Genomic DNA, 279,002 nt, shown 5'->3' on the forward strand with positions numbered 1-279,002 from the left:
AAGAAGAAAGGAATAGATACTGATCAATATGCAGCAATCACCACAACAATCTATGGAGGAGAGATATTGATAGAGGAGGATAAATAGCCAGTGGAAAATCCATGTCTGGCAAAGCCACAACCAGTAAAAAGTTGTTCACTAACTATATTAGAAACAAAAGAAACATTAATGATGTTGTAGACTCATTTCACAGACTTAGAGAAGCATAAAAAAATTTTAGTCAGGAGCAAACTCAAGTGTATCTGTTCCAAACTCCTGCCTGGAGCAGGACTGATGTCCAAGTGGCACTGCCTTGCTCAGGGAATTCTGTAAACCTCCAAGCATGGAGAGGCCAAAGCATTCCTGGATGAGGAGGTACTTTGCTAGTGACAAGGCCCTCAGGGGGTTTCTTCTGCGCTTGGAAAGGATGGGAATGTAAGACATGAGGATGCTGAAATGCCTGTGGTCTAATAAAAACGAGAGCATCTTGGGTGACATCTGCGGGGTTTCTAAACCAGCACATCCATGTGATGTGCACCTGAGGGCCCTCGAGCAGCGTGCCAAGCCAAGCCAAGCCAAGCCAAGCCAAGCCAAGCCAAGCCAAGCCGAGCTGAGCTGAGCTGAGCTGCCTTCCCTCGCTGCTGAGAAGCTGAATTTGGGGAGATGCCAGGCTTGGCAGGATGCTGACGTGGTGCTCGGCGGGCAGAGCGGGTGCCCTGGTTAACAGCTGGTCGGTCCAGCATGACACGCTGAGACAGAAAAATGGAGAGGGCACAGAGGATTCAATTAATATAGAATTCAAGGATTAAAAATACACCCGTCAATGTGGTGTAATGGAAAATGTCTTGTCAAATGAGCCTCTGTTCATCCTTTGAGAAAATTGGGAGTTTGTAGATAAAGGTTACCATGTAGCCATTATTTGCTTAGCTTTTGGCAACGTGTTTGACTTAATATCCTATGACACCCTAATTACAAATTTAGAGCTATACAATCCCAATAAAGCCCACATTAAATGGATGGAGGGCTGCAAACCCAGCTCCAAAACAAGGACTCGTCAGTGAACAGAGATGATTTAGAGGGATTCTGCCAGAGTCGGTCCCAGCCTGACACTAATCAATGTTTTCATCATTGATTGAGAAATGAGCACAAAACACAGCTGATAAATTATACAGCTGCTGGAAGCACAAGGGCTGGCAGTGAATAATTATGACAGAGAAGTTCTACAGAGCAACTGGGATCTTTTCTGTGCACAAACCCATTTTTACTTGGCAGTGTTAAAATAGGCCAGCTTTCAAACAGGAATGGAGGAGAAGTTTCATCCAAAAGAGATGGGAGGAAAGGCTTCATCCAAAAGAGATGGGAGGAAAGGTTTCATCCATAAAGAATGGGATGCAAAAAAATGTAGACATAATTAGGGGAAAGTAAGTCAGAGGCAGCTGCTTTTGCAGCATTCCAGCACTGTAGAGCTGGCCCTGGGTGCAGAGAATGAGGAAAGTGGGACAGTCCTGCAGGACAAGGAGCGATGGGCAAAGGACACCAGAGGTGGCCAGAGGTGGCTTCAGGGGATGGCTGAAGTGCCAAAGGAGACAGACAAGTCCCCAAAGGGGAGATGGACAAAGTCCCCAAGCTGCAGGTACCCTACAGGGTGCAAGTCATGGGGCTGGAGATGGGCTCCAGCTTGCAACCTACTGCCTTCTCCACCTTAGAGCAGCACAGGGACCAGTCCATGCTTGTCCCCACAGCACACTCCAGACCTCTCATCCCCATCCTCTTGGTGCCCTCCAAAAGCACAACACTAAAATAAAAGCAAAATAAAACAAATAAAAATGAAACAAAACAAATAAAAGCAAAATAAAATAAAAAAAATAATAATTAAAAAAAAAAGGCAAAAATCCTTCACTTTCCCAGCAGAAAAAAGATTGCTTTGCTGAGCTCCTGCATCAGGCTGGGGGCACATTCCTCCCCCCACAGTATTTTCTGCTGGTAATTGTTAACATGCAGTGAAGAGAAGCTGAGGGGGTTTTCTGAGGAGGCAGGTGAGGAGGCTGGGGATGAGACATCCAAGGCTCACGGGAGGGTCTGTGTGAGGAGCAGGGAGTCACCTCACAATGATTTATACACCAGCAGCAGGGACACATTTTCATGGGTGGATTCCAGACCTGCAACCACAGGAGGGGCTTTTCCATCACCTGCTCCTAAACCTCAGCAGCCCCAGCAGCCCAAGGGCCCTGGTGACCCTCCTGGACAGGGTTTGAGGCACCTGATGGCCACGGTCCGACCTGGGGAGGCCAGGGCCCTTCACAGCTGCCGGAGAACGCTCGGCTCTGTTGGTATTTTTAGCTCTGCCCACGATGTTGCTCGAGTTCACGGCGTGACCTACTTTGGGAAGGCAAAGCATGAGCCCCGCTGGGTCCCTGCTCAGCCACGTGCTGGGGAAGATGCTGATGGCCCTGGAACAGCTCCCCCAGGGCACCATGTCCCCAGCACATGGTTCTTTGCCTCCCTGGGGATCCACACAGCCCACCCAGGGGCAGATTTTGGGGAGGAGGAGGAGGATCCTGTGGGAGCCAGGGCTGTCTGCAGCAGGGACATGTGCAGGGCCCCCAGGTGGGTGCTGCTCTGCAGGGACTCAACAGCCTTTTGACTGGGCTCTGCATTTACACTTTTCTCTTGCCTCCTGTAAAATCAGCAGCTCCCAGACGGGCAGAGACACAGCCTGGATTGGGGTCCCCAAAGGAGTTGCCTTCAACCACTCAGCTTCCCAACGGGCCAGACTGTGTAGCCAGCCCAGCTGGGCCCTTCTGGAGCCCCCAGCTTGACTCTGGGGATCATACAGTCATAGACTGTGTTGGGAGGGACCTCAAAGCTCATCTCATTGCCATGGGCAGGGACACCTTCCACTATCCCAGGTTGCTCCAAGTCCCGTCCAACCTGGCCTTGGACACTTCAAGCCATGGGGAGAGGAGCTGCTGTGATGTGTGGTCCATGCCTACACACATCCACCCTGCCCACAGCTCCATCAGGGACTGGGCTCAGCCCTGGCATCCCTCAGGCACTGATGGATCTGTCCTGACCTCTGCAGAGCCTCCCCCACAGCCGCCACACTGAGGGCTCGATGGAAGACTTGGCTCCCCAGAGCTGTGCAATCCCACTGCTCGAGGGATGGGGCTGGCAGGGTGTCACCAGCCACACAGCCAGGTACTATTTTAGATCATCCATCCTCTGCCAGTCCTTTAAAATTCCCACTTGCTGCCCCAGTTTCAGTGCAAGGGACACGAGCAGAAGTGCTCTCCTCCCACTGCCCGTTCCACGCCAAGGAACAGCTGCAGCACAGACACCCCTCCATGAATGTGGCAGCTCTTTGACACTTGGAAAACCTCTTTCCTGACACTTGGAGTGCATGGGAAGGTTCATCACTTGCAAAAGAGCTCCAGAAAGAGACACACTCACCCGAACAACTCCTGCAAGGCTCAGCTCTCTCCTCTGCTTTAAGGAACCAAAAGCCCCTTCGGCATCAAGGAATGTCCCAGCAGGGGCCTTGAAGGTGGTTGTGGCTGCCTGGGTTGTGCAGCCCCATGCTGGCTCTCCTGGCTGTGTCCTGGGCACTGATCTATGAGGCTGCCACAACCTCCTCCTCACCAGCTCTTTCCTGCCTCATTACCCCCGAGTTCCCTGGGGCTCATCGCTTTGCCAACCCCGCTCTAGAAGCTTTTCTGAACTTTGCTTCGTTAAAAGCTTTCTATTTCCAGCAAGGAAGCAAGTGGAGGGATTTTACAGCCACCAGGTGACTTAGTGCCAGGGCTGAGCCGTGGGGCAGTAGTTTAAGGGAGGTTCTGGGTTGGCATCACTCAGCTCTGCAGTGGGGGAGAGAAGTCACCCACCAGCCACTTCTGAGATCCCTCTAACTGGGGAGAGAGACAGCAACAGACTGGTCACATGTGGGGGGAGCAGACCCACACCTCTGGGAGAGGGGAAAGCACCAAGACAGAACTGAGGATGATGAATCCAAGGACAGCAGAGCTGACACACGTGTCCAACCACGCACGAGCCAACAGCCAGCACAGTCTGGGCAAATTCTCATTCCAAATGCAGAAACAGCCCTCCTGGCAATGGCATTGACCAACTGAAACCTTCCCCTGAGTGCTTCTGCCTTGAGGCAGCCCTCAGTCACGGCGAGGAAAGTGGGTTTCACAGCTCAGCCCACGCAGAGCTGGACAGGCACGTGGAGCGAAAACCTCGCTCTGGGGGCAAACACAGCCACAGGCACAGCCAATGCCACAAAGCACCTCCTGTGCCTGCCTGGGTCCAGCGGGGTGCAGAGCACCCTGGCAGTCAATGCCAAGGGCAAGCAGGGTGTTTGTGGCACAGTGGCCCGTGGAGCAGCCACGTGCTCAAGCACAGGCACAGCTCCGGGCTCTCCACCCTGCCCGGGGTGCACAGGCAGGTCAGGGCTGCTCGAGCTGCACTCACACATTCCCCTGGGGCTGTGCATCACGTCTAATGTGCCTTCTTCAAGGGAAAAACGTGTCATTTACGGTACATTTAAAATTAATGCACCTTTGGTGTTCTCTCTGATCCCAGATTACACCTCGTGAGTGCTGCAGCGCAGAGCTGAGCCCGGCCCCGCCAGGACGGCACTGCTGCTGCACCTCCCTCCCCACACATCCACTGCCAGGGACAAATCCCCAAAAAGAAGTGCTTCTAGCAGCATCCTTGGTGTTTGTACCTCACCAGTACCAACTCCTGCCAGTGCCAGGGGTGTCTGTGCCCCCCAGGAGGGCTTGGGCTCAGCACAGTCTGTCTGGAGGCCACGATGGATCCTCTGGATAAACCTCTGCATTTCCAGGGCTGGACTCCCTGGAGCTGCTTCCTGATGGGAAATGCATTCCTGTCCACAACCCTTGATGGTGTGAGGTTTAATTAAAAGCCATCCCTGCTGGTGCTGGTGAGTAGTGATGGTGGCTCTGCCCCTGAAAATGCCACGTTTGTGCAGGGCACAGCACTCAGAACACTTCTCAGGCTGCTCCTGCCTCCTGCAAGGGACCTTCAGGAACAACCCTGGCCCATACTTATTTAGATGTATTATGATGTCTTCTAAAGCCAGGATGGACGAGTTAATACAGCTTTGGTTTTGCTTTTACTTATTATTTTTTTTAAATGGCAAATACTTTTATTGCCTTCTTTTTTTTTTTGCTGGTGCCACAGTTTCCCCCAAACCCTTGATATCAGTAAGGGAGGGGATCTGGCAGTGCTGACTTGCCCAGCATGGATGTCCTCAGGTTGCAGGAAGCTGGACACACCAGCATTCCCAGCTTTCACTCCCAGTGTCCCCAGGCAGTTGGGCTCTATCCCTGTTTCCCAAAGCAGCTCCCAGGAGTGGGTTGCAGGTGCAAGTGTGGATGCTCTGCCAGCTCCTTTCAGCACTGTTTATACCAAAGCCCAAATTAAGGCCACTGGGATAAAGGGGGTCAAACCCTCTGTGACCTGAGGAATGGACACGGGCAAGGAGCGTGGACACAAACCCCACCAATCCCACTGGGAATGGAAACAGCCATCAGCCAAGAAGGGATATTTATGGGAGTCAGTGGCAGCAAAAGCCACATCCCGAAATCCATTCATCAAACAAACAACACCTTCCCAACCTCAGTGCCTCCTCCCTGGTCCCGCAGTGAAACCTTGTGCCCTGGGACCTGTTTTGGAAGGGCCCTCGGGATTGTGGGCACCAGTGGGTGCCAGTGTGGGCACACGGAGCCCTGGAGGGAGAGGAGAATATTTCCTGTATATTCCTTGTTTGCTGATTTTCCTACCAGCTCCTACAGCGCCAATAAATGAAACCCACAGCCAAGCCCCCACCTCCTGACAGCTCAAACACAGCCCTGGGGTGGCACTCGGGGAAAGTCACTCCTGGGGGAGGTCAGGGAGCAGCAGCAAATGAGAGGGGATCAATTTTGGAATGACACACGGGGGGAATGACGTCTGCCAGGGAAGGAGCATCGCAGGGGCCACCAGAGCTGGAGCAGAGCCCGGAGGGGCTGCACGGACACGACCCCACACAGAGCCAGAAATGTGAGAAGGAGCAGCAGGAGCTGTCACCAACAGCTGGGCACGAGCCAGAGCCCCACTCCATGAGATCCAAGCTCTCCCCCTGCCCGGGCAGGGCTTCCTGGGGGTTTTGGACAGGTGCTTCAGCTGCCACATGTTTGTTCTTCATACCAAACCCCAGTGGAACTTCTCTGGGAGCTCCACAGCTCGTGTGGCTGCGCTGATCAAGTCACTCAGTAAGTTTGTTCCTTGCACTGAGTTGTCTGCAGAAGGTCACCCCGTGGGGACAGGAGTGTCACTGCCACTGGCTCCAGGAGAGCCAGGCTATGTGTCCCCTCTCCAGGCTGGAGCTGGAGTCCTGCAAACCATCTTCTGAACACCCTCCCCCCTCCGCAGCATCCCCTCTCCAGTGGGGACCTGGTTCCCAAATCCCTCCTCAGGGCAGGTCTGTCCCCCCATGACAGATCCCTTGAGCAGCACAGGCTGTGCTGGGGGTGTTTCTCACCCCAGTGCCCACACCAGCTGCCTGGGGGGCTCAGCCCAGGCCCCGCAGCAGGATGGGGGCTGGATCCATCTGCTGCAAATCCATCTGGGACGTGTTTCTGAAAGCTCAGTCGAGGCTTCACCCCCAGCAATGAGCAACCACCAGATGTGTCAGCAATAGGTGTGAGGGGAACATTCCCACTGCAGCTACTGCTCATGGCCACAGCTCCTCAGGACATTGCTCTGATCCTGCTGCCTCAGGGCTGGCCTTGCCTGGCATCAGGTTTGTCATGGGAACAAGCTCCATGTCCTCTTCACCTGTGCTGAAGCCTTCAGGCCTCAGCAGCTGTTTTGTCTCCTCCAGCAAAGCCAAATTCATCCAGCTTCTGGTCACACTTCACCCTTTTGGGGATGTCACACAGCTGTGAAGAAACTGCAGAGTGGGTTCCAGCCAAGGTCAGCACCTGGCCTGGCAGGATGGTGACCTGGGCCAGGAGAGCTGGGACTGGGCTCTTCCAACCCCCCTCCTCTTGCTGCATTTCCAGCAAAGCCACAATGGGACCCTCACTGCAGAGCCTGGGGACAAAGGGGTGACACAGCACCCACTCCTTAGCACAGGGCTGGTGTCCAAGCAGGCAGGGACTGATTAAACCCTCCAGATGTGGAATTGCTCAGATGATCCCTTGGGTGCCCCCGGGTGTAAGAGCAGCACGGGGTTGACCCAGCATGGGGACACTGCCTTGCCTGGCCAGGCAGCTGGGCAGGACAGCAGCAAAGCAAGGTGGAAAAACAATTTGGCTTTTAGATTTGTACCATTACTGGTTTACATTCCTGGGCATGGAAGAACAGATTGGTTTAATGTCCAGGGCTCAGCTACGGAGGAAAGACATGATCAATTATTCAGAAGAGACTTTCAGTCTCACATCAGAGGTTTGTCTTCTGTCTTCATACATCTCAACTAAGTGCCATTTCCCTGTGGCACAGGGCATAATGCAAATGGAGAGGCTCTAATTAGCACACCCAGGAGCCCAGTATTTGTTTTCTGCTACTCCTTCAAGGAGCCCAGCAGCTCTCACCCAGGCTCCAGGAGCACCCCTGGCTGCCAGGAGGTTTGGAGTGAAACTACATAGCTTGGAAATGAATTACCTGTTTGAACAGAGGGGAAGAGCTCTCCTGGAGCAAGGCAGTTGGGTTCAGGCTGGCAGACCCCTCATCCTTCTGGCCCATAACCCGTGGAGCCCATCCTGCCCCAGGCTGGGGGATGCCCTGGGCAGCCAGGCACAGGGAACACGTGGAATTGGATACTTTGTCACTTTGTCACAGCACAGGTGTCACAGCACAGCACACACACCTCTGCTGAAGGCACTTTTGGTTTTAACTGTATCCTCAGGAGGCAGATGGCCCAGGATGGGCTCAGTGAGGGCAGCCAGAGGAGCTCAGTCATCTCTGGAGTTAGTCTGTACTCCAGACCCATTCACCGTTTTCCAGGGAAAGGTTCCTGGACTGTAACCGCCTTTAAATACAGACATTGAAGGACCTCACATCTGGTTTTGTCAGAAAACAAAGCTCTGAACTGTGCTGCTGCTGCTGCACAAGGTGTTTGCCCAGCACCTCCCCCCAGGAACCAGCCCAGCAGAAATTCAATCTCTCCAGTTCCACAGGCAGCCTGTGCCTCCACAGAAGCCCCTGGCTGTTCTGCCTCCACTTCTGAAGCCAATTTTAAGTTTTCTTTGTGAGAATTAATTCTTTGCAATAGCAGGGAACAGCCTCCAGCAACTGCAACATACTCTGTACAACCAAAATCTGCATCAGAGACCTGGATGATCCTTGCAGGGGAGGTTTCCAACTGCTTCCATTGCTTCTGGATGGGCCAGGGGCCAGCCAGAGGTGCAGCCAGGCTGGGTAGTGTCACTGAGGAGGGGGCTGGAGTCCCTCTGGGAACAAAACACTCACCTGGGGCTCTGACACTTGAAAATACCATTTTGTTTGAGAGGAACTGCTCCCTGGGCACAGGCTGCACATTCATGGACATGCTCCATCCCTGGAAGTGTCCAAGGCCAGGTTGGACAGGGCTTGGAGCAACCTGGGCTAGTGGAAGGTGTCCCTGCCCATGGCAGGGGGTGGAACTGGACGAGCTTTAAGGTCCTTTCCAACCCAAACCAGTCTGGGATTCTGACAGAGGAAAACATGATGAAGGGAGGGTAGAGAAGGAGAAGCCTGTGCCAGGAAAAGAGAGAAGGTTAAATGCAGAGAACAGGTCACAGTTCTCAGCATTTACAACCACCACAGTCCTTGGTGGTGCCACCAGACACGTTTCTGGTTTCAAGGTGCTGCCCAGCCCTGGTCATGCCTGGAGGCACCGCCGGCAGCTCACATTGACATCAGAGAGCTCAGGGAAGGAGGCAGCTTTGAGGAGTGCCTTCAGTGCTCTGGTTGGATGACAAATCCCTTCAAGGCAACAGCACCTAGAGCTTGTGCTGAGCAGGAGTTTACATAAAGCAGGAATCAGCTTGGATATCCAGCCAAGTGCAGCTACTGGCAACGACAGATGTGAGACAGGCAGAGCAAGCACCAGGGGATGTCTGAACAGGGTCCAAATCCCACCAACTGCTCCAGCCCTGGGGACAGAGCACTGGAGATTTCTTCCCGGCACTTGACAATACCTGGAGTGACTCCTGCTGGGGTGAGGAACTGGAAACCATGCCCATTTCTTTGATATAGCAAAGTTGGGCTCTTACTTGCTGACAACTTTCTCATTTAGGACCCAAGACAAAGAACCACAGAGACATTTCAATTCAGCAAAATAACTTTATTTCACAGGGCAAATACAGCCAAGTGGTGATTCCAGAGTTGCCCAGAAGTGTCAGCTCCATGATCCATCAGTAAATGTTCTGCCGGTGACTCAAGGATGCAGCTCCGCGGCCACCCCTCACAATCGTTTCTTAGGTTTAGATTTCAAGTGAAAATACATTCAGATTTGCTCCTGTCAGAGCACTGCTCACGAGTACGTGGCTGGCAGTCACTGAGGAGTTAATTACAGAGTTACCTGATTGGTATGAAAAGAAAGCAACGCTTCGACCCACAGACCCCTCCCTTCTGCAGTGCTGCTGCTCGGGGCCTTCTGGCACACGGAGGGGACACACCCCGGCCTTCCTGGGGCCTCCGCAGGAAAAACAGCGACTAAAACACAGCAGCAAAAACCAAGGCAGCTTCGAACTGCCCCTCTGCCCCCCTGCCAGCCTCAGGGATCAATAACCTGCTCCTGGCACCCGTAGGAAGGAGATGCCCAGGGCAGAGCTCCAAAGGGATCCGGGCACAGCACGGGCTGTGCTTTGTGCCAGCAGCTGAGCCCGGCCCCGGCTGGGGAAGGCTGAGCTCTTGCTTCGTTTCATGTAGGCGTTGTTTTGGTTTTGTGAAGTATTAAATAAATAAATACAGCTGCTGTAGGATGGGTGCAGCTCTGAGCCTCCCGCGCTCTATCCCGGCTCCCCCGTGCTGCTCGCCTGGCCCTCCGTGCTGGGCACAGTCCTGCGCTTCCTCAGCTGCACCTCTTCATCCTGAGGGAAAAGAGGGAAAGAAAGCACAAATTAACCCTTCAGCATCCTCTCTGAGCCAGATAAAATCCGTCCTCTTCCCCTCCACCAGCTCAGATAAACCCAGCAAACAAAACCATCATTCCAGCTCTTCACTCAGAACACTGGAGCCTTTTTACACCCTCACATGGGCACCTTCCCAAACCATCCATGTGCTGCCACTGAGAAGCTGTTTGTGCCCAGCAGGACAGGCAGCTTCACCTTTCAAACCCTCTGGCCACAGTCAGAGCAGCAGGGATGGGACCTGGCTGAGCTCCGCTGCTCGGGCTGGGGCTCACACCTGCTCTCACAGTGCAGGTTTGCCTTGGGATGGACCTGCTGTCCCACAGAATCAAACCACAGTGGCTGGAAGGGACCTCTGGAGGGTACAATCCACCTGTCTGTTCTAAGCAGGGCTCACTCTGGTGCTGCCAGGGTTCTTCAGGGCATCAATTTGCTTTTCATGCATCTACAAGGATGGGTTTTCCACCTTCTCCCTGCACAGTCCTTGGTGGGTCTCAGCTGTGTGTACAGGGCAGGATTTCCCAAAGCCAGGGAGGATTTCCTTTAGCACAGGTTGTGCCTGTCACCTCTTGGCTTTTTGCTGGGCATCTCTTCTTCTTCCATGACCTCCTCCATACCCACCCTCAGGCAGCTCCAGACAGCTGGCAGATCCTCCCTTCAGCTCCTCTCTCCCAGCTGCAGGAAGCAGCTCCCTCAGCCTCTCCAGCCCTGACTCACCTCAAGAGCAAACCCACAGAGCTGCAGGGCCAGGATTTAACTGTGGGCAGGTTTTGCCACAGGCAGCACCACTGTGGCACCACTGACCCAAGCAGGGTGAGCATGTGCCACTCAGTGTCTGTACTAACAACAAGTAAACATTTCTGCACAGTCCTGCCAGCCAGTCCCTCCCAGGTGCTTCTCTCAGCATCCTTCCCAACACCTCCACCTCACACTGTTCACCCAGGGCTCAGCAGTGACCAGGCACTCCCTGTTTCCAGGGCAGTTCGTACCGAGTCAGAGTCTTCTTCAGCCTGGTTGCTTATGAAATCCAGATAATCATCCTTCTGGTTGTCCAGGATTTCTTCCTCGTACTCAGTCTGGTAGTCTGACTCGTCTAAAGAGAGAGGAGAGAAAAAGAACTGGGTTTAACTGGCAGGCAGAGAAAACTGGGAGAGGAACCCTTGCCTCCCCTGAGCCCCGGGGCAGGTGAGTGCCAGAAAACTGGCAGCTCAGTGAACTGGGACTGCTCAAACACAGAGCTCAGCTCTCCAGCCACAAAAATAAACCATGTCCTCTGTGTGAATTGGTGTCCCAGAGCCCCCCAGAATCCAAGGGACCCCCAGCAAGAGCAGCACCTGGTCCATGTCACTCTGGTGGGCACTGGCTGCCCAGCCCGAGGGACACAAGGGCAGTGGGGAGGTGCTCCCTGCTGAGTGCCCCTCACAGCTCAGCTGCTGTGTCCCACCCCTCAGTCCAACCAGACCTGGGAACACCTTCAGAAGCCTTTGAGCTGCCAGTCCAAGCTCCCCTGGACACACACTGGCTGCAAGCAGGGGTCCCAGGCACAGGGGGAGCAGAATAATTACGTGCTGCAGAATTCCTGGGGCAGAATAATTATGTGTCTGTCACAGTCACAATTTCACAATCCCACAGGGGACAGTAACATTTACACTCCCTTCCTCCAGCAGATTCACGTAACTTAGGGAAGCTCAGGAGCTGTGCACAGCAGCAGGACACACCACCAAGCCACTTCCAAGGAAGGAGACACATCAGGGCAGAGCCAATGCCTCTCCCAGCACCTGGAGGTCACCAGGAGGGTCTGTAAAACAGGCAGCAGGAGCAGTACCCCACAAGGGCATGGAGTGACAGGACAAGGGAGAATGGCCTTAAGATGAAGGAGGGCAGGGTTAGATGGGATATTGGGGAGAAATTCTTCCCTGTGAGGGTGGGGAGGCCCTGGCACAGGTTGCTCAGAGAAGCTGTGGCTGCCCCACCCCTGGAAGTGTCCAAGGCCAGGTTGGAGCAAGCTGTGCTAGTGGAAGGTGTCCTTGCCCCTGGCAGGGGGTGGGAGTGAGATGAGCTTTAAGGTCCCTCCCAACCCAAACCAGGCTGTGGTTCTGTGACTCTCCCTGCTGGCAGGGCTGACTCCCCACAGCAACTCAACACAGTGAACGTGCTGGTCTGGGGCCCATCGGTGGCTCCAAGTTCACCCCCCAGCACACCAGCAGCCCCTGCAGAGCCTGTCCCACCACAGGTGACACCAGGAGACATGTGGGCAGCGGGGCAGAACCCCTGGCAGGCAGCACCTTCCTCCTCTGGCCACCAGTTCTTTAGAATTCAAGTCAAGGCATGGAAATGACATTTTAACGTTAGCACTGAAATCACCGTGTGACACCAGTGCTTCCACCCCTTCCTCAGTTAATTCCAGTGTGCTCTGAGCTGCTGAAGCAATACCTGGGTTTGGCCCACTGGTGAGGAAAGTGGCTCGTGTTTAAACTGGATCCTTGATTAAGTCTTTCTCCAGGGAGCTGTCAAGAGCATCTGCTCCACGCTGAAGACAACAGCACAGTCTGTTCCACAGCCTTTTCTCCCAACATGGTAACTACAACCAACTGCCAGAACATTGGGATTAAAGGCATTTGGTCTTTTGTATTTTATTTTTAATGCTTTTTTTACTGTGGATCAGAGAATCATTGTTAGTTTCTGTGAAAACCACTAATGATAATCTTTGATAAAACCCCCCAGAGAAACTGGTGTGAACAGCAACAGACACAACAAACAAGAGTTTGGAGTTTCCGCCTCCGATAAATCCGACTGCCATCAAACCAGACTCCTTCATTTCCCCAGCACTACTCAGCATTTAACGGGTCTTTCTACAGATATGAAATCCAAGAGAGGGGTGTCCCTTCTCACATCCTTCACAAAGCACCTCTGGGTGCTGGAGGTGGCCCTGCTGTCCCCAGACATCACCTTCCATGGCCCTGCTTGAGGCTGAGGCTCACAGTGACCACTCCTGGGCACTAAAAAAACTCCCAGAAGCATCAAGCAGGACTGAGGCCTTGCTGCTCTGCTCAACTCACCAACACCCAAACAGCTCAAAATCGAGCCAGCCAAGAGGAGGTTCCACCATGGGAAGGTACCTGAGCCTGCCCTGAGCAGGGGGAGCATATTCCCTGCAGGAAGGGCACATTTCCACACCCAGAGAGCTGCTTTGTGCTTCTGTAGCTGGTGGCATTTCTTTTATATGGGCCTAATTTCTGCAGGCAACCCCCAACCTGAAGGCAAACGGGGCTGTGTGGCTGGAGGGGCTCTGTAAACCCTGGATGTAAATCAGGAACCTGGGAGCTCAGCAAAGCCTCAGGGGCACTAGTGCCTGATAATTGTGTCCCTGCAGAGGTTTTGGGATGTCTCCTGCTTCAACCATATTGCCAACCCAGGCATTTGACACCACCATTAACACTTCTCTTTCATAAATCCTTTTCCCCAATTGCCCATTGCTACAAGTGCTTGATGTCCTTCAGCCAACCCTGGGCCTCAGCAACCCCTCCCAGGTGGGAATGTGACCAGGGATGTGACAGAGCCACCCTTGGGGATGGCACCTGTGCTCCCCTGGCCACAGCCAGGGCTCTGAGAAACACAATTAGAGCTGAGCAGAGGGATGATCCCAGCTGGGGGAGCGTGTGGATGGAGAACAGGAACAGGGGCACAAACACTGCAGTGGCTCAGCTGGGAAAGGAGCCTCTGTTGTGCTTACAGACAGCTGTGCCCTGGCTGTCGGGTACTTGGGTCCCTCTGCTCAGCCCTGCCTGAGGGACAGGCTCCCCTTTTTAATTTTTAGATGGTTTTAGTCATTGCTCTCAGTTTGTTCAAGACTGGAGAAGAAATTCCACTGCCCTTTTCCCCCAAAGACAACACCCCTGCCCCTCCAGGCCTCTCACCCTCTGTGCTGACCCTGCCCTGTCCATCAGAACATGAGCCTTTCTCTTTGATTTCCTTAGAACAAATTATTGACACAACTCCTCCACCCAGCCTAACACCTGCAGTGTGCTGTCAGAACAGGCAGAGCCTGTGGTCTGAGACTGCCCTCAGGAAGGGCTTTCCAAGGGGAACAAAGCTTTCCCCTGCTCTGACAGTGCAGTTTCACAGCCCCCCGTCCCCTCACCCACCTGGGCCACAAACTGTCAGACCACCTTCCCCAGCACCCCCTGAGCAGACCAAAGGCTGACCAGCACACACCTGACAGCCACGAGGCCACTGCCAGGGAGGGGTCACCCTCCATCTGCTTCCCCCGTGGCTCCAGGGACCTCTTGAGCAAAGCAATGCCATCCCTGAGGCACTGTGTGCTCAGGGGAATGTCACTACAGCCTCTGCCACCCAAAATCGTGAGTCACCCACAGTGTGACACAAAGGATCCTTGATGACACAGTGCCCACATGAACGACTCTCCTGCCGCCCTCTCCCTCCTCTGGACTCTCCACAGCCAACTGATTTCAGCACCCACCAGGAACATGTGGCACCTGCCCATCCCACCCTGTCCCTGGCAGCCCCTGCACAGCCCCTCCTCAGCCCAAAATGTGCCCCATCTGCTTTCTGAGACATCCCTTTGCTCCCCTTGTGTCCATGGCCTCGCCCAGCAGAAAGCAGGATGTCCTAATGTGGGGAATAATCAGGAACTATCTAAAGCAGGAGGATCTGTCCCAGTGCACTGGTTAAATCTTAGCAGGTCTCAGTGCCTGAGCCTTAAATAACCACATTCCATGATCTCTTCACTCTTATTCACAATGTCTGCTTCAACCACATTTGATTAATATTTTCTTCATAAGGCATATGATTGTAATTAGCATTTCAAATTACCACAGGGACATCTCTACAAACAGTCACAGATGGGAGCACTGCTAACTTTAGCTTTCCCTCTGCAGGAATGAGAATCAGGAGGAGGGGAAGAGACTGTTCAGAAAGAGCTCCAGCCCTGGTGACACACTCAGGGGTTTCAGGCCTGCAAAGCTCTGCTCCTTTTGGTTACAGGAGCTCCAGTTATGGCATAAACACGGAGCTGCTCTGCAGGGCAGGGCTGTCACAGGGCACTGTCTGGTGCAGGAGCTGTTACCTGCTCCTCATTAGTTCACTGGTGCTCCCAGAACAGGAGCACACAAAAAGCAATGGAGCCAGTGAGTCACTCCTGATCCTACTCACGACAGCAAGGAAAACATCCTTTGGGAAGAGCTTTAACCCAGGCAGAGCTTTAACCCAGGCAGAGCTTTAACCCAGGCAGAGCTTTAACTCAGCCTCCTCCCACCTCCAGAGGGCACAGACCAAAGGGCGAAGCCACAGCAAGGACAGGCCCAGCCCAAGGGGGACATAAACCCATCTCTGCATGAGTTGCTACACGTTATTTCACTCAGATGAGACCTGAGCAGGGATTACTCCCACCAGGAAACCAGGCTGGAGCACACCAGTAATGGGATGACAGCTGATATCTTCCCATGGAAGGACATCTCACTGCCGGCCTCTCCCAGGGGAGGCAGTGGGAGGGGGACACGGAGGGTCTGGCCTGGGCACAGCTGCAGGAGGGGCTCTGAGGGAAGCAGGGCCAGCCCACCATGGCCAGCAGTGCCCAGCAGGGCCAGCCCACCATGGCCAGCAGTGCCCAGCAGACACTGGCACTGGCAGCCAGCCCTGAGCTGTCCCAGCTCAGAGCATGAGCAGGTGAAAGCAGTCAGGAGGCACAGGAGGAGTCAGCAGCCGTCCATCCCTCCTCCCTGCCCTTCCCAACACCTCCACAGCACCAGCAGATCCCCCACTCACCGTCTGCCACAGGGGCCTTCACGGGCTCGATCCGGGACACGATCTCTGCCAGGTCTGTGAAGGAGGTGGTGGGACAGGTCACGTTCTGAAACACACGGAGAAGTTTTGGGTGTGTTAACAAAGATACACAGCAAAATCCAAACAAGTCAGGACTGTATAAAAATGATATTGAACAGACAAAGCTCCAGACACATAAATTCTCCACAACTGCCCCCTCAAAAACCATTACTCATCAGTGAGAAATCCTCAGAACAGCTCTCCTGATGCAGGTCTGGTGGCAGAGATGGGATTCCCAAGTGCCAATGGTGGGACACGCTCTAATGGCTCCTATTCCACCCATGCAACCAGAGGCCTCATTAAAAATTTAGCAAACTGTAGAAAAGACCCCAGAGACAAGAACCAGAGGGTCTGGGCCCAGGACAGATGATGTTCACGTCACTTGTTTGTCCTCCATCACTGTCACTTTATAAGGGAGGTTTTGCTTTCCCTTGGGAGAAGGAGCCCCAGTGCCCAGGTGGGACACACACATGGTCCAGCCCTCAGCTGGAGTGGTGCCACGAAGGCTGCAGGGACAGCTGGGCACTGGGGTCCCAGGACCCCCCTGGGGACCCCATAAGCCACAGAGCTGGAGATTCTGCAGCAAGAGCCTGAGGTACATGCAGAGAGACACATTTCCCACTGTAATTCCTCTTTCCAATAAACCCTTTCTGTTTTCACTCTGTCTCACCCAAGCAGTGGGCAGAGCGTTCTCTATTTTGAGAAGTCCCTGCTCCAGTCTCTCCTCTGAGAGGAACTTTGGAATTTAAGAACTGTTTTGTTTTTCCTGTATGCCATGAGCGGCCCCACCTGCTCCTCGGGACCAGGCACAAGGTCACCAGTGGACACCTGAACACTTCTCCCCTTTCTTTAAACCCAGTGATTATAACAAGTACATCAGCCCCTACCCCAGAGGAAAGGGATGGGGAAGAGCTGGCAGAGGGAACGTTACTGGCACTGGGAATTGCTGTGGCTGTCATCCTTCCAAACACCCAGACCTGCCCACGTGCTTCCAGGAAGGGCAGTTTTCTAACACAGGGTTTTATGAACAATTCTTTGCTCTTCTGGCAAGAGCACGAATCCTATGAATCATGCAACCCCTGTGGGGTCACAGCAGCAGCCCATTACTGCTGCAGCAGAGCTCTCTCAGTTGACCTTTCATCTGTGACTGACTTTTGATGTAATTTAGAGCAGCTCCAGCACTGTGTGGATCCAGGACAAACAGCTGGTGGGCAACGGTGGGCAGAGAAAAGCCCACAGGGAATGAAAAGGTACCTGCATGAAATGGAACAGCAGCAGCTTAGGACACACACTTCCAAACACAGAGAGGTTGGGGAGCTCAGTGTGACCGTTAAGGAGCCGCCAGGAAGGTGAGTCAGCCCAGGCTCATTTTGAACATCCAACCTGAATGGTCCCAGGGAAGCATTTGCAGAAGGCTCTTTCCCAGGACAGGGGAGAAAAGCTCCTACATCTTCAGTCTGTGCCATATGACTAAATGATTCTGTGAGTGAGGGACATGGGCACTCTCTGGCCACCACACAGCCCCAGCGATGTCCGAGGCCATCCCTGGACTCTCAGATCCAAGGGGACAAGGTGGCTGCACAGAGCACTTGGGCAGTGTGTCCCTGGGAGCAGGGAGCAGACAGGGACTGGCTCTGGATGGGACAAAAGTCCAGGGCACGTTATGAACAGCTGAACAAAATCCTGTAGGAACATCACCAAAAGGTGCCTCAGTAAAACCACCAGCAGCTCCTGAGGTGAGGACTGACAGGAATGAAGTGTGGCCAAACCCACGGGAGCATCTGTCCCTGTCACTGACCCACAGATGGTCCCAAGGTCAGCCTGTTAGAGGACACTTGGGGAGGCAGCTGCACCCAAACCTCAGCACTAGGACTGGAAAACCACTTGTGGGAACCAGGTGTCTTCCCACACTCGTCTGATGCTTTACAAACAGGAATGTCATGTTTAAGTGCTTCCTCTCACTACTTTTAAAGGACAAACCCACTCTCCCATCAGATAGCACAAAGCAAAGAAGTGTCTCAGATCCACCTGAAATCTACTCTACTCCCAAACTTTTCTGATATTTCTTTTTATCCAAGGAGGAAAGTATGCTTTTTGGCTCAGTCTTTAGGCAATAAATTAGAGGAGAAAGGCAGTTACTATTGTAGTCCGCTGGATTATATTTAGCTTTGACTATGAATAACACCTCAGTAGACAAAACTTCCCCAAGGAGATCCAATTAATGGCACTGCAATATTCTGTGCTGAGGAAGAGTAAGGGCTGCTCAAAGTGAGGTTTATATAAGGTTCCTGTTGTTTATGTCTTCAGTATTTGCATTTTGGAGACAAGATAAACAGGGGCTGAATGATCAAAGCAAAGGAGAAGTATCTAAATGATTAAATATCTGGATTTTTAACTAAAAATTCGATGCTCACGACACGGAAACAAGACAGTAAGAAATGGCACTTGGCTCTCAGATGTTGAACACTCCAGAAATAGATGAAGAGCTAAAACACATAAAGCATCAAAACCTTCGCTAATCAAAGGCAAGTTAAAAATATCAGCTGTTATCCCTGGAAGATAACAGAGCTAAAGGACTTAAGTGACTCTAATGGACTAAGAAAAGCAAGACAAACACCCCAGTGGGAGCTGCAATACTTGTTACTTTGTAGAAATAAATCTACTGGAATAAAAGTCAGATGGAAAAAAGTCTTGGTTTTTACTGGACTTTGAGGACAAGCAGATGATCCCTCAGGTCCCTGGAGCACAGCCTGGACTGGAGTCCCAGCTCCTGCCCCATGACCTGGGGGGTTTGTGAGTCACTCTCCTGCCCTGTTATTTCCATACTCAGCTTCTCAGCACTTGCCTCATTATCAAGTGCAGTGACAGGCTGTGTCTGCACCCAGGAGGTGACATATCTGATCTCCAGGGTAGTGAAGTGCCACAAAAACCAGGGTAGATGTGCTAAATGTTCAACCTGCTGCTGCCTGCACAGCTCTGACACCACGATTCAGCTGAAATATTCCCCTCAATTACTGTATCCCATCTAAAGGGCAATTTTAAAAGCAGTCTTCTTTTCAAGAAGCGTTTGTTACAGCAATGAATATGTTTGAGCTTGTTACTAATTGTGATAAAAGTGAGGCTGAAGTAGGACACAGCTATTTCTGAGACACACACAATTTTCCCTGCCTTGACTTCTCCTTAATTAAGACACAAACCCAACACCAGCCCATCCCATCTGATCATGAGGGGTCAGAGGCAGACTGGGGGCCCATCTCCTGCAGCTCACATGAATCCACCTCCTCACCCAGCTTATCTTCTGTCCTGGTTTGGGAATGGTATTCATCTTCCCAGCAAGAAATGACAAGCTGAGGAGTTTTGGGGCTCCTCAGGCTACGTGGATCACCGGATACATTCCCCAAACTGTCCCTGAGTGCTCCTCCCAGAGCTGCTCACCCTGCCAGCAGCTCGGGCAGGATTCATCTGATGCTGGGAAGTCACCAGTGCTCACCCCTCACAGGACCAGAGCTGAGGGCACCTTTCATCTCCTCCCAGCATTTCCATTTCCATTCCCTCAGTGACTCACAGCCCCAGCTCTCCCCTCTGCTGGCACACGGGGCTCTGAGGGCACCACTGTGGGCATCAGCCCCCCCAGCTCTGGGCCCATGTCCACCCCTGCCCTTCCTCTCACACCTCCCTCTGAGCCAAAGTGCTCTACCACCCACCTCTGGAGAGCTGCAAATCCTCTCTGTCACTGTTCACCTCAACTGACTTTTCCCAGAGAGGCTCCCTACAGTTATGATTCATTTGGGCCATCACTTAAAATATTACTGCTCACTTCCCTCTCTCTCTCTAAAAGACAATAAAGAAGAATTACTGGGTAAAACATGAAGTCTTTGTAGCACTTGGGTTTCAAATCAGAGGGATTCAAAGGAGGGGAAGGAAAGTGAGCCCATGTATTATAATATACTACCCGATTCCTCAAAAACGTGATAACTGTTTCTTAAAAGCAACTGGAACTTCCCCAGCCCAGTCGGGCTGCTATGAACCAACTCCAGAGGCTGAGCTCAGCCCTTAAGCATTAAACCAAGAGATTTTTATCTACTTGTGAACAGACATCTATAACCACACAGCAACACCACACAGCCTGTGGATTTACCATCACCAGGAATTTACAGTAACTGCTTGGAAGAGTCGGACTGGGCAGGACAAGGTGTGTGACACCCGGGACCTCCACAGCTCCACAGACCTCCTGGAGCCTCAGTGAAGGCTCCACAAAATGCCTTTGGAGCAGAGCAGTGAGGAAAAAAAGCAACAAATCAAGAAAGCTGCATCCCTGCAGGGATTTTAACTCTTGGCTAAAAACACATCTCCAGCGAGGGTTTAAATCAAGTTTTCTGAAAGCACCCGAGAATTATTTGAGTCACATCCTGAAAGCCAGCAGTGGCTGAGATCAATGCCAGCCATCCTGATTCACATCCTCTGGGAGAGAGACACATCCCTGGCACACAAGTTTTTAGTAGCAAGAACAATATCCAGGTACCACCTCAAGCTTGTGGCACAAGAATAAATGAAAAATAACTCTCAAAAGGTTACTTGTGGCTGCCCAGCGTTGCTCAGGGAGGGAGTCCAGATGCACATGGGTACCAGTGTGGCCCTCACCTGAACCCACAGGCCATCTCCTGGGAGCTGCAGGGCACAGGCACAGCCTCTGCTCCAGGAGCAGCTCAGCCAGCAGCTCTTGGTGCCCTCACGGCTGCTGATGCACAGGGGGAAGGAGAAGGGAATGGTGGGCATTGAAACAGAAACTTCAGTTATGTGCCTTGGAAAATGCAGGTTCCTGGTGAAATCCTGCCTCCCCCACAGAACCATGGAATACCCTGAGCTGGAAGGGACCCACGAGGATCACTGAGGATGCCCTTCAAGGACATGTATGACCAGTTCCAGGTTACAAACGTGATATCAAGGACCTGTTAGAACAAGACAGCAACAGAAGAGCTGCCCTCCAGAGCACTGCAGCACCTCTGGGGCTTTCAGAGCCCCCACCTGAGGACATGGATGGGTCTCTGCATGGGCACACTTCAGGACTCAGGATGGACAGGCAGTGTCAGGGCTCAGGCTCTGGCAGAACACACCTTGGCCAAACTGGTACTGACGGTCAGAGAAGTGCAGGACCTTGTTCAGCCAGGGTGTGATTCAAGGAAAGACATTTCTGAAGAACTGACCCCACCCCTGCTTGCCCAAAATACAGCTTTCACTGATAGCTGTGAGCTCACAGAGAGGACTCAGGGCAGTCACCATTCCCTCTCCCAGCCCTGAGCAGTTCCTTGCAGGACTAGTGAAGAACAGTCAAGCAGCTCTTGCAGAATATTGCCTTTCACTGAGCACTTACATCAGTTTTGGACTTGCAGATCTCTTGCCTGTCCTTTAGCATCTTGTCAAGGACTCCACTCCTGCACCAGACATTAAATACAGTTTTCCCATGCTGATATCCCACTTCCTGGAAAAAAGAAAGAGTCAACAGAGAAAAAGTAATTAATAACTTAAAAAAAAAATCTATATATGTTATCATGTGCAAACAGTAGGGAATCCAGAGCTCTAGCCCAAAGCCAGGATGACTTCTGCTGCCTTCCAGCCTCAGCTACATAAACTCTCCAGCCTAAAACTGGGGGAATAATGAAGGAAACAAGGTTCTATTTTAAGTCCAAACACCAACTTCAGTATCCAGGGAAAAGTGCCACCTGATGCACTATTTTGACAGCACTGAATAATGCCACAGAAAGAGGAGCTTAGGATACTGAATATGCCCTTCCAGTCCTGGCTCTTTCTTTGGAAGAAGGTAACAACTCATATACATGTGTCTTCTTTCCTCTTGGCTCAAGAAGAGCCAAGGAAAAAAAAAATTTCCCTGCAAAGAAAAGCTCCCATAGAGCCCTGGTTCCAAAACCTCTTGAAATAAGTTAAGCCAGACAGCACTGAACATGCTGGAGCAGTTTGCTGGAGCAGAAAGGATGGCAGGTGGACACCACCAAACCCACACACTCCACGTTCCTCTCGTGTAAAACTATAAAGTAATTTGTGCTTGGAATAATAACATGGCACTGCCATTAGCAGGGAAACAACTGGAGGAAACAGACCCAACACTGCAAGTTTTACTCTTTTTCTCAAAAAGCAGCAGAAATGGTGTTGAAAAATCAAATGGAAAGGACAGAGCAACAGCTTTTGGGAGCCCTGGATCCCAACTGCTGGCAGCAGCACTAACCCTTGTGTGGCAGCTCTGAGTGTGGGAAGCAGCCCTGGCTGAGCTGGTGTTGTCTCTCCTCTGGTTTTTGGATGAGGGTTCAAAGCATGAGTGGCACTCAGGGTGGAATTCACCTCCTGTAATCCATCCCAGTTTCCCAGCCCAGAGTGGGTGTGATTACTCAGGAGAAGAAGGACCTGACAGCTCTGGGTCAGCCTGATCCAAAATAACCACAAGAAGCTGAGCTTGGGGCTGACACAGGAGAGGGGTTTGACAAGAAAAGGGGATTTAGTTCCTTGGAACTAAACCATGGTCCTATTTCTGTTTTCTGTAAAATCCAGGCACAAGGCTGAAATTAAAACTCCCCCTACTTCCCAGCCCATAAGGATGAAGGAGTGTCTGGATTGCCCCTTCCTTTAAGGTCAGCACAGTTTAAAGTTCCCTTGTGGACAGAAGTTATTTAGCTCCAGGAGCCAGGAGGGTGCTGCCTCTCCATCCCTGCGGTGTCTGGTGCCAAGAACTGGCTCACAGACAGTGACATATTTGAGTTACTGCACTTTTTCAAGTTTTATTCCACTGACTACATTTGCCTGGTGTCTTTACATCTCTTTAACACCACCACATTAGACAGAACAGGGATGTGACAGCTCACGATGTGTTACTGTGATGAACTACCAGACCTGTCTGTCAGGGTTTTCAGATCAGCCAGGGCACTCCAGAGCAAAGAACATTATTTATCAGCAAAGTCTTAGAGCCATTGGCAGCCAGCAGTGTTTGCCCAGGAGCCAAGAGACATCAAATAGCCTAGAGAAAATATTTGTAGTGGGGAAATCAGCTGGTGGTTTGGAACAGCTGCTGTGTGTCCTAAGGACTCTCCCAAATGTGAGTCTGCAGGGCTAAACTGTGTTCCTGGGTTTGATCAGTGTTTATAAGCCAGAAAAATCAATCTGCAGCCTAAGGAACATCCCAGCTTCTCACTAAGCTATAAAGGAGACTGACTTAAAGAAGAAGTGGTGGGTTTCCACCCTGGGAGAAGAGCAAAGCTCTGCAGATACACCTGGAGGTGGAAGATGCCTGCATGGTTAAAGCAGGCAAAGAATGGGAAGAGACAGTAAAATCCCTTCCACACAGAGCCAGAATCGCTGCTTCCACCTGGGCAGGGACATGTCTGTTGGGATTGTTGGATTCTGTCACCAAGACAATTCCCTGCACACCTGGAGTCAGCTCTGCCCACGCTGGGTTCTGACACTCAAACAAACACAACCCCATCCCAGCGCTGCACAACCTGGTGGCACCTTTTTCACAACAATCACTGACATTGGTGCCATCTCCTGACCCTCTGTCGGGGAATTGTGGATGATGTTTTATTAGCAGAAGTGTTGAAATGTTTAACAGAGCCAGGTATTTTCACGCTTCCCCCAATTTCTGGGATTCATGGCCTCCCCAAGAGGCTTCTGTGAATCCTTCATGCAACAACAATGGGAGACAAACCCCACGAGCCCAGAACAGCTCAGAAAACCCCAAGCTCAGCCACCCAAGAGCTTTTCCCCGAGCAGCTGAGCAGGAATTGCCATGGAACAGAGCGAGGGAACTGATCCCTTCACAGGCCATTACATAACCGAGATCGCAAACTCAATTTGTGCCGCTAATCCAATCTCCCGGCCGGGATATCATTCCACAGCGTTATTCCGTGTCAATTATTCGCTCTGAGCCAACTACTCTCCCCCAGCCCTGGCAGCAAGCAGCAGCAGGAGCCGGCAGGTCCGTGTGGAGCAGGGGCAGGGGGGCACTCACGCAGATCTCGTCGAACTTGCCGAAGTCCAGGGTGCCGTAGCGGTCGATGGGGGGCCGGATGTACTCGCAGTAGTCGCTGTTCTTCACCATCTCCAGCTGCCTCACGCAGCACACGTAGGCCAGGCGCGTCTGGATCTCGGCCATGTTCAGCACCTGCACACCAGACACACCAGCCATGAGGAACTGAGGACTATGGGCTGTGCTCCCAGCGGAGAACGAGCAGGTTATCACTGCGAGGCCTTCACACACCAGCACTGCCATCTGTCCCCGGGCAGCGTGGGCAGGCAGACAGTGAGTCTCCATTATCAACAGCACGGAGGGAATTGCCTTCAGAATTGCTGCAGTTCAAGGTTGAACTGAGTCTTTCATTCCAGGGTACGGGGGCAGCTCGAGAGGGAGATCTGTGCTGGGGTGAGAGGGGCACAGTGATGCTTCAAGGCAGAAATCAGTGATGCCCCAGCCCTAGAAGTACCCAAGGCCAGGTTGGATCAACCTGGTCTGGTGGAAGGTGTCCCTGCCCATGGCAGGGGGTGGAACAAAATGATCTTTAAGGTCCCTTCCAACCCAAACCATTCTGTGATTCCATGATTCTCTGACCCCTCCAGTGCCAGGGCAGAGGTTTATGGTTGAGGTGAACAGGGACGATCCAGTCCAATCCTCCTGCTCAGGCAGGAGCAGCTGGGGCAGGGTGTCCAAAACCATGTCCAGCTGAGTTTTGACTATCTCCAATTTCTCTGGTTGGCCAGTGTTTCGCCACTACCAGTAAGAAGTGTTTTCTGGTGTTCAGAAGGAATCCCATATTTCTATGGGTGCCATTTGGGCAGCTGGAATGTTTCACTGGGTTCTACTGAGAAGGGTCAGGGCCTTCCATTTTCCACCACCAAACACTCCCACTACACACTGGGAGCAGCAGGGTCACCTCTGCCAAGGCCCAGGGCACTGCACACCCACACCAGCTCCCACAGGGAGACCAAACCTTCTCAGGGAAGTGAGTTATCACAGAGGAAAACTTCAGATTGCAGAGCAGTACCCACAGTTTGCAGTATTTTCTCCAACTTTGGGAAGCACAAGCAAGTACTTTAGTTCTAGTTCCAACTGGGGAATGCAGTTGGGAGGGAAGAAGAGAAGACAGTATTCACTTGGGGGAAGCTGCTGAGCCAGGTAATTTAGGAAGTGCAGAATAAGGCACAGAGTTGGCCTAACCACATGCAACAAGAGACACATAATAATGATAAAATCATGCTCTGCAGCCCCACATTTATCAGCTGTACTTAATTACTGCCTACTGCTAAAATAAGCAGTTCAGAGACACACAGGATAGAAACACTGAAGTGGAGAAATTTACTACTTTTATCGATAAAATTAATAAATTCTCATTTTATCATAACTAATGCACCTCTAAGGACAGGGCTCTTTGCTCTAACAATTCTCCCAGCCCCTTCCCACACCACTGCCTTCCCTTTGGTGCCACTGCCCGGCTCTCCTCACCCACGAAGGAGAGCCCAAACCCAAAGAGATGACAGTCTGTCACCCTGAAGGAACAAGGGGAAGCTTCCACGGTACCTTGACTTTCTCAGCCAGCGGGTTCCACCTCTTCCAGAGCAGCCACCACCCGGACAGGCAGTCGCCGTAGTTGGTCAGGTCGGTCTCGTCGCGGCTGCCCACGTCGATGGCGATCACCACCTTGGCCCCCATGGACCTGGCGACGTCGGCTGGGGGCACAGGGGGGGTCAGACACAGAGCTGTGCCCTCGTGTACATGGGTGTGTAGCTGGGTATGGCCATGGCTCCAGTACAGAACCTGAGGGGTGTCAGAGCCACCACTGCCAGCCCTGCGGCTGCTGAGGGCACTTGGGGTGTTCAGCTGGAGGAGAGGAGACTGAGGGGAGAGCTCATGGCAGTTCCAGCTTCCTGGGGAGGGGCAGAGGAGGGGCAGGGACTGAGCTCTGCTCTGGGGGGACCAGGGACAGCACCCAGGGAATGGCTGGAGCTGTGCCAGGGCAGGGTCAGGTTGGATCTCAGGAAAAGGTTCTTCCCCCAGAGGGTGGTGGGCACTGCCCAGGCTCCTCAGGGCAGTGGGCACAGCCCCAAGGCTGCCAGAGCTCCAGGAGGGTTTGGATGATCCTCTGGGGCACAGGGTGTGACCCTTGGGGATGGGCCTTTGCAGGGCCAGGAGCTGGACTCAATGGTCCTTGTGGGTCCCTTCCCACTCAGTATATTCTGTCATATATATGTATATATGTATGTATGTAAATGGCACAAATATATAACCTGAGGAGGTGTCAGAGCCACTGCTGCCAGTCCTGCTGCTGCTCTTATATAAATATATCTAGATATATATGTATATGGCTTGAGTATATAACCTGATATTGCACCTACCACAAATATCTCTGAACAGCCTGAGATAGAAGTGGTGGAGTCCCCATCCCTGGGGGGATCTAAAAGACTTGTGGATGTGGCACTTGGGGACAAGGGTTAGTGGTGGCCTTGGCAGTGCTGGGGCAACAGCTGGACTCGATGATCTTGGAGGGCTTTTCCAACCTAAATGACTCTGTGCTTCCATATAAACGTGTTGGGCTCAATGATCTTGATGGGTCCCTTCCAACTCAACATATTCTGTGATTCTATGACTTGCAGCAACTCTGTTGAGACCATTCCTGCTCAGGGGGATTCCCAACCCACCCGCTCCTTTTTATGGGAGCGACCCCAGCATCCTGACCAGGCCCCTACATGACCTTAGGGTGAGTTCCCATTGCTGAACTGCTGCTGAAATCATTCACAGGGGATGTTCTGGCCTGGATTAGTGGCCCTGCTGTCACCAGAACCTGTGTGAAGCAGCAGCCAAATTGTACAGAGGGAGCAGGAGACAGGAGGTGGGACACACAGCATGAGTCCAGTTACACCACATTAAGGTATAATGGGAAAGAGCTCATTAAACCCTCACTAATTCTACCTCATTCTACTCATTCTCACGAGAACAAAAGACCTGGGGGAACTGCAGAGAGAGCAAGTGGCAGTGGCCTTACAGAGAGCAGGGCCAGGTCAGCCCTCAGAGAGAGGGTGACAAAGGGAGGGAGCAGCACAGGGACCTGCCAGCCAGGAGGGGCTGGGAGGATGCCAGTCTGAGAAAGGCTGTGGCATCCAAGAGAAAGGTTCACATTTCAAAGCGGGAGAGAAATGAGGCAACACTTCCTACTCCAAGGTCAGTAAAAAGACTAGTTGTAGTCACTGGATACGGGCGAGGATTTAGGGAAGTGCTGAGGGAGGGAAGAGAAGGACATGAACCTCACAGAATGAATTTATATTTCTTCCACACCCCCAGAGTCCAAGATAGTTGCAGTTTCCAGAATAGTTCTGCGTAGGAAAACTACAGCTTTGAAGAGCCAATTTAGATGCTTTATTTAGACACTTCTTTAAACCTGATCTGTTCTGCAACTTGGATTTATATTCCTGGGCTCGTTCAGTCTGTTGTGTGCTTTCCCCCAGTGTCACCTGGGTGTTTGCTCTTTGCCCTCTCCAGCTGTGGAGGTGGAAAAGCTGCTTTGGTTTGCAGTTCACACCTCTGCTTACAGACACAAACAGAATGGCAGATGCTGATTTGGGGGATCTACTTTGTGTCATTTCCACTTCTGTTTTTTCAGGCAAATATAGCCCTGATGGAAAAATATAGCCTGGGTTTGTCTGGGAGTCTCTGACTGAGATTCCTCCCCCTTTATCTGTGCACAGGCACAGTCACAAACTGCAGTGACACCACGTAGCTCTGCTGCCTTGGCCACCTTTCTGAGCCACCCACCCCTCAGTGCTGCCTGACTGTGATGACAACCTGACACAAAACACATCCCAAACACACACCAGGGGATTCACACCCTGGGATCCTTTTTGGGTTCAGGCCTCAGAACGCCCCACACTCCACATCCCTCCTGTGATCACCCCGTGATTCCCCCACTGCCACGTGCTCTGGGTGACACCTGAACAACAATGCTGCTGCTTTCTCAGGATTATTTCTTAATTAACTGATATTTTTTGAAGAGAAACTCCAAGATAGGCTGTGTGTTTGTGGTTTGATTCTCTTCTTTCAGCAAGCACAAAAATAATTCAAAATGAGCTGGGAATTGTCTGTTCAGAATATGGCTGCTAGGAAATACTTCAGAACAAAAAGTGTTAATAAAGCCATAATAAAGGAAACACCCAGGAAACTGAGAACAAGGACTGCAGGTTATGGAGCATGAGGTTAAAGGTCTGTGAGATTTCTCCATATTTGGGGGTCTCAAACCACCACATTTCCTTTTGGGGGGAAAATATGGAGGAAAAAAGGGTCCAAGGTTTGCAAGCTGTTTGATGGGCTGTCCTGGGAACTTGTTCCCAGCTGAGCTGTGCTCCTACCTGGAAGGTTGTTGATGTAGCCTCCATCCATGAGGAGATGGCCATCCTTGGGGTCACACAGGGGGGGCATGTACCCCGAGAGGGACATGCTGGCACGGACATACCTCCACAGGGAGCCTGCAGGATGGGAGGGAGGGGTGGAACCAGCATTAATGACGAGTTACTGCCACAGTGGGGGGAGGCTTGTGCACTCATTAAAATAATCAGGAGGCAGAGGCTTCCCTCAGAACACTGCGAGGAACTTATTAAAGCAGTTTATTATTTTCTATACCAAAATCCTGGCTAGGAAAAAACCAAGATTATGCAAACACACTATCAGGTAAAAGCCCCAGAACCCAGAGTTTCAAGCCCATGCCTCATATTTACTGCCTTCAAGGAGATCTCAGCATATGCCTGACTGCAGGAATCATCTTCAGGGCTTTGTGGGGCTGAGGCTGATAAGGGAAGGGAAAGGCTCCTCCTGGGGACAGGGGGACACACAGAACAAGTGCAGCTAAAGCCATTAAGTTCTACAGAGATCCACAGACTTTTAGCAGGACCTGAACATGAAAAATACATGCTGTAAAAGCCCAAAAATTCTCTCTTCCCTCCTCTGTAACAAGCAAATGTTTTCACTTGTGAAACCACTGCAAGTGCTTGGTGGGGATCACATCTCCTCTTGGACCACTTCTGTCAGTGCTGTAAGGAACTAAGTTATCATCCTTTAAGCTGGTAGAACAAAGTTTAATCAAGCAGAAATGGATTGGATCTGTTTCCTCTAAAACATTCTACTTTAAGGCTCTTAAACATTGATTCTTCTCTTAACATTTGCATCAGCTCAATTGGGAAGACACTGCATTTCCAAGGGGCCTTGTCTGAGAAGTGAATCTTTAAAATATCAAGAGTAAGTGAGCCTTGCAGTGTTGGCTCAGTGCTCAGTAATTAACTGCCTGGTGCTTCAAACAGCAACTCTTCCCAGCAAACTGGGAACTGATTTTTTCTTTTTCAAACAGATCACAGTTCTGTTTCTAATTATAACCCCAGCACTCCTACTGTTAGCACAGGTTAACACTGCCAGATTTGGGGTTTAGTACGAATAGTTTGAGTTGAGTTGGAAGTTCCACCTAAGAAAAATGCTGACTTTTTGTGTTACACCTCACAGACCAAACCAAGATGGGAAATGACAGCAGCTGGCAACTTAATTCCTCTCCCTTCAGTGAATTCTGAAGATGACCATAAAGATTCTCCAGCTGATTTCTCTCCTTATATTAAACTTCCACAGGGACAAGCAGCTGGATGGAGTGACTTTCTTGACCTCAATTTGCTTAACCTGCTGTGGAATGGGAATACAAAGCCCCTAAAGGGAGTTAATCCTTTTTCTGCTTGTTTTAGCTGCCCTGGTTGCCCCTGATCAAAGCCCCATGTCCTTCAGGGGCTTCCTGCTCCTGAACAGCAGGAGTGGACAGTCCTACCCCAGCCAGCTCCAAGGACAGAACATCAGAGATGTGGCAGCAAAGGCTTCAGCTTCCCAAGGGAATATCTGGGGCACCTGGAGGGCTGTGCTGCCTTCAGTGAGTCTGAGTCACTGCCCTGTCACCCCAAATAGACAAAAGCCAAAGCCAGTGTCCCACAGGGATGTCACCAGGTCAGCAGCTCAGATATTTCTCCCTGCTCACTCACTGAAGTACATCAGTTTTCCTCCAGAGAAATAAGGACTGGCCACAAATGAGAACCCAGCCCACCCAGTCTCTGCTTCAGGCACAGAAATCTGTTCTTGGGGAAAGCAGCCTTTTTTTTTTTGTAATGTGGAATTTGAATCTTAAAAGGTTTTGATAGCATTAAGTCTGATTTGTGGCTAAAACACCTGCACTTCAAGGGATGATCTAAGGAAACAGAATGGTGCCAATGGGCCCATTTTCTCCCCAAACAGTGAATTCAGCATCTTGTTTAATGCCTTCCCCACAGCTCTCTTCCTTGTTACCTGTGTACAACCCCAGTTTGGTGCTCAGCAAATAACAGAGAAGGGAAAAACAAAAGGAAAGACAGATTTAAAGGTGAGGAAAATTCCAGGCATAAGGAGTGACCCTGAAGCCTCACATCACAATTTAAGACCTGGAGAGGGTCAGCTGCATACTCACCATCCCTGTGGACCCTCATGGCTGAGGCAGTGATGTCAGTGGTGATGGTGAAGTAAGGAATCCACAGATCCTGCAACAGAGGAGGTCCCAATTTTAGTAAATCTGAAACCTCACACTTACCTACCCCCCCTGCCTGACACAAACCAAAGCAACAACCTCTGGATCTTACCAGACAGAGCTGCAAACACCTGCATGGATGGAGGAACACCCCTCAGCCCTGTGTCTGAGTTCACACATTTGTTTCTTATGCAGACATTTCATTCAGAACCAAGGCAGATAAAAATCCTTATTTCCCTTTTTTTTTTTTTTAGTAGAAGAAGCCCTTGTTCCAGCAGACTGTCCAGCACAGAGAGGCCTCCTCACTCAAACCAGAGGTCACCTTCTGTGTGATATCTTTATTTTCCTCTCAGGAAGGGTGGGGGTTTGATGGCCCCACTCTCATCCAAAGGGATCCCGAGGCTGTTTGGTGCTGGAGGACAAGGTGAAGGGAAGACTCACCTTTTAGATGTTTGGTTCTTATCTAGGTCACAACACCTGCTGCTTTTGGCCTCCCCTGGGGACATGGCACTAAGCAAGAGAGATCTTTGACCTCACCAGTGTGGCCCCTGCATTGCAACCAACTGGTTCCACTCAGGGGATGTTTGTCCCCCATTCCCAGCAAGTCTCCCATGATCATGTTCTCCGGGGATCAGTGTGCAAATATTGACTTCCCCAACCCCAACCAAGGCAGCATCTTCCCTGCCTTGGTCCCTGAGACTCCACAGCCCAAGGCAAAGAGGGAAGAACATGATTTATGGCCTCGTGGCTGAGCAATTTGTACCTCCTGGTGATGGGGCCAGGGGCCATTTGAGCGGGAAACGTAGACCCAAAGCTGGCAACACCAACCTTTGGAGCATGAGCTGCAGGAACAAAGGATCCTGCAAGGCACATCTCCAAGAAGATCCCAGAAGTTGAATGAGACCCTGTAGGGTAACACAGCAGAGGAGTGTGGAACAGAAGAAGGAGGGTGAGATACAAAAAGAATGGCCAAGCCAAGTAAGTGCTTTGTGTAAGTTTATTCAGCAAGAGCAGATCAAAGCAGCCAGCCCTGCTCCTGGCAGGGGAAGGTCTCCTTCTTTCAGCCATGTCTGCACTCACATCCTGGAAAAAGCAAATAGAATGGTGACCTGCCCCCTGCCCAGGGGTTTGCTGGAGGGAGGGCAGTGTTGGAAAGTCTCCATGGTGTCTGGTGAAACGGTAGCTGGGAAGGGGAAGGAGCAGGACTTGTCTGAGTAAACTGAGCTTATCCCAGAGAACAGCTGATGCTGCTCTGTCAATCAGCAAAGCTGAAACAACACTGAAGAGGAAAATCTGCCTTCCCAGCTGGCCTTTGTTGCTGGGACACAGTGTCTGGGCCTTCTGTAGCACAGCCTTGACGGGTCTTAAACTCCAGTTAACTGGGTTTGGACTCCAGTGCCAGTAGGAGCTGGAAGCCCTCCCTCACTGGTCAGGCTGTAACTCCTGCTGTGAGTTTCTGTGCTGTTCAATCTGAAATTCTGCACTGCCATGAAACAGGTTTATTTCTAGAGAGTTTAATCTCTTCAGCAGCTCTGCAAAGATGGTGGGGCTGGGGAGGACTCACAGATGCTGCACCAGCATCACAACCCAGCTGGTGTAAATGCCAGAGGAAGGAGGATGAATAAAGTGTGACTATGGGAGTATTAGGGTGCCTCTCCATGCTGAAGATATTCTGGTAATTGCAGATCCCAGTGTATCAACCATGTTTTAAGTAAAAAGAGGGGAATGGGGAAAGAAGCCTCTCTGACACGTCCTTTCAAACACCTGCCCAGAGGAAATGAACCCAAGCCCTGCCAGCAGGAATAAAGATTGCATTGCTCAGGGATCCTTCCACTGGTCTGAAACAGGACTTAATAAAACCTTGTCTGGTTCCTCACACATTAACCTCCAGCTTACAACAGCATTTTGGCACGAGGATAAAAATTCTGGCATGGCAAGTAAAAATTCCAGAGCCTGGTGTTCTCCCAAAAAGGATGGATGGTTTCAGAGGAAAATAACTGTATTTCTTGAGAAATTTCCTTCAAGCACCTTATCCTTGGTTTCTGTATCCCAGTGCCCTGTCCTGGGTTTCCATGTCCCCTCGGAAGGAGGGCAGAGCCTGATCCCTGCTCGGGGAGCACCCCTGGCTGGCAGCTGCTGCAGCAGTGATGGGGTTGGTGTCACCAGGGCTCCCCCACAAGCAGCACTGCTGGGAATTCAGAGACACCCACATTGCAAGGAAGGGTTGGCAAATTCGGGAGAAAATGGAAACCTCCCTTTCAGTGTCAGAAATAACAGCTCGACGTCAGCGCTTCTGCTCCTGGCTCTGATGGAAGGGGGAGGAGACACGTGTGTGTCACCTCACAGCCATGGGCAGCAAAGAGCAGGATCCAGCCCAGTGCTTCTTAATTTGAAGCTTTTACAGAGGGAGGGTCAGTACCCACCCAGCCCCTCGGGGAGGAAGTTCCCAGGTGCTGCTACAATCCCTGTGGATCCTCCCGGGAAGGAGCAGTTGTGGATAAGCCTCCAAACACACCCTCTGCTTGTAAGGCTCTAATTAACTCTTACATTATTAATACCTATTTCCAGCTGGAAATCACTGCTACCCACCCAAACCCACTGCAACTCTTGAGAAAAGATGGATGTCTGCAGTTTGGATGCTTTAAATAGTGCTTTGACAAAACATTTGCTCAAGGCTTCATGTTTCCTAGTGCAGCTCCTGTGACTTCCTCAGTCACCCTTTACCCTTGGGCAGCTCCCAGTTCTTCTGCCCAGTGCCAGGACTGGTTATCCTGTGCTGATAGTGGGAATTGCAATGAAGGAATAACTGCCTTTTCCTGGCTGAGCTACACAACATTTGTCCTTATTTATCTGAGGGAAGTTCCCACACGAGGAAACCTCTGGCCATGAGGGGTTTTGCTGGTGATGCCCAGCACAGACTCACAGAGGTGATGCTGTTGGATGTCCCAGAACTGGTGTTCTCTTGGACAAAACCTTCCTGTGACTGCAAGGGTAGAACAGAACATGCAACTACAGGTGCTACAATTCCTAAGGAGGGAACCTGCTGCATCTTAAAAGGGAAGTACAATGAACTGACTGCTGGAATCCAAGCAGGGATAGATAGAAATGGCCTTGAGCTGTGCCAGGGAAGGTTTAGGTTGGGTAGTAGGAAAAACTTCTTCATGGAAAGGGTGGTCAGGCATTGGAACAGGCTGTGGTGGAATCATCATCCCTGGCAGTGTTCAAACACGTGCAGATGTGGCACTTGGGGATGTGGTTGAGTGGTGGCCTTGGCAGTGCAGGGGGAACAGTTGGACTCCATCTCAGAGGGCTTTTCCAACCTAAACAATTCCATGATTCCATAGAGCAGGGACACCTGAGCTCAGAGGAGATGTTCTTCCATGTTGTCCCTCTCTCCTCAATGCTCTGCTCAGCGTTATCCCCCAGCCCCACCCTGCCCTGCCCCACCCAAACTCACTCCAGGGGAACCCAGAGGGGAAGGGGAGCTCTGAGGGCTCTGCCTGAGGCCAGGAATCCACATCCCAACAAGTGCAGAGGAGCTGGACAGTCCCTGGACAATCACATGTTTTCCACCAGGCACTGCTGAACCAAAGATAGGAGCTGGAGCACTGCAGGAAGGGACCCACATGATTTTGGGTCTGCCCAAACAACACCACAAAAATAATCCCAGTCTCTGAAGGACTTATCACTCCCAAACCTGTTTGTTTCCAGCACCATCCCCTCTGCACAACAAACTGCTATTTTCAGCCATGTGATGATTAATCACTTACTTTCATACTTTCACTTCAGTAGGGAATGTTTTGGATTATTTTTAATAAATATATTTAAAGTCTGTACAGTGTTGATTTGCTACATAACCTTTCATCACAAGGATTCCAAACACAGGAATAATTCGGTTAAAATTGAAAATGAGGTAAGACTGCCAGGCTATCCAAACACTCCCTGAGCTGGGTGATCTAGGAAGACAAACATGGATAATGTGCTTCACAATCTGCTGCTGCTGAGGGACAAAGGACAGGTGGGGCTCCCAAGGTGGCTGTTGGCTCAGGTGGACCTGTCAACACCCAGCAACTGCAAAAAGGTCACCAAGTGCAAACCAGGACACAACACACTCTGCCACTGCTGCAGTTCTCAGCAGGCTGCTCAGAAAAACTCACTCCAGCTTCAAAAAGGAAATTTTAAAAAAGCCAAACCCAATGCTACCCAATTCAAGCCCTTCTCTGGTGTGCCCTGAAGGTCTCTGAAGACCTGATTTGCAGAAAAATAATGATGAACAGTCCAGTAATTCTCCTACAAGTGTCACAAGTGTCACTTGTGCTCTCAGACAATGGGATCCCTTTGTCAAACAGAAGTGGCTACAAATAATCTACAACTTGTGTTTCCTAAATCCACCAAAAAGAAAGAATAGGCTCCTTCCTATAGTCATGTGACATCACATTCACACTTCCACCATATTTTTAGCCATCCCATAGCCCCAGATTCCTTATTAGCATGGAAAAAAAGCTATTTCTGCTCCAACAGAACACAGTGACATCATTCCCTAAACATGAGGTGAATAAGCACCTACCTCTATCTGCTTATCTTTGAAGATGTTGTTGATGCTGTTGTTAAAAGCTGCTCCAGAAAACATAGAGGTTATTGGATAGGTCAGGTCTAAAATAGTCTTAAACACCGAGTTCATAACCTAAAAAATAAACAACAACAAAAAAAGGTATTTCAGAGGTAAATATAGGCCAGAATCCATATGAATGTGAGCATTAATGGCTGCAATTCCAGAGACATCATATTCCAGAGTTTAGAGCCGACATGCCAGAAGCATCACAAGTGTGAGTGCAGAAGGTGCAGAGGGGGCAGAAATACACCTGCAAAAGCCACAGCCAGGAGCATCTTGTGTGGTACAGAAATGGAAAACCAAAAGCAGCAGCAACCTCAGCAGCCAGTCTGCAACAAAGCTGGAAAAATGTGCATTGTGTTGCTTCCCTGGTGCCCCAAAATCAGCCCATCCACAAAGCAGCAGCTCAACCTCTGCACATGCACATGGATGGTGCAGCTTTATCCTTCATCATTTGTTAAACAACAAGAAGATATTATGAGTTATCTCCCTCTTCACCATCCTTTCTGCTGGTTCAGCAGTGTGGGAAGGAAACCATGAATCCACAGCAGAGGAATCCATCCCTTAGTCCATCTCCTCTCATTTGGGGTCACACCTCATTTTTCTCCCAGTCTGGAAGCTTTTCTCTGCCTCAGTGTTTAAACACCTAGAAAATTGTGTCTGGGCTTCCTTGGGACTGCAGCAATGTTCAGTCAGCCACGTGTCACAGAGCTTTGAACACTTTCCATGGCTCAGGGTTGATAATCTGCCATTCCACACTGAGTTATTTGGTTATGTATGTTATGGACTCAGCATTTGGATACTGCTACAATACCTCTGCACGAGCCAGAGAAACCAAACCCCATCAGGATTCTTAAGGCATTATAAAGCCCTTTTACAGCACACACCAGGCACTGTGTCTCTTTAAACACACATCTATTGGAATTAAGCTTTCATGGGGTTCTTTTTTCTCCATTTCAACAGCATTAATACACCTGTGCACTAACCTATTAGATAAAAGGATGAAAATCCCTGACCTTTATGGCATTATGACCATTGTATTTGTCTATAACCAGGGTATTGGTGTCAAATCCTAATAAATCCTAACAAAATTCGCTGCTTTATATATTGCATCACAGTTAAAATGTAATAGATGACAAAAAAACCCAATTAATCCCTTCCCAATTAAATTGGGTTTCACTGGGCGAAATATTTCTATTGGATGAAGTATCTTCTCTCTCTACATGTTCTCTATAATTTAACAAACAACTTCCCAGAGAGCAGGGAATCATAGCCAGGCACAGAACATGGAACAGCCTCAAACCTGCTGTTAAAGCAGCTGTGAGCAACATCTGGCCTTGGCTTCACTCTAACAGTGATTTAAAGAGCAGCAGGATTAGCTGCTTTTAAATATATATATGGGGGATCTGCCCAGAGAATACATGCCCAGGTATAAAAAAAAAAGATCCTTAAAAACAAGTATATGAACAGGAAATGTGGGAGAATGTAAAAGCCTGAGCACAAACCCAATTATGAACAGTCAGCTTCATTCACATCTTCATGTGGGGTTTGAAGGGGTGAGTACAGATGAGCTACCCACAGCTTCAGACTGAAATGGAATTACTTCTGCACTTAAAATAGGGCTTAGGTCTCTGACAGTAGTCACAATGATTAGATCAGGGGAAGAGGCATTTACAAAAAGCCCTTTATTTAATACTGAAGAAAAACCTCTCCCACTCAGCACCAACCACTTTCCTTGCAGCAAATGATATTTCTGATGCTGAGCCTCTACATTTCCCCTGCAACTAATGCCCACAGTGAGCCTGTCCATGAACAAAATACTTCTAATGAACAGTTATTCCTTAATATTCTCAGAGCTGGAAGATGCCCTTCCAGCTGATGCTGATGGCCAACAGCCTCCCTCAGCCTCCCAAGAATAGCTGCTCCCACCTCCTATTCCCAGATAAATCAAGTTTAAGGTCACCCTCTGGAAAGGCAGATGGAGCCTCCTGGTTCTTGCTCCACTTCCTACCAAGAGCTCAAGGGCCATGGGCAGGGGCACCTTCCACCAGCCCAGGTTGCTCCAAGCCCTGTCCAACCTGGCCTTGGACACTCCCAGGGATGGGGCAGCCACAGCTTCTCTGGGCAACCTGTGCCAGGGCCTCCCCACCCTCCCAGGGAAGAGTTTTTTCCTAATTTTTCATTAAATTCTCATAAATTTTTTTTCTACAGCTCTGCTGCAAGGTGAGCTTTCTTTTAAAACAGACCTTCAATCCTAAAAGCTTTTATTAAAGCAACCCTGGGGTTTAAAGCAGCTTCAGCAAGGAAGGGACAAGGTTCTGCTCACACAGCAGAAGGACAAGAGCAAACACACGGGATGAGGGACAAGAGGAATTTTCATCTCTGGCTGTTTTGGGTTTTGATAGTAAACTGTGGTGAACTGGTGTCAAACCCCAAGACAATCCTGGGATTTTTTTAGTGTTCCTGAGTCTATAAGAAAAAGTAAAGGTATGGGAAAACCTGTCTCAGGGCCAAAAATTTAAAACAGTTTAAAAAATTAAAAACAATTTAAAAAATTTCCAATATTTTTTTAAATTACTCCAGAGAGCATCCAGATTTTCCTTTAGTGCCTCCTCAGCGTTCCTGTATAAAGTTTTAATGATAAAAGCAAAGGAATTCACACAGAAAAACGTTAAAGACAAAATAAAAACATAACTCAGGGCAACGGTTTCAGGTAAACAGCACTACAGGGATAGATTTATCCTGAAGGCAGGAATTACAGATCATGGGAGTTCAGATTTAAAGGCAAACTATTAAGAAACCTAAGAGTTTAATAAAATTAGAATGAATCCAAGACACCATAGGCACCTCTGAGGCAGGTAAAGGTGAGAAATGGGTGAGGAGGTAGGGGTATGTTTAAATCAGATTTAGCCATTCTGTTAAATAGGGTTAATATTCATTAGCATCTCATCTGCATGATCATTAGTGATGTGATCACTGCAGGGTCAGACTAGGATGGTTTGGGGCCTCAGCTGGGCACTTCAAAGCAACAGGCACGTTGGGATTTTGCAGGCAGCCTTTTACCTGAATTTCCCAAATTCCAACTCTGAATTAGGGTTAACTTCAACACCCCAAATAAAGCAACTTAAATGGTAAATATGAACCAGACCACTACATAAAAGAAGATTTTTCTTATAGCTCTTAATATTAAAAAAAAATAAAATTAAGATTTAACAAAACACACCCAGCACTTTTTGTCTTCTGTGGTTAATCCTCTGAAATGCAGAATTCCCTGTGCAGAGGGAGCACTCCAGCTGGCTGAGCCAAGGGAAAAGCAATCTGCCCTGCTCTAATTGCTGGCTGGAGAGCAGCCTGGGGAATCAAACTTCCCAACTGCTCCATGAGGTTTTAAAGACGCAATTCCCAAGTCCCAGAGCTCTGCTGTGCCCCCTGGCAGGGGGACACTGTCCCTGAGCCCCAGCACCCAGGGCAGGGGCTCTGCAGCTCAGGGACACCCAAGGCAGGTTCTCTGCAGCTCATCAACCCCAGTGAAGGGACAATATGTGCCTGTTAATTAACACACGACCTGTAACGAACCTCTCAGTTATTCTGGATTCACCGGGTGTGTTAAAGCTGCTTTAGCCCCTGTTCCCTCCTGCTGTGCCTGACCCAGTGCTGAACAGCCCCCAACACTCCTTCCCCCAGGGACTGGCACCAGTTCCCAGCTGATCTGTGCTCAGGAGGTGCCTTTCCCACACCATCCTGCCCGTTCCTTGTGCCCATCCAGCCTGGCACCGTTCCCCTGCTCAGCTCAGCTCCTGGGTTTGTTTGCAGGGCCCAGAGCTGCTGTTGTACGTAAATTCTGGCACGGGAACCAAATCAGAGTGTGGGATGAGAAGTGATTTACGAAACACTGCCCCTCCTAATGATCCTCCTCAGCAAAAAGACCATTTGTGGGCATCCCACCCTCCCCAGCAGCCCTGCTCCTGAGCCCCACGCTGCTCCTCCACCTTCCCAATCCATCCCCACCCTGCACCAGGTCCCACAGGGGCTGTGGGTGTGGGCATCACCCAGGATGGCAGAGAACAGCTTGTTCCTCAAAACAACAGATGGAGGGAGCTGGGGGGGCTCAGCCTGGAGAAAAGGAGGCTCAGGGGGGACCTTCTGGCTCTGCAACTCCCTGACAGGAGGGGGGAGCCGGGGGGGTCGGGCTCTGCTCCCAGGGAACAAGGGACAGGAGGAGAGGGAATGGCCTCCAGCTGTGCCAGGGGAGGGTCAGGTTGAACATCAGGGAAAGTTTCTTCACAGAAAGGGTTGTCCAGGCCTGGCACAGCTGCCCAGGTGGAGTCCCCATCCCTGGAGGTGGCACTTGGGGGCAGGGTTGAGTGGTGGCCTTGGCAGTGGTGGGTGGACTTAATGATCTTAAAGGTCCTTTCCAATGGTTCTGTGATTCCATGAGGAGTATCAGCATCCAGTCTAACAGCAGACTGATCTGACCCAGCTGAGGCTGCTGGTTCTGCCCCCCATGCCCTGGGCCAGCCCAGCTGCCTCTGCAGCAGCTCACGGAGCTGGATGGGCAGTACCACGAAAAACCCCCAAAAGGACTAATTTCTGGCCAGAGCAGCTCGTTAAACCACAATATCTCCCAATGGGCAAATACTAGAGCAATGTCAGAGGCAGAACCTCAGGGCTGCTGCCTCAGATCCCCCACGTTTATTGGAGCTGTTGGTGGCCCCACAGACAGTGGCAGACATCAGACAGCCCATCATCCCACCCAGCCACCCCTCCTTCCCATCATGGAAAGCCTTTTAGCTTTCTATAACCATAGAAACCATACTCCTATAACCACATTCCCTTCCACAGTAGAATATTCCACTCTGTGAAATATTTATACTTTGAAATATTAATTCTCCAATTAAAAAACCCAACAATCTGCAAACATGAAAGCTTTGGCTTGTTTGCTTTGCTGGTTAAATTGAGGTACAGAAGATACACAGAAGCAATAAATAGTAACTAGTCTGACTTGGAATTTTCATATCCCTCTGTATTTTGAAAAAAGAGTCATTTATTTCTTTGCTGCTTCATTTGGTCCCATTAAAAACACCCCTTCTCCCAGCCCCAAGTGTACAACTAGAGATATGCCAATTTCCAAAAATACCAAACCTAGAAGTAACTGCAGGACAAACCCAGCGTTTAGTTTGATGGATTTAAAAGATAAATAAAAAAAGATCAGCGTTAACTAATCGATCCCAATGAAGACATTTCCAAACTGCCCCCAGGCTGAAAAAGCCAGGCTGCAAGAACCTGCACAAAGAGCTCTCAGCAATAACCTTCACCAGCACGAGCTGACAGCTCCAGAGGAGCAGGATCAGCAGGTTCTGGAGCAGGGAATGCTCAAGCCTTCCTGTATAATGTTGGCTGAACAAAGGAGCTCCCAGAGCATCTCCTGCACAGCCACCACCTCCCACAGTGGTCCTGCTCTGGAGAACAGCGGGAATGGTCCTGCAGCTTTGGCACACTGGGAATTTGGGGGTTATCTGATGGGTTTGTCACCTCTCCCACACTCAGTCCCTTTGGGTGGATCTCCCAAGAACCCCCAACAAACTCCCTGCTGTTCCCCACAGTGCTGGGGCTCAGGGAAAGGAGCCCCTTTCCTTGCTCAGTCCACAGCTGCTGCAACACAAGAGACAATAACTCAGAACAGCCACTGATAAAAAGATTTACAGTCCCCCAAACCACTCTGAACATTCACTGTGATCTTGGAGAGAGGGTTTCATGGCTCTTTAACTTACAGCCATTCTCTGGACAGTGCTGTTACCAGTGGGACGGGCCCCAAACAGAGCAGGCTTTGCTTTTGTCATTCTCAAAGCCTTGAACAATTTCTGGGTTGGATGTGGATCTATCAGAACACTCATGAAAGACCTCAGGAAAATCCATTCTTCATTAATAAGATGAAATGTTTGCTCTAACAGAGGTCATCAACCTCTCCTCCTACTACTTATTTGCAGATTTCAAGGTTCCAACACCTTAAACAGCCCAGGGCTGGGAAAAACTTGCCTTTTCCTTTGTGAAATGTTCTCTGAGCTTTGCAACTTGTGGTCAAAAGCTATCAACTGATTAAATGCCTTCATTTCATCCTTAACTATTCCTGGTCAAAGTGAGTGTGATTCCAGTTTAGGCTGGCAGGGTCCAGAGCTGCAGTGCTGGAAATGAAGCTGGCTTGGATGGGAGCACAGCCCTGGGAAACCCAGGAAACAGTTCTGACTCACCTCCTGCACAGGAGATCTGACAAGGTAATAAACAATCAGGGAGCACTCTGGAAAAGAGGAAAATTCCATGGCTGTAGCCTAGAGCTGGGAGAGAGGGCAGTGAGCCATGGGGTGCTGGGGCTGGAAAAACAGTGCAGGGAGGTAGCACCACACACTCATCCTGCTCAGGGGCTGCCCTGCTTACGTGGGAAATAGAGTGCAAGGTTAAAGGGGTGTCTGAAACAACTCAGAGCAGTTGGTTTTATGTGCTTAATCTTGAGCCTCCTCCAGCTTTGTGATTCCAGCAAACTGCTCTGGATCATAAACAGTTTATGTTTTGGGTGCTTCCCAACCCAGCCAGGCACAGGCAGTTCTTAAATAAAAAGCACAAAATCCACATTCTTCTTGCAAACAGTGGCAGGGAGGTGATCAGAGCCCCACAGTGCTCTGCCCACCAGGACAGCACAAACATGTCAGGGCCTCAATCTGCATTTAGTACCCCAGACTATCCAGCCTGCAAAGGAGGTTGGAAGCCAGAGAGGGGCCCTTTGCCAGGGACTGTAGTGGTAGGACAAGGAGTGATGGGCACAGCTTGAAAGAAGGGGAATTTAGGTTAGATGAAATTTTTTCCTGGGAGGGTGGGGAGGCCCTGGCACAGGTTGCCCAAAGAAGCTGTGGCTGCCCCATCCCTGGAAGTGTCCAAGGCCAGGTTGGACAGGGCTTGGAGCAACCTGGGCTAGTGGAAGGTGTCCCTGCCCATGGCAGGGGGTTGGAACAAGATGATCTTTAAGGTCCATTCCAACCCCTTAACATTCTATGATTTTATGATCTTACCAGGATACAGTACACTCCATCTCAAAGCCATGGCAGGTTAGAAGACACGTGGGAGAGGTAAACACTGTCCATGTGCCAACAACAGGCTCCTATTTCCCCCTAAAACCCAAGATCTGAGATGACCCAGAGCTTAATCTCACTTACAAAATTCCCTGGGTCGCTTCATTTTCAACAGAAAACCTACAGGAAAATGTGGGTTTGATGTGAAAATACAAACTTGTAACCAGCAAATCTCAGAAGTAACACCCACCTTCACCTAGTCTGAACCAGGTTCACCTGCTGCTAGTACAGTTTTTCTCCAACATCTTATCAATAAATAAAAACAAGGCCAGGTTGGACGGGGTTTGGAGCAACCTGGGCTAGTGAAAGGTGTCCCTGCCCATGGCAGGGGGTGGGAACAAGATGAGCTTTAAGGTCCCTTCCAACCCAAACCAGTCTGTGATTCCATGATAAATAAACTCACCCACTGAAGTCACCATTTAAAACAACCTTCCCAAACTTTGGGTTAACTATGAAAATAAGTTTTTGTTTGTATTAAATGTTGAAAGTTAAGAGTTTCTCCTGGCCCAGAGTCCTAGCAGTGTGAAGTGCAGGCAGGACCAGGAATGACACGTTTGTAGTTAGTTTAGAGAAGGATTACCTCTGTCCCTCAGTTCCACTGACAACTGACAGCATGTGAGAGAGAGAGAATCACACAAGAGAGAAACACATTTGTTGAGAGTCAGAAAGGAAACAGATTCCAGCACATAAAAAGAGAAGGTAAAACAAAAATAAACACAGGTGAACACCCTGAAACAACATCACTGTGCTGGCAGTGTGAGAGGGATCTGTGCCCAGCTGAGTGGGGCATTCAGCTCCTGCCCCCTCGGACAGGGAGCAGCTCTCCCAGGGTGCCAGGAAGGGCCCAATCTGTGGCACAGACACCAACATGCAGCTGGCTTCACCTTCCCTGGGTGCTGCCAAGGCCGTGCTGGGCTCTCCCTCCACCATTCCCGTGCTCACCATGGCCCACTGGCGGGCTTTGATCCTCATCTGGTTGTAGCTGCGCTCCTCGGCGTACAGGGCGCTCATGAAGGCGCCGATGGACGTCCCTCCAATCATGTCCACGGGGATTCCAGCTTCAATCAGTGCCCTGATAACACCCACCTGGGAGCAGCCCCTGTGCCAAGGGAGGAAAGGAAAAAGCCATTATCAGACAAGCAGGCACTGAAAGGATTGAAGACGTGAAGGGTTCTCCTAAGGAAGCAGAGCATGCGCCGGCTGAACCGCCAGTCTCTTCCCAAACGAGCCCCAGTGCCAGGAACAAACACTGTGAATGCAGGAATCTTCAAACAGACTCCTTGAGGATCTGAGGGAACACAACCACACAGCCTGGCTTGGGTATGAAAGGCAGTGAGATGAAGCAGCCAAGAAGGAAGCCAGGACAGGAGAGGGGAGAGGCAACGTGGCTTTGAGGGAGCAAAATCTACTGGGGTCCTTCCAAAGCAGCCAGGAGTGGCTGGATTTCAGAGCTCTTTCCACAAATTTCTTTTCCAGTGGCTCTTCTCAGAAACTCAGCCAGCCTGGGATCATGGGAGGGGGCACTGCACGGATTAATAACCAATTTGAAGATGAAAACAAAGAGCAAGAAGAGATGAACAGCCATGAGAGGGCAGAGGTTTAGTGTGCACACAGACCCAGGAGAGGGGCAAATGAGGAGGCAATGATTGAGGATGATACGAATTCCTTCAGGAGAGTAAATGTATTCCTTGATTTCAAAAAGTGCAGAAGCAACTTAGAGCAATGATGGAATCAAGTGATAAACAACAGATGACCCTCAGATGGGACAAGAGGAAAACAGAAGCAGCAATGCCCCTACAGCAACAAACCCTTATCCAGCTCTGCTCACACGGATTTGGGAACCACTGGGAATATTCTCTGGAAAACATTAACCTACTGTTCAGTGCAAATTCAAGTGGCAAATCAAAGTGACCAGAATACAACAGAAAACATAAGAACATACATCCAGGATGGACTGGCATTTGGAAAACAGCAAGCAAGCTCAGACTTCTCACCCAAATAGAAGGAGCAGAGCTAGAAAATGACAGAGAGAAGCACAAAAGATGACCAGAATATGGGAAGGACTTCACATAAGAACAAACTAAACTCAAATCACTGACTAGAGAGGACCCTGAGTGATGGGAGACATGCAGGGCCAGCAATGATATCACCAGGCAGAGATTTTAATGCAAAGGAAAGAATTCACAGACAGGTGTATGTAAAGCACAAATTGGGGAAACCACTGTTACCACATGCTGAAGAGGTCAAACCACAAATGGATTTAAATGTGGAAAGGATGAATCAAAGGTACAGGCTGTCAGTGGCTACTAAAGAAGACAAATGGGAGGTGCAGGCTGGCTTTCAGGAGGCTCAGAAGCTGCTAATTGCTGCAAATACTCGTTTCTGAAGCAATCACTGCTACCCCCCATCAGAAATGAGAGAGCAGAGGTGGAACGTTTGGTCTGATCCTATAAACACCTGATCAAATCTGATTTTCTATCCCCTAATGGGAGAAGGATCCCTGTCCATCCTACAGAAGCATTACAGAAACAGAGGAACTGGCACTGGAGGCCCATTGCCTTCAGAGCAGCCCAAAATTACAGCCTCTGCTTTCAAATGCTTCATCCAAAGAGCACAAAGCATTTGGATTAGTTCACCCCACCTGGATGGATGTTGTGCAGTCTAAGCCATACAGCAGTAAAAACCTTCCTTTTCCCGTTTTCATCCCATTTTTCTGTCCCTGGTTTGCTCTATTTCTGTCCTCCTTCCCCCCTTGCTGTTTACATCCTATAAACACTTGCTGACAGCTGCCAAGTCCACCATAGGTGTCATTTGGCCAAGTTATGCTGAACACATTCTTTCCATCCAAATAAATCCCCTCCAGCTGCTGAAATGCTCTGGGACAGGTTTGTGGTTATCCTGGTGTAAATGACTTCAATGACAGGCCTGAGCTGGTGTAATCCAAGAGCAGAAAACGGCTCATTTCCCTTCCATCTCCAAATTTTCCTTCCCCTCTTCTCCTACTGCTTTTTCTTATCGGATGCCCTGAGTTAACAGAATTATGTTTTCATCCTGCCATTGTTTTCAGGTTTCTCTTTTTGCACTCTGCTGCTCTTGCCTGGCAATTCCCGCTGCCTCAGCCCCGATGTTCCACCAAGGAACAGACCTCACCCCCCCAACCTGCTCCCTGGAGACAGCCCACATCATGTGGGGTTTTTAAGACATGTTAAATACCTTCAAGTATTTCCTACTTGGAGGACAATTTTAAACTGGCCAGGACCAGCTCCAGGTTGGATTCTCTCCCTTTAACTGGTTCTCCTAATTCACACGTCCATAAAATAAGAGGGATTTGATGTGGTCACTCTGGATTTGTTCCTGCTTTGCTGCATGATGCCTTTGAATGCATAACAAAAGATCATTATTACTTATATTGGCAAGCCAGCCCCTCCATGCTGTGCATCCACAGGGTCCCTGCCAATATCCAGCTACACGTGTGACAGCCACAGGTCTCCAGCAGACACATCGATCCCACAGCACCGACCTGCAGGATGGCCATCAAAGTACTTCTCTTGCTTGTAAAGGGACACCCTGTAAGCTGCCAGACTAAATCATGTTTCATTTATACACAATCACAAAGCTGATTCTCTTCCAGCTCCAGCACCCTGAGCAGGAGCATTTGTGAGGGAATGTATTTGTGCAAACTAAATCCTGAATCCCCCCATTTCTCCACGTACCACCTGGCCTCCTGAAAGATATAAATGAGTTCTTTTCCCCCTCCTTCCCTACAGCTTGAGGCCATCATTACCCCAGCAACATGAAAACTTCCCAACAACTCCTCACAGTTGGTTCTCTCTTGGCCACTTCTCCGCAGCTCCCAGCTCCACAAGCACGGGCAGGCTGCCAAGGGAGCCGTGTGCTGTGCCAGGGACACACATCCTGCTCCCTGCCAGCGAGCTGGAGCAGCCCAGGGAGCTGGGCTGGGCAGCTCTCAGGCTGCAACTGAAGAGGAAAACAAACTGAAGCCGGGAGCTAGATCTGTGTTAACAGCCAGAGTACCAGGGAAATAAAACCCAGGGATCGTGCACTCCTTGTAATACCAGGCCAGATTTCACAGGGGACTTGTCCTGGTTTAGGGCAACATGTGAAAGTACAAGTGTTGGGACAAAGGGAGGGAGATCCCTCGTGCCAGTGCTGTACACACACAGCAGTGCCAGGAAGGGACAGGGAAAATCTCCAGTTACCTGGATGACGTGGAGCTGAATGCCACTCACTGCAGGTGAAAGGAGGACAGGAGAGTCCTGTCAGCCAGGAGGAAGGAGCATCCCAGAGAGGGGCTGCACACACTGTGTGTCACTGGAGCTGCACACACAGCTGTCCTTCACCTTAATGCTGCCTGAAGGTGCAGCTGGATGGAGCATCTCCCCTGCCAGGACTGATGCCTGCCCCAGGACAGTGACAAGGACTTCTGGCAGCGAGGACAAGTGACCCACAAGATGGCTCTCAAATCATCTGCACCAGAACCCAAAGATTCACCCAAGGAGTGCAGAGTCTGTATATTAACAGAAACTCTTTTCCACTGTGTATCACCCCCAGGACAGGCCTGATCCATTAGTGCCCTTTGCAGAGGGAGCAGAACTGGCACAACCAGTGTGAGAAGGAGCTGGAAATCAGAGCCAGGCTCTGCTCTCACCCTGCCACTGCCCCAGCCTGACCTGAGCCAGGCAAGGCATGGGCTGCTCTGGGCATCAGCTGCCCCAGGGGCTGCTCACTGCACTGCTCTCCAACTTGTGCTCAATACACTTCAAAAGCCTCCCAAAGCAGTGCTGTACTCGCTAAATTCCAAGCACCATTCCTTCTTTACTACTAATGGTCACAAAGAAAAGACCATGGAAGCAGGGAGGGGAGTTATGGGGTTGGAGACGTGCTTCCCTAAATACCACAGCCCAGCACACAGACAGCTCAGCAGAAGGACTTGCAGGAAAATTCCTGCTCCTGAAATGAGCCCTTGCTTTCATCTCCTGGGGAAGTGCCTCTGGCATGTGACTGTAATGCAGGAAGGCCAGAGCACAACTGATAAAAGAAAAACCCTCCTGTGAGACGTGCATGTGTCAGCTCTGCACGTGCCTGCAGAGCTGGGATTAGATCCGGCTCAGGAAGGAGGGAGAAACACACAGGGCACTCCAGATTAAAGCAGGAATGCAGGCTGTCCTCCCTGCTCAGGGCAGGGGTTGAGGAAAACACAATCAGTACAAAACCAGAGCCCCTATACCAATATTTTTCCCACAGCCACATTTAACACATCAATAGGATGCTGACTGGCAGCATTAGAAAGAATAACCCCGACCCTGGGAACAGCCAGAGGGGACACTCGTTTTTCAGACTGAGGGAGCAGCAAATCTGCAGCTCAACCCCTCCCAGAGCCCACTTCAGCTTCAGAAAAGGAGGGAAAATCCAGCTCAGGCATTCAGCCTCAACAGCACCCATCTCTCCTCCTAATTGACTCCGCAGGATGAAGGAGATCTCCTGAATGCTCTGAAGAGATGCTATTTCCTTTGGTTAGAAAAGGATTAAGGTCATGGTTGCTGCAGAGCTCTACTGTGTCTCCTACCAAAGCCCCCCTGGAGTGGACACACGGCTTCCTGCCCCTCCTTCCTGATGTAGTTACCTGGCAAAGAAGGTAGAAGAATAGAGGAATTGTTGAGGTGACTCTATTAAGCTTCACCAGAGCCCAACAAACCTGAATGGAGGAGCCCTCAGAAGCTTAAAACTCCTGAAGCAGAAAAGCTGTAAAAGCAGCTTTTCCCTCATATCACAGCTCTGAGTGCTGCCTGTTGTGAGCAGGGGGTGGATCACCCAGGGCAGGGGGAAGTGCCCTGGGCTGGCACTGCTGAGGCACCTCAGTCCTGGTGTCTGTTTTGGAAAGAGAGACACTGAGGATCTGGAGCAGCAGGAGGGGCTGAGGGAGCTGGGGGGGGCTCAGCCTGGAGAAAAGGAGGCTCAGGGGGGACCTTCTGGCTCTGCAACTCCCTGACAGGAGGGGAAAGCCGGGGGGGGAACAAGGGACAGGAGGAGAGGAAACGGCCTCCAGCTGTGCCAGGGGAGAGTCAGGTTGGATATCAGGGAAAATTTCTTCATTGTCCAGGCCTGGCACAGCTGTCCAGGGCAGTGGTGAAGTTCCCATCCCTAGAGGGATTTAAAAGATGTGTGGATGTGGCACTTGGGGCCATGGGTTAGTGGTGGCCTTGGCGGTGCTGGATTAACGGTTGGACTCGATCTTGGAGGGCTTTTTCAACCTTGACAATCCTATAATTCTAGCTATGAATATGTACATACTATGTCCATTTTAGAGATGTGCAAAACTGGTGTGTTGGGCAACCACTGCCCCAGTTCTGCTTTGAAAACACCAGGAAAATTGAAGGTGACTGAGCTTCCAGCCCTTGGCATTGTCAGCACATCCCAAAAACCACCAGGTCAGGCTCACTGGCACTTCCCAGACCAGGATCCCAACACTGGAGCTGCTGACTGAGTCTGCAGGTCTCAGAGTGACAGGTACAGCTGCAACCACTCCAGAACCATCATCTGAGTAACAAACACCCTGTGGGGTGGTGGTTGGAGATGCTTCTCAGAGTCATTGTGCAGGTGCTCGTTGTACTGGGGAAAGGAGAAGTTGGATATTATGTGTATGAAGGGCTATGGAGAGTCCCATCAGGAGAGGTGAGATAAGAAGAAACCTCGTCTTTATATAAGCAGCAGCATTTTTTGGTGTGTTCTGTGGCTGATCCTGCTACTGAGTGCCTCAGTAGCAAGTCTGCTACAAGTTGCACCTGGATTATCTCCAACTAGCACCTTCAAACTTTGCAGCTGCATCCAGACATGCAATCTAATCCTGGTTGTGTCTTCCCAATAGCACTATTTCCCAGGTTTCCTGACCATAATACTTCCCAGCATCATAAATTTGCCAGAATAATTGCAGTGATTACCTGCCAGCCCCAAAGGAGAACAGAAACCAAGCCCTGCATTTCTGCTCCTGCAGAACCACACGTGCGCTTACAAGGAAGCTCCCAATCTTGACAACGTTAATTGATTAATTAACTAAGCACCATTTCTAAGCTAAATAGTGTGAACAATCCCACATTAATGGGTTCTCATCCTAACATCCATCTACCAGCAGGATCTTTCCCAGGAGCTGGGGAAAAGCTTTCTCTCTTCCACTGCCCACACATATTGATCCAGAGGCCTGAGTTCTTCCTGCCTTCCCTCCATTAACAACAGTCTCATTCCATCCTCCCACTTAGCTTTGCCCTCACATTCCCACCATCTCCTTAAGCCAGAGCTAAGGAGCTCTCTCCCTGTGGCCTTGCCATGCTGTAGAGATAACACATTGACTCTGTGCCAGGCAGGCACGTTCAGCAGGAAAAGCATCTCCTATTTATCACAACCCCAGTGAAACCACCTTCCTGCAAGAAAATCCCAATACAATGTCCTTTTATGGCCTTGATCTTGTTTCTGCTTTATACACAAACCTTAGAACAAGCTTTAAACAAAGAGATTTGTGCCTGACACAGAAATAAACGAGCAAAAGTTGCTCAGTCCTTCCAGGTTTATCAGCCCAGGAGTGAAGGGATATTTAAGGCATTGGAGGGGAGAAAAAAAATCACAAAATGAATTCAAACTACAGAAAATGCACCAGGGTTTTTGTTTTCTGATCCCAGCTGCCAGTAGGACGCTCTGGGAGGAGCACAGGAGGAGGGAAGGGGGGCTGAATGACAAACTGCACCCACTTGGGGACGTCACACAAAATCCTCTCTCTTACTCTGAGCCAAGAAAGGATTCAGTTATCTGCAAAGAAAGATAATTTCTTTGGAAAACAAACATATCCTCCTTTCCCCACCCCTTTGAGACTTATTTATGAAAAGCCTTACAAGAACCCATTTTGAGCACAGTGTCTGGAAGCTGCAGAAATAAGACCAAAGCACTTCAGGGAATGTAACTGTGAATTTACTTAGAACTTCTCCAATCTCCTGTTTCTTAGCAGGAAAGCTCACTGCCCAGGCAGGGTTGGACAGAGAGTCCCCAAAATCACAGCAGTGCAAGAACCACTGTCCTGAAAGCTTATGGACTTGCCAACAGAGCATTACAATTGCTCTATGGAAAGTGTTCCCTCCAACAGGGAACACAGCACATGTTTTTTCAGCTGATAAAAAATGAAGTGCAAAACCAGCAACAAGAGCTGACCCACAACTCTACCACCTTGTTTTTAATTTCATCTGTTTATCCAAGTGCTGCTGTGAATAAATGAGTTTGGTGGGCTGAAGACTGGAGATCAGGGCAGGAGAGTCCAAATAAACCACTTGCAATTAATTTTTAGGGGTTTTTTTTAAAGCCATAACTTTGAAGGAGATGACTCCCAAGCTCCTGCTGCTTGCAGGGTTTAATAGAAGCCATAATAACCTTCAACCTCTGTGGCAGATGGGAGCAAATGAGCAATTACACACGTGCTGCAGCTGGGAAAAAGAAAAAGCAGATCATGAAGCATTAGGTGGGTGCCAGGCCATCTGAACATGGCTTTTCTGGGCATGTGATGACCCAACTCACTGAGCAATCAGCATTGAGGGCTGGCAGCAGCCACACACTCGCTCTGCCTTCAGCACAGCTCACGTGGGGGAGAACAAACACGGCTGCAAGACACGAGTGACGCATCCCGAGCTCCCGGCACACGGGATGGTTCATCCCTCCAGGAATCAAAGCAGAGCCTCTCAGGAGCAATTAGGCTGCAGCCTCTTCCCCACCATCTGCAAACACAGAGCCTGAAGCCCTCCCAGGAGCTCCCAGCCGTGTCTCAGGAGGTTTTTGCTCAATAGCAACAAATGCTCAGAACTCACTGATTTATTTTTAGGGGTTGGTTTTTGTTTGTTCGAACAATGTACTCTAGGGCTGACCTGGATAAGATTCAAAGTAGGTGTCCAAACAGAAGTTATCATTCAGATTAGGTATCCAAGCATCCAGTTATCATCATTTTTTCCAAGGAAGATCCCACCTTTGTTACCTTTCTCCTTCAGCCTCTACAAAACAGCAGCAAAACACCAAGTCAAAGGTGTAATTTCATCTTAGGGATAAAGAGTGTTGATGCTTCTCTGCTATTTTACCTTCTGAATATTGCCCTGAAATCTGCTTTTTGAAAGACATGGGGAGCCCAGGAGCCTGAGTGCATGGCTGACTTTGGAATTCAGCTTTCCTGAATTCACCTGCTTTATCTGCACGTGGCAGTGGATGCTCCACTCGTGACAGGAGCGCAGACACGCCGGGCACAGGCCACTTCTCCAACCACCTACAGCAGCAATTACAGGCTCTGAAGCCACCAACCTGAGCTTCAAAAAGGGATGTCACACAGAAAAATTCCACTCCACTGTGCACTGAGACACAGATACTTATCTGCACACACAAAAACCATAACAGAGGTCACCAAATAGCTCCCCCTGCTCGGAAATGCTCCCAGTTCAGCACAGGCTGCACATGATGGAGAGGGAGGGCTGGAGGCTGCAAAGGCCACGAGGATTAACCTCAGAGCTGCCAACCTTCTGCCTTTCCCAAGTCAAGAGACAAGATTGGCCTGGTGTACAAAGGGATTACTTTGAAGAATGGGAATTGGAGGAAGGATATTTCAAGTATTCAGGGGTGTTTTTTTCCATGACACAAAGCAGATTCAGCCCCTTTTGTGTCATTTTGATACTTCCCTACTGCAGAAATCCTGCTTCATCAGCTGTTACTGGGCATTGACAGGCTGCAGATGCTGCACAGCAAGCTTTATTTTTCCATTTAAAATAAAGGAAGAAGCATTTTTCAAGTTCTTTTCATATTTCAGTTTCATTTCCTGGAACTTCACAGCACTATGGGGATGAGGAATGGGATCCTTTTAGCAGCACATATTCAAGACCTGTCTTTCTACAGAAGAGGAAAGCAGAGCCCTGATGTGCCAGTTCAGTCCCTTGAGCAAGCACTTGGAAATGGAACAGGAATTTCATGGATGCTGCCTGACTGCACCAGGGGGAGAGAACAAAAAGACAGGAACTGCAAAAATCCTCACCCTTATCTCATGTAGGTAGGAACTGGGGAATGGTGTGAACTGAGTGCAGGAGGACCCAATCTGAGCCAGACTGGCTCCATCCAGGACTGCCAGACACAGGCTGGAGACAGGGATCTGGGATCTGCCCAAGCAGAGCCCAGCACCCCATACAACCTCCCCCAGGACAGGGCAGGACCCACAGCAGCTCTGCCAGGTCACACATCCCCACATCCAGCCAGTGACCCTCCCACAACACCAGGAATGCAAACACACACCTCCCAGTCCACCAGGACAGACCCAGGAACCTGCTGGTTCCCACCAGAGCCCTCTCTCTGCAGGATGGGAGGAGACACCGGAGCTGGCACTGCCCAGAGCCAGCTGGGGAGTGCAGGGTTTGCTTGTGGGGGGTCCCTCCTGCCCAGAACAGGCTAAAATATCCTAAAATCTCAGCAGGCCTTGCAAAAACCTTGGCCATGTCTTGGCAGTGCACCCAGACAGCACAAACAGGGTTACCAGCAGCCTGGGCACTCCTCTGCATGCTGGGATAAACAATTAACTCCACCAGATTAACTGGGTGGCAGGTTTCAAGCAAATTCCCCAGACACATCCCACCCATGAGATGGAACCATAAATCCATTTACATTTGGAGATAACAATACCCTCTTAAACCCCCAAACAATTCCTCCTGGTAGTGGTTTATCCTTCTCTTCCATCCAAGTGCTTCAGAGCAACCTCTAAAGGGTGACCTGCCCAGCTGCCAAACACTTTGGTTTACACGAGGAGGATACAGTTATAAAAGTTTGAGCCATTTCCTCAAGCCCATGTGACATCAGGAGCTGAATGTCAGTGATGTTAAATCCTGCCTGCCCCTTCCTCTCTCCAGGGATTTAACCCTCCACAGCTGCCAGTGACTTGTGGCACCCTGAGCACCTCAGAGGGGCTGGTGTTGCTCTTCCAGAACTCTCCTAGCCAAGGTCAGAATGAAGAACAATGGTTTTAGCAAGGATTCATAATTTACTTCAGAACAAGCGTTTTCTCAGACTGTGTTTTTTGAACACTTAAAAAAAGCAAACCAGGATATAATTTTTCCCCATTTCAAGCTTTCAGCCCTCTGTTCACCCTGAATTTTAAGCACTGTGAGACAAACAAAACAAATAGCTGTACCCCATTATGAACCACTGAAAAAAACCTTGCAATCAATAATCAATTTGGAAACATGGTGCAGTCCTGAAGCTCACTGCATGATCTGGAATGATTTCAAAGCCAAGTGCATTTCTGTTGACACATGGGGATACCTCTGGTACTTGGCAGAAGCAGTTGGCAAACTGCAATTTTTTGGTAATAATTCCTTTGAGAGAGGGCTTGAAAGCAAAGACTGAGAAAGGAAATAAAGAGCAGGTGTAAAGAAGACAAGCAGGAATGAGAGTGGAGCAAAAAGGGGGCAAAGAAACTGGGAAATCTTAGAGCTTGGATGTGTTAGAAAGGGAAAAGAGAAAGACTGACAGACACAGACAGGTGGGAAAAGAAAAAAGGGAAATAGGTTGTATAAGGTCTAGATAGGAATGGAAGTGTGGAGAAACATTATTTATATATATCCCTCACACCCTGGGGTGCCCCTGCTCAGACTCAGTCCAGGGTAAGTTTTGAACCCAGCAAAGGAGCTGAAAAACATTTACTGTGTTCCAGCATGTGAGGAACATCAAGAGGCCAGGAAATTCCCATGGGCTTTTCTTTCATCCCTTCTGTAATCTCTATCTTGAGTATGTTTAGGATCCCCAGAGGGAATGACACTGCTCTGTTCTTCCTGGCAGCATTTTCCAAGGCTGCCCCTGGAGGTACCTTCTGGATTTAGGCAGCAGGTTCCTGCCCTCTCTCCTCACCCTCTCCTACCCATTGTGTGGGTGCTTGTGGTCATGTTTAAAGGTTTAAAAAGGCAACTCCCCTCATGTTTCCAGGTCTAACCCTGTATTTGAGGTTCAGTAATTTATCTCATGGAACCCACCACCTCCACTGCAAGTTCTGCAGCTCTGCAGTGGCAGTTCTAAGACAACGTCCACGCACACACTTCTCCCACTGACAGGGTAAAAAGCCTCCTGTCATTAGTTACCTGTCACAGTTAAGGAATAAAAATTAATCTTCCTTAACTGCTGGAACTGAATCTGAAGCACCTGCACCATAAAACTTCACTCAGTCTCCCCAGGAGATTCTGCTATTGCCCGAGACTGAACACCAGGGTTTCATAACCAGGACCCTGCTCTCTCCTGCTACAGCCTGGAAAGTGAGTTGTCTGAACCATGGGAGCAAACTGGCCACCCCAAGGACAGCACTTTGTCATTGGAGCAGAGTTTCCACCTCAAATTTCAGCTTTTTATTCCTCAGGTGATGCATCACACGCTGAAAGTTGGGCTATGAGATGTCAACCCCACCACTGCACCACCAGCCAGCTCCCTGCACCCCAGGGGGGTCAAACCTTAGTCCTGACCCAGGAGTTGGCACTTTTATCAGGCCCCAGAAGACCCACTAAGCTTAGACATTTTCTGTGCAGTCCTCCCTATTTTCTTTCCCTGTGCTTCTCTCTGCTTCTGTGGATCACGGAGCAAAAGATGAAGGTCCAGAAGGGATTTGAGCTCCCAGAGCTCCTCTGGAAACCAGACCTTCCCATGCTGCCATTTGACCTTGCTCTTTGTAGAACCAAAAACAGCCCCCAAAAGCAGAGGTGTTATTTCTACCATCCCTTCCTTGCAGCACATTGCCCCAGTAAATCCCACTGTTGCATTACCATGTTATGCTGCCCAGTATTTAAATGTTCATTAATTTTGGCAGCTTGTCAATTTTTCCTTAACAAATTCAAGCAAGGGAAAGAACACAGTGACTTCGTGGCTTCTCTCAGGAAAAAAGCTGATGAGAATTTCATATGAAGTGAAAGAGGAGTTTCTGTTGCCTGCAGTGACCTTCCCACCAAACACTGAAGACCTGCCCTGTGCAGTGCAGAAGTGAAAGTTTCTCAGAGTTAAGATGGCAAAATCCAATTAATTAGGAAGCACTGAGCAGCAACGTGACAGGATAACCACCAAACCCTCATCTGTTCAATTATCATGAGAAAAGGACACAATTAAGAAAGAGCTGTCCCCAGCCAGGATGGGACCACAAGGGCTTTGTGTGTTTTAAGGCTCCTCTCCAAGTTAAAATAACAAACCAAACAGAAAAACAAATCGACCCCCAAAACTTACCAGCATCTTTATTGATCTTTTCTGACTCCTCACATGAGCATACTGCAAATTCAGCTTCTGCATCGTGCCAGCTCTGATACCACTTAATTGCTGGGGGTGTAATTAAAACGCTGCGTCACCAGCCATGAACAGCAGCAACACGTCCCTGTGCCTGCTAAAGGCAGCCAGGAGCTCCCCAGACAACCTGCAAAGACTCTAGAGGAGTGATATAATATCTCACAGCACGGCACTTACGTGCTTTAAAGTGGTTTACACGGATAGAGCAGGTCATCAATCCCCAAACTCAATTCCTTTTTTAGCAAGATGGAGCAGGGAAGCACCACAGGGTTTGTTCACGTGCAGGAGCTCCTCACCCCCAGCCACACCTGCATGCTCAAAGCATCAACACTCAGAAAAGGAATATGAGCTTCTAAAGTTCTCAAAATGCCTGTTTAAAATTTTTCCTCAGGTTATGTTGGGAGCTTTTCACCAATTCCTTTCCACCAAGATTGCTCAGGGACACAAAGGGCACAGCTGGGAAACCTCCCAACGTGCTGCCACGCTTGACCCAGCCTTCAAAAACGTCCCTGGTGCCTCACTGGGAGATGCACATGTGTATCCACCATGCCCTGAGGTGGCTGTGGGCATGTTCTACCTGGTCCTTGCTACACCCACCACATAGGACACTCTGATCTGGCATCCCTTGGTCCCTTCCAGGCACAGAGGGCAGTTCCTCCCAACTTGGCTACGCCAGGGATTGCTCAGAAGCTGCAAGGCTTTGTCCCTGTGCAGACACAGGACAACCAAATTCTCTCTTTGTGCCTTCTGGAAGAACAGATCAGGGTCTGGTGGCAGAGGAGACAAGACTGATAAGCAGTTGCCTGAACGAGCTGGAGCTGCAGCCAAACATCAAGATACAGCACCAGTAAAGCCCCCATGGTTTATTCCCTGTGCAGCCAGGGGGCTTGGAGCAAACACAGAGTGCAGAGGGCAAATGTGGTCTCCTGAGAGCAGAACAACTGAGATCTGCAGATCTCTTCCAGCCTTTTCATCACTGGGTAAAGCCATTGAAAGGGAAGATAAAGCCAGGCTTTAAGGAGCTCAGAGACCCAAGTCAGGCCCAGCAGCAGCCTGTAAATGAGGTGGTAGCTGGACCTTCTCTAAAAGCCTGGAGTGTGAGCACCCTGCACATGGCACAGGCTGCAGGAGCACAGACAGACAGACAGACAAGGCAACAAGAGCATCCATCAGACACAGAGATCTCCATACCAGAGATCTCCACAGCTTCTCCTACACTGCTGCTTTTATCCTCCCTTTTCAGAGGGCCAGAGCTGGAAACAAAAGAACAAAGTGCAGAAAGAACAAGTTGCTGAACCAGGCCAACTGCCCAAAATGAAAAGGTCTGAGCCACATCCGTAGTGTCAGCAAGAAAGCTGTGTGGAAAAAACCCAACTGCTTGACATATCGAGTGCTGAGGTGAGATAATGAGCTTGAGGAGAAAGCTAAAGGGGAAAAAGGAGAAATGAAAAGATGCCCTGATGAAATTATTTACAAATATCCGTCAACAGCAGCTCCTCAGGGAAGGTTTAAATGCTCTGCCTGAAGGAAGGGAAGGGAAGGCATGGCAGGTATGGGCTGGTAAAGGGCTCTGGCAGCACTTGAATTCCTTCCCAGCATGAACAGCTGACTGTTAGTGGAGACAGGACACCCAAAAAAGAGAAGTAATTCCTTATCCCAACAGCCCTTTCCTTCTCAATAAGCACATCTCACGCACACCATGGACTTGTATCATGTGCTTTACTACAAATACCCAGCCTGGGGCAGCTCCAATGCTTTGGATTTTCCCATTATGCCTACATGGAATAGGCACCACATTCATTCCTGGAACAGTGGCATTATCATCAACAACAAAGTTTGTGATCCCAGTTTTGTTGAAGTCAGGCACAGGGTGGGATTTCTGGGGTGTCCTGTGCAGGGCCATGATCCTTGTGGGTCCCTCTCAGCTCAGGACATTCTGTGGTTCTGTGATTCTGGAACAGCACAACCCAATATTTTTATTCCCCAAAGCCCGAGGGATTCCCAGATACTTCTGTACTAATTATTTACTTCCTATAAATTTTAGTTTTCAAACAGCTTTGCTCAGACAACCACAGCAAAGCAAAGTGGGCTGTATGTGGGAGGGCTAAAGGTCAGGACAATTATTTATGGGAGGGTTTATGCCTTTGTTGCAGGGCTTGATGTGTCATTATTCTTGCAACTACTTTTCAAAGGTATTATTTTCCTAAACACAAATCCCCTTTCCTTCTCTCAAGCTCCACAATGTTTCTAACTGAAATTAAGTTAGTGCTTCACAAAAGCAAAACACTGTAATTTTTGAACTGTATCACTTCAAGTTGTTTTATTTTTATGCTCACAAGAGAAAGAAAACCTTTAGTTCCTCTGAGCTTTTGTCATGACAAACCACAATGATAATTACTGGGAAGCTGCTGTTGGTAAAACCTCCCAATCCAACTGTCACTGGGAAGCCAGACAAACATTCCCAAAATAACAACTAAATAATTGAGATTACTGGAGTCCCAGAACACAATCCCTTGAACAAATACCCACCAGCCAGCCCCTGTCAGGATTTCCTCTCTCTGGTTGTGTGACCAGCATGATTCATGCTCTGAGAACAAGGTGGGAGGTTACTTCATATAATTATTATCCAAAGGCCACACTGACTATGAACAGTCTGTGCAGTGACCCATGAAGATGGTTTTAGTTAGAACAGGCTTTAATCACAGGATGATTTTAAGTACCTGGTGCCTAATCTCTTGAAGTTCTCTTGTTAATAAAAATGGGGAAAATAAGAACTCACTTTGCCCTTCCAAAGGCAAATTTTACAGAGTTCAGAGTAATTTTGTCCTTTCCCCACTATTCTCACTTTGAAAACCATCTTTTAAGAAAACCAGGTCTTTTATCTAACCACAATTTAGATGATGATTCAATGACAAAAACAGCATTCTGTGCCTTTGCATGGAAAACACAATGCTCACACCAGCCATGTGTCAGCCTGAACCCCCTGAACAAGCACTTTAAGGCCACAGAGCTTCGGAGAAAGAAGAAATATCTTATTTATCCACTCTGCCATTTAATCCTCTCCAAGTCCCTCATATTGCAGAGATGCAGAAATGAGCAGATTAATGGCACATGTCACGCTGCTGAAGGGCTGATGTGCAACCAGAGCCCCCAAAGCCAACACAGCAGCAGCTCTGCAGAGAAGGACAACACAGGACCAACACAGGCTCAATGATCCTGCTCTTCCTTACCTGGGATCCTGCACACCCGCAGGTGGGAGCTTGTAAATTAAGTAATAGAACAAAAGAAATAAATAGTTTGGCAAAAATTACAGCTGTGTTTACAGAAGGAAGGAAGGAAGGGAACGAGCACAGTGTGCTGCCAGCAGTACAGGAGTGCACGTATTTAGCTTGACACAGGCTTGGGTAGAGGCAGAGATATCAGCTGGTAACAAAGAACAAGCCACAAGTGCTTTGTATCAGTTGATGAGAAGCCTCCTGAGAAGCTCAGATTAAACAGAGGCTCCCCTCCTCTGCTCTGCTTTGTGTCTCCACAGGGCAGAGCCTGTCTCGGAAATGAAATCCTGAAATCAGCTCAGGTGAGGCACTCAAAGGGAGCAGGATGAAGGCACCTGTGCAGGCACCCAAGGAACCAGCCAAACAGTGGCTGTCTGAGCACCGAGTGACTAATCAGGACAAGCTGCCACAAAGGAGCTCCAACCTCCACCGCAGTGAACGTTCCCCCAGAGCACGCGCTGGCCCAAAGACAGAAACGTGATATTTCCATGGACTTAAACAGACAGACTGTGTGCAAGTTATGGATTTTATTTTTGAGAGCTGTATTTCAAAGCACTGTTTTAAAGCAGGGCTTCAAGAACACAGTGATGGAGACAACGAAGGCGGCGCTCGCTTTAGACAAAGGGCGGCTCAATTCTGTCTCGACATTAAACTCTCAAAGTAAAAAGAGATTCCAAAGAAAAATGCCAGTAATAATTTATTTCTAAAGCTCACTGGGGATTCAGGTGGAATTCTAACAGAGTGTTCAGCACACACCTTGTCCTTGTGTCTGCAAAAATACACTCTTTCTGCAAGGTAAGGCTGCCAAAGTGTGGGTACCTGGGGGCTTGGGGGATTGTACAGACGAGAACATTCTCCATTAGAGGAAATAATTCCTCTTACTGCTCCAACTTTGAAGAGCTTTGGGGGCCTTTGAAATGTTGTGAGCTATTTTCTAATATAAGAATCCATAGAGGAAAAAATCCACAGTGTAGGCCAACAGAAAGAAGCATCATGTTCAGTGCTCTGGTCACCTCCTGGTATTAAACCCAACTTATGAGAGGTCTCAGGAGGTCACAAACACTCGTGTTCCTTCTGCAGAAATTGAGCACAAAACCCCCCAGCACATCAAGTTTCACCCCCAAACGTTGTTTGCAGAACAGGATGTTCCAGGATGCCTGTTATCCTGCAGGATCTGTCACAGCCCCGTGGCACTGGAGCGCTCAGACCCGGTAGCAATGCACCAGCACCGACTGGGCTGGGCTGGAAGGGACCTTAAAGACCACCCAGTTCCACCCCCCTACCATGGGCAGGGACATCTTCCACCAGACCAAGCTGCTCCAAGCCCCATCCAGCCCAAGTAAGTCACCTACCTGGCCCCTCCGCCCCCCAGCACCAGCGCTATGGCGTTCCCGGTCAGGACACGGGCCAGGCGGGAGAAGTCGGAGTGACGGTCCGGTGGCTTCTGGAACACCCGTTCATACATCTCTATCTGCAGAGCAGAGGCACAGGACAGTCAGCAACAACATCCTGGGAAAAGATGCTACAAAGATGAGGGGACTGGAGCACCTCTCTTGCGAGGGAAAGCTGAGGGAGCTGGGGCTGTTCAGCCTTGGGAAGAGAAGACTGAGAGGGAACCTCATCCATGTCCATCAGTGCCTGCAGGGAGGGGGCAGAGATGGACCAGGCTCTGCTTGGGGGGGGGGCAGCAATGGGACAAGAGGAACAGGCAGGAACTGATGCCCAGGAATTTCCACCTGAACATGAGGAAGAACTTCTTTGCTGTGCAGTGACCAGAGAGGGTGTGGAGTCTCCTCACTGGGGATATTCCAGAACTATCTGGACACAATCCTGGGTGACTGCTCCAGGGGACCCTGCTTGAGCAGGGAGGTGGCACTGGATGACCCACTGTGGTCCCTTCCAGCCTGAACCCGTATATGATTCTGTTCCAAGTGGGTATCTGTTCTTCAAAGGAACAGAGGGCCAGTGAACTACCCAAACAGTTCTAGAGATCCAGTGCCTCTCCCAGTCTTCCATAGCTGCTGGGAGAACTTCATGGTATTCCTTTGGAGCTGTTTCTTTCTTGACAAAGATTTGAAGCTCCTGAGAAGCACCCCAGGCTACCTCTGCCTTATTTTTGGCATGGCTCTGGCAAGCACAGGGATCCTCCCAACAAAAAGGAATCTATGGCACATACACACCTTTCAAAGTGACTCTGAGATAGTATTTACTGTCTTCAGGATATCAGATATCCAAGTATGCATCCTTAAAGAAAACATGGGCCCCTTATCCCTGTTTCCTTTATTAAATTGAGGTCAAATAGATCTAAAGAGAACTCTGTCTGTGTAAGAGCCCATTGCACATCAGAACACCATGGAGTATCATTATCCCAGATCCCTTTGGATACATGGATTACAGGTAAAGTGAGGGACAGCAAGGGACCAGCTACTACACCAGGAATGTCTTACCAGCTTGGGCAGACTCCTTTTGGAGAAGACCCTGCGTGGGCAGTGGAGGTGGAGATGAGCAGAACACCAGCTCCGCATGTTGAGCCATTCCACAGTTCGGGAAGGGAGGGGCCCATCCTCCTTATGGAGCAGGATGAGCTGCTTCTGGGCTCTCACTGCAGTGTTCTCCAGCATCCTCTCCAGCTACAGCAGGTTAGGGACACCAGAGGAATGGGGGGTCAGGTACTGCCTGCTCCAGTGTAACAGGTATGAGACACACACACCCCCCTCACCCCACTCCCACCTGAACGCACAGACAACTCTGTACAGCAAGAACCCCCAAACATGATGGATTCAGACAATTGATTTGTCTGATTTAAGACTTCTGGCACACAAAGATTCAAACCTAAATGCTTTTGACCCAAAGCAGGCCATGAAATGCACATGCAGACACACCCTCTCCATGCAACGAGATGTTCCCAAGCCATACTCAAGCCTACAAATGTTCAGCATGTTTTCTTTTTTCCCTTCCCATCAGTTCACTTTTTTCTCCTTGTATTTCTGATTTTGACTTGTTTTCTTGTTGGTTTAGGCAACTGCTGGCAGCTGCTGTGCCTGTGCTCCCTGCCTCCCACACCCAGGCACAGAGAACCAGCACAGAGGGACACAAAGGCTGCATGTGGGACCTGTCCAGGCTCTTTGGAGTCAGACTCAGCACTTCACAGTCCTAAAAAAAAACCCACTTGGGATCTTATTTTTAAATTTCTTGCAGAATTTATGTGCCTGGTCAAACTTAGGTAATAAAACATAAAAATAATAAAAATAGATAGTAAAGGAAAAAAATTACAGCTTACAAGCTGTAATAAAATAGATTAAATTATTCATATACTGCAATTTAGATCTACTTTTTCCTAGGCACACACCATGAATTTCATCCAGGCAGAAAAGAATTTCTCTCTCTCTGTGTGGAGACTCTGTGAAGAGATTCTGGGCAGAAACTCAAAGGTTCAAAGCAATTTACTTTTGATTTACCATTGGCCAAAATGACTCTTTAGAGGAAAAGAACTTTGCTGGAAACACTCCTCCATAAAACTTGACCTTTCAGGGGGTTCTCATGCAATTCTTTTCCCATGTCTAGCATGCATTTCCCAGGAATATTTCATTATTTACGCTTCGCTGGGCATTAAACCCGGGAAAACTCCTGGGTGTGGAAGGACACCCTTTGAGCTGGGCTGCCAGAGGTGCAAAGAGGGGTGTTGCCAACCTCTCCCACAGTGGGCTCCTGGTCCCCCAGCCCCACGATGAGGATGCAGTCGGCCTGGCGGATGCAGCGCTGGGTCCAGGGGGTCAGGGAGCTGTCGGCCTGGTACAGCACGATGCGGTGGATGTCCTCCTGCTGGCCCAGCCAGCTGGTCAGCCTGTACTCATGGATGCTGGGGCAGAGTGGGAAAACAAAATGGGGTTATGTCACAACAACCAAGAGAAAAGACAGGAATCTGACATGTCACCCACCCCAGCAGAGCTCAAGGAGTGTTTGGATGATACCTTCAGGTAGCCCAGGGAATGGCTGGAGCTGTGTCAGGGCAGGGTCAGGTTGGATCTCAGGAAAAGGTTCTTCCCCCAGAGTGGGGTTGGGCACTGACCAGGCTCCCCAGGGCAGTGGGCACAGCCCCAAGGCTGCCAGAGCTCCAGGAGAGTTTGGATGATCCTCTGGGGCACAGGGTGTGACCCTTGGGGATGGGCCTGTGCAGGGCTGAGAGTTGGACTGATGATCCTTGTGCATCCCTTCCAACTCAGCATATTCTGGGATTCTGTGAAAATCTGAAAGGCAGAGACCTGCCCTATTGCTCAGCCAGTCTAAGAATCTTATCTGCTCCCATCTCCAGGCTCATGCTTGCTCTGTTTCTCCAGTATTTATACTATTACACACATACACCAAGGAAGGAGGATGCAGTGATGCCTCACTTCACTAAAGCTTCCATGGCATCCCTAAGAATGAGCACACAGTGACCACTTGGAGCAATTCAGCTTTTCCAATCTCACAAGTGATAAACTGACTATGGAAAAAAACCTGCACGTTTGAAACAAATACTTTTCAAACATTGTTCATAGAATCATAGAATATCCTGAACTGGAAGGGATCCACAGGGATCATCCAGTCCAACTCCTGGCCCTGCACAGACACCCCAACAATCCCACCCTGTCCCTCAGAGCATTGTCCAAACCCTCCTGGAGCTCTGGCAGCCTTGGGGCTGTGCCCACTGCCCTGGGGAGCCTGGGCAGTGCCCAACCACCCTCTCGGGGAAGAACCTTTGGCTGAGATCCAACCTGACCCTGCCCTGACACAGCTCCAGCCATTGTCTCCAACACTTGGATGAGAAAGCCCTATGTGTGTCAGAACACAGGGTTTTATTCCCAAACTCTCTATATTTATGAGAGCAGTACAAAGTCTCTCTGCACTTTCCCCCAGTAACAAGGAGGGCAGGTACCTGTCGAGGGCAGCAGAACCCAGTCTCTGTTTGATGTTGTCACTGGTGAGCAGCAGGGCAGGACCTGCAGGAACAAGGAATTTCATCTGTGAACATTTGTCATTGAGCTCCTGACAAACTGTGTGGAGAACACTGCCCAGGGAAGCTGTGGCTGCCCCATCCCTGGAAGTGTCCAAGGCCAGGTTGGATGGGGCTTGGAGCAAGCTGGGCTAGTGGAAGGTGTCCCTGCCCATGGCTGGGGGAAGAAGGAGATGAACTTTAAGGTCTTTTTCAACCCAAACCAGTCTATGGTTCCATGAAGCTGCTTTGAAGATGGTGATGGCTCAGTGCATTGATCAGGGCTGTTGTAGAAGAAAGAGCTGGCACAAAGCCTTCACAAAAATTTTCACACTTATCTACAAATACATCTTCCCATTCTCCATATTCCCAGAGCTCTGCTACTGCATCACAATTTTCAAGCTCTGTTATCCCATTCCTCAGTGTCATGTAGGATCAAAGAATCCCAGACTGGTTTGGGTTGGAAAGGACCTTAAAACTCACCCTGTTCCACCCCCTGCCATGGGCAGGGACACCTTCCACTGGACCAGGTTGCTCCAAGCCCCGTCCAACCTGGCTCTGGTGACAGTTCCTACTGCAGCTGCGTGTTCACAAACACAGCATTCAGAATACCATGGACATTTACAACCACAGAAAGCCCAGGAACCTGGTTGCATAGAAGATAAGCTGTTTGACAGCCTGAAATACAGAGTTTGTTCATCCTGTATGGAACCAACCTCCCAGGTGAACCCTAAACCTCTCTGTAGCAGTACTACTTCTTACTCAACACACCAACAGGAATCTCACCCAAAATACTCCCAGATCTGTAGGACACAGTTGAACTCCACTAGAGAAACAGGCACACACATATCTGGCAACAACTTTACATCTGAGTTGAACTTTGTTGCACAGAAAGCTTCTTGCATCCACTTTAGTTTAATTTTCTTATGAGCAACTCTATTTCAGCAGCAGCAATTTGTGCCATATGTGGTGGAGGCTGCAGAGTGACTGCAGCTAAATACAAAAGAAAGCAAAGAAAAGAAAACTTGAGGGAATAACTGTGCACGTAAAGAAAACGTTACCTGTCCCTTATTGAGAGAGAAAGTCACATTTACAAGACATGACAGAGCAATTGCTTTGTATTCATGTTTTCATTGTGCAATCCTTCATTGTTTCATTAAGAAAAGAACTGAAATTCACGTACCAAATAACAAAACACTTCATTATGTGAGGGCTCTCAAGGCAAGGTTATGATGTGTTCAGTAAAAACCACGGAACCGTGAACGAACAACATGGGAAAAGGTCACAATTTCACACCAACGTGTTCGAAAAGCAAAACCCACAAGCACAGGTTGGAACCAGCCAACCCGACCTTCAGGGCCAACTCAACCCCCAGGGCTTGATTATTCCTGCAAGGGCTTCACTCTGCTTTAACAGACTTCAGTGTTAGACTAGAAAAAGCTCACAAGTATGATTTTTCATCTTGCATTTTCAAACACCCAAATAACGTTTGCTCTTTGTTACACTTACGATGAAGAAAGAGCAAACAAAAAGGGACAAAAATATCCCATAAGCGGAGACCAAAAGATAAAAAGTAACAGCTGGTGAGAAAGCACAAAAAAGAGGATGATTTAAGGGTAGAATTTAACTTCCTCACCCTCCAATAAAGGCTCTGGAACCTGGTTCCTAAGAAAGCAAGGAGGGAATGAGCTCAGCAGCATTTCCAGAGCAGACCTGGTTTAACTTGCCCTTCCCTCCTCCCTCTGCTGCTCCCCAGACTGTCCAACTGCAGGGAACAGCCCCAGTGCCTGGTGAGGGGGTTTGTCACCTTATTTTTGACACTGGGAGATTCTCTGAGGTGATTTACCATTCACCTGACAAAGAGCAGGTCTAGCACAGCTTTGAATGGCATAATGGGATAAGAGAGAAGAAAAGTGATGGCATTGCACGTGACAAAGCCAGCAAGGCAGAGAGGGCAGGCCAGTTCTGAAAGCATTCAAGAGCAGAGTTATCATTAGTGTTTGCTAATGTGTCAGATCCTCAGCAAAACAGAAATGATATGCAGACAAAATATTCTTCCAGGATATGTGACTTACAAAGCTTTGTGACAGTGGTGGAAGTTTAGCAGGCAAAGACAAACAGCCAGGAATGCCAAATGAGCTGAGGAATACAATAAAAATGTCAAGTAGGAGAGACTAACACCAAGGAGGGAACAGCCCAGCCATGCTCCACCTCTGCCTTGGCCTGTTCCCTGCCTGCCCCTGGGCACTGAGATCCAGGAGCATCAGCAGTGGAGTGTGGAGTGTCCCACACTGGTGATGCACCAGGGCCCAGGCCCTAAGGGGACACCATTAAACCCAGTGACCTGCAGCCAGAACACCTTTCATACAAGGTGAGAGGCAGAGTTTGTAGGGCTGGGGTGAATCTTTCTCCCAGTCAAAGGTGATGGCAACTTCAGCCACAGTACCTTGACTGGTGCCCATCAAGCACCACGGGAGCCTTGGAGAGGTCTATGGCTTAGAAATCACATTCACTCTCCTCCCTTTTGACTTGGGAAAGCAGCAGTTCACAGCACAGGACACAAACAGGGGTGCCCAGACAGATCCTGGCTGTGCCAGCTCAGGAGGAGCCTGCCCAGCATCCATCCCATCCCACCCCACCCCATCCCACCCACACACAGGTGGCACAGGACAAAGATTCCCAGACCTTTACTTATGCCCAGCACAGAACACAGTGATGATCCCAACAGAACCAACTCTGTTTTGTCTCAGAAACACCAACCATCTGCTCCACACTCCCAATTTCTCACAGGCTCCCAATTAATGGATCATTAAATAACCCTCCATTAGTGTGCTCAAGAACACCAACATATGCGAGCTCAGAAAACAGAACGACCAAAAGTGTCCTTGAAACTCAACTGCTGAGAGCAACAAAGTTATAAAAAAAATCATTCTCATCCCTGGAAGTGTCCAAGGCCAGGCTGGACGGGGCTTGGAGCAACCTGGGCTCGTGGAAGGTGTGCCTGGCCATGGCAGGGGGTGGCACTGGATGAGCTTTAAAGACCCTTCCAACCCAAACCATTCCATGATTCCACGATGATTTAAGTCCACGCCCCTCAAACAGCCACCCCTGCAGGCAGGAGTGACCAAGTCCACATGTTAGTGCATCATCCCAGTTACACACCTGTGCTACATCACCCAGAGATGCTTCCTCCACACCCAGCATCAGCCCCGTGGGCAACTCCCAGCTGGCACCGTGGACACAGCCCTGCATCCCCCAGGGAATGGGCAGGACCAGACACAGGGTGAACAGCTCAAAGGTAAGAGCACAGGAGAGGTGATATGAGGTAACATGAAATATTAATCTGAGCCCTGCAGTGTCTCTCTGACAGCAGCCAGAGCAGATTGCTGGGGAGGAGGAGTATTACAGCAAGGACAACTTAATGCCATCCTCTGAGCCTCCAGCCATCTGCAGCTCAGGGAATTCTCAAGCCTGGGGTGGTGACTTTCAATAGCCAGGGGGGATTTTTCTTTCACTGAAGAACTCACTGGGCTTCTGAATCCCAGCTTTTATGTGCTTCAGGTGAGAGAATTCCATGGCAGCAGCTCAGGGGGATCGTGATTCACGGGGAAACCTCCTGGAGCACCTGAAGCCGTGCTCCAGAGCCATCTGTTTTTCAGTACAGAGCTACAGTTCCAAGAAAGAGAAGAGAGGAGAAAGAAAAGCTGGGAAATATCAGAGGTCTGGTTCATTTTCTCTTCCAAGAACAAAGGGCACTGAAGGGAAGGGCTGTGGCAGCTCTTCAGCAAAGCTCCCAAACTCCTGCCCCAGTGGGGGGACAAAAGCACCACATGAGAGACATAAAACCCTTCCCTTCTTTCCAAGAATGAGCAAGGGACTCACTTTGGTAATTTTTTTTATATAACATTAATTTCCTAAGATATGCAGGAGTTGGAACACAGGTGTCCTAGTTCTTAGTCTAATAAAACACAATCCAGAAGTTGCCTAGAAAAATCAGATGCCCAGAGGGCAAGGGATGATTTTGAGGCTCAGAAATCCACCTTACCTGGAAAACTTACTCACACCAAAAGATACAGCCAGTACAAAATACATCATGGAAACATTTTAGCAGAGTAAACTTATTTGGCTGGACTCCATCAAAAGAAAATTTACTTTTGGCCTAATAAAAGTCTACAAAATTACGTGTCAAAGAGACTGAACTGATAAATGAGTTGGATGGCAGAAGATCTAACCCATTAAAAATACCAAATTGTGCCAGGGTCCAGGAACCACAGTGAACATTTCACATTTAAATCTAATCTGTGTGTAAAGAAAGGAAATTCAGGCAGAACTAAAATTAAAAACTCAAATAAATTATTAATAAAGATATTTCAGTGAGCTCTCCAATACATTATACATTTTTAGAACTGAAAAGAAAGCTTAAATTTAAAGGGCAGAAAGGAATGAGAGAGACACATATGTTGGATTTGAATCCCTCTGTACTTCAGTTTGAAATTCTATGAGATCAGAGGGCTCCCACATAGAACCAGAATTCACACAGCCATGTGGTGTCTTTTAGCTGGTCTCAGTAAAAGAACAAAAAAAAATAGTTAGGCAAATACTTCTGAAAAATCTGAATACTGCAGAAGAACTTCTTATCAAAAGATGCTCTCAGCTCCACCAGGATTCAGAGGAAGAAATATTCCTAATAAAAATAGACATCATGAACACTGGGCAGAATTCACCAGCACAGCAGTAACACCTGCACACCTTCATGGCGCTCCAGATCAGAGCTGGAAAATTCTGTTCCTGCTTTCTGGGAGTTGTACATTGTGCAGGTTCTTCCTGTGGAGCCCCAGATTCCCTGTGCAGCAGTGAGCCTGCAGCACACAGAGGTGCAGCCCCGGGCACTGTGCCCTGCAGGACCTTCCTGCGCTGCCCACAGTGCTCAGGGCACGGTCCATGTGGGTCCCTGTCCCAAAGGGAAGGCAGGGCCACGTCCAGTTACTGCTGCCAGGTACCACCTCCTTCAGCATCCAGCTTCTGACACCCACTCAGAGCCTCCAGCCCCGGGGCCCGGCGTGGGAAGGACGTGGAGCTGCTGGAGAGAGTCCAGAGGAGGCACCAACATGATCACAGGGATGGAGCAGCTCTGCTGGGAGGAAAGGATGGGAGAGCTGGGAGTGTTCAGCCTGGAGAAGGGAAGGCTCTGGGGTGACCTGATTGTGGCCTTTTAGTGCCTGAAGGAGCCACCAAGAAAAATGGAGAGAGATTATTTACAGTGGCCTGGAGGGAGAGGACAAGGGGGAATGACTTCACATTGCCAGAGCAGGGTGAGATGGGATATTGGGAAGGAATTGTTTTCCCTGGGAGGGTGGGGAGGCCCTGGCACAGGTTGCCCAGAGAAGCTGTGGCTGCCCCATCCCTGGAAGTGTCCAAGGCCAGGTTGGATGGGGCTTGGAGCAACTTGGGCTAGTGGGAAGTGTCCCTGCCCACGGCAGGGGGTGGAACAAGATAAGCTTGAAGGTCCCTTCCAACCCAGGCCATTCCATGATCCTCAGCTCCATGGGAGCATGAACATTCCTTAGCATTTAACTGGAACACAGTCACACTGTCTGGAAACAACATCTGAATTATCATAAATCACAGGAACACCAAATGTCAGAGAAAACAGCACAAATGGGCTGGAGAGAGCTGAGGGTGTTCCCACACCTTGATGCTCCCTGTTTGCAGAGCACAAGCACAGCTGGCCAGGCCAGGGTGTCCTGGGGCACAGAAAGCCCATGATGGAGAGCAGGCTGCTCCCCTTACAAATTGAACCATTTAAAAAAAAGAAATTTGAAAAAAATATACTTAAACCCACACAGTAGAATTAAGCAGCCAAAACCACTTAGTCCTGTCTCGTTACAGGCAAAAGTGGTTTTTTACAAGAACTGGAGAAACCTCTGAATACTTCTCCAGTTCTTGTAGACAGTCCATATTCACTAGCAGACTGAGATCTTCTATTTGTCAGTATTTTTATATTCCTTTAATAAGACAGAAGTGGCTAAAAATTACCAAAAAAACTCCACCCAAAAATCCTGTTAAATAGATCAACCAGCAACCAGCTCTAAGTCTAAGCACTGCCAACAGCCTTCTCATGCCAGTTCCAGGAAAAGGAAAAGCATCCCCTAACTGTTGTTGTTGTGTCACAATCTAGCCTGCATTCCCATCACACTCCCAGGAATGAGGGTCAGCCTATATCCCAAGGGCAGGATCATTCCCAGAGCTGCAGCAGCTGAAAACTCAGGATGATTCCTGCAATGACCTCAGTGTTCCTGCCTCCATCCTCCTAATTCCTTCTTTCCTCTTGCCTCCAACTTGCAGCAGGAGAATTCAAGGCACCACTGCAATATTCAGCTAAGTTAATATTAATGATAAGAGGAAGGAATTTTCTATAGTAACATATTAAGTTGCAAAAGAAAGCTAAAACCAGCTGCTTTCTCCCCACATGTTAAGGCTGCCCTCCACTGCTCTGGAACATATTTGAAGCCCAGAGCTTCAAATGTAAATAGGGGTCAAATGTTAAGTCAAGTGTTAAATAGCAACAGCTGATTAGAATTTACAATTAAAAAAAAAAAAAGATGGTTAAAACCAAAAAATAAACACAAAAAAAATGCAAATAGCAGCAAATCTACACAGTGAAACCCCTTATCTTCAAATCCAGGAAGGTGTACACTGAGACTTCCTTAAGACAAGATTTTCAATTAAGCCTCTCAAGCACATTAACACCTCTCATTTCCATAAATGCAGGGCAGGTCTAATCACAGTCACACCCAACCCCAAGTGCTAATTAGCCCTGACAGCTGGAAGCTCAGGTAAGTGCTCAGGTGGCAGCAGCAGGAAGCTTCAGCACACCACATGGAATCATGGAATCATGGAATCCCAGACTGCTTTGGGTTGGAAGGGACCTTAAAGATCATCCAGTGCCACCCCCTGCCATGGGCAGGGACACCTTCCACCAGCCCAGGTTGCTCCAAGCCCCATCCAACCTGGCCTTGGACACTTCCAGGGATGGGGCAGCCACAGCTTCTCTGGGCAACAGTTCCCCCCATGTCAAATGTACAGGTGAATACCAAGACAACCTGAAAACAAATCAAAACCTCACTTCATTATTCAGTTCATTTTTTGGTGCAAGAAATTAGGAGAAAACATTCTAAACCCTCACAGCAAAGCACCATCTGCACACAGTCCTTCGTCAGGCACTGAGAAGGAACACCCAAACAATTTATACCCAGAGTGCAAAGGAGAAAATACAAAAGCTTAAAAAAAAAGGAGAGAAAACGAGGGGGGGAAAAAGAGAGAAAACAAGGGGGGGAAAAAGAGGGCAAACAAGGGGCAAACAAGGAAAGAGAGAAAGAGAGAAAAAAAGATGGGAAGGGGAGGAAAGAGGGGAAAACAGGAGAAAGGGGGAGAAAGAGAAAAGAGAGAGAGAAAAGAGAGAGAGAAAAGAGAGAGAGAAAAGAGAGAGAGAAAAGAGAGAAAAGAGAGAGAGAAAAGAGAGAGAGAAAAGAGAGAGAAGAAGAGAAAGAAGAAGAGAAAGAAGAAGAGAAAGAAGAAGAGAAAGAAGAAGGGGAAGAAGGGAAAAAAGGGAAAAAAGGGAAAAAAGGGAAAAAAGGGAAAAAAGGGAAAAAAGGGAAAAAAGGGAAAAAAGGGAAAAAAGGGAAAAAAAAGCAAAACAGGAAAAAGGGGGGAAAGGGTAAAAAAGGGGGGAAGAAGAGGAAGAAGAGGAAAAAGAGGAAGAAGAGGAAAAAGAGGAAAAAGAGGGAAAAGAGGAAAAAGAGGAAAAAGAGGAAAAAGAGGAAAAAGAGGAGAAAAAAGAGAAAAAAGAGAAAAAAAGAAAAAAGAAAAAAGAGAAAAAAAGAAAAAAGAGAAAAAAAAGGAAAAAGAGGAGAAAAAAGAGAAAAAAGAAAAAAAGAAAAAAGAGAAAAAAAGAAAAAAGAGAAAAAAAAGAAAAAAGAGAAAAAAAGAAAAAAGAGAAAAAAAGAAAAAAGAGAAAAAAAAGAAAAAAGAGAAAAAAAAGAAAAAAGAGGAAAAAAAGAAAAAAGAGAAAAAAAAAGAAAAAGGAGGAAAAAAAGAGTGTAAGCATACAAATAAGAGCTAAGCAGAGCAGGCTGCACAGCCCCCCAGCACACTGCACAGCTGCCCCTCTGACCCGCAGCACACGGAGCTCGGGGCTGGGGCTGGGAACACAGGGCTGGCTCTGTTTCCCCACAACACTTTCCTCTCCCCACTGCACCCTCTGCTCTGCCTTGGCAGGAGCTGCAGATGCCAAGGGTGTCCAGCACCACCAGAGCTGCCAGGCACAGAGTCAGCCAGGAGAGGGAAAGGGAAGCAGGGTGAAGGAGGAAAGGCCCAGCGACGCCACCAAACCCCTCTGGCACAGCCCTGCTGCTGTCAGCTCAAACGGGGGTTTTCACTCTGAATACCTACTTCGGTTTCTGTTTGTTTTATTTATGTGCTGACACACATCAAAACAAGCTGGCAATGATCCCTAAGGAGTCCCCATTAGCAACACAGCTCTGACTAGAGACCCGGGCTCTCTTATGGATACAACATTTTTCTGCCATCTCAAAATAAGAGGAACTGTCTGCCACAAGTTGCACACAAACTCAGATTTCAGAAGGTTAAAGAGTTCAAACACCACCAGCTTCCTCCTGTGCCTGCTCACCCAGAAGGTTTTTAAGCAGAATAAGGAGTGCCAGCCCCAGACACCACTGAGGCCAAAATGGAAACAACCAACAAATGTATGTGGTTGCACCTCAAGCATCACCTAACATGTACTTTTAAAAATCACATGCCACGAGAGAGCAAACTAACAATTCATCAAAGGACTACAGGAGATTCACTCAACAGATCTGTGACAGTGTATGAGGATGAGAAGAGGATGTTCAGGGAATGTCAAACCGTTATTAATAAGTGCAAACTGAATTCTGAATTAAACACGTGGTTTTGTGAGCAACTGGAACTCACACAAGCAGCTTCATCGATGGATAAAGGAATTAATGACTCAGCTGTGAGCTGAATACATGGGTCTGTGAGCATGAGACAGACAAACAAGCTGACAGCAAACGAGAATGATTTCAGACTAAACTTTGGACTTTCCAGTGCCAATCTGGATCTCTTCCACAAGCCTCTTCCATCAAGGCTTATGCCTACCACTCACTGTGCTACCTCCACAGGAGAAAACTGGGTAAGAAACCCTTTGCTGGAGGAACCTAAACAGCTGAAGGGGCCTGAAAGACTCTCACACTGAGCTGGAGAGAATGAGGCTCTCAGCAGGTGCTGTGGGAACGCTGCCCTGGTGTGGGATGTGTCTCCTGGAGTCCCTGCAGCCTTGGGAGTGCTCAGGGCAGCCAAGGAGCTGGGCCAGACAGGCTGGAGAGTATTTGTGAGTCATTAAGACCACAAAGTTTTCCACTAAAAGTAAATGCACTCTAGGGATGGGAACAGAGAAGCAAGAAGTCATGAAACAGGCTGATCCTGAACACAGAATGCTTTGGGTTGGAAGGGACCTTAAAGATTATCTAGTCCAACACACCTGCCACGGGCAGAGATGCCACTTACTAGTCAGGATACTCAGAGCCCCATCCAACCTGGCCCTGGACACTTCCAGGGATGGGGCAGCCACAGCTTCTCTGGGCAACCTGTGCCAGGGTCTCACCACCCTCACAGGGAGGAATTCCTTCCCAATATCCCATCTAGCCCTGCCCTCTGGCAGTGGGAAGCTACTGCCCCCTTGTCCTGTCACTATCTACCTGTATAAAAAGTCCTCCTCCCTCCTTTTTATTATCCCCCTTAAAGCCCTGTAAGGCTGCAATGGGGTCTCTCCAAAACCTCTCAAACCCTCTGATCGTTTCATGTATCACTACCCCTCTAAAGCAGCAGGAACCCACCTGTGACTCCTGCCAGGCCACACCTTCCTAAAAAGACGAGCAGGATTTCTTTCCTGTGCTGGAGCAGGATGGAAACACTCACCCACAGCACTGAGGGCATGTTTGAGCTCCAGGGTGAAGGCCGTCAGCGGCACCTCCTCGGACACCGGCATGATCGCCACCGTGGACAGGTTGCTGGCAGGATTCCCAGCGTCCCACTTGCTGCTGGAGCTGTGTAATCCAAGAGGGTGACCTGGCAGGAAGGAAAGCACCTGCCATCAGTCAGCCCAGAAAGCCACAGCCTGGCTGTGAACAACGAAATGTCACCTTCAGGCAGGAAGGGAAGTGCCACCCGATTGCTCGACCCCAGAGAAATGGAACATCCTCCCCAGGAGAGTTCCCACATATTGCATTTTAAGAGGATAAAGATCAATTTCCATCATTTTTGGCTGCTGACATAACATTTGTGAGGAGGAGTTAGGCAATGTTAAGAATATCTGGATGCCAGGAATAAGTTAAATGCAACATGCATTTACCTGACCTGGGAAGACAAGGATAAAAAACACTATTGAATCTCTTTGAACAGCCACAACCTTGGAACAGGACCTGATTGAGCCCACAAGAAGAATCAGCTTAACTAACAGAAACTCCAAAATCTGTTTTAAGTATTAAAATACTTAAAAATTAGCATTTATTTTTATGGCATTCTTGAGCAAGGAAATAAATACTTGTTTCCAACGAAGTTCTTATAGAGGATGTTTATCTCCACCTAGTTTTATTTCTTTTGCAGAGCTTTACAGATATGGGCTTGGGAGCATTAAACTGAAATATGGAAGCTCTCGAGTAGCTGCAGAGTAACTGGGAAGTATCTCCAGTATAATTTGGTAGGATGAGTAAGGACAGAGATCTGGGCAGAGTAAAGCAGTTTTTGGCAGAAGTGTGCAATGAGTGTTACAAAGATCAAGATCTTCCCAGATAGCTCAGATCAGAAAAATGATGGGGATGTTCTTCAAACTGGTTTTATTCTCATACTCTTTCCTTCCTCCTTAACTGAGCCTTCTCAGACACTCTCACTCTGCTGCTAATGCCTGTCAACTCAGCTCCAAGTACACAATAAATTCTGACATCTAAGTTGGGATTTCATGTCCTGCTTATCTCATTTCGCCCAGCAAAGGCCTAAGATGTACCATTAAGATGAATTCTTGAGCTGGGCATATGGAAATACTTGATATACCCTGTGAAAAGCCATTCAAAGGCTCTCTGCCAGGGCGACAGTGCACTGCAGGACACAAAAAAACATCAGATAAACTTTTTTTTCAAGTATATTCAGCAACTGAGTTATTCATTTCAAGTCTTCTCAAACAGCTCTGCACAGAACATGAAATAGTTTTTCCAACTCTTTTTGGTGATCTTCAAGAAGATATTTGTAGGTTCAAACAAGTTACACATCACAGCTCAACCCCTTCATCTCCACCAGCCCTTCCCTCCTCAGATCTTCAGTGGTGATTCTCTGAACTCCTGTAACTGTCACTAATTTCCCTCCAGTTTTCTCTGTTTTCCCTATTCTGCCCTGTTTCCCAAACAGTGCAGACTCTGCCCAAGGCCACTGAGGTTTAAGCACAGTTGTCACCAGGCATTTGTACACAGCTGGTTGTGCCCAGAAAGCTGAGCATGTGAAGAAAGAGCAGAATTTGAGATTCCCTCCTCAGAACTGCTCCGAAACAGGAGAGCTGGTGACCCCATTTTCAGTCTCCTTGGAATATTGCAAAAAATATAAAAGCAATAAAATAATAAAAGTAATTAAACCCCCACAACCAAAGAAAACCCAAACAATCCCCAACAGCAAAGAACCCCACAACGCCCTCAGTAGTCAACATGTGTCTCTTCTTTTAAAAGCTGCTGAAGCAAATTGGGAAAATTTCCTCCTACTCCCTTCAATCAGTAAATAGACTTTGAGTTGGTGCTGCCACAAACACAAAGCTTCAGAACCAACCCATAGCAGACCCTTTCCTCCCAGACAATTCATTAAAATAATGCAAATACAGACATATTAAGTCAGTCTCTGTGCAGATGCCACTGAGCACAGCTCTCTGATTCCAGCCCACTACAGCTGCTATTTCCAATGTTCCCTTTGCACTGCTCTTGCAAGAAATGCCACAGAAATTTCACTGCACACAGGCAGCAGCACTTTTCTATCTCAGCTGCAAATCACTCCATTCCCACACTTAGTTAACCATGCTTGGCCAAAAAAAATGTGTACACATAATAAAATCACCATCCACTTCTGCCAAAAGCTATTACAGATCACAGGATGGTTTGGGTTGGAAGGGACCTTAAAGCTCATTTCATTCCACCCCTGCCATGGGCAGGGACACCTTCCACCAGCCCAGGTTGCTCCAAGCCCTGTCCAACCTGGCCTTGGACACTTCCAGGGACGGGGCAGCCACAGCTTCTCTGGGCAACCTGTGCCAGGGCCTGCCCACCCTCACAGCCAACAATTCTTTCCCAATATCCCATCTCACCCTGCCCTCTGGCAGTGGGAAGCCACTGCCCCTTGTCCTGTCCCTCCACCCCTTGTCCCCAGTCCCTCTCCAGCTCTCCTGGAGCCCCTTTAGGCACTAGAAGGGGCTCTGAGTTCTCCCTGGAGCTTCTCTTCTCCAAGCCAAAATTTAATGACAAATTCTCTTTCCAAGTATGTGCTGTTTCCAGATTTAGGAATGTAAGTCTGGCTCCAAGGAAGCCCAAGTAGTCCAGGAATGAGTCTTACCTCCCTGCTGCAAACTGCCAAGGATCTTCTCTCCCAGCAAGTGAATAAGTCGAGTCACAACCTGGCGATGGGAGAGAGAGAAAATAAAAATAAACAAACATTCAGGCAGAATGTACTGAAATAGAGCATCCACACACCCAGACTTCCAAACTTTAAGATGCTCTCTCAAGTTGAACCTCACAGAGACAAGGGTTTAGAGCCATAACTTCTTTCCTGGCTGTAACAGCCAGTGACTGATCATTTGTCTTGATTTCTTTTACCCTATTTTACTTTAATTTGGAAAAACAAGAAAACAAAACAACCCCACAAAAGGCAATGTTTAACTTGCTTTAGAAACAAAAGAGGAAAATCTGATTATTTGGGGAAACATGTCCAATTGCATCTCAGGTTCTCCTCATTTCTCTCTGCAGGGCACCTGCACCTCTCAGTCACTCTCACCCCTCAGAGGCTGTTGTGGCCCTACACCTTTTGTAGGTGCTAAAGGCTTCAAAAGGTTCAAACCTGTGCTCCAACAGATCCCCCCAGGTTCCATCTGACCTCCAGTGAATGGTTTACAGTAACCAATTTAAAACATCTTGAAAAAAAAGCGATAAATGCACTCCCTAAACATCTGCAGAATCAGAACAAGCTGCCTAAGAAATTGTTTTCCTCCTCGGATTATGTTTGCCTTGCACCTTTGAAGGGACAGATGTTTTCCCAGCTGTTTTGCCAAAGGACTTACATCAATATAAACCAATATTCCAATAGCCAAGTGTATCTCCAAACTGTCAAGCCTCTCTCCAGCATGAACAATCAATAATTCCTGACAAGTGGGGTAGCAGAAGACTAATCATTGCAATAGCAAGAACTGACAGACTTGGAAATGCAGCATTTATTCTGAAAGCTCTACACAGATGTTCTACCAAATAATAAAGAGAGTTATTTAAATATCTTAAGAATAGGGCAATCATTAGATACTCTCCCCCAGACAAATAATTCAAGGTTAAAATAACTCAGGAGGACACTAAAAAACCCCAAAACTATCAGAACAAAATTTTCCCAAATTCTTAACAAGAGAAACAAGCAGCAGCACATGGAACCTGGGATCCTGGCACTGACAGACACACTGTTCCCACAGGAACAGGCACTTCAGGAGGCATCTTTCCCAGAGAGGGCCATGTAGGCATCAAGACAGGTCAGCCTGTCCATCAGAACCATTTATATGACCTGCTTTAAGAAACAAAATCTACAGCAATAAACTGCCCTGACCTATGAAACTCTGGACATGAAGCACCAATACATTTTAAGTGTCTGTTCACTAAGGAAAAAGAACAAACAGGAGCCTTCCAACACAGGGTGAGCACAGAGTAAGAGCTAAACAAGGTTATTTCAGGGATTTCATAGAATGGCTGGGGGTGAAGGGACCTTTAAAGCCCATCTAGTCCAACCCCTGTGCAGTGAGCAGAGACATCTTCACCTGGATCAGGTTGCTCAGAGCCCCGTCCAACCTGGGGCATCCACAACTTCTCTGGGCAACGTGTGCCCGTTCTGTCCCATAGCTGCAAGCTCCTGGAGATGCCACATGAACAATCTCTTCAGTGACCTAATTTAAACTTTTTTAGAGCCCCTCTTACTTGCCCCAAGAGCAGACACACAGTGTCCACAGCAGCTGCACCAAGAGCACCGATGCAGCGCAACCGAGGGGTGTCGGAATGACGGTGGCTCCTGATGGCAGACAAGCTCTCAGCCTCCTCCTTCCTCATCCTGGGATCTCAGACAGGATATAAAACACTTCCATTTGTCCAAAATACAACAGAAGCTGACAATCACCCAACCACACGACTCGTTACCACTCCAACACCTCCAAGACCTGTGGTTCTGGGATTCACTGAACGGTGCTGGTGGAGCTATGGAAAACTGCCCCAGCTGTGGGGAGTGGGGAGGAAATGAGGGAATCCTTAATAGAAATGAGACTGATTGTCCTTCCTAAGGGACATGACCTGCCCCAAACACCTTCACTACACCCAGCTCACATGCATTCACCCAAACCTGCCCCAGCCCTGCAGGACCTTCCCTCAGCAGTTTTGGGAGGTGCTATGAACATTTTACACTTCTGAAGCACTCCGGCGTCAGAATTTTAATTACTTACTAAAACCACCTCCTGTATTTATAACTTTTTCTGCTTTACAGGCAGCTAAGGAGAGCTCCAGCTAAGTTACAAAATATGTCCAAGGTTAATGATGGAACTAAGAATAGAACCTATTGGTCTCATTTTCCAGTTGGCTGCTCCTATTACCGGGAAATATTATTTGTCTTGTTTGCTGGAGCAAACCTTACAGCCTTGGGATGTATAGATAGGGAAAATTATTTCCCTGGTGACTTTGTACAACAAGAAAGCTGCAAACCATAATGGGATGAGTCACTGTCGCAGTCATGGCAACGTCGCAGGAACATCAGTTTGGGATCGGAGCTAAGAACTGGCCTGAAATTTCCATGGGGTTTTATATCTCAGACACCAGACAGCCTGCCACAAAAAGGCAATGTTTTCTTTTAAAAGAGACTTGTCCATCCATCTGAGGGAGAAGTCAGTGTAAATCACATCCCTCCATCGACAAGAGACCCAACCTTCCAGGACTGACCCACAGCCCTCACTGTGCAGGGCTGCCAAAGTCAGGGCAGCTGGGGAGAGCTGCAAACCAACGGGAAAAAATCATCCTTCAGGCTTCCAAGCACCTTTACTCTCCTCCCTCCACCCAGCAGAAGGGCATGAGAAGGAGCAGGACAGCTGGATGATGATGACAAGGAAGCCAAGGGACCTGGGAGAGGAGTGGGATTGTGTGGAGGGGGCTGGGTTAGCTTGGGCAGGGAGGAGGAGGAAGCAGGCAGGAATCAGCCCTTGGGTTAGGAGCTCTCTGACAGGGATTGAAGGGAAAGAGTTATTCCAAGTGTGCCTGGAGGAGATGGAGGCAGGAGAAGGGCAGGTAACAGGGTGCAGACAGTGCAGACATCTGGGTTGTGATTCAGCCCAGTCACTCATCCCCACCCTGCCTGTTCAGCTGTATTTCACAGGAAAATCAAGGTGAGGGTCATGCTCTTCTCCCAGGTAAGAAGGGGCAGGACAAGAGCAAACAGCCTCCAGTTGTATCAAGGGAGGTTTAGGTTGGATGTTAGGAAACATTTCTTCACTGAAAGGGTGGTCAGGCTGCCCAGGGCAGTGGTGGAGCCACCACCCCTGGAAGTGTTCAGAAATCATGTGGATGTGGCCCTTGGGGACACGGGTTAGTGGTGAACATGGTGGTGCTGGGGTGGTGGTTGGACTCGATCTTGGAGGGCTTTTCCAACCTTGACAATGCAATGATTCTGTGGAAGCTCTAGGAATTGGCAGTGAGAGTTTGGGCAGAGGGGGAAGGCAGGAATTCTGGTGGCACAGTTATCCCATTTCCGCGGCGTCACCGTCCCCCGGGGCTGCACAGCCTCCCCAGTCGGAAGCGTCTGCCGTGCTCATCCCTGCGGCACATCCTGGATTTTACACTCTTCTAGCACCAACCACCCAGCCCTGCAAACACACCTCCTGCTGGCACAGGACCAGGTGGTTGAAATGTAAGGTTTGAAGAGAAATCTGCACTGCAAGAAGGCAGCGAGTTGGAGCCCAGACTTATGGAGGAACACCAGGAGGTTTCTAAATTAGGAAAGGATCATTAATTGCCTGCAAAGTGAATGCAAGTTTTGGACTCCTCATGCTATGGATAGAGCTGAGCTTGGTTTATTTTGGGAGAAAGTTGAATTAATCCTTCCTCATGACTAGGAGGTGCACTAGCATCAGTTAATCAGAGTTAATCACTGCAACCGATAACGAGCAGTGGAGCCATTGATCAGACACTTCTGCTGTCAGGCCAGGTGTGCACAGAGCCCTAAAACTGAGGTTCCCACCCAGTGCTCCAGGTTCAAGCTGGGAAAAGACTCAAGGAAGGCCACAGGGGCTTTGCCAGCACCTAAATATTCACTACAGGGGCTCACAGTGCAAGTCAGGACTCTGGAGTCTGGGCTGGGAAGATGCCTGAGTGAACTACCAAAAATACCCCCAAAGCAGACAAAATCCCACTCTCCTGAGCTTATGCAAGAGTTTTCAGGCCAGAAGGAAAAAATCTGACCTTACAAGTCTAAAACATTGAGTAAATCTCCATCTCAAAAGCTACTTGGGGCTCCAGTGCATCAGTTCTGTTCCACAAAAGCCCCCAAACCCCTCCTTCTCTCCTGGACACCACTGCAACTGCAAATCCATCCCCCTGGCCCAGAGCAGGATGTTGAGGTACACATTTTGCAAGGGAAATAAACCATTCCCTCCTCCTCCTGCCACCCACTCCCCTTTTCAGATTAACTCCCAGAACACTTTTGTGCAGGGTACAACAGGATAAAGCGTTTTCCTGTTTCTCAAATGGTGTTGGAGAGCACTTTCCTCAGCTCAATTCCACCTTTCTGACCCGGCTTACCACTCTCCACTTCATCTACCTTAGAAACACATTGTTTTCCTGGCTGCTTCTCAATCAACTCCATCCCAGTAAGACCCACTCAGGCTCTCTCACCATCCCAAAGCTCCCTCCTATTGACTGTGACAGTCTGTTCCTGCAGCTGCTATGGAGCAGGCTCTGGGAAATCATTAATTTCCCCTCTGCTTAACTAATGTTCATGGAATCATAGAATTATAGAATCAGCTGGGTTGGAAGGGACCTCTGAGATCATCCAGTCCAACCCTTGATCCAACCCTGCCATGGTTCCCAGCCCATGGCACTGATGCCACATCCAGTCTGTCCTTAAACACCTCCAGGGATGGAGAATCCACCCCCTCCCTGGGCAGCCCATTCCAATGGCTGAGCACTCTCTCTAAAAAATTTCTTCCCAATATCCAACCTAAACCTGCCCTGGCACAGCTGCAGACCCAGCCCTCTTGTCTTGCTGATGTTGCCTGGGAGAAGAGACCAACTCCCCCCCAGCTCCCCCCTCCTGGCAGGGAGTTGCAGAGAGTGAGAAGGTCTCCCCTGAGCCTCCTCTTCTCCAGGCTGAGCCCCCCCAGCTCCCTCAGCCTCTCCTCACAGCACTTGTGCTCCAAACCCTTCCCCAGCCTCGTTGCCCTTCTCTGGACCTGCTCCAGCCCCTCCATGTCCTTCCTGAGCTGAGGGGCCACAACTGGACACAGCACTCCAGGGGTGGCCTCACCAGTGCCCAGCACAGGGGCAGAATCCCCTCCCTGCTCCTGCTGCCACACTGTGCCTGAGCCAGGCCAGGATCCCTTGGCCCTCTTGTCTCCCTGGGCACACTCTGGCTCCTGTTCAGCTCCCTGTCCATCCCCACTCCCAGCTCCCTTCCTGCCTGGCTGCTCTCCAGCCACTCTGTCCCAGCCTGGAGCTGCCGGGGGTTGTTGTGGCCAAAGAGCAGGACCTGGCCCTTGGCCTGGTTGAACCTCATCCCTTGGAATCAGCCCATGGATCCAGCCTGGCCAGGTCCCTCTGCAGAGCCCTCCTGCCTTCCAGCAGGTCAACACTCCCCCCCCAGCTTGGTGTCATCTGCAAATTACTCAGCAGACCTGCAGCCTCTGCACTCATGGCAGGGAAGGACTAAACACCACATCCCAAGGGACTGTATTTCCTTACTTTAGGGAGGATTAATTCCAGTTTCAAAACAAACTCACTCAACTAGAAGGCCAGGCAGGATTTCAGCTCCTCCCCACCCGCTGATGGTGGCAGCACAGAGCTGACTGCTCCATCCCCCTCGGGTCTGGGGGCTTCCACAGCCACTGGAATTCCCACACCAAGAGGTTACAGTCACTCTGCAGTGCTGTATTTCCCATAATCCACTTTAATATTTCAAATTGTTACCCAGCTCTGCTAATCTTCCAAGGCTGGGTTCTGGATAGAGCTTTTGTTCCTATTCAACTGTGAAACTCAAGAGTTGTTTTATAATGAGCCCTTTTTGAAAAGTGATTTTCATGAGAATTCAGTTGTAAATACTTTCCTATGGATATTTATTTTGTTCTGTGAATAGTAAGGACTGCCTGGCAAATTGACCATCTGTTGATGGATAACAACTGTTCCAAACAATGCTTGTTCCCATCTTAAATAAATTTGGATTTAGAGAAATTTAGTACCTGAAGGGAGCCTATAAGAAAGATGGAGAAGGACTATTTACAAGGGCCTGGAGGGAGGGGACAAGGGGGAATGGCTTCAAACTGCCAGAGGGCAGGGTTAGATGGGATATTGGGAAGGAATTCCTCCCTGTGGGGGTGGGCAGGCCCTGGCACAGGTTGCCCAGAGAAGCTGTGGCTGCCCCTGGATCCCTGGAAGTGTCCAAGGCCAGGTTGAGCAACCTGGGATAGTGGGAGGTGTCCCTGCCCATGGCAGGGGGTGGAAGGAGATGAGCTTTAAGGTCCCTTCCAACTCAACATATTCTGGGATTCCATGATTCTAAATCACAGAAAAACTTCACAAAATCAACACCAATACCTCAAACTCACAGCAACATCTAACTTCTTCTGCAGTATAATTACAACAGAAGAAATATATATAACAACAAAGCACACAAAAGAACAAAATCAAAAACTAAAAGATACATTCATCACCTCATCACCCTGCACCAGGGCTCAGCTTTCAATGTATGGGATTTTAAATCAAAGCTGCTGTGCAAGGCAGCAAAGGGGCAGTCCCCAGGAAGGACAGTCCCATCCCTGTCAGCCTTGTCTTTCTGCAGGTTCCTGGGCCAGGAAAGCAGCCTTGGCTGAAGGAAGCAAGGAACAAACCTGACATGGCAGTGTCAGTCCTGTACAACCAACAGATATATGCAGCCCTACAAACCTGAATGTGGTTTTGCTCTCTGGACCCCCCACCATCACTCAGACCCAACACACCCAGGCTCTCCCAGCAAACAAGGTGCCCTGCAGGTGAGCTGTGGACTCTTTCCAGTGATACTGAAGTCTAAAAATAAGATATTCTAGTTAAGCTTCTAAAACTTCAGTCACCCAGTAGGGCTCTCTTAGATTAGAATCACAGAATTCTGCATCATAGAACCTCCTAAACTGGAGGGATCCACAATCATCCAGTCTGGCTCCTGGCCCTGCACAGACACCCCAACAATCCCACCCTGTCCCTCAGAGCCTTGTCCAAACCCTCCTGGAGCTCTGGCAGCCTTGGGGCTGTGCCCACTGCCCTGGGGAGCCTGGTCAGTGCCCAACCACCCTCTGGGGGAAGAACCTTTGGCAGAGATCCAACCTGACCCTGCCCTGGCACAGGTCCAGCCCTTCCCTGGGTGCTGTCACTGTCACCAGAGAGAAGAAATTAAATATGTTTAATAACAGTTTACTGGTGCCTTCACAGCAGGGTGTTACAGACCTTCACACCCAGATGTGATTAAGTTAAAGGACACATAAAAGGGCTTTGTGCCACACAGAGACCCACTGTGAATGAGCTGGCATGGAAAACAGGGCTGCCAAGGGTTTGCTGTTCTCCAAAGGAAAAGCAGTTGGGGTAAAATAGTGCCATCAGCCATTTTACCCACACAGATCCACAGAGCAGCAGGTTCATTTCTTGGGAAGTGCTTTCCAGGAGCAGAGATTATTCTCTATCAGCTTTCTTAAGGGCTTTTATTAAGGGACAAGGGAGGAGGAGAAGCGAATTAGATCCTCAGCTTGAATAAAACCAGGTTGTTATTGAAGCTTTCCATGGCCCCAGATCAGATAAACACTGGCTTGTCCTGGAATCAGGAGCTCAGCTAAGGGTCTCCAACGGAAGCTTTTGGAGGTTTGATCGGCGTTGCTGTGACAAAGCAAATCCTAAATGCTCCCTTGCAACAATGCCTGGCACCTTTACAAATGCTGCTAAAGCACACAAATGCTGCTAAAGCTTTATCCTGAGGCTGTTTGAGCTTCCAAGGCTTGGGATCAGAGTCTTGAAGAAAAACGTCATTCAGGCATCGCTGCTCCGATCAAGGGCTCCCTCCTGCCTGCCTGCCCTGGGTGACCACGGTGCTTCCACTGAGCACCTTCCTTCTCTCCTTTCCACCTCCACTTCTCCTGCAGTCAAGGAACACTTATTTTAATGGCCCATGAGAACAAATACAGAAAAATCCAGAAGCACAGCCCCTCCTGACCTATTCCACAGGGCCACATCAAGCTCAAGTAATGACGCACAATATTCCCGCTGCCCGAGGGGAGCATTTTGAAAAGAGGGCACATTGCTGAGCTCACTTTGTAAGGCAGATAACCCTGGGGAAGGCTCCAGACACTTCAGAAGGGCTCTGGTTAAAATACACATATAAAGATAGCAGAACTCCAGCTGGAGATGGATGATGGGTTCTGAATATATTTAAACCCCAGGGGCCAACTTAGAGAATTAAAAGAAAGATGCAGAAAAAAAACTCTTTCTATTTTTCAGCATGCCAAAGGTTGTCTCACAGTTCAGCCCCCACAGCTCCCAAGCAATTTCTCAGCACAATTTCCATCAGCTCCAGCAGGTCTAAATTTCAAGTTAGAATTCTAAAAACTCTCTCAGCTCGGGAGAGGCAAAGCTAATCTAGGAAATGTGATCCCAGCTCTGCAGCGACGGTGGAACATCTCTGTGATCTGTTCACAGGCTCAGAGCTCTCGCTGCTGCCTCGACGCTGCTTTGCAGTGCCAGGAATCGTGAGCTGGTTCCCTTTGCCTGTCCTACTTTCCAGAACCGAAGGCAGGGATGAAAATAGAAAGAATCGATTTCCTGCAAGGCTGGAAAGCTTCGAGCGGCACCAGGAGCGACACGGGGGCTGTCGGAGAGCAAATGCTGGGGCTGGCAGAGTGCCCTGATGGCTGTGCTGGAGAGCTCTGGGCACCAGGGCTGACAAAACTAAGGAGAAGTTTGGCACCATGCACCACTTCCATTGGGAATGTCCAGGATGCCACGGCCAGAGCAAATCAAGGCTGAGAAGCCAGACGATGTAGATTTGACTTGTGCAGACTGAGCAGGATCTAGAAGTCAACATCTGGCATTTCTGGGCACATACCCTGGAATTTTGGCTGTTATTTATAACTGAGATCAGACTCCTCATTCTCACCCATCTGTGTCAGCCCTCAGAATAAGCTGAGCTCCAGTGGGTCACATGGAAGATCCCAGCAGAGCAGCATTCTGTCTCTCCCAGGACCAAAGCAGCTGGTCAGGAGAGAAGACAAAACAGAGGACAAGCATATGGAGCTTCCCCAAGGATCAGCCCTGCCATTTTTCCAGATTGTCCATCACAGCTCAAGGAACTGGAATCGCTGCCTGGACTAACAGAGCAGGATTTCCCTCATTTCACACTGTTGTTATTGGCAAGCACCACCCACGTCCTACAGTTTTCTTACCCATCAGGTAATATTTTCTTACAATGCATTTCCAGGGCTGGAAACCTTTCTGGATCCCCTACAAACACAGCATGGCTGGGGAAAAGGCTGCAGGATGAAGTCCATCCACTAATTCCTAGAATTAAAAGGGTTCTTCACCCTTGACAAGAAACAGTAAAGCTCAGGGGTAACTGAAAAGGGAACTCATGCTCAGGAACTGCCCAGTTCTTGGCTGTTAACTCACACACTATTTAGGCTCTATGGGATCTGCCAAGAGGATCACAAAAAACCCCAGTTATCCCTGGTGTGGCATTCCTCTGGGAGGGACTCAGGGGACAAGCACCAGTGTTTGACCATTATCCACCAAGTGAGACTCATAACTCACCCTCCCCGGGCAGTGGAGGAGCAAGGGTTTGATAGAGGCAGAGTTGCTTTTCTTCTCCCTAAAAGGTGGTTTTCTGCTTTGCAGAGGACCAGGAGGGAAATCCTCCACCACAGTGCTGAATCACCAGCCAGCTCCTGCTACCTAGTTGATTATTTCAGAACTATTGCACCTGCTATCCCTTCATTACTTTATTACTTCTGGTTGAATGGGGAAAACAACATCATAAACCTGGGTATAAATCACTCCATCAGAATAACAGCTGTGAAAATAGGACAGAGAGAATTCATGTGGCCCATCCCTCTGCTCTGCAGTAAGAATCACTTCAACGATCATTTCAAAGGAGGTTATAAAAACAAGCAACAATCTTTCAGTCTTTCTAGGGAGCAGAATCAGCTTTTTCTCACCACCCAACTGCTGCCCTTTCAGCTCAGTCCCACCTGCTCCGTTCCAGTATCATGAGCAGCTTCTGCCCTTTCTAGCAGAAGACAACTTTACACGTCTGAAAATAGCTACTACATCTTCCCCTAACCTTTCACAGGCTTTTTGTCTTTATAGGGCAGTATTTCTACCCAGCACTCAGCTGCCTTTTTGTCCTCCAGACTCCTCCTTTGCTCTGCCTCTGCCTTCAAAGGTGCTGCCACAGGCTGGTGCTGAAGCCTTTCCAGTATCAGGGAGAATGTCAGGATTTCTTCACTCCAAAAAGCCTTTTGTTAACATAGTTCATTTTTTTTGCAACTGCCTGACACTGTCCTGGCACGGGCAGCTTTTGATTCTCCAATGCCCGGATCCTTTTTCTAAGGAACAGCTACCCAGCCCTGTCCTCTGGATGCAGTTCATGAGTTTTCAGCTCAAACACTTCTCTCCAGTAAAATCCTTTAAAGTTGACTTTGTACGTTCTACTTGTCTCCAAACTTTCTAACCTACTGTGGAATGAGATGAGCTTTAAGGTCCCTTCCACCCCAGACCAAGGCACAAGGACTCTGAAATCTTATAAAAACATTTTATCTCAAGTTCTTAAGAGAGTCTGAAGGCATTAACTGCACAAATCACCTACATAAAGTCTATCTTATGCTCCTCTTTCTATTTCTAGTGCTGGTTCTAAAATAATCCCATAGAAAAAAAAAATCTAAGTTCTCACATTTTTTATACCAGTTTAACATCCATTTAGAAGTTGGAGACCTCAAACAGCAGCACAAATGTGTTTTTCTAACAACCTTTTTTGCAACACATTTCCTTAAAATATCTATTTTAGCATTTCTGTTTCATTGCAAGTAATTAGCCACACTATATGCAAGTCTAGAGAAAACCAATTCCATACTGGAAAAGGTCAGGAATTTGAGGCTGTATTCTTCAGACATGGGAAGACATTTGAATTCTCTTACAAATAAATGTTTTGATTTGTACTATAAATGTAACACTCGAGCTCAACTTGAACTGCAGAGCAAAGAGATTCACAGCTCCACAGAGATCACTCTTCAGGGGAAAACAACTCTGCCAGCTGGCAGAATGGGAAGGGGGAAGAGAGAGAAAAGAGACACTGAAATAAATTCTTGCCCCAGATAAAAAGGCAGAATTAGAACCCAGCCTTTGTGCAGAGCAGCCTTCAAGGCACTGCTCAGTGTTTGGGCCAGGCTGGACTGGGCTCTGAGCAACCTGGGCTGCTGGAAGGTGTCCCTGCCCAGGACAGGGGTGGAATAAGAGGAGCTTTAAGGTCCCTTCCAACCCAACCCATGGTCCTGGTAATTTACAGCCTCCATGTTTATCAGTAACACTGAAATCACCTGCTGTGCAAGCAGGAAGGAGGTTTTAAATCCTCCCTGGCTCGTTTCCTCCCTTCTTGATCAGTCACAAGGAGAGTTGAAAGGGCCATCCCAGACAGGAGGTCACACTGTCCTACCCAGTCTGGGGGTAGTTCTGTGCAGAGGTTACACCCTGCTCCCAGTTCATCCACTGGGCAGGAATCTCTTACATTAAATAGAGAGGAATGGACTCAGAGGACTATTCAAGTGAACTCCAGGGACAGGAATTGCCTTAACAACCTCCAAGAGAAGCTCAGAAACGCTGAAGCAAAAATAATGCTTACAGGGAAACCAGAAAGAAGATTATTTTTCATTGACATAACTCCTGAACACTCAATGAAACTCAAAATGATTAAATTATCCTGGCAATAATACAGACAAAACCCCACACTTTGGTAACCTGAAAATGCATGAAACACAGGCTTTACATTATACAGTTAAAAAATAATTTTAAAAGTTATTACAGGTCCTAGGAAGGCAAAAGAATGCAAGTATTTTAATTAGGTTTGTTATTTTTGTAGGGTGGTGGGGGTTTTTTATGCAATCTAGTAAAAAAGTCTATGTCTGAAAGACAGCAAAAAGAAAAATCAGAAATAATTTGAAGTAACAGCATTAAAGAATTGCCTCTAAGGCCAGTGCAATGATTTAGTGCTTAGTTTAATGTCCCTGATGCACTTAGGGACCAAAGAATTAAATTTCAAGTCCGTCAGTCTCCAGATTTGCAGGGGAGAGGTATAATGTCAAATGAATTAAAGAAGATGGATGAGTTGATAGATTCAAAGGGAGCAATCACAGTCTTTAGGACACAGACAGCTCTGGCAGTTGCAGAATGAGGATTGACAGCCTAAAATGGCAGGAAGAGGAAAACCAACCCCCAAATATCAAAGCTCTGGAAATAAAGGTACACAGAAACAAGTGCTGACTCGGAGCCCCAGCGGGGAGGATGAATGAGCAACAACAACTTAAAGTGATTTTAGAAGTCAAACTTCCATTTCCTATCAGCAGCACTAAGTGATTTCCACTTTGCTAAATATGCACATCCTGCATTTAAGCAGAATTTCTTCCAGATACCCAAGCCAGCCCTGCAATAAAACTCCAGCTGATCAGGAGACAGAGGAGGAAAGGCTGGTGGGAGTCTGGGCTGGATCCGCTCCGGCAGCCGAGGAGAACACAGTGTTTTCTCAGCATGCATCAGTCAACCAGCAAACCCAGAGGACTCAGTGCTCAGGGGGAGTTTGAGCCTCTCAGACATCTTTGAGACAGACAGAGCAACACTTTTAATCCTCTTACCTGCGGGAATTTGCGCTTGATGGATATCAGGGCTCCCTCGGGCAGCTTGGCCAGCTCCGAGTCCCTGACCGCGTGCACCGTGGTGGCTCTGGGCTGGTGGGTCAGGGCCTCCACCTGCAGGGGCACAGCCAAAGCATTAACAACCACATCAACAACTCCCAGCAGGCTGCAGAACCCAAATGTCAGCGTGAAGAGACTGAACCATCCCCAAGAACTGTTGGCTCTGCTCGCACACGGCCGGAGCAGAGCCCTGTTTGCCCCACGGGGGTCTCAGGGAGGCACCACGACCTGGGCAAACTCACCCCAAATCTCTCAGGCCAAACCCCTCTGCCATGGCACAGTTGCAGCTCTTCACAGAAGTAGAACCCCCAGCCCCAGAGAGACTTTATTACAAGGGAAGTTTGGTTTGAGCTCTGGCAGCTCTCACACAGAGGAATAAAGGAGCTGCTTTAACCCGAGCCAGAAGAGCCCCCAGAGGCACAGAGTGACCTCAGCACCACTGAGAGCTCCTCAGCCCTCAGCGTGGATGGTGACAAAGCCACCCAGAGCCAGGAACACCCCACTTCTCTACTGCTCACTCTTGTCTCAGCACCACCCTGAAACACTTCCATTTTCCCCCTGGAAGCTGAATTCCAACTACCTTGAAACAATCAAGACTTCCTAAAAATTAAAGAAAGGGATGAGACCAGACTGGACAGGCCTTGGAGCAACCTGGGCCAGTGGAAGGTGTCCTTGCCACGGGTTGGAATGAGGTGAGCTTTAAGGTCCCTTCCAACCCAAACCAGCCTGGGGTTCTAGGGGCAAACCAGCACATTTTGCCCAGAAATGAGCATTTCTTTTCCATTAGTTCTTTTTTTTTTACACATACATGTGCACCTGTGATGTGTAAACAGGGATCCCAGAATGGTTCAGGCTGGAAGGAACCATTGGAGACCATCAAGTCCCACCTCTGCTCAAACAGGGTCTCCTGGAACTGTGTCCAGACAGGTTTTGTGTATCTCCAGGAAAGGAAAACCTGTGCCAGAGTGCCAGTGCTACCTGCCCAGTGCTCAATTATTTCACTTAGAAACATTTATTTTATAGAGAGCAGAAGTTTGAATAAGATGGTGACACAATGAGAATGAATAACAAGATAATCTCCTTCATGGGGAGAACTTGGGTTCAAAAAGCAAAATGCAGCTGCTTCCCAAATCCCCACCTGCCCCATCCCAGAGCCCCAGACTTGCCACTGCCTCTTGTGTTGGTTGGAAATGCAGAAATCCAGTTCCCTGGGGAAATATCTTCCCATGGCTAATGAGTTTTCCTGCCAGGAGGGATGGAGTCACTGGGAGCTCAGGCCTGAGCCACAACATTTAATTGCTTAGGAACAGCCTGGTGCTCAGTTTTGGGAGTTCTGGCAGCAGGCAATGTTTATTGGGCTTAAAATCCATAGATCAGCCATTTCAAAAAATAAATGGTTGTCACTGTAGTAGCTGTAATTACTAAGGTTAAAACACAAACAGAAAAATCCCTCCCTAACTACAATTCACAGGCACTTCGAATCCAAGTCAACATGACTTTGCATTTTTAATTTTCCAGTAGAAAAAGAAACAAATAACTTATCAGCTTAAAGCTGTTTGGGTTGTTTAGGGTTTGGTGGGTTGGTGGTTTTATTTCTTTGATTGATTTTGGGGCTTTCTTTTTTTTGCAGAATTTCTTCCAAAGCTTATGTTGGCAGCAAATTCCAACACAAACAATTAATTCCTTACAGAACTAAGGGCTCAGACACACAAAATGAACACTGTGTGTAATAATATAACAATAAAATAATACAATTATGTAATAGTAATATAATATAATAAGACCCTGTGCAAGGGCTGAGCTGGGCAGGTGCCCAGGTTCTCACTGCTGTTCCCAGTACAAAACCAATTTCAAACACACAACTCTGTGACCCCACTTCCACCCCAAGTGCCTTTTTGGAAGGCTCCATGTGCTCAAAATGGACAATCCAGCCAACTAGAACATCTAGAGCTCAAAAACTTGCCATTAGTCCAGAAGGCTGAGATGAACCTGCCAATATTAACTTGAATTTCATCAGCACCAACTGCTCTGCACAGAAAGCTGCACATTTAAAGCACCTCCTTTTTGCAAGCACCAGCCTTTGTTTTTTGCTCAGGTGCCAGGGATGTTTTGTTATGTCATCACATTTTAAACTAATTATATAGAAGAGGAAAAAAAATATCATCTTTGTACAGACATTTATGGAGAAACAAACCCCCTTCAGGTTCCCCAAAGGGTTGTATGAGATCTTCTGCTTCATCTCTCTCCCCTAGTACCAGCTTTTTATCACAGGTTTTTGGCTCTGTAATTTACCTTCCTGCTCCTGAAAGCAGGTTAAGAGTTTCAGCTGTTAAAATAAAACCTTTCCTCCCAGCCAGGCACCACCTGACTGAGTTTAATTTGCACCAAGAGGAAAAACACTCAAAGTGTCCGACATCCTTTGCCACAATTTCTGTGATATATGAGTGCATAAAATTAACTGTGCTCCAAGGGGCTCCCAGGCCTTTCAGAAAAGATGAAATTTGTAAATTTGGAGAAGAGGGAATTAAAGTTTAACCTTAAACACAGCCTCAGGGAAAGGTTTTTTATCCTCCAAACCGTAACTTTGTCTCTTTGACAGAGCAGAGGCCACACAAAGACCTTTTCCAAAACTCCTTCCCATGGAGTCACTCAGACCTCCAGAGCAAGTGGCATTTGCAGCAGCACCAGTGCTCTGGACCCCTGCAATTCCTGGGAATTTGCTGAATGCAATTCCCAAGTAATTACAGAGAGTGGATCTTGTGCTATTCTTATATAGAGGTACTATGTATGTCTTTGATATTTTTATTTAAATACACCCTAATGTTCCAGTATGAAAACTATCTGGGTCCCAGGCACTGTACACTAAGAAATTCAAACTGTGCTTTCCTCTTTATTGTTATCACCTCAGTTCCCAATCTCTGAATTTATTAATTATCCCAATTATCTATTTAATAATTATCCCAGAGAGGTTGTGGCTCCCTGGAAGTGTCCAAGGCCAGGTTGGACAGGGCTTGGAGCAACCTGGGCTAGTGGAAGGTGTCTCTGCCCATGGCAGGGGGGTGGAATGAGATGAGCTTTAAAGGTCCCTTCCAACCCAAACCATTCCAGGATTCCATGATTAATAAAATACTTCCTCTTCACTGGAAATCCAAGGGCTCTCATGAGCCATTTGGACCATCTGTAGGATTATTCTCAACCTTCACTACATTCTCCCCTCTTCACACCCTGTGTTTTAGAACCTTCTTTGCACTAGTTTTACATTTCCTGCACATGGGAATCTGCCAAATCCAACTGGTCTTTGACTATTCTCACCTTTTTTGGAGATCAAAACCATTTTAACATTGACTCATAGTTCTCCCTCTGAAAACGATACTTTTCTACCTTGTATTTATTCTTAATATCCCATATGAGATGTCAGCTATTCAGAGAATTTTATTTTTGCTTAGGGAAAAAAAAAAGAAGTTTCATGCAACATGACTATTTAAAATCCTTCCAGTCTTAAGCCACATTCAAATCCTTGGGCTCCTCCTTTTGAGCAAGTTTTCTTGTTTTTCCAGGTTTGTAAATAGTACAATACTCAGAGATCTGGCTTGAACTTTAATAGGAATAAAATCCACTTGTGATCAGAAGATCAATCCCATAAAATTATTTCCTTGGCCATAAAAAGAGCAATTTAACATTCTGCTCACCCACCACAGCTGCAGCAAACACCACAAAACCACCTCCACAACAACATTAATAAACAAATGTCTCAAGAAACAGCATCATTATCTTCCAGATCTTATTTAACCTGACTGGGGAGAGCATTTATTTATATATTTGGTTTCATAATCACCCAAGGCTCTCTTCTGAGCTCCTTCCCAGACTACCATTAGCATCACTCATCCCTGCCAGCCTGAACACAGCCACAACATTTGCTCCAGTGCAAAGAAGAGCCAGGGACTCTCTTCCACTTCTTCTCAAACTCCAGCCAACAGGATCATTTTGGCTCCAGGCAGTTGTACCTCTCTGCTCTTCTCATTTAACATCCATTCCCCCTCCTTAGTTACAAGCCCCGAACATGTTCCACCTCACTGCCCATTTCTGGGCTTCTGTTCCCCTTGTTCCTGCTCTCTCCCTCACACAACCCTCCAGTTCTGGAGCTCACTGAGTGCTGAGCCCACCACCCCTCCTGCTGCTCTCCCTCTGCCACCTTGTTAGCTGGTGCTGTTTGGTTTTCTCTCAGGTCATAAAACACAGCAAATCCACATTTCAGTGCTGTTTCCACCTGGAAATCCCTCTCCCTGAAATCCTGCTGTGCTTTATTTCAGCAGCCCTACAAAAATGCTCCATGTTCCACTCACTGCTCCGGCGTCTCCAAGGTTGACCCTTTGGCTCCACATTCCCAGAAGCAGCAGGACCCCTCTCTACCTCCATCCCACCCTCAGGAATCTGTCATCCATCACTGCCCTTGCTTCCAGTCCCTCCAATTGAGGGAATTGCACAGGAGGCAATGTCTCAAATGCTGGAATCACTGGAGTCAGGGAGCACAGAACAATTCTGAGTGTAAAATATTTGTGCTTCTCATAACTGATCACGATATGACCACCACTGATGGGTCCTCCTGTTGATCCTAACACTTATAAAACAAACAAAACCACCCCAATCCCCCCCAGGAAACATCTATAAATAGATCTCTGCTGTTTGCACTGTTTCAATTAATTCTGACAGGTTGGGGTTTTGAGCAACCTGGTCTAGTGGAAGGTGTCCCTGCCCATGGCAGGGGGTGGCACTGGATGATCTTTAAGGTCCCTTCCAACCCAAACCAGTCTGTGATTCCATGATTCTCACACCTTCTCCTAGTTCAGTATTAAACAGTGACAAAACCAGGTTTGCTGCCTCCATCCTGTACAAGGCACATGATTCACAATCCTGGCTTACAAGTTCTTTCCAGGGAAAAAGTGTTACTGTAAATCTCCTAAAGGGAGGGGAAAAGCAATTTATATTCTCACGACCTCCTTTGACTTCATTTCCAACACTCACTCCTGACAGTTCTTACAGCTTTCCAAGTTACAGTTGGAAAGTACAAACTACCAAGTGGCATATTCTGCGAGTTGGACTAATTACTCAAAATTCCTTTCTGAGCTACATTCAACAAACACTTTGAAAATTTGCTTTTGTGGGCACAGCCCCAGTGAGATGGGCACAGCTCTTCTCCTGCTCAGCCTCCAGCACCTCTGAGACCTCATGGAGGACTCAACCAGATCTGCTGGCAAGAAAACATTGCTTCTTGGTGCAAATTCAGCCTCACTTTAACCAACTGTTGGGTGAATTTTTTAACAGGAAAATGCAAATTATTTCCAAATAGTTTTCTGTGCAGATTATTCCTTTGCAAATGAGTTTTCAATCATGTCCAGTGCACAGGGAGACACGTCCAGACTGAATGAACAGCACAAGTCAACAGGGCCATGTTTGCAGTCACAGATCTGTTCTCCCTGACCTCAGCCAGGGGCACATTTACACCAGGGGCTCTTCCTGTGCATCCCCATCCATTCTGCAACACACTGCCTTCAGCCTCTCTTCATTATGGCTTCTATTCCAACCAGGGATCTGTCATCCTCTCACACATCATATTTCCTCCTCTCATATCAATTTTTCCTTGCTGCCAGCTCACAAAAAGCAGTAATTTTTCCTCACCAAGGTAACCCTCATTTTGGCCCTTGTGCTGACACCAGTGAAAGCATCACACAAGTGAAAGCACCAGTGACAAGACAACCCTGGAAGCAGGTAGAACCCTAAGGATTATTAAATTATTTAGCTTAAACTCTTCACTTTCCAAACCCTCCCTCATGACAGCCACAGTCACTGCCTGGTAATTAGCCTGACACTTCAGCACCAGCTCAGCTTCCAGCAGCAGCATCTATAGAGGGGGCATGGGCTGTCCTTGGGGCAGACCCTCCCCAGCACAACTGGGTGTCACTGGGGGTGCACAGGCCTCTGAAAAGAGTGCCCACCTCTGAAAAGACAATGGGCTCAGAGGCCCATCTGCCAAAACTGCCTCCTCACACAACATCCACCCTGGAAGGACCAGCACAGTGGGACACACAGGGGTGCACCACTGGAGGGATGAGAAGAAGAACTATGAACACTGACACCTGCTGATGGTTCAGGAGGCTCAAGAGAAGGGGTGGGTGCCATGTCAGCTGCACAGGTAACACACCTGTATCTCAAGGGCCAACGCCTGCCCTGGAGGAGCACAAAACAGCCACACATTTTCACAGCAGCGTTTGCCAGACAAGGGCAAGAGCTGCTGCTGCAACTGAAGACAGTGATGTAACATCATCAATGTTACAGGAAGGGCAACCAAACACTACGTGAAACATTTTTTCCAGGTTTAAACAAGCTGCTCCCAGACCCCCCTTCAGCCCCTTCGCACCCAGAGCAGCACAGGATGCCCCTCTCGTTGGCATCTCCTCTGGCCACGAGGAAGGACCTGAAACACTGACCTGTTTGTATCAGAAAAGGACAAAGGAGGAGACACTGCTGGAAGCAATGAATGAGTGGGAAGAACAACCAGACAAGCTGCAAATCGATGCTATTTGTGGGAGCAGTGCCAGCGGATGAACTCAGTACACCATGTACTCTTCAAAGTTGTTCTAACAACCACCTCCTGCAATCCTTCCTGGGCCAAGTTAACCCTGTGACTGAGGACATCCAGCCCTTCTGCTGTGTGCAAAGCAGAATCCAAACCTCCCTCTCATTTTTTTATAGATGTATATATTAAAAAAAACCATGAAAGACTTACAGACACACACTCACACATGTAAGTCGTACTTTGTGTATCTATATGTGGTTATGTGCAAGTGTTATCTAAAATATAGGTAAAATTAGATAAGGCTGAGCTTGCTACCCTTTGTAATTAAGGCAGATGGAGTCCTGCTACAGGTACTCCCAAAAGGACTGAGCCTGCACTTTGTAGCAGTGCAGTGACAGCCCTGTTGCAGCAGTGAACGTCATCAAGGGACAGAGAAGAAAAGATTAAAGCAGGGAAGGGAACTGATAACAGTCTGACCTCCTGGATTTAAGTTTCACTCCTTATTTTTCTATATGGCTGTAGAAAAGAGGGAAGTTTCATGCATGTTTTGCTCCTCTAACCCAGCATTAGAGTCAAAACACCACCAAAAAGCCATGTCAAAAGTCACCTGAGGTGCACACACAGAACACCCACCAAAGCCATCACGTTTATCCATGTGGTTTGAAGAGGATCTGGAAGTGCAGTGCCATGGACAGGCAGGCACAGCCTGCTCCTCTTAGGGGGAATTACACCTGAATTTCCACAGTGCAAGAAGAAATACATCCAAGAAGACATGGCACGATGATCTGCTGGAATACTTTCCAAGAAGAGATCGATCTGATTGCTCGTGACTCAGCTGCACACAAGAACAACAAACCTGGATGGAATTTTATCAAGATCCTTCCCCACCCTCCACTGCTGACTCTTCTCCCAGAAACCCTTCCTGTTGCCTCCACTGGACTCTGCTCCCACTACTCACAGAATCATTAAGAGGAAAAGACCTCTGAGATCACAGAGCCCCCCCTGTGCCCATCCCCACCTTGTCCCCCAGCCCAGAGCACAGAGTGCCACATCCAGTCCTTCCTTGGACACCTCCAGGGATGGGGACTCCAAACCTCCCTGGGCAGCCCCTGCCAATGTTAAACAACCCTTTTCATGAAGAAATTCCTCCTGCTGTCCAACCTGACCCTCCCCTGGTGCAACTTGAGGCTGTTCCCTCTCCTCCTGTCCCTTGTTCCCTGGCAGCAGAGCCCGACCCCCCCCCGGCTCCCCCCTCCTGTCAGGGGGTTGCAGAGCCAGAAGGTCCCCCCTGAGCCTCCTTTTCTCCAGGTTGAGCCCCCCCAGCTCCCTCAGCTGCTCCTGCTGCTCCAGAGCCTTTCCCAGCTCCGTTCCCTTCTCTGGACTCACTGCACTCCAGGCATTCTGATGAGGATGACAAGGATCACACTTCTCCCTCTCCCTCTCTCTGGCTTTTATTTATTAATGCTTGCAAAAAAAAAAAAAAAGAACAGTTACTACCAGGGGAAAAAAAATTCTCTTTTGCTGTCAACTGCCCTGTGCCTTTACCAAGGTCAAAGGGGAAGCACTATTAACCCTTGCTGTTCCCCAGCCAGCCTAGGTCCATGCAGCATTCCTCAAAATGGGAGGGAGAAAGGAGCAGGAGGCAAGGGAAGTAAAAAACTGTCCCTGTGGGGGATCAGGTGTATCAAGAATTAGTTGCTATCTGGACACCAGCACATATTATCACAAGGGAGTTCAGCTGGAAGCAGGAGGGAGGCACAAAATATCTTAAAGGAATGATAGTCTAATGCATGAAATCACCTGTCTGAAACCCAACAGGTCACAATTTCTATCACTATCTGTCATCAAAGTTCCTAATACTCTCTACAAAGAAGGTGGCCAAGGAGATAAAGCACTCTGCAGTGTTCTCTGAGGTAGCTACAAAGCCAAATGGCTTACCCACACAACATGAGCACCAGATAATTTAATGCCAGATCCTGTCAAAGCTGTGCTGTGGTTTTTCCCAGCCAGAGATGAGAACACTGAACTGTACCACAACAATTTGGAGTTATGAGCAGTCTCCTGCTTTCATCAGCTGTTTAGAACTTGAGGCAAATAAAGATAAAAGAGAAATTGTTGTGGATAAAAGAATAAATTATTGTAAAAAATCTGAAAAATAGATAGAACTCAGTGACTTCACTCAGTGAAGATGCCTGTAGGAAACCAAGGTCCATTTAGATGGCTCAGCTCAGTGATTTATATTCAGCCAAAAACACTCTCACAATGGGTTTGGAAATCTTTGAGCTTCTCATCTCAGTCTTACACTAATTCAGCCGTGCAAGTGTGAACTCCTTCCTCTGGGCTTCCCCTGCCCCCCTTTGGAGTTGGTAAATACTGGGGGGTTGCTGTTTGTGGTCTGGGTTGGGTTTTGGTTGATCAGGAGTTTCACTGGATGGTTTGGAGTTTTTTAGCTTTGTTTTTGTTGGTTGTTTTAACTGCAGTTTCACACCTAAGATACTGCTAGGAGAATAATTTTTAGTAATTTATTACCAAGATAGAAGGTGAAAGATGAAAAGAAACCCTCCCCTTCCCGGGCCATGTCTTCCAGCTCTGTTCCTGAACCTCATCTGCCTCCAATTCCCAGAGCTCTGGGCTGTGCACAGTGAGCCTGAGGTGACACCAACCTGAATTCACCTGAAACAGTTTTGCAATAACTTACAGCTTCAGCAAATGAAGTAGACATGGCTTGACAAAGTTACAAAAATGCAAGTAATTGGCAAAAAAAGATCAAAAAAGGCAAAGCAAAGCAGCCTTAATGTGGAGGGTGCAGTGACATTCAGCTTTGGGGCTGCCTGATAACATTAATACTGATAAAGAACAAAAGCCTGACAAGTGTAATCCTGATACTTTCCTTTGTGTGATTCCTTTGAGGATTACTCAGCAATTAAAGATTTCTAACAGTCTTACATTTCAAAAGGACAATGTTCCAATCCCCTAAGGAAATCATCATAAGCCATTTACAGATTCTTCTTGGGTTTCAACTTTTTAGAGAGAAAAAAGCTGTGGACATTTAGCTGTCTTAATTGGATGAACAGCTTAACATCTGAAAACATTTTCAATATCTGTTATTTCTAGAATGTTAAGCATGATTTCCTCTCCAGCAGGACCAGTGTGAGCTGCACTGGCAGCTGAGGGCTCCTTTTCTGCCATTTATCACTCGTGCTGCCCTGGGCTACAAGAAAGTGTCGGTGAACAAAGGCCTTTCTGCACTGATTTTGCTATTTCACTAACCAAAAGTGGCTGGGTGTAGTTCTACTAATAAAAGGGACATTCTGGTTATTAAAGAGAAACAGAAAATATCTTGAATTAATCAAAACATCACTGCAACTTCCCCCCTCAGTAGGTATTTTTAAAAGCTGACTGGTTTCTGGTCAGACACTGCAGACAGGGAGGTGGTTACCAGTAAGCCCAGCTCTACACCACCCAAGAGCCCAGCTTGGAAAATCCTGTGAGTTAACAGCTCTTGCTGAGGCCCCTGAGAACCAACCACAGCCATTCCCCAGAACTCAGTCTAGACAAAGTGCTGACTTGCATAAAAAGCTCATTGCACAGAAGGTTCCATCGCCTGCAGGTGTTTGAAAGGTGAGGTGTACAAATAACTTTAATTCAGCAGGAGATTATTATGGCTCTGGTGGGTTTGCTCCCTTCTCCTCACCCACAACTGTCCTTCCAACAATGCTAAAAGCAAAACAACACCCGCCTCAACAGAGGCTTGGAGTTGTGACCCTGTGTTGTGACAACCTACAAACCACTGAATAACTGCCCAGCAGTGCCAGGGGCAACACTGAATGTCAGAGCCTGGGCCTGTTCACCTGCTACCAACAGGAATAAAAAAAATAAATGAACGAAAAGGAATCCTCCTTCTCAGACAACAAATGAGATCAAGAGAACAACAGTAAAAAATACCATTTCCAGCAGTTAACTGAGATCAGAAATAGAGCAGTAACATCAAGAAAAGAAAGGAGAGACTAAGAGAAGCACTTTAAACAAGTAACTTAGTGAAGAGAAGCCCTTTCACTTTATCAACACACACTGACCTCCTCTGGGGTCACCTGGGCTTGGCAGAAGTGACACTAGAAGAGTGACCCTTCAGCTCCCAGAATGGTTTCATAAAATTCACATTTCCACATTTTTCCACAAGTGACTCTGTAGCAACGATGCCACCAAATTAAAAGATTCCCCCCAAAAGGGGTCTAATCATAGTCTCTAGAAAGCAGGACTTCTGTCAACTGCATTTAACCAGGGAGGGAATTGTTCAACAGATTCATCACTGTCATTTAAAAATTACTTGGAAGTTTTTCAATCAAGTTTTTGCTTGGCTGGACCAGACACAGTGACTGGAGTCAACCACGAACAGGGCCATTCGTCCAAAAAGGCTCCCAGGGAGTCAGGATCCTCTTCCCCTGCCATAACTGTTCTCATCCTCATCAGCTCTCCAAGGAACTACACAGGGAATGCAAACTTCAGTTTCTAGTCTGTTCTTCTCTCCCTGAACCAACAGACCTCAGGAACAGATGCCATTGAGTCAGTACAAGGAACAAAACCAGTCGAGCCCCAGGTTTAGCCCTGGGAGTGCAGGCACATGCTGGAAAATTACCAGCTTGTCTGAAACCCTCCATCTCTCAGGGCTTTTCTTCCAAAAGAAATGGCAGAGCCTTGTCTCTTGTGCAAATGACACGTGGCATTTTAAACGTTCTGACATAAAGGCAGGAAACAAAAATACAAAACATATAAAATCGACTACAAGACTCTTGTATGTTGTCAGTGCCCACAATTATGGATGACATGGGAAGGTCTTGCAGGGGTTCAGGGAGGAACAAGCCACCAGTTGACCAAAGTACCAATTACCAACACCAACTGCTGATTTCATTCCCTGCAAGCACCTGGAACCCTCCAATTATGTTAATCTCAGGGAAAAAAAAAAAAAACCAGCCCTGCAGCAGGCTTTTAAAGGTTTATAGCAGATTCTGCAGAAGGGGGTGAACAAATCTTTTTAAAATGAAAAATATCATTTTCCTAATGCCCTCTGCAAAGGATGGCTGCATTAATCCTGGCAGTCTCCACACGTCCTCCCCCATGTTTTCCAAAGGCAGCCAGAGCACTGAGACTCGTTCAGCAAATGGCACCATGAGTCAGTGGGGCTGGAGCTGTGGGCAGGAAGGAGATGACGCTGTCCATGGAGGCACAAAAGTCTTCAATATGATTCATGTCACAACACGGATCCAAACAAGTGACTTATGGTTTAGACACAAACTAAAAGGGTATTTCTGTGTCCACGCCGAGGGACTCGCCAGCAAACATGGCACGTTCCAACAGCAAACACAGCCCAGTCCATCCACCAAATCCACCTCCTCCTTCCTCAACACTTGGGCCAGCCTGGAATGTTACACCAAATCCAGCAGTAGTCCTTGTACAGGGAGGTAAAGTTCAGACCACATCATGGAATCACAGACTGCTCTGGGTTGAAAGAGACCTTAAAGATCCTCTTGTTCCACCCCCCTGCCATGGGCAGGGACACCTTCCACTAGCACAGGTTGCTGCAACCTGGCCTTGGACACTTCCAGGGATGGGGCAGCCACAGCTTCTCTGGGCAATCTGTGCCAAGGGCTCCCCCCCTCTGAGCACCATATGCTCCACTGTCACTCAAAACTACTTTCAGAAAGTAGAACAGCTCTGTTTTTAACCTGGAGTTCTGAAAAACTCCAGGAGCTTGACAGTGAAGCTGCAGATCACCACAGGCAAAGGAAAAGCAGGGGAAGGAGCAGGAGAATGCCTGTATGTGTCAAACCTGACAAACCCCTGTTCCCACACTAAAAGGCCTCATACCAGCATGATTAGTCACTAAAGATGGCAGCTTTTGTTCCTGTCACACCGTGTCATTTTACCTTTAATGAGATATCCCCCCAAAAAAAGAAAAATCAAATAAAATTTGTGAGTGTTCCTAGAATGTTCCAGAATGGACCTGCTCCTCCAAACACGATCCCAAGCCAACCTAACCCCTCAGCCAGAGCAGCACTGAGCTTGGGAAGAGATCCTTAAATACTGTCCACATAGAACTCAACAAATACTGTGCAACCACCAGCCCAACCCACCTCCGTCTTCTTCTGGGACCATCACTAGAACTGCCTCATGTTCTCTCTACAGTCCCTTCCCAATGACAGGCAATTTATTTTAAGTTATTACACAGGTGAAAACGAGCTGTGAACACACACTGAACAGGCACAGAAACTTCACCCTCCTCACAATAAAACTTTTTACTTGTCTCAAGATAAACAAGTCAGATATTAGGTCAGTTCCCAGTCTCTCAGTACCCCAGACCTTTGTCACAAACATTTTCTGATATAGGCACTGTTCTGGGACCCACCTGCCATCAGAGACAAGCAGGTGTCCCCTGCTGATGGTGTTTTCCTGCCACAGAGAGAGTCCTACATCACAGACACAGCCCATGAGCAGGGAAAGAGGGAAGGAGAACCTCTTACACCAGTGGGAAACACTCAACTGCTGGATGCTGCCACTTTCAAAACCATCTCCTTCTGCAATCAGCACAGTCCTGGATCAGCTCTCTGAAGTGAAACAGCCTTGGATTCCTCCTTCCCCTTCGTTTCTACAGAAAAGAATTTCTTCCCATAGAACTAATCCCAATTCTTGTGTTTTCTGGCTTAAGAGCTATGCTAATTCTGGCTATAAACAGATACACATTCAGTATTTAGTTTTCAGCTCAAAAGGCAAAAGAGGGCCTGAACAACAATCTCAGAACTTCAGAAACCTTCTAATTTTAAATATAACAATCGAACAAGCCGCACATATTTGTGATGTCAGGCTCCTATTTCTGTTGTTAACTAGGTCTGAGAAACAAAAAAATGAACACAGAGAAATTCAACGTGGATAAATATCACAATTTTGAAATCAACAGTTCCCTTAATAACGATAATAATTACACACTCCCTGAAAAACCTGACTGAGCTTTGAACCCAGCTCTGCCAACTCTGAGGAGGTTGGATTAGACACTTCCAGGGGGGCTCAGCCAGACTGAATCTTCCTGTGGACCTACATTTATCCAAATCCCCATTTAGAGCACGTTCCTGCAATTCTCCCTGACCTGTTCTCACAGGCTGCACACCTTTCACTGGGAAAGAAAATAACCCACAGCACAGAAGAGCCTTGGGCAGGGCCCTGGGGTCTATGGGGCTTGTAGGTTGTATGAGGCCTTTGAAGCCTATGGGGCATATGGGACCTATGGATGGTGCCTATAGAGCCTTTGAAGTCTATGGGGAATATGTGGCCAACGTGGACTATGGGGCCTCTGGGGCTTATGAGGTCTGTGAGGCCTTTGGGGCCCATGTGGCTTATAGGGCCTAGGGGGCCTATGGGATATATAGGGCATATGTGGCCTATTGGTTTGGTTATGACCTTTTTTTGTTTCCTCTTTCTTTTCAGACCAAGTCCAATATCTCCATTTATTAATTACTACACAAAGTTTCCAGGTAGAAGGGATTTTCCACGCTTTGAACTTGTGCAAGCCCTTAACAAGACGAACAACTGCTCAGAGCACGACTGTGTTTGTTCAGTGTGGAGTCAATCCCAATTTCTCAGCTGAACATTCGGTTGTGACCCTCCCTCTTACCACTCCAATCAAGTCCCCTCGGCCGTATTCCCCAGTCAGGTGCTTTTTCCCATCTTCCATGCGGATGACGGAGCGAAGGCGCCCGTTCAACACGATGTACGTGCAGTCAGACTTGTCCCCCTGCCTGCAGAAGGGATCAATAACCAGGATTAGCGAAGCAGCTCCGCTCAGCAAATGCATCTGGAGCCTTTGAATAGGTTGATTTTCCCTCCCTGGCTCAGAGGGCACAGGAAAGGGTTTAACTGAGACTTAAAACTTAACAAGCAAACAAGAAATGGAACAGGCACCTGTTAAAAGGTGACCTGGAAATATGTTTAATGTTTAAATGTGCAGGCTGTGCACAACTGCTTGAGGACAAGTCAAAGGAGAATGGCTTTAAACTCAAACAGAGTAATTTAGATTGGATATTAGGAATAAATTCTTCCCTGTGAGGGTGGGGAGGCCCTGGCACAGGTTGCCCAGAGAAGCTGTGGCTGCCCCATCCCTGGAAGTGTCCAAGGCCAGGTTGGACGGGGCTTGGAGCAACCTGGGCCAGTGGAAGGTGTCAGGGGGGTTGGATCCAGACAATCCTTAAGGTCCCTTCCACCCCAAACCATTCTGTGAGTCCATGATAGGTCTGGATGTGGATGACCAGGATGCACAGGGCCCCCAGGGGAGACAACATTGCTGGGAACACAGGAGCTTGTTCCCACTGCAAGGGCAATGTGGACGTGCAGAGAAAATGTGCAGGTCAAAGAGCAAACTCCCAAGTGGCTCCAGATTTGGGTTCCTTTTGGTGCACACACCTCAGCCTAGCAGGAAGCTTTTGCTATATTTAGTTGGCATGATTAGGAGTTGTGTCTGGAATGCTGATTCTTCTGGTGGTGGAGTTAAAACTAATGAAGGAATTCCGAAAGGTTTTAACAAGATATTGACAGCTATGAATGCTCTGATGCACAGAGTAATCCAAAACTTCCATTAGCTTTGCTGCTGCAGGTATAACAATAACAACTACAGTTACAATTACACAGATCAAGGACTAAATTGGACCCTTATTCTCCCACCACTGCAGCAACCATGTAACAGCTCAATTGCATCCTGGTATAGATCGTTAAAACTACGTTTTCCCAAGGTAACTTTTGCTCCTTAAACACAAATTTCCTGTTTTCAATTTACTACAGAATAAGCCTAACTGAATTACCTTTGAGTTTTGCTGTTTAGTTTAGAAAGGCTGAAAAACTCCTTGTGCAATAGATGTTCATGCTCTTAACAATGCAGAAACCACCACCAGAACATACAACTGTCTGTGTCTTAATCAATTATGTCACTTTAAAAGCTTGCCACAACAACAGAAAGGATGAGGAATAGTATGAAATAATTTAGTAACACCTGGAGACAAGAGACTGAAGCAATGCTGAAGGTACTGCAGAAAGAAAATTATCTTAAAATAGGCAGATAAAACCTGATGGAATGGTTGATAAATATAGTGCAATGGGTTTCTCATTCTACACATCACCAAGCGAGCACAGCTCATTAACCAGGAAAACTTCAAACACACAATTTAGTCCCCATCTCACCTGTAAACAGCTCGTCCAGCCTCCACCTCCATCCAGTCCAGGGCAAAGTCAATTTGCCTGACAAAGGGGGACATTCTCTTCACAACAGTGTGGGCCACCCCAAGGACCACACTGGGCTGCTCCCTCATGATCCTGGAGGGAAAAGGAAAGGGTTATTCCAGTGCTTCCAAAACAGGAATAGGTGCACACAGGTAACAACACCCCAGTGCAGCAGAAATTCCAAAAGTAGTACACACCCATAGGCACACTCCACTGCTGCCATCACAGCAGTGATTCTGTGACAAAGGATGGGCTGGCCAGCCTGCCAAGCCAGCCCAAACTAAATGTCTCTCAGAGTTGGGAAGATGCTGGCCAGTCCTGCTGGCCGGCCCAATTCCCTTTTCCAAGGGCAGTGGGATGGATGGAACCATGTGAGCTCTCGTCTATGAGCCACCCTCCTCACCTCCCCATCACCCAGGTCTCTCATGGCTCAGGGAAATGTTCATACTGTCCCCAAGATGATCCCTCCCTGCCCTTCTCACAGCTCACAGCTTCCCCCCAATATCAGATCAGAATCTCTTTATATGTCAAGTCTGACACTCTTAAAAATAAAAGACCTGCTCTGAATTTCAAATGTTCCCTTTTCCCTGTTGCAAAGACCACAAAGAACTGAAACACCTTCTAATAAAGCTCCTGATCTTCACACTGAATCTTTTGAGTCACGCTTAAAAGTCTCTAGTAATAAAGATATCATGTAATTCAATACTTTCCTCAAACTGAAAAACTTTGAGAAGGTTCTGCCAGGATAAGTGCAAACTTCACAGTGACTGTGAGGCCCAGGGGAAATCACTCTCACAGACACCTGGGAACTGCTCAGGAATGTCTTATTTCTCGTTCTTTTTAGACTAAAGATCACTGCATCCTGTCACTGTGTGAGAGAGCACTGCAATTCTTCCTGAATCATTCCACAGGACCACACACAGGTCAGGGTGTTCTACCTGTTTAGGGCAACTTATCTTTCCTGTTCCTGCACAGCATCAAGAGCAGTTGATGACAGATCACTAAAAAACAGCTATTCCACAGGAGATAGGATGATTCCCAGAGAAGGAGGTGTGTGTCTGCCCCAATTGCACACAGAGAGATGAGGGAGCTCTGAGAAACCCCTCATGGACAGAAACAAAGAGGAAAAAACAATAAATCACAGAACGGCCTGGGTTGGAAGGGCCAAGGGCCAAAGATCATCTCACTCCACCCCCTGCCATGGGCAGGGACACCTTCCACTAGCACAGGTTGCTCCAAGCCCTGTCCAACCTGGCCTTGGACACTTCCAGGGATGGGGCAGCCACAGCTTCTCTGGGCAACCTGTGCCAGGGCCTCCCCACCCTCACAGGGAAGAATTTCTTCCCAACATCCCATCTAACCCTGCCCTCTGGCAGTGGGAAGCCATTCCCCCTTGTCCTGTCCCTCCAGGCCACTGTAAATAGTCTCTCTCCATCTTTCCTGTTGGCTCCTTAAGGCACTGGAAAGCCACAATTAGGTCACCCCGAAGCTTCTCTTCTCCAAGCTGATCACCCCCAGCTCTCCCAACCTTTCCTCCATCCCCGTGATCATGTTGGTGCCTCCTCTGGACTCTCTCCAGCAGCTCCATGTCCTTGCTGCACTGTTCCCAGGGCTGGAGCAGCTCTGCAGGGGGGTCTCACCTGAGGGGGCAGAGGGGCAGAATCCCCCCTGCTCTGCTGCCCACGCTGTGGGATCAGCCCAGGGCACGGGGGGTTTCTGAGCTGGGCCATGTCCAGTCTCTCCCCCACCAGCACCCCCAGGGCCTTCTCCCAGGGCTGCTCCATCTGTCCATCCCCAGCCTGGATTGATCCAGGGGCTGTCCCAACTCAGGGGCAGCACCAGCACTTGGCCCTGTTGAACCTCATGAGGTTACTGGGTAAGTTTTCTGCATCAGTGCTCCTTTCCCAAGGAAGATGCCAGACTGCCATAAGAAAATCTGCTGAGCAGACCCTGTTATGAGGGAGCTCTCCCTGAGCACGAGCCATGCCAGCTTTGTGTCTAACCTTACACCCTAAAAACACAGGAGGGGAGAAATGCATGGAAGGAACACTGTCAGCCTTTGCTCCCTGACTGGATTGCAGTTCCTTGTGGACCACTGGAACCTGGCAGGATCAGAGCAAGTCCGAGCAGAGGTCCCTAATCCTGTGATCCTAAACCCTGTGATAGCAAAAGCAGACTCAGCAGGAGCTCTGCACTGCCGGGGTGTGGCACAGACACTGCCCTGGAGTTTCTAAAACATCAGGTGTCTCCTTCATTAGTCCCATTGCTGCAGCTGGCAGGGGCTGTGGGTCAGTGCAGCACACAGGGAGCTGTCATGGATACCTGCTCTCCTCCCGCTGGGCATCCAATTACTGCTTTTCACGGTAATGAAGCTTGTAATTTCTTCAGCCAAAATCCCTGAAACTGAGAGGCAGAGATCCTTAGCACAGATCCCTGTTCCAGACTGAGCTCATCACACTCACATGTGCTACGAGGTAAATTAAACTGAACACCACCTCTTACATTTGGCAATCCTGAAAATCCAGCCAGCAAACAGCATGACCCAAAAGTAGGACAGCTTTTCTCTCCTGACCCTCTTCTCTTGCCCTGATTTTTCCATGCCTTCCAACCATCTCCTGCCCAAGATACCTACAGACACATGGAAAACACTCAGCCCTATCCCCCCTTTTCAGCTGGTTCAAAAGTTAAATAAAGCCCCTAGAAACCCCAGAATGGTTTAGCTCATTGGTTTTACTCCACTTGCTTATTTAGCCCTCAGTCTCCTCCCACACAGGCTGTCTGCTGTCGTCAATAAAAGCCATTTACTCTTTCCCTCCCCCAGGATATGTATCTTAATACTTAATGCATTCAAGATGTAAACTACTAACAGGCTGCTTTTATTTCCACATGGAGCTCTCTGTTATCTCCCTCAGTTCTCTACAAGAGAATTAGGACAGAAGGTAAAACCCACCCATATGCAAGAGAAGAGGAAAGCAGATTTTTTCCCTCATTATCAGCCAGGTTTTTTTCCTCTCACGTGGGCATTTGTGCTCTTCTGCTTGGCACATGCCTGGCAATGAGAAAATTAAAATCCAAAGCTCTGTACTACAGCAAGTTGTTTCTGAAGGGACCCTGAGGATTCTTTATTAGAGAGCTCACCAAATACAGCAATGAAAGGACTAAAGCAGTTTCTGGGGAAGCCTGGGACTTACACAGATATAACTGTGGATGTGGCTGCAAACTGATATTCAGCTTGGCTGGCAAGACCAAATAAAAATCAAAGCACTCCTGCTTCTCTGGCAAGTGCTCATGATTAGGCCTCCAACTCATGCCATGTACTGAGGCAGAGGGTGTGAGAGAGCCCCTGGTGACAACGTGGTTGCCCCCCCAGCCCCAGCGTGGGCACTGCCCAGAGAGCAGCAGTTCAGCCCAGCACTGCAGGGGTGTGCTGTGCCATTAGCCTGGGTCACCCTGGATACACCAAACCATCAGCCTGTGCCACCCCACACTCACACTCTGCAGTACAGGCAGTTACTGAGTCGTGGCAGCACCACGGAAAAGTGCCCCCGAGTTCCAGTGGAAAGGATTTAATCTGTTGTCCAACATCCACCCTGCAATTCTACACCCCGGGCTCCTTCCATTACTGAGCTCTCTGCCTAATGGCAACTATTGACCATGTGCTTTCTGCTTCACCCTGTCATTAATTATTGAGAAAAAACACCAGGTGTTCCAGCACAGCGAGAAAGGAAGAGAGGAGTATATGTAACAGGAAAGGAAAAATGGAATTTTGGGGAATAATGGAGATTCTTGTCAAACTTCTTCTAATCTGTAACCTAAGATAAATATAAACAAATTAAAAAAAAAATAACTCCTGTGAGATTCCAAGCAAAGGAGAAAGTCAAACACTGTGGGGCTATGAGCACAGCATTTGGCATAAAATTGGAAAATAAAACTTCTATCTAGTTTTATCAACAAGTGTCTCTTTCTCAGAGAGTTCAAAGCAAAAACAAACCAACCTGATGCTTTTCAAAGCCTTTCTCCAATGACACTTAAATATGGGCACAGGAGTTAGAAGTGCCATAAAGTCTGAGGTTCAGGACAAATTGTGAAGATGAAACACTGGAATATCAAAAAGAGCTTGTAAAATGCAGAGAACAGGTAACAGACTCTAAAGGAGGAAAAAAAGATTTGGAAAGGTCCCAAAAATGATGAAGAGGCAATACACTGATGGGTTCTTAAGCACTGACTGGTAAGGGGTTAATGGAAGCAAAAAGATGGAATAAACAAGAGATAACTCAGTTCTTGAGAGAGAAAATTCAGGAAAATGAGCTTCAGCAACTGAGAGAAATAACCCAGCCCTGAATATCAAAACAAACAAAAGAAACAGAGGAGGAAAAGGTGGAATCTGCCTGCTTGGCTGAGACAACATAATGAAATTTCAAGTCAGGAACAAGTAGGAAAACAACAGTAGCAAAAGACAGCCAGAAAAAGCAGGCATTTAGAAGAATAGGCTGATATTGCATGGAATGGCACAAGTGGGAAGCATCCATCAGAAATTAGGCCACAGAGTAGACATCCACCCCACAGACTGGGAAAAACACAGCTCCAAGCACATGCTGAGCACAGCACGTTCATTCCACAGCATAACAGCCTCTTGCCTGAGGTGGGAAAACCAAAATCCCACAGTAAGATTCTGGGGTAGAGTTGATTAGGAATACAAACAAGCAGAATTATTTAAGAAGCAAGAACTATGTAGGAATATACAACGTAACAGTGGCCTAGAAAAGACAATGACCCCAAAAAGTCCCACATAGGACTGATGGCACATTCCAGCAGAAGCTGAAAAAGAAGTTTAGAAAAGGAAATAGAGGTATTTGAGACAAACTGTGTGTGTGAAATAATAGTAACTCTAAACAATAGGAATGTGGAATAAATCAAGGGCTTTAATCATTATTATTGGCAACAAGGCTAACCACAGTCATCATATTGAGTTTTTAATTAAGAAATACCTATACCTCCCTCTAAGCATTAAGTCCCAAGTCATGTGCTACTTCCAAGGCCCAGGAAGGAACCTGTCTTGCACTGGGGCATTACTGCTTGACCTATTCTATTAGTGAGCATTGAAAACCCACAATTACACCCAGACCAACCACTCATAACACACCCAACAGCCTGGGCTGTGTTAGGGAATAGAACTGGGGAAGTTTTCCAGCAAAAAGAACTAATGAATCCAAGATAAAGGGCCTGACAAAGCAGCACTTAACCCAGCAAAGCCCAGGCTCTGGGCAGACTCTCTTATTTGGGTTATGAAGTATGTGAATCTTGGGTCATAATTCCCACCCCAATGAGTTAAGCGCTCTAGAGACCTTGAACAAAGGAGATGCCACCATTTAATATTCCCATGTTCTCTTCTTGCTGGAGATAAAGCCACCTGACAGATGGATAAATCCCTCCTGTAAGCTTTGGGATTGCTGTGGGATGTACTTTAGCAGCACTACCCCACACAGACACCCACCACTCACGTTCAGAATCATGGAATCATCAAGGTTGGAAAAGACCTCCAGGATCATCCAGTCCAACATTTGACTGAATACCTCCATGCCCAGTAAACCATACCACAAAGTGCCACATGTACATATTTTTTGAATACTTCCAGGGATGGGGCAGCCCATGCCAGTGCCCGATCACCCTCTCAGTGAAGAAATTTTCCCTAATATCCAATCTAAACCTCCTCTGGCCATTTCCTCTCCTCCTGTCCCTTGTTCCCTGGGAGCAGAGCCCGACCCCCCCCGGCTCCCCCCTCCTGTCAGGGGGTTGCAGAGCCAGAAGGTCCCCCCTGAGCCTCCTTTTCTCCAGGCTGAGCCCCCCCAGCTCCCTCAGCTGCTTCTGCTGCTCCAGCCCCTTCCCCAGCTCTGTTCCCTTCCCTGGACATGCTCCAGCCCCTCAATGTCTCTCCTGTCATGAGGGGCCCAGAACTGCCCCCAGGACTTGAGGAGTGGCCTCACCAGTGCTCAGCACAGGGGGACAGTCACTGCCCTGCTCCTTCATTCAAAAGGGCCATAAAAAATCTAAAAAGTACTTTAAAAAAAAATCAATATGTGTTTTAATGGCAGAACTCACTCATAGAAATGGGACTTGGAAATGGAGAGGAAGCTGCAGTCTCTGTTGGCCTTGATGGTGAAGATCAGTGGCTCCCCAGTGAGCACGGCGAGCTGGCCCACGAGCTCCCCGGGGTGGGTTATGAAGAGACAAGTGTCCTCCTCAGAGTCAATCTTCCTCTGGTACACATGAAGCATCCCCGAGACCACAAAGCAAACATTAACATCCTGCAGCAAACGGAAAAAAAGAGCTCAATAAAATCCCCACAAGATTTTAAAAGCAATTATCACACTGACAGCGCTATCACGACCAATCTGTTTTTCAGAAAGCTCCCTATGGTTTTTTGAACAATTAGGTGATAAAATAAGACACAATAGTGAATTATTAAAAGGTGGTTATGAATATTTAAAACTAAGCAGCCACAATATTGAAAAATGTGTTTCTCTTTGGGTGGTTATGAAAAATGAAGGCTGCATCTGCAAGATCTCAAGGAATAAGGACAGAATTGGGAGTGGAGGAGATAATGGGGAGTCACAGCAGCAGGATGAGGGGCATCAGGGGTCAGCAGAGCAGAACGCAGCAGTGCTGGAATTGGAGCTGCCTCTCATCTGCTTTGCATAAACTTATTTATTTACACAGTATTATCATAAATAAAGCTCATTATATCCTAAATACTTTGTTATAAACAAGCAACACAATTGATGTTGGGGGGGAGTGGGGGGAGAAATACTTTACTGCAACTGAGTGACATCCCCAAAAGCCCTCAGTGCAGGGCATGAAAAAAGGCTTCCCAGACTTCACAGCTCCTGGGGAAGGACAGAGGTGGGATATTCCACCCCTTGTCATGAGGTACATCAGAGCTGACAACACAGACACCAGACCCCCACTCTGGCTCTGTGGGAAGGAGCGTGTGGGAGGGCTGAGGGCCGGGGCTGTTCCACCTGGAGAAGTGACACCTTGGGAGGGGTCAGGTGGGATTTTTTTCTCTGTCATCAATGTGTATAAATACTTCACAGAGGAGGGCAGGAACTGAGGCAGGTGCAGGTTCAGGGGGTGCTGACTCACCTGGTCCCCCTGCCTCGACAGCACGGTGCCAGCAGTGACCTGGTGCAGCGTCACTTTGCCGTTCAGCAACGCAGGATTCTGGGGAAAAAGGGGGTGGGAGGCACAATTTACTGCTCTGTGCACAGGGAAAGATCCCAGAATGTGAGGAAGCATACAAATAAAGCAAGTAAGAGTAACTACTGAAGTTACTAAAGACAACGTTATAAGCGTTTGAATCTCTTCAAAATATGGCACATATTTTTGTATTTCTCTACCCAACAGATGTTTCTTCCAGAAGATCTCCACACAGTGATAGGGCTGCTGATGGAAAAAGCCCCAGAGAGACTAGAAAATCAGAAAAAAAGACAGAGAAGCCTAAAAGTGAAGAACAGGCTCATGAAAAAGATAAGGAGAGGGAGAAAAGCAAATAGAAGCACAGAGAACAAGAAAGAAGGTTTGATCCATTTCAATTGATCACATTTGGATTCTTAAGGATTTTCTATTTGTCAGTTTTTCCCTCTGACTCTTTTAATGATCTACAATGAAGACATCTGTATCAACTGGCATGAAAATCATGAAATATGAAGTTACTTTCAAAGGAAGGTGAAACTAGAGGAGACTTTGTAAATCATCGAAGAACGGAACAGGAAGATGCAACTCCTGCTTTATCCCAGCCCTTCCCTGAACACACAGCTCAGCTGAGCTGTACGTGTGGAGCAGATTTTCACACACACTGTGGAACAAAAGCTTCCTCAAGGTCATGAATTCTTGTGTCCAGGCACATCTGGGTTGCAGAGAAGAGCTGGAATTTCCCTCCCAGCTGAAGAGCACATGGGAAGGGGAGTCATTCCAAAGGCCACCCTCAGTTTGGCCTCAACCCCAGCCCCTTGGAATGGCAAGGAGCTGAGCTGGCCGAGTGCAGCACCGGATCCAAAGATTCCCTTCCCACTCCAAAGCCAGTCACCAACATAAGTGGCACCTGAGTGCATAAGTAACTCCCAGTTAACCCAGGTTTTGGGAAGGTGAATTCCTTTATCAGAATCCCAGGCTGGTTTGGATTGGAAGGGACCTTAAAGCTCATCTCCTTCTACCCCCTGCCATGGGCAGGGACACCTTCCACTAGCCCAGGTTGCTCCAACCCCAAATCCAACCTGGCCTTGGACACTTCCAGGGATGGGGCAGCCACAGCTTCTCTGGGCAACCTGTGCCAGGGCCTCACCACGCTTAATAAAGAATTTCTTCCTAATGTCTGACCTAACCCTGCCCTCCTTCAGCTTAAGGTCATTCCCCCTTGTCCTATCATTCCATGCCCTTGTCCAAAGTCCCTCTCCAGCCTTCTTACAAACCTTCAGAAGTTCAGCATTTTCCCATCACCACCTGAACGGGCTGGGGCAGAAAACAAGGCTCAGTAATGGATTCTTGTGTTCTGCTGAAGCCTGACAGTGCAGTCCTGGCTCTCACAGTTTCTCTGTGTATTTACCTGTGCACAGGGCTTTGCCACACAGGCAGAAGTACTAAAAGCAAGAGCTGCACTCACAGGAAGAACCAATTCAGCACAAGAGCAGAATCTGCCCACAGTCATTAACCTCGCTGCAGCAGGAAACCAACAGAGCAGAGATGTAAACACTCCACACTCGTAAGTGTTCTGCCAGGTTTGAATTTTGGGGTTGAAAAAAAATAGAGCAAGTGAAATAATCACAATTATTCTTTACACCTACTGCTGATAAAAAGAACATATTTTCATCAGAAAATAGTTTTACTGAAGCCCATCTGTTTCATGGGAACATACCCAATGCAGAGAACCTGACAAGCACCTGTCAAAATATTTCAGTTCAGCAACAGCAACTCAACTAATTTCTATGATTTTTTTCCTCTATTTATCTATTTATGGTTGTATACTATTACCTGAAGACAAAGTTGTGACTCTGAAAGCACCCCTCAGTAAGGGAATACAAGCTCCCTCTTGAGCTCTACTTACCAACAGGATTTTGGGGCTGCACTGGGTCTAACAAAAATCATTGCAAAGATTTTCTTCATGTCTAAGACTACTTAAGTATTGGAATAGATTGCACACTGAGCTGTGAAGCCTCATCACTGGAGATCTTTAAGTACAGCTGAGCCAAAAACCTGCCAGAAATGACTTAGCAGTATTTGATTCTGCCTCGGGCATGAGAAGAGCCTCACTGACCTCCAAGCAGACCTTGATATCTTCCTTTTCCCTGCTATTACCACCCCATTAAGCAATAAAAGAGCTGACAAACAAGATCCAGCCTGTCCAGCACCTTCTCTCTTGAATGGGTGAGCCCAGCAAGCCCAGATTCAGCATTGCACAGTTGCAGGGTTTGTGGAAGTAACTCTGCACTGATCCCCTCCAGCCACCAGCTTTTAGGAAAACAACTCATTACCACAACAAACTCCATTTCTCAGCACGTTTCTTCCTTTGCATTACTGTAACAAATGGTTGCAGCAGGAAACTGGACAAATCAGGGTACAGTATAAATTACAGTAACAAATATAACAAGTAGCAGAGGTTATTTTTGGATAACAAACTAGGAGGGTTTATGACACAGAAGTGAAAATACAAACCACTTATAAACAATAAGCAAACCCAGTAATTACCTGGGGCAAATAACTCGTTTGTCAAAGGAAATTCCCTTATAACTCACACAGAAGAGAAGCCCTGCAACACTGATTAATGTCATATCATAACTGCAGACAAAGCTGAAACCATGTAAAAATTGTATGAGATTGAAAATCACTCACGACAGATCCAAGGAATTCAAGTTATTTAAAACAAAAGAAAAAAAAAAAGAAAATTTTAATTCTGAAGTCAGATACCTAAAGGCCATTTGAAACAACAATGCCTCTCTCCTACAGTCAGTTATCCCCTCCTTTCTCAAAGTATCATGAAAATAACCCAACACCCAAACAACCAAAATACCCCCAAACCTACCACCACCTGTCATCAAAACATCTTTATTTGATTCACTCTGGGTGGCTGCTCTATAAAATGACAATTAAAATGCTTCCAGCCAGCTAAGAAATAAAAGATCTCATTTTTTACCAGACCAGTTTACAGAATTAATTTTCTTCTTTTATGTAAGCAGTGTTGAACACAAATATTTTGCACACAGCAAGATTTTTCTTCCACTGCCTGTAAAAGAACTTTTACTATCGTGTCTGGAGAAAAAAATTAAACTTTCAATGAGATCTCTGGTATTTGGCTACATCCCATCAGATTCCAATTTGCTTGTGAAAAACTGTAAATTGCTATAATCCCCAAGTTTGAAAATCCTACTTTGTTTCATTGTTATTGAGATCTTCACGTTACAAACACTGCCTATTAGGTGCTGCATTTCAAGGATACTGTTGCAATTAACTTTATCTCTCAACTGCTGCTTGTTAATTACTGAGAAATTTATTCTAGACTTAAAAAAAAACCAAAAGTGCTGTAATCATTTCAATGATCTCAGGATTTCTGCTCATTAATGATAGTTCTATCAAGAACAGGAAGCTGAGCAGAACAGATGAGGGGACCTGGTCCTGGTTCACTCCATCTGCAACAAGAATTCCTTCTCAAATAGTCTGTAGTCTTTCATGAGGATATAAATGCCTGAAAAAACCCTGGAAATTACCCTAAGACAGGTAAGTGTCCTGCAGACAGACCTCAGATCAGCGAGGATGGGGAGCCTCGAGTGCCCCAGCTGGGAGCTGAGACCGTGACAGGGATTCTGAAATCACAAGGGGAATAACTTGGAAATCAGGAGGGAATGTTAAAATCCAAAAGTAAAACCTTTTTGAGTTCTACCAACTGTAGTTTGATGACAGCTCTGGCAGCAGAGGAGGAGGTGCAGCAGCTGTGCCCAGCCCCTGGCAGCACCAGCAGAGTGGAGTTACTGCAGTACAGGCTGGAACAAGCCAGGGATGTCTGTGACTGACTGAGACAGATGCATAATTTTCCCAAACTGTCTGATTAGCTGCATGAACAGCCACAGCTCCATAATGGAATGCAGCTGGAATTACAGGAATGATGGAAACAATCATTTTCATCCCTTCTTCCAACATGAAGGGGCTCGGCAGGGGCTGAGCTCGGGGGTGACTGGGAGGTCACCAGGCACAGGACCCAGCTGGGAAATGCTCCCAGTGCCACTGCCAAGTACAGAGACTCAACTCCAAAACCCAAACAAGCACTTGGATGCTGTGCCAAGAGCATTAATGGATTCAGCAATCACCTGAATGCCTTTACATAACTTCTTCACACACTATGTGAGAGCACAGAATTAGAAGGTGGCAGAAATTGCACATTTGCTGCTCACAGGGCTAAATCTGCACACAGTGAGAGAAGATTCATGCACTGCATTCCAGCGTGGTCTGTTCAAGTGGCAGAATAATTCAAATTTACTTCAGCCTTTCTAATAACTTCAACAACTATTGAATAAAACATTCGGCTCGTCTACAGTACCAGAGAGACAATTTGCTTTTTGGTTCCTGGCAGAGTGAGACAAAATGCAAAAACAAAGCCAGTTCTCCCTGCAATAACTCACATCAAGTTTCATCAGGGTTGAGAGGTCCTTCTTTGCTGCTTCAACGATGGCATCAATATGTTTGGTGTTACAGGAGTCCTGCACTGCACTGTAATGGAAAACTGCTGAAGGAGTCTCTGTCACCGTCACAGTCTTCTTCAATATGGACTGCAAAGAGCAGAAACACAACAAGGATCATTTAAACATTATAATTGGCACTTACCCAGCCAAAATGTGCCATATCATGTGTTCTCTCTACCCACCACAACTGGTGGTCTGCATAGGAGAAATCTAGGTTTCCAAAAAAGCAACAGCTTGCTAACTTCATTATCCCTGTATTTTTTTCTGACACTCGAGTCAAACAAAGTTACTCATCACAGCTTGTGAAAGGGAAAAACAAGAGACTTTTCAGAAACTGGGCAGCTTGATGGAACTAAAACTTAACCAACACAAAGATGGAGGAAACGAAAAAATGTCTGTCAAGGCCACAGTGAGCAACAATTTCACTTGAAAGTTTAGTCTGCAGTTTCATAATTCAAGAGCATTTTTGTGCTCTTGACTTCCAGGCCAATATTCATAAAAATCAGACCACAAAAAGGAAAACAGATTTATAAACAGTGACTGGAGACCTCCAGGAAGTTCACAGACTGATACAAGTTTTTAATTCCTTGCTGCAAAGTACCAATCACAAAAAAAGCATGGTCTGACAAATCCACCTTTCCAAATGATTCATTTCATGAGTGAGGGGAAGGCAATACCTAAAAATCAAGAAGTTGCAGGGGTGCTTTCAGACTGCTCGCCAAGGGAATCTCCAGAGTTTCAAGATCTGCACTAAAAAGCTTTAACAGTCACCAAAATCTACTGAAACAACTATAAGTTAAAAAATAATAATACAAAAAACCCATTCAAGGCCAGGTTGGACAGGGCTTGGAGCAACCTGGGCAAGTGGAAGGTGTCCCTGCCCATGGCAGGGGGTGGCACTGGGTGAGTTTTAAGGTCCTTCCAACCCAAGCCAGTCTGACTCCGTAAGACCAAATATCCCAACTCCTACAGAGGTGCAAGGGCAGCGTTTCAAAGGCAGAAAACACTGGAATCCCTCCAAGAACAATGATGTACAAGGCAAGGAACAGGGTGGACTCCCAGGGGATCAGACAGACCCACCTTGGCCGTGCCAGGGCTGCCAGCAGTGTCCTCTGGGCTCAGGTGCACCCGGGCCCTCTCGTAGGCCATGTCCATGTCAGACTTGGCACCGCTGGAATTATCTGAAAACAATGGGAAAATCTTGGTTTAAGCACCTCCTTTATTAGAGTTTCTCAGAAATAGCTGAAAACACACAAAGAGGAGCAACTTTAGCAAGAGGCGTCTTCACGTTCTTATTGATTCCCTCGTTCCCTTTGACCTGGAAGATCTGGTGGGAATTTTGTCTTGTCATCTGAACTCACTCATAGATCACATCCCAAAATTCCCACACCCATTATTTTACAGGGTACAATCAGCATTTTTGGGTAGACAAAACAGAGCCATTCACATCTGATGATTTTCAGGAAGAGGCAAATCCACCGAACAGAATTTCCTTGTTGTTTTCAGGTGATGATTCTCTTTAACTTTTTATCCACCAAACAAAAGAAACTTTTTTGTACCCAGTAAATTGCAAGACCTTTCATGGGGAAGAATATTATGATCAGCAACTTCTTAAAGTCTCTCCATACAAAGCATTTCTCCTTGAAGTCTGAATAATCTCAGATCCTGTCTACAACTTGTCCAAACTGTGGTGCTGAGAGTTCCCTAAGAAATTCCCTTACAGGGAATTTATTTAATTCATGAATTTGAAGTCACTACAACCTCTGTTCCTTACTTCCCAATTTAATACAGCTTAATTACATTAGCTCCTTGGCTGTCTCATCCACCTTCCAGGAACCCCTCTGAGCTAATCAATAATACAAACATAACGAGGAAACTCTTCCTATTTAATTAAATACCTTGAGCAGGATTCCCCCATATCAGTCTGAGGATTTACAGATGAGTTTAAGAGTCATTCAGAAATTGCAATTTCCATCAGCAAATAAACCTATAATAATTTCTATCATATTTCCATGCTCAATATGTTTCCAAAATAGATTATTAAGACTATATTCTCCCTTATGCTTTTTCCCTTTTGTCATTGTTCTTATATTTTTGCTTTTATAAACACAAATTGCTGTTCAGGAGTAGGCTGGGCCTTTAGGAAAACCAACTGTCTTTCCTGACTGGTGATTTTTGTTACCCAATAAGTTCTGAGAGCGCTCAAATTTTTAATTTTCCTTCCCTATATCCCCCTCTCCAAACACTTTAGTTTTGCCCAGAGCTTTGGGAAGTCGGCTTTTGGAAACATGGAGCTGCCCTGTATTTAATAACTTGTGATATATGTCCATGTGAAAATACCACCCCCCCATGAAGAGCTGTCTATAAATTTAATTTGAAAACCACCATTCTTTTATTTCTGTAGGGGCTTGACTCCTATCTCCTCCCCAGCTGAGACAACGGGAGAATCCCACTGTCCCAAGTATTCAGATCTACCTCAGAGTACTCTTTTCCATGCCCTCTTGAGGAAACAGCCTCAAGTTGTGCCAGGGGAGGTTTAGATTAGATATTAGGAAAAATCTTTCCAGGGAAAGGGTTGCAAAGCCCTGGCACAGCTGCCCAGGGCAGTGGTGGAGTCACAAAGTCACAGTCCCTGGCAGTGATCAAAAAACCTGTGGATGTGGCACCTGAGGACGTGGGCTAGTGGTGAACATGGTGGTGCTGCTGGGTTAATGGTTGGACTTGATGAGCTTAGAGAGGTTTTTTCCAACCTTAACAATTCTATGATTCTGAGATGTACAAATGTGAACCAATCTTTGCATGCAGTAAATGCACATCTGCCACTGGGGTCATAACATCATTTGGTGATCAGCCTCCAAACAAGGAACCAAACAAGCTGGCCCAAAGGTTATTATCAGCAGAACTTCCAAGCCATAAAATCAGAAAAAAAACGCCAAACAACCAAACAAACCAAAAAGTTGTTGATTTTATCAACTGAATTTCATTTCACTGCGGCATTAAAGACCCTAAATCAGCTATAAACAAAAAAGCTGGGATAGCAGAACTAGCAGATCCCTCTGGGCTGCTCTGACTCCCTGTCAGTCACCTTGACCCCCCAGTCCCAGTGCCAGCAATTCCTGAGCCCCAATACACCAAGTGCATCCCCAACCTAAACACACACCTCTCATGTAAAACCCAAATAATCTGATAATGGGCACGTAGGCACGGAGAGCATCCTCTGCACATCAAAAACTCGGGGAGAGGAGAACGAGGAGGCATTCTAAGAATGAAAGCTTATGTCTACTAGACTTCTATTCAAAGCAGAATCTTCATCTCAGTCGTAGAGATGAGCTGCCCACGCAGTGATTAATTAAACTGTCTTGCTGCTCAAACGGGAGTGGGAAAGGATCCGGCAGAAGGAGCTTCAGCTGGAACCGTTGAGTCAAAGGAACAGAAGGCAGTGGGAAACAGGAGTGGAATGTGATCCTGTGTGAGGAACATGTGCTTGCTGGTATCCCACACACTGCTGGGATGGAAGTCACTGCAAAAACAATGGCAACTGGCAGCATTCCAGTGCCTCTTCCCTGCCAAGCACTCGCTCACTGAGCTACCTGCCCTGCCTGCTGCGGGTGGTCCCACAGGGCTTTGGGCTTGGAGGGGAAGAGCAGCTTCCCTGAACACCTGAGAAGCAAAAAACAACAAACAAACCAATAAAAGACAGCTGCTATTTAACCTTAGAATAATAGTTAGGAAGACACACTCCCAGGAACAATAAACGGGTGAATTTATCACAGAAATGACCTTGCTGTTTTATTTCCTTCTTCTGATTCCTCTGTCCACCAGATGCTTCACATGAGCTAGTTCCATCTTTCTCCACAAAGGGTCAGTACACTTAAAAAGCAGAGTAGCCTGAGTTGGCAGGTTCCTATTCCCTCATCTACACAACTGCTATGCTTTAAGTTAGAGAACTGCACAAAACCCAGAAGAATAAATTAGACCCCAGCCCCAGGAGCAACTGAGGCAAAAGTGTTTTCCCCCAAAGGAATTTTTAGCAGTTTTTGTTAATTCTGATGAGCCAAGCAAATCAAGGAGATGCTGAGATATCAGCACCTGGATGACTCTAATACAGACAGTTCTCTCCTCTCTGAGTCAGTAATAAACATAATCAATATTCCATGGAGCCTGAACACACAATAAGGCAGAGGAATAGAATCTGAAGCAAGATCCTGATCTTGTCATTACAGACATCATGACACTTTCTGTGCAAACTAAACAGTAACCTCAGTGCAGGGAGCAGAAATCAGCTCTGTTAACTGAGGCAAATCATAATTACCCAATTAGACATGCTCCTTCTGTCAGTAAAAATGAATTTTCTCTCTCTGCCAAGGTCAGTGTACACCAATATAACTCTTGTGACACACAAAAGGAGAAAGGGAGGACAAATGGACATATCCATGGGTAAGTTTGCAGGGATCCAGCTCCTAAGAACATGCAAGGACTGTCCCTTACAAGTGTCACAGGGCTGCACAGGCAGAGCTCACTGAACTGCCCTGTGTTCAGGGCATTACCTAATTCACCTCTGAATCAAGTCTGCTGGTATGTTTTTTAATGCATAGTGCAAAACAACCTCACACACAGGAAAATCAAGCCAAGCCCCATTTCAAGTCAAGTGATTTTTTTCCCCAGTTCAGAAAGATGAGGTACTGATCACTAGCCAAAAATCCCACTTCTCCATCACATCCATCCCTCTGGACAGTAACATGGAAGCTATGAAAAAAATCTAACTGGGAACCCTGTACACTTGCCCAGCAGGAAGTGAAGAGGAAACAAACCAGCCCTCCAGTACGAAAAACAAAGGAACTCCCCATTCCCCTCCTCTCTGCACACCCCCAGCTTAAGGGATAGCAACAAATGGCACAAACCTTGCCCTGGGCAAAGCCCTCAGCACAGAGGGCTCCCTCAGCCTGGGTCCCTCCTTCCCCTTGTCTCCACACTCTTTAACCCCTCACAGAATGTTCTTATCTTCTAAGCCATCTAATAGCCAAGGTGAGCAACAAAAGTACCTTCTAAAGTACCCAGGGCACCTTTATTCCACTGATTAAACCTTTTATGAGTCCTCTATTAACAGTATCTAAGCATGACCTCCCAAATCCCTCACAAGGGTTACTTTGGCACTCAGCTAACACAGACACATGTCTTCCCCCTGTGATTCCCACAAGTCCAGTTTCCCCACCTTGGCACACAAAGCTGTCCTGAACACCTGGCCCAGAGGAAGATGTCTACAGTGGAGATGACTGAAATTGCCCTAAATACTGACACTGCAGCATCAAACCAGCTCTGCCTCATAAATGTCTCCTCACAGCCTCCAGTGATCAATCACCTTTATTATCCACTCAAAAAAAAACATTCCCAAATGTTTTTGGGAAACAAAGCCATGTGTAATGTGCTTTTTGGGACAATGAGCCAAGCAAGAATCATGTGTCATCTTTTATATGAAAGATGATGGCATATCATCATAACTCACTTTGTTTCAGTTATACCAATTAATAAAGCACTTCATTTGCAGGCATTGGTAGCCAAATTACTGCATGTTCCCCATTGCTAATAATGACAGCAAGGGAATGCTCTCTTGGATAATAGTCCACTTGTTACTCACTAAATAAATTTTTGACAAATGAGCTAGGAAGCAGCACTATTGCAAAATGATTATCTACCACAAACAGGTCTGCAAGATGATTATCTATCATAAACAGGAAGATTATCTACCCCAGCACTCCAGAGAGCATGTGGTTTCCCCCCAAATGATTAGACAAATTATATATTTCCCACAATTTTGCCAAGCTCTACTTACTAGAAGCCTCTGCAGACCCTGCATAGGGAGGTGATGAAAGGCTTCTCCTGAAAATATGCTCTGTGTTTTCTGCACCAGAAATCTTCAACGTATCTGGAATTTAGAAACAAAAATTGCACAAATGTAAAAGCAAGGTAACCTCAAATAAAATAAATCTCACTGACAGCAAGAACCTCTCACTACCCACTGCGTTAAAAGTTTTGAAACATTGATGTTAAACATCGTTTAAAACTGTCCCCGGTTTTCATTTAATTAAGGGGTTTTTTTCCAGGTGCAGAGGCAAAATTCAACTCTATTTCCCTGGGTTTACCTTCAGTACTGACATTTTAGCCTGAAAAGGCACATATCCAGCAATTCTTCTGCTGGTATCTAGACTCAGAGTTTTCCCAGCTCCTCCTATGCATTCGAAATTAGGAGTCACTTTTTTCCTCCTCCCCCTCATCCCTCAAAATAATTAAAAAGATAGTACTAATTCCCCTTTGAAGCTAAGGGCCATCCAAAGGTTTCAAAACCAAAACTCATCTAAGGCAATTCCTAATTAATAAAATAAAAATCCTCTGATCAATAGCAGTGATATCAATAGTCAATCAAATCAATAGGACAAGGGGGAAAGGCTTTAAGCTGAAGGAGGGCAGGGTTAGATGGGATATTGAGAAGGAATTCTTCCCTATGAGAGTGGGGAGGCCCTGGCACAGGTTGCCCAGAGAAGCTGTGGCTGCTCCAGCCCTGGCAGTGTCCAAGGCCAGGTTGGATTTGGGGCTGAAGCAACCTGGGCTAGTGGAAGGTGTCCCTGCCCATGGCAGGGGGTGGGACTGGATGAGCTTTAAGGTCCCTTCCAACCCAAACCAGTCTGGGATTCTGTGGTTAGCACAACAATTAAAGAAGGTCACAAAAGCTACTCCATGTTTCCAGAAGCGTTACCCATTTCCAGTCCTTCCCCAGATCTTTCAAACTTCTCTCCACGATCCTCCTCCAGGGCACTGGACACTGGTCTTTTCCCAGCTTTGCTGGTGCTTCCTCCAGCTGTGACACTGGTCACGGACACCAGTGGGATGGCCTGGCTCTGCTGAAGGAGCAAGGGGAGAAGGAAACATAAACCACACACTCACTCCTGTCCCACAGGCCTGGAGCCTGCTCTGACCCCCAGGGACTGCTCCCAGTTGTGGTGATCAATCAAAGATCACCAGGGGTGACTTGTCATGGGATCCACCAGCTCCCTCATCCATCCCATCAGGGTCTGGGCACTCAAAACTAGCCAGTTTAAGTATTCCCTGACCTTGTCACAGAAAAAGGGGAAATAACGTCTCCAACCAGTTTGTTGGGTTAGAAAGCCATTATTTTAAATTATATTAGGCATTCCTTAGAGCACTGGGTGCATGGGGGATCTCTGCACCTCAAATGCACACCCAGCAACCAAACAGACCAGGTTATAGATATGAAATGAATACATAATCATTACACATCCATCACATCTCCAGAATACACACACATATGCCAACTACTTCTGTGAACTTATTTGGATATGAGTAGGGGTGTTTTGAGAGTCTCTGTGATTTGGGGAACATCCCATTCCCCAAACTATCCCTCTGTGGTCCCAGATATCCCAATGAATCTCTTCTTGAAAGTATCTCAACTACGTGGTCCAGTCACGTACTTTTCTCACTGCCTTTGCTCCAACACACGGTCTTTGTTCTCAGAACTAAGACATCTGCTGGTACATATTAATCACTGCTATAGGCACTAAGCACTATCTGGTACAAGACTAAGCATTAATCATGGATATAGGGATCAAGCACTATTTTGCTAAAGTTACAAGAATTTCCCAACATCTTCCCCCGCTGCTGCACGGCCTCCTTTTTAAAGAGATTTAACTTGTTCGGTCAGAGCCTGACCCTCTGCCACCACAGGGACAGCATTTTTCACACTGCTATAGGCAGAGGTGACCAGGAACCATTAACAAATGTCAGGACTGCTGGAGCACAGAGCAGAGCACATCCATCACTTCGGAGCCATGCCCTTTGCACACTGAAGCCTCCCAATAATTCCCCAGGCGTCGGCGTGGGCTGGGTTTTATGGGCTGGTTGTACAAGTACCTCACTTCTCAAGTGCTGTCATTAGGAATTTAATATGTAGCATTTGCTTTACAACCTTCTGGAAGGAGGAGAATCTCCCTGTGCCCAGTCAGAGCTGAGGGACAGCCCCCCAAACTCACACAGCTGAAGAGCTCCGTGGTCAGACCCAGGTAGTTGTGCAAAGCCAGGAACGTCACCCTCTGCAGCCTCACCATGATGATCTGCAAACAAGAAGCATCAGGAATGGATTCAGCATTCTCCCACACTTGTTCTGGCATTTAGATACAACCATGTACCACAGTACCTGAAAGCACTTTATAAAACACAGACTGCACCCTAAGCTGAAATTCCTTTTTAGCAGTTGACAAACTGAGACAGAGTGAAGTGATTTACAATGACTTCACAATCATTTGATGGAACAAGAACCCAAAGCCTCACTCACAAACACCAAATGCTTTTTGCTTTCTGTAAACATCAGTAATAGAAGTCCCTTGAAATAAAAGGTTTTGCTTCCAATTTTCCCCTCTCATTAAAAAAATTAATCCATCTTTCCCCATTCAGAACCTGAGCCACTGCTCCACAAGCACTCAAACCTAACCCAGAACATCAGTGCCACCCGACCTTCCTCTGCCCTGCCAGATAATTCCCACTCCTAAGCCATCCTCTCTTTTGTACCAGCTCTCCCAGAGCAAATTAAGTTGGTGGTAATGATCTGTTCCTCTCAACCATCAGGATGAGGAGGTTCAGGTGTCACTCATAAATCATCCAGATACCAGAACAGTTTGCAAGGACAAAAAGATTTAGCAGTGACAGTAAAACAAAAGGACAGCCCAGAGTGACTCATCAGACACTGCACCCTTTGGCTGCTACACCTGGAATCCTTCATTCCTGATCCTTGCACCACCTCCCACCTGCAGGAGGGACGAGCCAAACTTCAGTGCTCACCTGAGAACAGTCTGAGCTTCTGCAAAGCAGGGGAAGGTGAACTTTAAGCTAATCCAAAGCACAGCTCTTTCCTCAGGTGCTGACAGACGCTTCTGAAGTGGAAATTCACATATCCATCCGAATTTTGTGAATTTTCCAAAGCATCACCCCTCACCAAACAGCTTCTAAGGGTCCAACAGTCCTATTTCAGAACATGTGACAGTCTGTTCATGATCCTAAGCCATTCTGAAGCACTGCTGGTGCTCACCGAGGTGCAGAGCCCACGCCAGCACCTCCTCCCCAAGGACCAACGAGCTCACAGTGCAGGTCAGGCTGATTAAAGAGGCTACCACAGGCAGAAACTCAATTAATGAATTAATAATATATATAAATTATTTCTTCCTGTATGTGGTAGTGCTGGGATTATTAAGTCTAGGGCTTTAACAACTAGGGGAATAGCAGGATGTATTCCAGACCTTGAGCAGTTCCATACCTGCCAAAGGATGATGAACTTGCTGAACCTCTAAATGTCTTCCTTGTAACTTTGAAATATGAGTGATTCCCCCTTCCCCCTCAGTTCTACCTACCTGTACCACTCTCACCAGAGTTTCAGGGTATTTTTGGAACACATCTTGGAAGGCACTTGCTGGAAGTCTCAGAATTGTGGATGGAGTGGCTGCTCGGGCTGAGACTGTTTTGTAGGGAGCAGGGTGGCCCTGATGGAAAGTTCCAGAGGCACAAGATTAATCCACCAACCATCCAACTCAAACCTCCCCAGATTCCTGCTTTGCTGCTCTGTATGTCTGGCAGACATCATCTGACCACAGAAAGCCTTGAACTTGTGCTCCATGACCCACGGGTGGAGTAATGAGAGCGAACTCACACCAGCAGTTCCATCAGAATTAAACAGAGACAGAGGCAGAGAAATAAGAGCTACAAGGAGGTGGATCAGGTTAAGGGTCTGTCAGCTCTGCCACAGTCATTACAGACAGAGCCAGGCTTCAGGAGCACTTCAAATTCCAGCTGAAGAGAACAGAGGGTTTGCTGATTTTATTATTTGTACTGACAGCCAAGCTATTTGCTGCAAAAACAAGCCCAGACTCACACAATCAGTACAAAATACAACAAAATTGTACAGTAATTACATACATAATGGAGTGAGACAAAAAACAGGCAGACCTCTTGTGTTTCAAGATACATGTGTCTTCATATATATATATATATGAAATATTCCATGTGACAAAGCCAAACAGCTTCTCTTTACTTAAGACAAAGTGGGTCTAGAACATCTTGCTCAAAGAACAGATTGAGAATTAACAAACCAATGAAAAATAAAACTGCAAGTGGGCAGAATATAGAGATTTTTTTACACTGGAAGGTAAGCCTCTGGTTTAGGATTTTTCCCCTTGAATCACAATAGAGTTTTAACAAAAATCTATTGCCAAACACTTGGACAAAAAACTCCAGACAACACCCCTTCTAAAATGTAATGCTGGAAATAACATCTATAACTCATGAATTAATTCACTAATACATCAAATACTGATCTACCCCATATTTCTAAGATAAAATGAGCCCTTTTACAGCACAGAGACGGAGCAAAGGAAGAAATGGAGTTTCTGCTTTAACAGTCACCTCACAGCTTTCCCCCTCCTGAACAGCAGCAGGGAAATTTTTCCAAGCACTAAACACACAGATATTAAATGCTGATTATAAAGGAAACAACTCCCAAGTCTTCCAGAGCACCAGACAACTCCACACAATCACTGGGAAGGAATTCCTGCCTAAAGAACCCAGCAAAACCAAACAAGAGACTTTCTGTACCACAATAATCACTCTGGAAAATAAAGCTGCAGCTCTGTCTGCTGGTCTGCAAGGCACCATGAAGTAGGTTCTAAAATTAAATTACATTAATTGGAACCAATTTCTTAATTACACAAACTTCAGCTGACCTTTTTATACAATCTGGGGATGAAATTAATAGCTTTGATTTTCAAGTTCCTGAGGGATTGGAAATTTTAAACATCTCTTTGACCTACAGGGCAAAGTTACCAGTGTCCCCAGTTTTCTTAAGTTTCTTTTAATTAGGTAAAGAAATTAACCAAAATTAACAAAAATAAATGCAACAATCCACTTTTACAAGCCAGTTTAAAGTCTGCCTTCAGATAAAGAATTAATTTGGAATTCTTATACTTAAATGCAATAGAAAATGTATATAAGTCTGGTTTTAAGTGCATGGATCACTGAATTTGCCACCAATTGTATTTCCTACCATTCTCTACATCAAATATATAGTGAAAAGTAAGGAAATCTAGTAAATCTTTAATTGCTGGACAAGGATAAACACCAGGTTTAATAGTCTTCCATAACAGTTATTCCCAAGAGCCAAATAAGCCCTGTTTATACAGTCATGTGGTCTCCAGTCTGCCCAGTAAAGTGTTTGGGTTTTTTCTTGTGCTTGTGAGAGGAGAGGCCAGTCCTGAGAGTGTCAGAAAACCAGGTTTAGGATAATAATGGATAATGATGCAGCAGCCTCTTCCTCCAAAGAACAGCCCAATCCTCCAGGTTTTCAGCATATAATTTTGCCTTTTTGATATCCCTGCATGAGAGCAGCTCTGTTCTGAAAGGGCCAACACCACAACTAATGGGTTTGGAACATGCTAAAAGCTGTGAGAGGAGCTCGAGGAGGAAATGTTCTGTAATTGTCAGTTCTCTCAGAAACAAAATAATCAGCAGCACAGGGAGAATACCAGGTTTAAATTATACTGTTTTGCAATCCCACACTCAGATGACAGGAACAGTTAAGTTATAATCAGGAGTGAAACAGGGTTTTTTGAAAAGAACTTTTTGTTCTCAGGGCAGGTAACTATTTACTTGTTCCAAGAACTGTAAGATGTCACCTACAAGCAGCAGCCAAATCCAAATGACAGCTAATGGCCAAATCCAAATGAATTTGGTTAAGAAATATGCCACAAGAGATACAAGTGCTTTACATTCTGCCACCTGCAGTGGTAACTCCTTTTTGTACCCAAAAATCTGGCATATTCTCCCTCTTTCCATTGCCTGGGATTTGTCTTCCTGCCCTCCTACCTGACACCCTCCTCACTGTGTGACACTGCTGCACCCAAAGCTCTTGCAGCAATCAATCTCTTCTTTATAACCTCATCCATCTTGTCCAGTGCCACTTAAACAGACCTGAGCCCTGCAGGCTCACCTTTATCCAAGTGGTTTTTCAGCTTCTTTTAATCCTGACTTTCATTTCCCCCCCCTCAGTCACTGCCAGTTGATCAATATTCCTCACAGCCTCTTCTTTTTCATTCCTGCTCCCAGTTTTCCTAATACCCACTCCACAAGGAGGACAAAAGAAGAGTCAACCCCAAAGCTCCAGAAATCAGCATCACAAGCCATCTCTGCTGGTCCCATTTAACTCTGGATGAACATTCACTGTCCAGGGAAAAGCTCTGGCTGCACACACGAGCTCTCAGCAACAGCTGCTGAAAACACTTCGTGGACACCAACAATGCTCAGCTCAGAGACTTCTTGAATATTTGGGGCAGCATCAATTCAGAGTCAGATTAACTACATCTCAGAATTGTTCCAGAATACCAGGAAAGGGCCTGTACCTACTTGGATTCAAAAGCTTCCAGCTTCTCCTTCAAGTTTAGAGAAATCAGCATCGATCTGTTCTCAGAATAAGTGAAGTCTCATGTCATAGCTGGTACCTTTGTATTTAGTAGATCTAAAGGGACTTTCCAATTTAAAAACTGAAAGATTAAACTAGAAAAGTGCCTCTTGTGTGACCTTTCTTTTAGATCCAACAACAAGAGCTCTTGCAGCAACCTCAACTTTCTCACAAAGCTCTCAGCTAAGTGAGGGACCAGCCTGACATCATGTGCTACAAAATCAGCTGAAAGAATCCCAAATTTAGATAAGGCAACTGAAATCCTCTCTGAACACACCCTTTCTTCATTCAGAGCCTTGTGCTGGGTGACAATTAAGGTTATGGTGTCTGCAGGAAGTTCTAATCACTGATTTGGAATGACACTGAAGAGTCTCCTCTACTTTGATCAACTTCCTCACTCCTTGCACATTTTCATGCTTCTCCCATAGCCAAAGCCAGCAAGGGACATAAGGAAGAGGAGAAACAGAAATAAACCAGGCAGTTTTATTTCCCACAAAGCTGGGAAATGAGGAACAAAAGAGTTGTAAAAATAAATGAGAACGAGTTTAGCAAAAAAAAAAAACTGCAGGGTTTTTTCATTCCACTCCTAACTCTGTTCAAGACACTCTCAATCATTTTTATTTTTTTATTTACCAGTGGTATAACTAATGAGAAAGAGGAAAAAAATCATAGAATGAGAATTAAAAACCAAAAAAGATCCTAACACAACACAAAATGAATGGCAACACTCTTAAAAAAAACAAAGCCACAAGACACTGTTATACAAGAAGGATTTCTTTTCCTATATTCCTTTATAAAGCAAGAACATGACTAGTATTAATGTTCCTATATGATGGTTCTGCTCTTTAGAATACTGTCATTAAGAAAATTTAGTGGTGGAAGTAACAAGGAGGAAGGTACTAATACGAATTTACAAATATATTAATATGAATTTGACAGCAAGAACTAGACTTGTACAGTCCAAATTATTCACATGCCATTACTTTCTACAGAAAAAAAGCGTGACCAAGCTTAAAAAAATGTATCCCTGTCGATAGGTTTTATGGGAACTATAAATACAGATATACAGATGCATGTTTGCATTTAAAATGGTAAAGAACACTTTGGAGAATCCTTAAACTACTTAATGGTACCTTTTGATGAACAGAGACAGCCAAGCACAACAGAAACATGATACAAGGTCAACATGAATACAGATTTGATTATCTTCATCCTCTCCACTACTAAAATCCTTCAAGAAAGCACATTCAGTGCTTGAGTATCATCAAAGATGATGAATTCAACACCTTCCATTCAGGTATTCCCAAATAGCTGTGCTGGGATGATTTCAGCTAAACCATCAGTGTAATTCCAACTGAAACAAAACCCACCAATTTGTACATCAAATATGACCCCCAAACATTCAGCTCATCCTGTCCCCTGCCAAGGAGCACAACCCTCAGCTGGTCACCAGCACCACTGATGTTGGAAAATAAATCAATCCATCAACTGTTTTCACGGTATAATCACAGTAATAGCAACTGTCAGGTTTATTTTCTTTAGATTAAATAAAAATAAATTCAGTAAGCAACAAATGAAACTCTCAGGCACATGGTGTGACTCTTGGGGATGGCCTGCAGGGCTAAGGGTTGCACTCAGTGGTCCTTGGGAGTCCCTTCCAACTCAGTATATTCTGGGATTCTGTGAAACAGTGTAAAAGCCTGGAATTCTGGGCCCCAACCTGGTCCTGCTCCTGACTTGAGTTGTGCCCTCGAGCAAATCAAACCCTGTCTCAGACTTCCAGACATAAAGGAATAATCCAAACCCTGCTGCTGATCAGGAACAGCCAGAGTTACACTGCCAAGCACACGACTCACAACCACCTTACACACCCCAGAGCTCACTCCACACCTGGGAAGGCCTGGGAGGAGGAGAAGAGTTAATCAAAAAACCATTTTGCATCCTGAGTCCTTCCCAGGAATATTCAACTCCTGCTCCCCCTGCCAGGCTCTGGCACCCAGCAGCACTGCAGGAGCCCTGCAGTCCCAGGACTCACCGTGATGACGTCGAGGATGCTCAGAAGGCTGTGGACACTGTCTCCTGCCAGCACCTCCTTCACCACCACCTCTGTTCCATCCTGCAGGCACAGACACACCATCACTGCAGGCTCACAGCTGCATTTTGGCAAATTTGGAGCATTTCAGAAAGCTTAACTTGCTCCCAATCCTCCCACACACTCTGAGCAGCTCCCATTCCAGGTTCCCCATTGGGACTTGGATGCTTGTTTTGTCTCTGCTCTGATGGAAATGTGCTCATTCCAACCACAGGGCTTCAAACCACCATTCTAAAAGTGATAAATTAAAAGCAACTAAAAGCCAGCTTTGTCTGGGGGGAGTTGGACCTGCTTGTCTTTGCTTTGTAATCACCAACAAAACAAAGCTCCCTTCACTCTGAGGCAGATTCAGCCTCCTTTATCGAGGGGTTTCATGTCAGGAACAGAAAAATGTAAAATTATACAGAAATCATCACATTTGGTATCATTCCAAACACGAGTCCCCTGCACTTTCAGCCACTGGAAACGTGTTCACAACCTAAAGCCAAACTCAATGTTCAGTCAGGAAGAAGAAAAATACTCAAAATCAAACTTGGCAGAAAGGATCACAAGGGCTGGCACTCAACATTTTAAGACTCACCCATGAAACAAACCATCATTTCTTTTCCCTCTCTACCCAAAAGTGAATCTGACTCTTCCACCTCCCAGGTAAAACCCATTAACTCCCATGAGAATATTCTGAAGTGAGCGAGGTCTCTCCTGCTCTCTGTGCCCACCTACTTTCTACAATGACCACCCCAAAAGGGAATGTTTCCAAGCCCACCTTGCACCCTGTCCTCCCTCAATAACTACGTGTGAGGATATTTCAAGGTGCCCCATCAGCACTGTGTCCTTCTCTCCCATCTGAGACACGAGGGACCAGAGCTACAAACCTCGATCTTTATGAACACCACGGCCCCGAAGAGTTGGGAGTAATCCCTTCTAAATCCCTATGACTCACAGGCCTAAGTCTAATCAATGCTTAATGATTCATGCCAGGCTGTATGCTATGCCAACAAATGTATCTTAAAAACTGCAGATCAGTTGGTTCTTACACTCTCCTGGATGCAAACTTCCAGCTTCCCATCCTGCACGACGTAGATGCTGTTGTCCAGCTGCCCAGGACGGAAGATGTACTCGCCCTCGTGCAGCTGCACGAAGAACATGTGCTTGCACAGCTCCAGGAACAGAGGCTTCTCAAAGTGCCCAAGGACCCTGCAGCAAAGAAAATGCAGAAGGAAACCCAAAATCACCAGTGCCCTTGGAAAATCCTTCCTAAATTAGCAAAGCATGAATAACGGAGGAAGCCCCGAGGGGCTGCTGCGGGGCAGAAGGAGCAGAGCTCCCCAGAACAGAGGTGCAAGAGCACTGTGAAACACTGAGACTGTGAATACTGGGGTTCCTTTGGAGAAGAACTCCAAGCAGGCTCAGCAGGAAGTGCAGCCAGCCTTCCTCCAGCAAACACCAGCACGGCTTCCGAAGGAGAAGGAATTTAAAACCCTGCAGCATTCACACACTGCAGGAGAAAAGTTACTCCATGGAACTCTCCCTTTTAGTGCAGCTGCCCTGTCCATGGGACCAGGACACAGGAGAAATATTGAAAATATAGGGAAAAATTCCTGTCATCTGCACACACTTTAAATTTGGAATATTCCATCTCCTGCAGGTAACGGGCACCTGGACTCCTCCAGTACTGAAAATAGCCAGTGACTACCAGGCAGACAGAAATACAGGTCTTAAACCTGATCACTCTGTTACAGAGCTCCATCAGCTCACATTTATCAGGATTAATCCATCAAATTCTACTGCAACATCAATTAGTCACAGGAGATCATAATTCCACCAGATGACTTAAATAGCATTTTTATTCAAGGATGTATGACCTTCAGGAATTAATTATATCATATCTGGGAGAAAAAATGAACATCCACAAACAAAATCAAAATTACAGATTGGAAGATCTGAAACCCTTGGCTGTGTCAGCAAATTTAACCTCTTGCTGAAGGGGCACAAAGACCAACCCTTCTTCTTAATCTGCCCAAGAGCCCTGGGGATTAACCTGACTTTGATTTGATTTGCAACCTTTTCAGCCAGAGAAGGGAAAGATTCTGCAGCTTAGAGAGCTGTCAATATGGTATCCAATTAACATTTACCAATTATGATGCTTTTCTGTACCAAAAAATTGTCAGATAGAGCCTAAAGAGAAGTTTTAAAATGCACTACATTTGCTCATGTTAGAGCACCTTCATTATCACTATCTCCAAATTCAGGCCACTAATCTACATCCTTTTCCCCCCCCTCTCATTTTTTATTTTTAAATCAAACTCCATTATTTTCTTAACATTTCTAGAAAATTCCAAGTCCTTTATTCTGTCCTCATGCTCAGATGAATTTCAGTCAACTCCTTCAAGATTCTGACCCTGCAGCCATAAAGTCTGAGACTTGATACAACCTGCCAGATATTTACATCACTTGAACATCCAAACTCCACACTTATCTTCTAATTTAACATTACCTGACATTTTTAAGCATGTACAGGACTTCTGATGGCAAATGGGAATTCTTCACATCAAATTCAGTCAGATCTGCCTCTAGCAAAGAGGGAGGAGGCTCCTTCCTCTGCAGAGTTGGACATTCCTTCTTAATACGTAGAATCCTGCAAAGGAAAACCTGAGTCAGGGAGCCAGGACATGCCCTCATTTGTCTTAATTATAGTGTAAGTACTGAGTAAGTATATAGTGAATACTAAACACTCACCATCCCAAGTTACACATCATCAATCAGCTAAACCTTCCACCCTCCTGCCTTTCTTCAACCAAACCAGACAGTGCTGCACAAACCACCCCAGTTCAGCGAACTCCCCAGCTGATCCTCAGCTGAAAGGACTGGGAAAAGCCAGGAGCTATGGAAAAGTGCTCTGCTAAAGACTGGACCACAAATAAAAACTCCAAACCCGTCCTCCATGGCACAAATTTTCCCCTTCCCAAAAGCCCAAGTACCTTTTAGCCAGAGATAAAACTTTGGCCCGTTTGCGCATCCTCTGGCGAGGCACCGTGTTCCCAACCAGGGAGTTTGGAAGAGTTGTAACCTGGGAGGAAAGAAGGAAAACAAAAACAGTTACTGAAACCCAGAACAAACCAGAAAAACCAACCCAGCAGTTCCAGCTCTGCAAAGGTTCCAAGCCATCCCCCAGCCATTCAGAACCACAGAATGTGCTGAGTTGGGAGGGACCCACAAGGATCAGCGAGTCCAACCCTCAGCCCTGCACAGGCCCAGCCCCAAGGGTCACACCCTGTGCCCCAGAGGATCATCCAAACTCTCCTGGAGCTCTGGCAGCCTTGGGGCTGTGCCCACTGCCCTGGGGAGCCTGGTCAGTGCTCTGGGGGAGGAACCTTTTCCTGAGATCCAACCTGAGCCTGCCCTGAGGCCATCGGAACACCAACAGCGTGAAACGCTCCTGTAAAACCTCAGAGGACTGGAACAAAATCTACTTCAGGATCACTTCCTTTCTATGAAGCAAGCAAACTATATTTTGATTTTACTAAGCAACTGCTACAGTGGTAATGGATGGTAGGGGGGAAAAAGCCTTCAGCTGTGGTTCTCACTCAGGAACACTCAACATGGGGAAGAGGAGGAAGGCACTGAGCTCTCCTCCCTGTGACCAGCGACCTGAGGGAATGGCTGGAGCTGTGCCAGGAAAGGTCAGGTTGGACCTCAGGAAAAGGTTCTTCCCCCAGAGGGTGGTTGGCACTGACCAGGCTCCCCAGGGCAGTGGGCACAGCCCCAAGGCTGCCAGAGCTCCAGGAGGGTTTGGACAATGCTCTGAGGGACAGGGTGGGATTGTTGGGGTGTTTGTGCAGGGCCAGGGGTTGGACTGGATGATCCCTGTGGGTCCCTTCCAGCAGAGGATATTCCATGATTCTACCTGGCAGTCTGTGTGCTGACAAACCAGGGCCACATTCATGTCTGAGCTGGTGACAAACCAAGGCTTTTTCCTACTTTTCCTGGTTCCCAAGTGCCACCCTCTGGAGAAACACATCAACTGCTACACCAAGAAAACCCCTCATTAGTTACTTCCAAAACATTCCTAGTTCTTCATTTGTTTCTCAAAGAGTTGAATCTCTGTAAAACATCTCTGTCACAAAATAAATCTTTAATTAGTTTGGAGGGGGTTTTTTTAAGTAAAACCTTGGTATGTTATCGAAATTCCCCAAATTACAATCCACAGCAGTCAGTGTGTCATAGCCTCTGCCTTATTCAGGGATAAAAGTAAAAAGCAAAGTCTAAAACCCCAAAGCCAAAAATACCTGAAATGAATTTCCCATGTGGAATTCTAAGCATTCTTTACTTACGTGACTTACATATAAACAGCTGTGTTAAAGAATATTAAAATTGTGAAGTTGCACATTAACATTATGAGGAATATTAAAATTATGAAGTTGCACACACACAATTTCCCTCCACTGAGGCCTTTTTTGGCCAAGTTCTACATAAAAGCTGACCTGCAATGCAAGGTTCAGGGAGTAATCACCTCCTCCACAATGAGACAGAGCTCCAGAGCTGAACATTAAACCCAGCACAGTGTCTAATTAAGTCCAGGTATTTGAATTCACCTCAACAAAGTGAATGAGGCAGAAGGCCATGGCAGCTCACAAGAGGAAATGTTCCTCAACACCCAGTGACTGGCAACCCAAGGTTCCTTTCCTGTACCTTATTTTTCCAGAGATGCAGGTTTCCAGTGCCCTGGCACTGGGAGTGCTCTCCTGGACTCAGCAGGTCATGGTACAGGGCACAGCCAGGACCCTCCCCAGCCACACTCTGCCTCTGGCCCCCCACAAAAGGGACCAGTCCCACCCTGGCCTTGCAGCTTCCCAAGACTTCTGACTCTCCAGGACAGAGGGCAGGGAGAACATACCACAGTCAGAATTAAACAGCCTTGGTTTTTCTCCAGCCATTTGCACCCACCATCCTTCACTAAACAGAGGATTATAAATAAGCAACAAACATTTGGGGCTCTGAAAAGCACCAGCTGAGGGAGAAGTAGCTTACCAAAGTCAGGGATTATCAATAGCATCACATATCTATCTATCTATATCTCATATCTATATGTGAGATACATATATTATATAGATATATCTGTTATAGATATATATCATATATTGATAAAACAAGGGGGAATGGCTTTAAACTGAAAGACAGTGGATTTAGATTGGATACTGGGGAGAAATTCTTCCCTGTGAGGGTGGTGAGGCCCTGGCACAGGTTGGGCAGAGAAGCTGGGGTTGCCCCATCCCTGGAAGTGTCCAAGGCCATGTTGGACAGGGCTTGGAACAACCTGGGCTAGTGGAAGGTGTCCCAGCCCACGGCAGGGGGTGGGATTGGATGAGCCTTATAGTCCCTTCCAACCCAAACTACTCTGTGATTCCATGATATTTAAACAATCATCAGCTCCATACAGGAGTTAAGATATTCAGTGATTTATTACTACCCTCACTGGCTGCAAATATTCTTGAAAGAGCTAAAGTTTGGCCAGAAGGAGAAGCTCCTGCTGCTCCACCAGCAATTCAGGAAGCATTCCAGGGGTTCTGACACATCCACAAAATCCCAGCGAAATTTTACAGGTTGAAGGCCTAAAGTATTACAGAGTCTACACCTCCCAGAGTGGATTTTAACCTCCCTTCCCTCCCCCTGTGCCAGATGCTCTCACCTTCCTCATGATCTTCCTGCCATAGAACATCACTTTGTCCCTCTTGCGAAACCTGTACTGGGGCACGTGGGGCTGAAGCTGTTCTGGAACAGAGAAGCATCACGTCAGAAACCACCTGCTGAGGGAAAACACCTGAGCACAGCTTGGCAATTCTGCTGCCCTGGCTCCTGTCTGCTCAGCTGGCACCTCTCAGGGTCAGCACTGGGAGTTTAAACCAACCCAGGACACCTCAGTACCCAGCTCTGAGCAGCCAAGCCAGAGCAAGGAAGAGCTGCTTTGGGGTTCTACCTCAGCACCAGAGGAGATTAAGGGCTCTCTAAACAGATACAAGGATTAGGCAATTTTAATCTCACAAAGGAAACCTCTAATTCAATCGTTTCTCATTACTGTAACAGTGAAATCACAGCAGGGCTGACATCATTTGCATAACTTACAGCTGACAATAACGCTGATCCTAATCACACACTGGAGAAATAAAAACCTCCAGCACCCTGAACGTGACAGTTTTGGATTCTGGGTTCAGACCTGGGTAAGTGAATCAACAAAAGTTCTTCATCCTTTTAATGCTGTTTTCCTGCAAGAGCCACCCCTTCACAGCAAACAACTGCCACAGATTATTACAAAAATACTCAAGATAGCTGGGAAAACTGTTTTTAAAACTTACTTAGTTATCAAATACTTACTGGATTGCCTCAGTCTTCTGTACACAACAAACACAACAACTGCAATAAACAGCAGTGCCACTGCAGCTCCAATTGCAATTCCAGTCAGCTGGGAGGGAAGTTTAGGGGGAAAGAAGTTAATATTTTCAACTTTATAAATTACTACGTACTTTTTGGAGGGCTGAGGCACACTGAGCTCAGCAGGATATCTAAAAGTCAAGCACGTTCATAAATACTTGATTTTTAATTCAAACCACATGTGCAAGAAATTTAAGCTCTATCAGTGGCTCACATGCAAAATATTCCACATTTTTCTTCCCAAAGATCTGTGAGCTGATCAACTCAATGTACAGGAGATGAACAAGGGCCTGGAGTGACAGGACAAGGGGGAATGGCCTTAAGCTGAAGGAGGGCAGGGTTAGGTGGGATATTGGGAAGAAATTCTTCCCTGTGAAGGTGGGGAGGGGTTGGGACAGAATTCCCAGAGAAGCTGTGGCTGCCCCATCCCTGGAAATGTCCAAGGCCAGGTTGGATTTGGGGCTGGGAGCACCCTGGGCTAGTGGAAGGTGTCCCTGCCCATGGCAGGGGGGGTGGCACTGGATGAGCTTTGAGGTCCTTCCCAAACCATTCTGTGATTCTAAATAACAGGAATTAATTCCTGCCTCGTGCCCAGCGACAGCAAAGAAACAAACACCCAGACTTTGACAATTCCTGACAGTCCAGGAGAAGCTGCACACTCTGGATGCACAGCCAACCTCCAGCCATACTTTACCATAGTGGTGTGTATCCTGTCCTCCACAAACTGCAGCATGGGGGTTGCATCTGGGATCACAGCCTGGCACCAAAAGGAAGGTAAAATTAGTTTCCCACAACTGGTAAAGAGCCTCCATAAGAACATCTCAGTGCCTGGTCTGTCACATACCTTAAAACACAACTGGATTGTGTTTTTCAGCATCTTTCTTTGATTTTGCAAACACAAACATTCAGTGGAGAGGGGTTATTAGGGGAGTTTTGAGTTGGTGTCAGTTCAACATGTTCTAAACAGCCCTAAACCAGGCAATAACTTTTTTTGGTGGTTTTAAGTTCTTCAGAGCAACAAGGATGAGAATGGAATGTAAAAGACTTCATGAGACTGAGAAAATAAGTCATAAATCAGCAGGTTAAAGTCATCATAAGAAGCAAATGATGCAAAAGCCCTGACCTCAGGTGGGCTGTCCTGGGACCTGTGCCCACCACTGCTTCTCAGGAATAAAACCTGGCAGTTAAAAGAACCTCACAAATGCCAGTTTAAACTTAGGAGAAGGGGGGCAAAGGCAAACAAACAAAGGGGGGTAAAGGCAAACAAACCCAGCAGAAGGAGATATGTTCCCCTGCAAGTCTTGAACCTGCCAAGTCCTTGAATTAAGCACTTCACACAGTTCTGGTACCAATTCCTGCCCCTGGTTCCAGACCTGGATGACATCTGAATTTAGCTTTGCCACCAAGAGAAAAATGAAGGGCACACAGAGTCACCAAACTGGTCTCTCTCATAAAATTAATTCCAGTTCTACAGCACAAATGAAACTCCTGCCTGACCAGTCACCTCTCACTGTGCTCACTTTGGCTTCTCAGGTTGCTTTAACACGGCACATGGACAATTTACCTTCCCAACATAAGTCAAACTCTATCACTATTCTTATCAGACTATTATTCATGGGATTGTAGCAGAAAGTCAGAAAACTCTGAAAAAATCAAAAGCTGAAAACGTGGTAGCAACAGATACAACACCTGGTGACACAGAGAGTTCTTGGTGTAAATCTACTGTGGTCACTTAATGTATTTCCCCTTGACAGTGTCAGGGACATGGACAGCTCTGCTGCTCTCCAGGCCTGTGGGATCTCAAATAACATCAAAAATAGTAGTTGCCAACTGACACTCACAGTGCTGCTCCAGGAGGAGGAGAAACAAACCCACGAGCAGAAGAACAAAACCCCGTCGTGCCCAGAGCCTCAACGAGGGAAAGAAGAAATTCAGAGCTCCAAGAAACACTGAGAGGTTCTTGCAAGGTTTTTACCAGTGAAAACATGATATTCCCCACCCAGACCCGGGGGTGGATCTTTTCCAGCACTGCCAATCCTTCTGGAAAAGCAAAGCAGACAAGGGGAGCTGTTGAGACACCTGGGACATGTCAGCAATTCCTGGGCCATGACAGCACCTGGGGCAGGTGTGAGGTCATGGGCAGCTCCTCTCTGAGGAGGGCTGTGGCCAGCACCCAAGTCCAAGGACTTCAAAGGTGCCTCACACAGCCCCAAACAATTTTCAGACCCAAAACACCTGTGGGATAACCCTGAAAAATCCCTCATTCCATCAGAAAATGGAGCAAAGACCTGCTTAAAGGATGGATTAGCATAAAGAGCTTTTCTCTGCTTCTTGGTGTTGGAGTTTCCTTAAGAAACAGAGACTTAACAGCACTCAGCACCAACATGCAGCCTCACAGCTAATGCTCACACCCATCCAGAGTCCAGGCACAAACACTCAGCTCTGCTGAGAGTCCAGCAACATCTCCTTGCAGTCCAAGGCAAACACTGAGACATTCCCTGTACTGGGAGGGGTGGGAGAAGCTTATCAGCACTGAAAGCAAGGCCTTAAAATTGGGACTGCCCAAAACATCAGACTTCCTCCTTGCTCTGAAGCACCCAGGGTCACATGCCTTGTTTTGACTACAGAGACTGGAGTTTCACAAAACATTTTGAAGTGCCCAGGAGTAGGTTGTGTGTGTTTTTTAGTTCTGAGAACCAAAATAGAATAGAATAGAATAACTATTTTGTTTTTCACGACTGTGAAAAGCACCACATGCCTTGTTGGACCACGAGTTTCCAATTTATGGTTAAGAACAAATGCAAGGAGAGCAGGCTGCCAGAATTCTACAATTCTGCCTTCTTTAGGCTAAACCCATACAAAACAAAAGGTATTTAAACCATAGCATTGTGCAAACAGTTTAAAATACAAAGCAGACTATGAATGGTTTGTAGCAAATTAAAAAAAAAAATTAAAATAATAAACACACAGATAAATGGGACCAATCCTGAAAAGTTTGAAAGGATAAAACTCTTGGAAGGAAAGGTTCCTTCAAAGTAAAAGCACCTAAAGGCATTGCCCAAATGTTATCAAATTAGGTACAGCACCTTTCAGCTTCTGGAAACACTCCCAGGGAAATAAATATGCCAAAAAACAAGAGGAAAGCAAAGTACCTCAAGGCTGGTGCTGTTGTCTTCTTCAACCATGTCTGGAGGCACAGCAGGAGCAAAAGCAAAACCAAAAAGAGAAGACTGAGTTAAGAGATGATCACACTCTCTGATCCAAGTTCTTGAACAATACAAGAACACAAGGGGAACAATAACTTTTTAACTTTATCATCCCTTTGTGCTGAGCAACAAAACCCAGCCTGGAAGTGCTGGGAGACAGGGCTGTGTCTCCTAAAGAAACTCCTCCACAGCCACAGGTATTCACGCACAGGACATCCCGGGTGCCCACAGCCCGGTGGCACAGCCAGAGCCACCTCGGGGCACCCGTGCTCCAAGGAAAAGGGAACACCGGGATGGCACTGCCCGGGGCACACCGACACTGTGCGGGGCGGCCGGAGCAGGACCGGGCTGCGGGGCAGGGCAGCACCGGGGCACCCCCCGGGTCACCCAGGGTAACCCTCCTGGTCAGCTCCGGTCAGTCCGGTTACCGTCCTGGTTACCCACCGGCCAGCCCCGGGTCACCCTCCTGGTCAGCTCCGGCCGGACCCGGGTCACTCTCATGGTCACCCCCTGGCCAGTCCCGGGGAACCCCCCGGGACAGCCCCGGGTTACCCTCCTGGACGGCCCCGGCCTGACCCTGGTCATCCTCCTGATCAGCCCCGGCCAGTCCCGGGTTACTCTCTTGGTCACTCCCCGGCCGAACCCGGGTCAACCCCCGGGTCATCCCGCGGGTCAGTCCCGGGTTACCCTGCTGGGCAGCCCCGGGACACCCCTGGGTCGCCCTCCCCTGCCCTGTCCCGTCTCGCCCAGTCACACCTCGGGACACGAGAGAGAAACAACCACCCCCCTTCCCCCGGCACACCGCGACACCGGCGCCCGGCGGGGGCACCGCGGGGCCGCACCGCCCGCAAGGCCCGGGTCCCGCCGCCGCTCCTCGCCGAGCCCGGCACCCTGGCACGCCCTCACCTGCAGCTGCTCCTGCAGCTGCTCCAGCTCCTGCTCCAGCCGCAGTCCCCATCCCGCTCCCGGTCCCGAACCGGCTCCCGGCTCTCGCCGCTCCCCGGGCCGGGGCCGAAGGGCGCGGGGCGCACTCCCCGCCCGCCGCCGCCAGGGGGCGCCCCGGCCCGGCCCCCGCCGCTGATTGGCGGGAAAGCCCCGGCCTCGCCAAGCCCCGCCCACCCCACGGGACGCTCGCCGATGATTGGACCTAACAGTGTGGGGGAGCATCGGCGCTGCGGATTGGCTGGTGTTTGTCAGCCAATGGGAGCGGGCGGTGTTGCGTGGTGGGGAGGCGGGAGGGCGGACGGGCCGCTCGGGGTCGTGAGGGGAGAGAGGAGGGACTGACCCCGCCGAGCCCCCGGGGCCTTCAGGGACCGGCTCTGGCTCCGCTGACCGCTCGAGTGCCTGCAGGGAGTGGCCTGGCCCGGGGAGCCCTCGGTGCCCTCAGGTATCGGCCCGGCTCGGGAGAGTCTGAGCGCCCTGAGGGACCGGCCTCGCTGAGCCCCCGCTACCCTCAGGGAGCGGCTCTGGCTCCGCTGAGCCACTGAGAGTGCCCTCAGGGAGCGGCCTCGTTCTCAGTGACCAGCTTCGTCCTCGCTGAGCCCTCGATACCCGCAGGCCCGGCCCGGTGCCCGCCATGGGGCTCCTGTCCCAGCTGGCCCGCGGGCTGGTGCGCGGCGCCGACCGCCTGTCTCCGTTCACCAGCAAGCGCGGCCCGCGGAGCTTCAACAAGGGCCGCGGCGCCAAGAAGCTGGGCGTGCTCACCAGCAACAGGAAGTTCCTCCTCGTCAAGGAGATGGTGCCCGAGTTCATCGTGCCCGACCTGACGGGCTTCAAGCTGCGGCCCTACGTGTCGTACCGCGCCCCTGAGGGCTCCGAGCCGCCCGCCACGGCCAAGCAGCTCTTCGACGAGCTGGTGGCTCCGCGCATCGAGAAGGACGTGAAGGACGGCACGTTCGACCCAGACAACCTGGAGAAGTACGGCTTCGAGCCCACACAGGAGGGGAAGCTCTTCCAGCTCTTCCCCAAGAACTACGCGCGGTAGGGAACGAGCAGCGCCCTCGGCGGGGGCGAGGCACGACCGGCACTCGCAGGACTGGCTCTGGCACCGGACATTAAAGCAGATCCTTCCACCTTGTCCCTCTGCAATGTGTGATTTAAATCCTGGGGGAAACTGGCCGTTCATTCCACACAGTTGTGCCTGGAGAGCACAGCCCTCCCTGGAGGTTCTCGGGGTGAGGGGCCTGTGAGGTTTCTAAAGACAAAGTACTGCAAAGCTTAAGAATTAAACTCTTAAGAGTTAAATTAAGGATGAAAACGTTCACTCTGGGAGACGGGAGGCATGTTCAGTGTGTGCTCTGAGCATCCAGTCTGAGTCCTGAAGGTGGTGTCTGCAAACCCCCATATTTTCGGGGCTGGGGAGGGCCAGGAGGGGTTGGTGCTGCTCTGGCTCCCAGGTCCGAGGCCTGCAGCCCCAAATCCCCACACAAGTCAGTGCAGGGGCACAGGGTGAGGGATCACCCACAGTGGGGGAAGGGAAGGCACAGCTTTTTTAACTCCAGTTAAACTGCATTTTTCACTTCCTGTGAAGCTCATCAGAGTAACAGTTATACACAGGGGTGGTTTTCTGCCTTCAGCTTCGGGTGCAGCACCTCAGCCCTTCCTTCCAGAGACTTTCCAGCCAGGACACTTTGCAGGTGGAGGGGCTGGAGAATGGGGCAATGCAAAGCTGGGGAGCAGCAGACCCTGTGCCCTTTCACACCAGTTCCAGCTTGGTCTTCACCACGTGGTCACTGCCCCCACACCCCATGTGAAGGCAGATTGTAACTGGAGTCTCCTCTTTTTTCTGAGCAAAGCAAGGACTGGCCTAAAGCCTAAACCAGTGCCCCAGTCTGGCCTCAGTGACAGCACTGCAGCTTTGCTGCCCTCAGGCTGTTTCCTCTCCATCTCACAGGGCAATAAAAAGCGTTACAAGCTTTAGAACAGAGCTACAAGGACACACCCTCGATGTTCCCAGGAAACTGGCTTGTCTGCTCTGACTCCCAAAGAACATTCACCAAGTGCCCTCCAAGCCTCAGCCAAGTTCCTTTGATTTTTAAACCTCAAAACAACCAAGAAAAATAAATCACTTATATTGGCTTTATTTTAGAAACATCCAAAAATAGCATGTTTTGGTTTGTTTTTTTTTTTTAAGAAAAGCTCTTGTTTGCAGTACTAATATGAATCTTCATGTAACAGTGCTCAGTGTTTTTCTAAAATACCCACTCACCCCTGAGCAGGGGGTCTCAGAGCAGTCAAGTTCTCATCTGGATCTCATTTGGATGCAGCACTGTTACACAGAGATCTGTTGCTGGTGTTTCTTTTCCCCCAGACAACTCATCCTTTAGGACATTCAAAGACAAACCACCCAAGCTAAGACTTACTTACCTAGTTTAAGCTGGTTTTTTGTTTTTAGGGATAGATAAAATGCTCCAGAAAGGGTGTTTTGCTGATACTTCACAGTGAAAAAAGAAAGCTAATGGAGCAACCATGAGAAATCCTGCAGCCATTCCTGGAGGTAGTTTGGGCAATGCTGTTCAGGTTTTGGTTTCTGTACGTATTTTGAACTTAAAAAGATGTCAGGAAACACCACTTAGACTTTGTCGAGGTTTTGATCTTAAAGCTGTTCACCTTTAAAAAACTGAAAGATCTTGACTTTGGACCTAAATGTGGAGAGCAGAAAACATGAGCTGCATACAAGAGGCTGTGGGGGGCAGTTGAGTGGCACTAAATGAGGGCAGGGTCACTACAGGGTTTATCTAAACCAGGGAGGGATGAGGGAAACTGCCAGCAGGGGAGGAGTGATGGGAAATGGTGGAGGTGCAGCAGGATCCTCACAACCCTGCTCACCACAACACTTCCATCTGCACCTCCTCCTGAACCAGAATGGCTGTTAAAAATCTCTCCAAGCACACTGCACTGTGCCTGGCCTGCCTGAGCTCTTCTCAAGGGACTGGTTTACACATCAGCCTCTGCTCAGGGGCTTTTCCAAGACATTCCGGGAATGTTCTTGTTCACATGCTGGGTCTGCTCATAGCAGCACAGTCTGGTTTGTGATGGGAGGAGGAGAACAGGCTTAACAGATCAATGTGAAGTGCAAACCAGCTTTGAAAGGATCCAAATCTGAGGTACAAAGCCTGTGAGAGGAGGGCTGTCCCGCCTGGAACCAGGACATTAAGGGAAAAACTAAATAAAGCTGTCTGTGCTTGACCACAGGCCTCTAAGCAAAGGGTTTCCCCTGTGCTGAAAATAAAACACCGGGAATTCCATCAGTGTGGGCCTTGAAGGACTCCCAAGCTCAGCAATAAAACTGGGAAGGCCCAACAGGAGTTAGGCAGGGTGATAAGTTCAGCTGTCACTCTCAGTTCAGTTTTCCTGCCCCTCTCCCTTGGGACTGGTCAGTGCAAACTTTCAGCTGTTCTTCTGGATGGAGATCCAGGACTTGGCACGTCAGGAGTGGTCCCCAGGCTCATCTCCCACCTCCAGACATGGAGGATGTTGTCGTAGAAGGAGCAAGTGGCCACGATGCTCGTCTCCTTGGGGCTGCCTGGGGACCTGGCCGAGCCCCCACTGCTGTCCAGGCCTGTTCCATTGGGGCTCCTGGCTCCAGGCTCAGGGCCACTGGCTGAGCCGGGATCTGGGCCTCCAGCCAGGTCTAAATTTCCCTTTAAGGCAGAGCCCCTGCCCAGGCCAGGTTCCCCACCCAGCCTGGGAGCTGCCCCCACTCCAAATGGCACAGCCGGGCCTTCGCTCTCCTCATCCAGGATCACATCAAAAGTAGCTGTAGGAGACTCATAAATTATCTTCAGGTTTTGGACCTGCAAATTCAGCCTCTCGTCTCCTTCCTCTGCTCCCGGGAGCTCCTCCGAAGGCTGGCACGTGGCAGCAGGGTCCTGTGCTGCAGGCAAGGAGTCCCTGGGACACAGCCTGGACCAGTCAGCCCCGTAGGCCAGGGAATTGTGCAGGACATAGGATGACAGGATGACACACTCCTCTGTGTTCTCCGCTTTAAAAAAGAAAATAAACCCAGGAAATGAGCAGAAATCCAGTTGTGGTTTGGGGCTGCTCAGCAGCCACCCCAGCACTGGCTGTGTCCCATGGGAAGAGTTCTCTGATTACTGCCTTCTTCACCACAGGGTGAAGCGTTCCAGGAGGAAGGAGGTACTGACTCAGCCACCTCTCAAAGGCTTGGATTCTCCCTGGGCAGAAGAGGGTTTAACATGCATGAGCTTTAACAGCCTCATTATCCAAAATACCCTCAAAGGCTCAAGACAGACAGGAGTGATCACACCATGGTGTCAGTTGAGCCAGGAACACACCTGGGAGATCTCCAAGCCAGGTCCTGGTTATTAATTCATTGCAGATGTTCTTCCCATGAGCCATCAGCATTTAACTGACAGGAACTGGACATCAAGTTCCTGCCTTCCCTATACAGGAGAAATGTTACCCTCATTTCCTAAGCTGCCCAAGGTCTGAAGAAACCCAAGAAGGCTGTAAGAACTGCATCTGTAATGTGAATGCAAACAGCTTTTTCATAGGGAAATACCTCCTGATTCACACAAAGGGCTTATTCACGTTATTCTGGATTAACCAGGCTGCTTAGCACCTCCTCCCTGAGGCAATAACCAGTTCCCCAGCAGGGCAGTGACTCCTGCTGACAGGAAAGCACCACCTGACATTCAGAAGAACCTCTGTGAATCCTCACAACAAACACAAACTGGAATGGTTGTGTCAACAGGTAATCACAGAACCACAGAATATTCTCAGTTGAAGGGACCCACAAGGACCATCAAGTCCAACTCTTAAGTGAATGGCCCACACAGGGGTCAAACCTTGGTGTTACTGGCACCATGCTCTGACCAACTGAGCTCATCTCACCAAAACCAACCCGTGAAAAGGAATTATGAGGGATTTACATATGAACAGTGACAGGGCCTTTACACAACCCAGCAGGCCAGCAGTGAGCACAGAGCTGGGAAAGCTGGAGGAGTTACCTCAAACTGGAACAAAAGTCTATGGATATCACCTAGATGCTTCTAGAAAGTCAGAGCTGGAGCTCCCCCATGAACCTGGAGGCAGGACAGGAGAGCAGCAGGGCAGTGTCTCTGCTCCCTGCACACTCACCCAGGCTCCCACGGCAGTCCAGGATCTTGAATCCACTCTGCATGCAGGCTGCCAGCAGCACGAAATCACGTGTGGGGTGCCACTTCAGCCTCCACACCCCTCCTTCCACGTGGGTGTCAGCCAGGGGCTGCTTCATGTTCCTGCTGTCCCACAGCAGCACGTGCTCATCGTAGCTGGAGACACCACAAACAGCAACACAGAGGATTTGGGGCAACAAGCACAGGAGAAGGTTAGGACAGCTCACATGGGATTCCTGGAGAGGCAGCAGCGTGTCCAGGGAACAGAGGAGGATGGTCACACCAGGGAAGAGCAGCTGGAAGGGACTCACCTGCCCGTGGCCAGGAGGTTCTCCCGGTGGGGACTGCACTGAATGCTGCACACACCCATGGAATGTCTGCAGGAGAGGGACACAGCAGAGGGAACACACAGCAATGCACAGCTTGAGAAGGATTCTCCCTTGAGTTTTAAGGATTACTGCATCAAGGTGTCTCAGAAAGGAGAGGAAGGTGAGCTCAACTTCCAGTCCAGTGAACCCAAGCAGAGTTCCATCTACACAGTCCAACAGCCTCCCCAGGGCAAAACTTACCCTCTCACAGTCTCTCAGCACAAATATTTTCTAGTAATATTTACACCATAAATTGCTGTTCAGAACCCTTAAGAATTTCAGCAGAACAACTGCATTCCCAGGAGACTTTACTCCCAACATTAATATTCCCATGGCAGCAGTGCCCAGTGTATTTTAAGGTTACATACAGAATTTCACTGGAGAGTTGTCTATATTGCTTTAATCATATTTTAAAACATGGAAAAAGAGAAAGAAAAGGGATCACTTCAAATAAGTGAACAGTGGAGAACAAAGTATTTCCTAAAAAAAATTCCATAATAAGATATCCAAATTTAACACATAAAAAAAATCCCAAAATAAGAGTAAATCCTTCTCTTAGAAAGGATGCTTCTCTTAGAAAGAAGCTACCACCACCTTCACCTGTGGAAGTCAGCAGTTATGCTGAAGGACATGGAGAAGAAAGTTTCAATCTGAAGTTGTCCTGATGGAAAAAACTAATAGATGCCTGCACTTCCCAAGGCAGGCAGAACCAGGACTCACTGGCACTGCACAGCTCTGGATTTGGCTTGGGAAGGGGCACAGTGGCACTTACCTCCTGCTGGTGAACACTGGAGCCTCTGGACTGCACCTGGTGTCCCAGCCCTTCAGCAGGCTGTCATCCCCTCCTGCCAGGGACAAAACACTGTGACCCCCAGCACCAGCCAGTGACAGCACAGAGCACTGAGACAAAGAATTCAGTCTGCAGCTTCCTCAGGAGGGGCAGCTCCAACCCGTGGTCCCTGTGACAGCACCCAGGGAATGGCTGGAGCTGTGCCAGGGCAGGGTCAGGTTGGATCTCAGCAAAAGGTTCTTCCCCCAGAGGGTGGTTGGCACTGACCAGGCTCCCCAGGGCAGTGGGCACAGCCCCAAGGCTGCCAGAGCTCCAGGAGGGTTTGGATAATCCTCTGGGGCACAGGCTGGGATTGTTGGGGTGTCTGTGCAGGGCCAGGGGTTGGACTGGATGGTCCTTGTGGGTCCCTTTCTACTCAGTGATACAGAGCTGATGGGACTGGGGTCTCTTAGAATTTAACAGACACACCAAACATCACACTGAGGTTCACAGTATCCATCACCACAGAAAACACTTGCATTAACAATATCCTTACTTTGTTAAGGAAAAAAAAATTAGAAGTCAAAAGGAGTGGACTCAGAAAGCTCTCTGTCTCTTTTGCACACTGCCAAGAATATAATCTCTTTTGCCAAGAGCCACCCAAAGTTCAGTTTACAGGGCACAGCTTCTCCTACTTAACTCCAACTACTCCCCACCATCAAGAAGCCTTTTACCCCCAGCAGAGGCTCCAGCTCTTTCAAGAGGTGTGATGAAAGCACACCCGACCCTGGAAAGTAAAATCCCAAGGAACGCACATCCCTAAACAAGATGCCCCCTGCCCAACACCCCCAAAGAAGATTCCCAGCCCACACAGACCTGAATACACGATATCGGTGTCCCAGTAATTAAAAGCAGCAATCCAGGCCTCAAATTTGTGAGCTTCCCACTGGCTCAGGACATGCACAGAAGGAGAAGATTCATCTATGGAGAAAAGGTTCAGCTTCCCCTCTGAATCACTGCTGATCACTCTCAAAGGACATCCACTACAGGGGATACAGGGAAAACATCAGGAATTACTGAATTGTGTTTGATTCAGCTGAACACTGACAGGAACTGGCAGCACAGTGGCAGGAGTGACACAGTCATGATTCTTTTCAGCTTCAGCCCATCCCACCCTAAAATCAGCTGCCCCAGTGACCACCACTCCCTGATCTCACAGGGAGCCACCACTCACACCCATGGGAGGGAAGGAACCACCCTTGGCTCTGTCCTTCTCTGAGATGCAAAACTGGACTTCTCACATGCTTGAGATTACATCAGTAAACAAATTCCACGTGAAGAGTGATTTTTTTTTCCTCCAATTGGACTGGCAAGGACCTTTCAGAGTCTCTCCCCTCTTCTGGAGTACAAAGAAATGTTTTATTCCCCTGCTATCGAAGCACTGGCTGATCCTGACCTTTCCTGCTCTCTTCCTGTGCCACAGTACAGTTGCAGTTTCTGGACACAGTGACCTTGGAGCACTGGCAAAAGTTCTGCAATTCTCAGTGCACAGATTTTCTGACATTTCCTGACATGAACTAAGTCCCTTTTATTTAGTTGCTTGCAACTGCAGGTACTGCCCTGATGGCTCAGGGCTTCTTTCCAGTTCTGCATGGAATGTTAGTTACACACTGAATCTCCCAAATTTCCACATAAGAGATACAGGGTCACCCCTTTCTACAGAGAAATTATTGGTTTCTAGGAGAAAGTATTGGTCTCTCAAGTGACAAAAGTGACAGGCTTTAAAGGCATTTCTCGTCACTGCCATAATCGAATGTACGGAAGGACAAAGTCTAGCTGGGAATTCTACTTATTCATTAAACAACATGCACAGAAACAGCTTTAATTAGCAAAAGCTACTAAGTATTTGCCCTAGAGCATTAAGCAATGCCTGCCTGATCCCCTCAGTTTCCAGCCTCACACCAAAGGCACCACTCTCTGTTTGCACTCACAGGACACATTTACCTCCCCTCTTTCAAGGTACAGCTAATTCAGGGTATTTCTTGCAGTGATGCCGTTTCTGAAATCTCATGTATGAGTGCTTGGGAGGAAGGAGCCACTTCCAAATCAGTTCTCTCCTGTTTCTCACACATGTTTAAACTTCCTACATGTGCTATGAGTAGCAGTTCTTAAGCAGAACTTCACATTGAAATTTCAGCTGTTCTAAAAGCAGAGTTGAAACCAGTGGATCCATCTGCATCCCATTCCAGTCTTTCCTTTTAGCAGAGGCAACAGAAGACACGTCCCTGGCTCACCTGCTGCCACTCCCCAGAGCACAACCTCACATTTGTTGCTGTTTTAGCCTCTGCTCTTGTTACAGTGGCCACAGCACATGTCTGTGTTCCTTTGTTACCCTTGCTCGGGAAACAGCAACTTCCAGAGCAGGACCAGGGACACTGGGATGGAGAAAGTCAAAACCACTAAAGACTCATTCATCCAAGTCCTCAGCTTCTCCTGAAAGTTGTCCCCCACACACTGAGCCAGCCTTCACTCCCCTCCTCACCACTGCTCCCGTCCCGTGGACCAGTCCAAGGACAAGGCCAGTCGCTGTGCGCCGAGATCCACCCTGAAGCGTGGCTCCAACATGCAGCTGTTCTTCTACTGGAAACAAAAGGAATGGGTTAAGGCTGGGAAGACAGCAGGTCTGTAACAACGGGTGTACTGCTTATTCCCACTGCTTACTCTCTGTTTTCCAGAGACTGGTAAGCAGGAGGGTCCCACAGAACTGGATAATCACCCAGTACCAGCTGAGGGGCAGACATGCCCACACAGGATCCTACCCTTCTGCTGCCCATCTCCTACCAAACCACCCCTAAACTCTGCTTCCTCTCAGGGAATGATGAAGTGCAGGAGAAATGACAACCTGACTGTGGGATTCCCTTACAGACTTTGCTCTCTGAGAATGGTTCTGATCACTCCCTACTCACCACAAAAGAAACCCCACTCCAACATTCCTCCTGGCTTCTAACAGCTTTGCACCTTCTGCTGTTTACCAGTTAATCCATCCTTGTTCTCAAGTGACAGTTCCAGGGTTTGTTTGTGCTCCCCTCCTGCCTCTCATCTCCCACTGTGCAGGTGGGTAGAGCCCAGCCTGACTCTGGTGCCATGAACGAGTTCATAGAATTTATGACAAACATCAGAAGACAAAACAGGTGTTTAAAAAGCTAAGCAGACTGAGAAAGCCATGGAAACCATCCAGCTTTCCTGCACACTGCTAGTAAATATAGGAATGTATCAAATCTGGGCTAACACCAGCTACAGCAGCAGCAGGTGTTGCAGCCACCCACCTCACTTCCAGTCAGGTGGCAAAACTCCACGGCGCCTGTGGAGTTTGCAATGCCAACCATGGGATGTTCTGCAACGGGAACGTGGCACCTGAAAGACCAAATTGAAGTGATGAATGTCCACAGTTCTTCTATTTTAGGAGGAGAGCAGAGTCATAACTTTTATTCCAAGATGCACAAGGAGAAGGTACATGACCAAAAAGAACTCATGTTAAAATCTAAGGCTCCTCATGTTGCCACAAGCCTGTGTGGAGGGGATTAGATGTAGGGGAGATGTACTATATGCCATTATATAAAAAAATGAGGTACAAAATCACTGACCAGCTGCTCAACAAACGAGCAGAAGGTGCAACACAGCAATGAGGCACTCTTTGCTCACTGGAACAAACGAGAAAGTATTTCCCTCCAGCAAGTCAGGAACCATTTGGGTGGTAAATATTACTGCTGCTGCCATGCTAAGAGCCAAGAGAGATTCCCTTGGAGCCCCTGCTGTGCACCAGGCCTGGCTGGGCCAGGATGTCCAGGGTGGCACCAGCCCTGGCCCGTGCAGCATTACCATTTGATGTCCAGGACAGCGGCCGTGTCGATGCGCTGGATTTCGGTCAGTGGGATGTAGGGCTGCTCCTCGTTGTAGTGGTACAGGTAGAGGCGCCCGGTGCGGTCACAGGCCCCGTTAGAGCTGCCTCGGGAATCGCTCTGTGCCAAACATGGGGAAGAACAGGGCGGGATTAGCCTTTCCTGCCCTTCTCCCGCGAGGAGAGGCGAGGAGGAGCTGGGCTGAGGCTCTCACTTCATCCCTTGAGAGATAAAAGCCACACAGCCCTGTTGGGGCCGGAGGGGCCCGCTCAGCCCCACCTCGAGCCACCCCGGCGGGACAAGGCACTGACCGGGCGCGGGGACCCGCAGCACCGGGATCGGGACCGGGGCCGGTCGGGGACAGGAGCTCACCCGGAGCGGGGCCAGCTGGGGATGGGGGCTCTGCCCGGGGCCGGGCGGGGATGGGGCTCATCCCGGGGCGGTGCCGGGCGGACAGGGCCGGGGATGTCTGCCCGGGGATGGGGCTCTCCCCGGGGCGGTGCCGGGCGGACAGGGCCGGGGATGTCTGCCCGGGGATGGGGCTCTCCCCGGGGCGGTGCCGGGCGGACAGGGCCGGGGATGTCTGCCCGGGGATGGGGCTCTCCCCGGGGCGGTGCCGGGCTCACCTCTGCGGGCGGGCGCAGGTGGTAGGTGCCGCAGGCCAGGATGCTGTGCCAGCCCTCCACCGGGCACCACTCCACGGCGTCCGCGCTGAACTCTGTGTCCACCACCTGCAGCGTGCGCGTCCGGCACGGCCCGGCCATGGCGGGCCGGCACCTCCGGGGCGGCACCGCCCGTCTGCTTCCCGGTCAGGGCGGGCCCGGGGCGGGGCTGCCCCGCAGAGCCGCCCTTCCTCCTCAGAGCCGCCCCTTCTTCCTCAGAGCCGCCCCTTCCTCCTCAGAGCCGCCCTTCCTCCTCAGAGCCGCCCCTTCCTCCTCAGAGCCGCCCCTTCTTCCTCAGAGCCGCCCCTTCTTCCTCAGAGCCGCCCCTTCCTCCTCAGAGCCGCCCTTTGCCCGGGGGACACCGCCCAGCCCGGCCGGCTCCATGGGCACACCGTGGGGTTCCTGCTGGTTTTGTCCCCACTCCCTCCCCACGCGCCTCCCCAGGGAAGGGGATGCAGCTCAAGCCCCCGCCGGTGCGGGATCGCTGTTCGGAACGCGGCAGCTGCTCACGAGAGAGAACCATCGCCGGCCTTCCCTCGGCATCCTCCCCGTGCATCCCAGAGACCTTCCCCAGCCCCCGGCGCTCACCGCTCCGCAGAGCAGACACATCGCTGTGCCCTCGCAGCAGCTGCTCCGGAGCACGGAGGGATCGCACCCCCTGCCCCGAGCCTTTCCCCGAGCCTTTCCCCTTTCCCCCCACTCCTGTCCCAGACGGAGGATGGGTCCTGCACGCCCGGGATGCAGCACACCCCGCAGTTCACACCCGCGCTGGGCTCTGCTCCCCCGTCCTCCCCTGGAGCCTGGATTGCTGCTGCTCCCCAGGAAGAAATTCCCGCAGGAGTGTTTCCCAACCCAGAGGTGTCATTGCTGAGTGAAAACAGCCAAGGCCTTTCCTTTTGGTGTTTTCCCATAACCAACACTACGTTTATTGATGCTGAATTTCATCTGCCAGTCTGCCTCATAACATCCTTCTGCAATTCTTCACTCAGCCTTTATTATGTTATGACACCGAATAGCTTCCTCAGTGGATGTTGTCACCTTCCTCACTCATTACTTTTCCCAATTATTTTTTAATATATTGGGCATCCAACTGTTCACTTCCCTCCACTAAAAAAACCCTTCCTTCAACTATTCCTTTCCCATCTTTTAAACAGTTGTTTGTCCATATGTCATTCCCCCTTTTCCATCAGCAGGTTTTTTTCCCTCAAGTGCCTTGATCAAAGTCAGGATTAAGTGCATTTTGGAAGTTCAAGCAGACTTGTAATACTCAAATCCCCTTTTCCCTGCTCGTTGATACTACTGAAACAATTCCAGCAGTTTTGAAGCACAACCTCCCTGTACAAAACCCACCCAATATTCAGCCATTGGTGCTACATCACATCTAGGAATTCGCTAAGTGCAGGTGGCTGGAGTTTGAAACCCCTTCCAGGAGCTGCTGTGCCATTTGCTGTGCCATTGTGCCAAGGGACAGGTCACCAGCCCAGCTGGGAGCTCAGTTTATTCACCCCTGAGCTCCCCCAGAGCCGCAGGTGGCACTGGCTGGTCCTGGCAACTTGTTACTGCTCATTTCAGCTGAACTTTAGTCTCTTCCCAAAGCACTTCTGTTCTGAACAGATTCTCTGTGGAATTCTCCATATGGAAGTATTCCTGTGTGAACTCCCCCAGCTCTCTCACAGGGAACACATTTGCAAACGATTCACTGATTTCCTTCCCCTGAGACTTTCATCTCCAGGTCAGCCCTGGCCTTTACTGTGCATCACCTCTGACTCCAGCAGTGCCCCTGCCCCTGATTTTTTCAAAACTATACATGCAAGTTTTATGACTTGAATGTTCTTTGTATTCCACTTTTCTTTGCATTATTTTTGGTTTTTTCTTCTCTTTTTCCACATTTTACCTGCCAAGTCTTATTTCCATCTTTTTCATTTGAACATATGCTCAATTTATAAAGGATTTCTTCTTACTCTGAGTAAGAGGTTGCTGTTTAATCACACCAACCTCTTTTTGTCCCCTCATTGCTGTTTTGCAGGGTGGTGAAGCTTTGCTCCTGGCCCCTCTGTGGTGTCTCACACCATCTCCATGCCCCCCACAAGCATTTAAGTCTCTCAGCTGCTCCTTTTACCTTCACCAGTTTCACTTAAATTAAATCACAGAGAAAAACCTGAGACAGTAACCCAATGGGTGTATTCAAGGTTCAAATAGCAGAAGGCAAACAATACATTATAATTTTGTGTCCCTTAAGCCAGCCAGGATTTTCCATTGTGACTTCTGAATGTTTGGAATTGGCAACACCACCCTACTTGGATAAGGAGCCCTGGGGGGTACCTGTACCAACATTTCAGGGTGTGTTTACCAGGGGTTTGCACCCCTCTGTTACAGCCAGCACCAGGAATGCTGCATCCTCCCAGCCTGAGCTGGATTTACCAGATTTTCCTGCAGGAAACATCTTGGATGAAGAATCTCCATCAGGAGCAGGTCCTTGGAAAGTCATCTTTATCAGAAGTGCCCAGGCCTGCTCCCAGATACAACCACAGACCCCAACCTGAGCTTTTTAAATACTTGCCCATACAGAGACATCCCTGTCAGCCTGGATTCTCTGAGGGAAAGGAGGTCCTTCACAGGAGCTCCATCCTCTGAAAAAACAGAGTTAGGAAGTGGAGCTGCCACACTGAAGTCTTTGACCCTCCTTACAGAGGGTCAAAATTTGCCACAATCACTGATCACACACCTTCCCACTCCCATCAGGGACCCACTGTGCAGGCAGGGACATCCTTATTGCAGTCCCCAGGTCCTTTCCAAGAGTCAAAATCCCTGTGGCCACTTCCCTGCTCTGGCACAAGGACAGTCTGGAGTCAAACATCCCACACTGAGGGCAGAACCTGTGTTATTTCACTCTGCAGGATGTTTGGGCAATTGTTTCTTTCCTTTGGGATGTTCACAGCCCTCTAACCCCGTGGGCATCTTCCCTCCCCACCTGCCTCACCCCACCCTCCCAACCCCTTTCCTCCCACATTCCTGGGATCAGGATTCCCCAAGCCCCACCATCCTGGCTGTGAAGATTCTTTGAGTCCAACCCTTTGAGTCCCATCCCTTCCTTCATTCCCTCCTTTCCCCCCTGCCCCACCAGGCCTTGCTCTGCAGCCTGTCCTCATCCTCACTGCAGCCACATCACAAACATCAGCACTAACTTTTCCCTGCTCAAAGTGTTTGAAAACTGCACTTCATTTTGCTAAACATGATGCCTGGTAATAAAATGGAAAATTGGCAGGACAAATAGCAGCCTTTTAAACAGGCAAGGAAAAGAAAAAAAAGGCAATACTTCTGCCCTTTTCAATGGATTGCCTCATATTAAAAAAATATTCCTTATGTCTCATTGTATATTCAGCAAAACAGTTCATTTAAAGCAAAGAACTGAATGTTTCCTTAAAAAAAAAAAATAATCACCCATTACAGGAAAATTTGAGTAGGTCCTGCTTGACTTCTTCATAATGAAGGGCATTTTGGGCTCCCTGAACAGAAAAATTACAGTACAACCATGATTTAAGAGTGGCGACTTGACCAAGTGCCTGAAAGTGAACTTCCAGCAGGAAGTTTCAGGAGTTCTTTGTTATTTCCTAAGAAACTTAAAGCCAAAGAATGAAAACCCACCCAAATGTTAATAATTCAGAACTTCCTGTGCAGATATTAGAAACAGAATGTAATATTGGAAGTCCACAGCAGTTCAATTTTCTAACAAATTGAATACAAGCAAGACCAACACTGCAACATGAAGTAGCAAAGTGAATCCTGATTGAAAAATGGAAATTCTAAACGGCTTTTACAAAAAAACTTTCACCAAGCACTCCAAGAAAGGCTCTGCATTAAGCACTCAGCAGCTCACATTCTTCTACTGTGAAGCAAGACTAACACCTGGCACCAAATTACCCATTTAGTTCTTCAGAAAATTCAGTTGATGGTCCTTATATTTCTAAGGCAAAAATGAAAAAGAAAAAAGCTTTCAGATAAGTCATGAAAAGAAAAATAGGCATGTGCTCTGCAAGGGAAATCCTCCTCCCAGACTATTTGTACTCATTAACACATTAAAAACAAAAAATATCAAAAAGTGATTCTTGGACTGATGACAACTCTTTAAAAAATTAATAAATAACTCAAATTATTAAATAGTAGTTCATTGAAACATCTCTGCACATGACTGGAGTATCTGCTGTGCTCACAGGGAAGCCACGAGGGCACCACATCCCCACCCAGCTGCTGCCTGAGCTTCCCCACAGCTGCTTCAGGTACAAAGGTTTGGGAACAGAAAGCTGATGGAGCTTTCCAAACCCTGGCTGCTCCAAGGCCCATCTCCAGCAGCCCCTCTGAGGCTGCAGCTGCCTGAACACACATCCCAGATGGTCCCTACACCCCACACCAGCTCCTGGGGCACTGCTTCCCACCCAGCAGGGAATTCCAGCATCCAGGTGTGACTGTGCTCCGCCAGCAGCTGGAAGGGAATGGGAGAAAGCCAGAGAGCAGACAAGGATTCATTCCAACCTTTACTTTGTTTGCTCTTTTTTTTGTTTTTGTTTTTTTTTTCCAATAGAACTTCCATGCAGAGTTCTCCAGAGTAAGTGCTGACGCCGGGTCTGCCCGCCGGCCCTGGCACTGCCACAGACACTTCTGCCACATGGGAGGAAAAAGCTTTTGCTACATGACTTTTTTTCTTTTTTTTTTTTTTCTTTTTTTAAACTTTTAGGCCAACAACATGTTCTCCTCTGAACATTACAGTTAATGAGTGCTATCAAGAATTCCTAACAAAAACTGTACATGAGTTTACAAACGTATTAACATATAAATAATGAGAAGCTTCCTGCCTGGAGCCTCCACAGTAGTCTTTTTGCTTGAGAATATAATACTGGAAGGGCAGAGCCAATCCCTTTCCACAGCACCAGTCAGAGCTGGCTTAGTCCAGTCAGCCATTCTGCTCAAGCATCACAGGGTTTGTCTTCAGTGCCTCTGGCTTGGATAAGCAGTCTGTCACACTGTGCAAAAGCAAGAGCCCAATGCCTTTGGGGAGGAATCCTGCTGCTGAGAGGCCTCTGCCACCCGGTCACCGCTCCGGGCCGAGCTCCTGCTGGAAGGTCCTTTTCTTCTCCCGACAGTGTTTCTTGTGGGCAGGCCAGTCCTTCTGCTGGCACTGCGACCCGCAGTACCGGGCAACCTGGCAGCGCCCGCAGATGTTGAACTCACGCAGCTGCAGGAGCACAGGACACGGTCAGAGAGGCTGCTCGGGGCCAGGGAGACCCCACAGCACTCCCAAGGACAACCCCCACAGCACTCCCAAGGACAACCCCTGCTGCATTCCCAAGGAGAACCCCAAGAGCTTTCCCAAGGACAACCCCCACAGCATTCCCAAGGAGAACCCCCACGGCATTCTCAAGGAGAACCCCCACGGCATTCCCAAGGAGAACCCCCACGGCATTCCCAAGGACAACCCCCACAGCATTCCCAAGGACAACCCCCACGGCATTCCCAAGGACAACCCTGACATCACTCCCAAGGAGAATCCCTAGAGCATTCCCAAGGACAACCCTGACATCACTCCCAAGGAGAATCCCTAGAGCATTCCCAAGGACAACCCTGACATCACTCCCAAGGAGAATCCCTAGAGCATTCCCAAGGACAACCCTGACATCACTCCCAAGGAGAATCCCTAGAGCATTCCCAAGGACAACCCTGACATCACTCCCAAGGAGAATCCCTAGAGCATTCCCAAGGACAACCCTGACATCACTCCCAAGGAGAGCCCCCACAGCATTCCCAAGGAGAACCCCCGCTGCATTCCCAAGGAGAGCCCCCACAGCATTCCCAAGGAGAGCCCCCACAGCATTCCCAAGGACAACCCCCACAGCATTCCCAAGGACAACCCCCACAGCATTCCCAAGGACAACCCCCACAGCATTCCCAAGGAGAGCCCCCACAGCATTCCCAAGGAGAGCCCCACCATTGCTCCCAAGGAGATTGACAATCAAGTCTTTCACACTTGTCACAAACAGGTGACAGGACAAGGGGGAATGGCTTTAAGATAAAGGAGGGCAGGGTTAGATGGGCTATTGGGAAGAAATCCTTCCCTGGGAGGGTGGGGAGGCCCTGGCACAGGTTGCCCAGAGAAGCTGTGGCTGCCCCATCCCTGGAAGTGTCCAAGGCCAGGTTGGACAGGGCTTGGAGCAACCTGGGCTAGTGGAAGGTGTCCCTGCCCATGGCAGGGGGTGGGACTGGATGAGCTTTAAGGTCCCTTCCAACCCAAATCAGTCTGGGATTCTGATTAATAAATTCACCCACTATTTAAAACAACCTTCCCAGAACTTGGGTTAACCAGGAATTAGTTATGCACTCAGGCTTATGCTGGTGGCTGGCTTTGGAGCTGGAAAGGAATCTCTGGATCCACTGCTGCACTCAGCCAGCTCAGCTCCTTGCCATTCCAAACTGAGGGCAGGCTTTTGGAACTACTCTCCCTCCCAGGTGCTCTTCAGCTGGGAGGGAAGGAGATGATCTTTAAGCTCCTTTCCCACCCAAACCACTCTGGGATTCCATGAAACACAAACTCCCCCCATGACTGCCACAGAACAAGGAGGTTTTGAAGAGACTGAATATGGTTGGGTTTACAGTTGCTCTTGTGGAATGGGCTCAACAGACAAAATATTGGAGCACTTCACACTTGCTCTCACAACGCTGCTGTTTTGGCAGCCTGAGTTTTGAACTACAAACACCTTCAATTCAGAAATCATCAGGAGGGCTGCACAAGCTCAGCCACTGCCAAACAGTTACCCAGGGAGCTTCTGTACTCTGACCCAAAGAAAAGGCAGAGCTCACCCTTTGTCAAACACAGGGAATTCGGGATGGTTTTTGCAAACATTCCCCTCCCCAAAGCAGAAAGTGGAACACAGTGATTGGAGCCCACTCAGCATTTGCTATCACAAGAAAGGCCCTCATTTATAGATAAGGACATTTGTGTGACAGAGGCTCAGCCCCTGGACAGCTCATTCTCTGACTGTATTTTGCTTTATCTACCTACAGCAAAGCACAGAACTCACTTTCCTCCCAGTTCTCCCCTGAGTAAAGGCCACTCAAATTCCCCCTCTGCTCAGGAAAGGTTAATCAGGTTATTTTTTGATTCTGCTATTGCCCAAAAACCTCTTACAATGCTTCCTGCTGTCTCACACAGCTGCTCACTCATTCCAGCTCTGCTCCCTGGGAAAAGCTTCCACGTGGCTTTTTGTCCACTCTGCAGAACCCCCATTCCTCCCAACAACACTCACTGCTCCAAGTCACACCTACATTCCCTCCGAGTGAAAATTATCACGGGGACTGAAGGTTCAGGCCAAAGAAAACCTGATTAAAGACAATTACTGCTTTTAGCAACTGAGTGGCACAAGCAAAGCCTTCGTTTTAAGGAACAAATAAATCCCTGGACACAAAGGCTTCACTTGCTCCCTCCCAGCTCTCTGGACACACCTGTTTTTCAATCATTGTGCATGGGGGGTAGTGACATTCATAGTAAGTGCAGGAGTTCTCCTCCTCCTCCACGACATCCCCGTTAGCGTTGTAGTATCTGGTTACATTCAGGACAGGAAACTGCTCTTCTATGGGGTCTGTAGGGAGCTGTTGGATTGCCAGCCAATACAGACTTTGTTCCCTAGAAAAAACAAGCACAAATTTGGTACATGAATTCATAATAAGCACACAGGGAAACCGATTCCAAATTTATTAATAAAGCGAGTTAACATTGTATTTAGCCTCAGACTACACATACTGCTCATATATTGGGTATTTTTAGGGGTATTTGAGCCTAAGTGTAAAATCCAAGAGTTTAAAATTATCAACCAAGAAAACATTTGCATCAAGCAAAATGATTTCTGTGCAAAATTATTTCCTTCAAGTCAGAATCATTTCTGCCTTGAAGTCTGTTTCTGGTACTCCCAGAACCATTCTGAGCATTTGTAATTCACTACATTGTCTCAAAATCAGTTTAATAAGCTCTGAACACCCTGATCTTATGGATACTGCATATGTTTCAGGAGAAGAGTGTGGTGTGGAGCCTGTGGGTCTCCCACTGTGTCACACCATCGATTAACCACATCCACCCTGACATTAAGTCTGATGTGCTGAGTAACATCAGGGAAGCTCCCACAACCTGCTGGTGAAAGGTGATGGGATCTGGGCCCAGGAATTCACTTTGACTCCGTTCAACCCCAATTCACAATTCCAAGCAGAAGCATTTTGCAGCTCCTGGCTGCTACAGGTTGCGTTGGAATTCCAGTGCCTGAGCACGAGAGGCACAGGGCAGTGAGAACTGCACTGGGGTGGGAGGGAACACAGGCCTCCTGTTCACTGCTCTGACAGATCCTGGCACTGCAGGACCTTGGGATAACACCACAGGGTGGGATGGTCCTGCACAGCAGGAACAGTGAGCACAGACACACCACCAAAGACAGAGGGACGTGCAAGGAGTCCGAGGTCAAATCAAAAAGGCTCTGCCAAGACAAAAATCACTACAGGAAGGAAACAATTTAAGATACTTTCATTTTTTATGATGGCAACCCCCTGGCAGACTTTGACACACCTTTGTTTGCTAGAGATTTCTTCAGCTTTGGGCTTCCACCCCCAGGGCACGAGGCGCAGATTGTCCAGGCGGTTGTCCACGGTCACCGAGTTCAGATGCACCACCTGAAATCCAGGAGCAATCCCTCCCCGGTGCCTCTCCCTGCAGGAGACAAAACCAGCTGGAAGATGAGCAGTGACCAAGGCTCCACAGCCAAAAAATAAAGGATCACACCCATTCCAAAGCAATGCTACATTTTGTCACCAACACAGGCCCAGGACACCTTGGGCTGCCCACGCACTCCAGGGGCTACTTCAGAGCACCTCCCAGGAGAAAAGGACTTGTTCCAGCAGGTTATTTCCATTATAAATGGGCTGAATAAGAGCCACTCATGGTACAGTGTAATTGGAAAGATATTGCTCAGTTCCAGAGACTACAACTTGCAAGAGATCCATGGAATTACCATGTTCCACAGAGCAGACTTGAAAGGTGCCAATACTGGTTTATTATTTTAACAGGAAACTCTATCAGACACATTTGTGCAAGCCTGGCACTGCTGTGGAGTCACAGAGCTCATTATTTTATGAAGAAATGTCATTAACAAGCAACAGGACAGAGGTTTCACTGTGCATGCAAATTCTTTTTAGACTCTAATTTTGTGTAACACGTTGAAAGTCTGAAATTACTCCAGAATTGACCAAGAGACACCTGAAACTTGCCCAAAACCCGAAGCAGGACTATTAGCCAGGAGATGGCTGCATGGTGAGTCCTCCCTACTGCCTTCTAACAGTCTCCATTTCCCATTCCACCTTCTTCTCCTCTCTCCTTTCTGTGTTTCATCAAGTTCACTCTCAAACACCCTCACACCTGGACAAGTTTCCCTATCACTTCTTGTGGGAATTCCCATCCCACCTGAAAGGTAAAGCCTGGACAGAAGCTGAGCCTCCACATGTTTGCTATGCCATGAGGAACTTCCCAGCACAGGGAGAACAAGGACAAAGGGTTGTCCTCCTCCCAGGAGACCCTTCCAACAGCTTCTCCCAGCTGCACCCAAGCCCAGCCTGGACACTGAGTCCTGCTCAGCCCTTACTGAACATTTCAGTTTAAAAAGTTCATTCAATTTTAAAGAGATATTTCCCCAAGTTCAAAAATTCCCACTTTTTTTTTTCCCCCTCACAGAGCTCAGCGTTACCCAGCAGAACAGGGAAACTCATTTCAATGTGACTGACAATGAAAAATGTAGGATTTTGTTTTCTTGGTCAAAATCCATTCAGATGCAACTAAATTATATACCCTGGGGGAAAAAACCACTTGCAATTCAGACATGTCACAAAATTTCCTAGAATTTAATGAGTAAAATATTCACACATGGTCCAAAACCTCCTAAAAATTTTAATGAGTCCAATTCCCTTGGAGAGGCTACAAGCAGCACCTACACAGAGCTTGTGTTCCAGCTCCCACAGGACAATTCCTGTAAGAACAGACCTACACAAGGACAGAGCCTGGAGCCTCCTGCTTGGAACCTCCTGGGCCTCCAGGGAACAGCTCTTCCCTTTGAAGGTAAAATGACTAAAATCCTTCTTTGGGGGGAAAAAGGAACCACACACCTAAAAGCAAACAAACTATGGAAGGGGTCTGCTGAAATGCCCTGAAGGAGGAATCTCAATCACAACTTGGTTTGGGTTGGAAGGGACCTTAAAATTGACCTCATTCCACTCTCCTGCCATGGGCAGGGACACCTTCCACTAGCCCAGGTTGCTCCAAGCCCTGTTCACCTTGGCCTTGGACACTTCCAGGGATGGGGAATCCTCTGGGAAATCCATTCCAGGGCCTCACCCCCTCACAGGGAGGAATTTCCTCCCAAAATCCCACCTAACCCTGCCCTCCGGCAGTGGGAAACCACGGCAGGAAAAGCTACTTTTGAGTTGCTGAAGGCCACTGAAGGGTCTGGCAAAGGGAATCAGGAATCCTGAGGGCTACGGGTGCCAGGAGGTAAAGTGAGGGTGAGCATCAGCCAGATATGGAGACAGGGAAGGAGTTCAGGTGCTTACACTGAGCCTGGGACAAAGTGCCAACTGGAGGGATGGGATAAATATGAACAAGGAATCCCAGAGGAGACAGAAGAACAACAGCAAACTGAGCAGGGGGAAAAGGAAGGGGAGTCCAAGACCAAGTTAAGAAATAATTTTTAAATGGATTAGACAATGAGAGTTTAGAAATGTTGGGGAAAGAGAGAGGATTAGACTGTCCCTGACACCAGGAATTCACAGCAGAGTGGCTCAGACCTACCCCTGCTCCTACACAGCCCAGACCCACAACCCCCCAAAAGCAAATCCTGACCAAATTCCCTCCCACAGCGAGCCCCTCTTCCCCTCCTTGTCTGACACCACACTCAGCTCCATCACTGTCAGCCCTTCCTTGGCCCCAGTGACAAAGGGTGACAAAGGCCACAGGGAACGTGGAAGCTGGGCCTTGCTGGTGAGCTGTGAGTGTTAACACACCCCTGGACTGGGGCACCAGAACCAGCAGTGCCAAATCCAGGATGCTCCCTGAGCTCCTACAAGATGCCAGGGAAAACACTTCAACCAGAACTTTCCAAGGAATTAAGAAGATACTGTTGTTCTGTTTTTTCAGCAGCTCAGAACAGACACAGGGATTCCAGGAACCAGAGCAGAGCAGGTTCCAGGCAGCAGGATGGTAAGTTCTCTTAAAAAAAAACACCTAAAAACCCCAGTAATCAGGTCTGAGATGTCTTTTTGAACAAGCAGTTGGTGATATACTTATGACTAATCTCCTGCTGCTGCTGTTCCCCAGGGAACATCTCTGCACCCAGCAGAGCACAGCGAGCTGGGGGTGCTGCACAGGGAACAAAGGATGACAGGCTCCTGCAGGTCCCCAGCCAGGGACACCAAACCCTGCTCTGGGGGAGGCAGAAGTCCATGTGGGAAACACAGCAAGCACCAGAGAGGCTGAAGAACTTTCAGGAAGCCCTTCCTGTAAGAATTATTGCAGCACATGTGGGGATTTTTCAGCTCTTGGTTCCCACCTGCTCCCTCTCTGCAGAGGGCAGGAGGGCTTGGGGAGAATGTCCCTGTCACAGCTGCAGCTCCAGCAGCTACAGGTTTTCTGTCCCAAGGGCCTCATGACACGAACAAAGATATTTGCTTAATAAATTAAAAAGAAAATTAATCAAAACATTTAAAAATCTGCATTATTTGCATCTAACACTTGCTGCTCACTGATCTTGAACCACAGGCACACAGGTGGGTTGGTTTTTCAGATTTTTTGGGGTCCATGTGCAGAGAACAATTAAATCACACACCTATATCTGAGTAATTCATGTTCTTTGCTTTCCAGTTACCCCAGGAGTACAGGCTGGCACTGGGAAGTGCAATGCCTGGTACTGCCCAGCTCTCCTGCCTTTCACAGGCTCCAAAACCTCCAGCACTGCTCCTCCTCACCAAGGGAAGGACCTGCCACCCCTCCCCAGCTCAGGTCTGTGCTCAGAGCACGTGAGTAAAACTGATCTGTAGGAGGGGCAGGAATTACACAGCACCTGCAGCCAAACCCCACTGGGGACTCAGTCACTGACCTGCAGGACACTGGGCTGTGATTAAAGATCGAAGGGACCAAACTGAATCTACAGAAACAGCTGAAATATTTCACATTTTCTAGAAAAATTTGACTTTGCAGCTTCAGAAGTGCAGCTCCACTTGTCTGGCAGCTGAGCCCCCAGCTCTGTGCCCCTCCAAAATCCCCATTACACACAACCTCTCATTCTTAAGCCCAGCACACGCTCGAGTGACACAATTTGAATTTCCTAACTGAATACATTTGAATTATTTCCCAATTTGAGTAAAACAAAGCAGAAGAGGCGATGACTGGGCTGTGTCATGAGCAAACAGCTGGACTGTCATCACCTGCACAGCCTTCAACCATCAGCCTGAATAATTTTAAGGTGCTGTTTTAGTGCTTCTCACAATTATTAGTGTGTGAGGTTCCCAGCAGTGGCTGTCAGTGGTTTACTCCACATGCTGCAGCCAACTTCATCATTTCACCCAAGTTATGTGTGCAACAAGATTAAACATTAACAGAAGCAGGTTAAAATCCATATTTAATGAGCAGATTGTAAATAATAATAATAGTCTCATATTCTTCCTGTCTCCCTCCAAGCCTGGTTTGGGGGATAAAAGGTAACTTGGAATGATAAAGAAAGCACAGCCACATTCTGAGCACTGTGACTTCTAAGATAGTTTATGGAAGTGAATAGAAAACATGCTCAATTTTTCAAAAAAAAAGGGTTTTAAAAGAAGTAACTGTTCTCCTTAGCAGAGAGAATCTGCCAAACTCATACCTAGAAAGAGCAAAATATCAGCTCTGGGGGTGAGCTGCTCTCACAAGGGAGGAAGTTGGCCCCCGAAATTCATGTGCAGTCATGAGGGATTCCAAGCAATGATATGGAGAATATGGAAAACAAGACATGAACCATCAGCAGCATCACTTCAGGCAGCTTTGCAGAGAGCCACACAAAACACCCCAAAGTTTTCCCTTATCAGAAGGTCCCCTCTCTCCAGGGCTCTGCCAATTCTCACTGGACAGAAAAAACCAACCCACAACAAACCCTCAGTGTGTTTGTGTTCACCTGTTAGGTGGAGCCATCCCCTGCTCCCCCTCAAAGCTGCAGTTTGAGCAGCATTTCTCAGATTTAGCCAGTTCTGTGACCCACACTCACCTCTCACTGCTCTCCCTGCCTGTGAGGCTTTACAGGCTGTGCTGTGTAAGGACTCAGGGCAAACCAAGTTATAACAGATCTCTGGTTTCCAACCCTCCTGAGAGGACTTAAAGCACCACAGGCAGAGAAATACCCCCCCAGTTGGGGGGTCAGCTGGGGGCAGTGACCCCTGGCAGTTTGTCTCTCTCCAATACCCACCAGAGCAGCTCGTGCAGGAGGCGCCCGGAGCCCCTTCCACGGTTCTTGTCGAAAGCATAAGCAAATATTTTAGCACCATTTCCATCAGCATCCACCTCCATCCGAGCCTAGGGAGAAGGGAGAGCCTGTAAGATCATCCAACAGCAGAGCAAAGCACCTGGGATGGGGAAAGGACCCAACATTCCACACTTGTGTCCCACAGGTCACTGGGCCGTGGTGGAATTCCAGCTGTTCCAAAGCAAAAGGGACCAATCAGGCTGCTGGGGGTGATGGAGCTGGGATAGGGCAGGGAGGAGCTGAGCACAGCAGGATCTGGATCCTGGATCTCTGCTGGACAGAGAACAGCAGCAATCCAGTTCTGAGCCCGTGGGGCCGGGATCCACATCGGGATCCACACTGGAATCTTTGATGGGATCCAGGCTCCACCGTGGCACTGAGTCTCTGCAGAGCCACCAGGGCTTTGTTTTCAGTGTGGCCCTACACCCACCCCATCAGGGGAGCCAGAGAAATGGGGTCCTGTCCTTTGTTTCTCCCTTCCACAACAAGGTGTTGGTGCCAATGCTCATGAACTGCAGCAAGGACTTCACCAATTTTGGACAGTCCCAGTGTGTCACCACTACCAGTGACACAGTGGCCACCAGAGAGGAAGAAGGGGCAAACAGGGTGGTCACAGCTCCTACAACTCCTCAGAGCAGCCCCAAAGCACTCACTGCACTGAGGAACTTGGTAAGAGATGGTCCCTCCTCCAATAACACCCCAGGTATAGAAGGTTTTTTTAATCATTCTCTTTCTCTTTCAAAGCCTTGGTAGAATCCACTCACCCTTTTCCAGTAGATTCTAAGAGAAAACACTTTTTTCTGGTCCCATAATCAGCTACAATTAAAGTTTCTCTCACCCAAAATGCTCAGAGCAAAGAATTTCAAAGTTTGCCAAACCAAGTAAGGGTGGGTAAATGATCAGTTCTCCCAAAGCACACAAACAGTAAATTGAAAACAAACCCCCTACATAATAAGTAAATAAATAAATAAATAAATAAATGTTTTAAGCCCATACTCAGGGAAAAAAAAAGAAAACAAACCCCAGAACTTTTCCCGCTTGAAAATCTCCACATTGGAACTTTAGTAATTTAAAATCGGTCGTTTTTTTCCCCAAATCAGGGAGGTTGCAGGCACAGCACTTCCAGGGGCAGTTGGATTCAAACCGGGAAGGAAAACCCCAGACCCACACTGGGGGCTCTGGGGGTCCGGGGCTGCCCCGGGCGGGGAGCGGGTTGTAAAATACGGGAAATGCCGGGGCGGGGCCGCTCGCTCACCTCGAAGGAGTAGCTCTCCACCAGCGGGATGTCCTGCTCGTCGATCAGCGTGTACTTGGTCTGAAACACACCGGGAGCGCCGTCAGCGAGACCGCACGGCCCCGGCACGGCCCGGGATGGAGCCGGTACGGCCCCGGCACGGCCCGGCATGGCCCCGGCACGGCCCGATACAGCCCCGGCACGGCCCGGTCCGGGGCCGGTTCTCCACGTGCAGCCCGATATGGCCCCGGCACAGCCCAGTACGGCCCGATACGGCCCCGGTACTGCACGGTCCGGTCCGGTCCGGCCTCGGCACGGCCCCGGTACTGAACGGTACAGCCCGGCCCGGGCCGATATGGCCCCGGCCCGACCCCGTCCGGCCTCGGCACTGCCCCGGCACGGCCCAGGCCCGGCCCGACATGGCCCCGGCACCGCCCGGCTCGGCCCGGTAACACCCGTTAAGGCCCAGCCCTCCCCTCCCGTGCCCTCCCGCCCCGCCCGAGCCCTGCCCGGCGCTGCCCCCCGGCCCCCGCGCACCTTCCCGGCCACCCTCCCGAGCCGGACGATGCCGAGTTTGAAGTCGGTCATGGCGGGGCCGGGCCGGGGCCGCCGCGCGCCCCGAGCCGCTGCCACGCGCCGCCGCCTCGCGCACTCCCGGGGGGCGGGGCCGCCGCCGCTCCGCCCACCCGCCGCCGCCCACCAATAGGAGACCGCGCCACCGCCTACCCGCCGCGCTCCGACCAATGCCAGCCCCGCGCCGCCGCGCGTCACCCCCGCGGCGGCCAATGGGCGCGCGGCGCGCCGCGGGGAGAGTCACGTGGGGCGGCGGAGGGGCCGCGCGCGGGCGCGGGAGCGGGAGGCGAGGGCGGTGACGTCACGTTCGCGGGAAGCCGCGTGCCGCCGGCAGAGGGGGCGGGGCCGCGCTTAAAGGGGCCGCGCTCGTCCGCGGGGAGGGGGACAGACCGGGAACCCCCCCCCGAGAACCCTCCCCGGGAACCCCCGCCGGGAACCCCCCCGGGGCAGACCGGGAAATCCAGGCCCGGAGGCTCCCGCGGGGCCGGGGAAGCCCAGGCTCGCTGCCCGCACACGTGGTGCGGGCGCTCCCCGCCCGGGCGGGCCGACACCGGTGCGGGGACACGGACACACCCCCGGGGCCGTGCGCGGGAGCCGCGTCCCGGCCGGGGCCGGAGCTCGGTGTGGGATCATGGAATCGAGGAAGGACCCACAGGGACCATCCAGTCCAACTCCTGGCCCTGCTCGGACACCCCAACAACCCCACCCTGGCCCTGGGAGCGTCGTCCAAAGGCGGTGGAAGGGCCGAGCCGCAGCCCCGGGCGGTGCCCCCGCGGTGCGGGCCGGGCAGGAGGAGCGCGGGGGTCACATCGTGACTGCTGCCCCATCCCTGGAGTCTCCAAGGCCAGGCTGGACGGGGCTTGGAGCAACTTGGGCTAGTGGAAGGCATCCCTGCCCATGGCAGGGGGTGGAATGAGAGGGGCTTTTGGGTCCCTTCCAACCCAAACTGAACTGGGATTCCCTGATTCCCATGATTTACTTGTGACCAACAACAAAACAAAGTTACAAATCTCTAGGGCAGAGATTTCCTCTCCTGAAAAATGTGAACAAGGAACGTGGGCTTAACCCTGGAAGCATCTAAATGAGTCAAATGTTAAATCCAAGGATGAATCCTGCTTTTCTGAATCATCCCTGTGATGCAGCAGCCCCACGGGAGGGGATTTCCCTTGAGGCTGCAATGATGAACCGTGGAAATCAGGCACAGGGAGCTGTTTGGAGCAGCCCATCATTGCTCACTGACCCACAAGATTTAGGGAGCACCTAATTCTGCAAGTACTGCCCCACAGAGTGAGCACAAACCTGGGCTCTTCCCTCACAGAATCACTGAGGTTGGAAAAGACCTCTGAGACCATCAATTCCACTCCCCACCTGGTCCCCCAGCCCAGAGCACTGAGTGCCACACCCAGTCCTTCCTTGGACACCTCCAGGGTGGGGACTCCACCTGTGCCCACTGCCCTGGGGAGCCTGGTCAGTGCCCAACCACCCTCTGGGGGAAAAACCTTTCCCTGAGATCCAACCTGACCCTGCCCTGACACAGCTCCAGGTGTTCCCTCAGCGTGGCATGAAAGCTGGCAAGTGCCTGGGATTTCAGCTGTGCTTCTGTTTTATTCCATGGCTGTCTCAGAAAAAGGCCCAACAAAGAGCTGAGGGGAAAGCAGGTGAAAGTGCAGAAAAACCCCAAACTCTCCAACTTTCAGACTCCATCAGCTGAGGCTGCAAAAAACCTGGTGCTGCTGCACCCAGGGCTGGGGACAGGCAGGGAATGAGAAGCCAGCACAGGCCTGGACCACAGGCAGAGCTGCCCCAGGCACAGCCCAACTGTGGAGGAACAGACAGATCCCTAAACTTGTGGGTTCTGCAGGGCCCCCCATGTCTGGGAACACCCAGGTCAGGCTTTGGTCACTGTTTAGGCATGAGGAGGGTCCAGCTCCCCCCTCCATCCTGCAGGCACACGCTGGGATGTCCTGTACAATTCGTGTTTCCAGAGCTGTTGGGTTTGATAAAAATGATTTTGTTTTGCTCACACCTTTTCCCCTTTCACTACAACCAGACTTGAGGCTCTGTGGTCCTCAAATCACCAGGACAGGGTGACTTTTCATCAGGAGAAAAGGACACGAGTGGATCTCCTCAGAATCATAAAGGCACCAGGCAGCCCAAACTCCTCCACCCCGGGAGCTGCCAGCCTGGCCTTGCTCCAGAGATCCTGGCAACTCCCTGGGAGCTCAGTGCTGGTGCTTCAGTGAACATTCCAGACAGGAGGACCATGGTGGGAAACAGATGGGATTCACAGCTCCTTTTGGCTGGCCTTGCCCCTGACCTGCACTTCAGATCTTGCGAGGACAGGGAGGAGAATTCCCACTTCCCAGGAGCCACCTTTGTGATGTTTTACCTGTTTCATTTGTAGATGCTTTAACAGCAGCAGAGCAGGCAGGAAGCTGGCCCTGTGAGAGCAGCAGTTTGGTGTTAAATCACGTGCAAATATGATTTCTGAAGGTCCCACTGCCAACACAACCTACGTTCGATGCTTCACAAGCAGCACGAGACACATTCCCGGGGCAGGACTGGGAGACAGCAGCCCAAGCTTTGCTCCTGGATTAACCTGGAGCAGTTTCAGAATGGCTCAGGGTAAAGGGAGCACTGGAGGTCACCCAGTCCCACCTCCCTGCTCAACAGGGGCCCCTGGAGTGTTCCCTCAGGATTCTCTCCAGATGGGTTTGGAATATTTCCAGGGACAGAGACTCCACAGCCTCTCTGAGCTCCAGTGCTTGGTCACCTGCACAGGAAAGTCCTTCCTCCTGTTCAGGAACACAAAAGTTCAGTTCCACCAAACCAGCCCACCCCGCTCTGCACCACCTACAGCTGCTGAGGAACTGCAGTGCCTGGTCCAACAGAAAACACCCCATCAGCTGGATACCCTTCAGGAACAGCCACTGCTCCAGGGGTGCCCATCTGCTCCCTCCTGCAGCCAATTCCCCCCTGCAGCCACCCCTCCTGCTGCCCCAGCACCTTCCTGCAGATCCTGGGCAATAATCCAGACCCTGGGAGAGAAATTTTAGCAGCCCAGACAGTGCAGGTACCACCCTCTCTCCTGCACCCCCTGCAAGTGGTGGCAGAACTATTTTGTTTCCTCCTCCTGCAACACACTCACCCCTTTAAAGTCCTGCTCCAGCCATGACATTTTCCTCTGGGGCCGTAAATTCCCTGTAGGAATAACTGAGTTGTTTGCAAAACTGAAGAGACACTGGCAGGAAAATGTTGATGAAGTGCTGTCACCACTTTGCAGGGGAGGAAAAGACCCTGCAGAATGCTTTTCTGAGACCAAGGCACACACAACTCAGCCTCTTGGGAAGAATTTCATCCCCTTTTGCAGTGCAAAAACGGACCTAAATTAGGATTCATTGCTGGTTTTTTCCCTGTTAGGGCTGAGGGAAACTGCAATCATGAGCAGCTGGTAATGAGGCTGCCACAATATCCCAGTGCCAGCTAAAGCACTTATTTCAGAATAATTTCACTTCAACACTAACAGAGCTTTTCCCAGCCTGGAAGAATCCATGTGCTGTGCTGCTTCAAGGGGAAATCCAGCCTCTGGAGGGAACAGAGCACCATTTCCTCAGGATCTTTGGTCCTACCCCCTCTCCAGCTGTCCCAGTAACAGCCAGAGCTCTCAGCTGTGAGAGCCAAGTGTCAAACACCAGGTAGCACAACAAGCACCAAGCTTGGAATACACAGGAACATTCCCAGATGTTTAACAGCTCAGAGTGCTCCAGGTGAACTGAGGTTCCTCCTAGGACCAGATCCCCAAACAACATTTACATTTCCTTCCTCTGTTCTGCCAAAACAGAGCATTTTTAGTGAGGCTAAACCTTCTGATAGTTCCTCACTGTGCTTCTCAACAGCCACACTTCCATCCCTGCCCCAATCCTTCCAGAATGGGCACAGACACCTTTCTACATCCAGTAGGGATGGTGCCTTTCCTCCAGGAGGGTGTTCTTCATGGGACAAACTTCTCTTGTCCACGAGCAGCAGCTCCTCAGAGCAGGCTGGGCTGGCACAAAAAGCCAGAATATTCACTGCTCAACACCAGTTCTGAGGCTCCACCAGGGTTTAGGGGCCATTTCTTATTTACAGAATGTCTGGGAAACACTTAAATGGCTCATTTTTTCTTCCAGAGAACACACAGGAGAGCACAGTGCAGAGGGGCTGTACTGCTCCCCCCAGTATCACCAGTCAAGGAACTGGGAAACAAGAAACATCAGTCTGGGCCCTTTACAACACAGGATTCCCCTCACAGAGACTCACAGCTCTCATGATGCAATAAACCATAAAATAAATTCAACTCAAGAACGAAAATGTCTGTTCTCATCCTGGTCACCAGGAAAAAAAATCCAGAACTTCCTCTGCTTCAAGGCAGGGGCAAATTTGAGCAAAAAAATCCAACCTGCTCCACCAGAACCTGGGCCAGAGGCTCCTCCTGGTAGTACCAGCCTGGAGGGCAAGGTAGGGACTGCCAGGTACATGGAGCTGCATTCCTGGCTCCAGTGGTTCCTGGGAATGCTGACTGCACATCCATTCCTTGGATTCTTTTCTGACAGGGACCAGTCAGAGCCCTTCCACCTCACAGGCACATGAAGCCACTCTAGGCACAGGGTTCAAGGAATCTCCCACTTTGGAAGGGATCCCCAGGGATCATCCAGTCCAACTCCTGGCCCAGCACAGACACCCCAACAATCCCACCCTGTCCCTCAGAGCGTTGTCCAAACCCTCCTGGAGCTCTGGCAGCCTTGGGGCTGTGCCCACTGCCCTGGGGAGCCTGGTCAGTGCCAACCACCCTCTGGGGGAAGAACCTTTTCCTGAGATCCAGCTTAAACCTCCCAACACAGCTCCAGCCATTCCCAGCATGAGACAGGGACAAACTGAACCAGCACCACTGTTTGCAGACAACTGGGTCTTTTATTAAGTATTTAAAGTGCTACAAAAAACTGAAGGAGCCTTCTTGGAGCAACTTCCTTTTCTGCAGTCTTAGCTCTGTTGGAAGAAGCAAACACAGCTCATTAGTGGAGTCATTTAGCAATTAAATGTGATGCAGCAAATAGAGCTGGGCACTCACAGCCGGGCACTCGATGGCTCCGCTGTTGATGTCGTCGATGATGTCGTGGGGGTGTCTGCCATCGATGCTGCAGCCCACGGACTGGGCAGTGCCCAGGATCTCCTTGATGGTCCCTGCAGCAGGAACACACAGCTTGTCAGTGCTTTAGCACAGGGAAACATCTGAGAACTCACTTGGAACACCGTGGGCTAGTGGAAGGTGTCCCTGCCCGTGGCAGGAGGCACAGTGAGATGAGCTTTAAGGTCCCTTCCAACCCAGACCAGTCTGTGATTCTGTAACACAGAGAACTCCTCACACCTCTCAGCTGTCCCTCCCTCTGGGGGTTTGCAGGCTGGAGCTCACCAGGAGACAGCAAGTCACTTATCCAGCTCTCATGTCCTGGTTTCCCAGGGAATGCACTGGGAAGTGCTACCTGTACCTGTAGGGGTTTGGGCTCCCAGCCAGCACAGGCTGTCCCTGTGGTGCTCAGCACACACGGCTGTGGGCCCTCCCAGAACTGGAGCAGAACCTGGCTCAGACACCTGGAGCAGGCAGAGGGAGCACTCCAAACCCCCGGAGCAGGCAGAGGGAGCACTCCAAACCCCCGGAGCAGGCAGAGGGAGCACTCCAAACCCCCGGAGCAGGCAGAGGGAGCACTCCAAACCCCTGGAGCAGGCAGAGGGAGCACTCCAAACCCCTGGAGCAGGCAGAGGGAGCACTCCAAACCCCTGGAGCAGGCAGAGGGAGCACTCCAAACCCCCGGAGCAGGCAGAGGGAGCACTCCAAACCCCCAGAGCAGGCAGAGGGAGCACTCCAAACCCCCAGAGCAGGCAGAGGGAGCTCTCCCTGTCTCCCAGCCCCAGGACTCACCCGAGAGCTCCGGAGCCAGGGACCTGTGGCGCATCTGCCGCGCGATGTTGACGATCTCGTCGAAGGTGACGCTCCCGCTGTGTTTGACTGTGAGGGGACAGCAGCAGTGAGGACACCTGGGCACAGGCACTGCCAGCAACCCCTGCAGCCTCAGCAGCACCATTCCCAGTGCCCTGACCCCATGGAAAGCTGGGAGCTCCCAGCTCTAATGGGACTGCCATCAGCGCTCCTGCCCCCAGACTGTGACACAAAGTTACCCACAACACCTCTTTCCTAAGCTGGCATTTTCTGCCAGCTCCCCTCTGGCTGTGCTCCATAGGACACACACAGGACGGGTACAGGTACCTGTTTTACCCTGGTTTTGCCCAGAGAAGCTGTGGCTGCCCCTGGATCCCTGGGAGTGTCCAAGGCCAGGTTGGACGGGGCTTGGAGCAACCTGGGCTAGTGGGAGGTGTCCCTGACCATGGCAGGGGGTGGCATTGGATGGGCTTTAAGGTCCCTCCCAACCCAGCCCAGTCTGGGATTTCAAGATTCTGTGATCTTCTGAAAAGCAGAATCCTGGCTGCTCAGGACACAGCCCTGTGGCACCTGTTTGCCAGTTTGCACTGACTAATCCCAGAGGAAGGTACTGGTGTTCCCCCCTTTTACCCCCAAAACATTCAGACCCAAAGCCAGGGGAGCACTTACTGTTCTTCTGCTTCTTCCTGTCACGAGGGGGCTCCTTCAGAGCTTTGATAATCAGAGCAGAGGCAGAAGGAACAACCTCTATCTAAATGGAAAGAGATTAATTCCCCCCCCATCCTACACAGAATTTCAACACTAATGAAAATAATCAATCCATCAGTCATTTAGCTCAGCAAAACTAACTGCCAGAGCAGCGTGGGTTGGGTTAGTTCCCTCACACACCAGATTTTCTGGGCTGCAGGCACCTGTTCCCAGGTTTTCGGCACAGGCCTCCCCACATCCAGGGGAGAACTGCTTCCTGCCTGGGGCTTCCTCTCAGCTCACCACTGGAATGTACCAGCCACGGAGGTCAGACAGGCACGGTGGCAGGTGGCTACTGGGTTAGTTATTTCCATTTTATCTCCCACATATCCCAATGATTTATTTTCCATTCCATGAGTTTTATTTATTTTTATGTTGCTTGAAATAAGTTTTTTTTTGCCGGTTCTGCTGAAGGAACAATTTATCTGTGCAGGAAGCAACAGCAGCATGAAAACAAGGTGACAGCAGGATAAAAATTGAACTTTGGCACATGAGAGTCTCTTCCCATGGACAGGATCCTCCAGCCCGGCTCCACACACACACCCCACCCACGTTATAAGGTCTTCCCAGAAGACCCCCACACACCCCTGTGTGGCACTCATTTTATCCACCTCGGAAGGATGAAGGGCTGAGTGGACCCTGCCGGGATTTGGGCCGGTGGCTGGAGCAGGGGGGCCCGGGGGGGGCTCCACACCCGCAGCACACGCGGCCCCTCCGCCGGCGTTCGGTACCTGCGCTTGCCTGTTCTGGATCGTGAGCTTCACCGTGATCCGCAGCCCCTTCCAGTCGCCCGTGGCCTTGGCGATGTCATCGCCCACCTTCTTGGGGGACTGAGGGGCGACACGGGGCCGTCACACGGAGCTCGGCTTAAACCAGAGCCCCCGCGCCGTCCCTGGCGTGTCCCGGCTCCTCGGCTCTGCTGTGAGGTCGCTGAACACCCTCTTTTCTCCGGGACCGCCCCCAGCACTTCCCGGGACACGCTTCCCACCTTCCCCTCCCGGGAATACACTGATTTTCCCCCCCGGACACGTTTCCCAGGGCCCCATCCCACTGCCCTTCCCGGCGCCACGCTGATTTCCCCTCTAGACTTGCTTCCCAACCCCTCATCCCCCAGGGACACGCTTCCCACTCTCTCTCCCAGGAACACTTATTTCCCCTCTGGACACACTGCCCAGCCCCCTCCATCCCCGGGGACACATTTCCCACTCCCCCGACACCCGCCAGGACAAGTTTATCCCCCCAGGAACACGCTTCCCACCGCCCACTCCGGGATACGTTTCCCTTCCCCCGGGGACACGCTTATCCCCCCCGGACACGCTTTCCACCGTCCCCCCGCCCTCCGAACACGTTTCCCACGCCCTCAGTCCCCCGTCCCCGGTACCTACCAGCCCCAGGGGTCCGATCTTGGGGGCGAGCGCGGAGGTGGCTCCGACCTCCCCTCCGGTGCAGCGCAGATACACTGCGGGGACAGCGCCGCGTCAGCCGCGCCCGCGGGCCCCGCCACCGCCCCGGCTGCCCCCCGAGCCCCCCCGCCCGGCTCGTACCGACTTTGATCTCGTTGGGGTCGAACTTGGGCGGCATGGCGGCGCGGGGTGGGCCGGGATGGAGGCGGATGGAGGGCGACGCGAACTCAGGCCTGCCGGGGCGAAGAAAGAAGGCCTGCGGTGCGCGAGACGAATATATACCCGCTAAGATCTCGCGAGAGATCCAGAGCGCGTCTATATGTGCCGAGATCTCGCGAGAGCTGGAGTTTGTACGGCTCTGGATAGATATAAATATATAAATATAGACAGAAATAGATATAAATAGAGATATAGGGAGATATGGATAGAGATTTAGAGAGATATAAATACGAAGACAGAAATAGAGATATAAATAGATATGGATAGATATGGATATATAGAGATATATAGAGATTTAGATAGAGCTATACAGATATATAAATATAGAGACAGAAACATAGAGATAGGTAGAAATATACTGAGAGATAGAAAGATAGAGGTATAGATAGAAATAGATATGGGTAGATATATATGTATAGACATATGGATAAAGATATATAGAGCTATTGACATAGGTAGATTAGATAGATGGGTGGATGGATGGATGGATAGATAGATGATATATAGGTAGATAAATGGATTGATAGATGATTTATAGGTAGATGGATGGGCCAAGACCAATTGTATGAGGGTCAATAAGGCCAAGTGCCAGGTCCTGCACTTGGGTTACAACAATCCCAACAAGGTTCCAGTCCTGGGGAAGAGTGGCTGGAAATCTGCCCACTGGGAAAGGCCCTGGGGGTGCTGGTTGCACATGAGCCCAGGTGTGCCCAGGTGGGCAAGAAGGCCAATGGCCCCTGGATTGTACCAGCCATGGTCTGGCAGCAGGGCCAGGGCAGTGCCTGTCCCCCTGTGCTGGACACTGGTGGGGGCCCCCTTCCAATCCTGGGGGCAGTTCTAGGCCCCTCATCATTGCAAAATGTGGAATATATAAAAATTTTCTTAAGAAAGGCTGTTCTTTGATGTTTGATCTTTGTAGCTTTCAATCCTAATCAACCAGAAGGGAGATGTGATTTCTGAAACAGCAGCTCAACAAGCTCTGAGTGATGTCCAGGTGTTAGAAAAATAAGTTCCTTGTTGGTAGAATTGCTCTGTTGAGGTTTAGGGCTGGACATGCTTCAGTGATCTCAGAGCCAGGGGAAGGTGAAAGCTTGCGGAGAGGGATGTACCACTGATAGTGGGCACAAAGAATGCAGGATTTAGAGGCCATAAGGACTTGTGGTAGAACTCCCAAGATAAGGTAGAAACTAATAAAGCCAACTGAGCAACTGCGCTGAAATCAGCTCCAACAGGGGCAGATCCCAGCCAGCCATCGAGAAACCCCCTGATCCTAAAGAAGAGAAACACTGAGCAGGGGACTAATTAGCATGAGAAGAGAGAGAATAATTAATGAAGAGAAGAGAGAATACTAATTAATTAAAGAACTATGTAACTTGTAGCCAGTGAACGCTAATTCGTTTGTTTGCTAAAATGTATAAATAGTAAAAAGTTTTGATAGTCCGCTGTGCTGGCACTGCTGGGGCACCTCAAGTCCTGTGCCCAGTTTTAGGCCACTCAGTTCTGGAAAGACCTTGAGGGGCTGGAGCGTGTCCAGGGAAGGGAACGGAGCTGGGGAAGGCTCTGGAGCAGCAGGAGGGGCTGAGGGAGCTGGGGGGGCTCAGCCTGGAGAAAAGGAGGCTCAGGGGGGACCTTCTGGCTCTGCAACCCCCTGACAGGAGGGGGAGCCGGGGGGGTTTCGGGCTCTGCTCTTAGGGAACAAGGGAAAAGATGAGAGGAAATGGCCTCGAGCTGTGCCAGGGGAGGGCCAGGTTGGACATCAGGAGGAATTTCCTCATGGAAAGGGTGGTCCGGGATTGGAAGGGGCTGCCCAGGGAGGTGGTGGAGTCCCCACTCCTGCAGGTGTCCAAGGAACGACTGGCCGTGGCACTCAGTGGTCTGGGCCGGGTGACAAGGTGGGGATCGGGCACAGGTTAGACTCGATGATCTTGGAGATCTTTTCCAATCCCAAATAATTCCGGGATCTTGTGACAGGGCGGGGCGGTCCTCCGGCCTGCTGGGGGCGTGCGAGAGCCGGAGGCAGAGCGCTGTGGTCTGGGCGAGGCGCTCAGGCCGCGCGTCTCGGTGCCCGCGGGCGGGTGATCATGTGACCTGGCGGTGTCTCAAGATGGCGGCGGCGAGCGGTGAGTGGGGCTGAGGGGGGGAGACCCGGGCGGGACACTCGGGACGGGATCCCCGGGGCAGCCCCGGGCTCCCGGGGGGCCGAGCACGGGCACTGCAGCTCGGCGACGCTCCTCGGGAGCGAGTCGTGCCCGGAGCCGCGCGGTGTTTGCCCTCGCTGACTGTCACACCTCTCCCCAGGTGTCGGGCCGCTGCCCGAGGGCCACGAACCCAAATCCCGGCAGGGCCCACTCAGCCCTTCGTCTTTCCGAGGTTCTGGGCCCTCGGGCACAGAACGGCGCCGTTGTGGCTGATAAAAGGGTGAAGAAGACGAGGAGGACCACGGGTAGCCCCTGAAAGCGCTGTGAGCCTGGGAGGGGAACCCTGCGGGGACCCCTAAAGAGGAGAAGAGGAATAGTGATAATGTGGGAAAGGAAGGACTGGTGAAGACGAGAGATTCGTTTCAGGGAGGCCCCTGGCAGGGTCGGGCCGTGGCAGGGGTGGCACAGCTCTGGTGGCAGCCCCAGCACAAAGAACCAACACTCCTGTGTTGCAGGACAGGGAGTTAAAAGCTGCGGTTCCCCCCCGTGCCTGTTCCAGGCCCTGCAGGGCTGGCTCCTGTCGCTGCTGGATGCTTGATGACCTCCCTGTCAGGGAGCCAGGCCAGCCTGGAGGTGTCTGGTGACAGCTCTGTCCCCATGGCCAGGCAGTACCTCCCAGATCCAGGCCCTGCCTCACTGCTCTGCTCCTGAATGTATTTCCCAGATGAAATAAAGCATCTCTTCCTTCCACGCCCTCATCTTGTCTGCTGCAGTGCTGTGCTGCTTTTATGGTGTCCAGAATGTTTTAAAAATGGGGGTTTGTTCTTACAGAGCCATTTTGCTGCTTTGTTTTGATGACATTTGTTTGTAAAATTAGGGATTTGGTTTTCTCTTGCTGCCACCACCCAAGCAGCTGCAGGGATTGGGGAACACCCAGTGGACATTCCTGAGCCCTTCCTCACCCTGTGAGTGTGTGTGGCTGCACAGACCAGCCCTGGCTCCTATGGGGATGCAGGATTTGGTATCCCTGGGTGCTCCCTGCCTGTCCCAGGCACTTACAGACAATTCTTTCAGGAGCTTAATAAATAACTGCTGTTGAGTGGGTGCTGCTCTCACTCAGGATTGGTGCTGATCATCTGAGCACACACAGGCATTGTCACTGCTGGCACAGCTTTGCTCTCTGCAGGTTTGACTTGTGTTTTTTAAGGCAGGTTTTGACATTTAAAAGCTGCTGAATCCATTTAACAAGTCTCTGATCCTTCATCTTTTGACCCCTGATAGGATTCTTTTCCTGTTCAGTGTCTGCCCCTCAGCCTTCATGTCTTGATGAAGGTGAAGACTTGTGATTTCCCACTATCCCCATGACTGACAATGTCTGTCTGGGACAGAGGAAGGTGAGGTGGGTCAAGGAGATGCACAAATGCTCAGCAAAGACATGATGAACATATTGAGCAAGGTCAGGAATATCTTGCTGCAGGCACCTTGTCCTTCTGCTTTTCATCTTTAAATATTTTGTGGCAAGTTTTGACATTTAAAAGCTGCTCAGCCCATTTAACAGTCTCTGATCCTTCATCTTTTGACTCCTGATAGGATTCTTTTCCTGTTCAGTGTCTTCATGTCTTTATCTGTTTCCTTGGGTGAAAACTGATGATTTCCCACTATCCCCATGACTAATAATGTCTGTCTGGAACACAGAAAGGTGAGGTGGGACAAGGGGATGCAGAAATCCTCAGTAAAGACTTGGACACGTTTAGTAAAGTCAAGGATTTCTTGCTGGAGGCACTTTGTCCTTCTGCTTTTCATCTTTAAACCTCCTGTTGTTTCTGTCTGTGATGTCTGACCTGTGGCCCTTCATTGCTGTCCTGCATTTCCCACCTGTAGCTCCTGACAATCAACTTCCCCTCCTGCTCAGCCCTCTGAATTTTGGCTCTTCCCTCCCCTCCTGAGAGGAGCTGAGTCTGAGGAGCATTTCAACAGCCTGAAGTGGTTCAAAAGGCAGGAACTGAGATGGCAGGGGAAGAGCCATGGAACTGCTGGAGTGTGATTCCAACACACAGAATGAGTTTGTTTGTAGCCACTTTGTGCTGTGGCTCGTGGCTTGTTCCAGTGAGAGCTGTGACAGCAGGACAGTGACTCAGGATGGCTTTGCCTCCTTGTTTCTGGAGTGAAACCTGGATGAATGGACTGAAGGGATGTTTTACCTTTACACAAAGGATTTATCTCCATAAAGCTCTGGGCAGTTTTTGGCAGAGCTCTCCCTTCAGGAACATTCCTGTCTGGATCCTGTGGATACCTGCTTTTCAGTGGAGTTTGGGACCATTTTGCAGGCACAGAGCTGGCAAAGAACCAGCTCTTTATGTGCAACATGAGCTCACTGTGCCAGTTAGTGCTGAACTGAGGAAGGAGCGACTCTTTTATATGATTAGATGATTTATATGATTATTAACAGTGTTTAAAAAAGTCATTGCAAAGTGAAATTTGAGTGCAGAGTTCCCAGTGTGTGTCTCAGTGAGGGCTTTGGGCAGCTGGAGCCCTGCCTGGACTCCCCCCTTTGCCAGGCAGAGCTGGGCAGGGCTCCTTGGGCTCCTCCAGCAATCCAAGGCTTCTCACCCACACCCTGCAGGTCTCCAACCTCACTGTTGCCCTTCTGCTCTTCTCTCATCCCAGCCTTATCTCCACACCAGATCCATCCCAGCTGTGTCAGGTCCCCTGTTCTCCTGCAGCCCCAGCTCAGGCTCTTTCTGCATTGCCCATTTTTCACCCCCTGCTCTGGTGCAGCCTCAGATAAACCCCTTTTTATCTTTGATTTTATTCCTCACCTCTTTTCCCAGCATCCCAGCTGGTACCATCTCATTCCCAGCTGGTCTCCCTTGTCCAGCCCTTCCCTCAAAATCTGCCAACAATTCCCTTTTTCTCCATGCTGGGTCAGTCCTGTCCCAGAGCTGCCTGGGCTCTGTTCCCCTTCACCCACCTGCACTCCCAGTTCCACCAGGGCCCTTCCTGGGCCCACTCTCCTCTCTCAGCTTCAACTTCTCCTCCCTTTACCCTTGAACCAGCTGGAGCCTTTGCTCCCAGTCCTGGATTCTGCCTTGAGGATGGAGCAATCTGCCCTGGACACATCCATCCTGGGAGAAACTCTGCAGTGCCCAGGGGGGCAGCTGTGGTCATCTCTGTTTGTAGTCAGAATTTTGCTGAAGTTGGGTTCTTTCAGCTCTGCAGGCAGTTGTCAGACTATTGGAAATGGATTTGGCTTCATAAACCTATTGAAAATCTGACTTTAAGCTATTGGGTGTTAAAGGCAGAACCTTTTCATCTCTCTGTGTGGCTAAAATGGGGAAGGTGTTCCTGGGTGATTCTGCTGCTGCCTAGAAAGCAAACGAGCCAAGCTTTTGTTAACTTGAGGCAGTTCCTAAAGCTGAGAAGCAAAGTCCATCTTGGGCATCCCAATTCTGCTCCCCTGATGTCCTGGGAAGTGGCTGGGATGGGCTGTGAGTGTCAGGGGAGGCTCTGCCGGACCCAGCACACAGCAAATCCCTGTATTTTGAACTGCATCAGGATCTTGTTTATTCTCACCTGCCCTGGAAGGGGAAGGCAGCTTTGTTGCTGTCAGGTTTTTCACATTTTTAGCCTAATTTTAGTCTAGAAAATTTTATAGTTCCTTATTATTGTGCCAGAATTGACTTTGAGTTCAAATAGGGTTTTTTTTTTTTGCTACAGTTGCATCTGGAGTGGCCCCTGCATTTCCCTGATCCCTCAGTAGCCTTTCTCTGTACCTGTTCCAGCTTGACTCAGTGGATATTGCACAGGGATGACCCAGACAATCAACAGCAGTGCTTTGGTGGCTCATGTGAACACTTCCCCGTGGAGGTTCCTGTTGGACCCAGCCAGAGAAGGGCTAAAACAGGGACAATTCCTGAGACACTGATTCTTTTCTTTTCTCTTGTTTCCCCCCTTGTTAGAGCCCAGCTGTGCAGCCCAGGCTCCCCAGCACACACAGACTGCAGGATTGCTCAGCCTGTCTCTGCCCTGATCCCTGCCTGGGGGCAGAGCCACAGCCAGAGCCGAGGATGCCGCTCTTCTCCCGCAAGAAGAAACCCAGCGATGACGCCCGGAAGCGCCTTGAGTACCAACTGTGCCTGGTGAGCAGTGCCAGGCTCACTTCTGTGCCCTGGGTCTGGGCCTGGATGCCAGGGGGCTTGTCATGTCCCCTGTGTTACCAGGAGCTGTGTTCCTGATCTCACCCAGACAGTTTTCCTTCTCACCAAGGTCCTCTTCCTAATGTACGTCAGGGAATTCCTGCCTTCCTGTCTCCCTTTGCCCTCCCATTTCCATGGCACATCCTCCCCCCCACCCCACCTCCTGCCAGCCCACAGATGGGACCCCCAGCACTCCTCCATGCCCCTTTGCCCTCACAGATCTCCCAGTTTGCTTTTCCTTCCAGGGAACCTGTGACATCCCCTTTCCCATCATCCAGCCTTTCCTTGTGCCCCTCTTTTGCTTCTCATTACTATTTCATATCTTCCTGTCACTCAGAGGATCAACTTGTTAGATTTGCTGTTTGTTTTCCTGGACTAGGATTTCCCCAGGATCCTCTGGGTGGATCCTCAGCAGGTTCTGTTGTGCCAGTGAGGGTGGCAGAACAGTCCAGCAGCAGCCCTGGGTTTGCAGTTGGTTTCTGATGGAAATCTGCTTTTGGGTTATTTCACCTTCTCTGCCCTGGGAGCTGTGGACCAGGAGGTCTCCTGGAGCAGCAGGAGCAGCTGAGGGAGCTGGGGGGGCTCAGCCTGGAGAAAAGGAGGCTCAGGGGGGACCTTCTCACTCTCTGCAACTCCCTGACAGGAGGGGGGAGCCGGGGGGGGCTCTGCTCCCAGGGAACAAGGGACAGGAGGAGAGGAAATGGCCTCAAGTTGTGCCAGGGGAGGGTCAGGTTGGACATCAGGGAAAATTTCTTCATGCCCAGGGCAGTGCTGGAGTCCCCATCCCTGGAGGGGTTTAAAAGCCATGTGGATGTGGCACTTGGGGACCTGGGTTAGTGGTGGCCTTGGCAGTGCTGAGGGAATGGTTGGACTTAGTGATCTTGGAGGGCTTTTTCAACCTTAACAATTCCATGATTCTATGCTGTACTCTATCCCAAAGCACTATAGAATTTAGAAACTTCATGTTGGCTGGCTGTGAGGTGTCTTGGAAAAGAAAACATGGTCATGTACCAATAATGACACAAGTTTACTGAATTCATTCAGCTGGAGGGTTTCTGGGGAGGGGTGTTTTACCCTGCCTGTCCTAGGATTAGTTCTGTGTTGCATGTGCTTAGTTCAGGGTCAGGATATCCAGTTCTGAAGACTTATCAGAGGCACAAACACAAGTAGGTTTTATTGTCTTTTATTTAAGAAAATAGTTGCAGAGATGCTCACAGTGAGTCTGTCCAGGTTTGTCACCATTAGCAGCTGCATTGGATGTGGTTGAACATGGAAAACCACTTTGGAACAGAGTCACAGAATCACAGAAGGGTTGGCAGGAACCTTAAAGATCATCCACTTCCACCCACTGCCATGGGCAGGGACACCTTCCACTAGCCCAGGTTGCTCCAAGCCTCATCCAGTCTGGCCTTGGACACTTCCAGGGATGGGAATCCACAACCTCTCTGGGCAATGAGAACTGCAGGATGCAGCAAGAGGTCATGTGTTCCTGCATGGTCTAATTCTCTGGATGTGTGTCTTCCCTCTCCAGGCAAAAGAAGCTGGTGCTGATGACACCCTTGACATATCCAGATGTGAACTCTCAGAGGTATGTTCTCTACAGCTTCCAGCATTAAGTCACAGCTCTGATCCTTCTGTCAGATGTGGTGTCATGTCTGTGAGCCTCCAGACAGAACCTGTTACTGGGCCACCTTTTCCTCTGTCTCCTCACCTCTGGCTTTCAGCTGGGGGCTTCTTCCCCATTTTTGGTGGGAGTTTGCCTGTCCTGCCTGATGCTTCAACACCATTTCTGTCCTGGGAATCCTTTTGGATATGACAGGGTGAGAAGGGCAGAGTGGCCTCATACCCTCCCCCAGTAACTTGGTAGGACCCCAGTTTGGGACCTCATGGCCTAATTTTGCTGGTCCTGAGGGAATTTGTTTGCCAGAGGCTGACTGTTTCTAATCTTAGAGCTGCACAGTCTGCCACCCATGGTTATTTTTCTGTATCAGTGAAAATCCCAGCTGGTTAAGGATGGAAATCTCACTTCCAGCTTGGCTTCTTTTATGACAGCCAGCTCAGTGAGGAACAGTCTGTGTGCTGTGTGTGGGTGGGCAGTGACAGAGTGCCAGGCACTCACAGCACACACAGCTTTCCCTGCTGGCAGCCAGGCCAGAAGCCCTTTTCTATTTCACTTCCAATTTTTGTTCATTATCTCATGTTTCTAAAATGTTGATAGCCTTTTGGAAGGGGAGAGCTTTGCCAAGCAAGTTAATGGGTGTCGTGCTGCTCTTTATGGGGAGAGCTCTCCTCCTGGAGAGGAGAGCTGTCTGCTCTGCAGTGGGAAATGGCTTTGCTGAGACTTCAGGGTGTTTTGTTCCAAGCTCAGAAGCCAACAGCACCTTGTGTGCAGGTTTGCAGGCTGTGGGTCAGTCTGGGAACCTCTCTGGGTGTTGCAGGGCCAGAGAATCCACCCACCAGCTCCACTCATGGCTGCAGCTGCTCTGGGATCCCCAGCAGCTCCTTTTGGATTGGTACCATAAAACCCTGCCTTGCTGTTTCATTCTATCCTTTGCTGTTTCAATAAATGAAGTGAAACATCAGTCTTGTCTTAAAATGAACCGTGGACAGGAGTTTGGCTGCTGCTGCTCAGCTGTGCCTGGCACCTCCCTTTTGTCCCTGCCCTCTCCTGCAGAGCCTGGCACATCAGGGACACTCAGTGCTGCCCTGTGCTCACCTTTCTCTTTCAGCCCAAGAGTGGTTTTGAGGTTGCAGAACCACAGAATATATTTATGTGATGACTAACTGAACGTTTATCTGAGCTCTTGAGTCATCAGATATTAAATCATGCAAGGCTGGAACTCCTGCCCAAGCCTCAGCCTGTTCTGTGACACTGCTGTGTCATGGAGAGCCATTGGAAGCTTAAATGGAAGTTATCTGGGAAGTACTGGCATGCTGGGCCAAAATCAGGGCCCAGTAATTTTAAGTATCACTTGTGGTTTCACTAAAGTTATTCACACTTTACAGGTGGGCACTGCAGAAGTGCTTAAGAAGAGAAGTCTGACCTGGCTATTTTTTAATTGTTTTTAGGTTCCTTATGGGGCCTTTGCCACTTGTAAAGTCTTGCAAAAAAAGGTAATGTTGCAATCAGAAATTGTTAAATAATTCTGTTATTATGCTTGGGTATTACTGTAGTGTTGGAAACGACTGCATGTGGTTGTTTTATGTTGCTGCACAAGAAGTTTGCTTGTAATGAATTTGTCCACCTGTGTGATACCACACAGAGAGCAGTTTGGGTCAGGATAATCCTGTCTGTGTTCTCCAGAGCTAACTCCTGGCAGGAAAGGTGGTGGTTGTTCCTGTCTTAACCTGTCTGATGGTATTTCTCATACAAGGAACAAGGCTCTGGTTTAGATCTCTTGTAAAATGTTTGAACTTTTCTGACAAACCATTTCCTACTTCAGTATTTTCTATGATACTGAATAAGATATTGAGCTCTCACCCAGCCTCCACAGTTAAATCTCAGCAAATGTGCTTGTTCTGGACAGCAGTGTCCCTTGTGCTTATGTGCCCTTGGGGTTTTCCCCCCCCAGGTGCTGATTATTCACACAAATAATCTGACATCTTTAGTTCCAAAGTCCTGCAGCCTCCTGAGTCTCATCACTGTGAAGGTAACTGTGATTCTTAACACTTAATCTGCAGCCTGTTTTCTGTGCATTCCAGTGCTTTAAAACACACCAGCCCAAATAAATCCCTTCTGGATGAAGGGTTTGGCCAAGAATCAATACCAAGGTGTGAAACCTGCCCTTTCCAGGTAGAGAGACAGCAGTCACTGAGTGGTTTGTGTTCCCAGGACTCATTTTTCCTATTCCAAATCCCACAGTTCCCCCCTCAGCAGCCTCTCAGGCAGAGCTGTTGTGGGGTAGATCCATCTCTCTCCTGCCCTGATGGATCACTGGGATGTGAAGGAAGCTGGGATGGGTGATGGGGTGTGACAGGGCTGTGTCACAGTACCTGTCATACAGGTGCTGAGGGCTCTCAGCTCCACCACCCTCTGTGATTCCCCAGGAGGCAGAGTCATTCCAGCAGCTCCTCTCCCCATGGAGGGAGGGAGGACTGCAGGCCTAGTCCTGCCCTCTCCCTGTGCTGGTGTTGGAGCAGTTCAGCTTCCAGGGAGCAGTTCAGCTCATTGATCCTGCAGAAATTCCTGCTGGCAGGCTGGTTCCCTGGGGTCATTTATCCAGTTGGCTCATCCAGTTTTGTGGAACAGCCCCCTCAGTGTCACTGCCCTCCCTTGAGTTTCCAGAAGACCCCCAGGAATTAAGTGCCCATGTCTCCTGGAAAACTTGAGCTGCTTTTCAAAGCCCCACTGGAAGCAAAGGAATTTTCATTGCTAGATAATGCATGAGCTTTCATTCTGGCACCATGACTTCTGTTCCCAGCCTTGTGTGCTGAAATCATCTCCTCTTCCAGGTTCTAGACCTTCATAACAACCAGCTGACGTCGCTTCCTGCTGATATTGGTCAGCTCACAGCTCTTCAGGTAAAAGATTGGCAGCTGCATCCCAAGTGTGGCTCAGGGCATGTTTTGGGACAGCAGGGATATGGGGTTGCTGCTCTTTGGTTTATAATTAACAACAACTTAAATGATGGTGCCATGTTGTCAGATCTATCTCACCATTGCTGGATCTATCACAGAAACTTGACTGTTGCTGTTGAACTGGCTTGTTGGAGGGAGAGCAGGAAAAGAGCAGGAGAGGAGCAGGAGAAGAGCAGGAGAAGGACAGGAAAGAGCAGGGGAAAGGCAGGAAAAGAGCAGAAGAAGAGCAGTGGGTTATGTAGTCCCAGGTTGGTGCAAGGCCTGTCAGCCCAGGTGGCTCACACTGCCAAGCAGATGCTCTGAGATGCTCCAAGCAGAGCTGGAGCTTCCAGTCCCACTGATTTCCCAAAATATCCAGGTTTTGCCATTCTCCCTGGTGTGGTTGTGCTGAGGACTCAGAGCAGTGTGTCTCAGTGCACAGTGAGGGTCTCTGTGCTTGGGGGGCAGCTTGAAGTTCAGGCCCTGCTCCCCTGTGGGAGCTGGAGTTGGGGAGTGCTGCCCTGGACAGTCCCAGTTCCTGCAGCTGGATTCAGTACTAGATGGGGGTGGTGAATAGGGTCTCACTGCCTTTGGTAGCCTGACAAACCCTGTATCCAGGGTTTGTGAACAATACATTTTTTTAACCCATAAAGTGTTGTCTAAAACCAATTTCAGGTTGTCCTGGGGCTGAGAGCAGTCCCAGCAGCATGGGTGTGTAGAAGAGCTGAGACCTGTCTGAAGATTGTCTTGAAAATCTTTTCTGTTAATACCTTAGGTCCTAAACCTTGAAAGGAATCTTTTAAAAAGCCTTCCACAATCTATAGGAGACCTTGCCCAGCTCCAGCTCCTCAATGTGAAAGGTATGGCTCGGGATTCCAGCAGTGCTCTGGGCAAGGCACCAGTTCCTATCTGGGTCGTGTTGAGCTGCAGGAGCAATTATTCCTTTCAGCCACCACATGTTTTACACTCTGATTGCTGAGGAAGGACACAAGGAAGGGTTGAATTCAAATGGTTGGGAAGGCAGGAGGAATCACATAGGCAGAAAATGGCTCAGCCTTGGTCTGTAGGATGTTTTCATCCAGCCTCTTCTCAAAGGAGAGGTGGTTGGGTCATCCCAACCCAATCCCAGCAGCTCAGAGCTCCCTGGAGTTCCTGCATGTAGGCAGAGTTTCAGAGCCCTGGGTGCCTCATTCCTGCAACCAGGAATGTTGGGAGGGCTGGAGACACACGTTTTCCTCCAGGAGCAGGGGCCCCCTTCAGCTGGGAGTGCTGTGTGGGCCCTGCAAGAGGGACTTGTCCCCCTTTGGATTTTGATTTAGACCAACCTAATCTGCACTCTGTGCAGATTCAAGTGTAAGAAAAGCAGCAGCTTTTGGCAGAAGCCCTTCAGTAGAGCAAGCAGAACAGTCAACTGGATAAATTGAATTACAGCTGAGTCCACCAGCACCTGGAGCTGGGTCCTGTGAGCCTGTGCAGCCCACCAGGTTTGCACAGCCCTAGCACAAAGGCCACACCTCTTTTCCAGACTCCTGGGCATTTTCCAGCTATGCTGTGCCATAAATTTGGGAGAAAAAGACTTTGTTACAGGGAGCTGTTGCTGAAACAGGGAGGGAAATGAAGGGTGAGGAACTTGGAAGGGCAGCTCAGGGCATTGTAGCACCTGAGCTCTGAGCCCTGGCTGTGCAGTCCCACACTCAGTCCCCTTCCTCCCACCTCTGGGACTTGCACCAAAGGGGAGAAGACTCCATGTTACAAATATTCTCCTGATAAAGAGCACAGACCCAGCCTGCAGCACGTCCTCAGCTGAGGAGGTTGTTTTGGTATGAGCTGGACCTGTGCACTGGGGCTGTGAGTGAGTAGATTTGGATCCCCATTTGCCTTGGTGGGCAGTGGCAGCCTATGGAGTCCTTGTGTGACCCGTGACAACCCCTTTGGGGTCCTTGTGTGACCCATGACAGCCCCTTGGGGTCCCTGTGTGACCCATGACAGCCCTTTAGGGTCCCTGTGTGACCCATGACAGCCCCTTGGGGTCCCTGTGTGACCCATGAAAGCCCTTTTGGGTCCCTGTGTGACCCAGGACAGCCCTTCTGAGGCCCTTGTATGACCCATGACAGCCCCTTGGGGTCCTTGTGTGACCCATGACAGCCCCTTTTGGATCCCTGTGTGACCCATGAGATCTCTTTTGGGTCCCTGTGTGACCCATGAGATCTCTTTTGGGTCCCTGTGACCCGGGACAGTCCTGTCCGTGCAGAAACGAGCCACGTGTGTGGTTATGGTTTGGTGTTCCAGCAGAGGAACCTGCTGGGCCCTGCTTTGGACAGGCCACATGTTCCCATGGGTTTCTCTCTCTCAGGGAACAAGCTGAAGGAGCTGCCTGGCACAGTGAGTGGCCTGCGGAGCCTGCGCTCCCTGGACGTCAGTGGGAATGTGCTGCAGGAGCTGCCCCGGGTGCTGGCCCACGTCAGGACCCTGCAGGTACCCAGCCAGCCCTGCCTGTCTGTCTGTCTGTCTGTCCCCTCCCTCCCTTGCTGCTGCCCTCCAGGGGTGCTGCCATGCCATGGCAGAGGGAGGAGAGCCCGGGGAGGTGTCTGGGCAGGGGGTGGGGAATGGCTGTGGGACACGTGTGTGACACACGGGGAAAGTCCAACCACCATCAGCAGGAACTGCTGTGAGACCCTGGCATGAGTCAGCTGAGCTGGTCTGGTGAGAACCAAAACACAGCCCGGGCCACCCTCAGTACCAGAGGGAGCTGAGCCATCCCAGGGACACAAGGGCAGTGGAGGGAGGGGCTCAGTGGGGGCACAGGGGGTCTGGACTTTGCCCCAGCACTCACCAGACAACAAGCAAAGTGAAGCTGTGCCCTGAAGAGCTGTGAGAGGACAACACTCCATCCCTGCAAAGCACCCTAGGATCCTGCAGAGCCTGGACCACAGCAGGAAAGGCACCATAACTACTGCACATTAAACCCCCAGTATTTAAGTGCTAACTGGCCACAGGGTTTAGCCCAGGGAGTTTCTGCCAAACAGGCAAGGTCAAGGATCCACTGGATTTCCATAATTCAACACCCTTCCCCAAAGAGATGGGGGGAACACCTTTTACCAACACCCCATGGGGTCTGTGAAGCTGTGCCTTGACACAGGGGTAGCACATGGGAAGCCAGAGCTCGTTGCCTGCAGTGTGGTGGGAGGAGGTCAGAAATCCAGCACACAAAGTGAATGTTTAGAGCCTGGGCAGGAGGCACTGCAGGGAATTGTAACAGAGCTGTGCCCAAAACAGCTTTTGTGTTCCCTTCCTGGTCTTCTCTGATCACTTCTTGTTGTAGTTTAATCACAACAAAAGCAATCCCCAGGGAGTGAATCCCTGGATTTTACCTGCCAGGGCTGTCTCTGAGAGCACAAACTGTGTCTGTGCTCAGGCTGACACAGCCACTCCCCACCAGGGCTGACTGGAAATGAGCAGATGGATATTTGGGATGAGGCTCTTGCCTCTGTGCTCTGACAGATCTCTGACTCACTGTCAGCCTCTGTGGGTTTCTGGCTCTCTGGAGTGCACATCTAGAATGGGAAAGGCGTCAGGATTTTGCTGGATATGTTCCCTTCTGGCTGTCAGACTTGTCAGTACTAAATGGTGCAAGTGTCAGGCAACAGGGCTGACTCAGACACCAGCAGGAGGGGGTGAATAAATGCTCCCCTGGCTCGCACACAACACTTCACTTCTCTTGTGGACACTCTCTGAGTTGAGGGATCTGTGCAGCTTTGCCCCCTGTGCTTGGTAAAGGAGTTCCTTTCTAGGCCTTCCTGCCATGCCCTTCTCTACAGGAGGCATCATTAGGTCCTTTTGGTGCCCATGGTAGGATGAAACAAGTGGCCCTTCCCCTTACTGTTTATGGGACTCATCTTCTCTCCATGCCCTTGTGTCACCACCCCTTCCAGGTGTCATCCTGAAGGGCTCCAGCTCTCTGAAATGGGGGAGAAAATGTCTGTGGTTGGTACCTAAACATGAAGTAACCAGCATCTGCAGGAGGGGAATGTTCCACTGAAAGGCCAGCTGAGAAGCTCCCAAAAAAGGGACAGCAGAGCCACCTCTGAAGGGTGTCAGATACCCAGGGGGAATTCAATACAACCTCATGTTTATGTCAGGATTTAGGGTAACATGAAGTTATCACTCTGTAAGTGAAATTTGGGGAGCTGCAAGGAGAATTGTAGTTGGACTCTGGCTGGGCCACCAGAATAACCTGGAGCTCTGTGTGTTCTCTTTTGGAGACCCTGACCCTGGATGCCTCTTCCATGACCTACCCATGCCCTGAGATCTGCAGTGCAGGCACAGAGGCCATCCAGCAGTTCCTCTGCAAAGGTGAGCAAGGAGCACCCGTGGGTGGGGTGAGGGTTGGGGGCCTGGGCTGGCTCTGACCAGGTGCTATGGGGTGTTCAAAGATGGTATTTGGGAAGGACACAGGTTGTGTGGGCCCTGCCTGGGGTGGTTCCTGGTGCCCTGTCTTTGCTGGCAAACAGCACAACGGGAGCCCTCCCTTGAGCCCTGCCCTCTGCCACACTGAAATGTTCAAACATCAGAGTAGCTGGGTCAGACTGTCTCAGTGACCAAAAGAAGTCAGTGCGTTTCCCAGTGGTTTTTTTTTTCTCATTTGGATTTTCTCCAGTGGAAGGATTAGGCATTGTCCACATATCACTGCCTTGGGACAGGCAGAGAGACTCAGTATTCACTCAAGGTCCTTTCTACCCTCATTTTCCAAGAGGAAGGATGTGGGACTGCAGATTGATGGGTTGTTATGAGAGTGATGAAACCCGATGGAAAACTCAAAGGGCAAAGATAATGGACTGTGAGTTTGTAAACACTGTGTTTAATGCAGGCAGGGAGGTTTGGTGGAGGTTTTATACAGGGAAAGTGGGTGCTGGATATTGGGATATTCCCTGAAACAACAGGACAGTTATTTTGGTCTGGGCAGTAACATTTGCAGCCCTGCAGAAGTCACCAGGCCTGTACCTGTGTGCAGGACATGTTTCTCTTTGAGCAGGTCAGCTTTGAACCTTCTCCTGGTGGGACTGGAGTGCCACAATCCCCTCCCAGAGCTCCTTGTTCATCCTGCCTGAGCTGGAGGAGCTGTGCTGGGTGCTGGTTGGTGTGTGAGGAGAGGAGGCACTGCTGGAAGCAGTCTCACACACCAGCCAGCCCTGGCCATGCTGCCAAGGAGGTCTTTAAGCACCAAATGTTCTTATCTTGTGCCTGATACCTTCCAGAGTGTGGAATTGCCTACTACCCTCCCTCCCAGTATCTCCTTCCCGAGCTGGAGGGCAATGGAGGAGGATCCTCAGTGGATGGGGTGGACAGGACAGTGCATAAATACCTGCAGGAGGCGAGGGAGTGGCAGGTGAGGCTCCCACTGCATGTGAATTTGTGTGAGAGGGTTTGGGATTTGTCTCTGTGCTCCATCACTGGATCTCACAGCACTTGGCACATCATCCCTTTCACTTTAAGACACTCCATTTAACAAAAATATTAGGAGTCTGAAGATATTTATCCACACATAGGAGGTGCTGTATTGCAGAACTCACGGTCCAGGCAAACTTCTGGATTTACAAAATAGAAAACTGAAATTCTGTAGGAATCTCAAGCAGCATTTCCAAAAATCTGCGTTTGATATGACAACTCCAGTTCCACAAGTGACGGATTACTGAGTGCTCAAGATTTATAGTTAAGATTTCCTATTTTCCTTCCAAGATTTAGGGTGAAAAAATATACCCTGTTCACAGATAGAAATATCCACAGGCTCCAGGAAACTGGGTGAGGTTGAACAGAATTATCGACTGTGCTGCTAAATGCAGAATGTCTGTACATCTGCATGAGATGTGTCTTTTGGGATCCAGAAGGCATCCAGGCACAGCAGTCTGTGTGTGTGGATGGCTCATCTCCTTCCTGAGCTGGGGGTGGTGTCACCACACTGACTCCTGGAAGACACATCCCAAAGAACTGAATCCATGCTTGGAAGCCACAATGCAGTGAAGGGGCAGGGGTGACAATGTGAGTGACATGGATGTGCAGGGTGGTAACACTTGTAATTTTGGGGGGACAGCAAACTGCAGAAGAACCTTGTGGTTCCCAGCCAAGTGCTGGACGTGTTCCCCTCCCTGGGGAAGGTGAGGCTGGGCCAATAACTGTGGGAACTCTGCTAATTCTGTGCTCTTTGGCAAGTACAGAGCCAATGTCTTTGTCCCTGGAGAAGCCTCAGTGACTGACTTTGGGCTTATGCTCCAGTGCCTGTGGTGGATGTCTTTACTCAGTTAGGGGAAGATGGAATGAGGGTTAATAATACCTGCAGAAAAAGTCCTCTGGGGAATAAATGTCTGCTGATATTGCTTATTTTTCAGAACAAATTCTCGGAGTATGAGAAGAGGAAGGTAAGGATGAATGCCTACAAATGCTCTGTCTGGGTCTGCTTCTGCTTTCTGTTTTCCATCTCTTTATCTGGTTTCTCAGCCAAAACTGAGTGTTTTGAGATCTGAGTTCTTGCATAAACCCCCAAAGCTGCTCACTTGTCACAGCAGGAGACAAGTGGGAGCAGGGGGGAATCTGTGCCTGCCTGGTGTGACACACAGAGCTGAGGTGTTGCTGTCCCCCTGTGAGTGAGCAGCCCCAGCTGAAATCAGGCTGCAGAGCTGGATCTGGGGGCTTTCACACCAGGTGGCTTTTTCTTGCCTTTCTGGACTGGAAGCTCAGCTGTTTCTCCCATGGGGTGGGCAGATGTGTGTGAGCACAGGCTGCTCAGTACATCCCTGCCCCAAACTCCAGCCCCTCCCTGACTCCCACCCGGTCCCTTTGGCTCACAGTACCACCCTTCCTGCACTCTCCCAGCCTTCCTTGTTTCTGTCCTCCATCCCCCTCACCTGGCTGCATTTTTAGTTTGTTCTTATTTCCCTGTCCTTGTCTCTTCCCCTGGGCAAGGCTCCCTTTGAAAGAATCAGAAGCTCCTGCCTTGCAGTTCATTGCTGCCTTTGGCTCGAGCAGCTTCCCTCAAACAAGGGAGTCCTGTTCCCATCTGGAACTGAACCCCACCTTCATTTTGGGCTTCCCTCCAGGGGTTTGTATTGGCTGTTTCAGTATCAGTGGATGCCCAGGGACTTCAGCTTCCTGGTGATGAAATGAGTTGTGAGGAGTTTGGAGACTCCTAAAGAGAGCAGCAGCTTCTCTGTAATTTTTGGGTTCCTAAGGGGAGAATGTTTCCATTCCCTACGCAAGCCTTCTGTTTGCCATTTGGCTTCCCTTCCTTTTGCTGTTGCCTTGGTTGGTGTTTTTGCCAGAGCATGTTCTCACTTGGGAAGGACCAGAGCCAGCAGCCTTCTGATTCCTGCCACTCCTCTTTCTCCTTATTCCTCTCAGGAACAAAAGATGCAGGAGAAGCTGGAATTCGAGCGGCGCCTGGACATGGGGCAGAGGGAACACGCCCTGCTGGTCCAGCAGCTCCACAGCCAGAAGGATGAGATGGTGCAGACAGTGAGGGAGGTGGGTCCCCCTGGGAGCCCTGCACAGGACCCCTGTCGTGGGGGGAGTGGAAGGCTTAGACATTTATTAAAGAATTTATTAAAGAAGTCCTGCCCTTGAGTCACAAGGTGCAGAAAGAACTCCCTGGCTTTCTAAACCCTTCTCAGAGAGGAGCCTGGGGGTGGCTGGATCCAGTCTTAGCCTTGGATTAGGTCAGTGGTTTGAATTTAAGGAATTAGAGAGGTGTGATTGAACCACTTTTGTCCTGCAGGTTTTATTGATTGGCAAAATGAGAATGTGTATATAAAATGAATCATTTGTTATTACAAATGATCAGACAAAAGATCTTAATCAGAATGATTTACTACACAATAAAAACTGTAAAACTACTAGTAGTGCAGTATAAGATAGGACAGTGCACTATATTGGAGCAATTATTGAAGGAATTATATTAAAGCTGGCAAAAAGAAATAATTATTAAGTAGAGATTTGATGTAACTCACCCAGATGAACACTTGTGGGGAGATCTCTTTCCCTCAGCCTCGAGGAGTGTCCTTGGGCATCCCCACCAAGAGAGGAAGCTCCACACACGCCCAAGAAGGGTTATGGCAGAAGAACCTGACTGTATGAAGGGGGACTGGGCTTTTATAGCATAAAGTGATTGACTGCTGGTCACAAATTCCCAGGCCAGCTCCCAGCTCATCTGTCACATCCAACTTCAAAGAGCAGGGTGTGTGTTTGGGGTTTGGTGACCCAGGCTGGTTTTAGCACAGTTTAACATCAAAACCCACACCCTGGCACCACCAGTGACTCACCCCAGAGAGCTGACACTGTTTGCATTCTCTGATTGCATTTTAGGTCTTATAGGGTTATCCTGCCACAACACCCACTGCTGTCCCTAAACCCCCCCTTTGTCCCTGTTTGCTCTGGTAGGACCAGCAGAGGCTGGAGGAGGGGCTCACCAAGCACCAGCGCTATTTGGAGGGCGAGCGCCTGAAGCTGCTGCAGCAGCTGAAGCTCACGGAGCAGGGCATTGCCAGCAGGATCCACAAGCTGCTGGAGGACAACCAGAGGTGGGCTCTTGCCTTGCTCCCTGTCCCTGGGGGGCTCAGGTGGTTTTGTCCCATTCTGAGTGGTTCATCTTGCCCTTTCTGAGTGTTTTGGAGCTGATCAGGATCGATGTCTGGAAAAGGTGCTTTAGATCTTGGAGTGCCAAAGTCCCACTTAAAGCAAGAGGAATTTGCACCTTAAAAAACCGGTTTCACACATGTGTGACGTTGGAATTTTGCAGTGCTGTGGAAGGAATTTGAATTCCTCGTGGAAGGTGCAAATGTGAGGTGTTTTAGGGTGCCACTGCCTGTATCTGCTGGATCTCCATATGGCTGGTGCTGATGTGAGGTGCCCAGCCTGCAGAAAACTGCTCTGCTGTGCATGGGACCAAAGTTGTTTTCTCTCAGGCACATGGTGGGATTGTTGGGGCTGTTCTGTGCATGGCCAGGAGTTGGATGGTCCTTGTGGGTCCCTTCCAACTCAGGATATTCTATGACTCTGTGATTCTGCCTTCTGGGGAACCAGGAGTCCTGCTCATCTTGATGAAAACCTCTTGTTTTATCTTTTTTTACAGGCAGAAACAAAGTTCAGACATTCTGAAGTCCTTGGAGAATGAGAGGTGAGTCCCCTTGAAACAAGGTCTTGTAGAAAAGGGACAAGGAGCTGGAGAAAGAGGGTTGGGAGCTTTCTTTCAGCCACCAATCTGAATCCACCCTAAGTCAGGGGAGGTTCTTCTCATACCTGAAGCTGGTTGTGGTCACTGTTGGAGACAAGACACCTGACTAGATGTGCCTGGTCTTACCCAGTCTGTCAAACCCGATGACATGGTGATTTTACCTCTTTTTCATCTCTGAATGGTCCTAGATGAGGAGTTTGGGAACAAAACCCTATATTCCAATGTCAAGGGCTAGCAGAGATCCTACATCTGTTGGAAAGCAAGGCAGTTATGAGGATGGTCCAGTAATGTGTCCAGGCTGGGAGGAATGGAATCATGGAATCCCTGACTGATTTGGGTTGGAAGGGACCTTAAAGCTCATCTTGTTTCAATCCCCTGCCATGGGCAGGGACACCTTCCACTAGACCAGGTTGCCACTCAGCCAACACTCTGAGCCAACTCTGCCACCCAAAGTGATTGTCCCCAGCTCTGCCCTGCCTGGAGCTGCCCCCTCCCTGCAGCCAACTGTGCTGGGCCCAGTGACCTGGATGAAAACCACCCAGTGTGTGTCAGATTGCTCTCCAACCACACCAGCTCCTGACCTGCTGTGTGTGTTTGTGTGCTGGGACAAGGATGGGGTGGTGAGGAGGGAGGCCAGGCAGTGGCACTGCTCACTTAGGCCAGCTGGGAAGGGCTCATCCTGCCTCAGGAGAAAGGAAAGCCAAGGACTGGCACTGTGTTTGGGGAGAGTGTGTGCATGCTGTGTGGATGTTCTGTCTTTCAGAAAGACCAGCTCTCTTGTCTAAAGCCATTGTCCCTATGGTTTTGAGCAAAATTTATGTTATTTCCCATAAACTCAGAGGTTCCTCACCAAAAAATCACCCAGGCTTTGGTGTCTCTGCTAAGCCCAGCTTCCCTGAGCTGGTGGCAGGGCAAACCTGCCCAGCCTGGAGGCTCTGAGCTGGGTGGGTGGAGGAGAAGGGCTTGTCTGAAGGAGTGGCTGAACTGTTGCTGTTTGTTGGGCAGGATTAGGATGGAGCAGCTGATGGCAATAACCCAGGAGGAGACGGAGCAGCTGCGCAGACGGGAAGTGGCCTGTGAGTCCTGACAAGTCTTTGGGGTGGTGAAGTGAAGGCTCTGGAGCACCAGGAGCAGCTGAGGGAGCTGGGGGGGCTCAGCCTGGAGAAAAGGAGGCTCAGAGGGGACCTTCTTGCTTTCTACAACTCCCTGACAGGAGAGGGGAGCTGGGGGCGGGTCGGGCTCTGCTCCCAGGGAACAAGGGACAGGATGAGAGGAAACGGCCTCAAATTGCACCAGGGGAGGTTTAGGTTGGGTATTAGGAACTTTTTTTTCCATGGAAAAGGTTGTCCAGCATTGGCACAGGCTGTGCAGGGCAGTGGTGAAGTCACCATCCCTGGAGGTGTTCAAAAAACATGTGGATGCAGCACTTGAGGACATGGATTAGTGGTGGACATGGTGGTGATGCTGATGGTTGGACTTGAGGATCTTAATGGTCATTTCCAACCTTACCAATTTTGTGATTCTGTGGAAGACCTGGTTCCTCTGGAGAAGCACTGGATGGGTGACAACCACCTGGGAGATGTTCTGGCACACACACATTGTGCTGTCACACACTCATTCTGATGTGGTCCTCGGTGCAATGGGGCAGAGCTGGTCCATGGCTTCCACCTGCAGCTCACTGCTGGTTCTCCTGGAGGTACAAGCCATGCTTGCTGTAGCCACAGCCTGTCACCAGAGGAGCTGGTGAGACTGGATATAACACACAAAGTGCTTCTTATTCCAGAGGTGCCCAACAGATGGGAACCCACCAGGTTCGTGTCTGGGGAACAAGAATGGTGCTGAGGAGCCTTTTCTGCTCATGCTGACCATGAACAGGGTGCAAGGGAAAAGGGGCACCCCAAGGATGGGTGACTGGCAGTGGCACAGCAGAGCTACAACCCAACTGCTCCCTTCTCTCTGTGAGCAGGGACAGGACCCAGGGAATGGCTGGAGCTGTGCCAGGGCAGGGTCAAGTTGGATCTCAGGGAAATTTCTTCCCCCAGAGGGTGGTTGGCACTGACCAGGCTCCCCAGGGCAGTGGGCACAGCCCCAAGGCTGCCAGAGCTCCAGGAGGGTTTGGACAAGGCTCTGAGGGACAGGGTGGGATTGTTGGGGTGTCTGTGCAGGGCCAGGGGTTGGACTGGATGATCCTTGGGCGTCCCTTCCTACTTCCCAGGAGATTCTGTGATTCTGTGATCTGAGGGTTGGGAGGCAGTGACTGGGCTCCACTGAGCTCTGAAGAGATGCAAGCAGAGGCAGAGTGGAGTTCCCTCAGCTAATTTCACAATAAATAGCCACGATTCTTGCAGCTGGATGGGTCTCTGCTCTGAGGTGAATGAAACAGGAGCAGCAAGGGCAGGTTGCAATGAGAGAGGGGCTCTGTTAATTGGCAGTGAGTACCCATCCTGGACACCCACCCCAGGCAGGCACTGACAGCCCTTCTGTCCCCAGCTGCCATGCAGCAAATGCTGGCTGAGACCTACAAGAACAAGCTCCTCCAAGTGACCTACGAGTCTCGTCGGCAAGACCTCGTCAGCCAGGCCTGCTCCAGGTACAGGGGGGGGCTGGGGCTGCTCTTGTTAAGGCTCTTTCCCATATATACCCCAGGAGATCCTGTAGCCTCTGGAATGTGTCAGGACAGGTGTAAGAGCATGTGATAATACAGTTAAACACACTGTCAGACTCACCTAAATGAACCCCCTTCCAGTGACAGGAATGTGCACGTTCATCACACTTTGGGTGAACTGCCACTCTCTACACTGTATATTTTGTTTTCTGCATTCTGCTAAATATGGAGGGTGGAATTAGACAAGTCATCTTCCTGTTTTGAGAGGCAGTTCAGTGCCAAACTGCAGCTCAGAGCTCCTTTGCTCACCTCCCAGGCTGCCTCAAGGCTGCTGTGTGTATCCATGTAGGACTTGTGCTGCTGTAGGTACTGAGAGCATTCCCTCTGTTTACAACAAGGTGAAAAATTTAATCTGGCAGCATCTGGCACTGAACAGAAACAACCCTGTGAGCCTGTGACCTGCCCCCCAGGGCCTGTGTGGGTGTAGGGAAGGAGGTGTTAAATCTGTGGCCTTCAGCTGTGCAGTCCTTACGTTCAGTAACACATTCTCCACCTGCACTCCCCGTTGCCTGCTTTTCCTCTGGTTTGCCCCAAGAGTCCCAGGCCCAGCATTAACTCCATCTCCTTGCAGCCTAGCTGAGATGGATCAGAAGTTCCAGCAAATCCTGGATTGGCAACAGCTGGATCAGAACAAAGCTGTCAGTCAGATCCTGCAGCAGGTAGGGAAGGGAACAAACTGCTCATGAGGGATTGATGGGAAGCATCTGCATGTGAAAGCAGGATCCACAGTGGGTCACAGGAGCAGCAGTGGCTGGGCTGCATGAAAAGTTATTTTATTTAACCCTTCATGCTAAACTAAGAATCTCTGGTGTCCTAACAAACTCACGTGGACGGCTGAAAGAAAAATGGTTTTATTTTTTAACTGGGCAGCAAATTTTTAGAAAAAACAGAAGCACAGACCACGGGAAACAAAATTGTTCTGATGATTGATGGAGAGGATTTTGAGACAGAAGTCCTGTCTTTTGGCTGGTTTCCTGGGTGGTTTGGGACAAACTGCCCACAGGAAGCATTTCCAAAGCTCAGTTTTCAGAAGTGCTGGGCGGCCTTGGCAACCCTGTGGCACAGCCTGGGGGCTCAGTGCTGCTGAAGGGGGGAGGTGGGGGTCATACAGAGCATTCCAGATGTGTGTTTGAAGAACATGAACATTTCTCTGTGTGTCTGTAAGGTGGGTTTTACCTGTTGAGACTGGGCTCTCAGTCATGGTCACAGGACACTTGCCCAGAGCAAGCACTGCTTGCCCAAGCACCTGAGTCCCTGCCAGGCAGCAGTTTCTGAGCCCGTTAGCAACTGCATGAACCACCTCACTGAGCAGGATTTTGCCTGTCCTGTAGATTGAGATGCAGAAAGCTGCCTTTGAAGCTCTCCAGGTGAAGAAGGATCTTATGCACAGGCAGATCAGGAACCAGGTGAGTCAACAACAGAGGAAAGAGCAACCAGATCCTCAGCTGTTCAGTGAGACCCTCTTGAGGAAGAGCAAAGTGCTGTGAGCACAGAGCAGGGTCTGCAGGACATGAAGGGCTCTGGTGTTGCTGAGAGCTCTGGAGTGGAGAGTTGGACAGTGTTGGTTTAACTCCAGTCTCCCAGCTCCGAGAGAGGGAGTGTCAAAGCAGGTTTTAGATTCCTGGAGGTGGTGGCATTGCCATTGCTTCAGTCAGTCACCTCAGCACTGGTGGGTGAAGCACTGGAGAGCTGTCACTAGAGGACAGACCTGCACTGGCTCTGGGGGGTGATCTGCAATTGCAGCTATGATTTCTTTTGGGCTGTGTGCTTGGCAGGGCTGCTGTTTGCACGAGTCTACTGCATCTCCATCCAGCACATCAGAACTGCTCCTTGGGCCATAAGTTCACCTTTTCTTTCCCATTCTCAGCCTGTTTGTGAGCTCCATTCTGCAAAAGATGCAATGCTATAGTTGGGGGTAAGAACAGGAGCTGGTGGAGAAATTAGCACTGGATGATGCAGGAAGGTGGGAAGGTAGCAGTGGATGATGCAGGAAGGTGGGTTGCTGGTTTCTGACACAATGCTCCAGAATCTTCCCTCTCCTCATCAGACACTAGCAGAGAAGTCTCAAGTCAAGATTTGGTGGATAATCTTAAGAGCTTGGATATTTTTAGTCACCCAGTGACCAAGCTCTGCTGGAAGCCCCTGAACTGTGCACAGACCACCCAGGAGACGAGTGAAAACTCTCCATCCTCACCTGAGCTCACCCACAAGAGCCCTGCAGTTTGATCCCACTTGCTCTGTAGACAAAGGAGATTTGTTCCTTGATAGCAAGGAACCTTTCACCCTTGGAGCCAGCCCACCCTGGAGGTGCTGCAGGGGCAGGGAAGGGGCAGAGCCCCAGGGCCAGGGAGCTCCGTGGTCGGTGACGGGTGTTGGTGGCCTGGGGACAGTCGATGGCCTGGCAGGTGGGTGAGCTGGGCTCTCATCTTGGCTTTGCTCTGGGATCTTGGGCGACTCACTGCAATTCACTCCACCTCTCTGTGTCCCAATTGTCCCTCCTGGAAGAGCAGGTATCATTATGGGATTGCTGGAGCATCTGGAAACAGGGCCTTGCCCCAGGAATCTGCAGTTTGAGCTTTGGTGCTGGCAGGGCTCTGGCTCTGCCTTCCAGAGTGGCTGCAAAGGTTTGGGTGCACAAACTGGTTCTAGGCATGAACAGAAGGTGTTTAGAGTAGAGAGACAATTAGAGAGTGGGGGACACAGTTCCTCAGGCAAAGGAAGAGTGACCCTGAGCACACACATCACTGAGGGGCATGAGCAGCTCCCCCAACCTCTGCAGTGCCACCCCTGCCAGGGCACCAGTCAGACCTCATTTTGAAAGAGCATAAATTAAAGTAATTTCAAATGTCAGTAAAAAATGTTTCATCTTCTGTTTAGATTAAATTAATAGAAACAGAGTTATTGCAGCTGACACAGCTGGAGTTAAAGAGACAAGAACTGGACACAGAGACGCTGCAGGTACGTGGGGCTCTGGGGCTGCCCCCCACCCTCTGCTCTGGGATTGCCACAGCTCCACTGCTTCCTTTGCTCCTTGCAGCTTCCAGGTGGTTTTGTGCTTAGTCAGAAGGTACTTCCCCCCAGGACACCACCAGCCCCTCTTTGTGCTTCTGCTCCCAAACATCCCAGTGCTTTTCCAGGGGAGAGACAGAGGAGCCCTGACAGGGATGGGCAGTTCCAGGTGTGCTGGGTGGGGAAGGAGTTTGTGATCCAGTTGTTGGCTGTCCCCAGAACACCTGCCTGCTGTGCATCACATGTCTTACATTGTGCTGTGTTTTGGTTTTAAATACCTGCCAGTGATGGCTCCAGCTCCCCCCTTCATTCCTAAGCCTTTTCTCCCGGGCTCTGCCCCACCATCCCACCATTTGATGGGCTGCCTCCATCAGCAGTCACACACTGAGGAATGTCAGGTTTAGCTTAAGCAGCTTGGCTTTAAATTTTGCTACGATGCCTTTGCATCACTTGTTTTCTTCTGTGTGCCCTGTGCCAGGTCAGGTCACCTGTTCAGTCAGCCCCAAGTCAGTACCAAGGCCATGTCCTTTCCCAGAGCAGGGCACACAGCATGGGAAGTGCTGACCTGAGGCGGGATTGCCCCTGAGCCCGGTGCTGGGCCCTTCAGGGGTAAGATTTGGGTTGTGCTGCCTGACCTCACACAGCTCCTCTGTGGTGTTGGGGGGCACAGGGTGAAGGACCACCCAGAGTTCGTGCAGGGCAGACCAGGGAGGCCCAGGCAGGTGTAATTCAGGTGAGAGCAGGGTTGTGTGACTGGTGAACACAGGAGCTGCAGGAAACAGCTCTGCCCAGGTACCCACCTGCAGCTTCAGCACTGGGAGCCAGGAACTGAGGCATGGACACCTGGATGTCTCTGGATCCCCCTGCCCTTGGTGGTCTGCAGCCAAAGGGGCCCTGCTGGGGTTGATCCCCCAGGGCATGGGCAGTGCCCACAAGTGCTTTGGCAGAAGCTTTTCTGCAGCCAGGTGCAGAACCAGGTGCTTCACCCCGGGATAAGGTGCTTTAGTAATGACCTTGATAGATGTTTGGGAAGAACAGACATCCTGGGGAAGGGCTGGCACAGGTCTGTGGGAGGATCCCGGCGGGTGTCTGCAGTGCCGTGAGCAGGGAGGGCACCCCAAGGCTGAAGGGACTGGAACAGCTCCCACAGGTCACCAGTTGTCCCTCTCCCTTCTGTGGAGGTCCTGATGCCTCCTGCTTCCATCAGAGCAAAGTGTTTCTGGTCACCTGGTGGTGGGTTTGGCCTGTGACAGGCAGGTGTTCCTCTGTCCAACAGGATCTTGTCCCTGTGCAGGGTCCAGGTGCTGATCCCAGGTGGACAGGGCTTGGAGCAACCTGGTCTAGTGGAAGGTGTCCCTGCCCATGGCAGGGGTGGAACGAATGAGCTTTAAGGTCCCTTCCAACCAAACCATTCCAGGATTCTATGATCCATGAAGGTTTCCCCAAACTTCAGTTTCTATCCTTGTCCCTCTGTCCATGGACATCTGAGTCCTTGTGGCTGCTGAGCACTGGGAATGATCCTCCTGGCAGGTGTGAGTGAGCTGGGACTGAGCCATGCAGAGGTGCCCCATGGCTGGACATTCCCAAGCCCACCAACCTCTCCGTTGCCAGGGTGTGGCTCCAGGGATGCCTGACCTGGCCCTGGGACCTGGTGGTGCTTGGAGTGAGACCCCAGGGAAAGGAAGCTCCCCAAAGGCATGGGGAGGTTCCCACCTTACCTGTCCTTACCTGCAGGCTTCTAGACCTACTTTCAGGTGGTCTTTCTCAGACCAGGACAGGTTGGACTGGGCTGGGAGCAACCTGGTCTGGTGGAAGGTGTCCCTGCCCATGGCAGGGGGTGGAACAAGATGAGCTTTAAGGTCCTTTCCAACACAAACCAGTCTGGAATTCCATGATTCCAGGCAGTGGGACCATGAACACTTGCAGTGCCTTTGGCTGAACTTCTGATGGAGTGATTTGGAGTTGCTGCAGCTGCTGTGGGCTGGGGCTGCCCAGGGTGGGCTGGGGGTGGCACTGCCGGGTACGGGGCAGTGCAGGACTGAAGGGAAGGGGCTCAGCTCAGCTCTGCCGTGCCAGCTGCTGGGAGAGGATCCAGGCTGTGGAGCACAGGGATTCCACACCCACAGTGCCTGGTTTGGGTCTGGTAAGTGCTGTGCTGGGCAGGGGCAGGGTGGCAGCCCCGTGGTGGGACATGTGGGTGCCAGAGCCCTCCCGTTGCAGGAGGCGGTGGCGGAGCAGCGCCAGGCACTCGGCTGCCTGCTGGAACAGCTGCTCAAGGAGAAGAAGCAGAGGGAGGAAGAACTGCAACAAATCCTGGTAATGAAGCCCCTCCTTAGGTGCTGTAGATGAGGAGGCGTTTGGGTTGGCTGCAGGAAGAGTCCCCGGGTCAGTGTGGGAGTTAAGGGCAGCAGAGCGGGGTGGGAATAAAGAGGAGCAGAGCAGGGCTCTGGGGGCTGTGTCCAGATCCAGAGGCCAATTCAGTTCCAGAAAGTTCTCATGTGAGTTCTGGGGGGCACAGCACCACTCCCTGGTGCGGCATGAGGCACCATTATCATCAGTGTCCCCTGTCAGGAAAGGCTGCTGTCGGGGGGATGAGCACAATCCCACAAGGGCCCTCCCTGCCTGTGTTCCTGCAGTCCTGCAGACACCAGGCTCTCCTGAGCTTTGGGAGCCCAATGTCTGGGGCAAAGGCAGTGGGGGGATGCGTTTGGACTGGCTGGGGGGGATCAAAGTGGGACCAGCCTGCAAAGGCCAGAAGTGCCCATTTCCCCTCACAGGGCTCTGGCTGGGCCCTGCACAGCCCAGGCTGTGGGTTCCCCTCCTGCACATCCAGTTCCAGCTTCCCCAAACCCCCCTGGGCATGTTCCCTCGGGCTGTTGAATGAATGAATTTGTTTTTCAGCTGGAAATGGAGGCAAAGAGTGAAACCAAGCAGGAGAACTACTGGCTGATCCAGTACCAGCGCCTGCTGAACCAGAAGCCCCTCTCCCTGAAACTCCAGGTGCTGCTGTTGTCACTGCTCCCACTGTGGTTGTGCTATGTCTGAATTGAGGGGGGAGCAAGGGCACCCCCTGAGCCCACATGTCCCCCTGGGAGCAGGGCCCAGAGCCCTCACACAGCCCCCGGGCTGCCCATGGGGCTCTGAGCTCCCTCATTCCTGCCCGTGGAGGGGATGGGGCTGCCCAGCTCAGTGTTCCCAGCAGGAGCTGCTGTCCCACCCTCAAACTGCTGGCCAGCAGCAGAGGACTCTCAGTAGCCTCCAGGCAGGGCTTCTCATTCCGCCTGAACACCCAAATGGCTCTGCTTGGCTCCCCAAATTTCCCTGCAGATCCACTCCTGCCCTTACAGCCTGAGCCAGGACTTTGTGCTGGTAAATGCCCCCAGGGTGGGCACAGGGAGATGGATCTGAGCTCTGCCCGTGCAGAGCTGGCAAAGCAGGTGCTGCCAGAGTGGTGCTTTGGTTCATGAGGGGAGACTCACCATGATCTGCAGCTTCCTCAGGAGGGGCAGCTCTGAGCTCTGCTACCTGTGAGCAGTGACAGGACCCAGGGAATGACTGGAGCTGTGCCAGGGAGGGTCAGGTTGGATCTCAGCAAAAGGTTCTTCCCCCAGAGGGTGGTGGGGCACTGACCAGGCTCCCCAGGGCAGTGGGCACAGCCCCAAGGCTGCCAGAGCTCCAGGAGGGTTTGGACAAGGCTCTGAGGGACAGGGTGGGATTGCTGGGGTGTCTGTGCAGGGCCAGGGGTTGGACTGGATGATCCCTGTGGGTCCCTTCCAGCTCAGGGTGTTCTGTGACTCCCAGACCGCAGCGTTTTGAATTGTGCTCATGAAACCCCTGGGGCCGGAGCTGCTCCAGCTGTTGGGCTTTCAGGCTCTCGTGTGTTGGGGATGCAGAATGCCTGGAGCAGGGCAGGGATGAGCACACTGCTACCTGGCCTCAGGGGCACGCTGTGTTTTGCAGGAGCAGGGTCTGGAGCAGCAGCTGGTGGCCCTGCTGCTGGAGCTCTGTGCTGAGCAGTACCTGCCCGTGTTCGCGCACCACCGCCTGTCCTTGGAGGCTCTTGGCACCATGACTGCCAGTGACCTGGAAAAGGTATGAGCCAGCAGATCCACAGTGTGGGACAACAACAACAACACCACCACAGACTGACCCTGCCCTTGCCTGCAGCCCCCTGTGCCCGGCAGGGCTGGCAGGACAAGGGTTGGTGCTCTGGGGTGTCACCTCCCAGGAGGGTAAGGTGCCCCCACTGCTCTGGGCCTGTCCCTGTGAGCAGTGGCTGTCCCAGGGACTTGCAGGGTGAGCTGCAGCCTGGCTGCATCTTCAGACATCCTTCAGATGCTCTTTAAGTAGAAATGGCACCGGGGAATTCCCTTGTCTGGCTTTGGTGCCTGGTGGAGGGGCTTCTTTTGGCGTGGCCGGGTCTTGTCAGCGAGGCCCCAGAGTTTGCAGTGTCCCCTTAGGGCCATCAGCCCCCTGTCCCCTGTGGAGTTAACAGCCTGCTCTTGCCCCACAGCTCGGTGTGGTGGAGGCTGGACTGCAGCGTGCCATCCTCAAGAGGGCTCAGGAGATCCTGGCTGTGGCCAAGACCATTCCAGGTACCCCCAGTTCTCTTCTCCCTGTTTTACGTGTTTTACACTCACAGCAGGTACCTGAGAGGTCTGTGGGTCAGATGGCAGTGGAGCTGTGCAGGGCTGCTCTGTGAGGAGGGGGGCAGGAAGGGCTGTGCTATGGAGCTGGTCCCTCTGAGTTCCCGATGTCTTGGACCCCTGTGCTTGCAGCCCTCCCCACGTGTGCTGGGTGGGCATGGGCAGCTCTCCAGGTGCTCAGACCTCCTGTTTGTGGTTGCAGAGCTGCAGAGGGGGGTGGACACCGAGGTCCCTGCAGCCCCAGAGCCCAGTGCTCCCCCGGAGGAGCCCCCGAGCCCCGAGGGCCCCACGGCCCCACCGCTGCAGTGGGAGGAGAGGAAGTCGGAGTGCGTTGTGTGCATGGAGCAGGAGGTGAGGCCCTGGGACACAGCTGGGGCTGGAGCAGGGGTGGGGTGAGGGCAGCATCCAGCACATCCCCTGGCTCTGTGTGCCCAGGGCAATGCCTGGGTGCTCGTCCCTCCAGCTCCTGGGCGCTGCAGCAGGGAGGGAGGGAGAGAGGACAGAGCCCTCTCTGTGCAGGCTTGGGCAGGACCTCGCTGAGCTCCTGTGCTGTCTGTCCATCCAGCAGCTGTGGGAAGTGTTCATGGGGCTGGTCATTTCACCCCTGCCCCGTGTCCTTCCCCGTGTCCTGTCACTCCACTCGGCACAGCCCGGGGCTCAGCTGGGCTCTGGGGCTCTGCCTCCCACACTGACACCGGGGCCATCCCCAGCTCCCTGGGCTGGGCTGGGTGTTAGGGGCCAGCAGCCCTCTCCATGTCCTCTCCTGCGTCTCTTCCCGCAGCCCCAGATGATTTTCCTGCCCTGTGGCCACGTCTGCTGCTGCCAGAGCTGCTGCGAGCGGCTGCTCTCGTGTCCCCTGTGCCGCCGGGACATCGCTCAGCGCGTCCGCATCTTCCACAGCGGGTAGGCTGGGCCGGGAGCGCCTTCCCGGGGTGACCCCCCTGCTGCTCCGTGCCAGTGTCACACAGCCCCTGCCCAGCATGCCCAGCACTGCCCTCCCCGTGCTCCAGGAGTCTGAGCATCCTCCGTGTTCCCCGATGGCTTCTCAGCATCCACCTCGGGCTCCTTCGGATGAATCCCCTCCTCCTCCTGCCTGCCCGGGAGCGCTGGGGGATGGAACTGGGTGCCTCTCCTCTCTGGCAGAGGGATTTGCCTTCAGAAAGGCCCCTGGCTCAGCAGAGACACCATCAGTGTTTCCTGGAGGTGGGGAATCTCCCGTGGGAGGACTCTGTCGGGCCGTGCTGTGTGCTGGGTGCTGACAGTGCCTTGTACCTCTGCCATGCCAAAGGTTCTGCTCTGGAGACCCCCAGGAGCGTGTCTGGGGCTGCAGCCACAGCTCCCTGACCCCCAGTTCCTGTGGGAGGGGAGAGTCTGGAGCAGCCCCAAGACTAGAGGGACCTGCTCTGGCCAGAGGGGCCCAGGGAGGTCCCTCATCCAAAAATCATGTTGGAGCAGAAAGTGTCTCTGTCACCTGACAGCACCGATCCGGTGGTGAGCAGGGGGCTGGGGCTGCTCCCAGCACAGATCCACATTTCCTCTGTGCACGGGGGTGTGGGGAGTTCTCCATCACCCTCAGTAGGCACCGATCCCCCTCTGTGCATCTGTTCCTGACCCTGAAGTATAAAAATGCTGCCACGATTCCAGTCCCACCTCAGCCCTTCCCCCAGAGCAGCCATTAAACTGCAGCTGGTTTCTGCTGGTGGATGTTTGCTGCCTTTTTCCTTCTGGAGGGGGGGGATGGCTGAAATCCAGGGTCTGTGGAATACGGGTGAAGCTGCCACGTGCTCAGCTGTCCAGGTGTCACCCTCCTCCTCTCTGTGTCAGACTGGGAGGATCTTGGACTTCTCCAAGGGAGTTTCTCACTGCAGAGCTGCCCGGGGAGGTCCAGGCACTGGGAGACCTTGGACCCTGTGCTGGGGTCACCTCATGTGTGTGGCCTCGTGGAGGTGGTGGGTGGGCAGTGCCCAGCACTGTGTGTTCTGTGCTGTCCTGGGGACCTGCCACAGCAGCAGGGCCGGGTCTGTGTGGCCCTGGCTGAGCCCCTCGGGGACATCCTGGGGACATTTCCAGCCTCTGTCTTGAGTTTGAGCTGTGGCTGCACATCCAGGGGGCCGGGCCAGGGGACACAGCGGGAGCAGCTGGTGCTTGGGGTGCAGGAGGGGAGCGTTGGGGTGCTCGAATGAGGGCAGGAGGGGGTTAGGAGGGGATCACCCACCCGCATCCCTCCCATGCCCCCTCACCTGGCCGTGTGTGGGCAGAGGGGTGCTCAGTGTTCCCCGGGATCGGGGAGGGGGAAGGAGTCAGACTGGCCCAGGAACGAGACACGGCGAGACAGCAGGAGGGTGGTGGGTCCCCCCCACCCTCTGCAGAGCCCCATCCCCGCAGGGAGCCCCCACTGTGTCCCACTCAGGGATCGCACGGGGAGCCCCACGAGTCCGGATGGAGGGGGAGGAGAGCCGAGACCTGCTCGGCAGCAGCGATGCTGCAACGCCCCCCCCTCTTCCCACCGCCCCCTCCGCCCCAGCCGGTGACCGCCTTCGTGCCCCCGGGCCGTGCTGGGGGTGATAATGAGTGACAGGAGCGCAGGACAAGGTCCGCCGCCTGCCCCTAAAGAGGTGCCAGCGCCAGCACTTCCCGGCGCGTCGGCAGTGCCGGGGCTGCCCTTCGTCCCCAGGGAAACCACGAGTCCCCAGGGCCACCACAGGTCCCCAGGGCCACCACAGGTCCCCAGCCCCACGCAGGGCCGACCCCGGTCAGCCGTGGATGGGAACAGACCAGCTGGAGCATCCCGCGGGAGCCTGGGCACTGCCGCGCGATGATGCCCCGGGTCACCCCAGGTGGTGCTCGGGCGTTTTCAGAGATTGCAGAAAAATTAAAAAAAAAAAAATTAAAAAAAAGCATCCTCACTCTTTGCCCTCATCCAGCCCCAGCTGTGCAGCCCCCTGTGCTCAGCACAACCATCCCCTGCCCTCGGAGGGCTCCGGAGCCCTGAGGGGGCCGTGCCAGTGCTGTCCGGGGTCACCCCCTGCCCCAGGGGTTGTGAAGGGTGCAAGACGGGGCTCTTGTGCCCACGGCTGACCCCGTCCTGCAGCAAAATAACGACAGAAATGGTGCTTGGGGAACGCTGAGAATACAATGGATTTGGGAATGGAAAAGGCAGAGAACAGCAGGTTTGGGGGCAGTGGAGGAGGAGCGTTCCTGCTGTGCCGCTCCAGTGCCCGCCGGGGCCGGGCTGGAGTTCGGGGGGTGGTTCTGGCCCCCTCACCCCACCCTGGGCACGGCCACCGCCCGCCCCCGCCTTCAAAAGGACACGGCCGTGCCCCCGTTCCCCGTGTGCCCTCAGAGCCATGGCAGCGGGCCCGGAGGCCGCCAGGGAGTGCGGGATCTGCTACGAGGCGTATTGGGGGCCCGGGGGGCCCCCCCAGGAGCTGCCCTGCCGGCACTCGCTGTGCCGGCGCTGCCTGCGCAGGCTGGTCTGTCGCGCTGCCACCGTGACCTTCGTCAGCTGCCCCTTCTGCAGGATGGTGACGCTGCTGCCCGAGGTGCCCCCCGGTGCCCCCGGGGCCACCCCGGCCTCGGGGACCCCTCGCGGGGAGGAGGAGGATGGGGAGGAAGGCGGCGGTGCCCTCCCGGGCTCCGGGCGAGGCTCGGGGCGGCCCGTGGCCGTGGAGGTGATGTGCCCGTCCCACGGGCCCGTCTTCGCCGTGAGCGGCTCCGTGTCCCCCTGCGGGCCCCGCCGCGGCTCCGAGGCCCCGGGCGGCTTCGTGCTGGGGCTGCTGGGCCGGGGGGTCCTGCTGGACACGCAGCCCCCGCTCGCCTCCATGGAGAACCTGCGGCTCGGCTTCGCCGCGGGCATCCTCGTGCTCATCGTCTCCACCTTCTTCCTGCTCGTCTTCCTCAAGTAGGTCCGGATGGCGGAGGGTGGCTCCCGTCCCACCCCAGCCAGCCCCAGCGATGGACCCAGCGGCGGGGCAGGGACGGCTCAGCCATGGATACCTCGGGACGCGGCACCCCCTGGATCCAGCCCGGGCACTCGGGGCCCGCAGGACGCTCGGCTGCCCCGCACACGAGCCCCGGGGCATCAGACTCTTTAAAAATTAACTTACTGCAGCTCTTTCCTTCCCCCCCGGGGTCTGGCCGTGCTCGTGTTCCATTCCTGACATTCCCGGCCCCTCCGGATCCCACGGCAGCAGCTCGGCGGGAGACACGGCGGGGGCCACACTCACTTCCCGGAGGAAAATCCCCCGGCTGCACCTCAGTCCACCGGGCATCGGGAACGCGAAGGGTCCTGCAGTGCTTCCCTGGGGGGAAAACTGTTCCAAGGCAATAAGAGCCCTTTCCTGTGTGGACAGAGCCCGCAGAGGGACGAGGGAGCCGCGATGGGCCCCGCAGAGACTCGAGCCATTAAAGCCAGACGTGGGCCCAGCACCGTGTCCCTGGTGTTTCTGTGAATCCAGCACAGGCAGGGCAGGGCTGAGCACCAGGCCCACCTGTGGAGAAGGGGCTCCTCTTCCCCAACTTCCCCCCACAACTCTCTCTTGGGCACATCCTCAGCAAGGTCCCTCCCTGTCACCAGAACTCAGCACCCAGGATCAGAATTGGCCCCTTCACAGTGACAGCAGCATCCCCTCCTCGGCCCTGGCACGTCCATCCCTCCCAGAGCCTGCTGGCTCCAGAGCTCCCTTGCCCTCACCCTTCCTGCACCCAAGGCAGGTGCACACATGGTTAATTCAGATCCTGAGACTGAGCCAGAAAAAACCCGGGAGCTCCAGGCTGAGGCAGAGGGAGATGGCAGGGTGGGGAAAGGGTTGTGTTACCTGCTGTGAGAGGGCCAAGTTTCAATCTCGGCTCCAGCACCCCAACCCCTGCCCAGGGCTGCACCTTCCTGCAGCTCCAGAACAGCTCAGAGGGGTGCTGGAGCTGCTGCCAACCCCTGTGAGATTCCCAAAGTCCCCCTGCCCTAAAGCCTGAGGAGAGCCAGGTGAGTGACCCCTGTGACCACCACAGTTCTTTGGTGCTTCATCTGCTGGCACTGACACCGTCCAAGGTGAGAGCCCAAGGAGCCACAGTCACAGCACAGGGGACCTGCTCTCCTGCCCCAGGAGAGGGGCTCAGCAAGAACATGCCCAGAAGATTCCTAGATCAGATTATTCCTGATTTAAGTCACTTTTCAAGTGAGAGATGAAGCCAGACTAAAGTAAAGCCCATGCAAGCAAAAAAATACAGGTTTAATTGCACTTTATTTTCCAAGAAGTGAAATGCAAATCCCTCAGGTTGTCTATTTGTAACTGGGAACAAGAAGTGGAACTTGTTAGTTATGAGCAATGACCTCCCCTGGGACAGTGCATGGACAGAGGCCACATCAGGGCCCCAACACTGGGAGCAGCACAAGGAGCCCCAGAGAAAATCCAGGTTTCAAACACCATCAGGGTCAGCACTAACTCCTGGAGTGGCTCCCAGGAAGCCCCAGCTCAGGTACCTGGCACCAGGGTGGCTGTTTCACAGGCTTTGGTCTCTGCCCAAATTTCAGCTGCATTTGGCAAGTTGTGGCACTGAGGGTGAGGGGCAGGGACAGGGACCAGCCCCACACCCCAACAGGAACATCCAGTGCTCTTTTGGGTGTTTTCCTCCCAAAAAATCACCTTTGGGAGGACACAGACGTAGTTCCAGTCACAGGTGATTAGAGGCAGTTGTAGAAACTAAATTGCAGTAGATTTAGCTTAAGCTGTTTCATTTTATTAAGTGAAAGGAGTTACTTGTTTTAAAGACATCAAGGGCTGCTAGTTTAGGCTGTGTTAGTGCCGATAAGTGAAGAGTGAAAGTGCTGTGAGAGCCCCAGGCTGTTTGCCCAGCTCTGTCCTCGCTCCTTTCCCCTCCTGGCTCCCTCAGACTGAGGGGTTACACCCCAAACCCCACCTGCCCAGCACAGCCTGGGGTGGTTACAGCTTGTGTTCACCATCACTGGGGCTTACTTTGTGCTGTGATGGTCACACTTGAACAGCAGCAGAGCCAAAGGCACAGGGGAGGGGCTGGGCTGCCTGCAGGGACTGTGCTGCTGCTCCCACTGCCAGGGAAACACAGCCCAGCAAAAATCCCCTCAGCTGTGGCCAGAGGAGAGGAGCTGGCTGGGAGGTCTCTGTGAGCCCTGAGGGTCCTTCTCAACACACAGCCAGGGGTTGGGCTCCTTCAGCCACCACCAGGGGCTGGTCTAACAGAGCCCTGAGGGTCAGCACCACTCACAGGGTGAGCACCACCCGTGCCACAGCTCTGCCTCAGTGCCCACCCGAACCACCTCAGCCCCCAGGGGTCCCCCCTGCTTGTGCAGAGCCAGTGGCTCACAAGAGAACCCCTGTCTAGAGTCTCATCTCCAGCAGCACATGGCTCATACCCAGTGGTGAGAAGGTGCAGGGAATTTTGGGCCACCCTGGGCACTAAGAAGTATTCCAAGGAGATCTTCACTGGGGAAGAAAAGGAGATTTTAGTCTGATTTTTCAAACAGGCTGTTCCCCCTGCAGGGTCCTGCCAAAGCACTTCACAAAGTTCCTATTTGGAGGGAGTCTGAGGTTCAGGAATCCAGGGCTCAGGGAGGGGGACAGCGACAGGATGTGCTGTGGCACTGGTTGGCTCCTGCACTCCAACCCCCGTGTGTTTGGCAGCTCAGAGCAACAGGGCTGAGAGTGCCCACGAGTGCAACAAGAGCCACTGCTCTCAGCCCCTCAGTCTGCAGGACTGCAGGGAAGTCCCTGCTCATTCCCAAGTGTCCCACTCGCCAAGTGCTCAGTGCACAGGAAGAGGCCGTGCCCAGAGGAGACATCCCAGCCAGACCTTCATCCCAGCCAGTCCAGATCATCATCATCATCATCCCCAAACAGTGGGGCAGGAGGGGGACGGCCCTTCATGCTCTGCAAGGCAAACCAGAGGGGAATGCTCAGTCTCAGCAGCTTCCTGGTGTTTGATACCCAAATTGCTCCATCAGCTTTAAGGAGTTGAGAACAGGAAGCCTCATTACCAGGGGTTTTTTTATGTCTCATACGATGCCTTAAGAGTTAGATTAGGTTTAGATTAGATACCAGGAAAAAATCCTTCATGGAAAGGGTTGTTGAGTGTTGGAATGGGCTGCTCAGGGCAGTGGTGGAGTCACCATCCCTGGAGTGACAGGGATGTGTGCATGTGGCACTTGGGGACAAGGTTTAATGGTGAATGGTGCTACACTGACAGCTGGACTCTATCACCTCAAAGATCTTTTCCAACCTTAAGGATTCTGTGCCTCTGATTCCAGGAGCTCCTTACAGGCTAACAGGGATCAGAGAGGGGCCAGACACTAAAACCCTTCCATTAACCTGGCAAGTCCCACTGACTTCATGCCAGCAGCAGTCTGCCATCACTCCCTCAGCCAAGGTAACCCCCTCCCACCTCCATCACCAACACCAGATACTCCTGATTTACACAGGGAATGGGTGGGGAGCTCTGAGCTTCAGCAGCAGCCAGCCAGGCCCTCCCTGCAATGGGGAGGATCTTACAGCCAAGCTACAGGTTAATGCCTGAACCAGGGCTGGAAAGACCCAAATACATACCACTTCCTCCTCATCCTCTTCTTCAGAGGGAACTCGAGGCTTCAGTGGTTTAGGAGATGCTGTCTCAAAGAAGTTGTCATCCTCAAAGAGGCTGCAAGGAGATAAAGAATGAACAGCTCACTCACAGAGGCTGGGATTTGGTTTTACAGGTTGTGTCACAGAGTGATGGCAAAGCTCTGTCACAGAGATAAACTTTTAAGGCACAAACTGTTCCCCAGTGCAGGGTGACACTGGGAGCTGGCAGCCTCCAGTATCAGGTTGTACAGGAACTGCAGACTTCCCTTGTGCTCCCCTGGAAATGTTCTCCATTGGCTCTACCAGATAGGGGGTTGCTCTGTGGCTGTTCCCAGTGGATTGTGCCCTGGTAGCCTGGACTGTGCCAGCTCCTGGCTTGTGCCATCCACTGCCAGCACCCTGAGGGTGCTGCAGGCCCCACATACACCCTGCCCTGCAACAGTGGCACAGTTGTACCAGGACAGGGGCACTGTGGAATCCCAGCATCACACCTTACCTGGAATCTCCTTGCCTGGGGCTGGAGCCCTGTTCCTGCTGTCCTGGGGTTTCTCTGGTGACAGCTGAGCCCAGCTCTGCTGTGCTGGACACCGAGGCAGGTTGTTCCTTCTCAGGGTCAGCTCCATCCCATGGGTCTGAGCCACTCCCCTCCTCCCCATTTAAGGGAGGAGGCTCCAAACCTCCCACAGCCTCCTCTGCCTTCTGCTCCACAGCTGGATTTGCTGGAAGTGCTGCCACATCCACTGCTGGCTTGGCTTCTGGAACAGAAGGTTCTGCAACTTCTGCCTGCAAAGACACTCTGGAGGGACTGTGTTCTGGCTCAGCTTTCCCAGTGGGATTGCTCTCTTGCCTGTGCTCCTCCTCAGGAATAGGCTGTCCTGCAAGTACAGGCCCCGGCTCAGGATCCTGGTGGGATTTGGCTGTGGGAGAGAGATGCTCCCCCTGGACCTTCTGCTCCTCTGCCACCCCATTGCTCCACATCCCCTGCTCCTCCTCAGGAGTTCCAGGCCTGGCAGAGTGAGGGGCAGTCTTGCCTTCCTGCTCAGACACCATGGGGCCTGTGGTTGTTTCCCCAGGATCAGCTGGGAATGCAACACTCTGTGCTGGGCTATTCTGCACAGACTCTTGGTGGTCAGTCTTTGCTCCAGGTGACCCCTCCTGTCTCACTGTTCCAGATTCCTCCTTTTCACTGTCATGATCTGGTTTCTCCTGCTGCCTGTTGAGCAGCTGCAGTGTCACAGTCTGAAAAATGGAGCAGAGAGAACGTGGGTTGTACACTGAACACAAACCATCAGGTTCCTGCACCACTCCTACTCCTGGGCTGCTTTGGCACCCACAACAAATTCTGCTGCACTGTTATTTCGGACTCACAACAAAGATCTGAGTCTTCAGCCCAAGAACTGTTCTCCCACACCAATCACCTCGTGTCTCTCATGACTGTGGTACCTTGATAGTGTTCATGACAACCCCCAGCACTGTCCTGCCACTGTAGGCCTCGTCCAGCTCAAATTCACCCCGAAGGGACTGGAACACACTGTTCATGATCTTCTTTACCTGGAAAAGAGTAAGGCAGGAAACAAAGATGTGATTCATTGCTATGTGGAGCACTGGACTCAACATCAGGCCCTTCTCCAGGTGAAGAAACAATAAATGCAAGCACACATGTGGGTTTTTAAAGAATCCCCATAATGCAGACACACCAGACCACCTTCATTCAGAACCATTCTATATACACCAAACCCATCCCTCCCAAACTGAGGCAGGTTGCACATGCCCAAGACTGGCACTTAGTTCTTACTATTATTTCAATTTTAAAATCTAAACCACAAATCTTAAGTCTCAACCAAAAAAAAAAAAAAATCAAGCAACAATGGGCAGCAGGAAGATGGAGAGAGACTATTTAAAAGAGTGACAGGACAAAGGGGGAATGGCTTCCCACTGCCAGAGGGCAGGGTTAGATGGGATGTTGGGAAGGAATTCCTCCCTGTAAGGGTGAGGAGGCCCTGGCACAGGTTGCCCAGAGAAGCTGTGGCTGCCCCATCCCTGGAAGTGTCCAAGGCCAGGTTGGACAGGGCTTGGAGCAACCTGGGCTAGTGGAAGGTGTCCCTGTCCATGTCAAGGGGTGGAATGAGATGATCTTTAAGGTCCCTTCCAACCCAAACCATTCTATGACTGATTCTAAGATCCCACCCTTCCTTCCTCTGTGGACTTGGCTACTAAAATCACATTGCTCTGTGGAAAAAATAGTATTTTTCCTTATATCAGCCCAAAGAGAACAAATCAAGGCAAACTGATTTTAGTAAGGAGAAGTATTGGAGAGTCCAGCTCACTTCTTCTGTGAAGTCTGCAGGTGAGGATCCCTCCTGACCCCTCTCCAGGGCTCGGATCCGTTCTTCATAGCGAGCCTTCAGCACCACAGCATCTGCCTGCAGGGCTGAGAACTGCCAAGGGAAACCACAGTCAGAGCAGCTCCACAGGCACCTCCACCACGAGCCTCACCAGGGATGGGGGATCTGGGGGGGGTTTACTGAGGTAAAACCTCAGTGCAGTTTTAAGCAGGGCTTTGATAGAATTGGCTGAAAGCAACGGCATCAAAACAAGGCCACTCAAGCCACCAGACCCCTGGAGAGCCACAGCTGTGTCATCAGCTTCCCAAGTAACACCAAGAATGGGTGCAGCATTCCTGAGATCCCAGTGAAGCAAGGGCTGGTCTCATCTCTGGACCTCCTCTGGTTTGCTGCAGGCCAAGTGACATTATCCCTTCCCTCTCATATTCTGGAACTCACATCCTTGTTCTTCTGGACACAGGTAGACTCAGGCTAGTGATCCCTAACTCCAGTTCCCATCCAGATGCTCTGTTATTCCCTTTACCTTCTCTTGGATAGGCTCCAGTTCCTCCAAACGTTGCTGAACCTCTGACAATTTTTGCTCCTCTGCTTTTTTTGAGTGTTTTAGAGCTGTGAGCTGAAACACAAGAACCAGAGCCCCCCAGTTACAGCCCCTTGCAGTGTCACCCACTTCACAACACCTTCTGCTCAGAAACAGCCACTCAGGGCAGTGCAGATAAGCAGGAGAGATTGTAGCTGTTGCTTCAGCTTGGCTCTCCCTCCTTCATGAGCCCACCAACCCATGGAACTGCACGTGCAGACACATCCCACAGCCGAGACTAAGCTCCAGAACCATCAAGAAATTAAGAAGTCAAGCCACAGTTAGGTGGGAGAGGATGTTCTTTGCAGTTACTGGCTATTTAGCATTCCATTTCAGCAACAAGGAGCAGCCCTTTACCTTCTCTTCCAGCTGGGACAGCTGCTGCTGCAGGGAGTCCCTCTGCTCACACACCTCCTGGTACTGCCGGACGTGCTGCTCCTTGGCTGAGGCCAGGGCACGCTCACATTTGGCTTCCCACTGGGATTCCAGCTCTGCCTGGATGAGTGACAGCTGCCCATCAAGTGAGAGAGATCATTAGGAACACACCCACACGTGATCTGCATTTGCACAAGTGGTGAAAGCGTGGGGCTGGACATCTGCCCTGGGCTGGGACACCCACGCACAGAGTGCAGCCCTGCAGCTGCTCCTGCCCACACCTCCCTGATCCAGCCACAGCCCCTCAGGCTGGACAGAAGGTCTGGCTCAGATTTTAGATCTCCTGGCATATTTCTAAGCAGCCCCTCACTTCTCAGCAGTCCTGTCTTCTCTCTGCTACAAACTCAACTCGGTCCCTCTCCTTTCCTCTGTTTGACACTAACCCTGAAAACCAAGCAGGTAACGCTTTCATTCTTCCACTACCTGAGCATTTTCACAACTATTTCCTACCTGTAGGTTTCCTAAAGGCCTTCCAGACTTGGAGCAGAACTCCCCTGACCCCTCACCTGCTCTGCTGCTGCCTGGTCAGTCGAAGTCCGTGCCTTTTTCAGCAGCTGCCGGAGCTTGTCCAGCTCCTGCTGATACGACCTGCGTATTTCCTCCATCTCCTCCTCTGCCTGAGCTCTCTCTGAGAGGGATTTCTTCTTCCTCTCTGCAAGATTCTGCAATACAGACCACACAGAATAGGCCAGACTGCACCAAAGCAGCTTCTCTTCCTCAAGCAGAAAGAAATTCTCAGAGCAGGGAACCTTATCCCAGTAAATCAGCACCAAGGATCCAGCAGCACAGGGATCTTTGCCTGCAGATGAGTCAAGATTTACTTAAATTGTATATTTAAAAGCAAGAACGTTGGGTTAACTTTCAGCAAACAACTGAAACCTCCACCTCTGGTGCTGGCACTGGACATACCCTTTCCAGGGTCTCCTTCTCCACTTTCAGGTCTGTCAGCTCTTCCTCCAGCGCCGTGATCTTCATGTCCAGCTGCTTCCGGCTCTGCTTCTCAGCTTTGAATCTGCTCCGAGTGTCCTCAGAGGCTTCCTGGAGCTCTGCAAAACCAGAGTGGGGGTTCAGTGCTACACACACTTGGGGGCTGATGGGGAGGAACAGTGTCTCCTGCACAACGAAGTCAATAACTCTGCTGGTGCCTGCAGTGGGGGCTGAATTTATCAAGAGCTCCGGCGAAACGGCCACGCTTCTCACAGGATCATGAATTGTTAAGGTTGGAAAAGGCCTTTGAGGTTATGAAGTGCAACTGTCAATCCAGAGTCACCACCGTGTTCAGCACTAACCCACGCCCCCAAGTGCCACATCCACATGCTTTTTGAATGCTTCCAGGGATGGGGACTCCACCACTGCCCTGAGCAGCCCTTTCCAATGCTTAACAACCATTTCTGTGAAGAAATTTTCCCTGATTTCCAACCTAAACCTCCTCTGGTGCAATTTGAGGCCATTTCCTCTCATCCTGTCCCTTGTTCCCTGGGAGCAGAGCCCGACCTCCCTCCCCAGCTTCTCCCTCCTGTCAGGGGTTGCAGAGCCAGAAGGTCCTCCCTGAGCCTCCTTTTCTCCAGGCTGAGCCCCCCCAGCTCCCTCAGCTGCTCCTGGTGTTCCAGACCCTTCCCAGCTCCATTCCCTTCCCTGGACACGCTCCAGCCCCTCAATGTCTTTCTTGTTGTGAGGGGCCCAGAACTGAACCCAGGATTTGGGGTGGGGCCCCACCAGTGCCCAGCACAGGGGGATGAACCCCTCAGCTTTTAACTTTTCACCCCCTCATCTCCGGGTCCTCTGTAAGATGTTGGACAGAAACACCAAGAGACTGTTGTACAAAAGGCATCCCCCCTGTGACAGGATGATTTGGCCACTTTCAGCAGTAAGGAGGACGCACACACCCTTCAGACGTGTCAGTGCACACATCCCCCGTGACTGGTGCTGGGGAAAGCAGGAGCAGATACCCCAGGAAAAAAAGGGAAAAAACTATGACTTATAAAAGAGGACAAGGGACATGAAGGGCTCCCAGGGGACAGGCAGGAGCAGCCTTACCTGCCACCTGTGCCTGCAGCTTGTTGAGCTGTGCCTCGTGCCGCTCGGCCTCCTGCACGGCTGCAGAGAGCTGAGTCCTCAGGGCCATCTCCTGCTTCTGGTGGGCTGTGAGCTCCAGCTGCAGCTGGGACACCTGGGCTGTGGCAGCTGCCAGCTCCTCTGCAACTTTGGCCTGCAGTGCAAAACGGAGCAGGGAAAAGGGAAGGAAAAGAAGGATGCGTGAGGAGGCGCTGGAACTCTTCTCACAGGAGGAGCTGATAAGGTGCTGGAGGCTTTATCAGGGAACACATCTCCACACTGAAGAGGCAGAGGTAACTTTTTTGCCATGTTACTGTGAGTTATTTGGCTGTAACCTGCCCACACTGACTAGAAAGTTGCACGAGGCCACCAAGAACCTCGTCACCACATTAATTCAACTCAGTGAGTTTTCCTGGAAAGCTCAAGTGTTTTCAAGTGTGTGGTGGCTCTGCTCAGAGTTTTCAGGGTATGACAACACCAAAGCCTGGGCTCCAATATCTAATTATCCTCCATAAGCTTACAAATCCCTGAGGAGCCACATAAAACACAGGCTTGTCCCAGCCAAAAGAGCACCTTGCCCCCAGAGCAGACCTCGAGCTGCCCACATGGGCAAGGCCAACATTTCAGAGCAGAGTTTTCACAGTCCTCTGTTGACCTGTTTAGACTCAGTATTGCTGAGTTTAGTGACTCACAGAAAGCCAGGCAGTAGTACAGCTTGTTAGACAACTTGCAAACAACATTAGGAAAGGCTCAAGGCACCAAGACAAAGACACAAAGTCACGTTCCCAATCTCGTTGCACGACACACAAAATTCAGGATGCTCTGCAAAGACAGAACTTGCACAGGGAACACCTAAACAGCTTCCACATCCATGCCTGCTTTGAGATTCCCAGCAGGCTTTCACTGTCTTGTTACTGGTAAGTTCAGGAGAACTGGATTTTCTCTCTGCTTTATCCCCTTAAGAGAATTCTCTTCAGACTAAGACCAACACCTTCTGGCAGAGAAGAGCTGTGAGCAAAACTGCTCCAACTATGGTGAGGATGACTATGTGCTGACCCTGAGGGCTGGGATACCACACCATTCATTTTAAAGACGAGGCAGCATTTCAGAGACTGGTTAACACCAGATCTGCTGTCCTCTTATGTCTCCATAAGTGTCTCACTGCCATAGTAACTCCTGGCATGCTAAAACCAAACCCATGGCACAGCTGAAACACATGGAAAGGTTATTTTAACACTTGCCTTTGCCTTTAATGGCAAATAAAGCAAACAAAAATGGGAATTCCTGTGGCAGGAAGTGTCACTAGATGTAGTTTCTGCAGTGTCCATACTAGCTCAGCTCCAGCTCTCAGGAAGAATCCTGTGTGACCTGTACCTGCTCTGACAATGACATGATCATATCCTGTTTCTCCCATGGAGAGGTGGAACCAGTAGCAATGTGACAGAGTTCTTGGAAAGGGTTCCCCAAATGAGGGGGCAGTGGGGCTACACTGCCCATTATAAAGCCCTTTTCCAAGTGGAAATTGGTGCTAATTCAAAGCCTGGGACAATTCTTTTCATGCCAATCAGTTTGTAGCTGGTTCAAGAGGAAGCTGGGCTGGCACTGCCTGGGGCACAACCATCTGTCACCTACACAGTCAGCAGACACTGCCTCACCTGGTCCCAGCCCCGATCCACTGGCAGCATGTGCTGGGAAGAGAAAGCAGTGACAGGAAACAGGAAGGGTTAAGAACACAACTTGAAAAGCAGAGGCATTCATCAGCAGAAAAGCAAAATGCGTCATACAACAGGAGCCCAAGGCATGCCAGAGAAGCCTTTAAATTACTCCAAGAACTGTGAAAGCTTAGGCAGAAAAAGGTAGTGAAGCCTGATGTAAAAAGAACAACACTAAAGGTCATCTTACAGGTATGCCACACACCACAGAGGTGGGACAGTCCTGCATGGGACCCCTCCCCTGCACTGCAGAGGTGGGGTGTTACTTTTGGTACACAAAGCTTTCCCCTAAAGCTGTGGTGTGCTCTGCCAGGGCCAAAGATCTATAACCCCAAAACAGCACCCTACTAACACCTCTTCCTGGTGACCCTGGGTACAGCTGCCTGGCCTGTGCCACCAAACAAGTGGTGAGTCCTTATTTGTAAGTAAAGAATAGATAAAATAGCTTAGAATTCTCCTCCCTGGTTTTGTCTGTCCCTAGAGATCTCAGGGGTTGCAGTCACAGGGCAAGCTGGGTTAGACAAAAGGAAGAGGAAGGAATACCAGCCTTCACATTTACAGTCAATACTCTCAGAGAACCAGGGGAAATCTTCTCCCAGTGCAAGTCATGGCTTTGCTGGTATGGCCTGAAGTCTGTGTGACATCATCACCCAGGCAGTGACTGCTGAATCAAGGGGGGTCCTACTGAAGATGAGGCCCAAAAGATTCCTGAAGATCATCTCTCATACTTCCAAAAGATGATTCCTCCCCAAGTTACTAATTGTGCAAGCTGGATGCTGTCCTCACTGAGAGAAAGGAATTTAATTCATTATTTCAATCTGACTTATTCCTGGTTAGAATCTCTCACACTGCCCACACATTATGGGTATGCAGCCTGGGCTCTGGGTGGAAAAACAGCCCCCCTTCCCTGCCTGCTCACACCATTATCAGCCACCCCTGCTCTGCTCGTTACCACACTCTGGAAAGCTGCAGTTTGTGTCATTTTGAGGTGCCCCAAGTTATGGGTCTCATGCACAGCAAGCACTTGTCAGCTCACATTTGAACTGGAGGATACACAGCTCAGCAGGGGAGCTCAGGGCAAGGCTTGGTGTAATTTAAAAAGCTGATGCTTGAGAAAGCAGAGCAGACACCATGCAGGGACAGAGCCCAGAGCCAGCCCAGCTGGGCTAGGCTGGCCTAAGAGGATATGCAGGATATGCAGCCATGCATAAGTGCATTTAGCTGGTTTAAAAGCTATTACCCAACAGTCCCTTTCACAAAACCACAATGTGTTATTGGCAGAAACAAACATCTCTTGATTAGTATTACAAAAAGTGCAAAACTGCAGTGAAGAAACTCTAGTAGGAAATAATTTTTTTTAAAGCTACATTCACTCTGTTTAAACAGAGTGAATAGTTAAACAATTAAATAGAAGGAATAAAAAACTGTCACTGCAACCAAATAAATGAAGTATTTTCAACTCAAAAGCCCTGTCACACAAAACTCCTCAACACATTGGCCATGTAGCTGCACAGTTAACAATAAATCAGGCACAGATAAATCACTTAACATTGAAGCATGAAGACCTACAGTTATACCCAGTTATATATGCGCTGCTTTTGTCATGAAAGTCAACAAAATATTCAATTTTTTTCTCAAAACAAAGTTCAGAACTACAGTTGTCTTAGAAGACAAGGCCTTGACTAAGAAAGCTTCATTCAGCATGTTTTAGTGCAACAACCAGCCCCTTTCCTGGCTGCTCATGTCACCATTACCTTCTCCTGCTCTGCATGCAACACTCTTGCCTGTGTGTTCTCGTTTGTTGCCTGCAGTGAATGGTTCCTCTGCTCCATCAGCAGGTTACTTTGTTCCACATACCTGTGAACAGAGGAGACTCCATGAGCATTTCTGGAAATATATGACTTGGAACAGAAGGTTCATTCAGAAAGGTGAGATTTCAAAGCACAGAAGTTCTGTTTCCTTCATGACAAGTCCCAGGCCATTTTGTATGATGTCCTGCACTAAGAGTCTGGTCTCAGAGGGGTGAAATGGGTGTGCCTGGCACAAAATTTATCAGCTGGGATAAATGTTTTACCTCTCTGAAGTGTATAACCTTCCTATCACACAGTCAAGAGTTTCGATACCTTGATATCAGCACAGCTGAACCAGGGACACCACATTCCCTACAATTTCTTCCCCCTTACTAAAGAGCCAGCAAAAGTCAAGCAACACCCATAAGCAGGGTAAGTGTCCTCAAAGACAGCAGGAGGGTTTTTTCCCCCCTTTTACACACTCACTTTTACTGTAAATCCCAGCTTTGGAGACAGGCCCTGCAGAGAAGGGGGAGGGGGAACCCCCCCTTTTTAATACCTTAAAAAAAAATTAAAAATATCAGAATATGGCTTTATCCTAAAGAACACCTCTCAGTTATGCCCAATCCAGTCTAAGTATGAGAGTGCAAATGCAGAGAGGTTGCCCCCTCTCCCCCCTCACCTCTGATTGCGCTCGATCAACTCGCTGATCTTCTCATTCTGCTCCTCAATCCGACTGCTCTTCTCAAAGATCTCCTGCTTCAGTCTCTCATTCTCCTAAAGCAGAGCCCAGCACGAATATTCAACTTAGGCTTCCTTGCAGCAGTTCCTAAACCTCTGTTTTGTACAGATGCAGGGCAGTGGTGAGGCTCATTCCCTTCTGGGTGACATCCCAGGAAGGCTCCGTGCTGTGTTCAGCAGGAATCCTGGCACAGGACAGGATTCCTGTCCTGTCCACAGGACAGTGGCTGTCAAGCCACGTTCTAGAGAATATTGTGTCTGGTTGGCTTTTTCACCCACAAACCCCAAGATTATAAGGCAGCTGTTAAGAAAAGCTAAAAAGCATAGGACTAAGTAGTGAAAACCCCATGTAGGTGGTTCGTGCAACATGGGTACTTCAGCTGTGACACTGTTCTGCAGGATGCTGGGGGTTAAGTCCAGGATGGTTTGGGAAGAGGCTGAACTTCTCTCACATGAACTTTTGCCAAGGCCTATTAAAATACCAACAACTCTGGCTCAGAAAGCACCCAACCCCCAAACGGCTGAGGAGCACAGGGGTGGAAATCATTGTGTATCTCACACTGGTTTGGGATGTGCAAAAGTAGATCACATGGGTGGATGGTCATTTGGGCCAAGCCATTATAGCTGCTCCCGTTAGGAATAACAGCAGGATCCAGTTCCTGATGGAATTAGCCAAGCCAGGCTGGCCAGGCTCACCTGGATGATGCGCTGGATGTTGCTCATGATCATGGAGGCTTCCATGGTGACAGAGGAGATGCCAGGCAGCAGGGAGCTGTTGGCAGTGCTTTGTTTCTTCAGCTCCTCCACCTGCAGGGACAAGCCGTTCTTCAGCTTAGAATGGGTGTGGGGAAGAGTCAGACACGTGCAAAGGGGCATTTCACTGTTCCAGCTGCTCAGCTGCAGGGTACAGGCTACTGAATCAACTGTGGCACCTCCTGAGGGGCAGGGAATCTCCCCAAACAATAAATCATATGATATTAAAGACAGTAAGAGACAGCACCTTTCCCCAAGCCTTTGCTTGTTCATAGCAGTTGAACTGATACCACTTCAAGCTCTGATCATATTGGAATTTTAATTACTGTATCACCTACAAACTTAGGTATTTAAACAGAGCCAACTCCTCAGACTAATCTGGAGAGCACAACAATAATGTCATTTAAAAGCCATACACACCTTGGCAGCCAGGTGATCCATTTTATCCACTACTTTGCTCACAGCCAGTCTGATTTCAGTGTTGTGCTGCCGAGCTTCTGTCATCAAAAAGGAAGTAACATCCCCAGGAGCTTGAAGGGAAAGGAGAAATATCTACAGTCACAAGGGGAAATGCTTCATAGTTTGAAGCCTACCAGATAGGACAGCCACTCTCTTCCCAGAAATAAAAAGGACATGGTATTTGGAAAACTAAAAATGCAGGTATTTCCCAAATAACACAAACAGGCTGGTTTGTGAGCACAGGAAATTCTTGAGCCACGTGACAGCACTCAGGTCAACAAGAACAAAGCCCTCAAATGCACTCCAAAAGTAGAGGTACAATCAAACAACAGGAATGGAAGTTGGCTCCCAAAAACTGAACTGAAAAAAATCATGCTTCAAGAAAAGCTCAGCTCGAGACTTACAGGACACAACTGAGATTATCTAAACAGTTCTTTAAATGCCTTTAGTCCTTCCCAGGTTGTGCCTTTTAGTAATTCTTTCCCTGGCTGGTAGAACAGCTGTTTACTACTAATTATAAATATAACTGGAAGCACCAGCTATAAAATTCCTTTAGTAACACACAGTCTGGGAAGGCACCTGGAGATTCCATCCCCTTTCACACTGTATAAAATTTCTTAAAGTAAGAAAAAGATGGATATTTACTGGGGGATTTTTGCCTCTGTTTGGTATTGAAAAATAACCATTTGTGAAACAGCACAGCAATACAGACAGGATGAATGTGTATGTGTATGGCTACTAAATCTGCTACTAAATCATCATTACAAACAGTTTACTGCAGGTGTTGCAGCCCTCTGAGAAGGAGATACTTTTTGAAACCTACCTTGGTAAGGGGCAGGATACATCTGACCCACAGGCTGGAGCTGAGAAGCAGATGCAGCAGTTTGGGGGTAAGCAAATGCCATTCCTGGATATGCCTTGCAGAACAAGTTCAATAGGTTAGAATTGTCTGTATTGGTGTTTAGTATTTCCCCCCATCCTCACAGTTCAGTGGCTTTCACATTTTAAGCCCAAGAGCAAGGATGATGTTTGGAAAATAAAACCCCAGGAACTAAGGAGTTGGAAAGTCAAATTATACAACAGTCATAGTAAAGGGAAAATAACACTCACTCTTCTTTCAAGGCTTAGATATGTGTTCAGGTTAGCACAGCTTAAAAAGTTACCCTCTTCGCTCAGATTTAAGAAAAGCAAGTTACTCTGCACTAGGGAGAGTCAAAGATGAGCGTGTGAACACCTCACTCTGAAGTTATGCAAACTGGAACACAAGGCTCAAAAATGCAACACAATTTTACTGCTCATTGCTCAAGTGCTGGGAAGTTTTTACTGTATGCACTACAAAACCAGACATTAAACAAAGCCTGGCTAATCTTTAGTTCAACTTTAAGAAGCCATCAGTAAAGAGAAATTTAGCTCTTTTTGATTAAGTTCTAAGAGGCATGTGATGGACACCTGAGTCCCAGGAAATAGCCTGGAATTCTCATCCTTACGTGCTGCAATGAAGTCCTTGCTCCCAGCAGTGGAGGAGACAGTAAGACTTGGGAGAAAGGACAGAAGTGCCAATATTCTCCTTGATTTCATGTTGGTACCTGAAAGCTCTGTGCTCCTCCAGGCAGGGCTGAGTGGGGCTGGATCGTTGCAGGAATTAAAGCAGCAGAAGATACTGAGGGTGCAGCACCAGATGCTTGAGGTACTGAAAAGAAAGAGAGAAATTGAGGAAAAATACCTAGAAATTGGTCAACTCACACAATGTGAAAAGGAAAAAAAAATTAAAAAAGACTAAATAGACAGAATTGTGAAAATTAAATCCAGTCAAGCAAGTGATAAAAGGTCAAGAAAAGAATAATCTTTCACAGAAATCCCACTTCTAGCTACATTTAGACAACCCCTTTTCATTGAAACAAAGGTAGCTCTGAAGTTTATTGACACAAGATGTTATTCAGGCTCACTCTAAACACTGCTCAGCTGACCAGCAGCTGATGTGACTATTCCCTGATGGGAAGACAAGTCAAGCCCACTGCAGAGCCAGTTCTCTGCTCCCTTCACTCTGATTTCCATCATTTCTAAAAAAAATTGCTGTTCAGTGGGAAAGGATTTGTAAGATCCCACTTAGAAATCACATGTCCTAGAAGTCTCAGTGCCACCCCAGCACACACAGTGACAGAGCAGCTCACACGTGGTGGTTGCTCTTCCTCAAGCAGGAATGCACACGAAGAAACACTCCAAGGATTCAGTCTTGTGCTTCATGGATAAGGGTTCCTATGGAGCTGAAGATCAGCAAGCCTTATCAGAAGCTAGCTATAAATTCCTGAAAGGAATCCTCTATTCCTGCAGCCTACAAGTGGAATGTCTCTACAGCAGCCCCAGCATGTTACCTTGTGTGGACACTGTGGGCAGCACTGCATGAGCTGGCTGGGAAGGTCTCAGGGAAGATGGAGCCACTGGCTGGGTTGTCCCTCTCAGTGTATTTGGATCCTAAAAACATTCTGCATGTTACAACACATGCTAAAGAACAAGCAAACAGTCTGAGCCCAAGAAGGTGTTACCCAGTTAACCCAGGTGAACTATCTAGTGGAACCTTTTTGCCAAAGAACCAGAGTAGGCTTTCCTGGGACCACAGGAGAGCCACTGCTACAGATTCCACTTTAAGGAACTCCCACTGTAGAAGAAGCATTAAAAACACCCTTGTGTTTTTAATGTGACTGGTGATGTACCTCTATTTCTGAGTCACTGGAGTCCAGCTGACCCCCTGCTGTCCCAGCAAGGAAGGGCAGCATGGGCTGCCCCATTTTGGCCATCCGAGAAATCAGCTTTGCCTTGGCTACATCCGGGTTCTGAAAGAAACATTTACAGTTACTCTCAGACTTTTCAGGTATTACAGACACATCTGTCAGGATCAGACACTTATAAATTTCTGATTTAATAATTTTGGCTCTTTCATTCTTTCAATGACTGTGAAGAACTACTTTTCAAGCACACAGGATAGCCCCATGAATTTGTTAATCTGGCTTGCTTTATACACTCTCCTTCTGGGATACTGCTGTCACTATATAGAAAAGTTTATCCTTGCACAAAACACAGCAATAAGAAGAAAATGTGTGAATTCAGGAAGCTTTTTCTACCCTGAGGCACACACACGAAGTTTTCTCATGTAGCCATGCAAACTTATCCTGAATGTCCCAATCACTCTTTGTTATCCATTTAAAACTTGTCCATTCATCCCAAAGGACAAGTAGCCTTGTGAACATCCACAGAGTCAAAGTAACTTTGCATTTAAGAGTAGAAACTGGCACTGAGGTTCTCAGGTCCTGCTAATCACAGAATCATTATGGCTGGAGAAGACCTCTAAGAACGAGTCCAACCATTAATCAAATCTGACCATTAATCCCTTCAAAACCAAGGCACTAACCTGCTCTCAGCAAGGTGAGCATTCCATGTCTTGCTTGCATGATGCTCACTTTATCTTAAGCAACACCCAATGCTAAGCTGAAACCAAACAAGCTTCCCTACTTAAGGCTTCTAATTAATTAGGCGAAGCCAGCACTTACTGCGAGCTGCTCACTGATGGAGTTTGACTTGGCCCGGACAGCTGGCTCCCTGCAAAGCAAACAGGTGTGTGTTCATACTGGAGACAACCACGAGGAAACTCAGGATCCAGCAGTTTGGATTTATAAATACTGGTTTTCCAAGGGGAAGGTGTATTTGACAGTCTCTTATACCCTGAGCATTTCATTTAGCCTACACTCCTGGAAGATTCTTTGCAACCACATCTATAGATATGTTCAGGACATGACTATGGACAAGTCCCACGGCTGTGGAACAGCTGATTACAGAAAGATGATTTTGTTGATTACTGTAACACCCACATTCTGGTACAAACAGTTTTAACCAAGTCCAAAACCAAACTACTTATGGCAACAAGAGGAGCACTTATTTGGACTCCCTGAAAAGGGTGAGTGACCCATTTAATTTAAGAAACAGATCATAGGATTGTTAAGGTTGGAAAAGGCCTCTAAGGTCAAGTCCAACCACTAACCCAGCATTCACCACTAACTCATGTCCCCAAGTGCCACATCTGCATTTTTTGAACATCTCCATGGACAGTGACTCCCCCACTGCCCTGGGCAGCTGTGCCAATGCCTGACCACCCTTTCAGTGAAGAAACTTTCCTAATATCCAACATAAATGTCCCCTGGCACAACTTGAGGCAGTTTCCTCTTGCCCAGTTGCTCGTTACCTGGGAGAAGAGCCCAACCCCACCTGGCCACACCCTCTTTTCTGGGAGTTGTAGAGTGAGAAGGTTCAAACTTATGACTGTGCTGCCAGCTGAGATGAGACAGCTGTTATAGCAGCACCCACACAGCTTAGTCACACTAAATCTCAGCAAAGCTGTGGAGGAATGACTTCCTTCATTTAAGCCCATCTTGGTTGCTTTAAATCTGAAAGTCAGCACTCCAGCAGAAAATTTCCTCAAGTCCTGTTAGCCAGCAGCTCTGCCACTCTGAGGGCACTGGCTGGGCACACAGAGGACCCAAATGATGTGTTGTCAGTGCAGCTTTGTGACACGTGTTTATGGGCATTGCCATCTTTAATACCACAAGTTGTTTTAACTGTGCTGCTTCTTACCCAGGCTTTGGAGGGATTGTGGAGGGAGGCAATAAACCAGTGTCTGCAGAGAAGCCATCTGAGCTGGGAACTGGAGAAGGTGCAGGAGAATCCCTTGAGCTCACACTCAGTCCATCTGAACCAGAGCATTCCTTTGCCAGCTTCACCTTATAAAAAGCATGTAGCAAAAAATATGGGTTCTTTTGGTTCCTGGAAAGATTTTCAGCAGGTTGTTTATTTGTGATGTTACTCCCTGTCGAGCTCATGCACCCCAAGTAAAAGGAGACAACTGACTCAGAGCTGGAGAAGCTGAGTCTTTACATCCTGTCATTCCTCCAGGAGTATTCTGTTTTCCCAAGTGACTCACAAATGAGACAACTAAAAGATCCCAGGACAGTTACAACAGATGTGTCTTAGTGGACAGCCTGGAGGGATTTTCTGGGTTTAGGTTCTGTTTTGGGTTGGTTTGTTTGTTCTTTAATTAAAGATACACATCTCCCTGAGGTGTTCAGTTTATAACAGTTTCTGAGCCAACAGCAGGTTCCCACCTTGCAGACACCCAAGAGCCACAAAGGAGATGTAGAACAAACACTGGAAGGAGACACTCACCCTCGTGACCTCCACCTCAAACACCAGAGTGGAGTCTGGAGGGACACGACCAGCCACTCCCTGAGCCCCGTAGGCCCACGCCGGGGGAACGATGAGGTACCTTCGCCCTCCTTTCTTCATCCCCATCATTCCTTCTTCCCAGCCCTTTGGTTTTCAGAGACACAACAGAAGAGAGAGCAACAGTTGGATCAGTGACATTAGTTTCTTTTAATTACCCCCATAAAGACAACTTCAGGCACCAGTTATAGAAGATTCCAAAACACAGAGTTGTAAAATCCTATTTCTTTTCAGTCTGCAGGACTAAACTTTCGTCTTACCACAAATCATAACAGCCAGTTATAAATTCCAACATTAACTTAAGAATAAAGATGCAGCTCCAACAGAGAATGGGAAAGAACTGGATTCCACATCACTGAAATCTGAATTGCTCTGGCTGGATTTACAAAGCACCCAGAGGAATCAGTTGTAGTGAGGGGGATGTAGAAATCAGAGCAATGCAAACTGCGTTGGACAAGATGGCTCTGACACCCAGGCAACATTAATAAGATACAGGTTAAAACAAAATAAATAGAAAAATAACATGTCTTCAATAAAGGACAACTTGTAACAGGTCATATATGAATTACTCAGGTAATGGAAGTGACCTGAACAAAGCATCTCTGATTCAAACCCTGGGTTTATGGTAACATAAGGGAGCATCACACCCCCTGGACTGAAAAACTATCACAGAGTCAACCTCTCATGATCTGACTGGGAAGGTGAAACCACTGGCAGCAGCAGAACTGTCTTGTATAGACCAGCCTAAAACTTGTCAGTCATCTCCACCCTCCCCTGCCCTCCTCCAGGGTGTATCTGATGCTCTGCTTCTGAGGCACAATGAGCAGGGAAGGATCCATAGTTCTTCTCAAATAGAAATCCTCCTTTAGAAACAGGGGTCCTCAAGAAAAAGGGAATGGATTAAGTGACTTCCAGAAAAATAAAGACAAAAAACTTCAGGTCTTCAAAACAGGAAGCTTCCTTTTTACCAAACAGGGCAACTTCTGGCTAACACTGCTGTTGAAAAGGAGGCTGGGCTGTGTTGTGCAAATTAAGAAGAAAAAATTTGAGCGAGCCAACGTTACAGAGTGTTTTCTATGAATCCTAAACATGATCTTCAGCAATTCCAAGCTCTAAGATTTCAATCATAACAATGAAAGTGCCAGAAGTTGTACCTTGATGACCTTTCCAGATCCCAGCTTCAGCCGCAGCAGCTTGTCTTTGTTAACATTGGAGTCAAACACCTGCAGAGTTGAACAAGAACACAAAACACATGGATTTCCCAACTGTTTCAAGGTTCTGAATGTTACTTTACACGTTCCATAAATTCCCAGAATCTCTGCTTACATGCTGTTTCCCATCCCACTCCTTTCAAAGTTAATTCTCAGCCTTAAGACAGAGCTTGGCTGCAGCTTTTAGTCCATTTCCTGAAGTACAATGAAGGGAATTGATAGCTGGGGACTCAGACTTTAGACCTGCTTCAGGACAGGAGTGGGTCAAGTAAAACACTACTCAACATTAAATATTCATGTCTGAGAGTGCCTATGGAAGTTAAGAGCATTTCAATCACCTCCTCCTGAGCAGTAATGGAATCACAGAACCATTAAGGCTTGGGAAAGCCCTATAAGATTAATAAGTCCAACCATTCCCCCAGCACTGCCACATTCACCACTACCCCACATCTCTAAGCACCACATCCAGATGGTTTTTGAACACTCCCAGGGATGGTGACTCCACCACTGCCCTGGGCAGCCTGTGCCAAGGCTTGACAACCCTTTTTGGTGAGGAAATTTGTCCTAATACGCCAGAATCCCTTATTATTCTAGAGGTAACGCGTATGACCTCACTTACAGTGCCATAAAGGACCAAAATACACCAGTAAGATCAACACCAATACTATGCTGGAGGTGCAGGTTCCTCCCAGGGACTGTCACACTCAGTATCAGGAGGCAGCAGAAATGTCTTTACCTGTCCCAGGCCGTTGTTCTGGAACAGCCAACCCGTATAGGCAACTTCCAGAGAGTCTCCTGCTTCTACTCCCTGCCCTTCTCCAAGGAGGAGATCCTGGTAGAGGACTGACTCAAGCACTGGGGAGCTGTTGCATTTGGCAATGCACACCTGCAGAAGGAAAGCCATTAAACCAGAAGCAAGTTCCACCCATTACAAATTTGATGTATTCCTTACTGCACTGATCAAGCTCAGGTTAGAAGTGCACTCACAAGGCATTCCATGTTTCCTTGTGCTGAATTTTGCTGATTAAATACTCCCTGCTCTACAGAAAATTGGTCTTACTTGACAGTCTTGCTCAAAAATCCCATCAGAACTAACAGGCTCCCTGCCTGTTTTAATGAACAAAACCCAGGCAGGTTCCTCACAGATCTGCTTACGAAGGCACTCAAAGCTGATCTCCAATGAAAAAGTACAACTGACACAGGATCTTCCAGCAATAAAGGTGCTCTCAGAGACACACCCTGATTTGCCCATTTTCCTAAACAATCCAGCAAATTGTCCCTGGCCCAGAGTGAGCAGTTACCTGTTTGCTGAAATCCATTGCTGCCTTTTCTGATTCAAACATGATGGACCAGTTTTGCCTCTGATCATCATAGAAGGTGCTGTAATTGTTGGGCTGGACCTGTGGGAAAGGAAATCAGTCCCATTTACACATTAAACGATGCATTCAACCAAGCTAATAAAACCTGCATCCAAAAGCAGCTTAAAATAAGAGCTACTGAAATTAAGTAGAGTCAGAGGAAGAACTCTGCTGTTCTACTGCCCAAGTTCTGAATGCACAAATTAGCTTTTATTTATGTGCTTATTATTGTGGAAGAATTATTGTAACTCAAATACTTGAGCAAATATTAAGTTCTTCAGAGTTCCTGCAGCTTCTATGCCACAGGGAACCTTCCACAAGCTTCTCTGAAGCTCAGTTCATAGTATATACAGAGATTTTTAAGTGTATCTATTTTTCATAAATATTGATTATATTTAGACTTCCAGAATCAATTGGAAAAGTCACTCTTTCCCTACTTCTAAAAATCCACATCACCAGAAGCTGAATATATAATCCATTAATCCTTTAAAAATGTGCTTATAAAACTAGAAAGCAAGGCCACAAACTAAAAACCTGGTCACAAACTGGGACTAAAATTCTACTATTTCAGAGTGAAAATCCTCTTTATCAAATCAAGAAATTTCATGTCATCCGATGACAAGCTAAGAACAGCAAACCAACACATCCATTTTCTGTAAAACTGGCAGAAAATAGCTTCCTGAGAGATCCCATTTTAGGGCTTACACTGCTCCAGACTGTTCTCAAGAGCAGGAAAATGCTGAGTGTCAATTTTCCGAGAGAAAACATTTCCCTGCTGTCATTTCCTTCTGCTTGACTCACTTGTACCCTCTCAGCCCCTTATCTACAAATTCTTAGCAAGAGGAATTTTGTGCTGTTTGTGTCCATTGCAGGGCTGCAACCCCCAAAACATCTCCTCTGACATCAGAGGTAATAATTTACCTCCTACAGGGTATGGGCTTGATTATGGAAGGCACTGAGGAGGTGCTCTGGAAGAGGCAGATGGAACAGCCTCTTGTGCAATGCACGAGGAGCAGAACAGTCCCTGTGACACCTCCTGCTCTGTCAGTCAGATGTTTGATCTCAAAGGTTACAAACCAAGGCTTAAGCAAGAACTTCAGAGCCAGGTTGTGTTTGCAGTGAACAATTCCTAACCCAGAGCTTACCGTGAGCACAAAGCCTGGGTGGATCCTTGCAGTTGTGATCTGTTGCTGCTGACTGATGTAGAGGAGGATCCTGTACTGGATTCCACAAGGAATTGGGCAGGGAAAAAGAACAAAGAAGCAGAAACTCAAAACATTTTCAATTCTAAAGCACTTTGTCAAGCCCTGGGCCTAAGGCTCAGTATTTATTTGTCAAATAAATAAGACCTTGCAGCAGCATTTTTCACAGCAAAAATACTTAATAGAGTTTTGTAATGCCTATTAAATCTGCCTTATTTTCAAGGGGTTTTATTTAGCTGCAGGAATCCAGCAATTCAGAGTCATTAATTTGCAATAAAAAAGATGCTTTAATTAATTCCACATTTTTCACAGTTACAGTGCAAAAAGATGGTGCATTAACCCTTCCATACATCCAACCCACCACACATGGCATAAAACAGCCATGGAATCATTTAGGCTGTAAAAGACTTTTAAGATCATGGAGTCCCACCATCCCCCAGCACTGCCAAGGCCACCAAGTGCCACATCCACATGGCTTTTAAATCCCTCCAGGGATGGGGACTCCCCCACTGCCCTGGGCAGTTGTGCCAGGGCTGGACAGCTCTTTCCATGAAGGAATTTTTCCTAATATCCAAGTTAAGGATGTTTATGTGTATCTTATCTTATCTTTGCTTTAGATCAACCAGTTGAAAAGCAACAGACTGAGTTGGAGGGAGCTTTCCAAGTACTAAACAACACAGATATTATATTTTATTGACATCTTTGGCTCTGTTAGACATGATCTACTAAGGAACAGTGTTTTCCTTTATGCACCTGCAGCAGACTCAGGGATGAACTGGGAGTAACCCACTGCTCCCAGTAGGATATAATACCACCCAGGTAGCCTGGTTTAGTTTCCTTCTGCAAGCCTTGCCCTCTCCAGCTCCCCCAAAACACACCTCAACACTTCCCAGATCCCTGACTCAGGAATTAAGTTTACCAAACTACTATTTATTTTGTTCTTGCCAAAGGAGAAGCAATGTAATGAAACAACATGAGTTAGGAATTGGGGGAAATGAAACATCACAGCTACCAACAGCAAGGACAGATGAGAGTTTTCAAAGTTCCTTTTAAACACACCAACTTTTTGGGCATCTCAGTGTCATGTTCTTAGAAGAACACTTGGGAAGGAGAGATATTTTTGATACCAAAAGGAGAATTTTGATACAAAGCTTAAGCAAAGCATTTCTGTACTATTGGACAAGATTTTCCTTTATATTGATTTCCACGTGAACAGATTTGTGATCCAGTTGTCAAAGATATTCTGAACAAACACCAAAATCACTTCCTTCAGATTGGAAAAGGTGCCTGACACATTGCAAACTACTTCAGGCACAAGTTGTAAGAGATCTTACAACCTCATGGACTGCAGGAAAGGTGTCACCAAGGTGAATGGGTGGAGGCAGGAAGGCAACAGAGGAACTGAGACCTCAACACCAAAAGCAAAGACATCCTGGAGAGCTCAGAGAAAGATCACCTCACACCAGCAAACCCTGAGCACTAAGATGTCAGAGAAGGAAGTGTTCCTCACCTCTTTGGCAGCATGGTTCCCCACGACAGCTGCTCCATACTTGCCTTGCTTCAAGTACTGCCCATTTGTACTGGAAGACAAGTGAGACATTCAGCTGCAGGACTGCCCCTGCCTCACATTTCTCTTTGCTGTTGCTGAGTTTTAATTCTTTAATTTGTTTAATTCTTTTAGAGTTCATGTCCCTTTCCTCAGGCCTAAAATGTCAGGCAGCCTTGCTTAGCTTGGAGACATTCTTGCTTCCTCACAGAACACAGAACATTATGGAGTTTGAGATGAAAGCTGCTCTTCTCCCAGATCCAGGGCAGAAGAGTTTTTACATGATGGCAGCAATCAGACATTGTTTGCCACTCTGCTCATGCCTCAATTCTGAAATGCCTGAGACACAAGCCTCTGCCAGAGCTGCCTGAAGCAGTGCCTGAAGCAGTGTAATCATCAGCCCAGCACCCCAGGATGCAGCTCCAGCAACAGCCACATCCAGCCCTTGCTCTTTATCTCACCCAGAGCTGCAGCACCTGCAACTCCTCCTGAGCAGAAACTTTGACTTGTAGCACTTCTACCACACAGACACATCTGTAAGCAACAGTCTCCTCCCACTGCTGCAAAACTCTCTTCCCTGTGTGATCAGGGAGCTCCAGAGGCCCAGACTCCCCCAGTCCCAGGGACACTCACTATCGGTAGGCGAGCACCGCGGTGGCCACCAACACCGCCGGGGCTGCCGGGGCCGCCGGGGCCACCGGAGCCTTCTGGGCCTGACCTGCTGGGAACAAACATCAGGAATGTCTGTCAGTGGCACACAGCTGGGACAACACCATGACACGATCCACTCCCCCAGGGAAAAACAACTCCAGGAGAATATCAATGAAAACAAAGACTCGCGTTCCAAATTTCACTCACCCGAGAGAACCCGGGTGTGGGAGGGTACTAAAGGATAACATAATTCAGGAAAACTCAGTGAATTATTTGCAGTGGTGCTCTTCCCAAGGCCCTCCTTCTCCCAACACACACATCCAGCTGAGTTTGTTCCCCACACTCCAGCCCAGTTACTCACCAGCTGCTGTCTGACCCTTCTTGGGCTGCTTTGGGGCAGTGAACTGGAAGAATTCATTGCCCTGGCTTGAGACTGTTTGATCCAGACCAAAGAGAGAGGCCAATCTGGCACTAGAGAGAGACATAAAATCATTTAACCTTATTTAGTTGGTTAGAACACGGTGCCAATAACACCAAGGTTGTGAGTTTGATCCCCATATGGGCCATTCACTTAAGAGTTGGATTTGATCCTTGTGGGTCCCTCCCAACTCAGAACATTCTGTGATTTAACACAGACTTTATGGATAATGAACACCCTTAATTATAAGTTCTACCAAACACAAAGTGTTTACCAATACTTTAGAAATAAATTAACTGCAGGTTAAGTTGCTCTATGCTAATTAGCCACTTAATTTTGAATAATCAGAACTTGTAGATGAAGAGTTGGGGAAGTGGTACAACAGTGTTTCATTTCCTCAAAAGAAACTGAAGGTAAAAAGGACTTAAATTATACAAAAAAAGCAGTTAGTCTGGAGCAATGACCAGAACCAGCCTCACATAAACCAGTTGATTGTTACAAAAATGAAAAAACTGCGAGAACAGAGAAGCCACCATTGAGCTCCTGAAGTTTTCTTCTTTAAATGTCCAGGAAACAAGTTCTCCCATTAAGTTTTAAAATGGCAGAAGCTCTCCCAGCTAAGGGCAGAAGGTTTAACGCTGTAGGTTGTTCCTTCAAGAGATGTTGTTTGCAGTTTTACTGATTTAAGACCCATTAAGCTCAACTTACTCTTGGTATCATGGGATAAGGGAATAATTCAAAGGGCACTACCACTGTCAGTGCACCTGCAGCATTTTACAGGACCTGCTTTAAAGAAATAACTAAGTTTGCTAAAGAAAGAGGATTAGTTTATGAGTTGTTGAACAGAAGCTCGTGGAAGGGGGTGAGGAGTGGGCAGAGCTGGAATTACAACTGCGAGGAATCTTGGAAGCGGCAACAAGTCACAGGATACAATAAAACCTGGATGTGCCACACATGGATACGGTACCAACAGAAACTGAAACCGGCCCCAAATCGGCACTTTCGGGACCTGCCGCCAACCCCTCACGGAAGTGAAAACGCCGATTTCTCTCCCTGGACCAGCAGCGACCCCCGGGCGGCCGCGCCCCTGCCCCGGGCACACCGGGGGCTCTCGGAACCCCTGCCCCGGGCACACCGGGATCCCCCGGGGGGCTCTCGGAACCCCTGCCCCGGGCACACCGGGATCCCCCGGGGGGCTCTCGGAACCCCTGCCCCGGGCACACCGGGATCCCCCGGGGGGCTCTCGGAACCCCTGCCCCGGGCACACCGGGATCCCCCGGGGGGCTCTCGGAACCCCTGCCCCGGGCACACCGGGGGGGCCGCAGTGACCCCTCCGCGGGCTCCCCCTGCGCTCCCGGCACAGCGGGGCCGGGGCGGGGCACACACCCGGGGCTGAGCCCAGTCCCGGCAGGGCAGTGCCAGCCCCGGGCCCCGCAGGCCGCGGGCCCGCCCCTCACGGACACGGGCCCTCCCTCCCCGGGGCCGCGGCCTGACCGGGCAGGATGGGGAGGGTCCCGCCGCAACGCCCCTCGGCGCTCACCCGCTGGCCGGGGACAGGAAATCCGCGTCGTCCTCGTCCGCCGGCCCGAACATCGCCGGGGCCGGGACCGGGAATAGGAGCGGGAATAGAAACTGGAATAGGAGCGGGAATAGGAACTGGCGGCGCTTCACGGCCCGGCGGGACCGTCCCGGCGGGGGGGCGGGGCCTGGGGACGCGTCACAAGAGGCGGGGCTTAAGGGGAAGGGGAAGTGGGCGGGGCTTTAAAAGGGCGCCTTGGAGGAGCGGGACTGACCGGGGCGAGGAGGGGCGGGGCTTGGCAGGAAGGGGCGTGGCTTAGTAGGGAGGGACGATGCTTATCGAGGCGGGGCTTATCGGACCCATTGATGGGCGGGTGGAGCTGAGCGGTTATGTCATGGGGGCGGGGCTTAGTTGGCAAGCCGAGGGGACGGAGCTTTCCGGATACGTAGCTTGACAGACACATGGGGAAGGCGGGACTTAGAGAGACCCCTGGAGGGGCGGGGCTTAGCGGCACGTACTGGGCGGGGCTTAGCAGAACGGGGGGCGCGCCTTGGGGAGGCGGAGTCGAACCCTCAGGGGGTGGGGCTTGTGTGGGGGCGGGGCTTGCGTGGGGGGCGGAGCGGAGGCGCCGCGGGCTCGTGGCGGTCTCGCGGTGAGTGACGTGTGGGACCGGGGGGTCTCGTGCTCCCCCTCCCTCAGCGTGAGGGTCCCCGCGCCCCCCCCCCCCCATCCCTCAGAGCGGGGGACGCGGGACCTTCGGGGGCACCGGGAGGGGCCTGAGGGGACGGGGGTGCGGGGAGACCCCACTGGGGTGCGGGAGAGGCCCCCGGGCCGGCTCCGCGGTTCCCGAGGTGACGGCCGGGCCCCGCCGCCGCCGGGCCGCCCTCGCCGTGAGGGAGCCGTGACCCTCATGAAAGGGCCCTCATGGCTCTTTGGTGGCTCTGCAGGGGCCCTGCGGTCCGCGGGACGCTCGAGGGGAAGGTCGGGGACACCGCATTCGTTCTCCTGTCTCTGCTTTACCCGGGGCCATCAACAATACAGTGTCTTTAAATCTGAGTACTTTCTTGGGTGTATAAACACCTGAAATGCCCCTCGTTAAGCTGTTTTCCACCTTGACCTCATACCTTGGGAAATATGCCTGTTTGTGGGTTTGGTTTGATTTGTGTTGGTTTTTTCCCTGTTTGTTTTTTGTTTTGTTTTTTCTTTTCTTTTTGCGTGTTTTTTCCCCCCCTTTGAAAAGCTGGTATTTCTTCCTCCTTTCTGAGACCCGCTGGTTTAAATTTCACCGGCTGAGCTGGAAATGGTGTCGAAATGCAGAGGAACTGAAGGCAGGGGAGGTCAAAACGGCGGTGAGGGGTGAATAACTTCCTGGGCTTGGATATTTACTGGCACTGGTTGGAAATTTGTACTAATAGTTGCTTACAGGATATTTGAGTCTGAGCAGGAAGGTGCCAGGTCTGTTGTAGTGCTGTGTTTGCAGTAATTTGGGGGTTTATTGTGGTGGGAATAAATAAATATCCCATGATTGGGATATCAGTGATTTCACTTCTAAGGGGAGAAGGTGGAGAGGAGTATTAAGTAGCTCTTGTGTTGCAGAATGTGTCATTAGTTTAGAATGAAACCTGAAAGGGGTCAAACCCTTGTTTCTGTTAGAAAAGGACATAAAATCAACACAGACACACAACAGTTGCTGTAAATCCTGGTGGGAGCAGATTTTACCAATAGGGCAGGTAGGCATGAACTTCCAGTTGTTGTGGTCCCTGTGTTCCTTTGATGAAGAGACATTTTGTTGCTTTGGCTCCTGTATTTCTGTCAAGTTGGTTGTCAAGATAGATTTTTTTTAAACAGTGGATGTGACCAAGTCCTGGTGTGGCACTGGAATTCAGGTTTTTTAGGTACAGGTTTCACAAAATATCCTGAGCTGGAAGGGATCCACAGGGATCATCCAGTCCAACCCCTGGCCCTGCACAGACACCCCAGCAATCCCACCCTGTGCCCCAGAGGATCATCCAAACCCTCCTGGAGCTCTGGCAGCCTTGGGGCTGTGCCCACTGCCCTGGGGAGCCTGGGCAGTGCCCAACCACCCTCTGGGGGAAGAACCTTTCCCTGAGATCCAACCTGACCCTGCCCTGGCACAGCTCCAGCCATTCCCTGGGCCCTGTCACTGCTCACACAGAGCAGAGATGGTGCTGCCCCTTGTGAAGGAGCTGTAAACCCAATGAGTCTCCCCTCAGTCTCCTCCAGGCTGAACAAACCAACTGATCCTCCTATGGCCCCTCCAGACCCCTCACCATCTGCAGGCCCTGTTGCACCTGTATATGGTTCCTTTTTTTTTCCTGGGGTCCAGCACTGCCCAGTTTCAGTGCCAGTGCAGAGGGGAGGAGGCTGTAGCAGCACGTTCTGCAGCACTCAGCAAACATCACCTCTAACCCTCTCTTAGCCACTTGTCCTTTTTTAATTTAAGCTTTGTTCACAGTCCTCACCTTTGAGTTTGCAGTGGGCTCGTGGCTCCACACAGTTCCCAGGCACAGACCAATAGTTCCTGTTTGTGCCTGAATCCCAAGCTCCAGAGTGCTTAATAGTCCTGCTTTTTGTGCACAGGTGGATGAAAAGCTCCTCACAAGTGTTTATTAAGTTGACTTTCAACCCGTTTGATCTTAACTTGCCTCTGCTTGAGCCTGAGGTCAGCAAAGCTTTTGCAGGGTTTTTCATGAGGAACAATGTGTGATCTTAGAGGGTAAGTTAGTGTTCAGCCTGATGATCCCAGATCATGTAATTTATGGTGTAATGTTTCCCGAGGCTTTCATCAGCCTTTGGACTCTGTGGTGCTTTTTTCCCATCCTTCATTAGAAAGGGGACACTGGGAATAATGTGTAAATGTTGCTGTTTAAATGCAGGTTGATTTTATAACTGAGGCTTTGTTGGTGAAGCTGTCACTGCTGTGCTGTACAAGGCCAAATTAAAGTGATGCTTTTTGCTACAAACACAAAAATTTTGGTTTCTTCTACTCCCTCCCCCACCAAAGAAAAAAGTATTGAAAATATGAAAACTGGCAGGACTTTTGGGAGCCCACACAACTTCGTGTTGAGAATGAGAAGTTTTGTACAGCTCTTCCCTACTGAGATTTGCTGCTTGCTTTTCATTTCATATCAGATTTCTAATCTACAGCAGCTTGTTAACTAGGCTGGGAATTAGAATAATTTCTGCCATCAGAGAGGAGGAATTAAATTGAGTCACTTTTGCATGTTTGCCTTTTTATTTTAAAGGTATCATCCCTGCCACTGACTCAGACTTACAGTGGTACAAGGACAAGGCTTGTGGGGTTTTTTGTTTTTAGAAAAGAGGTTTGGGAGGATTTTTCTCTCCCTTATCCCTTTAGAGTGGAACTTCAAGTTTTGCATTAGTGAGACACTCTTTCCCTGAACAAAAGCTTAATGCCTGACAAGGGAGGGTGTTGAGAGTATTCTTTTGCAGTTTTATATTACAATTAGAGACAAGATCTCCCGTGTTCACAGGGTGAGTTTTGAGCAGGGTCTTGGAGAGTTTCTTTTCACTGGTTTGTTTTCCAAGCAGACATTAGGGCCGAGAGAAGACAGAACTTTTTGTTCTTTGAACTAAAATGTAGTATTTTCTCCTTTGCTGTTTGGTTTATTTGCTGTGAAGACCCCTCTGTCCAAGAGGAAGCTGCTCTGCAGACCTGCCTCCTCCTCCCTGGGCTGAAGGTCACCTCAAAGTTGTCAGGAGCCTGCAGCACAATTCTGTGGAGTTGAGTTGAAGCACTTTGCCAACATGAACTTCTCCAGGAGTCTGCCAGGAAATCACTGGGAGTCCTGGCAGGTTTTTTTAAAGGGGAGGATGAAAAAGACTCAATCTAGTTTGTTTTCCTCAGGGAAATCCAATCTTAGTTAATCTACTCCATTGCCTTTTGTTTCAATCTAATTTTCTGGAAATGTTCCCAATTAGGTCCCAGGGGACATGGGACCAATGATTTTTTCATTAACTTTTTTTTTTTTTATTTGAAAGCTGGAATCTGCTACTGCAGAGAATAATGGGACTAGTTACTGTAAGCAAATTAAACTCCTATTTGCTGCACTTTCTAGAGTCTTTCATTTGTTGGTCCTGGAATAATTAGACTTTCCTGGTTTAGAAGCCAATTTAGGAGTGGGAGGCTGTGATGAAATACCTCTGTTTTGTCCCTCTTTCTTTGTTTCTACAGTTTTTGATGTCATCTTCCCAGTATCTTCTCTATGTCACCAGTTTGTGTCTGCAAGGGTCCAGTTGGTTTCCAGTGGCACTTGAACAATTGTGATTGCAGCCAGAACTTTTTGCTCCTTCCCTCTCCATATATATAATATTAGAAAATCCCACAGTTGTTGTGTCTCAGATGTAAAACTCATTTATCATCTGTTTAAAAAGTTGTACAAGAATATAATCTAATATATCATCTAATATTTATCTAAATTAATACAGCAGACCATGGTAGCTCTGGAGCAAAGGTCAGAATGCTGTAAGTGATTGAGCATCTCTGTTCTCACTGGTTGCTCAGCAGCTCCTGGTACCAAGCCTGAGAAACTGGGAGCAAACTGGGAACAGAATCCAGGTTCTGGCATGGAACTAACAGCGAGTGCCCCAAGCTCCCTGAGACTGCATGGGAGCCACTCCACTTTCACAAACCTTCTCTGCCCACACAAGCTCATTAGTTATCATGGATTCAATCTCATTCCTCTAATGAAGGTACATCAGCTTGGAATATGAGCTTTGGGATATATTTAGCTGATCTTTTGGCTGAACTGGGTAAGAGAAACCCTGACAGGCTCGACTGCTTTTCTTTTCTAAGCACCTACTGCATATCTGTTGGGGGAAAGAGTGTCTGTGGTAAATACACTTTCAGGCTTTTTTTTTCATATTAGAGATAATTTAGTTTGCCTTGGCTTTGTAGGGTTAGGAAGTGCTTTGAGGCCACCTCCAAGGTGCAGAGTGTTTCCTGAGCTAATGCTGTGAGCTGATGGGCTGGCCTGCTCCTGGGAGCTCAGACAAGCAGCTGTTTGGAAGGGATATGGCTCCAGCCTCCTCAGGGAGATGCTCTCTGTGACCCAACCTGCTCCTTGTCTGACTTCCTTCAATGGTGGCTGTGCTCTGGATCGGAGAATGGGAGCAGCTCCTGGCTGGGTTCCTCCATGTGCATCCTGGACAGAGGCTGCCCTGGGAGCCAGGGATCCCAGTATGATCCTCTCAGGCACATGGTGTGAGTCTTGGGGATGGTCCTGTGCAGGTCTAAGGGTTGGGCTCCATGATCCATGTGGGTCCCTTCCAACTCAGCATGTTCTGGGATTCTGTGAACATTTCCTGCTCCAAAGGTGCTGTGTTAAAGAGGCCCAGCAGCTCATTGTCACAGCTTGCCTGCATTTTCAACCTCGCCTGTTTTACTTGGGAAGGAGAAACAGTAGGAACTGTGGAGCAGACTCCGAGCTGTGCTCCCAGCAGCCAGGCCATCCCAGGTCACTGTGCCCCATCCCTCGGGAAGTGGGATGGGCATCCCACAGTGCTGCTGTCATGTGGCTCCGTGGGAGGGCAGCGGGTACCCTGTGCCTTTCCAGTGGGTAAATCAACCCTTGGACATCAAAGTGATAAGGGAAGTGGAAGCACAAGCTCCCGAGGAACACGCCCAGCCTTGGGATACCATGGAAGTGAAACAACTCAGTGTTGGGCAGGTTTTCTCAGCTGCCTTTTTTATGGTTCCCTTGTTTGTCTGAGCTCCTGGTCTGATGGTTTTGACAAGACACTGAGTCAGGATCCCTGGGTTCTCTGCCAGGAGAGGTTTATACGAATCAAGTTACCATTGGCTTTGGTGCCCTTCATTAACTTGAGATAAGACATTATCTCATGAGGACGTGCTGAACTGGAATGTGTGAGGTGGTGTGAGGTGAGACTGAAATATGGAGGAGTGTGTTACAGGTGCTGTAAGACTGAAACCTGAACAACTGAAAAAAAAAGATAGTTCTGAAACTTAACAGCTGCCCTCACACTCCTGCTGCAGCCTTGGCTGTTCTTGTAAAGCCATTTTTGTGCTGCTCTTTTCACACAGCAGTGTCTGTAGGATGACTTGCTGTATGGATGGTAAAGCCTAACACGCTTTATTGTGACTATTTTGCTTCTTTGGTAAGACCCAGTAGTTTAAAAACCCTTCTGGCAGCAGCATAACTTCCCTTAATTTTCTGAATTCCTCCAGTGAAACCCTCCAGGACATCCCGACAGGATCACATGCACTGCTTGTCAGTTGATCCCTTTCTGTGTAACTCTTGCTTTTAATCTCCTTTGAAACCACAGCCCCTCCCATGAGGCCCCTTGTGCTGCAGGCACAGCTCAGCTGTTTTGCACTTTTTCTCCTTTGTCACATTTTTTGTGAATTGTTCACTCCAGCCTTCCAAGCAGAGAGGTTGCAGAGCTGGATACCCCGACAGCAGTTGTCTTGTACACAGTGATGAAGAATTTCTGCCCAGTTTATGATCTGCCCTACTATCTTTTTACCACTCCCCAAAGCTCCTAAAAACTGGCCAATAGATTTGACAATGTCACATTTCTTCATTTTGGGGTGAATAAAATCATAGAATCCCAGACTGGTTTGGGTTGGAAGGGACCTTAAAGCCCATCCAGTCCCACCCCCTGCCATGGGCAGGGACACCTTCCACTGGCCCAGGTTGCTCCAAGCCCCGTCCAACCTGGCCTTGGACACTTCCAGGGATGGGGCAGCCACAGCTTCTCTGGGCAACCTGTGCCAGGGCCTCCCCACCCTCACAGCGAACAATTTCTTCCTAATACCTGATCTACACCTGCTCTCTCTCTGTTTGAAGACTAAATACTTCAATACTAATACTAAAATAAGTTAAGCTTGCCTTGTTACAATATCCAAAGGCAAGCAAACCACTATCTGTCAGAGAAATTAATGTTAGAAATGTCTTTTGGTGAATGTCTTGGAAAGTAATCATTGCAACACATTTAACCTGGTCGGGGTGTTCTAAAATCTCTCTGCATTTTTGCAAAGATCTTGTGAGGGAGACTCAGGAGTTGCTTCTGCTGTTCCATGGATTTCTGTGTGAGCCTCCCAGTGCTTGTTCTGGTCCCGGCCCAATCGGAGCAGGAGTTAATGATTAGCCTTTGATACAGATAAGGATGATTGTGCTTGTCAGCATTATCCGAGGGTTGAGAAACTTTGCTCCATCTCAGACTCGTTGCCTGCCTGGAAAAGACTGTTCTCCGGGAGTCAGTAGATGGAAAACCTGTCTCTGGAATAGTGAGTACTCAGCATTTTTTAGCTCTGAATCATTTCTGCTTTGGATTAGCAGCTCTGTGGCAGCCCAGGGGTTTGAAAGCTTGATGGAGAAGGCAGCGTTGGAAGCTTTTTCCCAGAGTGTTTTTTTGTCACCTGTAAGAAAATTGCTGATGGCTCTTTGTTCCAGCTTTCCATGCCCTAGAAGTGGTCCTGGCAGAAGAGTGTCCAAAGACAAGCTCCTTCCCAGAGAATGGCTTGATTTGATTGCTCCTTTCCTCTTTTTGATATCACAGATCTTCTGCCTTGGAGATTGAGTTTTCAATGGTTCAATATTCAATAATAGTTTCAGTAATTCAGTTGCATTTCCAAAAGGAGAATGTGGAGCTGCTCTGTTCCATGGACTGGGGCTATGAATTTGTGCTCCCTTACAAGTATTTGTGTTACTACCTGGAAGCTATTTATATGTCACTGTTCCATCCTCCTGCTCTTTGCCAGGATCACGGGGCAAGAGCAGGAAGGTGCCTCTGGTGATGTTTAGTTTGGTCTTAACCATCTGCCAAAACAGAGATCAACTTCCTGGGCTTAATTAAAAACACAGTGGAGTGAATTTCGCTGCTGGTGGCCCCAGTTCTACCTTGCATTTTTGCCCAGAAACAGCTTTGGGCTTCTCAAAACAAGTGTTTGGAAGCACAAAAGAATTTTGGCTGTGGTAAGTTTTGTGTTGAGGGACAGAATCACAGAATCAACCAGGTTGGAAAAGACCCCTGAGATCATCGAGTCCAACCTGTGACCCAACCCCACCTTGTCACCCAGGCCATGGCACTGATGCCACATCCAGCCTCTCTTTAAACACCCCCAGGGACGGGGACTCCACCCCCTCCCTGGGCAGCCCATTCATGGATGGTGATGGAAAATGAATGTAATGGCATCCACTTCTCCTCTGCAAGCAGAGAGAGTTTAAATATTTTTGTAAAAGTCAGCCTTGTGAACTCTTAGGTCTTTAGTCAAAGGCTGCATCCCAAAGATGACTCTGGCATGCTGGAAATCCCAGTGTATTCCCACATGGACTATGGACGTGACATCCACCTGGCACAGGCTGGAACGTGACAGCTCCAGGGGAGGGGAATGGCTCAGTGGCCACCTTAAAACGCTGTTTCTGCACATGGACACCTTCTGAGGAGTAATTAGAGACAAACAACTACTTACATATGAAAGGAAAGCAGTGAAATGTGCTCCTGGGATTAACCAAGGAAGCTTTGCCTGTGGTGGAAGGGAATGAGCGCGTGGCTGAACTGGACACAGGAAAACGTGTGGGAATTGCTTCAACCAGTGGAATGGCTTCCCAAAAATTAACAAGGAGTTCTGGGGGGTGGTTTTCTTCTTGTCCAGGTTCTCAAAACATCTCAGAGCCTGCTCAGAACTTGTACAAGTGTTTCCTTTTCTGGGCTAAGTCTGGTTCTGATGTTGGAAAGCAGCCAGAGAAGGAAAATGAATTGTGTGAAAATGAGCAAGTAGGGTAAAATCTGGGAATCCGTGAGTCTGCTGAATCACCTGTTGCTGGACGTTGGGCTCCCTTTTATGAAGCCTGTAATAAACCACTGCCATCCACTTTATTACCCTTGGCATTAGTTTTATCTGCATGAGACAAAGGTATTTGTGCTGTTGGAAGATAACATCAGTAATGTTGCACCTGTATTAAAGGCCAGCACTTCAAGGGCACACTGAGTCATTTTGGCCACTGAGGAAACTTGGGCTTGCTGACTTGGGAGTGCACTGGTTGACTCTGGATTTCATTTTGTGTCTGCTGAGATGATTTTACAGTTTGACAGGGCTTAGGGCCAGAAGGCACCTTATAAAATCAATCTGGGCAGAGCTGTTTACACTGTGTAGCCTGGTGTGTGACCTTCCCCCTTCAGCAAACCACAGAGCAGTGGTTTATCAGGAATTAACTTGCAAGTTCCCTATCTCACATCCTGGCATATCATTCCTGATAGATGGAATGTTTCTGCATTGGCCAGTGAATGCTCACAAACAATAATCCATGTCCTTACCCTCTGGACAGACCCTTTTTGTGGGAGACAGGCTGCTCTTTTTCATCCAAATAAATGATGCAGGAGTTGAACCTACAGGGATCTGGATGCTGAATTAGTGAGCACAATGAAGAAATTTGTAAGCAAAAGGTAGTTTTTTTCACTTTAAGATATAAATTTTCCCTTCATTCAAAAAAAAGGCTGTTGTAGGTTAGAAGGTGTTCTTGATTAGGGCATATAGAATAGGAAGTGAAATTCTTCACTAGGCCTGGGTTTTCTAAGGAAGCAGAAGTTGTCTGATCTTGCAGGATACAGTTCCAAATACTAATTCTTTTTTTTTTATTATTAATATAAAGTTTTTGAAGAGTATCACAAGGCTCAGGACTCCTTCCTTCTTGTTCTCAGCCTGCCCTGAGGCAGCAGGATGGTTTCAGCTCTCTGGCCACGTGGATCACATCTCCCTGGTCACCATTCCTGTGTCTGGTTGTGTAACATCTGTGCACAAACCACCACAGACCATAAGGAAATGTCTGTTTATTCAGGAGTTGTGTAATCTTGGAAATATGGGTCACATGGCCCTGCTTTTGTGTCTCCTCTTCCTGCTGTCCTGCATCTCCTCACTGCTCAGGATCCCCAGTTGTCCCCAGCTGCCAGGTGAGTGCTGAGGGTTTTTAGCGGGATATTCCCGGGTGATTCCTGACTGAACACCACACGTGGAAAGCAGGCTGCACCCATCCCTTCTCTCACACCTCTGGGATTTGAGCCATCCTGCCTTATCTCTGCTTCTTCCCTTCCTGGGTGGGGGGAAGGAGGGGCCTTCAGGCTGGATCCTGGGGATTTTGTGGCGTGGCTATGTCCCTGTGCTCCTGTGGCATGCCCTGCATGCTGTGAGGAAGGGAGTTGAAGCTCTGATGGTGTGGCCAGTGTGCAGAGCTGGGGTGATCCTGACCTCTGACATGCCCGGGGAGTGCTGAAGGGGTTCCTCTGGAGATGCCTCCTGGGAATGGCCTTTGATGGAAGCTTGTCAGCACTAGCTCTGAATTCATGCTGATGTTGGCTATAAGGAAGTTTGGTGTCTGCCATGCTTTGGCAGGAGCCTTCTAGCCTGGATGTTTCATAAAGAAATTGTAACGTGGCCTCCTGTGTCAGCTTTGGCATCTCTGAAGCCCTGCTCTTGTCTCCAGAGGGATGCCTGAGTCAGCTTTGGTGCTGCACCTCCTCTGCTTTGGGAGCTCTGGGAATGGCAGCCACTCCTCAGGTCTGGCATGTCCTGAGGTGCCTCAACTCTGCCACTTTCCAGAAACTTCTCTGTGTGCCAGAAAGGGGGATGGCTGCCTCATGCACCTGGACTGAAAGGACAATAAACAGCACAGGGAAAATAGAGGATCCAAAAGGCTACTTGTGCAAGGAGGAAGTGAGAACAGGGTAGGAAACGCTGTCCATGTACAGAATGGAAGAAATTGTGCCCCTGGGAGGCCTGAGCAAGACAAGTCACTCCTGAGGGCAGGGATCAGGGGCCTTGTGCAGAACAGATCTGCTCTGGCTTTGGCCCCCAGTGCCACAGGGGTGCGTCCTTGCTGTGTGTGCCCAGTGAGAAGAGCTGGCTGGAGCTGGGGGCTGCTCTCCTGGAGCTGGAGCAGTAACGTAGGAAAGGAGGGAGTTTTGTGGGAGTTTTGTGCCACTCGGAGATGAGCAGGCAAACTCTGACCTGTGGAAGAGGTGCCAATCACCTTTTAATTGGGCACCACTGAGTTCTGTCTGCTGATGGAGCATCTGCCCTGTATGGACACCGTGTTTATTGGTTTTGGTAGCAGTAAAAACAACCCCTTGTGTCTGACATGTCTGTTCCTGGCCCTCTGCTTCTGGTCAGCGGGGGGGCGGCTCCGGGCCAGGCGAGCTCAGCTTTGTTCCCTGGGCTGCACTTTGGATTTGCTCAGCTTATTATAGTCCCTGGCTGGGCTTGTCAAAGACAGCCAAGGCTGGAATGTGCTCAGATCCTTTGAAAGTGTCCCACTGGGGACTTCAGGTTCATTTGGGCTCACACATGTTGAAAGTACTCGTGTTTTGTCAGGATGGGAGCAGGTTATTGCTGAACACTTCAGTCCATGGCATTCTTGACATCTGGTTCTCCAAACCAAGTTTGCTGTGTCCTGCCTGGTTGTCCTTTGTGTGGATAAGTGTCCTTTGTGTGGATAAGTGTCCTCAGCCTCACGACAGCCTTCAGCATCTGCCACCCAAAAGTACCTCCCTTGAGCCAGGCTTTGTGGCAGATGTGTGCCTGGCAACATCCGCCAAACCCTGTTTTGCAAGCGTGTACCCTGTACCCTGTGTCATTCACAGGAGCTGCCAGACCCAATCCCAGCAGCATTCCTGCTGTCTTGCCCTTCCTGCTGTTCTGCATTGGCAGGGCAAGGGCTGTGTTGCATTTGCAGTGGCATGAGAATGATCCAGTCACGTGTACCCACCGCTGTGCTCTGAGCCCCAAAGCCTGTGGGCACCCACATCCTACAGCTTGTGCTGCTGTGTTGAAGGGATGGTGTGGGTGTCCCATGGCCTGCCAGGAGCAGGGCAGCCTGCAGAGATGTGCAGGTGGTGACCCCGAGATTTGGCCCCACAGCTGGAGACATGGATTGGTCTGTAGATGGCAGTTCTTCCAAAGGAAAGTAATCTCTGGTCTGTGTGGGAATGTGGTCAGGGTTCTTTTGTGGATGAGGGGAGTTTCCACCCCTGCATTGCTGACCTGGGATTTGTGAGGGAGAGGGACAACCCAGGGTATGACAGATTTGCTCTGTCACCCCTTGCTGAAGTGGAAGTGACCTGAGCTGTGCTGCTGAGGGTGAGAGGTGGACAGCACAAGGCTGTTGTGGATGGGAATAGGTTAGAAGAGGAATAGGATAGGATAAATTGGAAGGGACCTTCAGGAATTATCTAGTGTAACTGCCAGGTCTAACTGCTTGATGGAGTTGGGGACCCTTTGTGAGACAGTAGAGGATCACACTTGGATCTCAGTGCAAAGCTTGAATGTGGGCTGGATCAGACTTCTCCAGCAGAAATGAGGGTGCAGCCAGGAAAGGCTGGCAAGGACCCCTCAGTTTTCCATGCTTCCCAGGAGTTCCTTCTCTCATTGCTGTTGCATCTCCTGCAGTTCCAGTGTGGCTGAGGGAAACACTGGACTGCACAGGAGGCTGTTTGCTGCCCAGCCTGACCGACTCCCCAGTATTTTTGCCACCTGTACACATCCCCTGCCAGCATTTCTCAGCCTTTCCTCTGATGTTATCGGGCTTAGAGACTGGAGTTTGCTGCTCTGCAGGACTGTTTTCAGCTGCCTTTCACTCCATTGGGCCCATTAGTGAGACATGGTGTGTGCTGCACCTAACGAAGTTCAGTGCATTGTCCTGTAAAGAACAGCCTGTCCTGGATTATTTTTCTTTTTTTGTTCAAAGATTTAGAGGTTTCCTGAGGAGTGTGCAGAAGTTGGGAGATTAGGAATGACCGTCCCCTTTTAGGGAAGCAGATCAAGCAGGGCCTCTAACAGAAGGTGACCAGACAAGTTTGCTATGAAAATAAACTCCATCAAAGGGACATTATTGTAGCCACGCTGAGAGGAAGAGCTCTGGCCCCTCCTCAAGTAATGGGGATGGTGCTAAGTGAGTGTGACCAGCTTTGCCTTGGCTGTGCAGCTCAGGGATGCTTTGGTTCAAAGCAAGAGGTGGGACCTTGAGGGTTGAACATACACTGATATTTCATCAACTTCTTTTAATCTTCATTTTAATTAAAAGTTGATTAATGTATGTAATTGCATCAGGGTGCCAAATAATGTTGTGCAGCTCCAGGAAGGTTGTGTGAGCCACCATCCCAACTGAAATCCACAGTGTGGGACTGGACCATTGTTTGGGGTTTTTGCCATTACGTGGGTGCTGTGTGATGGTTCCATGTGGAGGGTGCAGCCTGTCCCTTAGGGACACAGCAACCCTACAGTGAGAGGGACAAACATGTATTGGGACAAGAGTAGAATGTGGGAAAGAAACACAAAGATTTGATAAGAATAAAACAAGCAAACAGTGGCATCTGGGAGCCCAGAAGGATGGAAGTTTGCAGCTCAGAGAGGAGTGAAAAAGCAGCAAAACAACTGCCCTTGGCAGAGCTCTCTTGGGATCCTCACAAAACCCTGCAGCCCCCCTGAGTCTCCCAGGCACTGAGGAGGAGCGTGTCCGTGGGGACTGGGATTACTGGCCCCAGCCCTGTGCTCTGGCAGTGCTGCAGAGAACCTGAGCTCAACTCTGGCTGGATGCTTCCCCCCCAAACCTCCCTGTGTGGGTGACACATGGTCTGTCTTAGCCTGGGCAAATACCATCAGTCGCAGACAACGGAGTGGTGTTGATGTGCCATGTTCTCAGTCCTCCAGGACTGTGCTGTAGTGGTTCCAGCTGGAATCCTCAGTGGAGGTGATGGCAGAGGAGCAGATCTCCTGTGGGATCCTCCTTCTCCCCTCATGAACCGTGGGCAGCCCTGTGTGTCATTTTTGAGAGCCCATTGCTCCACCTGGCTTGTGCATTCCAGCTGCCCAAGAGCTGAGCTCCATGTGCTCCCAGCTTGGCTGCCTCTCCCTGCTGATGTCCCTGCTCACTGATTCCACCTTGGCATGTCCCAGCCTGCCCAGGCATCATCCCCTTTTTTCAAAGCTGAACACGAGATGTTGTCTGCAGCCCTGCTGAGCTCTTATTTTGCCCATCATTCTCCACTCTCTGCACTCCACTCCTCCAGAGTTCCTGTCATCCTCCTCCAGAAGCTCCTGAAACACTTTGGGGTGAATAGCTCAGCTGTATCCTTCCCACTACAGGTGGAGAGGGAGAATGTGCCCTCTGTCACACAGAGTTTTCCTGCTTGGCTCTGCTAATCTGGCCTGAATTGATTTTCAGGCTTCCATGGTCAAGGACAAAGCCCAGGAAATCCGAACTGCAGCCTGACAGCCTGAGCCTCAGCATGTCCTGGAGCTCTGCTCCCAGGCCATGCCCTTCTCTTTATCTCTCTTTATCCAAACCCCTTCTGGTGTGTTGAGCTTTTAGGAAGCCTTAAACTCCTGGGAAAGGCTTTAGGTTGTGTCTCTGAGGTGGTGAGGCAGTACCAGAGCAAGCCCCAGTTCTGCTGTGACCTTACAGACATTCCTCCAATTCTTAAAATAGCACTAAGAGCTCCTTCTTCAGGAGTTGTGCAAGGGAAGAACAGAGGTGTGCAATTAGGGCACAGCACAGTCCCTCCCTGTGTCTGGGTGCCAGCCTGGGGTTGCTGAAGCTGCCTGGGAGAGTTCCAGGGGGAATTTGGACACTGGAGAACAGCAGTGTGTGTCCGTAACACGTTGTGCTACGTTGCTGAAGGATGTAATACTTGTTCCCTGTATCTGTAAAGTGTGTCTGTATAGTCTGGGTAGTTTGGCCCTGGCTGCTGTTGCTGGGTGCTCCTAGAGCATGAACAGGCACAATTGGCCTGTCCCTCAGCTGTGCCTTTAAGCAGCTCCGGAGATCCTGGAGGACTCCCAAGTCCACCCCTTTGGAAAGGAAGTGGTTAAAGTGGTGGGGTTTGCCAGGAACCTGAATAAACTCAAAGCAGTGCTTAGGTCTCCTGATGAGTGGCCCCAGCCCTGAGAGGAGCCCAGGGCAGAGCTGGTGAACAGAGCTGCAGTGTCTGCAGGCGCTGCTTCCCTCCCACTGCATTTACAGCTCTGCTACAAAATAAAGGCGTTGGGCTGGGGACCACGAGCTGGGAGCCAGCGGAGCTGACAGCCTGTAAGTAGAGCACTGGGGACTCTTGGTTGCCTTTTCCATTACTCCTCTGCTTTATCTGCAGCATTCCTTTGTGTCACACAGCACTGAGCCATGGGTGGTGTGTAGGCAAGAGAGCTTTGCCTTTCCAACTTGCTGGTTTTAATCTTTTTCCCTTAGCTTTCTTTTGGAAACTTTCATTTTAATTCTTAGCAGATATTACCAGGTCTTTCTCACATCTTCAGGAGAACAGAAGGACTTTCTGACCCTATTCTTGCTCCCAGAAGTGTTGGTAGGGAGACCCTGGGTAGGAATCACTCCCTCTGTGCTGAGGGGAGTCGGGAGGGTTCCGTGTCCTGTTGGCAGGGCTGGAGGGCTTGTGCCACTGTGTGCTGGCCACTGCAGCACCACCCTCTCTGTGGGACAAATAACTGGTGTAAAGCACACTGGGGAGGTGGATTTTAAGGCTCTGGTCCTTTCGGGCAGAGCCAGTGGGATTAGGTTTATTGCTCGTGTTTTCAGAACTGGCATGGGGAGGATGAGGCACTGTCTGAAGGGAAGAGTTGCTGCTGTAATGGGCATTGGTTTAGGGCTCTGTTGTTAATCCTGTTACACTTCTGATTTGGAAAGGAGCTTCATTCCCTTTGGATGTGACTTTAGGAAGCTTTGTTTGCTTCAGACCAACGTGTTTCAGACCAACCCGATTTCTAAAGGACTTTCTGGGAGCTTGGCAGGTCCTTCCCATAGCCTGTCCTGTTTCTGCATGTCCAGGTGTAACTTCCTTGGGTATTTGCCGCAGGGAAAACTCTGTTTTGCTGGGAAGTTGCAGGATTCTGGATGAACACGGCAGAAGCAGGAGATTGGGAAGCTGTGGTGGAGGTTGTGTGGGATGGTAGTGATGTTGTGGCTGAGACCTGCTTGAGAAAACTGCTCTGGGTTTGGCGAATCACCAGCTCCAGCTCATTTACCTGCCCTGTACCTGGCATATCCTACCTGTCCTCCCCTTCCCTGTGCCCTGGGGTTGTGACTGTGGCTTCCTTGTGTGTGTGAGATGTGGCAGCACTGGTTAAGTGTTGGTGGAGGGTGAAAGCAAGTCCTGGTGCTGACAGTTTGCTGCTGTCAGATCCTGCTCCTGCTGCACCTCTCCCTGAACCAGCCCAGTCTGCAGAGCTGCCAAAGTGGCACTGCAGGGGTGGGACAGAAAGCTGTGTGAGCAGAGCCTGCCTGAGCTCAGTCCTGCTCCAGGAGAATGGCTGAAAGGAAGACAAGTCCTGTGTGTAGCTCCAAGTCTTTCTGTTTTCCTTAAAAATGTGAGGGGTTGTGAAATGGAGGCTGTGGTTCCTCTGACCTGGGGTAGCAGCACTGAGAGGGAGAGAAATGAGCCTTGGAGAGAATTTCCTCATTCCTCTCTCCTGTTCCACCCTGTTTGTTTTCTTAGGCAGTAGGTTACTGTGGAGTACAAAAAAATCATTGTGTGTGTGTGTGACCCTTGTGACAGGTGAACCATGGGGTCTGTGCCCTTCAGGTGTGCAGATCCTCTGGAATACCTGAGCCTGATGCAGCCACAGGCTGTGGCAGATCCCTTCTCCAGGGCATGCTCAGGGATCCACCCCAATGCCTCTTCCTCCCTGTGCAAACATATGGAACAGGCAGCAGCCAGGGATCAAGTCACCCATTCAGACAGAAATACCTGCTGAAGGGCTGGGTCTGTACAAGGCTAAACCTATTTAAAGAATTTACAATAATAGAACCTTGTGGGGGGGTTTTTTTCCTTCAGGTGTGGATTCAGCTTTGTTAAAACCAGCACCTGCTTCAGCCCCACGTCTGCCAGCTTGTCTGTTAGGAGCCTGCAAACCAAATAGAGATTTGCAGCTTGAAAAGTTACACACTCATTAACTTGTTGCTGCCCTGGATATTGTTTTTATTCCAAGACACAGGTAGAGAACTCCTAACTTGTAAATCAGAGACTGATTGTCCCCTGGAACTGATTTATTTTTAAGCAGAGATTTATCCACGTGTTGGTTGCCTTCAGTGACACAAAACACAGCTGAAGTGGCTCAGACAAGGTTATTTCCTCTGACACCACTTAATACCCCATCTTTTAGGATCTCATAAAGTGTCCTTCAGTGCTGGGTCACTGCAGCAGGGGTTGGGTTTGGTGTTGGACACTGGGGGAGCAGAGTGAGAAGGAGCTGCCCAGGTGAGGGTCAAGCTCTTTGTGACCTGTACCAAGACCTGCCCAGCCACAGGCAGCCCCTCCTGAATACCTGAACTGATTCTTTGTTCCTACAAAGCAAATACCCCAAGAACATCTGCTATTTCTCCCTTTCTGCAGACAAATGATGATTAGTGAGAAGGAAAATAGTGAGCAGCTGGACACAACCCAGCCATTAAGGGAGTTTTTCATCTGGGGAGCAGCCAGAGCTTCTGTGGAGTGCACTGGAACCTGTGGAGTTTGGCAGGAGTGCGGAGTTCTAAATTGGATAAGGAGCCATTGGACAGTAGTCACTAGTGAGGATGTTGTATCCAAAGCAGGAGCAGTGGGTCAGTCAAGTGAGAGGAGACGAGGGAGGAGACACAGGGGCAGCTCTGATCTCTGCTCTGGGGAGCAGTGAGCCAAGGGAATGACTAAAGCTGTGTCAGGGAGGGTCAGGTTGGATCTCAGCAAAAGGTTCTTCCCCCAGAGGGTGGTTGGGCACTGACCAGGCTCCCCAGGGCAGTGGGCACAGCCCCAAGGCTGCCAGAGCTCCAGGAGGGTTTGGACAATGCTCTGAGGGACAGGGTGGGATTGTTGGGGTGTCTGTGCAGGGCCAGGAGCTGGACTGGATGATCCCTGTGGGTCCCTCCAGCTCAGGATATTCCATGGTTCTCTGATTCTGTGAGATTTTGGCCGGGGAGGGGGAAGTTCTTACGTTACGTTCTTCCTCTCGCGGCACAGTCACCTTTGATCCTGGGGGGTGAAGCACTTGGGCTGTTCTTCCTTCCCTGATGCAAAAGACAATTTGAAGTTTGTGTGTCTTGGCAGAGGGTTCCTTTCCCAAGGGTTTGTATTTTGGGACTGCAGTTCTAGACCCTGAACCTTTCAGCTCTGGAGCAGGATGATGTTCAGAGCTGTGCCATGTGGAAATCACACTGTTCATTCCACAGGTATCCCCTGCTAATGCTTTTCTGTGTCAGCTGAGCTGCTGCTTCCATTGGTCTCTCTCTTTTTTTGCTCCCTGTGGACATTTTTCTGGTCTCAATATTTAAGCACAAATTGAGGTGAAGTGAGCAAAAAAATCTTAGCAGAAATATGGGCAGAGAATTCATTCTGCTTTACCCAGTGCCATTAATTCCATTACAAGTAACTTTCCAGGGGATTATTGTGAATTGTCTAATGCAATAAGGGATGGGCTACAAACCTCAGCTGCAGAGATACAGAACATACCTGAGCTGTGTGTTCCTGGTGTTCCTCACAGGTGCTTACCTGCAGTATTTAATTTCAGTGTATTCATTCTCTCTCATGAGTTCATCCCCAGCACTGCTGACTTAGTTTCCTTATCTTCTCCAAATCTTTAATTTCTCTCACTGTTCTCTTTAATTTAACTCTAAAGGCTGTTGGGATCCCCAAGTCTCTGTCACAAGCTGAAACAGCTCCACCACAGCTGGGGTTTTATTTGCTATTTTCAGTTTAGAAAGATCTTCTAGGGTTTTATTTCCTCTCTCCAATCTCAGTACAGCCATCCCTACCTGTTAAACACCATGGTGCCTTTTGGCTTAGAAAACTGAAAAATTGCACTTGTAAACTCTCCTGATTATTTATCTGGAAGGAAGGATGTCTCCTCTCTTTTTTTTTTTTTTTTAACTTTGGTTTGATTTGTTCTTTGGTTTTTATTCCACTTGGTTTAACTTTAGTACTGGACTAGAGTGGGAGGGTACAGAGTATTCCAGGCAGGGTCCAATATGACAGATCCTGTCCTTCCAGGACTCACTGGTATTCCCAGGTCGTTTTCTCTCTCGTTGCTGTTTTTACCTGGTGGTTTCCATTTCCCACCAGGAATTGTGCAGGTCCCAGTCCAGGCAGTGCAGGAGCCACGTCCAACGTCCAACCATGGAGGGGGGGTTTATTTTTAATGTGGTGTGTCCAGACATCCCTGATTTGTGGTAACCAGATGAGGGATTTGGACTGGCAGCCTTCTGAGTGTTTCTCTCCCTGTGTTAATGTGATTAGAGGGGAGATGTGGCACTGTAAAGCTCATGGAAATGAAATTGGATTGCCTGTGGCTGTTGCAGACCTTTGCCTGGCAGGAGGTCCTGTACCCCCTAACACAATTGCTGGGTTCAACACATCCCCAGTAAAATGCATAACTGTCAATTAAGAGAAATCTCGTAATCTGATCCTTTAGTATATGCAATTTGAAGTGGGGACTTAGATACTTTTGCCTCTGGCATGACTGCAATTAAGAAGAGACTTTGTTTTTTACCTCTTACAGATAAGAAATGTTACTTCATAGTGAGCCCTTGTGTCCATGTGCCACCTCAACCAGATTAACTCCCTTTCTGGCAGGAGTGTGGAGGATGGTGCAGCAATAGGATGATGTAAAGCTCAGGGAGACACACCTCCTTTAAATTGTCCTGCTCTGTGCTCCCTGTTGTCAGAGCAGGACCATGAGGATGCTCCAGGAGTTTTCCAGAGGCAGAAGTTCTCAGTGGCTCAGGGTATTTTCTCTTGGAGTAGCAGTAGAGAAACCACATTTTTTTTATCAAAGTTCTTCTTTTTTGTGTTTTCCAGGGTCCCACTTTTCTATGTGCCTTTCTGAACCTCCCTGCCATGGAGATGTCTCACGACCACCACAGGAACAGCTCCATGTTGCCAGCCACTCATCCTCCTGAGCATCTCCACTCCACAGCCCCCCCGGGACACGACCATGGATCTGACATGATGGCAATGGTGAGTGGCAGAGTCAGCATTAACCACAGAGCTTCTCCTTGTCTGTGCTTCAGGGTAACTTGTCATCTCAAAGACTGTGCTCTTAAGAACTGGAGATTAAACTGAACTTTGGAAGGCAGGAAAACCCAGACCCCACTGTGACTCTTGTGGGGTGAGGCATGAGGGGATGTGAAACATGACATGGATTTCAGGGCTGGAGATCCTTTGGCAAAACGGTCTGTTCTTGCCAAAACCTCTGCAGCAGCCAGGCTGGGGTGTGCTCTGCAGCCAGCTAAAGGCAGGAGTGCAGAGTGAGCATTTTCCTGCCAGGAGCAGATGGATGGAGCTCTCCAGGCTGTCAGTGGCAGTGAGAGCCCCAGGCAGCACTGCAGGGTGAGGGGCTGTGATCTGCACCCACCAGCTCTGTGCCCTTTCCCTCCTGAACCTTCGAGCTCACTCTGGGGAGCAAAGTGCTGCCAGGGCTCGTTCCCGTGTTGGCACCGAGGTCCTGGATCCTGCTGCTCCAGCTGACTTTGATTCCAACAGGTCCAGACTTGTGCATTCTGGCACCACTGAGGCTTTGTGGAGATCCTGCCCAGAGTTTCCATGGAAATGGCCCTAGGATCTGTGTTGTGTGTAACCAGTTCTAGGAACTCTGTCAGCTTTTTCTCCCTTTTCTAAGTACTTTTGGAGTGAGTTTGAGATTATTAGAAAATGTCTGTTTAGGATTAAATTTCAAAAGAAGGGGAGAGAGTGTGCATTTCCATTTCACATGAGAGTGTTCTCAGGAGGATGTTTTACAAACCTTCAGTTGGAGTTTGCCAGCTCTGTGCCAAGGAGGGAATCAAGAATTGCTGTGCTTATATTGCAACCAGTATCACAAGAAGAAAGGACTAGAACAGCCTCCCCTCAGTGAGCCTGGCCCAGGTGGAACTCAGAGTCCAGCACTGCTGCTGCTCTCCTTGTAAAGCTCTCCCTGTAATCCCACACCTTAGTATTGGCATCCTCTGGGCCATTATTTTCCATATAAATGTCATTTCTTTACAAATGTCAGGTGTTCAGTGGATAGTTACGAGACCCTGCCTTGCCCTGCAGCTGAAAACTGTGAGTAATTACACAAGATTTTGAATGAATATGGCACATAAATCTGTCAGGAAAGGCAGTGCATAGGCACAGCATCTTATTTAACAGGCTGAGCACAGTTAAGGTGTGTTTTCCCATTCCTCAGTAGCTCCAAGTAACAGGCTCTGGTTCAGCTGCAGTTCTTTGGTTTGTGTGGTTTTTGTTTTAAATGTAAAAATGTTAAATTCATTGAAGAGATGAAAGTGCTCTCTGAAAGCTGTTCCACAGTGATTTCTGCTCTGGGGGTAATGAATGTCTGCTGATCCTCACAGATGCTGAGATGAATCATTAATTCTGAGCTCCAGCAAATAACCTTAATTAAGGAGGGTTCAAACAGCAGTTCCTCTTGCGTGGTCCATACTTTCCATGTGAAAAGACAGCGTGCAGCTGTGGCCAGGACATGCCAAACTGCCCTGTACTTACCTGGATGGGAAGTTTATGTCACCTCCAGCTGGCCAGGGGCTCACTGATATCTCCCCTTCCCACAGCACTCACTGTGCAGCCTCAGGAGCCCTTCTCTTCTCCCAGGGGAAGTTGTGGTCCTGCTTTACATCTGATACACTTTGTGGTACCTGTGTTTAGGCCTCTGTTTCCCATGGGATATTAGAAGTTCCATAGGGAAGCAATTCTGCTGGCACAGGGACCAGAGGACTCAGCTGTACAACCCTCCCGTGTGAGCTCAAAGGAGGTTACAGTGGGGAAAGGAAAGTGCCCTGTACCCAACCCCTGAGAGGATGAGGAGGAAAGGATGAGCTCCATGGAGACATCCCCCATCCCTGATACTTCTGATGCTGAGGAGAAAAGGACTCCAAAAGCAAGAGAAGGCACCTGCCTGTAACAGGTACCGTGGAGGGGCAGTGCCTTCTGCCCAGGGCTGCTCACTGGAGCCTGGAGCATTATCCCTTTGTGTGTGCTACACTAATTACTGGAGACTCACTACCCTTTCTTCATGTTCTGTGGTGACCAGCTGGACTGATCTGAGCTCCTGTCGTGGGACAAACCCTGTTGCTGACTCCTCTGAGCTCCATCTGGGATGAGCTGCTCAGGCTCACCTTGGTGTTCTTTGTGTTTTGGGCAGGCCATGACTTTCCACTTCAGCTATGAGAATGTGCCATTGCTGTTTTCTGGACTTACAATCAATTCTCCTGGAGGTTAGTAACACTGTCTTGTCCAGTCCAAACAAAACATTTGCAATTGGTGTTTAAGGATTAATGTTTCAGGAATTGTTATTTATGCCAAAAATACAGAGATACACTGTGTTGAGTCTGGTTTAAATGGCATCTGTGGGGTGAAAGGGAGATGTTTATATAATTCAAGAATTGGGTCTTATTAGCAAAAGTGATTGCTGGTTTCACTTCCTGGGTGAAATTCCAGTTAGTGTGTGGATGGAATTCCCATTTCCCACCTGTGCATGGACACGGTGCCCTGCCGGGGCCTGCACAGCTCAGTGTGGTTGTTCAGCCACCCAGTGACTCTTGTGACAGGTTTTGTTGCACAGAGACAATGATGTTTCCTCTCTTGTCAGAGATGGCTGGTGCTTTTGTGGCTGTCTTCTTCCTGGCCATGTTTTATGAAGGCCTTAAGATTGCCCGGGAGTGTCTGCTCCGGAAATCCCAAGTGAGCATCCGCTACAACTCCATGCCAGTGCCCGGCCCCAACGGCACCATCCTGATGGAGACACACAAAACTGTTGGGTAAGGGTTTCACTGCATTCTAAAGCAAATCCCTCCAGGTGGAACTGGGACAGCAGGAACTTGATGCAGCCAGTACTGAGTGTACTGACAGGCTGGGACGCTGGTGGGCACTGGAGGACACTGGGCTTGGCCAACCTCGAGGACGGGGCACAAAAGGAGGAAAGGAGAGCAAGGAGCCAGATGAGCTTGGGGTTTTTGTGATGAACACACCTGGGGAGTTCCCAGGAACAGAGTTTGGGTGTTACAGGCAGTGATCCTGACAGGAAATACTTAGAACTTCTGTTGACAGGTAGTCAAAGCTACTGTGCAGAACGGGAGCCCTTCTGCTTATTGAATGGGGGGTAAAATAAGCTTGACAAAGTCTGTTTCTCATTAAAAGTTGTGTTCTCCCAGCAACTTCCATGCTTGCTTTGCCAGTAGGCAGCTCTGTGGGGAAAACCCCAGCTCCAGGTTCATGCAGGAGTCCCTGTCCAGGCTGTTGTGACCTTCTCTGCCATCTCATGCCCTCCTTGCTGCCCTGGCAGCCTCAGAGCCGAGCGTTCTTTGGGAATGGGCATTTCCCAGCTCTCTCCTGTTTGCTGACTGTCATTTGGGTTTGTGTTCCCAGACAGCAGATGCTGAGCTTCCCCCACCTCCTGCAGACTGTGCTGCACATCATCCAGGTGGTGGTCAGCTACTTCCTCATGCTGATCTTCATGACCTACAACGGGTACCTCTGCATTGCCGTGGCAGCGGGAGCTGGCACCGGGTACTTCTTCTTCAGCTGGAAAAAGGCAGTTGTGGTGGACATCACAGAGCACTGCCATTAACACTGGGTGCTGCCCAGGGGCCTCTCCACTCCCCTGCTCCCTGGAAGTGCAGCCATCCCAAGGACTGGATCATTCCTGAGCTGCAAGAGAATCACGATAAAGAAAAACCCACCACAGGTTCCTGGCTGGGGTGCAGGGATGTGAGGAGCTGGGCTGTGCTGCTCCCCCTGACTCCTGAGAGTCCCTGGCAGCCCTTCTTGGCCAGGATTTGCTTTATTCTTAGATTATGCTGTGATTGAGATTAGTTGGCTGACAGAAATGTAGAAATTATTCTTTTAAAAAAGAAAACAAAACCATTTTATTTTTAAATTGTAAACGCTCATCAGTGAAGGTTTGATGAACAGCAGGAAAAGCTCAAAGTTGCCCATAGAGCCCTCTGTGTGTGAATGGCTGTTTTAATTTGGTTTTTTTCAATGTGTACATAATGCCAGGGGAGGGATCACCCTGGCATTGTGGCTTTTGGGGCCAATGACACCTTCTGCTGCAGAAGGACTCAGCCTCTGAGGAAGATTTGGTGCTGCACATCAGACACTCAGGTGTGTCCTGGCAAGGGAGGACTTTGACCCGAGGATGTGACCCATGTGCTCCAGGGAGTGGATGAACCTGCCCTCCAGGCCCACCAGAGGATGATGAGTGTTGTCAGTCTGATGTATCCAGCAGCTTTACTCAGCCTCCAGGGAGAGCACTGGAGTTTGGCTGCCTTCCCTTCCCAATCATGGAAACACACGGAGCAGACACAGGACAAGCTGTGTATTTACAGGGCAAAAAATTCTAAATAAACCATTGAACCTGCAGGTACTTCATGTGGAACTGCACCAGGATGGATCCAGAGCTAGACTTTGGGGTTACTAAAACTAGTTCTGTAAATGAGGTAGAGCTGAATAATGATTTCATGACACTAAAGTTAAAATGGCTGGAGAGGGAATTCCTGGATGGAGCTGAAGGGGTTAAACAACCATGTTCTCGTAAAGGAGAGATTTGGGGAAGAGGAGAAGGGAAACACAGGACTACAGCAGCCTTCAGTCTCTCCTCAGGTGAAGTTTGGAGCAGCTTGGGCTGGTTAAAAAGTATTCCTGAGCCAGATGACTCCTCTTTGTCCCAGCAATCCCACTGTGCCCATGCTGGGGCTGCAGAGCTCTTGCTGAGTGCTGTGAGCTCTGCACATCTCACAGGGCTCTGAGAGGAGCACAACCAGCCCAGGGCTGGCTTTGGGGATCCTGGGGAGCAGCTGTGGTTCAGCACTTGGATATTAAGCTGCTGGTTGGTGTAGGGAATGTGGAGCAAAGCTGGAGTCTTCACTCTCCACAGGATGCCCAGTTTGTGCCTGTAACTGGCTGAAAGGGAAGACATTTGGAATTTGAGAAGGGCACTGAGAACAGGCACCGCTTTCAGAGCAGGACTGGTGTCTGGGATGTGCCATGAGAACAGGGAATCCTTCTGGGATGACACAGGAGCATTTTTTCCTCTGGAGATGCTGCTGGTGACTGTTGGCAGCAGCTGTGTGAGGAAAGGGGATCCTTGGAATGGCTTTTTAGCCCAGCAGCCTTTCAGGGCAAGGCCATCCCTGCTCCTGGGAGCTCCATGGTGCTGGTGCTGCTCCCTGAGCACAGAGCCCACCCTCTCCACCTTTTGGGAAGGAAATCCATTACTGCTGCTGCCAGCACTGGAATTGCACCTAAATTCAGCCCTCCTGGGTTGATGTCAGATGTTTATTTGGACATCCTGTTTTCTCTGGACAGTGCAAATAGAGAATAAAAGGAGCTGAGTTAAAAGCAGGTTTAGGTTCCTGGTTGCTGGGTGAAAGAGGCAAAGTTATTTTCATGGAAAAGTTCTGGCCACCTCCTGGTGAGAGACAGGAAAAACGCTTCCCCAGTCTGGTCTTTGAAGGGAGTTATGTCTCTGACAGGCTGCAAACCCACTGGTGCCCTCTGCTCCTGTCACAGGGAAGTCTCTGCTGTGCCCTCCAAGCAACTGTGGTTCTCCATGGGACTGGAAAACTGCCCCTTCCCATCCCTGGGAGAGCTGAGAGCAACGTTAGTGTTTGGCAAACTGACAATCCCTTCCCAGCCCTGGGAGAGCTCAGAGGAAATCCTGGTGTTTGTCGGGGAAAACTGGAGCTGCTAAATGCTGGAGATGTGGGTGCTGATGTGGATGGTTTGCACTGTGGGGCTCGGCCCCTGAAGGAGCTCAGAGCCAACGATTCCAGCACTGTTCCATCGGTTTGTCTGGGAGGAGCTGGAGTTGGTGCTGTTACAGGATGGCTGAGCACAGGGAATAGTCAGGAGTGGCTTTCTGTGGTGACAGTAATTATTTCATATACCTCTTGCTGTGTATTTCTTTGAACCACAACCTGCTTGGCCTGACCCTGCTGTCACCTTTCACCACCTTTCCGTGTATCCGAGTGACCAGACTCGAATTCTCTGATTGATCAGAGGTGGATGACTTGGAGATCAGGCTGTGGCTCTTACAGTGTAAATTTGGTTCTTGTTTGCTTCTCTGCCTCGTTCTACATGTAGCACCTGTGCCCTTGGAATTGTTTCCCCCTGGATGAGAACCTCTGCCTTCAAGGGCTCCTCTCCTGCCCCTGCTCACACCAGAGAGGACACAGCTCTGTCTGCTCTGACATCACCCCCAAACATGCCACATGTGTGTTGACACAGGAGTTGCATGTCCTCAGTCTCCTAACCATGAGAAGAGCCCTCACCTCCCTGTTACCAGGACACCTTTAAATTCAGGCAACACAGAGGCTGAATTTAAATTTTCAGCTTGGGAGCCTGCCAGGGCAAAGCCATCCCTGCTCCTGGGGCCTCCACGGGGCTGCTGCTGCTGCCTCAGCACAGAGCCCACCCTCAGCACCCTCTTGGGAAGGAAATCCATTACTGCTGCTGCCAGCACTGGAATTGCACCTCCTAAAGGCAGCCCTCCTGGGTTGATGCCAGCTGTTCATTTGGACATCCTCTTTTCTCTGGGCAGTGCAAAAAGAGATTAAAAGGAGCTGAGTTAACAGCTTTATGTGCCTAAAGAGCTAAAAAAAAAAAAAAAAATCTCCTTTTTTCCAGTGTGACGGGGAAGTGCCACTGACCTCAGTGACAGGAGTCTCCCAGGTGGCTGGCAGGTGCTCCAGCTGCCTCCCACAGCCTGTCTGGAGCATTGGGAGCCCGGGATGCCCAGGGAAGGTGTGGAGGGAAGTGGCTGTGTCCTCCCTGCTCCTGGGCTCACTGCCCAAGGCACAGCTGGGGAAGGGACGTGTCCTGTCCGTGTGTCCCTGCCTGCTGGGGCTGTGCTTTCCTCAGTTCAGTGTGACAATCCAGAGGAGCCACCTCTCTGTGTCCCAACCTCCCCCTTCCCACCAGATCCCACTGGCTGTGTGTTGCCAACCCCGTGCTTTGGCAGAGCCTGAGCAAAGCCTGACCTCCCTGTGGGTGGGATCTGCTCTGGGGCAGCCCCAGCCCCTCTGCTGCCCGAATTTAAGGTTGTCCTGTAACACAGGGAGCTGAGGGCTCTGATGGTTGTAAGATGTGAGGACAGTAAATTCCTGTTGACACACATGTATCATCTTGGGCTGTAATGTCCTGTGCCTGTTGTGTCCCTGATGTTTGGTCTCCACCCACTGTGCCTCTGGATTATCATCCTGGGGGGAGCACAGAGTATCCAGCTGTGTCCCTCAGCCAGCTTTTGTTGTTTTTCTTTCAGTGCCTTTTGAGTTTGTCTGGAGCCAGTCCCACCAAACCCAGCAGGATTTCTAGTTTTGTTTACAGTGGACTGTCATTTTTGGTTTTGCTCTTGCTCTTTGTGGAGGTAACTCGTCTGATGTTACTGTGAATATCAAGAATTCCCTGTATATAATTAACCAATAAACTAGATTGCATTTTACTGTGGTGGGAGTGTGTTTTGGAGACAATCCTCAGTGCCCCCCTCAGAGGGAGCAGCAGGGCCCAGTGTCCCTGTTCAGGGAGTGGGAATGAGGAGCAGAGTCCTCTGGGCCTGAGCAATTCACCTTGGAGCTGCTGGAATGGGAATGTGGAAGTCACTGATGCTGTTTGTTTGTTCCAGCCCAGTCACACTTTGCAGGTGATGGAGAGAGGAGTTGGTGTCTCACAGAGCTGCCTTCCCTAGACAGGGAAGAATCCAGGACAGGAATTCAGGGAGCTGTAACAACCTCCTGAGGTGTTCCCCTCTCAGAGCTGGGCCCTGCTGGGAATGCCAGGACAGCAGAGAATCCCCGATCATTCCATGTGGTGTCAGACAGGAAAGGCAGCTCTGCTCCAGGCCAGGCTGTGGCTCTTCCTAGCTGGAAAACAAACATTTAAGTTCTGCACATTCGGGGCATCTACAACATGTGAAGCCTCAGTGTAACTAAAATCCAGTTTGGAGCATTGCTTGGGACACTGAAAAAACAGAACTGGAGCTGTCCTGGAAGATGGTAGAAAACAGCTCCTAAATTCCCTGTGGGTGTGCAGGTCCCAGGGTTGCAGGAAGCAGGGTTTCCTAAACACCACCATCTGCTCAGATTTTATAAGTTGGTTCCTTCAAGTCCTCTCACTCTGTGCCAGAGTCTGTCCCCTCCTCTGTGGGGCTCTGCCCCCAGTCTCACCTTCCAGAGCCCAGGCACTGATGGGGGTAAATCCAGGGATGTGCTGAAAAAATCACTCTGCCTTTGGGCTTTTCATCCATAAGGAGATAGTTGGTGATCTTTGATGCAAGCAGTAACAGTCCCTGGGGCTCCATTCCCAGGGTGACAAACCAGGGCAGCTGAGGTGACACAGAGGTGGAAGGAGGAACTGTAAAGGAAAAACTGCTTAGTCAGGAAACGTGGGATATCATTCCATCATATCCATGTGCCCAGTGCAACATCCAGGTGTGCAGCCATTCCCTGCTCAGGGCCCAGCTGTGACACGGATTGGGAAGCAGCTCTGGGACACGTTTAACAGACACAGGGGATTCTTTCCTGCCTCCTCAGGAGAGGGCAGGGCAGCACCTGGAAGCAGAGCCTGAGCACCCAGAGCTGTGGAGCCGCTGCCTTCAACCCAAACCACCCATCAGACACCTCCCAGGACCTTCCCCTCGGTGGGCAGGGCTGGAGGTTCCCATGGAACATCCCAGGGGCTGGTTTAGGATCAGCAGATCACCCGAACCCCGAGGATCCTCCCGCAGGGTTTTACCTCCAGGTGTTCCCATTTCCAGCAGTGCTTAACAATTAACACGATTTAACAATCGTGTGCTTGTTATGATGTTTTTCGTGTTTTTTTTTAAAAAAGGACGTGTTTATTTAAAACAAAACACTGGGCCAAGAGGGGCGTTCATGGGTGTGTTAACCGAACTTAAAAAACCAAGGCAACCGAAAAGGGAGAGCGCCGAGGGGGAGGGCGAGGCCCCTCCGGGCCTCAGAACTCGAAGGTGCCGAAGTGCGCGGTCCGCCCGCCGGCCTTGGGCTGCGGTTTGTACCCGATGCGCTCATTGATGAGCTGCTCGCGGCTCTTGTGCTCCGTGCCCAGCGCGAGCGCCGCCGCCTCCTCCCCGCCCGCCGCCGCCTCCGCCTCGTCGCGCTGCTTCCTGCGGCCCTGCGGGCGAACGGGCCGGTCAGGGCCGGGGGGCGCGCCCGGGGAGCGCCGCGCCCGGCCCCGCGCGCACCTCCAGCTCCTTCCGCACGCTCTCGAACTCCTCGATGTCGTCCAGCTTCAGCTCCAGCCGCGTCGGCTTCCGACGGAGCATCGCGACCGGCGACAGCGGCACTGGGATCGGGATCGGCCCCGGGACCAGCCCGAGCTCTCCCGCCCTCCGCGCTCCCGCCACTCCTCCCAGCGTGCCCCGCGTGTCCCGCCCTTAACGGGCAATGCACCTCCCGGCGTGTCTCGCGCGCCCCGCCCTCCCTGCCACACCTCCCGGCGTGCCTTGCGCGCTCCGCCTTTAGCGGGCAATGAACCTCCCGGCGTGCTCCGCGCGCCCCGTGCTCAGCCCTCCCCGCCACACCTCCTGGCGTGCCCCGCGCCTGCTGCTGCCCGCCCTGCCGCACTTCCCGGCGTGCCTCGCGCGTCTCGCCCTTAGCGGACAACGCGCCTCCCGGCGTGCCCCGCGCTCAGCTCTCCCCGCCACACCTCCCGGCGTGCACCGCGCGACCCGGAAGTGCCCGTGAGGCGCTGGATGCCGAGCGCGTCCAGTCCCATTCTCGTCCCATTTTCCGTTCTTTTCCCGTTTCCCTGTGCTGTTCCCGGTCCCGTTCCCACCATGGCCGCCGCGCGGGCTCCGGCAGCGCGAGCCGGGGCCCGGCCCCCCGAGGTGGGTGTGTCCGTGGCGCGGGGGCGGCCCCGGGCCCGTTCCCTGCATGTGGCAGGGGCCGCACCGCGGGAGGGGCCGCGCGGGGGTCGCGGCGGCTGCTGCCGTGTGGGGTTTGCGGAGCCGCCGGGGCCGGAGCGCTCGCGTGTTTTCCTGCATGTTTTTCCGAATCCTTTAATTTTTCCCATGGAGTTGTGCCGCCTCTCGGCGGGGGAAGGAGCCAGGCACTGCTCACCTTCACCCGCCTTCCAGGAGCTCGGGGACGGCTGTGCTGGGGCTCAGTGGGAGGAGGAGAAGCCTGTGTTCTAAAGCTTCGTCAAAAAATAAATCCCGCAGGACCTTAAACCCGAGCTCCGTGCAGATAATAAACAAGGACACAGCACAGCCTGATGGATGCAGTTTAACGTGGCATTATACTTTTGCCCTTGGGACATAAATAACCTCACTGTCCAGGGGCTGCTCCATCCCTGGAAATGTCCAAGGCCAGATTGGAGCCACCCGGTCGAGTGGAAGGTGTCCCTGCTCTTGGCAGGGGTGGAATGAGATGAACTCTTTAAGTTCCCTCTCAACCCAACCCAGTGTGTGATTCCATGAAACCCCATTCCAGGGCCTCTCCGTGTTTCACACCCCATTTTCCCTGGCACAGCCAAGCTGTTTGTTGTCTCTTTGTACCCAAACTGTTTGTGTCCCTGCAGCCCCCCAAGGCCAAGCCCACCGAGGAGGGCGATGCCCCCCCGGCCAAGAGAGCCCCGATCTTCTATGGGAGCCTGGAGGAGAAGGAGAGGGAGAGACTGGCCAAGGGGGAGTCAGGGCTGCTGGGCAAGGAGGGCATGAAGGCTGCTCTGGAGGCTGGGAACATCAACATCAGCAGTGGTGAGGATGGAAACACCCTTTGTTTTATTCCCTTCGTGAAATGTGACACTTCCAAATGCCTGTTGTTATCCCTCCTGTCAGATGTGACACTTCCCAACGTCTCTGGGCACCATCTCAGAGCAGGAACAGGATGGGCACCTTGGATCTTCCCATGTGGGAGGGATCCAGTGGCAGAGCCCTGGAACAGCTGCCCGGGGAGGTGTGGAGTGTCCCTCTCTGGGGACATCCCAAACCCACCTGGATGTGTTCCTGTGTCACCTGCTGTGAGTGACCCTGTCTGGGCAGAGGGGTTGGGCTGAGTGGGCTCCAGAGGGCCCTTCCAGCCTGAGCCATCTGTGATCCAGTGATTCTGTGATCCTGTATTTCCCTGTTTCTCCCTGTGCTCCCTGGCGGCTTCCCTGTGATCCTGAGATCCTTGATGTCTCCCCTGTGCTCCCTGTGTTCCCTGTGTTCCCCTGTGCTCCCTGGTGGCTCTCTGTGATCCCTGGTGTCTCCCTGTGTTCCCTGCTGGCTCACTCGTGGCTCCTCTGTGCTCCCTGATGGTTCCCTGTGCTCTCTGGTGTCTCCCTGTGGTCCCTGATGTCCCACCTGTGCTCCCTGGTGGCTGCCCTGTGATTGTTATCCTGTGCTCCCTGTGCTCCCTGGTGTCTCCCTCGATCCCTGGTGTCTCCCTGGTGTCCCCCCTGTGCCCAGCTGCGTTTTCTCTGTGCCAGGGGAGGTGTTTGACCTGGAGGACCACCTGAGCGAGCGCCAGGCCGAGGTGCTGGCGGAGTTTGAGCGGCGGAAGCGCGCGCGGCAGATCAACGTGTCCACGGACGACGCCGAGGTCAAGGCCTGCCTGAGGGCCCTGGGGGAGCCCATCACCCTCTTTGGAGAGGGGCCTGCAGAGCGCAGGGAGAGGTGCTGTGTCTGCTGGGGGGCACTCCGTGGCTACTAAGTTCCTGCTGTTTTCCTGGGAGAGCTGGGGGTGTTCAGCCCGGGGAGGAGAAGGATCCAGGGAGACCCCTTCCAGTGCCTAAAGGGGCTCCAAGAGAGCTGGAGAGGGACTTGGGACAGGACAAGGGAAAATGATTTCCCACTACCAGAGGACAGGGCTAGATGGGATATTGGGAAGGAATTGTTCCTTGTGAGGGTGGGGAGGCCCTGGCCCAGGTTGCCCAGAGAAGCTGTGGCTGCCCCTGGATCCCTGGAAGTGTCCAAGGCCAGGTTGGACAGGGCTTGGAGCACCCTGGGCTAGTGGAAGGTGTCCCTGCCCATGGCAGGGGGTGAATGGGATGAGCTTTAAGGTCTCTCCCAACCCAAACCAGCCTGTTAATCTATTCTAAGAACCCCAAGGCAGAAGGAAGGTCTCACTGATGATTTGTCAGGTGAGCTGAGGAATCACTGACTAAATCCAACTTCATGTGTTTCTTCCCAGGTTGAGAAACATCCTCTCAGTGGTCGGCACAGACGCGTTAAAGAAGACCAGGAAAGATGATGACAGGTCAAAAAAGTCCAAAGAAGAGGTAAGGGGGTCTCCTGTCCTCTCAGAGTTGAGGGAGAGATCTGGTCTCTGGTAGATCCAGGCCTCCTGGTTTTGGTCAGTGTGTGGATTCTCATGTCATCCCTTCAGGCCTTTCCTGTGTTCTCCCTTTTAACAGACCTGTGGCAATGTTTGGTCTCAGTGAGGAGCACCAAGTGTGGTTTGCACCCCTAGGCCAAGTTCTGAACTGCACTCAGTGTGCAAACCAGGAGAGCAGGTGTTTGGGCTCTCACTCACCATAGCAGGTTCTTTATTCTTGGTTGTCTTCACACTTGGGAAGAAAAAAATATGTTCCTACTGCTGCATCTCTTTCTCCCTCTGATATTCTTTCTGCCTCTGTCTCTTCTGAGTCCATTTTTCTGTATTATTTTTGAGCTGTGCTTTAAGAAATAATTTCTACAGCTCTGGGCTCTCTCTTTACTGGGTGATGTGTAAAACAGGAGTTATGTGTCAGTAAGTCCAACCCAATCAGTGTTCAGTTGGAATGTTCCTGGCAGTGTGTCAGGATCGGATCCATAGGGCAGAGACTGTGGTTTATCTCTCTTAATCCCTTTTTCTGGGGCTTATACTGATGCATAATGGCCTTAAAAAGGGGCCAGAGCCCAGCAGGGTTTGGGAGCAGGTGCTGTGAGGAGGCAGCTGAGGGGAATGAGCGGAGGAGCTTTTCCATCACTTTTATTCCTGTTTTTACAGTATCAGCAAACCTGGTACCACGAGGGCCCACGGAGTCTGAAAACAGCCAGGCTGTGGCTGGCAAACTACTCCCTGCCCAGGTGAGAGGGAACTGCACAAATGAGGAGGGACATGCAGCCATTTGTCAACTCCAAGGGCTGATCCCACTGTGGGTACCACTGGAAAGCCAGGGAGTGGGGAGCACACACTGGGAAGCAACTCCAGAGAGCCCAGACCTTGAACTCTCGGGGACTGATCCAGCATTAGCCCAGTTTGGGGGAGGAGGAGGAGGGCAGGGCCTGTTTGCAGAGCAGTGAAGGGGGAATGCAGGGGAGGGGGAATGCAGGGAAGGGGGAATGCAGGGAAGGGGCTCATCCCTCCCCTGTGCTGTTCCCAGGGCAGCGAAGCGGCTGGAGGAGGCCCGGCTGCTCAAGGAGATTCCCGAGGCCACCAGGACATCCCAGAGGCAGGAGCTGCACAAATCCCTGCGGGTATGTTGGGCACTGCCCTCCTGCTGTGATCCTGCAGAGAGCTCAGCAGGAATTGAGCTGCCCCAGGTGCACCCTGGTCTCTGAACTGTTGGGAGGCTCTGCTTTTCCTCTCTCCCTGTCTGTGTAAAGCATGTTCTGACTCCTGCACGGTGATCCAGGGAGATGGATTTTGTCCCTGTGCATGGCAGAGGGATCAGAGACATCCCTGCCTTGCCTTACCACTTGGCTGTGAAGCTAAAGGAATGTATTCCTGGCTTTGGCTGGGTTTGGCTGGCTGGGAAGGGACATAAAACCCTGGAGATCACACCCAGCTCCGTGGGACAGAGCATGGCTGGGATGGCTCCCAGGTGCCCTTTCCGAGCACACTAAGCCAGATTCCCAGCTTAACCAAGCAGAGGCTCAGGCACAGCATGTGCTGCCCCCCTAATCCTGTTTGCTCCAGAGCCATCAGCTGCCAGAGGATTTGCTTCTCCCCTCCGTGTCCTACGCTGCTGGTCCATCTGTCTGGTTGGATTCCTTGGATGAGTTGTGGAAAGAGGGCAAACTCCAGGCAGTTCTGTGTCAGGGCTGCAGAGCTGGGGGCTGTGGGGACAGGTACCATGGGTGGCCCTGGGGGGCTGAGCTGAGCCCCCAGGCCGTGCTGGCTCCCCTGGGCCAGGCTGGCCCTGGCCCTCCCACATGGAGGCAGCTCCTCCCTTGGAATGTGACTTTCCAGGGACCTCTGCCTCCTCCTGCACACAGGCTTTGGCTTTGGCAGGGCTTTGCTCTGGGCTGGCTGTACTCCAGTCATTGATTGTTTTCTTTGTGTTTTTACAGTCCCTCAATAACTTCTGCAGCCAGATCGGGGACGATCGCCCGCTGTCCTACTGCCACTTCAGCCCCAACTCCAAGCTCCTGGCCACAGCCTGCTGGTGAGATCTCTGTGGCTGAACTGCTTTAGGGGCTGGATGAGCACAGCAGGGAAGGACAGGGGTATTCTTGGAGGTTTGGGAATCGTGAGAGTCCAGAAATGTTTTTATTTCCTATTCTGAGTTCTTGTCATTTTGTTTTAGAACTGAGCAGAGATTTCAGTCTGAGCTTGTTGGTTTCTGTGCTGGTTGCCCAAAGTGTGTTGCTGTTTCAGTCACTGCAGAACCCCCAGAGTGGCTTTGCAGCTCTGTTTGATCTGTTCCTTGACACTCCTGTCTCCACTGACATCCATTCCTTGTGTTCCACAGGAGTGGGCTGTGCAAGCTCTGGTCTGTGCCCGACTGCAACCTGGTTCACACCTTGCGAGGTACGAGCAGCCCTCACTGAGGCTCTTGGCTTGGTGCTTTTGTTCCTCTCTGGGCTGAGCTCCCACATCTGAATTACTTTGTGACTCAAAATATCCAATTTTGGCAGATTTCTTTCCTACTGAGAGCATCACTGGGGCTTGGGAGCCTGGGAATGTGTCAGATAATCAGGAGGAAGAGCTGGGTTTGAGCTCAGACCTCAGCCCTGAGTTTGCTGTTTCTGATTCTGAACAGTCTCTTGTTTGGTTTCAAAACCTGGATTTGATTTTTGAGTTATAAACACCAGCAGTTTTGGGCAGATCACTTGACAACAGTGAGGTTCTTTGAGCAGTGGTCACAACTTGGACTAAATACAAACGTGAGCACAAATCTCCTGATTCATATGTTGAATTTTCACTGCCCTTTGAGTGTTACAAACCTCAGTGTTCTATACTCTGACCCTGGGCTACTGGAAGTGCAGTTTGGCTGTTGTCAGGAGAGGTGTGACTGGGGGTTTCAGGGCATTGAGGACACAGGGAAAGTGTTCACTGGCTCCTGACTCCTCAGTAGTAAGGAAATGCTGCTTTTCTGAAGAACCAGCCAAGATCACAGGGCAGATTCTGAATTTTGGTTTTCCTTTCCCTTCAGGACACAGCACCAACGTGGGAGCAGTTGTGTTCCACCCCAAAGCCACCGTGTCCCTGGACAAGAAGGATGTCAGCCTGGCCTCGTGTGCTGCTGATGGCTCTGTCAAACTCTGGAACCTGGAAAGGTCAGAACCATTCCAGGCAGGCACAGCTGCAGCATTGCTGCTCTGGGGTTATCTGTGTTCCTGAACATCAGACACTGACCATCCTCCTGCAAATATGACCTCTTCTTGTGGCTATCCCAGTGCCTCAGTATGGGCCACCTCCTCCCTGGGAAGAGAGATCACCCTGGTTAGGGAGTCAGGGTGAGGGAGATTGAAAGGAATTGAGTCAGAATTGCTGGGGGGATGGATGGGAGGCTTGGGGATTGTTTTGTTCTGACCTTTCGTTCAGGAGAAAATTTCCCCTCTCGGATATTAAGAAATGAACTTTTGAGTGATTGGAAAGCACCAGGGTTCAGAGAGGGACTGACCAAACACACAGACAGGCACAAAAGCTTCAGCCTGTGCTGAAAAGCAGTGGCTGTCCCTGCACAGTGTAGTTTTGGCAGATGGGCAGCATCTCAGGCCTGTGAGGAGGAGACTGGTGGAGGTACTGAGCCCCAGCATCACCTGCAGAGCACCCAGGAAGGGCAGGCAGCTCCCACATTCCCAGTTGTTTATCCTTGGCTGAAAATCACCATTTCTAGCAGCAGAAGTGCCCTGTGCAAAGGGACAGGGGGTCGTTGGCCTCATGTGATCATGTCTCTTAATTAACCAGTGGAAAGAAAGTTAACTGCTGTTTGGGTCATCTGCTGAAGGCTCCTGACCTGCTGCCTCTCATTTTGGGAGAATAAATGTTCACTCCATCCCACCTCCCTGCAATCCCTCAGAACAGCAGGATTTGCTGCAGTTTGGGATGTTCTGTGTGTTCTCAGTAAACTCCCAGCAGCTCGGGTAGTCTGTGGTTTGCTTCTGCACTTCTGAAGTGCTAACGACAAGAGAACTGTTAATTTTCCAGAATAATAATCACCATCATCATCCCAGGAGAGCTTCATAACCAAGAGGAGTGGATAGAGGGTTCCACTCAGAGTTTAGGAGCGGGAACCAAAGGCAAATACAGAGTTTTTACAACTGTGATGTTCATGTGTGGTTTGATTTGATCAGCAGATCTTTTGCTGCTTCACAATGTGTTTGCAAAGGCCTGGCACCTCTGGCCAGTGCCCAAAGGGTTGTTGTGTGTTTCAGTGATGAGCCCATGGCAGACATCGAAGGACACAGCATGAGAGTGGCCCGTGTGATGTGGCACCCGTCGGGGAGGTTCCTGGGCACCACCTGGTACGGACACCTGGGGATTTGCTTCCAGCATGACCATGGGCTGTCCCACTGGTGGCCCAGTGGTGCCAGGGCTCGTCCACAGCAGAGCCTGACACGGGCAGGGCTTGGCCATTCCTGACCACAGCTGGGCTTGTTGCAGTGTCAGTAACAGGGATTCCTTTCCCTGCCCCTGTGTGAGACACTGTTGGTGCCCAGCTGGAAATAAAATGCCCCCAAAGTTAGTGAAATATCCTTTATTCTCCTTGGAGATACATGGAGTCCAGAGGAAACGGCCTCGAGTTGTGCCAGGGGAGGTTTAGGTTGGATATTGGGGAAAGTTTCAGGGAAAGGGTTGTCCAGCCCTGGCACAAACTGCCCAGGGCAGTGGGGGAGTCACCACTGGACGTGTCCCAAAAACATGGAGATGTGGCTGGGGACACGGGTTAGTGGTGAGCATGGCAGTGCTGGGGGAATGGTTGGACTTGATGATCTTGGAGGGCTTTTCCAACCTTAGTGACTCCATGATTTCTCTGACAACTGCCTTGTTTCTGCAGCTACGATCACTCGTGGCGCCTGTGGGACCTGGAGGCCCAGGAGGAGATCCTGCACCAGGAGGGGCACAGCAAGGGGGTCTATGACATCGCCTTCCACACCGACGGCTCCCTCGCCGGCACCGGGTGGGTTGGCCTGGGACTGGGGCTGGGTGGGACATGTTACCAGAGGTTTGGTGCTGACCAGAGATTTCTGCTGGAGGAAGGGCTTCCCACTGCCAGAGGGCAGGGTTAGAGGGGATATCGTGGAGAAATTCTTCCCTCTGAGGGTGGTGAGGGGCTGGGATGGAATTTCCATGGCTGACCCACCCCTAGGAGTGTCCAAGGCCAGGTTGGATGGGGCTTGGAGCAATCTGGGATCATGGAAGGTGTCCCTGCCCATGGCAGGGGGGTAGAATGAGATGGTCTTTAAGGTCCCTCCCAAGCCAACCGAGCCTGTGACTGTGATTCCAGTGGCCTGGATGCCTTTGGCCGGGTGTGGGACCTGCGCACAGGGCGCTGCATCATGTTCCTGGAAGGTCACCTGAAGGAGATCTACGGGATTAACTTCTCCCCAAACGGGTAAGAAGGGAGCTGGTGAGGTTTACATGGGAGCTCCCAGTGCAAACCCCCTTCCCCAAAAACTGCCCTTCCTCCCCCCTGGGCAGGTACCACGTGGCCACGGGCAGTGGTGACAACACCTGCAAGGTGTGGGACCTGCGGCAGAGGAAGTGCATCTACACCATCCCTGCCCACCAGAACCTGGTCACCGGTGTCAGGTTTGAACGTGAGTGTCTGGTGTTCCTGATCCCTGCCCCTCCAGAGCAGCTCCAGCCACACCTGCAGGGCAGGAAGGGCCTGTGCTGGTGAGCTGAGCTTTGCCATGTTTTTATTTGCAACCCCTTTCCTCCTCCTCTGCAGCCAACCACGGGAACTTCCTGCTCACGGGCGCCTACGACAACACGGCCAAGATCTGGACCCACCCTGGCTGGTCCCCTCTGAAGACACTGGCAGGGCACGAGGGGAAGGTGATGGGCCTGGACATCTCCCTGGATGGGCAGCTCATTGCCACCTGCTCCTACGACAGAACCTTCAAGCTGTGGACAGCTGAGTAGCTCAGAAGGGCTGGTTATGAACTGGGTTAATGGTTTTCAATTGCTTTTTTATATTAAAAAAACCCCCCAGGAATCAGCAGTTCCAGCATGTGTCCAGCAGCTGCAGTCACGGCTGCTCTGGGGGTCAGGTGTGTTTGAAGCACCAGTGTTGGCCAGGGCTTGGCTGGAGTCAGCTCTTGGGTGATGTTTTCCCACTTTTAGGACTGGTTTTATACTGCAGACACCACTTCCTGCTGTAACTTGGAAATGATCCATCTGCTGCCACCCTCCCTCCCACGCCAGGCTCCCGGGTGGAGGACACACAGGTGTCCTCCAGCCTGTGTTAAACAATTGCAGTCCCCACAGAGCACCTCAGGGTTGGTGTGTGGGGCAGCCTCTGTTCCTGCCCTTCTGACCTCCCTGTTCCTGAGCCTTTGGTACAGTCTGCCTGCAGACTGGAGTTGCATTTAGGGACAGGCAGAGGAGCTGTCAGAGGGGGAGGTTGTGTCCCTGGATGGAGATCTGCATCCCCTTGGATTCACTCATGGGAGTGAGTGAATCCTGGCCTCCCCAAGGCCAGGGAGGTTTTTCTTTCCCTTGTACCATCTCGTGTCCCACTCCTTGGGCTGTCCCATGGACTGGGAGTTGCAAATCCCTGTGGGCATTTCCTGTTTCAGTTCTGCTGTGTCTCACCCGAGGTGATACAAAGGTCATTCAGTGTAGGATTGTCTCGTTCTACCTTACCCTGTGGGGAGCTTTCCTCCTTCTTGTTTGTTCTTTAAACTGAGGTTTTGCAAATGTTTTGTCCTGGAAAATCAAAATGTGTTTTGGATGTGCATCCTGGGCTATGAGTCTGACTAAGGAATGGAGGAATTACAGGAGTTTCACAAAACACAGTTTGATTCCTGTCTGCTGTTGTAAAAAACAGCTGAGGAGAGGTGAGGACATGGGGTTTGTTCACCCTGGAGAAGGGGAGGCTGAGGGGAGACCTCAGGGGTCTGCAGGTTCCTCATGGGGGGCAGCTCCAATCTCTGCTCTGTGTGAGCAGTGACAGGACCCAGGGAATGGCTGGAGCTGTGCCAGGGCAGGGTCAGGTTGGATCTCAGGAAAAGGTTCTTCCCCCAGAGGGTGGTTGGCACTGATCAGGCTCCCCAGGGCAGTGGGCACAGCCCCAAGGCTGCCAGAGCTCCAGGAGGGTTTGGACAACGCTCTGAGGGACAGGGTGGGATTGTTGGGGTGTTTGTGCAGGGCCAGGAGTTGGACTGGATGGTCCTGATGGGTCCCTCCAGTTCAGGATATTCTGTGACTCTATAAAAACCTTCAGAAGAAAAGAGAAGACGATTGCTCTCCCTGTTTTCAGCTGGAGAGCAGCTGTCCATGGTCCCTGGGAAGGTGAGCACAGTTCTGTTCCCAATGCAATGTTCCCAGTGCAGTTGGAGATGGTGTGTTAAGAAAAAACCAACCCCCAAACCCACTCCTAAGTTACTTTTCTTCAAGCAGAGTGTTGAGGGCTTTCTCCTCCCTTCCAAGCACCACAGTGTCTTGTGCCATGTCCCACGTGCCAGCTCTTGGTGCCTCCCAGGGAAAATAGTATGGGACGAGAGGCCAGCAAGTAACACAGAAGAATATTTATTCACAGTCTCCTCTGGTTCAAGCCTGGACATCAGCTAAAGTGCTACAGTGTGTCCCCCTTGGCTCCTCACAGCTTGTCTGCTCCCTCTGCCCCATCCTGCGCTGCAGGGAGGGTTTGTAAGGAGAATGCCTCCTGCATCCAGGGTTTGGCTTTTCTCCTGGACAGCTCCTCACAAACCACCCGGGGAGTCCCCCTGCCCTGCTGCTCGGGCACATGGTCCCTGTGCCCGTGGGCAGGGGAGGCTCTGGGGGTCCCATCCTCTCGGGGGCTGGTCTGTGTCGGGGGTCCCTGGGTCTGTGTGGGGGTCCCTGGGTCTGTGTGGGGGTCCCTGGGTCTGTGTTGGGGTCCCTGGGTCTGTGTGGGGGTCCCTGGGTCTGTGTGGGGTCCCTGGGTCTGTGTGGGGTCCCT

General features: G+C 49.8%; 11 protein-coding genes, 1 long non-coding RNA gene and 1 other non-coding gene across 27 annotated transcripts in view; 5 read left to right on the forward strand and 8 right to left on the reverse strand.

Moving 5' to 3' along the window:
- Positions 1-9,292: 9,292 nt before the first annotated feature.
- On the reverse strand, positions 9,293-141,150 carry PNPLA7 (patatin like phospholipase domain containing 7). Of its 2 annotated transcripts, none has more exons than XM_064677183.1 (35): positions 141,070-141,150; positions 138,612-138,674; positions 137,861-137,948; positions 137,178-137,260; positions 134,470-134,558; positions 133,986-134,126; positions 132,526-132,685; positions 131,435-131,515; positions 126,305-126,433; positions 124,934-125,014; positions 123,643-123,784; positions 122,722-122,814; positions 117,972-118,072; positions 116,832-116,978; positions 112,309-112,386; positions 111,265-111,470; positions 105,127-105,258; positions 103,571-103,694; positions 89,274-89,387; positions 76,481-76,541; positions 73,817-73,966; positions 63,764-63,827; positions 62,539-62,707; positions 61,296-61,478; positions 60,201-60,319; positions 43,187-43,343; positions 35,079-35,195; positions 30,455-30,524; positions 28,338-28,454; positions 25,519-25,667; positions 23,956-24,108; positions 21,313-21,420; positions 15,885-15,969; positions 11,090-11,193; positions 9,293-10,061 (listed from the first exon to the last, which is right to left on the reverse strand). In XM_064677183.1, the coding sequence occupies exons 1-35, from the start codon at positions 141,100-141,102 to the stop codon at positions 9,981-9,983; spliced, it is 3,972 nt and encodes a 1,323-aa protein (XP_064533253.1). In that variant the 5' UTR covers positions 141,103-141,150; the 3' UTR covers positions 9,293-9,980. The 2 variants fall into 2 exon arrangements, with proteins under 2 accessions (XP_064533253.1, XP_064533252.1); XM_064677182.1 differs by having other exon boundaries at positions 123,643-123,787.
- Positions 141,151-142,362: 1,212 nt separating this feature from the next.
- Positions 142,363-143,200, forward strand: MRPL41 (mitochondrial ribosomal protein L41). The gene has a single exon (XM_064677162.1). The coding sequence runs from the start codon at positions 142,700-142,702 to the stop codon at positions 143,105-143,107; it is 408 nt and encodes a 135-aa protein (XP_064533232.1). The 5' UTR covers positions 142,363-142,699; the 3' UTR covers positions 143,108-143,200.
- A 987-nt stretch (positions 143,201-144,187) lies between these two features.
- Positions 144,188-153,096, reverse strand: DPH7 (diphthamide biosynthesis 7). The gene is made up of 9 exons (XM_064677160.1): positions 152,905-153,096; positions 152,259-152,398; positions 151,706-151,793; positions 150,922-151,016; positions 149,256-149,422; positions 148,383-148,455; positions 147,554-147,619; positions 147,226-147,398; positions 144,188-146,107 (listed from the first exon to the last, which is right to left on the reverse strand). The coding sequence occupies exons 1-9, from the start codon at positions 153,040-153,042 to the stop codon at positions 145,500-145,502; spliced, it is 1,548 nt and encodes a 515-aa protein (XP_064533230.1). The 5' UTR covers positions 153,043-153,096; the 3' UTR covers positions 144,188-145,499.
- A 4,363-nt stretch (positions 153,097-157,459) lies between these two features.
- On the reverse strand, positions 157,460-168,400 carry ZMYND19 (zinc finger MYND-type containing 19). The gene is made up of 6 exons (XM_064677161.1): positions 168,277-168,400; positions 167,761-167,820; positions 166,449-166,555; positions 161,540-161,680; positions 160,432-160,612; positions 157,460-158,170 (listed from the first exon to the last, which is right to left on the reverse strand). The coding sequence occupies exons 1-6, from the start codon at positions 168,325-168,327 to the stop codon at positions 158,027-158,029; spliced, it is 684 nt and encodes a 227-aa protein (XP_064533231.1). The 5' UTR covers positions 168,328-168,400; the 3' UTR covers positions 157,460-158,026.
- Positions 168,401-173,242: 4,842 nt separating this feature from the next.
- RPL12 (ribosomal protein L12) lies at positions 173,243-176,731 on the reverse strand. Its single transcript, XM_064677171.1, has 7 exons — positions 176,578-176,731; positions 176,419-176,492; positions 175,765-175,863; positions 174,956-175,037; positions 174,269-174,355; positions 173,420-173,532; positions 173,243-173,337 (listed from the first exon to the last, which is right to left on the reverse strand). Exons 1-7 carry the CDS (start codon positions 176,612-176,614, stop codon positions 173,332-173,334), a joined length of 498 nt encoding a protein of 165 aa, XP_064533241.1. The 5' UTR covers positions 176,615-176,731; the 3' UTR covers positions 173,243-173,331.
- On the reverse strand, positions 175,196-175,322 carry LOC135425243 (small nucleolar RNA SNORA65). Its single transcript, XR_010435525.1, has one exon. It is a non-coding gene; the product is annotated as a small nucleolar RNA SNORA65 (small nucleolar RNA).
- A 1,937-nt stretch (positions 176,732-178,668) lies between the features above and the next one.
- Positions 178,669-208,785, forward strand: LRSAM1 (leucine rich repeat and sterile alpha motif containing 1). 4 transcript variants are annotated; one of them, XM_064677167.1, is made up of 26 exons: positions 178,681-178,775; positions 178,954-179,116; positions 182,753-182,932; positions 184,521-184,577; positions 186,059-186,103; positions 186,562-186,639; positions 187,442-187,510; positions 188,322-188,406; positions 189,900-190,021; positions 191,809-191,899; positions 192,802-192,932; positions 193,930-193,959; positions 194,939-195,061; positions 195,974-196,113; positions 196,665-196,709; positions 197,772-197,842; positions 199,257-199,356; positions 200,003-200,090; positions 200,763-200,837; positions 202,309-202,389; positions 204,661-204,756; positions 205,342-205,440; positions 206,401-206,532; positions 206,954-207,035; positions 207,289-207,437; positions 207,868-208,785. In XM_064677167.1, exons 3-26 carry the CDS (start codon positions 182,861-182,863, stop codon positions 207,991-207,993), a joined length of 2,187 nt encoding a protein of 728 aa, XP_064533237.1. In that variant the 5' UTR covers positions 178,681-178,775; positions 178,954-179,116; positions 182,753-182,860; the 3' UTR covers positions 207,994-208,785. The 4 variants fall into 4 exon arrangements, with proteins under 4 accessions (XP_064533238.1, XP_064533237.1, XP_064533239.1 ...); XM_064677169.1 differs by having other exon boundaries at positions 206,407-206,532; XM_064677168.1 differs by lacking the exon at positions 178,954-179,116 and having other exon boundaries at positions 178,669-178,775.
- A 3,522-nt stretch (positions 208,786-212,307) lies between these two features.
- On the reverse strand, positions 212,308-238,911 carry FKBP15 (FKBP prolyl isomerase family member 15). 3 transcript variants are annotated; one of them, XM_064677165.1, is made up of 30 exons: positions 238,740-238,911; positions 237,143-237,252; positions 236,764-236,848; positions 236,095-236,164; positions 234,528-234,602; positions 233,326-233,424; positions 232,761-232,910; positions 231,968-232,036; positions 230,757-230,900; positions 230,169-230,314; positions 229,091-229,139; positions 228,257-228,376; positions 227,918-228,017; positions 227,132-227,235; positions 226,369-226,462; positions 225,507-225,616; positions 225,030-225,140; positions 224,275-224,369; positions 223,557-223,659; positions 221,746-221,778; positions 220,073-220,244; positions 218,945-219,081; positions 218,542-218,697; positions 217,958-218,110; positions 217,544-217,636; positions 217,003-217,113; positions 216,119-216,226; positions 215,172-215,914; positions 214,661-214,751; positions 212,308-213,988 (listed from the first exon to the last, which is right to left on the reverse strand). In XM_064677165.1, exons 1-30 carry the CDS (start codon positions 238,790-238,792, stop codon positions 213,914-213,916), a joined length of 3,759 nt encoding a protein of 1,252 aa, XP_064533235.1. In that variant the 5' UTR covers positions 238,793-238,911; the 3' UTR covers positions 212,308-213,913. The 3 variants fall into 3 exon arrangements, with proteins under 3 accessions (XP_064533235.1, XP_064533234.1, XP_064533236.1); XM_064677164.1 differs by having other exon boundaries at positions 236,764-236,851; XM_064677166.1 differs by lacking the exon at positions 221,746-221,778 and having other exon boundaries at positions 236,764-236,851.
- Positions 238,912-239,316: 405 nt separating this feature from the next.
- On the forward strand, positions 239,317-266,184 carry SLC31A1 (solute carrier family 31 member 1). 5 transcript variants are annotated; one of them, XM_064677238.1, is made up of 5 exons: positions 239,317-239,370; positions 258,549-258,707; positions 260,887-260,959; positions 261,334-261,502; positions 262,110-266,184. In XM_064677238.1, exons 2-5 carry the CDS (start codon positions 258,588-258,590, stop codon positions 262,309-262,311), a joined length of 564 nt encoding a protein of 187 aa, XP_064533308.1. In that variant the 5' UTR covers positions 239,317-239,370; positions 258,549-258,587; the 3' UTR covers positions 262,312-266,184. The 5 variants fall into 5 exon arrangements, with proteins under 5 accessions (XP_064533308.1, XP_064533306.1, XP_064533307.1 ...); XM_064677236.1 differs by lacking the exon at positions 239,317-239,370 and adding an exon at positions 239,582-239,699; XM_064677237.1 differs by lacking the exon at positions 239,317-239,370 and adding an exon at positions 245,868-246,009.
- LOC135425196 (uncharacterized) lies at positions 239,724-242,810 on the forward strand. The gene is made up of 2 exons (XR_010435508.1): positions 239,724-240,448; positions 241,320-242,810. It is a non-coding gene; the product is annotated as an uncharacterized LOC135425196 (long non-coding RNA).
- A 1,369-nt stretch (positions 266,185-267,553) lies between the features above and the next one.
- CDC26 (cell division cycle 26) lies at positions 267,554-268,128 on the reverse strand. Its single transcript, XM_064677242.1, has 2 exons — positions 267,943-268,128; positions 267,554-267,872 (listed from the first exon to the last, which is right to left on the reverse strand). Exons 1-2 carry the CDS (start codon positions 268,021-268,023, stop codon positions 267,696-267,698), a joined length of 258 nt encoding a protein of 85 aa, XP_064533312.1. The 5' UTR covers positions 268,024-268,128; the 3' UTR covers positions 267,554-267,695.
- Positions 268,129-268,414: 286 nt separating this feature from the next.
- Positions 268,415-277,857, forward strand: PRPF4 (pre-mRNA splicing tri-snRNP complex factor PRPF4). Its single transcript, XM_064677212.1, has 14 exons — positions 268,415-268,587; positions 269,280-269,457; positions 270,171-270,357; positions 270,875-270,962; positions 271,673-271,752; positions 272,049-272,142; positions 272,959-273,053; positions 273,360-273,418; positions 274,044-274,167; positions 275,269-275,358; positions 275,892-276,014; positions 276,342-276,449; positions 276,536-276,654; positions 276,789-277,857. The coding sequence occupies exons 1-14, from the start codon at positions 268,453-268,455 to the stop codon at positions 276,980-276,982; spliced, it is 1,674 nt and encodes a 557-aa protein (XP_064533282.1). The 5' UTR covers positions 268,415-268,452; the 3' UTR covers positions 276,983-277,857.
- A 717-nt stretch (positions 277,858-278,574) lies between these two features.
- The window catches only part of WDR31 (WD repeat domain 31), an 11,326-nt gene continuing 10,898 nt past the window's right edge, over positions 278,575-279,002 (reverse strand). For all 5 annotated transcript variants that reach the window (XM_064677227.1, XM_064677229.1, XM_064677226.1 and 2 more), the window contains one exon: positions 278,575-279,002. This exon is cut by the window's right edge and continues 203 nt beyond it. The gene's annotated coding sequence lies outside the window, so the exon portion shown is untranslated.

This window comes from Pseudopipra pipra, chromosome 20 (genome assembly GCF_036250125.1).
Source record: "Pseudopipra pipra isolate bDixPip1 chromosome 20, bDixPip1.hap1, whole genome shotgun sequence".
NCBI lineage: Eukaryota > Metazoa > Chordata > Aves > Passeriformes > Pipridae > Pseudopipra > Pseudopipra pipra.

What these genes read in the sequence shown, in the direction of transcription:
- PRPF4 (XM_064677212.1), top strand. Translation starts at nt 268,453, where the DNA reads ATGCCGAGCGCGTCCAGTCCCATTCTCGTCCCATTTTCCGTTCTTTTC. An exon ending in GAACATCAACATCAGCAGTG is followed by an intron (nt 269,458 to 270,170) that starts GTGAGGATGGAA and finishes TCTCTGTGCCAG; the next exon opens with GGGAGGTGTTTGACCTGGAG. An exon ending in AGCTGCACAAATCCCTGCGG is followed by an intron (nt 272,143 to 272,958) that starts GTATGTTGGGCA and finishes GTGTTTTTACAG; the next exon opens with TCCCTCAATAACTTCTGCAG.
- FKBP15 (XM_064677164.1), bottom strand. Translation starts at nt 238,792, where the DNA reads ATGTTCGGGCCGGCGGACGAGGACGACGCGGATTTCCTGTCCCCGGCC. An exon ending in TTCCTGTCCCCGGCCAGCGG is followed by an intron (nt 237,253 to 238,739) that starts GTGAGCGCCGAG and finishes GTCTCTCTCTAG; the next exon opens with TGCCAGATTGGCCTCTCTCT. An exon ending in GATCTGGAAAGGTCATCAAG is followed by an intron (nt 230,901 to 231,967) that starts GTACAACTTCTG and finishes TGAAAACCAAAG; the next exon opens with GGCTGGGAAGAAGGAATGAT.
- SLC31A1 (XM_064677236.1), top strand. Translation starts at nt 239,643, where the DNA reads ATGGCTCTTTGGTGGCTCTGCAGGGGCCCTGCGGTCCGCGGGACGCTC. An exon ending in GCGGGACGCTCGAGGGGAAG is followed by an intron (nt 239,700 to 258,548) that starts GTCGGGGACACC and finishes TGTGTTTTCCAG; the next exon opens with GGTCCCACTTTTCTATGTGC. An exon ending in GAGACACACAAAACTGTTGG is followed by an intron (nt 261,503 to 262,109) that starts GTAAGGGTTTCA and finishes TTGTGTTCCCAG; the next exon opens with ACAGCAGATGCTGAGCTTCC.
- CDC26 (XM_064677242.1), bottom strand. Translation starts at nt 268,023, where the DNA reads ATGCTCCGTCGGAAGCCGACGCGGCTGGAGCTGAAGCTGGACGACATC. An exon ending in GCGTGCGGAAGGAGCTGGAG is followed by an intron (nt 267,873 to 267,942) that starts GTGCGCGCGGGG and finishes GTTCGCCCGCAG; the next exon opens with GGCCGCAGGAAGCAGCGCGA.
- RPL12 (XM_064677171.1), bottom strand. Translation starts at nt 176,614, where the DNA reads ATGCCGCCCAAGTTCGACCCCAACGAGATCAAAGTCG. An exon ending in AGATCGGACCCCTGGGGCTG is followed by an intron (nt 175,864 to 176,418) that starts GTAGGTACCGGG and finishes GTCGCCCCTCAG; the next exon opens with TCCCCCAAGAAGGTGGGCGA. An exon ending in CAGGAAGAAGCAGAAGAACA is followed by an intron (nt 174,356 to 174,955) that starts GTAAGTGCTCCC and finishes GTCCCCTCACAG; the next exon opens with TCAAACACAGCGGGAGCGTC.
- MRPL41 (XM_064677162.1), top strand. Translation starts at nt 142,700, where the DNA reads ATGGGGCTCCTGTCCCAGCTGGCCCGCGGGCTGGTGCGCGGCGCCGAC.
- ZMYND19 (XM_064677161.1), bottom strand. Translation starts at nt 168,327, where the DNA reads ATGACCGACTTCAAACTCGGCATCGTCCGGCTCGGGAGGGTGGCCGGG. An exon ending in TCGGGAGGGTGGCCGGGAAG is followed by an intron (nt 167,821 to 168,276) that starts GTGCGCGGGGGC and finishes GGTGTGTTTCAG; the next exon opens with ACCAAGTACACGCTGATCGA. An exon ending in GAAATCTCTAGCAAACAAAG is followed by an intron (nt 160,613 to 161,539) that starts GTGTGTCAAAGT and finishes TGTTTTTTCTAG; the next exon opens with GGAACAAAGTCTGTATTGGC.
- PNPLA7 (XM_064677182.1), bottom strand. Translation starts at nt 141,102, where the DNA reads ATGGTTGAAGAAGACAACAGCACCAGCCTTGAG. An exon ending in ACAACAGCACCAGCCTTGAG is followed by an intron (nt 138,675 to 141,069) that starts GTACTTTGCTTT and finishes TTTTGGTGCCAG; the next exon opens with GCTGTGATCCCAGATGCAAC. An exon ending in ACATGCCCTCAGTGCTGTGG is followed by an intron (nt 63,828 to 73,816) that starts GTGAGTGTTTCC and finishes TTGTTCCTGCAG; the next exon opens with GTCCTGCCCTGCTGCTCACC.
- LRSAM1 (XM_064677168.1), top strand. Translation starts at nt 182,861, where the DNA reads ATGCCGCTCTTCTCCCGCAAGAAGAAACCCAGCGATGACGCCCGGAAG. An exon ending in CCAGCAGTTCCTCTGCAAAG is followed by an intron (nt 191,900 to 192,801) that starts GTGAGCAAGGAG and finishes GATACCTTCCAG; the next exon opens with AGTGTGGAATTGCCTACTAC. An exon ending in AGGAGGCGAGGGAGTGGCAG is followed by an intron (nt 192,933 to 193,929) that starts GTGAGGCTCCCA and finishes CTTATTTTTCAG; the next exon opens with AACAAATTCTCGGAGTATGA.
- DPH7 (XM_064677160.1), bottom strand. Translation starts at nt 153,042, where the DNA reads ATGGCCGGGCCGTGCCGGACGCGCACGCTGCAGGTGGTGGACACAGAG. An exon ending in GCCACCTGACTGGAAGTGAG is followed by an intron (nt 151,017 to 151,705) that starts GTGGGTGGCTGC and finishes TGTTTCCAGTAG; the next exon opens with AAGAACAGCTGCATGTTGGA. An exon ending in CCAGTGTTCACCAGCAGGAG is followed by an intron (nt 147,620 to 148,382) that starts GTAAGTGCCACT and finishes CCTCTCCTGCAG; the next exon opens with ACATTCCATGGGTGTGTGCA.